We start from the raw sequence: 204,318 nt of genomic DNA, 5'->3' as shown, positions 1-204,318 counted from the left end.
AATGCCAAAGAATCCCTCTCCCTCAAAACTAACTCACTAAAAAAATAATATAAAAATGGAGTAGGCATAGTGGAAAGATATAGTAACATGTATGTTATGCAAATACACCGTATTGCTCTGGCTTTATTGCTGATTGGTCACCCAGTTGAGAAGTTATTTTTAGCATGTTGCAATATGCATGGTAAAGGCTGGTAGATTTTCCAGCCCTTCTTCCCCTCAACCTGGTAGAAATTTAAATGTTTTGAAGATAAACTTGATGTTAGTCAAACTCGAGTGTCCCTTTTAAGTTCTAAAATTATTGTGTTGAACTAGTTTTGGAATTAAATGATTAGAATAAAAGGGCAGGGACATGGAATATTGGTCGTTTAGAAAATTCTTGCTTATTGATAAATAACCCCTTAGAAGCTTAAAACTGAAATCTCCTTACGAAAAATGTTCCCTTTCCTTGTGCACAAGCTGTTTTGTTATTTTAGGGTTGCATTTGTTTTTATGGGGGAAATGGCATCAAAGAATTATCAGGACTTTGCAAATGGATGTAGAAAAACACACAGGGCATTGGACTGATGTAAAGAAAGCAAACACAAATAAGAAATATGTTAGGTCCTCCCAGTGTCCCTTTGGAGGTCTAATCCTGCTCTCATTTAAATCAGTTGAAGTTTTGCCATTGTCATCAATAGGAGCAGGGGTAAGCCCCAATTCAACAAAACACTTAAGTATATACTTAAAGTATGTGCTTACCTTATTTGCTGAATTGAGGCCTCAATTATAATTATATTTAAAATGTCACTGACAGGTTAAAATATATTTGTTAAAAATCCTCATTTCCTTACTAGTGTTGTTAATAATACTAGATCATTAAAAGCCAAAGAATTTTAAAAATCCAAATTATTTTTCAGATATTTGAAGTTTGTGTATTTCATCTTGGACAACAAAAGCAGGCTAGTCACTTTCACTTTTGGATCTAGTTGCTCTTATTTTTGGTTTCTGTGCACTGTAATTAACCCAATTCTGCCATGTTTGGGTTGAAAATATTGGAGGAGAGTATTTAAATCCAAACTAAAAATGGTTTTGAGTGAAATAAAAAATCATAAAGTCCACGTTAGGTTTTGTAATTTTAGTTTGAACAAAACCCAACTTTTGGGACTAAAATATATGCATATATTTTTTGTAATATTCATTATGTGTCAGGATGCCTATAGCTTGGTATAAATTTTTTCCCCATTATTTAAAAAAATAAAGTAAATAAATAAAATGTTCAGTATTAGGGTTTGATTCAAGGGTAAGATTTTAAGGGAGTAGTTTATAGTTGTATTTCTAATTTTATGTAATCATGATGCAAAGTGGTATATGACTGTCACACTCTGTATGGCATGTAGAGCTTTCTGACGTAATAGCTATTTTTAAAATGAAATTGATTTCAACATAACTCTGCAGATATAGTAATATGGGGCAGCTGCTCCTGAGCTGTGCTAACAATGTGAATGAGGAAGATTGCAAAAAAAGTGAGTTTTAAGTGTCTCATTTGAAAGGTAAAATTGTTTTAGCTATTTTATTTTTTAAAAAAAATACATTAAAATGAATCGCACATGCAAAAGTCTTTCCTCCTCCTTCTGCCAAAGGGCATAATCTTTCACCAATGAATTTGTGTGTTTTATCACTGGTGTCAAAGGTGCAGAATCAGTCAGAAATGAGTGAGAGACTCGAGGGAGAAAACCTGGGTTACATTTTGCAAAAGGCAAAATGAGGAATAATCATCAATGTTGCTTTTTTTAAAAAAAAAAAATTCTGATGTGCATGTTTTGCCATTAAATCTTTAAAAAAGGAAAAAACAGAACACCAAAGGTACTGGAACTAGGGGTGCTAAGGATGCTGCTATACCACCTGGATTGAAGTGGTTTCCATCATACACAGGGTTAACAGTTTGGTTCAATATCTCTCAGCACCTCCACTATACAAATTGTTCCAGCACCTCTGCATAGCACACACTATTTAAATGTAATATTAATACATTTGCACTGAGAAATTATGAGAAAAGTCATGCTCTAGCTATAAAAAAATGACAAAGGTCACAAATACATAAACGAAAAAGAGGAAGTAATTTAAAACTAAATATCTATTATTTTAGCAAAAAGGAGCTTTAAGCCATATAATAATTATTTACTAATAGTTTAAACCCATTAAAAACTCCACACTCCTGCGCTATGACTAGGGCTCTTCGGCACAATGATGCAAGTAGTAATAATAACAACTGGACATATGTAGAGCCACATTTGTAGTAAAAGTAATGGAGTCCTTTTGTCAAATCTGGCTCAGTCATGGCTCACCTGTCTGACAAAGACAATGGCTTTTTATGGAAGCCAAACCTCTAAATTCACCAGAATGTTTATCACAGAAGTTGGGGCCAGAACAAACATACTGCCACACCTGACTAACCTCCAACTTTTGGACTGAGATTTTGGCATGTGGGGAATTTCTCAAAACTGTCTCCAAAATCTTGGACTTTTGGTAGTGGTGCTCAGGTTACAGGTGCAGTGCGGAGGAGGTATCCAGATCCAAATATGAAATAGATGAACGCAGAGGTTCCTAAAGTGTGGCTCTGAGAAAACCAAGTGATCACAGAGTATTTACTTAACTTTCCTATGATTACTTTCTAATGTAAGCAATTGCTTGTAACAATCTCTATTAACATGCAGTCCATTTTGCACAAAAGTTTGGGAATCCTGGGCCAGAGGTGTGAGAAGGCAGCGGAGTTCCTGTTTAGCCAGGCCCAAAGGGGGCAGACCTCATTACTGTCCTTTGAAAGAAAAAAAAAAGGGGGAGGGGGGAGGTATTATTTTAGACAGTTCAAAAAGTTCTGACACTGTCAGTTCTTTTTCAAATGAAAGTGAGTAAACTCAGAGTAGCCAGCCACGGAGTAGCAGTGGTGGCTGGTTCCTCAAGGGGAAAACCTCAGGCTTTTCCGTTTCCCGTTGTAGGCAGGTATCCACAGAGCCTCAGCAATCCCAAGTATTTCACTTGAAAGATAAGCAAAATCCTCCCGCACAGGCAGCCGTGAGATTCCTTTACCACACACACAAACGCCACAAACACAGAACCCCGCGCTGAAGTGAGTCGTGAGCGAGCGTGACATTTGGCAGAAGGTCTCCTAAGTAACTTGCACAGGAAAGATTTGCAGCACCTGGCCCCCCGCCCCGGGCACAGCGCTGCCGCAGCAGCGCCACTCATTGTTGTGATTCCATTTGCTACAATCTCCTCCTACTCCATTGCGAGGGGGCGGGGAGTGGGTTGTTTGCGTGAAGTCATCGCCACCGTCACAATGGGCCGCACCACCTCCGCCTCCCAGGCTTCCCGCGCGGGCCTTTCTCCCTTAAAAGGACAATGGGGCGCGCATGCAAAAGAACTCGATTGAGTAGAATTGAGCCGTGGGAACGACGCTTGCGCAGAGAGAGGGGGAGGAAAGCCAGCTATGCAAATGAGACTTGACTCTCGCAGCAGTTGCAAGCAGACCCGGGGAGCTGCACAACGAGGTTGCGGACTCCGCAGAGGAGGGGGGAGCTCATCGCACACAACACACCCCGCTATTGATTTGTTGGGGGCTGCAGTTCAGAGGTAAGTGATTTAATTTTTTTCCCTGTGATTTTTTTTTCCCTCTGAACCGAAAAGTGAGAAACCTCTTTGGTTTCAGGTTTTTTTTTTTTTTTTTTGCTTTTGCCAATCAGCCGTTCTATTCAATAAAACAAGTTATTTTGGAGGCTGTCTTTTGCTGCGGGGAAAACACTTTCCTGTCCAAAACAGTTTTGACACCCACTGCCCTGTGTGCGGCATCGATTTTTCTTTCTTTTTTTAAAAAAAGAATACCTTGAGAAGTATAAGTTTAAAAACTAACAGTGTAGTGAACATGCCGATTGCATTGTTCCAGATCCAGCTTCGCACGGGGACTTCCCTTAAAGTGAAATCAAAATGTTCTCTTCCAAAGAGGGACGGCGAGTTTATTCCTGAAGATATCACTGGAAAAGTGATCCCAAGCAGTGCTGTTGGTTAGAGAAACTGTGTACCCAGTTCAGGGTGTTACCGGGAAATATCAGTTTAAGGGACATTCTTCGAGGAGCCGTAGTAAGGGGGAGTGTATCAAACCGTCGCTTCGTGAATGTTTTGAGTGGCTCAAGAACCCTTTCTTAGTGCTCTTTGTAATGAGGTGGAAGCTGGAAGATGTAATGTTCTTTCCAGTTTGTAGGTTCAAGTTAAGTAATTTTGAAAGAAGAACATGGCCTTGTTTGGTTTATTGGGGGGATTGGGGCTGAGATTAGCTTGGCCTGGTGTTGGTGCTGCTTCCCAGGTCCGTTGCGGCCCTTTACCGTATGCACGCGGTTTGGTATTATTTGCTCAGCTTGGGCGAGAGATACGGATGTGATAATGAGCAAAAGAAGGAACCCGGACGGCTAAACGCTCGGGATTCCAGAGCCCGTTTGGGCTTTGGAATGGTTACGAGAGAAACGTTCTATTTTCGAACGTTCTCCGGAACCTTGTGTATTTATGTTACTAATTATACACCTGTAGCTCTGTTTTTGAGCGCACAGAAGTTGTTGCGTCGTGAGTGGCAGGGGGCAATCATTGCAGTGTCAATGTACGTTTTTTCTCTCTCTCTCTTTTTTTTTCGGGGGGGGGGAGGAATGGGGGAATCGTTCTCTTGATTAGGCTTGTTTTCAGAAGGGATGTCGGGTTTAGCACTCAAGTGACCTGAAATGGACCGAAATTGTGTGTGTGTAATCTGACATGACACGTGCTACTAGGTGCGCAAGTTGCAGGCTTGCTTTAGTTTTTAACCTTTTCTATTGTAAATACCTTGTTATCAATCAGAGTGGAGTCCTGTTAGCGTCAGGACAGTGTGACTTTATGGTGATGGCGTCTTGCCACTTTCAAAGCAGAGTGCGAGTGAAAGTAACTGCTTTTCTTGTCTCCTCTTTGTAGTTAAACTGTCGAACGCAACGAAGTTTAACTTGTAGTTAAAGTCTCCGTTTCGTGGGGGCTTGTTTTTTCTGGTCGATCAGGAGTCTTACTCTTTAGCATGATCTTTAAATATCTTAATGCATTCCGCAAAACAGTCGACATATCCTTGGTGCTGCACGTAGGCAAAACCAGGCTGAAGGGAAAACAAAGGGCTTGCATGCGCTGCAGGGAGTGCCTGCAATCCAGTCTGCTCGTCGAAACACGGACTGTTATTAAACCACGGGGAGAGGACGGCTGGCGGGCGAGTTAGGGGGCAATTGATGCGAGAGATTCGTGTCTTGGGGAAGTTTTGAGCTTGACTTTTTGCGTCTGGAAGACTTTTGGGGGAGTTAAAGTTTCTGTGCACGCACGCTCCTGTAGGTTACCACGCTGTGTGCAGGGAGGCGGCGGCGGCGTGTTTGTGTCTCTAAAAGCATGCAGGAGAGGAAGCGCCTTTCACTTTTCGGCGTAAAAACTGCAGATTATTCAAAGCCTGCAATTGCCGCTGCGCCGGTACCGAGCGCTGCTTACTGCTGGGGCTTGGTGCGGACTCTTTAAAGGGCTCCTTGCACCGGTTCCTCTGCCGTGTGTGCGTCTGTTTATGGGAGGTCTGTGGGTTTCCCTTTGAAGTCGAACTGTTGCCATGTTTGAATTACGTCAGGGTGAAGCCATGAGGAACCAGCTCCAGCCTCCCCGCAGCAGGAGCAGCAAGCGGCGGCCGCTCAGCGTGGGATGAGGTGGGTGAAGGGCCCCGCTGGACACCACGCGCGCTGTGCCTGGGAGGGAGGGTGCACCATTCAGGAAGTGCTGGGGGGCGCGGGGGGGGGGGCGTTTTCGCCCCTTTTGTTCGGGCAGAAAACGCTGTGGAGTAACTTTCACTCGGGGGGCTTGGCCGGCGGCTGCAATTTTCCCCGCTGCCGTCACGCGCCTTTTCCCTGCCAGGGGCGCAGCCGCTAATGCACCTTTACCACGCAGCCTGCGCCGTGGGAGACCGCGGCAGAGTAGCGTGAGAGAGGAAAGTGCGTGACTGCACGCTACGTGTCACTTTTCCATGCGTGTGTGTGTGGTCGACTGTGACCCGATTTCTCTCCACCTAGATTATAGCCAGCACTCGGGAGATGACTCGTGGAAATGTTCCCTTTCCCCAAACCGCTTTGCCGGAGCAATCCTTCCCCCCGCTCCCTGCCTCCAAACGCTGCCAGTCCTGGGGGAGGGAAGACTTTTTTTTTTTTTTTTTTTAAACGAGTGTATCGACCGACCCAAATTTGCAGATAAAGAGTTAAAAGGTTGGGGCTGCCTGTTTAAATATCCTGCAAACGTTGCTGGGGTCTGATTCCAGTTTCCATGCTTGCCTGCTAGGGACTCGTCTGTGTTTCTAATGGCTCCTGTGTTAAATTTTGCTCCAGCCCTGAACAATTATAAACGGTGCCTTTCCCTTATTAAATGGCAAGCCTGGGCATTTTCGCTGAGTCCTCGGGACAGTGACTGTGTTTTGCAATGTGCTCTCAGGAACAGACGTCTGTCTTCCCTTAGCACGCTTCATTTTCTCCTTTTTAAAATCCTCTCGTTTACCTCTGAAAAGGACTTGGTCCTATGCCAATGTGTGCCTGTGACCTTCATGCTTGTTGTCTACCTGATCGTCATGGCCTCTTTGAAAAGTAGGTCGTCCTTGCTGAGGTGACTGGGGGTGGCTGGTCTTTGTTCCAGCAAGCTGTGCTTTTAGTGAGCCGCTGTACACTGGTGCTGAATGTCCTGCTGATAATTTTTTTCCCCCTCCCTCTTCACCTTAACTCTAGTTCCTCCCTGGTTGGGGCATGGCTGAAAGACAAAACTTTGTTTGGCTGTTCCTTTTGGTATTGGCACTGAGCAGGCTGCAGGTTAAACATCTGCAGTGAAATCCTGGCCTCACTGATATCCATGGGAGGTCTGTCATTGACTTCAGTGGGACTAGGATTGCAGTCCTGGGGAAAAATTTTGGTGTTCGGGTTTTTGTTTGGTCTAATTTTGATGGCAAAATCATCTTCAAATTATGTGATTAAGGACTCTGTGTTAACTGGCAGTGTTGGTCCAATAACTACATAGTTTTCCATTTTGCCACCAGTGTGTTCTACGATCAAATTTGGAGTGTGTCTTTACTGCAAGGGTTTTTTTAGGCAGAAAAATAATCATAGAACTCCTTTTTTGTGATACCCCGCTCTATATTATCATGCCCATTACCAATATCTCTTCAGGGGGTTGCCAATTTAGTTGTGGGTTAAAAGCTGAAACAGAACTTCAAGTTAAACTGATTTGTTTAATACAAAAAAATTATGAAAAAGTGTGTTAATAATTTGGACAGGCGGTAGCATTTCCAGACAAACATATTTATGCCAAATGACATAAGTGTCTGTCTCTCTTTTTTTCTTAGTATGTTCATCCCCAGTTGTATTTCTGAAGGGATTTCTCTTATGGCTCTTCTTGTTTACTTCTTTGCTGTATTATTTAGTTCAGCACAGTACACTGGTAGTAAGCAGTGATTAAATCCTGAATTCCTTCTGTATCCAAAGCTTCCCCTGACTGTCTCACTCTCTGTGGGGGAGTGTTTTGTTGTCATTGCCCCAACACCTAGATTTTCCTCTATAGATTGGCAGTCCTCTGGGTCCAAATTACATGATATTTGTTATGAATACAAATGAAGAAAACTCCGTAGTTTCACTTATTTAACATAGTTTGGCAAGCAGTTGGTCCCTAACATGATCTAATTGCTTTGAGGATTTTAAACAGCGTAAACCAGCTGACGTATGAAGTGTTGGAAGATGGTTGTATATGCTTTATAGCATTTCATAAGCGAGTTTATTACATATGCAGTATGAGTGGCCTGATCTCAGACTTGTATGGTTTTTTTTTTTGCATTTATAGAATGTGTCTTTCAAATAGTTTCTAGGTGCATTTACAGTAAATAACTGGGGAGTGGGGGGAAAAGAACCATTAAATGTTACAAGGCCAGACTTTCAAAATTGCTCAAGTGTTTAGCATCCACAGCAGGGGCCAAAGAGTATACTAAAAATGATACAGTCAGAAATGTTTTTTCTTTTCCTTTAATTGAGTGCTGGTGAACGGTTATAGGATGACACCCATGGAGCTCACTGTTTATCCAGACAACAGCACTGCTACTGCTTGGGCTGTGCTTGGTACATATAGCACTCCCTTCGAAAGGTGAGAGGCTGTTTGTAGAGCATGTGCAGCAGTATTGTGGCTTGTGGATAGCTAGACCTACTGTACAAGGTCTTACGGGGTTTTTTTAAGTAGTTGGAACAGATTTTGTGAGATCCAGAGTCCAGTGGCTGTATGAGGTTTCTGACTGGCTTCAGTAATGTTGACAGGATTTGGGGCCTGATCCAAAGCCCATCCGAGTAAATGGGAGTCTTTTTTTCTCCCTCTGACTTCTGTGAGCACTGGTTTAAGTCCTTGGCTCATAGATAAGGCCCTATTTTCCTCTCATTAAAGCCGATGGCAAAACTGCTGTTGAAGTTAGTTGTGCAGGATCAGGCCTTAGGTGACAAGTGGTGGAATTTGAAAAGCACCTAAAGACATTAGACCCCTAGCACCCACTGACAGTCTGTGGTACTTTGTGCTTTGAAGTCCCTCTGTCACGTCTGAAAATCCCCCCCCACCCCACCCCCGTCGGGCATGTTAGTTGGCAGATGACTGTCACTTGAGAGCCTAACGTTTGTGGGGTTTTACAGATAAGTCTGTTATTTACTAGACAACTGTGTGTGAAAATGTAACTAAAATTCACGTGAATTAAAACAAACTAACGGATAACAAAACCACCTTTAAAACCGTGACAGTGTGGGGCCTTTTATGGTACATGCTGATGCTGAGCAGTTCTCCCTCTGTCACCAAACTGTTAGCAGGCAGACAAGGGGGTGGGTTCCCATGTGCTATGTAATCATTCATTTTTATCAGCACTTTGTGACTTAACACATTGTTACGCTGGATGAGATTAATAGTTACTAATATTGCCAGTTTCCTTTAAGTCTGAAGCAACGGTTGTTAGTGAGGCTTTTCACTGTTGGAAAGCAGGTGCCAGAAGAAGCAATAAGTATGTGGTTGGAAGAGGTGGTTTGAAAATTGAGGGGATAACCGGAATGGAGGGGCGGAACTCCATTTCACAACTCTCAAGATGGGCTCTCCGATTACCAGATAATATGATAGTGTTGGATCTATCAGCTCAAAGTCCAAAGGGGGGTGTGTGTGTGGGGGGAATTAGATTGCTCAACTAAAAAGGCGTTTGTTTCATAAGTAAAGCCCTTTAATTTTTTTTAACACAATTAAAAAAAATCTTCACTGAGCTGCAGTCTCCTCTCAAGTGTACTACTCCTGCTGAAATAGCCACCAGATATGTAACAATCACAAGTGCTCATGACACTGATTTGTCAAATCTTAAGTAAAAGACTGCACCCCAGACACGCTGCTGAGCCATTGGTTCATTACTGACTCAGATGAGCGTCACTAACTCCACTCATGCTGTGCCTCATGGTTTTTCTTGGAGATCTCCCATGCAAGGGTTGACTGGAGGTGACCCTGGTTAGGTTATAGGAGGTGATTAAAATCATGGCTCAAGTTGGAAGGCTGCAGATGGAAAACCCCCCACACACACACCCCACCACATTTTTTGCCTCTGAAAATCCCTGTTTTTGTGCTTTGCACAGCCCTTGCCAGCTCTCCTGAGGCAGCAACTTCTTACAAAAGCACCAAAGTGACTTAGGCACTAAGTTGCATTTTCAGAATGGCCTAAATAATTTAAGTGCCTCTGTCCCACTGAAAATCAATGAGATGGAGACATCTAGGTAACTTTTGAAAATATTACCCATAATAGCTTTGACACAGCCAGTACACTACAGGTGACTCAACCACAGTAAAGAAATGTCAACCATTCTAATTTCATGACGGGGCCATGGGTTTTCCATTTGCATTTGGTATATGTTAAAGTTTCATTGAGTTCAGTGAAAGATCACAAGCACAGCATTGTTGCAGAGGACTAGCTGCACAGGAGTTAGCATACATGTTCTTGGAGGTAAAAACTTTCCAGGTGATCCAGTTTTAACCGTTCTAACTTTCCCTGGGCCTCATTGATCATAAAGTACAGCGTTCACAGGGTGAAGTTTCATTATAAAGTGCCGATAAAGTACTGACTGCAGAGTACACTCGAAATATTCTTCATGTAGTGGGTTTTTTGTTTTTGTGTTTTCGGAGGTGTGGGGGGTAGGTGGGCAGATATTAAAAGAATTTATATTTTTATATATATGGAGTTTCAAGGTTACACACGTCAGATCCTAGTCTCCTCATTTTGTACTGGAACACTTTTACACTGGTATCTCTCCTTATGTGAAGATTAAAATAGCATTTTTTGTTGACACTAGTTTTCTTGTTTATTTCCTTGGAGCCTTTCCACTTCAGACACATTAAAATACAGCTGGTTAAGGCCCAGTTTTAATTTTACAACTCTGTAGTGAAAGTCTCCTTTTGGACGACGCACCTTTTTGGGGTGCGTGATTTCTTTATCAAGATTCAAAGGCAGATCCTCAGCTGGTGGAAATTGACATAACGCCATGGATTTTAGTGGGACTATACCAGTTTATTCCAGCCAAGGGAGAGGCCTGAAGCATTTACTAGGTAGACTGGCACCTTGGCTCATGGCATCATAGGCTGTTTTGGAAGAAGCCATTGTTAACATGTGCAGGTGTGCATTCCAGAGCTTATGATCTTTCCTTTATTTCAGTGTCTTTTAAGAAAATACTCTTGGATATTTCTCTGCTTTATCCATGTGCGGTAGAAATCAGCATTGTGAGATTTTGCTGACAGGAGCAGTCTGCATCAATATGTATGGGCCAGATCCTCCGCTGGTGTGTACCAGCGTGATTCCATGGACTTCAGGGCAACTGTGCTGCTTTACACCAGCCAAGAATCTAGACCATTGTTGTGGGTCAGAGGAAGAAATCCGGCTAACAGCATGGTTCCTTCTTCCTCCTCTCTGCCCTTCCAAGTGAAGAATTTGGGCTGCGCAAAGGGTGAACGAGTGTAGGGCTGGAACAGGGAGTCAGGAATGGAGCAGGTGCCGAGTGTTTAGAATGCCATCCCTCTGCCTTTCAGATAAGCTGCTTTCTTTGTGAAACAGCCAAGGAATGTTTCTCTGCAAGTGTCACAAATTTCAGGTGTTTCTTTTTGTTTGGGTATAAAAATGGAATTATATACGTTTTTGAGTTCATTCGTTTCTATTTTGGAGGTGTCTTTCCCTTCAGCCTCAGTGGTCAGGAAGAATGCGGAAGAAATCTGGAAAGGCAAAAGGAAATAGCTACCCTTTCCCTTAGAAAGCAACCAACCGAACAACAATAAATCCCTGAAAGTTAGCTTCTCCTTCCCTTGGGAAGATTAGAGTTCAGGATTCAGGGTTTATTTCCAAGTTGAGGATTTCATGCACATCTGACACAGCAAGCGTTTCTCCGTGTTCCTGCTTCTCTTGCAGATGTTCATGTCAGCATCAACTTTTGCAGAGGGAACTCTGATCCCCAATTCTTGTCCTGAGCCATCCATAAAAGAGGCAATAACTTTGTGTGTGGTGTAGGCTAGCTTTGTGCCCAGCCATGCATAGATGTGCAAGAAGTCATTGCTTCCCACTTTCCCCTATCTCATGGGCTGACCCCAGATCTGTTAGGCAGAAGGGGCTCTGCTTCCTGAAAGTGTTTCTGATGATGCTAGCCTTCTGCAAAGGGGTGGGGTGTTGGCCCTGTGCTGCTGCCCCCCTTTCCCCCCCCCCCCCCACTCAGCTGGCAGAATTGCAGAGGAGAGGGCACCCTGCATCCTTTCAGATTGTGCCTGAGTTGCTGCTGAGCAAGAATTCAAGTAGATGAAGTAGGGGGAGTGCAGCTCCATCTTCTTTGCTAAAAGCAAAGGGGGAAACTCCTGCAGGTCCCCCTCCTGTGTGGCTAGTACAGTGAGCCCTCCCACACCTGCTTCGGTCTACTTCAACCACTGCTCCTGGAGTACAAGTGTGTTTTTCCCCCAGAGATCCAGGAGGAATCCTGCCTTGCCTCTGCCAGAATTTCTTGCTGCATAGCATCCCCTTCCGACTCCCACATGGCTGGTAGGTTAAAAGATGCAATCTGATGATATATAAGTGGATTTAATAGAGCAGGCCAAATCCTCAGCTGGTGAAAACTGATGTAGCTTCTTTAACTTCAGGGGAGTTATACCCGTTTACAGTCATTCAGAATGGATACATTTCAGTCTGCATGTTCAAGGCCAGATCCTCAGCCAGTGTAGATGCCATGCCGATTTGCACTAGCTGAAGATCTAACCCAAGGTTTCTCATTTGGGATCCTAAGATACAAAACTTTACAAGATAAATCTCTTTTAAGGTCCTAGTTATGCAGTCTTTAAGCATGCCTCACTCCCATAGAAATTAGGTGTCAGCAATGACTGGGCACATAACTTATGGCTTAGAATGGAAATGAAGACATTGCTTTAAGTATAGCAATGCTGGTCAGTGCCCTTAGACTCCAATGTGATCTGTATTAGCTTTAAATTCATCAGCTGACAGTATGTTTAGTGTATAGTGTTCAGATGGCAACTGTGTGGATTAAATGTGACTCTGCCCTGACGCCTTCCATTTATAACACTGCATTTGGACACAGTTGTCAAAGAGAAATCTGTTTTACTTGTGGTTTCTCTAGTAACTTTTTCTCAATCCAAGAATGACGTATGGTGATACTGTTGCTGTCCATTCATCAGCTGGGAAACAGATGGCACTAGTTTTCCTTCTATTGAAATTTGGTGCTGAAAGGCTGTGCCTGTGAGAATGGAAGCAACAATCCCACAACAGAATATTTACTATAAATATCTGATGCCAATCCTTGTTCAAGTGTTAATTGTAAAATGGTGATTCTTGTCCCACTACAGTATAAATACTTGGTATTAGCGAAGACATTCCCCATTTCCTAGAGACTCAAGCTTACAAATGTTCCCCAAGTGAACAATCGAGACAAATTTCCAAGACCGGTTCCATGCCTCTCCTGTAAAGATAAAGGTGTTTGCTACATGGGTTATTAGGTTCACCAGTGGGACAGAAGTACCAGCAGCTAGTGCCAGACTTTGTAAAGTAAAGCACCATGCTGGAGGCTAAATGTTGAGTTGCCACAAATGAAACAAAATAACTGTTACAAACTCCCAGGTGAAGATAATCGCTGACCATCTCAAAAGGCTTGTTAAATACCGTACTGTCAAGAGACTGTCCCTTTTTGAAGGGGCACATTGAATGGTAACAAAATACATATTCTGCATGTCTGCTTATATAACTCCTTAGTGCCTGGAGTCTGTGTGTGTGTTTGTGTGTGTGTTTTTGTTCCCCCCCACCCCACGCCCATTTAAAAAAAATGCATCTTGTTAATCAAGGGAGACTAACTGGACCATACTTGGCCATGTATAATGCCCATTGTCTCTACATTGTCATAATGGGAAGACAGACTAAATCTTTATTTGTGTTTTTGTCTTGCTGCTCTTCTTATCTTCACAACTCACATTTCATGGAACCAAATTTTCCTCTTTTGCCAGAAATTACCCAGTACTTCAACTGGCTAAATGCCACTGGAGACTTATTTGTGCAAGAGCTGAGTAGTAGTTTTTGAGTTTATCCAACCCTTGACAAGCCATTCAGGTCACTGGCCAGAACACTCGCCCAGTTTTCGTCAGGTCTTCATCCTGCAGAGGGCCCTCTTGCAGTGAACCTGGGTGGCTCAGACATGGTGGGGCAGGATTTTGGGAGCCTTTGCTGGAGATGTGCACATCTGTGAATGGCAGAGCCCAGCTCATGGGAGCTCCTGTGTTAGGTTAGCACACCAGAATTTGAGAAAAAGGCTGGTGGATCAGCGGCTTCTATTCTTCCTTCACAGAAGTGAGTGAGTGGCTCAAAGCCAAATGCAGCCCTGAGGCTAGAGTGATGGCTATGCAATGGGCTTGGTTGGGTGGAGAGAGCAGTGGAGACTACTTTTGTTGTAACCCTGGAGGAATTCCTCAGCGTGCCTGCTTGGGCTGTGAGCAGGAAGCAGGATTTGGGCCTTAGGCAATTTTAGGCTGTCTTCCTGCAGAGTCAAGAAGGCAACGCTTTGTAAGTCGCATTTGAGGACTTACCTCCTGGAGTGTAGGGGCTTGAAACCTCATCTTTGTTGAAAATGAATGCTTGGATTCTATAGGATTGAATGGTGAAGTCCCTGAGACCTGGCAGGGAGTTTCCCCTTGCCACTAATGAATGGGCAAGTGGTTTTGTCAAACCCGGCTCTTTGGAGCCTAGATTCTGTATTCCTATGTGTTTGTACAGCATCTAGCACAGAGGAAACCTGAGTCTGATTGGTGGCGTTGGGTGCTACTGCAGCAGAAGTAATTAATCTGGTTTAATGAACTACACCAAAATATAAACCACTTTGTTTAGTTTTAAGCTGCTAAAAAAAACAGTTACTGTTTAGGTGGTTTGTGTGAGAGTGTTTTGTTTTATACAAGACTCCAAATCCTGGACTTCTCCATTGGGGTCTAGAAGTGCTGTTGGTTAGCTTAAACCCTACTGCAATGTCTTCCTCCAGATCCTTTAAAGAGAGGCATAAGAGCTGATGTGGGGCTGGAACTACTTACAGTGGGGTGAAAGCCCTCTACACACAGATCAATAACACCAGGCCTAGGCTGTCAGTGTGCAGCTCTTTCGCAGCAGCTGCTAATTTGCCTGATTTTCCTCTAAATAATCTTCTGGTTTATGATGGAGTCTCTGACAGTGTAATCACCTGGTGTCTTGGTTTGATGATGATAAAAAAGGAAAAAAAAAAAATTCTCAGACATTATCTTGTTTGTGTCACTTTTTTTTTTTTCCTGGTTCTATAAATTGACTCTGTTGCAGCTGAGAGATCCTGCCTGTTGAACCTTCCTGCTACTAAGCAGCTATTCCTTTTCCGTGTATTTTGGCTGCTTGTTGTCCTTGATGATAAGCAGCAGAGGGCAAACCATGCTCTCTAAACAGGGTTGTATAAGCCACAGTTACAACACTGTTTAAAAGAGAACTCCTTTTTGGAATGGTACCTCTGTGTTTATGACAGACTAATTACAATTTTTGGATGGCCTGTAAAAATGTTTGTTTTGCATTAAGGCCCTGAGCCAGCTAATAGCTTAAGCATGTGTGTAACTTTGAGCACTGGAATGGAGCTACTCAAATGTTTAAAGTCATCATGCATGTTAAGTGCTTTGCTAGATCAGGGCCTACGTACAGTTCCACTCTGGAAAGTAACTGGGGGAGAGGGCAACAATGTCTTGGGGCTCTCCTTTTATTGTTTTGAGGGACTCCAAAAATTGAGCTTAGACATAAAAAGTTGTTTTCTAACCGGAAGCCAACAAATACCTCCAATTGCACATTACCTGCATCCATAATGTACTTCAGTTTTACTGGTTGTGGTATGCAAGCTAGAGAGCCACAGCTTAGTTTGAAGAGCTGGGCAGTTAGGAAAAACTTGTAAACTGAATGCATTTGCTGTGGAGTCACTGAGCATCAGTAAACAGGAAACCCCCACCGTGTCCTTTCTAGAGTGGCTCTTAAGAGTTGAAGAATTTTTTTATGTGACCTTGTTACATGTCTGGGTTTGCTGAATACCCTCTGCTTTGGGGTGCAAGAGACATCTATTTGTGCTTGACAAAGGTAAGCATATTCTGAACACCTGTCCTCCTAAGAGGCACTGCAAAATAGTGACACTGCATACCTGAGCAATTCCCCCTGGCCGTTGCCTATTCTGGACTGTGATGTAACATCCGTTTTCAAAGTTGCACATGAAGCTGCTTCTCCCTTTAAATTATCCTTGAGCTGTATCTTGAAGTGATAACACTGACAGTTTCCGCTTGTTCTACAGGCTCCAGCAGAGAAGAAAAGATGTTTGGTTTCCATAAACCAAAGATGTACCGGAGTATAGAGGGTTGCTGTATCTGCAGAGCAAAGTCTTCCAGCTCTCGTTTCACTGATAGTAAACGATATGAAAAAGACTTCCAGAATTGCTTTGGGTAAGATCCCCTGCTATTCAAAATTGGCTTTACATTTTAGTTGGTCAGGATTTCAGTCTCTAAGCATGAAAAGTTATCAGCCTCACTCAAAGCGAGGTACTGAAGGCTCTGACCAGAATCAGGCCTAGTGTAGTCTTCAGCTTCCTCATACTTCTACCATGAAGGGCAGGTAAAATTGGGCCAGATCCTCAGTTGGTGTAAATCAGCACAGCGCCATCAACTTCAGTCGACCTCAGCTGAGGACCTGGCCTATGCCATCTGGTTCTCCACTTCAAAGTGCTATCAAATCAGAGTGGAAACATTTTGCACTTGCTTTTCACAGGTGTAAATTGCTGCACAAGGTGTAAAAGAATGCAGAGGTCAGGCCCATGGAGTTTTTCTGAGATGTAAAACCTTAGATAGCTAAATAAATACTTTTATTTCTTCCCTAGTAAATATCTTTAAAAGTCCAAACAGGTTTTGTGAGTAGCTGTCATTGTTCTGGATAATCCTATCAATCTGTGGGAATGTTGCCTCTCTCAGTGGGGAGGGGAGGGGTCTACTATCTTAATGGTAGTTTTCCAGCCCAGTGCTGTGTAAAGTAAACCTGAAGAATTTGCTTTCCTATTAAAAAGCCATTGGAAATTAGGAAGTTTCAAAACCCTGGTGAGGGACATTGTATTACTTAAAAATAATTAATTGAACAGTAGGTTTAACAACTCTCTTTAGCATTTTGGAACTACCTTACAAGAACCGTGAAACTCTTTCTAAATCTTACTTTGCCTCCCCAAATTGTCAAAGAAGCAAGTTCCTGCTTGACAGCTCCTAATTATTTCTTTTATTCTATTTAACACTTTTTTTTTTTTAGTGATTTACTTTGTAATTAGCCATAGCAATTAGAATCTCTCTCTTGTTGCACTAACTCGTCATGAGTATTTATTTGTCATATTTCTCCAGCTTCCCCTTCTCCACCCAGTTTGCTTAGCTATCATGAGATTTTTAGGCCACAATCCTGGGAAGACTTATGCCTGTGATTAATTTTACACACGATTAGTCTCATTGGCAACACTGGCACTACTCACATGTTAAAAATTATTCACTTGAGTGATTCTCTGTAGGACCAGGCCTCTTTGCTTTTCTTATATTTCTCTTTGTCTAGAAATGATTTTTCCCATGAGTCTTTATAGTGACTTCTACTGACTGCTGTCGTGTGTGTTTTTTTTTTTATGTAAAGCTGCTGCATATCGGCATGCATGCTTGCTTGCTGCTGGCCTTGGCTAAAGGGAGGCTGTGCCACCGTCCACTGCATTTTTATTTAAACTGGAGTTTTGAAGCTTGCAGTACGCTATATGCTTTTATTTTTATGCTTTACTCAGTATGTTTGGCAAGGTAGAACCTGCAGTCTTGCACTGGGCCATCAAAGAACGGCTTATCTAACCCAGACACGTCATTCACTTCTATAGTATTTCAAAGTCCTTTATTAACTATCAGATTATGGACATTTTTTTTTTTTTTTCAATCTCCTTCTTTAAATCTTTTTGGAATGATTCAACTGTAGGGGAAACATTTTTTTTAATAAGCTTATTGAAAGCAAACAAGGGCAGTCTTCATGCCAATGTTTACAAGTTGTTGGGCTGTGCACAGAGCATCTATAGAGTTCAGCAGGAGTGCAATGCATGGAGCTCTTACAGGATCAGAGCTTTTATTTGAAATTATATGAAACGTTCAAGAGCTGAGTGGAGCGTTCATCAGATCAGTTAGGATTACTTCAAAATGAACTTTTAAAGGGATGAGGTTTGTTCTAATACACTTGGGCCAAGATTCTCCAAAGTGTTGAGCGCTTTTCTATAGGGTAAACACTTTTTTTAAGGTGTCTCAAGTTGGACATTCAAAAAAAGTGAGGTACCAAAAATCACTAGTCACTTTGGAAAATCTTGGTCTCAAAATCTGTTGTCTCTGTCTTTATGCTAATTGGGTTGATTACAAGAGGCTAAATAATAAACAGGGTCTTCTCTTGTCAGGCTCCATGAAGTCCGCTCAGGAGACATCTGCAATGCGTGTGTCCTTTTGGTGAAAAGATGGAAAAAACTGCCAGCAGGATCAAAGAAAAACTGGAATCACGTTAGTTGACTATTTTTTTCCCCCCTCTCTGTAATTCATATTTCCCTTCTATCCACTCCACTAGAGAGATGCTGTCAAGTGTTCTTTCTTTCACTCCTCAGCACCTGTAAAAGCTGCTCTGAACTTTCTGAAGTGTGGCTATTCCCTGCCTTCAGCTGGCTTACTTGTGCAAGATACAAGTGATTGTTGGAGACAGTTCTCTTCTTACCCCCTCATTTTCTCACACTCATAAATTTCTCCAGAATCCTCCCTTGAGACTAAACATTCCAGACTTGGCCTCAGACTAAAGATGATTTTGTTTTGGAAAGTTTGAACAAGCAAGGTGACTTGCTTAAGTAACAGATAAATCAGCTTGGCTTAGTGAAATATTTAAAATGACTGTGTCACACAGTCATTCCCACTCTCTGATTTGATATATTAATCTGCTCTGGCCCTGCAGTTGAAAAGAGAGACAGGTTTTTTTTTTTGTGTGGAGGGTTTGGTCATCAATCTTTCCAGGAGAGATTTTGACAGTAACAAGGGAGCTAAACCTGCTGTTCATTGCTTGGGGCTTGCCTAAGCACAGAAATTAATGTAAACTGATTTTAAAACCTGTGGAGGCACTCTTCTGTTAATTTAAATTACCTTAATTTAAAGGCGTGAGCTGAACTGAAGCCTTTTATACACAAGAAAGTTGCAATTGTTTAACTAAAGCTGTTGTTTTAAACCCGTTTTACTTTCTCATGTAGACTAGGTCTGATATAAGCCAACTTGAAATGAGTGTCAACACACAAAGTTGTACAAGTGAACTAAATTGGTTTAAAATAACAACTTTAATTAGACCAGAGCAGCTTTATCTGTAGATCAGGCCACAACTCTGATAGAGAATTGTGGGCAGAGGGAATTAAATGTATCCATGCTGTCTTTCAGGTGGTGGATGCAAGGGCTGGACCCAGTCTTAAAACAACACTGAAACCAAAGAAAATGAAAACTCTCTCTGGAAGCAGAATAAAGAGCAATCAAATCAGCAAACTGCAAAAGGAATTCAAACGGCACAGTAAGTGGACATAGAGTTTTAGGAAGGCAGTTTATTGCCAAAGTAGCTAATTGTTAATTGGATACTGTCCAATGTATCCAGGTTTTTTTAATGAGAAAATATATGGTGTTTATAACCCTTTCATCCTTGAATTTTTTGAGGGTGGAGTTAGGAGGAGTTTGGGGGGGAAAATGTGATGTACATCTGAGCTGGGTGGCTCAGGGTGCGGAAGTTGCAGATGCCAGGAGATGAGTTGGATTGAGGGAGAAAGCACTTTTATTCTAAGCTCCTGATTTCAGTGATTTGGAACTGTCCCAGAAAATAACTTCTTGGGCAGAAGTTTCATAGATGCTAGATACTGAAAAGACCTTGTAAAGTTATCACTTTTATGTAGTGTAATTTTAAGTGTCTCAAAGGATGGATTTTAGCCACTCCTAGGCAACAACCGTGATGTCAGCCCCATTGTGCTATTCACTGTACACACCCGCAGTCGGAAACAACCCTTGCAGTCCAAGGCCCAGATTGTGCAAAAACTTACCTGCACACTTAACTTTGCACATTGTGAGTAGTCTCACTCATGAGCGTAAGTCTTTGTAGGATCAGAGTCCAAATGGATAAGAGAAATGCAGGGTGATGGGAAGGAAGTATTATCCCCATTTTACAGATGGGGGGGGAGGGGGGGAAACGAGTCACAGAGGGCAAAATCCTGGCCCCATGAGAAGTCAGTAGTTTTGCCACTCTGTGGTTTTTGTTTTGCAGTGGGGCCTGGATTTCACCCAGGAGATTGAAGTGACTTGCCCAGGGTCGCACCAGAAATGTGTGGTGGATCTAGGAACTGAATCCAGAGCCTTCTGAGTGCCACTCCATGTCTTACCCCAAGATCATCCTCCTCCTTCATGAAACATTTCCATAATGTTGACATATGATCATCTCTGAAACTTTGAAAGTGCCAACTGAGAGAAGCAATTGTCAGCTTTTTTTTTAATATTCTCACTGGCCATAATAGTGCTGCTTGTATCAGACTTTTCCCCAGTCTGGGGGGAGGAAAGAAGCTAGTTGCATCCAATGGATTCTTCTGTTTTTTTTTTTTTTTCTCTGTAGACTCTGATGCCCACAGCACCACCTCAAGTGCCTCCCCAGCTCAGTCTCCCTGTTACAGTAACCAGTCTGATGATGGCTCTGACACCGAGATGAGCCCTGGGTCCAGCAGAACACCAGTCTTCTCCTTTTTAGATCTCACCTACTGGAAAAGGTAAAAAGCAACAAAACACACATCTGTGCAGCCAGCAATTCATCTTAATTACAAGGCTTTCTGTTCTGTTTCCTCAGCAATTAAACAGCATTCGCAAACAGCTGGTGACAAACGTGGCATTTTAAGGATGTGGCATAAGTAATTTAACAGTACAGAAAATATGAATTTGGATTTGGAGAGAAATAATGGTTTTGCCTTTTATTTGACATTTGGTCTCTGCATACCTAATGTCAGATGCAGTTAGTTCAGAATGTCTTGTTGACAGTTAGACATTTTATAACTGACCATGATTATGGTCAGAAGAAACTTGAGGGCTGGAGAAGCTGTAAGATTTTTCCCAGTGTTGCAGAGATTTTTATGGTTTTGCTTCACACTGTAAATGCAGCAATCCTTTGTTCAACTACTTTTCAAATTGAAATGGCTGTGATTTCATTGCCTAGCTAAATTCATGGAGGATAGGTCCATCAATGGCTATTAGCCAGGATGGTGTCCCTAGCCTGTTTCCAGAAGCTGGGGGTGGGCGACAGGGCATGGATCACTTGATTACCTGTTCTGTTCATTCTTCTGGGGCACCTGGCATTGGTCACTGGTGCAAGACAGGATACTGGGGTAGATGGACCTTGGGTCTGACCCAGAATGGCCATTCTTATGTTCTTTAAGTTGGCCTCTTACAGGTACACTTTGTCAAATACAGTTCGGCAAAGAAGCAGCTGTGCGTGTGTTTGTGTTGCTACTTGAGATAGCAAAGTGGTAGACCTACACTTAGGCTGAGATGATTTTTAAAGCAGTCTAGTGGATTTCGCACACACGATTTTGTTTATTTTTCTTATTGGCCTTTTTTTTTCTTTGTGCTTGTGGTTTTATTTTGTGGGTGGTGGTGGTGGTGTTTTATGATGGTAGGAAACTTCTCCCAGAACTGAAATGGGTCTGAATCTCTTAGGCCCCATAAAAATGCTTATCACTATGATATCCAAGTGGCCCTGGAGGTTGTAAACTGTAGTGTCCTGGTCCTATTAAAATAACTTTTTGTGTTTCTGTAACTAAACTTCTGGGTGTATATGTATGTTTATATATAAAATTGTCTGCATTTCTCTTCCTACCCCAACCTTTCCCTCCCCCAGGCAAAAAGTTTGCTGTGGAATAATTTACAAAGGGCGTTTCGGGGAAGTCCTCATAGACACTCATCTCTTCAAACCTTGCTGTAGCAATAAGAAGTCAACAACTGAGAAGCCTGAACAACAGGGACCCCAATCTCCAGCCATCTCCAACCAGGAAGAATGGTGACTTCCTTGGTTAACTGTAGGAAGGTGTATACAGAGCCTCTTATTGTCCGGAAAATGCTAGAAAGTGACCCTTTGTTCACTATGGACACCTGCTATGCTGCCAAAAGACTACTCCTTTAGAACTGTTTTGGTGTTTTTACTGCTACGATTCTACAAACTCTCAAGCCAGTTTTTATCTTTTCAGGAAGACTACATAATATTTAACATACCATGGAACACTTAGCAAAGCTGAATGCTGCTGCGAGGTTGTCTTTAGGAGCTTTTTGTTTGTTTTTCTTTCCCCTACCCATCCCTTCCATGAACGAACTTTTGAGGGTGGGCTTTGTTGTATAATAAAGTGTATGTAGTTAATATTTCTGTACTGAGAGAAGCAGTGGTTGTGTCAGGCATTTTTTAAGTTGATAAACACCCTCCCCAACCAGAGAGAATATTTCATTTGATATGTGTGCTTCAGTGACATGGACTTATACATAGACGTTTTTAACTCTTTACAATATTTTCTTTTGTGTGTATTTTAAAAGGTGTGGAGAGCTAAACCTGTACTACTGACATTTTAACTAAGACAAATAGTTTCATCATTCCCGTATGGCAAGGCCAGGTAATGGCAGACACCAGTAATGTGAGCAATGCTAGTGCAAGACGACCTAAATCTTAAATATTCAAGAAGAGTGGAGAGGGAAGGCACACTGTCTACCCATCTGCATAGAACCTCCCAGTTCCTCCTTAGCTAAGAACTGAATGCAGTAAACCAATAAATGACAACCCAAAAGCAAGCACTGGGGCTTGTGCAGTACTGGCGTGTGATTAGATTGAGAAATGTACCATGGAGGCCGCTTAGGGTCCAGATTAGGTGTAGATTTGGGGTTGGAATTGTTAAATTCTCACGGGATGCTCTCATACATTTTCTGCCATTTCTAGGCCCTTTCCTGGTTTTGAACATGACACAGAACCAAAACCATTGTGGGGGGGCCAGCTTTCTGTCCCAGGAATTGAAACAAAACAATCCAAGCATAAAATTCAGTGAGGTTCAGATTCCTGTTTTGGACCCTTCCGGTCTTGTGAACTTTATGCTTGTTTATACTGCAATCCCAGGGTGTGATTTAATCCAGCTAGCTCCGGTACCAGAGCAGTGAAGCTGTGGCAGCATGACTCCACAGGGCTGTCCAACTGAGTGGCTGCCCAGGATGCTGGGCAGCCTTGTACAGCCCTCACTGAAGCCCATGCTGCCATAGCTACACTGCTATTGGTACCCGAGTTAGGTAGAGCAAAGCTAGCTGGGTACGTCCATGAGCTGCAGTCACACCCTGTCATTGCAGTATAGACATGCTCTGTGTATTTTACACACACACTCACACTCACGCTCCCACTCCCCAAAGCAACGCTTCCGTGCACACTGGACCTATTGTAAATTCTGTAAGTGCTGTTAAAAATTACTCCATTCTAAATAGAGGCAGCTCTGTGTGCATGTGATTGGCTAAACAAATCCTATGCACATTCCTGTAAAACTTATGTGCAAATGACTGTGGCATTGCTTTATGCTCCGACTTTGTCTTTAGGGTAAAAAAAGCTTCCTCAATGAGTATGCTGCAGTTTTAGCTCCTAGTTGTTTCATGTTACCTTTATGAAGAAGTAACTTAAACAATGTGGGAAGTGGACTTTTTTGATCTTTGGGGATATTCTGCAATGGGCTGCTAGAAACTTGAGTTTTCTTCTGTTTGTCTTTACTATTAAATTTTGGTGGGAAGGCTGAGGGTTGGTTTGTAAGCAAATTTCAATGCAAGCTCACTTGCTGAAAGGCAAACATTCAGGGGATGAAAATAGAGCTACAGAAAGTTATTCCCCAATCCTCCCCCACCCTCAAAGCAGAAAGTTAGTGTTGGGTTTTTTTTGTTTTGTTTTTTTCCCTTCTATTATATAAATAAAATTTCTTAGTGGGATGTCAGGGAAAATGGAGATTTGTTTTAGTCTCCCCTCTTTGTTTTTTTGTTTTTTCCCCCGTAAATACATTGAAATCTAAAGGGAGGATAAAATTATGTAGTGTACCTTCACCTGCAATCAAATGGACAGTTAAAATGGCTGCTTTGCTCAGTCTGTCTCCAAAGACTCATGCAAGAGTCTCAGCCAGCTGTATCTACACACCAACTTACAATTGAGTTAGTCTCAATGATTTTATATACTTATCACTGCAGTACTGGTGGTAGGATGTGCTATAATGTGGATCATCTCTACTTCTGTATTTATTTATTTATTGCTAGACTTCAACCATAGACTGCTTCCCCTCCTCCCATCTCTTCCTTTCCCTGTAGTAATGCAAGATGAACTGTCTGTAGTCATGCACTTTGTATTAATGTATTAGAAATCTATGGAACCTGTTTTGTACTTTTTTATACTGTCCATACACTTGTAATCCAAACTTTTTTTTACTAGGGTAATGAATAAATTTAGACTTATTTAGAAAAATAATGCATTTTTCTTCTGGATTTGTTTGAACTCTGCCCTGTAATGAGATTTCCTGACACAGCACAGCCAGTGCATGGTTCATTTTAAGCAAGCTTACTAGAGAAGAGACTGAAAGATAATTCTCTGCTCTGAAACAAGGAAACTCTTACTGAACTTTGGAAGAAAAAAGTGGGTCAGGGAAAGGATGCAGTGTCTAGACAGATAGGGTTGGCTCAGTGCTTGACTGGCAGAACTTCCCTTCAGGGTTGGGTTTGTACTTAGTAGGAATCCCTGTGCTGGAAACTGGTGGAGTTGATAATGCTTTGAGTTCCTAATAAGCTTGCAATCTGTATTGCTCACCAGGACTCAGAGGCCAGCTGAAACAGCATTAAGGGTTTGAAGCTAAGGCCCAGGTCCTCAAAGGTATTTAGGCACCTAACTCACATAAGTTTCAATGGGCGTTAAGCATCTAAGTATGCTTGAGGACCTGGGCCTATTTGATGGCAAAACTGTTGAAACCTGGAATGTGGTGATCTCCTCTTTTGTGGGAGGAGAATTGGGAGGAGACTCTCAGTTGGTATGAATCAGCATGGCCCCATTTTCTTTAATGGATTTACACTGAGGGTCTGGCCATTTTGTGTCGTATTAAAAAGAGAATGATGAAAGTGAAACATTTTGAGTGAAAGTTCTTTTGGACTTGCTTGGTATCCCTAAGTAATCCCAAGGAGATGAAGACCCTTGAGGCATATACATGTGAATTTTTGAAAGGAATAAATTGACTAATTCTTACTATATTGTCAAATTAAAATTGGTAGACAAAGGGCCCAGATGCTCTCCACTCACTGCCACCCCATAGGAATTAACACATGCTAATTCATTTCATTTTGTTTTATAAGGTGCTCCTGCTGCATCATTGTAACCTTAAATTCTATATAATCCCAAGATCCTGAGAACATCACTCTAATGAATGTTGTGTATTACTAAGAATCTAATCCCCTAGTGGAGGTGTGTCTGGGCAAAAGTAGAAGTCATTTTAGTGAGAAAACAGTGGAGACAAGGCCGCAATGAAGACAAAATGCCAAAACAGGCCTTTGGAATGAAAGGTGAAGGAGTGCAACTGCATGCAAGACTAGATTTCTTGTTAAATGCCCAGGGGAAAGGGCTGTTAAAGCTATCACAATGCAAAGGGAAAGTCTATTCAAACACTATCCAATACAATAATTATACAAAACAAAAAGCCCCCACACCCCAAAAAACACACTTTCAGGAAGTGTTTTCAAGCCTTTTTTAAATGCACAATGCACAACTCAGCCAATCACTAGTCCCAGGGGAGAGAGTTCCAGACCTAAGAATCAAGGGCTCTGACAAAATAAGGCCCTGCCCGCTGGCAGGTACATGTTATGGGGTTATTAATGCTATTACTGATTTACAATTCAGTACAACTTAACCCCCTGCTTTTACATAGCACTTTTCTAAATAGATCTCAAAGTGCTTTTTCAAAGGAACTCTGTATCTTTATCCCCATTTTACAGAGGGGCAAGCTGAGACAGTGAGAGGTGACGTGACTTGGTCTGATGCCGCCCAGCAACAGAACTGGGAATAGAACCCAAGTCTCATGAGTCTCAGTCCGCCAACTGGGCTGCACTGCCAATGGAGAAAAGAAGGAAAAAAAAACATTTTTGTGTAATGATGCACACAGAGCTAGTTCTGATTTGTATGCTGCAAAGATTTTTAGATGCTAGTTACAGTACTGAGCATTTCAGGTTAGAATGCATTTATCGTGGTGTGATCCCGTCCACATTGGTGGGATCGCCATGTTAAAACCATTCTATTTATTTCAATATGCGTTAGGAAATGGGTTGAGGGCTCAATATAAATGTGTCCCATGGTGAGTAAATTGATCACTGTATTAAGCGTATCTAAAACGTGCCACTGATCGGTAAATATCTTACCCAGTGTAGTGCAATGCCTCTCAGAGTAGCTTTTATTTTGTATTACAGTTGATACCCTTGGAGTTCTGCTGATGCTATAAAGGTAGATATACTGGGTAAATCTAATATTTGCACGATGTATAAAGAGTAGATGTTAACAGGGGAAATATCCTGATATATAAAGCAGCTGCATTTTTATGAATTTAAAATATATGTACAGCATGACAATAACATGATACAATTTATAGTGAGTTTTTTAACCCAATATATTTAATTCTGGGGTTTACTTCGGGGATTTTTTTTTTTTAAAGGTATCAACTGGTTGCCATTAATAACAAATTACTAAGAAAATCACCACTCATTAGCACTGGGTGAACTTTGTTGGCTGAAACTTTTATTCCCCACAAAACGCAGGTTTGGGTCAACCGAAACGTTTCACAAATTCATGTTGAATTAACTAGATTGTTTAAAGTGGAAAACGAAAAAACCCCAAAATAAATCTGAAAAAATCAATGCTTTGTTTTCACATTTTTGAAACAAATGTTTTGGTTTTACAAACAACTTTTTATTTTGAAATTTTCTTCAATTTTATTTATTTTTAAAGTTAAAGCTTAAAGCATGAGAAATGTTTGACTCAGAGCAATTTTTTTTTTTTTTTTTTTATGTTTCAGTTTGCTGAAAGTTTTGAAAAGCATTGTTTCAGGTCAACCCAAATTATTTTTTTTTGGAACAGCCAGCAACCATAAAAATCAGTTATTCTCACAGCTCTGCTTTTTACTCCCTTTCTCTTATTCTCCTGTGCAATAATAGCTGGGTTGAGATGCAGTGGCGATACCTGGATATATTTAACTGTGAATTTTGAATAAAAAAGGCCCAGCAGCTAATACTCATTTACACTGAGGCCCCTTTACTCTATCCTAGCAGTACATTTACACCCAGTTTAAGGCCCCCCTACACTATTAGAGCAGTGTAAATGAGAATCCATTTCTGTCGTCACCTCTGCGTCAAAACTGAGTAGAGAAATGGCAGAGCCTACCACTGAAATCTCATCCATAGGCTTGGCAAGTTAAAAAGGTTTTTTTTAAAAACAGAGCACTCTCTCTTGGCAGGCTTTTCATTGGGCATCAGACATTTTGGATGTTGTTAAGAAGTGTTTTCAAAATGAATGCAATTATTACTGATTTTCAAGTCATTGGAAGTACCCATATACTGGAGAAATCTATAACATGGATGGAGAAGATTTTGTGTATCAGAGAGTATTTCAGAATATAAGCAAAGTGCAGGTTGCCAAATAATTGACACATAAGGTAAGAGCAATAACCTCCCAGTGTGAATAGGTGCTCTTTGTGCCATCAATAACTTTTTCCCTGCAAAAAGTAATTACAAACCTGTCCTGGCCTAATATTGTCACCCATTTTCATAGCTTTTAAGTCCAGAAGGGGCATTATGATGATCCAGCCTCATCTGTTGCATAACACAGACCACAGAACTTCATCCAGTGGTTTCTGCAGCAAGCCTAGAATTTCTGGGAACTTTTACTGGAATGGATAAATCAATTCATCCTTTACTGTGTAATTCTCTGAAGCCAGTGTGTAGATGATCTCAATAGTCATGGAAAATTAACTGGGTTCATAAAACTGCTTGGTTGGGAGGTAAATTGATAACTCTTCATTGTATGAACAGTAAATTGGGTGGCTGAGGAATGGGGGGGGGGGAAGAGGTGTGAAGAAGAGGGCTTTAACTACTATGTACATATCACTATTATGTATTTTCACTGTTTGAAAACCCACCCGTGAACATTAGACACCGTAAACTGTTAAGGGTGCAGTTCTGCTAATGACCACAAAGTGATGCTGTTCTCATAGGATCTCCAAAGTGCACCAGGGCTTTTTTATTTTTCTCTTCTAATTTCAGCAAATTCTCCCAAGTGATTTGCCACAAGGTTGTTTTTCCCCTAAAAGAGAATGATGTGAAAAGCTGAAATCAGGGTTTCTCAAACTATTAATTCCTGCATGGAGCTTTAGAAAAAATACATAGGCTCCCTCTGATGCAACATGTCTATACAGGAAAGTGTAGGATAAGGGGAGGGGTTTTACACACACACTGATATACCCTGACTGCCCAAAAGACAAGGCATATTTTGGAAGTATATTTTAAACATGTGGACAGGACAGCCAGCCTGTTAATTGTTCTTTCTGGGTCATGACTCATTTGCATTCAGGACTTTGCAAAAGTTGTGAGTCATCTGTTGAATATTCAGTACTATATACTCTGCTTTCAATAAACAGTTCTGCTTCTGAACGAGTGAGAAATAAAACTTTCCTTTTTTCTGCCTGTCTTTTTCCTGGACTTGCCTCCCAAGGAAGCAGACTGAGCAACATTGTGTTAGAGAGCAGATATTGCAAGTGACCCATATTTCAAAGTCAGAACCGCCTATTCCTTCTGATTTCAGAGTAACAGCCGTGTAGTCTGTATTCGCAAAAAGAAAAGGAGTACTTGTGGCACCTTAGAGACTAACCAATTTATCTGAGCATAAGCTTTCGTGAGCTACAGCTCACTTCATTGGATGCATACTGTGGAAAGTACATAAGATCTTTTTATACACACAAACCATGAAAAAATGGGTGTTTACCACTACAAAAGGTTTTCTCTCCCCCCACCCCACTCTCCTGCTGGTAATAGCTTATCTAAAGTGATCACTCTCCTTACAATGTGTATGATAATCAAAGTGGGCCATTTCCAGCACAAATCCAGGTTTTCTCCCCCCCGCCCTTTTTTTTTTTTTTTTTTTACCAACAGGAGAGTGGGTTTGTGTGTGTGGGAAAAAAAAGGGGGTGGGGAGAAAACCTGGATTTGTGCTGGAAATGGCCCACTTTGATTATCATACACATTGTAAGGAGAGTGATCACTTTAGATAAGCTATTACCAGCAGGAGAGCGGGGTGGGGGGTGAGAAAACCTTTTGTAGTGGTAAGCACCCATTTTTTCATGGTTTGTGTGTATAAAAAGATCTTCTGTACTTTCCACAGTATGTATCCGATGAAGTGAGCTGTAGCTCACGAAAGCTTATGCTCAAATAAATTGGTTAGTCTCTTAAGGTGCCACAAGTCCTCCTTTTCTATTCCTTCTGAATAGCCAGCCAGCTCAGATGGTCAGTGTATATGGAGGCAGAGCTATGGCCCTGCCTGCTCCTCTGCCCTCTCTGTCATCTTTCCAGATCTGCTTCCCAAAGGCCCCAATTCCAGATAGCATTCCTATGCAAGAATGAATTTAAGCACGTGCTTCAATCCCATTGAAGTCAAGTGCTTTTCAGAATAGGGATGGACATAAGCATGTGCTTTGAGTGTCTTCCTGAATCAGTGCCAAAGGGATTCACCAGCTGGAAAACGGAAATACAGCTCCAAGCCTCACTCCTTTTAAAGTCCTTTCCTCAGGGCTTGCTTGTTATCCACCAAACAATCATTTAAAAAAAAAAAACCAAATCAACAGACAATTACTGGCCAATAATTCCCAAAAGCCTTCCCTCCACTTTAGCCACTTCACAAAAGGGGGACACACCCTTCCTTCTCCTTTGAGCTAGCTTTCCCCTTACTTTCATACTCCCACCAGTCAGCCAGGTGACCAGCCTGGACCTGTTAACCCTTTCTAGGCTGCAGTGCCTTTCTACTGTTACAGGGAGCAACTTGAGCATGGCCTTCCTCACTCCCCTGAACCCAGGAGCTATGATTGTGATCAGCCCTGATGCAGGCTGCTCAAGAGGCTAGGGGAGTTGTTACTCTCTTTCACCCCACCTCCTGCGTGGCCATGTAAGGGCTAACTACAGTCTATCCCTTCAAGTGTGTGAGATCCAGAGATGAACGATACTGCAAAAATACAAAGGACTGTTTTCTTTTCCTGAAGATGGAAGGGCTAGGGGCATTAGTATAGAATAGTAATAATATGTTTTTAGAGCATGTTATCATATAAAACTCCATGTACAGCATCAAGCCATCTCCCCCAGGTCCTGTACATCTCATTAGTAGAGCAGGTCAAAAGTGAGACTGCTGAAGCAGTGTTATTACAGCAGTGCCCCATAGCACCACATTCATTAAAGGGCCTTTTGGTGTTTCTATATAAATGCCTACATTCAGATTTTATAACCGCTGTAAAATTCACCTCTTTGCTGACACTGGGCACTTAAGGTCTCAGACGAACAGCACTTATGTCACTCAGCTTTGTGGTTCAAGTAGAATTTTAAAAATCTCCCCATATTTTCTGTTTTAAAAACACTGTTTTAAAGCTTTCAATGCACACATTATACCCAAGTATGGCTTTACACACACACACACGAGTTCTATTGCAGTCAATACCAATTTGCACCCGCTGAGGATCTGGCCTACTGAGAATATTTGGAGACATTGAAAGAGATGTTAATTCCAGTAGGAACTTTTAGAAGGGAAGGAAGCTTAGTGGTTGATGCTCATGCCTGTTTTCTAATTCCTGTTAGAGAGTGATAGTGCTGTATGTATGATGATGGTACCAGAGACCCATGTCATCTTTTGTTCTCAGTTATGAGGAGAGTGAATTTGTGGGGGGGGGGGGGGTGGAGGGTGAGAAAACCTGGATTTGTGCTGGAAATGGCCCACCTGATGATCACTTTAGATAAGCTATTACCAGCAGGACAGTGGGGTGGGAGGAGGTATTGTTTCATATTCTCTGTGTATATATAAAGTCTGCTGCAGTTTCCACGGTATGCATCTGATGAAGTGAGCTGTAGCTCACGAAAGCTCATGCTCAAATAAATTGGTTAGTCTCTAAGGTGCCACAAGTACTCCTTTTCTTTTTGCAAAACCAGCAGTCCATCTGACAGTCTCTATTGTACGTACAGTAAAATAGCAAACCATCTGTGACACAGAGGACCATTGGTGATTCAATACTCTGTTAGCAGCTCTTGTGAGGCCTGACATGCTCATTACACCTAACACACTGTTGTCATGATATATAAGTTGGCATGTAATATATCACTGGAAAGTGAATAATTCACTGATCATTAATGTACTTGCACGATGCATGTATGGGATATGTACAAAGAGGTATTGATATGTGTTAAAATATGTTCTTAAAATGTATGTCAGCAATGCATAAGCACAGTCTGCCTTAGACAAAAGAATGTGTATTTGTTTGTAGGATTAGCCCAGTCATCACGCAGAGACAATGAAGGCACATGTGCATAAAAGGGAAATGAAATCATCAACCTAGCAAATGCAGGAGAAAATCCTCTTAACTATAAAGAAGGTCTGAACCTTAAATGATAAGTAATTTAATCGATTGTATTCAATATTACTGTATTATAAAAGTGTATCAAGTAAGGTCTTTTCTTAATATAATTAAGATTAAAATAATTGAAAAATGTATGTATTAATAACACTATCAGAGAAAATATAGATAATTATATTTATGCTTTAAGGTCTGTGATGAAACACAGGGAGAAACAGGTTTTCTTTCAGATATGAGGGAAGGCAGCTATTTACTTGTCTCCAGTGAAATTAAGCAAGGTGTGACCAAAAACAACGGAAGCCCCATTTATTTACAAATCCACGGGCAGGGAAGAACTATGTGAGGTCATCCTGAGTTTGGGAAGATATAAGGAGAAAGAAGAAGCAATCTTGGGATCCATGGACAGGCTGAAGGGGACAGATCTCTTGCAAACTGAAAAGGATGGGGTTGTGGTTGCCCTGGACCCCAAAAATCTCTGTGCAGCCCTGCATAAAAATGTTACATATGTCAGCCAGCTTTCTTAGTATTTGGCAAAGAGATGTCGGATACATTCCTGCTGCCAGGTCTGTCCTCAGATGTTTCATTTATGAAACAATGCCTGATATTCACACCCAGTTGGGGACTGTGATTTAATAAACTAGAACGTGTGCCGTGTTCTTTATGGGCTCAGTCATGAGATCCTTACTCACATTGCTGAGTTCTTACTCTTGCAAGGAGTCCCACTGACTTCATCTGTGTAAATGCTCACTGAAATTAGTTAAGGTGGCACAACTGGGCACTAAGCCTCCACTTACACTGGAAAAATGACCCGTTGCTGACAGTGGTCTCCTCTGGGCCCCCCCAACTAGTGTGGCACATGGACCATGGTCTCCACTGTGCCTTCAGTAACAGTGACAACTGTTTTTTGCCCTGTTTTTATTTATAGCCATTTTCAGTTCCACTTTTGGGAGATGTTAGTGGTTACCAGATGCTGACAATCAAATAGAACAATGGGTCAGTAGATGCGGGGGGCCTTGTTGCTAGATGAAAGTATTGCGTTGAGAATATTCTGGCCTCTCCCTAATCTGATCAGAGCCAGTAGTTTATTTCCTGATTTTTACCGGTGGCCGTGTGCTTCACATCAACACATTTGGATCTGGAGACAGCTGTGGGAGCTTGTAGGAATCGTGCTTGCTGGGATCGGCAGGAGCCTGGCAGCAAAGCGAAGGCAAAAGACATTCATGTGGTTGTCCCCTGCCTCCTGCAAACCCCTCAAAGATTCAGACCCTGCCCAAACATGCAGGCCATCCTGTTAACTTCAAAAAGAGGCCCCATACTTGCATCTAAACAGATATTGTGCATGGAATATAGAAGTAGGTTTATCTGGCAGCTTCTTAATGTTCTATAGCTGTTTTTCATGCACTCCGAACTTTGCTCAATGGTATAAATGAATTAAGTTTATTCCACTCTCACTCGATGATATAGCTATCTGATGAAGGTGTTTTTTTTATATCTTCTCTACATAAATAGGGGGACACAGCTATATTTTGTATAGAATTGGTAATCACTCTATATGCCTAATAAAACATATTAGTGTCTGAGTTGTAGAATTAGCAAAGGTGAGTAGTTTCACCTGGGCTCAATCCAATCTGTTACTCATGCCTTCTAGCGAGGTTTGCTTTTAACTGCAGGATCAATTTGGGAGGATTTGAAGAGCTATGAGAAAAGCCAGGCAAACTCACGAAAAGCATACATTCAAAAGATCTATTTACTAAAAATTGGAAAGGATAACTTTTCATTAGTGATGTTTTTAAAACCCCCCGCAGATGACTGGTTTTGAATGTACTTCCCTTCTCATTTCCAACTCCTCAGCCACTAAGGGCTGGATACCTGGATGCACTTTACTGCTCTGGTAGCACAGGTGTCATAAGACCCATCTGGAAGGAATCAGTGGTTTTTCTCTTAAACCTTTTATTTTATATCCTAAAGGGCCATTGTATTTGATCATCTTCTCTTATTTTGCAGTAAGATAAATTCAGAGGCGTAGGAACCTACATTGTTGCTAATGCCTGTTGTTTCCCAAATTAGGAAGTAATAGAGGTTTCAGTGCTTAGAAACAAGCATGAGAAGAGGTCTAGATACTTTAGGGAAAAAACTGAATCAGTATTGTGTTTGAAGGATTAAACTTGTCAAACAGCACTAGAAATATACATAAGATCATATTTACAGACACCTGAATGTGCAATAACTAAAATGAACAGTTAATCAATAAGGGCTGTGGGTGGGGGTGAAGAATTATGTAGCACTGGGGAACTGGCTGAATCCCTGACTTTTTAATTTCACAATATTTTATCCTTTGTGCTTCTTCTTCTTCTTCTTCTTTTTTTTTTAAGGATTGGAATTTTTTGTAAAGAAAATTTAACATTTGTTAGCTGACGCCCCTGGAAAAAAACTTCCAATCCTAGCTTTTTTTTTTAATCAAGTTGTTTGTGGGTATAAAGTATCATTTTTGTGTTTTAAGCCACTTTTGAATATTGTTAGCTAATGATCATACAGAAGTAAAATTTTGATTTTCTGCATTGTTGTTCTGACACTTTTTTCATGAGCCCGAAATCCACTTAATTTAAAATGCTGTTTTTAGACTACTTGCCCTAACATAATTTATTTCCTAAACAAGATTTTCATTTTAACTGGTCTGAGTATTTAGATAACAATAGGAATTTTAAAACTATTCAATGTGCAACATATTCATACAGTAATTATAGACATCCACTGGTCTAAAGGTACTTAAAATAAATTAAATGTACCACTGATAGCCTAGTGACTGTGCAACCAAATAAGCAATTTGGCTACAACTTATGCAATTTCTAAGCAGGCACGTTAGTACAATGTTCTCTATCTAGTTAGAAATCACTGTCATAACTCTTATTAATGTATGATTTAGAAAATAAGATTACAATAATTTCAATCAACCCCATAATTTTCAAAAACATTGCTTTTAAGCTCTCTGTTATGTGCAAATTGATAAATGACTCCTCTGCTTAAAAATGGTTTTATGTGTTACCATCAGCATCATAAATAGTTCATTGTTAAAAAGCTCTAAGAATAATGAGTTTGACACCCTTTCCCCATCTCTCTATCCTATCTGCACACTACACATTTCAGACTGTGCAGTAATTTGATAAAAGAAGTAAGTAGATACTCCTTGTTCGTAGATAAGACTAGCATAGATGGGAAACTGTTTGATCTAGTTATCTTCCCATATGGACAATGGGATATAATGATGGTGAATAGAAAGGTAGACAACACAAAATTAATCAGCAAATGATAACCTATATTTTCTTAACATCGCTCTTTAATCCATGTGATACATTTTGCTTTCCCTACATGTGGGAAACTTCTGTTGACAAGCAGGGAAATTCCATGCAGTTAGGGAGAGAAAAATAACAAAGTAAAGATCCACCATATGGATTTTGCTCTTAGAGGCCCCAATTCAGCAAGATCATTAAGCATGTTTGTCTTCTGGCATGTGAGTAGTCAGTGCCACTACTCATGCACGTAAAGTTAGGAACATGTTTAGCAGCTTGCTGAACTGGGGTCATAATAGCTATATGAAATGTGATCTGCCAAGCAACCTACTCATATTTGTTCTTGGTCTACCAATGAAGAGAGTATATGCAATGAGAAAAACAACACAACCTTAGTCTCAGATTTCCTCTCCCCTAGAAATTTACGCCCTGTACTGTCCAGCCCTCTCCTGGACAATACAAATCTTTTGAGTCAATTATTCCTCTCGGGGAACAATATGCACTAACTTATCACCCCAAATGGAGTTACCCAGACACTTGAACATCTGGATTAGATAAAAACAAGTTTATTACAGAGAGATTTTAAGTAAGTACAAGTAATGGGGCATAAAAGTTAGAAATGGTTGCAAGAAAAATAAAGCTAAGATGTTTACTAATACCTAACTTAAAAACTATATCAGATTCAAGCAAAGTTTCTCACCACATGCTTTCAACAGTCTTACTAACCAAACCCTGTAGGTCAGGATCCCTTCTCCCAGAGTCCAACAAATGCTTCCTTTGTCACTTCAGGTGCAGTGAATGAGAGAGGCAGAGATAGAGAGTTGGAATTCTTTGGGGTGTTTGCCCCTCCTTTTTATAGTTTCAGTCCCTCTCTTGAGAAACATTTCCAACTGGGCACGAGAAGACAAACAGTCTATGTGGAAGGATGTTCCCTGATGCTTTTTTTCTCACCTATTTGAGCTTCTTTTGTTTCCCTCCCTGCTTGATGAGTCTGTTTAGTGCTTAAATGTAAATTAAGCAGAGCACAAATTCCTTTGTTTAGGACAGACCTGTTTCCCAACCTCTGTTTGGGCAGGGCTGTGGGGTTTGGCATGTGTGTTAATAATATCATACAGTGGAATCTTATAACTTCACATACAGTGTTGTCACACATCTTTTTCAGGACTATACTGACCAGAAAATCATGAGTTTTCAAATGAGACCTTACAAGACATGCCTGGTACAAAATGTATTACAATAGTATATAGGGTGTGAACACGGGTATATTTCTGTCACAGGGGGTGGGCCCAGGTTCCCCTACCAACCATTGAGAAAATGGCACAGGCCCTGGAGATATGGAATGGAAGACTGTCTGAGAGTGTCCGGACAGCTTTTCCAGTGTGACTTTGTTACCCCAGAAGGTGGAACTATATAACGACCTGAGGGCCAAGTCACAAAGAGGGCATCATGGAGAGAGAAAGGGGCCATAGCACGAGCAACCAATGGAAGGGAACGGCAGATGGGTTAAGAGCTAGTTCTCAGACCCAGCCACAAGAAGGCGCACCTGCCGTGAGTAGACCCCTTAACAAAGTGCTTTACATCTTCATAGTGCTACAAAAACACCAATTAATCTTTGATCAGGATCTGTAGCTTGAGCTCTGTTTATAACTTTAAAAAATCTATATAATATCAATAGAACAGTACAAAAAATTATTCAAAAATCTTAATGGAAGTGTTCTACTGCCCTTGTCCCATTAGCGTACAGCCGCTACAGTTGGAAGCTGTCAAGGCCCTTGACCCAGCAAAACATTTAAGCATGTGCTTAACTTTCTGCACATGAGTGGTCCCCTTGAAGCCATAATTCCTGTGAGGGGGAAAAATCATCATTTTTTTTAAGCCCAGTTTTCCAAAGAAAACCAGTATTAACTCACAATAAAAACAAAAATGGTGTAAGGAAGTATCTTAATGAAGTCAATGGAACCACTCAACTGCTTCAAGTTAAACAAATAATTAAATACTTTGCTGGATCAGGGCCTGGAACAGCAGCCTATGGGACCAAATGCCATCCACACCTATTGTGGCTTCTGAATGCAATGAAATTCCAGCCCTTGTACTCCTCAGAAAACCATCAGTTTAAAACTCAAAGTTCTTAACCAAAATATTGCATTTCAAGATTGCATACTGTGGCAAAACCAATTAATATGCTAAGAAAAACATCAGATTAGTTTCTACTCAAAGAGAGATTGTAAGAGAGCCTTTGAATTTCTACTCCCAATAGATGCTGCCAGGAAATGAAAATGGGGGGGAGGGGAGGAAGACAATTAAATTAATATCCATTTCATTTATTTTAATAGCTCAGAAAAATGTTAAGAACCAAGTTCTGCTTTCACGTGCTGCAGTTACTCAGATCCCATTCACCCCACTGGGAGTTGTGTGTAATGAGGGGCTGAATGCAGCCCTAATAATTTAGAAGTGTATTAGTATTATTTTTATTGGTGATTATCTATTTAAATGATCTTTTTAAAGGACATCATTAGACTAAGTAACAGCTTCATTACAGCTGTGATTTTCTTAGACCAAACATTAACGGATATTCCTAGACTAAAAATAAAGCCCTTCATACTTTGATTTCTACAATGAGTCTTTGGTGGTCTCAAGAAACATAGGCCCTGATCCTACAAACACATGCATATGCTTAATTTCATGTATATGAGTAGTACCATTGAACTTCATGGGACTACACTCATGCATAAAGTTAAGCCGAAATGTTTTTAGGATCAAGACCATAGACATCTGTGATCCCATTAAGTAGCTTAATTTGATGTGCATCACATCTGACCTCTTCTCTACTCCTGCTATACCAAACCCAGAACCTTTGGGAACTTCTTGCTAATTTATTCCAAAATCTTACTTCCAGTGACATTGATTCAGCTAGATAAAGAGGATGGATTGACAGGGGGAGGGGAAGGATTGGTTTGGGGGCTTTTAAAAATCTTTCTGTACAGATATTGGGAAATAAAAATGAGAGGAGGGGACAAATAAAATATTTTTTCAGTGCAATGATAAAATAAAGCTCAGAATATGGCCTCATATTATTTTAAAAGCTTAAATAGTTGAAAGCAAGCAGGTAGGTGAATGATAATTCTAAGGCTCTGGTTATGTTCAGGAGGGGAGTATTGTCCTTTCAGTAAAAATTACAACCTTGAAGGACTCACAACTGTGCAATAGTCAGATACGCCCAATTCCATAAATTTCATTGCCTTTGTCAAAGGACTGCAGAAGACTCTGCTTTATTGTTTTGCCTATGACCAATAGCTTACTCACTGGTCCTTTATTTTAGATTCACATTTAGCTCTGTCCCACATAAATATAGTGCTATTTCACGTGTATTGTTATAAATTATTTACATGATAAAGATAGAGTCATGAAACAGATTGTAGAAGATGCTCTTTATAATAAAAACCCTGCATTGTTCAAGCTTTCTGCACTAATAATTTTGCTTTTCTCCCTCCCAGATTAACTCCCTCATTAGGACTTTGTGAGGTCGCAAGGTCTGACAATGTATTCACTCAAATACCTACTGTGTAAAGGAAACCTGTTTAAGACAGTGGTTTATCACATGTTGCACCTGGAATCGCTTGGATATTCATTAATGCAATGACCTTGCACACACCTTTGTGTGTGAATTAGTTTAGATGCATGCATAGTTCCATGTGCATAAAATTACTCAGGTGTGCAACAGTTTGCAGGATTGCGGGTATCTGGAATTCTGGTAACACAGCATTTCAACTAGCTCTGTGTCAAGTTTGTGTTTATCATCTTATGGAGATGGTGGTGGGGGAAACACTGAGTGGGTTCTCAACCTGGGAGTCACAAGCAGGTCCAGGCACGGCAGCTGCCCTCCCTTTCTTTGTGGTTAGATGGGAAAAGAGGGTTCTGGATTTTTTTCAATTGTAGCATCGGGTGATAGTATGGAAAAAGGTTCATGGACTGCAGAGATGACTGAGGTATGGTCTGAAAGAATCATTGTTAAAATGAATCAGAACTGAGTCTGAGAGGGTAGCTGGGATCTCACTTAGATTGAAGGGGGGGACACAAGCAAGGATGCTTTCTCCAGGTCCATATGAAGGTCCCAGAAGATCAAAGCTGAGTGGGTATCAATAAAAAGGAAAATGGATGTGACATTACTATTTTCCCTGGGAGTAATAAAAATCCTATCAGCTTCTTTGGAGGAGAGAGAATAGTCCCTGGTCCTAGGAGCACGTCGTGGCAGCGTCTAGGTCCTAATCCTTACAGACAGTATCTAAGATAGCCAAGTGCAGAGGGAAAGCGACCTCAGTTGTCATAGTGGAAGGTTTCTTTTGACTTTCACATTCTTTGGGCTGTGCTTTAGGAGTTTCCATACGCATGGCCCTGAGGATATGGAGAGTCCACACTGGGAGATACTGGAAGATCATCTATAGGGGTCAATTCCACAGGGGGGGTCAGGATTGTGAATCTGGTCATATAGAAGAGCATTTGAACCCTGGATATCCTCCTCAAATCAAAAAGAAAAGGAGTACTTGTGGCACCTTAGAGACTAACCAATTTATTTGAGCATGAGCTAAATCAGACTCCTCAAATCAGACTCTCAGAGGGAAAAGAAATGTATAGGTGGGGGCTGCACTGGGGAAGACAGGTAAAATGGGGCCCAGCCAGGGCCACCCTTCATCTGCCCTCAGTCTTTTCATTTCAGCTTTACTCCACACCTGCCCCATCCCTCTCACTTTCTTCCCTTTTTCTTTCCATCTAGCTGATGCCTTCCTAGCTGAACCCACCCTCCTAACTAAACCAACCCCAAAATAAATATATATGAAAATAAATCATGGTTCTAATATGCCATTTGCTGCCATAATATTGTTCACTCTGCTTGTGTGTTCTACCCCTTCCCCCATCCTGTGCTGTCTTGTCGATTTAGACTGGAAGCTGCTTGGGGCAAGGACCATTTATTATTCTGTGTTTGTACAGTGCCTTGCACAATGGAGCCCCATTCTTGGCTGGCCTTTAGGCAGTGCCATAATAAACATGATTAATAATAATGAGGCCCAAAGGGAAGGAACTCGAAGCTTACGGATATAGTAGCTAGTACTGCTTTAATGGAGGCCTCCAGAGAGCCCTGAGAGAGAAAGGGGGAAGCATCAGGATCCCCATGGCAGGGGAGAAGGAAGGAGGGTCCACATGTGCAGTGGTTGCAGGAGCCTGCCAGGGAGCCAGGGAAGCTGGAAATAGTGAAGGACAAATCAGAGAGGAAAGAGGGGCTGCCAGAGTGGGTCTTTCCACAGTCAGAAGAGGAGCTGCGGAGCAAACTAAATCTCAGGCACTCTTGCGTCTGGTGATACTGCTATAAAGCATTGGAAGGGGAGGCAGGGAAATGCTGGCTGGGCATTGAGACAGGCATTTTCATCTTCTCTTGTTCTTTATCTTTTTGTTTCATCCTTGTACTTTGTACTTATTTATCTTCTTTCTTTTCCCTAGATTTTTTTTAAGCTGTGAGCAAGGTGAGCCTCCCAACCTAGTAGTCAGAGTTTGTGGCAGCGGCACCACCTAGCGGTCTGGGAACCTGAGTATTCCCACTCCACCGGGTTCTGACCCAGCGGCCCCCATGAGCATCATAATGCAGGTGTCTGCTACCTGGGGGCCCAGCTAATGTTTTTCCTAGGTCTCCTCCTACTGTTCTGTCTCGCCCTCCCCGGACATATCATGTCTTGCAGTTGTCCTTAGCAAACTAAGTCCATGGGTCTCAGCAAGTTAGGGGGTCCTGGATCTGTGCTGCAGACCCCACTCCCTTGGTAGTCCCTTTGCAGCAATGAGTGCAGGTGTGTCTCTCTCCACCCACCACCCTGCTGTGCTGAAGAGACTCCCTTTTAAGTCCCTCCTCCAACTGGTGCATGCCCAGCGGGCTTGGGCGGTCAGGGCTTCCCAGGCCCAGAGTTGTTCCTGCACCCTTAATTCCTCAATGTGGGGTTTGTCCACCCTTTCACACAGAGACAGCAGAGGGGCTGAAGCAAAGGTTCCATGCTTCTGAGAAAAAAAACAAAACTGGAGAAGGACAGGGGATGGACGCAAGCCTACACAAATAGGGCCAGGGTCTCACAATTCTTTTGCCTCCTTGCTTCTCAACAGGTGGCAGTATAATGCTGACTGTCCTGCCTCCGCTGCGAGATGATGGAAGAGGAGGGATGAATGACAATACTTACCATGCCTGCCTCGCTGCAGCGTTGTGAGAAAAATTTAGCTCATGGCTGTATGGAATTTTGAACACGTGAAGCACTAACATTGTTGTTAGTACTAAACTCTTCAGGGTAGGGACAGTGCCTTCTTTTATATTTTGGAAGAACTGAGCCCATTTGGGGCACTACCAAAAATTAATTATTATTAATAATAAATAATAATAACATAATAAAGATTTGATGTGGAAAGAATCAGTTGGTTTATATTGTTTCATTAAATAAACTAGGCAGTTCATTATTGAACTACACACAAAAGCTATGTTAAAAGAACAATAAGGATGCAAAGTCAAGCACTCAGAAATTAGGAAACACCAGAATTAAGGTTGCAAGCATAATTTGTCCCCAATACAGTCTTTAATTATGTCATCACATTCCATTTTTCCACTGGAGTTCTGCTTTATTCATTGCACAGGATCTATGGTGCTCACTGAATAAGCAGTTAGTCAATATTTTGGTTTCTCCTTACTGTTCAGTGGGGGACCCCAGGCCTTATTTACTACACACTTGTAAATCCTACTCTAAATATAAAACTATTAATTGCTGGATGGACTTTTCTATGGTGCTCATCACTATAGTAACTGAATACTTCACAAACATTAATGAATTTATCTTCACAACACCCCTGTGAGGTGAGAAGGGGGTGCTATTATCCCGATTTTATAGATGGGGAACTGAGGCACAGAGAGGTCAAGAGGCCACTGATTTTAGTTGTCTAATTTGAGATGCTTAGGTCCTAATTTTTCAGATATGTTAAATTGCATACCAATTTATATGTTCAAAGCACAGGTCCCGTAGACTTCAGTTGCAACTACGAGCGCTCAGCACTTGTGCAAATCAGACCCCAGGTCTCAGGGTGGGCACCTTGAAAATGAGGAACACACAATTAATCACCTGTGACAAGTACTTACCAAACATCACACAGGAATTCTGTGGTATAGATAGAGATAAATCCAGTCCCCCAGGGCAGCATTCAACTGCCTTAAACATGAGACTGCCTTTTGTCTTCCTGAAGTGCCCTGTCTCATTCACTACAACCTTCCAACTTTTGCAAGGATCGTACAGTCAACAGCCTTCTTCACTGCACAACCTTGGGGCAGGTCTCTCCTGTGCACTGAATGAGGCAGGGATCCTGTGGAAAAATAGCATAAGATCATGTAGTTAAAAACTGTATAGTAATACATGTGCATCAGAGAGCCAAATAAGGTAGGTTGCACAAGCAATCTTAATTCTGGCATTTCCTAATTTTTGAGTGTTTTGGCAAATTTCAGCCAAAATATGTTGTTTAGCCCATGTTAAAATTTTCAGAAGTTTTCTTTGAAATGTTCTAGCACCCCTATACTTGGGAGCAAGGACTTGAAATTTGGCAGGCGGTTGGCCCTTGTATCAAGGATGTACCTTTTTCTGTCACCATGAAATCTGCCTAAATTTGGCCAAGTTATAAGCCTTTGGAAAAAAATCACAGTTTGCACAAGTAGACATAGACACTTTGATTTCAGCAGCTAAAATCTCAGAAGAGTGCATCGGGTGAGAATATTGCTCCATCCCTGCACTGCCATTTGACCAAACTGCATGTGCCCGCCCTGCAGAGTGACTGAGCATGCTTCCTCCAGCCCAGGGCTACAGGGGTGAAGGTGGATGTGACCAGAGTCCCAGGGGAGCCAACTGAGGTCACTCAATTAGGATGAACTGCAAAGAATGGGGCAGACAATCCCCAAGGCTGGTGGATATTTCAATACTTAGATTTACCAAGCCAGCATAAAACAGCTTGTTTAATACCTCTCTGGTTACCCAGAAGCCAACCAAACAGTTCCCTTAAAGCAACCCAGCCTTAGGCCTCCAGCCAGACACCCAAGTCAAATATGATGAGGATTACTGAAAATCTTATTCATCATATAAAAAAGTTCTACCAATCCCTAGGATCAGACACATTACCTCCCAGGTTAATGAATATTCCAGCTCTTACTCAAATACAAGTTTACTGCCAATTCTTATTAACTAAAGTAACATTTATTAAAAAAGAAAAGAGAGAGAGTATTGGTTAAAAGATCACTATACATATAGGCATGAGTACAGTTCTTAGTAGAGATGGTAAGCTTTGTAGTTGCAAAGAGTTCTTCCAGAATTAGTTCATACGTTATAGTCCAACGTTCATATTCAGGGTGATTCCAGATTAGGACTGGAGATCTCAATTTTGGCCTGAAGCTTCCCCTGCATGAAGCATCAAGCAGATCTGAGCTAAAAAGGATCAGGACCCCAGACATTCTTATACAGTTTCACATCTTCTTTGACAGCTCAGAATCGTCAGGTGAACAATAGGCAATTATGAAGTCTTTGAAATAGATCTATTTCCTAAGCCTCGCCATTACCGGTAATTATCTATACATATTAACATAAGGCAATTGCCCGGTTTCCATCTTTTTCAGGTAATTTGCTATCTATTTCAAAGAGAGACAAACACAGCGATATCCTATGTTTACAGTTCATCTAAATGTTAATATGTCCTTTTGATCTCTGAATCAATAGCTAGTGACAGACAGGAACTGTCTGTTTACATGGCTAACATTTAACAAGATATAAGTACACACATACAATTAGCATCACCTCCAATTCTCTAACAATACAGCAATACAATACAATTCTAGCATGGAGTGGCCCTAATTACCATTCATGTACTTTTCTAACGTCTCTAATGGTTGACTTTGGGTCATTTATCCTGCAGGATGCTTAACCCTTTCTGGCCACGTGTCACACTTGTACAGGATTTGCTGCAATTATATAACAGTGGTATCCACAATGATTTACATGGTCATATTTTAATCAGATAACATCACAATGGACTTTCCCTATAACGACTGGTCTCAACTATTCTCGGCTGGGGTGGGGTTGGGTATTGGAATTGAGAGGAGGAAGTCTATCCTGTGCACCCTATGACCTCTCTGCTGGCACCCAGGAAACATGGAGAAGGAAGCTGTCTGGTTTGGATGTAGAAGGGAGAAAAGCAGGTCTGGGGGAAGGGAAAGGAATAGGTTGGAAGTCTGGTGAGATGGGGACTGGAAGGGTGGGGGGAGAGAACTGTGACTGAGAGATGGAGGGGAGGGACTGGAACAGGCTGCAGAAGGAGATTGGGAGCCAAGGGGAAGGCAGGCTTGGACTGTGAGCTGGAGAGGGGAGAGACTGTGAATAGGAAACAGGACACTGGAAGGCAATTATCGGGGGGGGGGGCATTGATATTGGATGAGTAGGTGAGGGGCCAGGGAAGACTGGGACTAGGAACCAATAGGGAGAGGGGTGCAGTAGATCGGATGGGAGGGGGACTGTGACTGGCTGAATATGGAGACTAGGACTAGGTCTGGGGAGGGGGACAAACTGACAGTCAGAGGTGGAGTGAGACTCAGACAATGAGCCCAGAGGAGGAGGTTAGGGCCAGGTCTACACTACAGACCTACATCGGTATAACTATGTAGCTCAGGGGTATGAAAAATCCACAACCCTGAGCGTCTCCCGTCGATATACCTACTACCGCTCAGGGAAGTGGATTAACTATGTCAACGGGAGTAGCGTCTTCACTAAAGTGCTACAGTGGTGCTGCTGTAGCCAGTGGTGGATTAGCCACTGGCCAACAGGGCCCATGCCCAGGGACTCCGGCCAATTGGGGGCCCCCAGGAAAATGGGCACCCCCACACCCCAACCCTCTCTGCCCACCCGGCGCTCCTGTTGGGAAGCGGGATTGGGGTGCGGGGGCTTGCCCAACGCAGGAGCAGGGTCAGTAGCACTGGGGAGGGAGTGGGGGGGCTGCAGGTGGAAGGGATGGGGAGAAGCCCCCAACTTGCTCTGGCCCAGGGGCCCCACAAAACCCTAATCTGCTCCTGGCTGTAGTGCTGTACGTGAAGACAAGCCCTAAGACAGGCTTGGGAAGGAGACTGGAATGAGAAGCCTGAGAAGGGGAGACTAGGGATGGGTAGGCAAGGAGAATAGGACTGGGAAAAGAAGTCGGGGCAGGGAAGAGACAGGACTGGGACAGGCAGGTTGGAAGGGATAGGTTAGATGGCATCAAGCTTGAAAGGAAATGGGTAGAACAGCCTGTGTCCAATGGAGCACACTCCGCTCCAGAGCCTGGAATGGAATCCAAGACTCCCGAGTCTTGTGCACTGAATGAGGTGGGAGTCTTATGAAACAAATAGCATGCAATTAAAGGCTGTATCATAATATATACATACCCAGGGTCACAATTAAGGTTGCATAGGCAATTCTGATGTTTCCTAACATTTGAGTACTTGACTTAGCAACCTTAATAATGTTCTTGTAAAACAATTTTTTTTGTGCTCAATATTATAAAGACTAACTATAAACACTTTAACTTCACAAAGAGTCTCAATCTCAAATAACTCGCTTGCTCTCCACTCATTTCAGAATGAAGTTCAAAACATATAATTGTTTTTAAAATCCAGCATGGACTTATACCAGTCTTCTTCACAGATCTTTTTTCTCTTTTGTACAATTTCCCAACTTCAAAGGTTCATTCGAGTATTTTTTTCCACCATCCTTACAATTTCTAGGCTCACCCCAGCTGCCTTCCTCTGTATTAATTATTATTGTTATTGTACTATTTGAGAATTAATTTTATAATTAGATTGTGCTAGATTCTGTACAAACATATGCAAAGAGTAGTCTTTGCCCTAAAGAGCTTGCAATCTAAGGCCTCTCTTATATTTAAAACTTACTTTGACATAACCTATGGTACTCAGGGAGGGTGGAAAATCTGCACCCCTTGAGTTCTGTGGGAATGCTGCCCTAACGTCTGGTGTAGATGCAGCTAGCTTGATGGAAGAATGCTCAGGGACGTGGTATTCCTACAGCAACAGAAAACCTCCTTCCGTCACTGTAGGCTGCATCAGATTATGTCAGCATAGCTAGGACATCATAGCTTTGCCACTATAGCCCCCATAGTGTAGACATGGCATAAGTCTCTGAGCCTAGAAAGATGTGCCAGCTCATTTTTGTTTGTGCACCCTACATGAAATCCTGGCCCCATTGAAGTCAACAGCTAAACTCCTATTGACTGCAGTGGGGCCAGATTTCACCCTGTGCGTAGTTAAGACTACTCATGGTGTAAAAACGTAAGCATGTCTGCTTGGAAGACCAAGAAAATATTATAGTGCTCACTGCCAGAGGGAACAAGACTGAACATTGGTCTTATCCAGAAAGGAAAATCTTAAGGCATGGATCCAGTATTGCCAACCCCAAACATTCAGAAATCTTGACTCAGGTTCCCCAAAATAATGAGACTGGCTTAAAAATCATGAGATTTCTAAAAATGAAAAAAAGGGGATCTTTTTATGGGTCAGGTCATATTTTCAAGCTTTTCTCCACAACCATGAAGGATAGATATTTGCTTTTTATTTAAATGATCGCTGAGATTCTCGTGAAATCACTTGACTCCAAGAGCTTGGGCTCTAAGAAAAAACACTAAGTATACAAGATGTGTGATAAAATTGTAAGAGCTGGCAGCTCTGCAGATCCTGCCGTTCGATCTGTGTGAGCGGACCTCTTTCCAGGATTGGGGTCTGTTTTCTATTCTCCTATTCCCTCTCTGATCATCCAGCACCAATCTCCTCTCTACTTCTCTACACAATCTCTCAGTTGTGTGATAGCCTCCTTTTCTGCAGTTCCTCTACATTAGAGAGACAAAGTGGCACCTGTCCAAAATAGTATCTGAAAGACCAGTCTGGAAAATCCTTCTTGTATCCTTATTGACCCTCCATCTTTTTAAAACAAATCTCTTGTTAATACCGCTTTATTTCACTCGCTCTCTGTACTATTCATTACTTCTTCAGGTGGTGCCCACAAGAAGTGAACCACAGAGAATGTAACTCCTACTTATCCCTCTGGGCTTCCCAGAGTGTGCTGTCTTCTTCATTTTTCCTTGTCTAATCCCTTGCAAGATTGCAAACTATATGAGGTGGAGGTTGGATTTTTATCCATTGCACAGTCCTGATCACATTGTCAGAGATTAACCAATGAATGTTATTTAACTTTGTGACTTTTATTATTTATTTTCAATTTTAATTGACTTGGTGGGGCTACTCACAATAATAAGCACTGCTCCAGCTAATTAGTGCTGGTATGATTGGGTCCTACATATATGACACATCTATCCTTCCCATAGAGATGATCATCAGCAGTAAAAGTTTTACCATGAGGCTCCATTCTGACCTGGTTGAATCTCTCCTTGATAGGAAAGCAATTTAGCTGCCATTAGAAATGGGCATGAAGCAAAATCCCAAATTCAAAGGCCCTCAGAGAGGAACTTTGTGCCTGGTCCCATCACTGTAATCGGCTAAACTTGTATAGAAAGGACACCTCTACGTCATATTTGAGCCTTTATAGAATAGAATTGGAGTCTATGTCATAATCTCCTGACATAACTTGCTCATGCACATGGACTGTGCTCTCGGGAAGGAGCCACTTGGACTCACACAAGAGTCATGAGTCCTATTCATTGCAGGACATTCAGTTGTCACTTTTCTTCCCGGTGGAGGAAGTCATGGAGCTAAGGCCCTTTTCTGCACTGCACAGTCCCTCTGTCCTTGGCGCTCTGCTCAGGCTGCTGCCAGCTAAGGGGTGAAGCGTGCTGATTTGTGCAAGACAGGGCAGCAGGCTGAGACCCACCCAACTCATTACACCCAGCTCCCACGAGCGGGCAGGGAGCCGGGAGTTGTAGCCCCGCCCCCTCAGCCACCCCTCAGGCGAGGCAGGGGAATGAAAGAGACGGTGGGGGCCATTCCCCTCGCGCCCGCCCCCAATAACGGTCCTCTCCGGTCACGTGGGGGGTGGGGATGGCGCGCGGTGGGGGCCGGAGGGACGGGCGAGAAGAGCCGGCGATTGGAAGGAGGGCGGTGACCTCACATGAAGGCTCCGCCCCTTCCCTCTTTTCTCCCGGCCGGCGGGGCGGGAGGAGGGTATATAAGGGGGGAGGCGGGCGGCAGGGCGGGCCGGAGCTTGCTCGGCTAGTGAGGTGAGGGGCGGGGAGCGAGGGGGTTTTTATAGCGTCGGCTCCGGCGGCGGCGTCGCCGCAGCGTCCTCCTTAGCCCCGCGGTGGCAGCAGCGGACTCAGGCGGCGGCGCTGCTGAATCCCCGAGCCAGCTGCAGCGGCCGGCGCTTGGCGCTATGGGTGGGGATGGCGGCGGCGGCGGCGGCTGCAGCATCTTCTCCCCTCCCTTCCCCAGGCGGTGCTGGGAGGCGATCCCGGGGCTCCTCTCTCCGGCCCCCGCTGCGCGCTGCTTTGCAGCCAGCCGGGCGTTGGGTGCCGCCAGCCCCGCGCGCGCAGGGGGCTGCTGGAGCTCGGCGCTGCCCGCCCCGCCCCGGGCATGCGGCGGGGCGTCCTGCAGCTGCTCCTTGCGCTCAAGTGTCCCGTCCCAGGGGAAGGGCTCCGTGGGAGTGGAGGGGGACGCCGGCGGTCGAGGCTGCCCCTCTCCTCCCCCTCTAGTGCTGTGGGGTGGGCGGGGGGACAGAGCAGGCCCCCCCTTAAAACTGCCCCACCCCCCTTAACATGCTTTCGTGGCAGGCGCTGACAACAAGCGCGTGTACGGCTGCAAGTTTCCCTCTTAGCTCATCATGAAGGGGAGCGGTGGTGCTTGATATCAGCTGGTACTTTGCACACACACCCGACTCTGTTGCAGGTGGCTTGAGAAGGGAGTCAAAAGGGGAGAGGAATCTGCTGCTTTCCCTTTAAATTCAGTTTGGGGTTCCTGTGTGAGCCCCTCCCCTAAGCAGGGGTTGGCCTGGTGGTTAACGGGCAAAGTTAAGAATGAGCGTGATCAGTCATTACTAAAGACCGGTAGGTTGCGAATCTTGTCTAGAAATGCCTACTGCTTTCAAGGTTAAATTCCTTTCCCTCCCCCAAAACTTGTTTTCTTGTCGCAGCCTAAAGATATTCTTGGGCTGTGGATGTAGGCTGATGCTTTCTCAAGCCAAATCAGTTGCTGCTGATTTGGCTTTAGGGCTAGAGCTTTCTTTACTTGACAGCTCTTCTGCCTCTAATCAGTTGGGTTTTAAAATGTGCATTGTTTTATCCAAATGTTTTCTTGGGTTGCTCATAAGGTCATGAAGGTAAGGTGAGAGCTGCATCAAAACACTTCAATAGGAGTTGGGAGGGAGAAGACTGAATCTGCAGTTACACTAGTTAAATGCATGTTGGGGCTGGTAGGTGGGAGTGGAATCTGCAGTTGCTTACTTGCAGTTTTTTCCCCTGTGAGTGCAGGGAACTGGCCTAGTTTTATATGGACACTTGTGTTTCTGGAATCATCCCCCTGCACTACCTAATACTGCCTGTGTGAAGGATTTCGGTTATCGGGATGGGTGGGGAGATTTATACAATGTAAAGTGTTTCCTGGTTTGAAATTCCTGTTTCTGATACTCTCAAGGGAGTGAGGGGGAAGAAATGGGGAAGATTCTATGTTGATTTTTATATGGGTCTTAATTTCATGTTTTAAGGCTTTATTAGTGTAAATACTTATACAAATGCTGTAGTTCTAGGAAAGGGGAAGAGAGCTAAACAAACAATTTTTTTGGCAGGCCCATCTGTTTCAATGGTGCAGCTTTCCCAATCCCCTTTCCGTTGCCCGTCGCCTTCAGGCCACTCGGAAGGGGGGGAGGACAAGAGCATGAAGCCGGCCAAGCAGCAGGTGACCCCAAGCCAACCTGGGGAGAACCAGCCTCCCCTGAGCCCCCTGCAGTCTGCTCTGAACTCTGCTGCCTCTCCTTCCCAGGCATATGAGACTTACATTGATAATGGACTTATCTGCCTCAAACACAAGATCAGGAACATTGAGAAAAAGAAGGTAACTTATTTCTTTGCTGTGCTGAAGAAATTGATAATTAAATATCAAGTTTACGTTAGAGCTCATCAATAGTAAACTTTAAATCCTGCTATAAGAATCTATTTTTATCTTACATACCTATAGAGTATGTAATATAATGAGTTTGCTGCAGCTAGTATAAAAATCAATAAAAGCAGTTCATATTCAGCAGCAGTTCTCAATAAGGTGTCCTCTGTTTGGGATTTCATCAGAGTAATATATAGCACTGCTGATTTTTGTACATCTTGGATTTTGTTTAGATATATTTGAAGAGGAATCAGATTAGTTGTATTTAAAATTGCATATATTTGTAACATTACTGTCTCAAATGTAGAAGCTATGTAAATGTAGATGGCTAGATAAGTCAGCTTCAAACATTTGTTTTCTGCAGTAGTTGGTTTTGCTGTACAGCTGCTGTAGTTTTCACAGCTTGAATAGTGTGCAAGAGAATACCCCTTTAATGGATTAAATTGGATTTACAAATAGAATTAGTTTAGTTAAAATCTAACCCATAATCAGACTTGTGGAAAACTTCGTATTCTGGTTGTATTGATTATAGGCATCTAATATTAAGATCCAGCGATGCATGTAAAAACATGACTCCGAAGTGCAAAGTCATATTAAATATGTATTGCACTTCACTTTTTATAGATGTTGAGGCCTGGACTTCATGGGCATGTAGAATCTTGCAAAAGTATTCTGCTTTTCATCTTCTCATTTTGACTTTAAGCATTTTGAAGCTCTAGTAAAAAGCTTAGCAGTCTGAAAGGAGCTGTCACTTTGAAGGACTCAAGAGGTGCCCTTTTTATGGCTTACTGTAGGTGAATGTCTGAATTCCTAATTTAAGATTTGTCTGACAACTGGATAATTTATAGCATTGCAACTGAAATGTTTGATTGAGATGGCCCTTGCATTCTCAAGCTGTTTTCACATGTTACTTTAAAACACTTGGGAAGAATCTTTTTCTGTTATCAATCAAGATGATGCATTTTTAAAAGTTCATTGAAAATAAGCTTGAATTTTTGCACCAGAGTTCAAACTTTTCATATTTTAGTGCTCTAAAATACCCTTTTTACTTCAAACCTGTATTTGGCTAAGAAATGTGGGGATATGCATAGCTCATGCAGTAGGCAGCAGCCTAGTGCCCTTCCTTCTACTGGAGTTTTTCCTCCAGTAGCTTTAATTTCTTTAAAGCAATTCCACATACTGTACAGTGGTATTCTATCTGCACAAATAGATTTAACCTTGATATTTCCCTGCTATCCTTGATTCTTCCTTTGCATGTGCATTACAGTAGGGCCTTTCATAGTCATGCAAAAAATCAGTATAAATTAATACTCAAATAGTTGAAAGAGGATGCATTCTTTTCCTTAGCTTCTTATGCTCATAGTATTGGTACATATAAGTAGTTAACGTTTTATTTGGCTGCATACCCTCAAGGGGTGGTATTTATTACTGTGGTTCGTAGTGCTGAGTTTCTTGTGCAAGTCTTATGTTTGCAAAACTTATTAAGGCTAATGAAAGTCTTTGTAGCTTTTAGTATATAATGAATTAGTCAAGAACTTAACAGCAATGTGTAGTCCCTGCACTGAATATCTTCAGTGGAAAGGGCAGGATGAGGATTATAAAAGATTAGTTTCTAAATATACTGCATATAGAACTTGGATAGATCTTGGGTTTTTTATTCTGAGAATAAGGTAGTCAGAATAGGAGCCTACACTGGAGTGCAGTTCAGTTATGGAAAGCTAGACAAAAGTGGCACTCTGAGAGGAGGGATTTGAATGAGTCAGGGCACCTATGTTACAGATAAAGGAAGCTAGCTAAAGGCCTAGGAAGGAATATGAAAGGCATGACAATGCAAGTGAGACCAAAGAGACAAGAAGAGATGACAGGCCATAAGGCATAAAGTAGGTGGTGGTGGCTTAAATATAGGCAGAGTTGTGCAGTGCCTTGAAAGAGAAGCTTGAATTTGATGGGGAAAAATGGACAGAACCAGTGACATTATTTTTAGTTGCAGCATGTCAACTGAAGCTCAGGATATACATGGAAAAGCTGAATTTCTTTCCATGATATATGCATAATCAATATATAACAGATTGAAAATCTTTTCTTCGTAGCTCAAACTTGAAGACTATAGGGATCGCCTGAAAAAGGGAGAAGCCCTCAATCAGGATCAGTTGGTGAGTTTGCTTACTTGTCTTGGTAAATAGTTTTGTGTAGGGTAATATTTGAAAGCTTCAGACATGTTGAAGATGAGGCTGAAGTTGCTGAGGAATGCTATTGAATAATTGTTACCAATGATGGCTTTATAGAAGTTGCATTAAGTACCACCAGAAAATTTGCATAATAGTATTCACAAAGCAAAACAAAATAGGCTTGCTTCTTGTAGACAAGCTGAAAAGTGACAGTTGTGGGTTGCCCTAAAAATTTGTCCTGTTTTTAACTTTCAAATTGGGTACTGAGGTAAACAGACATCATTTCAGAGCATGTGTCAAGTCCCATTTCTTTAAGCACATGATCTCCACCTGTCACTAAGTATCTGTTATGCCTTCAACCTGTCATCTGCAGTTGCAGTCTTTGGGGTGGTATCCATCAAGGGTTTGTCTACGTTGGGAAATTACATCATGTTAAAACATAACCATCAGTTGTGGTAACTAACACATGATAAATATGGCTTAGCACTTGGTGTAGATAGGGATGGTGATGTTAACTGTGATCTAACTGACATTAACTCTGGGCTTAATTTAAGGTTAGCCATGACCAGCTAAAGTAATCCTAATGTCTTGTTTTCTGAACTCTTCAAGATTGTGTTCTAACACGGTATAACTTCAGTGTAGACAAGTCCCCTGAGGCTGCCCATATAGCCTTGGCAGCAGAATTATCCCAAGGTGGCCTAGTGGCCTAAAGGTCAGGAGCAGAGTTATTGGTGGTTGTCCCACTGTGATCAGTGAATATCTTCCATTGGCAGAGATGAGGCCAGGTGGAGCCTTCATTGATTCAGCTGGTTTCTTGTTTTGCCACAACAGTTAAACTCCTTTATATAAAGAAGCCAGCTGAGTGCTAGTGTAATGGAGGACATAGATACTGCTGCAAAGGGAAACTGGACACAAATGGTAGATGGCTAAGAAATACAACCCTCTGCATATCTTTTTTTAAATTGTCCCATGTTAAATGCTGTTGGTATTTTTATGATCAAAAGCATGGCAGCATGTTCATGTAGAATGTCATACCAAAAGTTACACTAAGAAATGTAATGGGAACACTGCCAGTTAAGGGTGACCTAGTTCAGGAAACTAGCTTTAATTTATTTAGTAGAAATATTATGTTGCCTCTTTTAAAAGGCAAATATCATTCTTTGCTTAGTGCCTACTATCATTTTCACTGTTCTGCCCTCAATAAGATTGATTCTAGAACTTGTGTAACTAATTCCAAAATTCCTAAAAGCATGCATTCTTTTGTTAATCTCCTTAACTGACTTGTTCAATCTTCTATGATATGGGGAGTGTAGACAAGTAAAGGGAGGTGGGGGGGAAATCAAAATTGAGGGCTTGTTAAACTAGATCCTTTAGTTTATCACTTTGACCATCTGAATGGTCAATTTGCACTTTTTGTAGTGCATAACAATCCATCTTTAAAGTTAAGTCTAAAAAATATTTAGCAAACTTGTGACAAAGGTACCAGAATTGTCATTCTTCATGGCAGTGCTTATTAAACTTCTGCTTCTTGGGTTATGTATCAAATACCATATTTGACTTAGCCCTAGTGTCTTAGTGCAGCAGCTTCAGATAAACAATACTTGTATTTCAGTAATGCTTACTATATACTGTCCACAGACAGTCCCTGTCCTGAGTTGCTTACCATTGAAAAACAGTGATGAATGACAGAAAGGGAAGAAGGACAAAACATAGTGTTTAAGTCAGTGGTTTTGAAACTGGGTTGCAGTCCAGAACTGAGTTGTGGAATGGAAGGGACTGGGTCGTGGTGGCTCTGGTCAGCACTGCACTGCAGTCCTGAGTCCCCCAAACTCAGAGCCCCTTCCTACACCCCAAATCCCTCATCCCTGCCCCAGTCCTGAGTCCCTCAAACCCAGATCCCCCTCTTGCATCCCAAACCCTTCATCCCCATCCCAAAGCCTGCACCCTCAGCCCAGAGCTCTGACCCCCTCCTGTACCCCAACCCCCTGTCCCAGCCCAGAGCTCCTTCCCACACCCTGAACCCCTCATTACCATCCCCATCCCAACCCTGAGCCCCTCCCACACTCCAAACCCCTCATCCCCCAGCTCTGGGTCACAGGCATACCCAATTTTCAACTGGGTTGCTAGGAAAAAAGTTTGAAAAGCACTGTTTTAAGTAATACCTACATGCAAATAATTGTAGAAGACCATTCTGCAATTAATAATCATTACCAAATACATTTAATCTAGTCTTTCCTACCCTTTTTATTCTAAAAACATCCTAGAAATGGAATAGGTGAAATTTCATTATCTGAAATGAAAAGTAGACCTCTGTGCCTATCAAATTGTTCCAGTTACACTTGGAGTTGTGTGGGCTACGGCCTGCTGTTAATGTAAGAGCAGAGTTGCTGTGTACTCAGTTTCCATTGAGATTAATTGGAGTTGAGGCTATTTGAGCAGGGTTGGGTTCTTGAGGAACAGCTTCTGCTCTTCCTATTTTCTTTAGGATTCAGTAGCCAAACATAATTTGAGGGTAGTCCGGGAAACTCTTTTAAAGGGCTGTAGCTAGAAAATTTAAGCTGTGGAATGAATGAGGGGAACATATCGTGCTCCTAAGTATTCTGATAATACTACTATGTAAATCCCCTTGCATTATTTGCAACTTGCACATTGCAACACTGAATATGAAAATGACTAGACAAGTGAAACTATAAAACCACTGATTTTCATTTTTTGATCTGAGATGCAAAAAGTGTCAACATTTTAAAAGCTAAACTGTTAACCTAATGTTAGAAGTGGCTTTTTTAGACAGTGGAATTTGGAGGATCAGAGCCAGAATTTGTCTGGATGTGGGTAGGTTCCCAGTACTGGATCTAGATGTTTGTGATGCTGTAGGAGGACATCAGGAACTATTTTTTTTAAAAAACTGGACTATTTTGATAGGCCATTCAAATTACAGAGATTTTTTTTGAGCAGGTGGGGGGAGAGGGGAAGGAAAGAGTGAGCAGGATCCAGGTAGAACCATGTAGAATTGTACAAGACAACTGAATGGCTTTTCATACTTCAGGCTAATTTGTAGTCAATAAGTGGCTCCTCATCATCTTTATGGAGAAAGAATAAAAGTCATTAGAAAAGTAAGTTTAACACTGATAATTTCTTGTGTAATACTGGGAGCCAACACTTGGTCTCTTGAAAACTAGGTTAGCTCTTAAATATGCAGATTACATTTAAAGAGCTAGAGTGGCAGCTTTGAAAGTCTGTTCAGCCTGCAGAGTGGTTAAGGTACAGGCAATCACAAGCTCTTTGATCCATAGAGAGCTCCAGACCACCACCTGGAGTGAATTTTCCCCACAAATTAGGGCTCAGTCTTCCCAAGCTAGTGAATACTAAACACATGTTTCATTTCAGAAATGACAGACTTGGACAATGAACAAGAGATTAGCAAGTCCCTGGTGAAGCAAGCGGACTATCACATGCACACTTGTTCAGAAAGTGGGGAGCATGACAGATCCTTAAGTGAACCTGATTGGTCCCTTAGGGTATACAATATTGGAGTGATGCATGGCTGACTGAAAAAGCTGCTCTCCTGCAGAGATTGAGTAGCCAGGATGAAAGGGGAGCACTCACACAGAATATTAGTATTTATGAAAATTCCATCCAAGAAGCTCACATATGAACTTCTCTCAATCCTCTTGCTGCAGGCGAGAAAAAATTTTCCCTGAAAGGGAAAGTTAGCATGGGGTTGCTCTAGGACAGCTTTTTACATTTAATATAAAAAGTTATACCGTGGTTAAAGCTTGTTACACAGAATGCTCTGTCACATTTGATACAGGCTTTCCCAGTATTTTAGTCATCTTAGTCTTCTGGTTTTTAGTTGTCTATTAATGACCTATAGTGAGACTGAATTTTTAAATTCTCATTGTTTAATTACTGAAAGTGTTAAGAAAAAAGCCACTTCTAACATTAGGTTAACAGTGTAGCTTTTAAAATGTTGACACTTTTTGCATCTCAGATCAAAAAATGAAAATCAGTGGTTTTATAGTTTCACTTGTCTAGTCATTTTCGGATTCAGTGTTGCAATGTGCAAGTTGCAAATAATGCAAGGGGATTTACATAGTAGTATTATCAGAATACTTAGGAGCATGATATGTTCCCCTCATTCATTCCACAGCTTAAATTTTCTAGCTACAGCCCTTTAAAAGAGTTTCCCGGACTACCTTGTAATATGTAATAGATACAAGAAACTGAAATGTTAATCATTAAGTTTATTGTGCAACCTATAATAAAACTTGTTTCCTTCTTGCTTATAGCTAATGTGTTTGCATGTGCCTCTAATGCAGAGGTGGGCAAACTACTGCCCATGGGCTACATCCGGCCTGTGGGACCATCCTGCCTGGCTCCTTTGCTCCCAGCCAGGGGGGCTAGCCCCTGGCCCCTCCCCTGCTGTTCCCCCTCCCCTGCCAGCTCTCTGGGCTGCTGATCCTGCTGGGCAGCGTGGGTGGTGTGGCTGGCTCCAGCCAGGTGGTGGGGCTGCAAGCTCCTATTGCTCTGAGCGGCATGGTAGGGGAGTGGGGAGCAGGGGTTGGATAAGGGGCAGGAGATTCCAGGGGGCAGTCAGACAGGGAACAGGGGTGTTGGATAGGCATGGGCATCCTGGGGGGCCTGTCAGGGGTGTGGATAGGGGTTGGGGACAAGCAGTGGGGTGGGGGGTGTGGATAGGTGATGGAGTCCCGGGGGGGGTGGTTAGCATCGGGGGGGTCTCAGGAGGGGGCAGTCAGGGTACAAGGAGTAGGGGGGTTTGGATGGGTCAGGGGTTCTGAGGGGGGCAGTCAGGGGGCAGGGGCCAGGCCATTTGGGGAGGCACAGCCTTCCCTACCCAGCCCTCCATAGAGTTTCACAATGCTGATGTGGCCCTCGGGCCAAAAAGTTTGCCCACCCCTACTCTCATATTAAATTAGGGCAGGAGGTTAAATTTACATTGCAACTTCTACTATGTTCAAATTCTACTATTTGTTCTGAGATTAATTTAGAGACAGTCATGGTGGAGGCTAGTTTCAGAACAAATTCTTAAACTTGAGTTCAAGAACTCTACTTCATGCTGAGTGGAAACCATGTAGGGACATCAGTGTTAAGTGGTATCATCTTGGAGAACTCATTTCTGTCCCAGTGCAAGCATTAGTGTTGTAGTAGTAACATCTTTTTGAAAAGATTAAGTGATTAAGAATCCACTTTAATCCTATTTCTAATTGGAAATTGGCTATTAAATATAAGAGCGTGACATCAATATTATATGATCAGATTTGCACTATTAGGGCCTGGTCTCAAAATTATTGCCTTAAGTGAAGTCATTGGCATTAAAACAGTTGGTAACATACAGTAACATCTCTTAAAACATTATGAGCAGAAAAACAAATTGAAGCTGTAGTAAAATTTTCCAGCTAGTTTCTGTGCTCTGTTTTAAATTGTTGAACGTAAACTGGTGCCTAAAAGGAAGACTGCTTACATTTATGCAAGTACAATTGATGGCTGTATACTAGCTCTTCCTGATTCTAAATGCTTCTTATCTTGGTAAATATCTGACCTGAGTCTAACCAATACTTAACTTTTTACTCTTCTGCATATTTTTCTGGAGGAGTTAACTGAACTCTGAGATTGTAAAGAATACAAAACACAGGCTCCCAGTTGAGGTGGTCTGGCATTAACTTGACAGCATCCCTTTAATCCAACTTTAAAGTGTCACATTATAAATTACAAATAGTCTGGACTAATTGCTTTCACTCTGGGGATCATGTAATAGCAAAATGCTCTATTGTTTAACTTAGAAATACTGCAGGAATTACTACCTCCAAAGCACTTCTGAAACTTAATGCATCCAATGAAGTGAGCTGTAGCTCACGAAAGCTTATGCTCAAATAAATTGGTTAGTCTCTAAGGTGCCACAAGTACTCCTTTTCTTTTTAATAAAACTAGACAATTCCAACTATTGGGGTTGCTGTAAACCAGTTTCATGAAACATACACTTTCTTGGTTGTTGAACTCCCAAGTCTATCTTAAGTGATTATTTCAGAGAAGCTCCATTATCTAGTCTTGAATGAGAACTAAACTTTGGTTAGAGAAGCAGACAGGAATTCCTTTTCCAGATGTGACTTCTATAAGACTAATTTCCAAAAGCATTCTATGAACATGAAGCTAGCTATATTGTACACCTTTTAAAAAGGATATAACTTCAGTTAATTTGAAGAAGTTAAGGGAACAGTACCGGAAGCTACTTTTGTGAGCGTCTGTGGTTATAAAATTGCTTTTATATTTTGATGCGTTTTCTGTCACTGTCCCTCTGACATAAACTAAAGGGAAAGATGAATAATACAAATTTACAATAGTGCCCAAACTTCCCAATCGGGATAAGGTAGCATTGCACTTTGCATCCTACAAACCTGTATGAAGGGACAGTCTCTGCCCTGGAGAGTTTGCAGTTAAGAATATGGGGAAATGGTGAAAGTGTCTATGCAGTAGCTAACCTTAAAATGAGTTTCTTCATAACCTCAGGTATGGTAATCTTGGGTGTTACGTGTAACAATAGGAAATACTTCACATGTGAGGTGACTTAAAAGTTGATGGTATAAACAAAATTGAACCTGTAATAAAAGCTGTATAATTTAGCTTAACAGTTGAAAAATATTAAGTTTACTATAAGAATTGTTAGGACTTAGTCACTGATTAAAAATATGGTAAATGCACTGCTAGTTTGATATCTGCCTATTGCAGGAGGCAGTGGAGAAATATGATGAAGTGGTACACAATTTGGAGTTTGCCAAGGAGCTTCAAAAGACTTTTTCTGGACTTAGCCAAGATGTAAGTAAAACCTACTCTTTGTGCTCTAACCTCTGTAAAACAATCGGATACACTGTTACACACAGCTTCTGAACTTTTGTCTAACGTACTAATCTAAAAAGACAGAGCTGGTAGTCATGACTTACAGATAGTCCTCATTTTCTAGAATGCAAAGCTAGTATTTTTATGGCTAGGTAACATTAACATGTAGAACAGCAGGATAGCCTCAATCTAACTGTAAAGCTGAAATTGTCTGGAGAGTGGTGAAAGTGTGGTCAAGGTACAGGATCACTTCAGACATTTGCACATACTGTAGGTAGAACATGAAGGCCAGTGATTTAAGAGCATCTAGTTTCATAAAACTACTGCTTAGATATCTATCCAAAGTGCAGTCAACTTCAGATGACTCCAGGATGTTCTGGTTCAAGTGGACAAGGATCAATTTGTACAATAACCACCCTTTTTGGTCTGAGTTTCAGGACTGAACTCTGTTCTTAGTGGGCCAAGTGCAGAAGTTCACTACAGAAGCTAGATTATACTTCACCTGTATGCAAAAGGCAAAGAACTCAGTTTCCACTCCTTCCAAAGTCAACTTAGCTTCAAGCACAAAATAAACAATGGAAAAGAGATGGAAAATATTGGCTATGAAGAGCCAAAAACACTAATGGGAAAATTACTCAGTATTTGGGGCTCATATACAATGTTCACATTCCAGAACTGGGGATGTTACTTCACTTTACAAAGCCTTTCACCATTATGTGAAACTTTGAGGTTCTCTTGAGTAGAAGTTAGCCTACTGGTGTTCTGACAGACATCGTTGTCGTCAAAAGTTCTAATCCAGGGCTTATCCTGCCTTATCTGGGATATGAAAGGTTCCATAAAACAGGTCTTATCATTGGCTGGATCTAAGCAGTCTTTCTAGAGAAGTCTTTCCTCTTGCATTTGTATTGGTTTCAGGTATAACTTAGTCCTTAGGCTAGTGAAGGAACAACAGTGAATGGTAAGCAGAGGGTTAAAAGACTGTTCCTAGAGTAGTTGAGTCTGGAAGTTGCTACATGCTGTGCCACCATCATAAGTTGGGTACTTATAGCCATTATTAGTTTCTTAAACTTCTGGATGTAACTTGCACTCATCTGTATATTTCTCTCAAATTTAACTTCTTTTTAAGAGCATTTCGTATTTCAAGAATATTTACTTCTCCATGTTGCTGTTCCATGTAAATGTATGTTCTTCCCTGGGATATATTAGATTACAAGATGTTTACATGAAAAGCTAAAAGCTATAAATAGCTAGTTACTCCCTTATTGAAGCATAATCACTGGATTCTCATGTTTTCCTTGTCTTGTCTTTCTACCAAGTATGGTTCTGCAAAAATGTGGTAAAGCTTAATGTTCCAGAAGTGAGCGCTAGAAAAAAGAACTCCTTGCAGCTCTTCTATGCTAACTGATATTCCTTCATTACACTGCTGCAAATCAAAGTCCTCAAATGTTACTGCTCAGTAGTTAAATAGAGCAACTTTAGTGTATTTTTACTTAGTTCTGGAATGACTTGAAAATCACTAAATTTTTGCTGCAGAGCTTGATACAGATGTGCCACAAAACATGTTGGAGGGGCCTTGTCACAGAATACACCGGGAAACTACATGTTACCGAAATTACTTCTCCTAGGACTCTTGTAATTAAATGTTTGTCTTGTCAATATAGGAAAATCAAGGGAGTATTTTTGGGGTTCTGGTGTACTGAGACAACTAGGAACTTCTGTACTGAAGTACTCTTTCAGTAGTAAATAGTAGTAGTATGATTTACAATACAAAACCTTTCCTTGCATTTTTGACTATTTTTGCGTTCACTGTATAGCATATTCATAACGACATATTTTAACATGTAATTACAGTAATGTAAAATCTAGCTGAGAAGGGCAAAATGCCAGTGATTCATGATGTAATTTCCCATAGCAGAATATATGGAATTCATGATACAGTTGAAATCATGTTTTTAATTAGCACTCAAAGTAATTTAACTTCATAGCTTACAAACCTCAAATACATAATTGGCTTATTATAGATGACTGTTGCGTGTTTTAGTGTAGGCCAAAGAGGAAATTGGCATCAAGTGAAAGGTTAGAAACTAAGTCAGATTTGCAAAGGTATTTAGGCACCTAAAGATTCAGAAACCTGCTTAGTGTGATTTACAAAAGTGCCTAAATATGGGTTAGGTGCTTTTGTAAATCCCAGTAAGCGCTTATCTGCATCTTTAGGTGCCTAACTACCTTTATAAATCTGGGTGCTGGACTGGAAATTAGAAACTGGAGGGCCAATCAGTTATCATACCCTGACTAGTGGGCCAACTCACTCTTGTATTCTAACAGCTGCTGAAAGCGCAGAGGAAGGCTCAGAGACGGGAGACTATAACTAAGCTTGAAGCAGAGAAGAAAAAACTGCGTACAATACTGCAAGTCCAGTATGTGCTACAGAATTTCACTCAAGAGCATGTTCAGAAAGACTTCAAAGGTGGCTTGAATGGTGCAATATATTTACCTTCTAAAGAACTAGACTACCTCATTAGATTTGCAAAACTGACATGCCCAGAAAGAAATGAGAGCCTGAGGTAGGTTGATTTTTTCCTCACTAATCAGTCTATCATATAATAGAATACCTGTGTAATAACTCTCAAAATAAAATGTATAGTATGTTCTAAAAAACCACAACAATCTGTTGGAACAGCAATTTGGGATCTGGCACATAATGGGATTACCACTTTGTGTTTGCACATGTACAATTAACTCTTGGTGTCTGTGTGCTATCTGCATAGTGGTCACTTTTTTCCTTCAGCAATACTTGTTGGGCAGCTTGAGCTCCCCCTGCTGCTACATGCCGCTGCATGCAGATATAAAGAGCAGAGCTGTCCCTGGGCCCCTCCGTTCATTCTTACCATCTGATTGTCATTGGAACCCTGTTAAATACCAAAACGTTCTGTTTTTGTATATAATAGTGCATATAATATAGTTTGGTGATTAGTCTGGCTAGTATAGTTATAAGTTTTAGCTGTTTTTAAAAAAAACTTTTGGGAAGTGTTTTTTGCATTTCCGGGTTTCTTCTGTGTACGGTATTGAGGTATGCCCCATGACTGATTCAGACTTTCTTGTTTGAGGCCTGTGCCAATGAGGGACCCGAATAGCTGACTGAAGGGCTTAGGTGAGGCACACCAGACCATTGCCAGATTTGCAGCCCATAATGGAGGATAGGCTGAAATTCTTCTGATGAAGGCCTGGCTCAGGCTACCATCAGAGCTGTCCTAGTTTGACTTAGAGTGCTGCAACTTGAGTGAGCAGCATGCCTCCACCTTCAGCCGAGTCTCGGCACTGATCTCCCTTGCCACTACTGAGGAAAAAATAAGACTTACAAAGAAGCCCCAGCCAGGGAAATGTCTTCACCCTCTAAGCCTGCAAAGAGGGATGAGAAGGAGTTGAGTAGAGTGCACCTGAGAAACCTAAGCTGAAATACTCAGCCACCAATTCAGAGAAGTTGGTACAGTTAGCTCCAAAGAGCCCTGTCAAGCACCATGACAGAAGTGGCACAGTTTTCAGCATCGCGGGCCACTATCTCGGCGCTGACTACCCCAGCGGCATTTGGGGGCAAAGAATCAGCTCTGCTGGTCAGTACCGGTGTCCATTACCACATCCAGCACTGGCAATTCAAGCTTTGGTGCTGCAGTAGCCTGTTTCCCACATAGGCAGCCCTTCAGTATTGTCCAAGGGGAAACCTGTAATGATGATGATGCTCCTATGATTAGCAGGTTCTCCGCACCAGTCTCTGGCACAAACTGGGTCAGTCCCTCAATAGTCAGAGGAAGGGGAGTCTTCCTCATCAGACTCAGAGGTGGGATGGTATGTTTCAAAGCCCAAAGCAGGACCTGCTGGTCTCCTCACAATCTTCTCTCCCAGCCTGCCACCACAACCAGTCAATGGGAACTACCATGGGAATGTGGCCAGGCCAATAAGGTCTGGCCACATATCAGTGGCTAGTTTGGAACCTTTGGGGGTTCCCCCAGCTTCCAGATCTTCCCCTCAGTGTGTACTCGGTATCTTTGTCTAGACAGGTGGAGTCTCTGCACTGGGCAGCTCAATCGCCAGTCATACCAGGCCTGATACTGAGCATCAAGAACAGGTCCTAGAGCCAGAGCAACAGGTGGTAGAAGATTCTATTCGTTCCAGTCATGCTTCCTCTTCATCCTCTCCAGATGAAGCTGTTTCATTATGGGTAACTTCTCTTCCTCCTCCTGATTATTTTAAAGGTTATCAGGAGTTGCTGAAGAGTGTCTTCAGACCTGAGTGTGCAGGTCAGGGAGTCCACACAACCTGGTTGACATTTTATCATTTCAGGGTGGCTCTGCCAATTAATGAGGCAGTACTAGAGCCTATAAAAACTTTATGGCAGACTCCATCCTCATTGCCTTCCACCTCAAAAAGGGCAGAAAGAAAATACTTTGTACCCTCCCAAGGTTTTGAGTACCTCTGTACTCCCCCACCATTGGGCTCATTGGTCATGACAGTTGCTAATGAGAGAGTAACAAGGCACCAGGTTGTCACCCCACAGCAAAAGATGCTAAAAGGCTGGACTTATTTAGCAGAAAGATTTATTCAATGTGGGGTTTTTAAGGTTCTGCTGAGATCATAGTTTTAATTTTTGGGACTCCATAGAGTAGTTGCTTCTGAGAAATGAGGCAGGAGTTCTATCCTCATTGACCAGAAAGAGACTAGTCACAAGCACATCACTATAAGTATGACTGGATACAGCAGATTCAATAGCTAGAACCATGGCTTTTGCAGCTGCTAAGCACAGATCATCTGGTTGCAGTCTTCTGGACTTCATAGGGAAGACCAGAATACTATCCAGGACTTACTGTTTGAGGGTCCTTTCACTGGTTTCAAACCAGATAGACAGCAAGCTCTGTGGGGTTAAGGACTCTAAAGCCACCTTTAAGTCCTTAGGCTTGTGCACACCTGACCCAGTTAACACTATCAGTTCCAGCAGATGCACTGGTATTCTGCTCCATCTCCTTAACGGGACCTAGGCATCATCCTTTTCCCCTCATGCTGCTTTGGCTCCATCTCCAGTCCCTTCAAAACACCTGGGAAGTACAAAGCAGTCATTTTGATGGGCTGGTCTAGGTTGTCATATCAGTCTCCATCTCTCAAGACCCAAACTCCTTCACCTTCTTAAACTGTCCCACTTCCACTATGCTTGGTCCCAAATTATTTGGACCAGTGGGTCTTGGGCACTGAAGAGGTGGTTTATGCTCTCCAGTTTGCTTCTACTCCTTCTCCAGACCTCTCTGGGGTTTACTCTTATGTGGTGCTTCTCATTCAAGAAGTGCAGCATCTCCTTCAGTTGGGAGCGATAGTGGATTCCACATGGTCTCAGAGGGAAGGGGTTTTATTTCCTAATCCCAATGATGAAGTGGGGAAGGGGGTTTTCTGACCTTCGTAAACTCAGAAGGCTCTTGAAAAGATAAGGTTCTGCATGGTCATCCAACTTCTATTATCCTCAACCTGGAGACTGTTGCCCTCAACTTAAAATGCATACTTCCATATTGCAGTCAAGCACACAGGGAGTACCTCTGGCTTCTGGTAAATCAAAATCATTCTGGGTTCACTGTATTACCTTTTGGCCTGTCAGCAGCATACAGGGTCTTCCCAAAATTTATGGGAGTTGCAGCTGCATTCCTCTGAAGATCGTGAATTCAGGTTTACTCCTACCTGGATGACTGGCTTGTCAAGAGTTATTGCAAATTGCAGTTAGAGCAGTGTAGCCCTGATCCAGTCAATGTTCAATCCTCTGGGACTACTAATTAATGTAGAAAAGTCTCCTTTCCCTGTTTCAGAGGATTAAGTTTATAGGGACTGTACTGGACTGTTTACAAGCCAGGGTCTCTTTCAGACTTCAGGATCCAGGCAATTCAGTCAATTGTCAGTTTGAAGGCTCACCCAGTCACAGCAGCACAAAACTGTTTGAGGCTTCTGGGATATATAGCCTCTTGCATCTACATAGTTCAGTACATCAGACTATGCCTCAGAACTTCGCAGGGCTGGTTGGCATCAATCTACCTACCAAGCTGCTATCACATACCCTCTGTAGTAAGGGCACCTTCACAAATTTCTCATTTTCCTGGATTGTCTGGATTTGTCCACAGATGCATGGGCGTGCATTTCATTTGCCTGCCTGCAACTGATGTTGATGCTAGTGATAGGCTCTCCCTCCTAGACTAGATGTATCTATCTGATAACGCAATTACTGTGGTCCTCCGAAGATTTAGCTTTACACATCCATGTCAGAATGAAAAGCTGTCAGGCTGGCATGCCACATATTTTGATCACAGATTAGGGGAAGCAGCCTGCTAATCCTTTCAAACACAGCAACAACATTCTACCTCAACAAGCAGAGGGGAGCCTACCCTTCTCCACTCTGTCAGGAGGTGACTCTACTCTGGGAACTCTGCATTGCTAATTTAGTAGATCTGGAAGTATCTTATCTGCTGGGGATATAGAATGACCTAGCAGACTGCCTGAGCAGATCATTTGGATCACCACAAGTGGTCACTTTGTCCCGATGTGGCCAGACACAGCTTGCAGTAGTGGGAATTTCCCTAGGTAGACCTGTTTGTGACACTGTCTGAAGTTCTGTTTCCTTCAGAGTCATAGCCTGGGTTCCATAATGGATGTGTTTTTACTGCCATGGTCAGGCAGGCTCCTCCATGCTTTTTCCATCAGTCCCACTCATTCACAAGTATTACTAAAGATAAGACCATATCAGGCCTGTCAAGGTTCCTTCCCCACTCTGAACTCCACAGTACAGATGTGGGGACCTGCATGAAAGACCCCCTAAGCTTATTCTTACCAGCTTAGATTAAAAGCTGTCACCACCCAAGTGTTACACAAAACAGGGGAAGTGCCCACTTGGAAATGTCTTCTCCTCTCCCCCCACCCCAAAATATCCCCCCAAGCACTACACCCCCTTTCCTGAGGAAGGTTTGATAAAAATCCTCACCAATTTGCATAGCTGAACACAGACCCAAACTCTTGGATCTTAAGAACAATGAAAAAAGCAATCAGGTTCTTAAAAATTTTAATTGAAGAAAAAGTAAAAGAATCACCTCTGTAAAATCAGGATGGTAAATACCTTACAGGGTAATCAGATTCAAAACATAGAGAATCCCTCTAGGCAAAACCTTAAGTTACAAAAAGACACAAACAGGAATATACATTCCATTCAGCACAGCTTATTTTATCAGCCATTTAAACAAAACAGAATTTACCTCATATCTAACTAGATTGCTTACTAACTCTTTAAAGGAGTTCTGACCTGCATTCCTGCTCTGGTCCTGGCAAAAAAAAAATCCCACAGAGGACCCTTTGTATTCCTCCCCCCAGCTTTGAAAGTATCTTGTCTCCTCATTGGTCATTTTGGTCAGGTGCCAGCGAGGTTCTTAGCTTCTTAACCCTTTACAGGTGAAAGGGTTTTTCCTCTGGCCAGGAGGGATTTAAGGGTGTTTACCCTTCCCTTTATATTTATGACCAGGCCAGAGTCAGACTTATAACCCTAGCATGGGACTGTCACACTGGTTCTCTATGCTCTTGGCAGTGTCAGTGAAAGTCATTTTCACTTCCACTAGACTTGGACCTAATCTCCCAAGATCATGGTCCCCTACAGTCCCTTCATTATGCTCCATGACTAGATACTAGAGAGCTGTCTTGTTTGAAAGAGTTCAAGAAGATATGCCAAATAGAATCATAAAACTGTAGAGTGGAAGGGACCTTGATAGGTCATCTGGTCCTGTCCTCTTCACTGAGGCAGGCCTAAGTATTATCTAGATCGATGTTTCTCAGTGGCCAGTCTGGACCAGTGCCCCAGTCGTTGAGATCTCCCTGACAGTTTAGGAAGGCAGCAACCTCGTCCATGGTATCAAAAAGGTTGAGAAACACTCATCTAGACCATCCTTGACAGGTGTTTGTGGTTTAAGAATAGGTTAGACAATGACAAACTTCACTACCTCCTTTAGGCAATTTGTTCCAGTGCTTAACTACCCTTACAGTTAAGAAGTTTTTCCTGATGTCTAGTCTAAATATCTCGATGCAGTTTAAGCTACTTATCCTGTCCTCAGTGGCTAAGGAGAACAATTTATCACCCTTTATAACTTTTCATGTACTTAAGTCTGTGGTTCCCCCTCCACCCCCCCCAGTATTTTACAAGAACTAAATGGAGTTGGTTTTTCCATCTTCAGTTCAACATATCCTGGACTGCTTATTTTACCTGAAGCATCAAGGTTTAGCAGTTTGATCATAATACATCTATTAGCTATTTCAGCATTCCATCCTAAAGTAAGCAGTTCTATTTTTTTTCCAGTGACTTGTACATAAGGTTTTTAAAAGGCTTAGTCAAATTATACCCTCTAGGACACAACCCTGTTTCCCCTAGGGGAGCTGAACTTCATTCTGTCAAGTCTTATAGGTTCCCCATTTGAACTGTTAGCTATGAAGATGGCGATTTTGGTGGCCATTACCACAACCAGATGAGTAGCGGTACTGTTCCCCTTAATGTTGGGCCCTCCATATAGTGTCTTATTTTGAAGGACAAGGTTTACCTCCATACTCCTCCAGAGGTGGTGTCACTTTTCCACATCAACTAGCCAGTTTTCCCATATTCTACCAAAAGAAGAGTGTTTGCATACCTTGGACATCAGGAAACATCTAACCTTCTACGTAGAATGAACCAGGCATTTCTGTAAATCCTCACAGCTATTTGTAGCAGTGGCAATCTGTTTCCACCCAGAGAATTTCTTCTTAGATAGCTTCCTGTGCTATGTCACTCCACCTAGCAGTCACAGCTCATTAGATGAGGTCACAATCTGTCTGTGGCCTTTCTGGTGCTCGTTTCAGTTGCAGACACTTGTAGAGCAGCATCCTGGTCCTTGGTTCCCATGTTTACCTCCCACTGTGCAGTGGCTCCAGGCTCCAGACTCCAGAGATGAAGCCAGAATTGGATGGTTTGGTCTCCAGTCTTTATTAAAATAGCCTCCGATTACACCTGCTGTTCTTATGGCTTGTGTGACTGGGTGCCTGGGATGGGCACACTGAATACCACACTCAGGGCAGACAATCCCCCGAACTGGTGGTTTATTCTATAATTAGATTCACCATGCCAGTAACAAGAGCTTCTGTAATACCACACTGGTTAACAAGAAGCCAAACAGTCCCCTTCAGGCATTCCAGCCCTTGGCTCCCATCCAGATGACCAAGTCTAATATAGTGAGAGGTTACTGAAAACGCTATTCACCATATTTAAAGTTCTACCACTCAAAGGATCATTTACCCTCAGGTCAACATATGTCTCAGATCTAGCCCAAATATCCCACTGTCAGCCAACCCTTAATAAACTAAAGATTTATTAATAATGTTATTGAATGGTTAAGGAATCATACCTCAAGTGATTCCTCTCCCCCCTAAAGGTCAGAATCCAAAGGCAGCTTAAAGGTAAAATCGGATATCTTTCCATACATTTTCCAGGGTATTCCAGATAACTATTTGCAAGATCAGTCCTTTGGCTCAAACTTCCCCTGGTCAAAGTTCAGTAGACTACTGATGAAAGGGTCAGGCCTGAATCTTCTTTTGTAACTCTCAGGCTGCCTCTCAGAAATTTTCACAGAAGGGATTTCCTCCAAGGAAGAATAGGCAGTGCAGATAGTTTGTGGACCTTTGCTTTGAAGCTAATCTTCTATTTCCTATGCATACACAGGTTAACTGGTTGCACTTATTTACATAAGGCGATTAGCCAGTTCTCCTTATAACAGTTAAGCTGAAGGCAATGTAGATAGTTTCCTGCAGTGTCTCATCTTTGGTCTTAAGGTTAACTGAACACAGTTGCATACATAATGTTAGGCAATTAAGGTGTTAAAGGGAATTAGTGTCTACAAGCTATTTTGGTTACATTGTTAAACTAACAGGATATAGGTAAACAAATACAGTTAGCATCTACCCTTGGTTTTTGTTACCACAAATGAATGGGTTAATGATTGCTGGTCTAGTTCATCTCTTTGAAATTCACTTACAAGTGAATTGTCTTGATTACAGTTGTAATGCCTCTTAAGTTATGGGTCATACACAGGTTGGCTGGTCTGCCAGTGTCACAGCTTGAGTCACCAGTAGTGTAGTGCCCAAGTGCAATCACTGGAACTGTTGCATTGTTCAGTAACAGTTCTTCGAGATGTGATGCACATGTCCCTTACATGATCCACCTGCCTACCTCTCTACATTGGAGTTCCAGTAAAGACCTGAGGAGAAGCTAGGGCCAGCTCTGCCCTTTATACCTTCACTCAGTGATGTATGGGAGTGCAAGCAATACAACAGGTACAGCTGATGGAAAATTTCTGGTGGGTGGGTGTACAGACACCCGGAGTGGAATGGACATGTGTGAGCTACCTTGGAGAACAAGTTACTCCACAGGTTAGTAACTTCCCCCCACAGGGCTCAAAATTTAGGTTGGCAGATTTGCTGAGGAGTGTGCATTCTGATCCCCAGTGGTGCAAGTTGCTTGTAACTGGTACACAATGCCCTTCAGTCTTTCCAGTTTGACAGCACAATGAAGTGCCAATATTGGGAGTGCTTCCCACTGTAATATACTTTCACCAAGCAGGCCAGGTGGCAGTTCTGAGCGGCACTTCTGCCCTTCCTTTCAGGAAGAAGTGCACCAAGTGTCATAAACATGTGTTCCCTGAGGAAGGGAATGATCCCTTCTGTATACATGAAATGAGGCAGGAGATCTTTGATCCATACCAAAGAGGTATGAAAGCCAATAATTGTGGGCCCCATCTTTGATATCAGCACTGGTTATCAGCTGCAAATGCAAGCAGCAGGCCAAAGAATGTGGTTGCTGCTTTGGCATTAAAATCATTAATCCAGGTACTAAAATGTCAGACCTTGGTGTATTTGAAGGCCACAACACTATTTCTGGCCTCCTTTATTCACTGTCTAGAACGCTGACCAATATTGACATCATGCCATTTTCATCTCTTCATATGGTCCCTCTACATATTTGGCTGACTGTAGCATGATACTACCTATGCAGTTTTGTAAGGGGCACGGTCCTTATTCTGTACAGCTGGAAGCGATGCTACTCAGCCATTTCACCAAAAATCTTGCTGATCAAAATGTGCAGTCTGTGTTTAGGCTACTGAATTCTTTAAGCATTCCATTATACAGGAGTACTTTTACAATTCACTTTTAAAGTAGGCTTCTTTCAGCAAGGGACTACACCCATTCCCTGGCTTTCCATACTAATTTATTTACTTTAATGGGATGGCAGATATAGATTGACTAGAGTTCTCAAGACCTTTACTGTTAAAACTAATTGTATATTCTATTTCTAAGTGTAATCTGATTCTTGTCTTAGTGTCAGACTAAACCAATCAATTGGTTAAGACCAGCTAGGTTAGTGCTGAATATTGAGAATGTAACGTGAGCCTTTTGAAGGCCTTATTTTATCAAAGTATGGGCTAGAGACCTTGAAGTTACAAAGTAAGGAGAAAACATCTTAATTTTTACACACCTGCCTCAAACGACTCTGGTAATGTAAAACTAAACTTGGCTGACCACTGGTCCATAAGACGTACCTTAGAAGTATAACTTGCAACAATATTTCCGATAAAGCAACTGTTTTATCATAAACACTTCAGTATACATTCCACATCTTGAATTCACAGAACACATACTCATCTGGTCAAACAGCTAAATATTGAAACGAAACGATTTTTTGGGCTTCTCTCTTGTCAAGTGGATGAGAGACGCTTCAAACTACTGTTGACCAGTAGTGGCTAAACTAAAACAATATCCAGGGTCCCAAAACCACAAACAGAACTGGTTAGAATTATGTCCAACTGTGTGTAACACTGGACTAACCAAAGAGAGCTTATTGAAATAAGAAATACTGTTAGTGGGGCTGCTGTTCTAGGTAAACAATGCGTAGTACTATTTTTAGTGGCCTTTTAATTTGAAAAGGCAATAATGGTGATTGCATTAAAAGAATGGCCCTGACTTTAATCCTGTTCCTAAAGAAAAGAGACAGAACTGCTGAGGACTACAAATTATCATAAGCAGAAAAATGAATAGCTAAAGGAACATTTCTCTGGTCTTAACTTTTTTTCCTTTTTGCTTTCAAGTGTTGAAGACCAGATGGAGCAATCATCACTCTACTTCTGGGATCTTCTAGAAGGCAGTGAGAAAGCTGTGGTTGGAACGACGTGTAAGTTTTTGGCTATTTGGGGAGGGGATAAATAACATAATTTCTACACTTATTCCTGGGTAAACATAATGTAATATACTGAGCATTTTGCAAGTGTAAGATGCTGTACAAATGAACATAGTTGGAGGTCTCATACTGAGTACTGTGCATACTTCCCTGGAATGCTTCATCTTAAAGGACTGAGATGTGTAATGTGTTTTGACTGAGGCGTAATGGTCAATTAATCTGTATATTAAGAGTAGGGCTAGTTAATACAACACAGTGGCATGCTTCCTATTGGAGAATAGGACCATTTTCTCAGTACTGATGGTTTAGAAGCTGTGGGTTGTATGCATGCTGGCTTTATTCTAGAATATTATGCAATAGTAGCCATGCATCAATTCGGAACTAACCTTGGAGACCAAACTAAACCCTTCAGTGTGATAACGCTTGCATTTTTATTGCAAAGGAGATTGATCAGTGTGCCAATGAGTTAATTCTGGAACCCTAACTTCAAACTCTTCTGGATTGGGTATAATAAACTTGCACTTTCACTGGCCCCAACAGTCTCCGTGAAGGTCCACTGCTGAGGACTTACAGCATAGGGATGTAAGCAGATAAGGAGAGAAACTTTTAACACTTTATCAAAGTAAACTTTAGTCTTTCCCTTCTGTGTCAGAATACATTAGTAGTACATGCTATCAACATGATATCAACACCTTCAAAAGTGCCATTTCATCTCTGAGGTCTGGAAAGTTCCTCAATCTGTAGATGCATTGAAGGCTGCAAAATCTAATTCTTTGAGTGATTGCATAGTTTGACTGGTGCCAGAGTATTTTCTCTAGCAATGCCCATATGATTGGACATGTATGGCCCGCACTTTTTTCTTCATGCCTGGAGTAGAGTATAAAGGATGAAGCGGCCCTGTTCTCATTCAGTTTCTTCTTACTGTTGGCAGTCGGAGCTTGTATGTAATTAGTATATAACTGTACATAGTGGTACTCATTTTTCATCCAGTTAGACATTTATTTTTTTAGTCCAATATCTTTTAATTCTCAAATCCAGATGGGGTGTCAAGCCCATTCTAGACTAAACAGATGCAGCAAAAAGTTGAAGTTCCATATGGATTTCCTTGTCCGTTATCCTTGCGCTAGATCTGGGAGAATGGAGTGCTGCCCTTAGCTTACAGGATGCCTACTTCCATGTGGCAATCTACTGGGGTCACAGAAGGTTTCTAAAGTTCATTGTAGGAGAAGGTCATTACCAGTTCACTATACTCCCCTTCAGGCTATTGTTGGCACTAAGGGTTTTCATGTAGTGCATGGTGTTAGTGGCAGCTTACCTCTGGATTTGGGACATATGATTATATCCATAACTGGATGATTGATTCAAGTGGATCACTCTAGTCAGCAAGTGGACAAATCCTCCATCTGTTCAGCTGCTTAGGTCTGATAATCCAGCAGGGAGATATTTCATTGACACATTCCTAGACTCTACTTCAGCCAGGACATACCTGCCCCAAACTCAGTTTTTGACTATCTAGGACCCTTTTGTGGCTGCTTCTTGAAGACTACACACCACAGTACATAACTGCCTCAGGCTCTTGGGGAAAATGGTTGCTTGTATGTATGTGATAGATTCCATCCCTGATATATGCAGATGGGAGTAAAGTGAGTCTGTCACCTGAACATGTTTGTATGCATCCCAGCCAGTGTGGTCCCTGGATTGGTGGATGAATCAGGACAGTGGAGGGTGGGCCTATTCTCACCAACTCTCCCTTCTATGACTTTACTAGCAAATGCTTCTGCTGTGGAGTGGGGAGCATATGTGGCAGAACAGCAACCTCAGGACATGGTCCATTCGTGAGGCCAGGTTACACAAATACTCTCTAACTGCATGCAGTATTCCAAATGTCAGCAGTTCCTACCACATTCATGGCAATGCCATACAGGTGCTCAGACATCGCAGCTGTTTTATGTAAGCAGGTAGGGGGTACCAGGTCAAAGACTGCCTCTTGACATAGGTTAAACAGTGGAATTTCTGCATAAGGGATTGAATAATTCTCAAGGCTTCACATGTTCCAGGCAATCAGTTGCCTGGCAGATCCTCTAGCCAAATTGTTCAGTCTAGATTATGAGTGGTCTCAAGTCAAGAATGTTAGTCTCCTTTGAGCAGAACAGGAAAATGCCTCCATTTCTATTCCAGAACAGATCAGTCAGGCTTCCATCTCAGATGCTTACATGTTTCCATGGAAACATGATCTTCTGTATGCTTACCCACCAATACTAATTTCCAGAGTGGTGGTGGTTAAAAAAAAAAACTCAAACAAGACTGGGGCAGGGGGGTCCTCAGAGCCCCAGCCTGGGAGGAATAACCTTGGTACTTGGGTTTGTACAGGCAGGCCACCAAAGCTCCCTTACTTCTGCTGCTAGTCAGGAACTTAATATCCCAGAATCATGTTCGTGGGTTCAGGTGCAACACCTACATGCTTTGCTTCATGACTTTTTCTTTCTGGCTAATCCCAGAAGAGGCACACTGTTCAGCAGCAGTCTGGAATATTTTGCTTAATAGTAGAAAACCTTCCACAAGAGCTACTTGCTTTAGTAAGTGGAAATGTCTCCATCTGTGCAGCTCACCACCATGTATCCTACAGTTTGCAGTCCAGAAAATATTGGACTACGTGTAGCACAGTGGTTCTCACTTTTGTATTGGTGACCCCTTTCACACAGCAAGCCTGAGTGCAACCCCCTTACCAATTTTTGTTTTAATTTATAAATATTTAACACCATTATAAATGCTGGAGGCAAAGCGGGGTTTGGGTTGGAGGTTGACAGCTTGTAACCCCCCCAAGTAATAACTTTGCAACCCCTTGAGGGTCACAGCCTGCAATTTGAGAACCCCTGATCTAGCAGTCCAGTCAAAATGCATTGGACTTCAATTTTTGCATTTCACCCTTGCACTGCTGGAAGGACTGTCTCCACTCATCCCATGGTAACCAGATTCCTGAGGATTGGCTATCTGGATCCAACTGTCATGTGACATGTTTAGTTTTTAGCTTTTATAGGGCCTCTATTTGAGCCTTTATCCTCTTGTTTGATATTGCATCTTTTGGATAAAGTAGCTGCTTTAGTAGCCATTACATAAATGGGGGAATTGTATGCTACGGTTATTGACCCTCATGCAGTATTCTACAAGGGCAAGGCGCAGCCTAGGTCTCATTCCAAATTCATATCCAAAATATTTTGTCTATCTCAGTCAGTATTGCTTTGGCATTTTATCTGAATAGGAAACAGAGCTGAAAAGGTTTTGTTCTTGGTAGAGAATGAGAACTCATCCTGAGTTAGACTTTTTTAAATGGGTTACCAGCCACATTTCCATGTCTTACACTGCCAAAGATCTGACGACTACTGAAATATTTATTGCATTGATCTAGAGCACGTTCAATATTTACTGCATTTGTGGGAAATGTTCCTACTGACACTTGAGGGTAGCAACCCAGGCCTCTGTACATACTTTTGCAAGACATTTATGTAATTACGACTGCATCAAGGGACAAAGTGAATATAGGGAAAGTAGTCCTACAGTAATTCTTCAGGTGAGACTCGTAGCCCCACCTCCATTGAAAAAACCACTTAGGAGTCACTTACAGTGAATGGACATATATGCAATTACTTAAAGAAAAAGTTACCCTCTAGTAACTGTTCTTTGGGGTGTTACATATGCCCATTCCACAACCCACCCTTAGCTTTTTTGACATGTCCAGAACTGCAAGTCACTTGGTTCCTGCTTTGCCTCAGAGAGCAGTTTGATGCTAAACTGCTTGTGACTGGTTACCTGATGCTCCAGTCCAGGGATCAGCAACCTTTGGCCTGCGGCCCACCAGGGTAAACCCCCAGGTGGGCCAGGCAGGTTTTTTTGACCTGCTGCGTGCACAGGTTCAGCCGATCGCAGCTCCCACTGGCCATGGTTTGCTGTTCTAGGCCAATGGGGGCTGTGGGAAGCGGCATGGGCCGAGGGATGTGCTGGCTGCTGTTTCCTGCAGCCTCCATTGGCCTAGAGTGACAAGCCGTGGCCAGTGGGAGCTGTGATCGGCCAAACCGGCACAAGCAGCAGGTAAACAACCGCCTGGCCCACCATGGGGTTTACCCTGGTGGGCTGCATGCCAAAGGTTTTTCAGGACTCTACCAGCCTTTACTTGGTCTTGAAGGTAATACTTGGTGCACTTCATTCCCACCCCTGCTCCCTTGAAGTGTTGTCCTGCAGTATGCAGCCCATCACTGTGCCCACACAAATTTCCAAATCTGCAGTATGCACACCAGCCTGTTAGCTCAGCTGAGGAGTCTCACTTTCATATATTTTGCGCTGAGATGAACTTACAATAAAACCAATAAGTTTATTAATAAAGAACAGATTGAAGTGATACCAAGTGAGGATAATAGGAACAAAAAATGGTTACAAATAAAACAAGTATAACATGCTTTCTAGTGACTAAAATATAACTAGCTGAAATCTTTATCAGCTTCTTACTGAGCCTCCTCAGCATCACATGTCCTTAGAGCCAGTATTCAGCTATCATAGATACAAAAAGCATTTTGCTTTACGCTCCCTCAGTGACAGATCATCACAATGCCTTTTCTCCCTGTTCTTATAGTCCAGGAAACCTTTGAAATGTATCCTTTTGAAGTGTACTACTGGACTAAGTTCCTCTCCCCTGCTGTTTGTTCTTTGGGGTGCAGATGCCATGTCTGCTGCTCTTGTTATCATTCTGTAAACTTGCATTTTCTGTTGACTCGGTATGCAAATATAATTCCCATTGTCTCTGGCTCACCTGGTTTCATTTGCATTCAAGACTTGGAGAGCGAGGCAAGTCAATATTCCTTTGCCTGGGAAACCCTTATTAACCCTGCCTGGCTTACACATCCCATCCATCCATCAATCTTGCAAAGATCATGACCAGCATGATAAAGTTTTTTGATATATTACATGACATTCTTTGTCAAATACCATAACAATGTGTTAAGAGTTGCCATTACATGCTAGCGAACCCTCTGCCAGGGGGCATTGAGGGCTCTAAAGCACTGTAGTCTTATTGTATTAGAGGAGAGATCTTCTGTATGTTACTTAAACCCTAATAACTTTCAACCCATTTTTATTCTTCTCTTCCTGAAGCTGCTCTGTCCATTTAATCATTCAGTCCTAGACCAAGCGCAAGCTGGATTTTACTCTGTCAACAAGCACTTGCATAGTTAACATTGCTGAAGCTGGCAGCTCCTCTTCCTCATTCTTGCCGACACTAGAGCATAGAATCCTCTTGGACTTTCTTTGTGTGTTTCTCTGGCTCTCCTGTCAGTTTCACTTATTTCATCACTTGTTGTCTGACTGCTGTGCACCAGGGTCCCCTCATGACGTTCAGTTCTTGACACTTGGCTCTTCTGTGTTCTTTGTCACTATCTTGGCTAATAATCTCACCTAATGTATTGTGTTATAGATCTAACTGATCCAAGGACCTCTTAACGCTAACTAGCAGAGGGCACAGGTGTACATAGTGGTCCAGAGATCCTCTGGATTGCCCAAAATGGGGTGTTATAAGCTTTCTGCTGAAAGCACATTATGTTGGTGGTCATAATTATTGAAAGATGTACAGAAGATATCTAAAGTTGTGTTTATACTGAAAATTATGTTCTGTAGGACTTCAAGTGACTTGTCTTTAACTACAAGGTAGCATGTATTAGACAAACTTCTCCAGGCAGGAGGTGGGGGGAGACTCATCTTCTTGGTGGGCCATTCTGTATTATGTCTCAAAATAGAAATCTATTAACGTATCAAGTCAAATGCTAATGACTTCAGAATAATTACCAGGAAAGGGGGGTGGGGGGGGGACCTATTTTGCAAGTGAAGATCAAAAGATCTGGTATAGTATATTTAGGGTGCAGATTCACCTGCTGGTATCCTTCAGTCTGAGGGCAAGCTGCCAGTGCGCTTGATCTCATGAAAGGGATCTCAACAAACCTGCCTGAAAATTATGGGAAAAGAACTATATGGGTAAGCTATCCTGTAGGAGATAGGAATGTCTTGTGAGTTAAGGCTCTAGGCAGGTTATGATTTCAATATTGTCATTTGAATCTCTGTTCTTAAACTTATTCTTGTTTTAAATATAAATGTGTGGTATGTTAAGTGGGCGGTAATTCTGAGTTCAAACTATCAGGCTCGTGTGTACTATTTCTTTGGGAGTAATGAATCTGAGAATTCAGTGGCACAGGAGCTGGGCAAAGCAGAGGAATGTCTGGTGTGCCTATTTCTAGCTTGTACACAGAAACTGAGGTCTACTGAGGCCTGGGAAGGTAGTACTTGTGTTGCCAGAGGCTGGTGGAGTCAGAGCTGATCCACAGCTGGCATAGACTAGACTTCCTCACACTGAGTAGGGGGCTAGCAAGGTGCCTCACAAGCTTGCATACCCTGTGAAGCATCACACTAATGCCACAGGCTTGACTAAGAAGCTTTCTCAGCTTCATCTAAATGTCTAGGCAGAGAAACGTGTACTCCTTTGATTACATGATCTCCAGCTCCTCCTTGGAACTCACTTGCCTCCTGTCCATTACTGTTATCATTGACTGAGCTTTCCTTCTGGCAACCTGCCTCTTCTGAAACTTTTTCAGATGTGTCTCCCCCTTGCCTTGAAGTCTCAGCCCTCTCTACTCTAGTTTGTCAAATTGTACTGTCTGCTTTCTTACACACCAAAACTAACATGCTATGCATCTTCATCCCCTGTTGGAGCTTTCCTTCATGATCCTGTTAACATTTGTCTTGATTTCTACAAACTTCAGCCTAATATATCTGCTCTCTTCTCATTGCTATTCTTTTTTCTTGTCCAGTACTACTCCTCGCTTCTCACTCATCTTACCACTACTAGACTTGCAGAGAAGTCTTCACCTGCTACACTATCTAAAACATCCTAATACCATCTGAAAATATCTTCTCCTTTACCTAGATGTTGTAACTTGTGGCTCAGTAATGTATTACAGTTTTGCGTGATTAGTGATAACTTGTCTAAAATGCTATACAAGAAGTTTTTGCCTTTTGGGGTTGGGCTAGACCAGTGGTCACCAACCAATAGATCTCAATCGACTGGTCAATCCTGGAGCCTCTGCCAGTCAATTTCAATCTCTGGCTGCTAACAGTCCAGTGACCCAGCAGAGGTGGGGGAGGTGGGAGGCAGTCAGGTCCACATGCTGCTGCCCCCGTTCTGACTCCGCAGCTATCATTGGCTGTGAACTGCAGTCAATGGGAGCTGCAGTTGGTGCTGTGGGGTGGCAGCAGCAGCTTATGCGGAGTCACCTGCCTCCTGGCCCTCTCCCCTGCGGCCTGCAGAAACATGCCAGCTGCTTCGGGGAGCAGTGTGGGGTCAAGGCAGGTAGGGAGCCTGCCTTGTGCCTGCTGCACCGCTTACTGGTAGCCACCTGTGGTAAGCACCTCCCGGCCAGAGCCTGCATCTTGCACCGCCTTTTGTATCCCTGCCCCAGCCTGGAGCCCCAACTTGGACCCAAACTCCCTCCCAGAGCTTGCACCCCGCACCCCTCATCCCCTCCTGTACCCTGCCCCAGTCTCTCTGCCCGGAGCCCCCAATTCCAAACCCCTCAGCCCCAGCACAGAACCTGCACCCCTGCCCCAGGCTGATGAAAGTGAGTGAGGGTAGGGAGAACGAGCAAGTGAGCAGGGTGGGGCCTCGAGATAGGGGCAGGGTAAATCCTGGGTCTTAAATTCAAAAAGTGATCTTGTGTGTAAAAAGGTTGGAGACCACTGGGTTAGACATTGTAGTTTAAATATAAAGCAGCTTCAAAGGACACATCTTCAGATTGTAAGATGTGAACTTTTTTTAACCTGTCTTGCATATCAACATTTTTATATTTATATACATATATAAAATTTTTTACTCTTCAGATAAACATATGAAGGAACTATTATCCAAACTCTTAAACTCCAGATATTTTGAAAATATTCCTGTGCCTCGCAACATGCAAGTAAAAGAGGAATTGGAAGAGGAAATAATGAGAAAATCTGAGAGACCAAGACAGTTTCCAAAAGGAGAGTCTGTCAAAGAGCCAGGTTGAGTATATTTCCAAGTGTAATTCCTGATCCATGTTAAGATAAGCTTCTCAAAGAGCTGAGTGTTCAGAGATCTTGAATAGCTTAGTTTTTATCAACTTAATCATATTGCAAGTATGCAGAAGCTTAATCCAGTGGATTTTTTTGGACTACAGTACAGCTAAATTCAGTTGGCATATCAGTAACTAAAATATACTGTACAAAACTTGCAACAGTATATGTTGGTTTGAACACCACATAACACCAGTAAGGGAATGGTTTCACCGATACTAGTATCTCTTTGGATCAAAAATTCAGTTTAATCTATTTTCTTATCTAACATATGCTGTCTGTGCTTTTGACAACCTCATTGTTGAAGCTGTGGGAAATGCCTGTTGCAGGTAAATGTCACTTTTGAGTGCACTACTACAGTGCTTGGGTTATAGATACTGCAAGGGAATGTTTTTCTGAATCTTTCCTTTTTTTAATTTGTACTTTTAAGTTTAAAATTTTTACAAAACCAAAGTTTGGGAAGACCTAAGCTTCGTGTTTAATGCAGAACATAAATTATGAATGTTTTAGAAAATCCTTCAGATCAGCAATTGATGACTTTTAACTAATTGTCAAATCAGTGATTTTTTTTTTTAAATGGACTTTGTTGGGACACTGAGGTTTCATGTTTCTCTCTGTAATAATCTGAAGCAAATTAATGTCCTCCCTCTTTCTAGAACCCCTTATGAAGCTTTTGCAGTCTGAGATACAGCCACAAGAGGTAAAATACTGAATTTAACTGTTAGAATACATTTAATTGTGTTTAAAAGTAGTTACGCCTCTGGGTGGTAACTTAATTCTGATATTAGTCTTAATGTATTGTACAAAAGTTGTGAAACACTAGGGAACTGCTGTCCAGCAAAATTTTAGCCAAGATCTTAGAACAGAAAACCAAACAATGGTCTAGATATGCTGCTTCCAAAGTAGAAAAATTAAAAACTTAAAGCTCTAACTTTTAGTCTTAATCCAAAGGAACATTAACATTCCAGAAATATATGGGGTAGAATGTAAACCCCCCTGCTAAGGCTTAGCATTGAGCAGGAATGGTTTAATACATTTGCTGACCCTTTGGAGCATTTTTATAAATTCAGTGGAAAAAAACAAAGCTTCAGATTGTGTAGGTTCAGCTACTTGTGTCTTTATTCCTGTTTCGAGAAGATGGATTCTCTAGTACTACTGCATCAGACAATACACAATTACAAATACAGGAGTCTTCTAAAATGTTAAGCTCTTAACTTTTGTTACCTAGATTTAACACTATGGCAGAGTTAAGAATGGTGTTCTGGCTTTGTAAAACCAAAGTAGGGGTCCCTAGATATTGATTTGACTATTAGTAGTTAATTGATACTGTAAAATTGCTACAGAATTTGGCCCAACAGTCTGTAGACCACAAATGTCCTTTAAATCTGCTTCAGAACTACGAGCCTAATCATACATTTCAATAAGCAGCATCATAAAGCAGAAACTTTTTTTGATGCTTAATCCTGAAAAGGGGACCTTTTTGGCAGTTTGAAATGAAGCAATGTCTTTGTATCCCAACCTTCCAAATATCCCACTACAGGGAGTATAGCAAATAAAACAGATTTTTTTTATAGTATACTAAAACTAAAATTTAGTCTTCTAGAGTTTGCCCAGCCAGTTTAGACTTCCAATTCTGTGCTGTAACTAATTAAGCAGACAGAACACAGCCAGTAAGTAGTAGTCTGTCATGTTCAGATCTTTACTGGCCTGTAGCATAGCTACTAGCCTCTGCAAGCTACTTCCAGTTTATATCTAACTTCCTGGCTCTGAGCAGGAATGCACTGAGACTTGTTCTGGTGATTCAAACGAATTGTCTCTAGGATCTGGTCATTAGCTATGATCTGAACTTCCAGTAAATAGAAGAGCTAGTTTATTATGAGCTTTCAGGGGATCAAATAAGCCAAAAGAGCAAGATCTTGTTCTTTAATGAAAGAAATAGTATTCGTACTATTCACACCAAGGTGTTTTAGGTGCTATACAGGATGAGGTCAATGTCCTGCAGAAATTACAACTGAATTTTAAACATGGCATGATTGTGGATAACAAATAGAGAAGCCATGGAATGAGGAAGGACAAGGGTAAGAGCAATAAGATTATATGGCTACTCAATTTGTGCATATTTCTAGATGTTTAAGTGTTCAATTCCGTTTCATTGTGGTGCTTCTCTACAACATGCTGGAAAGAGTAACTATTCAGTGTCTGCAATATTGTAGGATAAAACCAAGTCTCTTTGTACTGAAACAAAGCAATTCTTCAGCTGGCTGCCTGTGTTGTCAGTTTTGGTTAGGTCACTCAACTACAGAAAGTTTTTTTTCTCACTAAAAAACTGAGCTAAACTCTGGTAGCAATGTTTTTCTTGAGCCACTAAATTTTTTTGGTCTGTAGTTTCTCAACAGGCGCTATTTGCCTGAAGCAGAATGCTCTATCAAGAAGCCTAAAGAATGCAAACCGTGGGAAGCAGAGTACACTAGAAAGCAAGAACCTCCAAAATCCTGGGAAATGCTTGTTGATATAGAAGAACAGGAACAAAAGAAGCAGAAGCAGGAATCTCTGAAGCCTTGGGAATCTTGTGGTAGGCATCAGGAACAGAAGAAGCAGGAATCTCCAAAGCTCTGGGAAGCTTGTGTTAGGGAAGAGGAGGGACAGAAGCAGGAGTCTTCAAAGCCCTGGGAAACTAAGGTTAGGGAGGAAGAACAGAAAAAGCAGGAGACTCCAAAGCCTTGGGTAATGCATGTTAGGGAGGAGCAGGATTCCCCAAAACCTTGGATAACAAAAGTTAGGGAAGAGCAGGAACAGAGGAAGCAGGAATCTCCCAGACTTTGGTCCACAAAAGTTCAGGAAGAGCAGGAACAAAGGAAGCAGGAATCTCCAAGACCTTGGGCAACAAACATTCAGGAAGAGCCAGTCCAAAAGCAAGAATCTCAAAGACCTTGGATAACCCAAACTAGGGAGGAACCAGAGCAAAAGAAGCAGGAACCTGTGAAGCCTTGGATAACCCAAAATAGGGAGGAACCAGAACAAAAGAAGCAGGAACCTGTGAAGCCTTGGGGAGCGCGTGTTAGGGAGGAACCAGAACAAAAGAAGCAGGAACCTGTGAAGCCTTGGGGAGCGCGTGTTAGGGAGGAACCAGAACAAAAGAAGCAGGAACCTGTGAAGTCCTGGGAAGCGCGTGTTAGGGAGGAACCAGAACAAAAGAAGCAGGAACCTGTGAAGTCCTGGGAAACATCTGACCAGCAGCAGCCAGCATCATCGCAGCAGTTACAGAATACTCCAAAGTCCTGGGGAGCGGCAAATCTTATGCCAAAGGAGCAGATTGGGCCAAAGAAGTGTGATGTGGAACCCAAAGATGTGAGTTGGCATAGGTAGTATTAACTCTCATTAAGCTTATAATGTGAGTATTTCAGACTAAAGCAATACAGTAGTCAGAGGATTTGTAAGACTTGCATTGTGGAGTTCTGTACTTGGATTTCCATGTCACTTCTGAGTGGGTTAAGTCAGATTTTTAACTGATATCCTAAAGCTTGATGCATCTGGAAAGCAAAATGCTCTCCTTGCTTCTTGCATCAACCCCAGTAATACTGCGGTTGGGCCTCAAATGAAAATTACATTTTTGCATAAGGCAGAATAGAATTCATTTAGCTCTTCTGCAGCTGATAGCTCTCTAAATGTCCACTTGCATTAACACTACAAATCGGGTACGACTCTGACAAAGATCAGATACTTAAAGTAGTATGTACAAATAGCACTTTAAGTTTTTAGGTTTTTAACTAAAATAGCTTTTAAGGGGTATTTTTACTTGATCTAGAAGTTAATCAACTTAATTGATGCTTAAGTATGCATTTCCAGATGAATCAATATGCTGAACTACTATTCTGGAATGTTTTGGAAACTCTAACACAGTGGTTCAGTTTAGTAACATAGACAATGCAAGGTTTTGCAGGATCCAACAACATTCCAGCTTAATTTTAAATTTCTTCTCCCTCTTCCCCAACTGTGTACACAAGTAGCTTGGAGAAATCGATAGTGAACAGATCAGTATCTGGAGAGGCATGCTTCCAAAGTAGAAATTAGGCTTGATCTAAATTTTAGTAAGACCATAGATGGCAAATAGAGAGCCACTGAAGTGGTCTGTACACAGGTATTGTCCAACTCTACTTCTTTTTAAAGCTGTCTTTCTTCAGTAAATGACTAGATTAGATGGACAAGATCAATATAAGATCCACAATACTGAAAAGTGGATATTCTTGTATCTAGAGACGGGATCGCAGACAGAAGCATGAATCTGAAGTGAAACGAGTGGGTAACGTAAAACAGTGGGTGATAAAGAATGTGGGAGTAAGGTTATTTAGCAAATCTTGAACACGTATAGTTAAAATGGTCTTCATAAACACTTTTCACTGTGGTATATTGTAAAGCTGCATGCTTCCACTCGTATTGGTAGTATGGGAGGAGAGAGGCTGATTTTTTTCCAGCTGATAAATCTCTCTAAACGTAATGGCACTAGTGCTCCTAGCTATGTGCATAACTTGATACTGTACTAAAAATAGTTCAAAGCAATGTAGCCACTGTAAAGTACTCAAATGTTCTTAGCGCTTGAAGATGGATTGGAACTTCTAGTGTTGGTTTAGTTTCTAAAGCTTATGTTTGAGGTGCTTCCTAATGAGATGGGCCTCTTATTTTATATAGGATGGAAAAACAGATGGATTAAGTGGTGGACATGGCTTTGATGCAGTACGAAAAAAGGAGGTCCTCCAATCCGTCGGAGAGAGTTTTAAACTACCTAGGAGTCTCCAAAGCAATGTACAGGTGTGCTAGTCAGCCATATCAAACTAAAATGAGTCAAATATTTTGAGTATACAAAAACTGGGATATCTTTGTAAAGCAGCTGAATATATTTGATGTACTGCATTAAATGCAGCATACATATGTCTAATTCATCAAAATCTTGACCTGTGGAGGAGGGAGATGTGTTAACTGCCACATCACTTTAGCCCTATGTACTGGAACTTCAACAGACTTGCATTGTGCCTTGCAGCTTACTGTCAAACTGCATTACAAAGGAACAGTGATTTAACAGATAAAATACTGACTATAAGTTGACAGCATTTCACTTGTAAAATTAATAAACACTTAAAACAGTGGTCTCAATTCCATAAAGTAAGGATACGGACATAATTTAATCTGGCATTTATCTGGCTTATAGTGTGAACACTGTATACAGGCTGATCTCTAACCAACACTGAGGATGAATAGGATAAAATAGAAAGGTGTGGCTTGTGTGCCTATGTTTAGAAACTAAGTTTTATTCAAGCTTTTAGAGCATTTGAGAAACTGATCTTTGAGTTGCTAGGGCAAGAATGAAGAAAAATTGCTTATAACTAGGGTCTTCCAGGGAGTTGAGAGAAGCCACTACATAAAATTGGCTTGTACAGGTTTTGTATGCTAGAAAGTAGAAAGAACCTTGTCATTCCCTTGTACACACTGTGAATAAGTTCGCTTTAATTCCCCCACTTTTCTGTTTCAGAATATGGATGCTTTTCCAGTGGAGTAATGTAGGTTCATTGAATATAGTTGTAGGGGCTGAGGACTATATACTCTCCATTTTATTTATATAGATTTATTTTTAAAAATCCATCTAAAGCCCTTGACCTACCAGGTTGGGACTGTGGAATTTAAGCACTAAGTCTTAGGCCTCGTTAACATAGAGTTGCATAGGTTCAGAGGTATTGGTGTTAAACCAGTTCAATTATTGATGCAACTTTGTGTGGACACTCCTAACTTGATTTAGGTTTGGTGTGTTGGTTTAACCTACACTTACCCTAAATATAAGCCAGATGACCACCTGTATGTCTACACACTGGCTAAAAGGGTACTTTGCAGTGTGGGTTGGCAGATGTGCTAGCTTTGCTCAATCTGGCATGCTAAAAATACTAATGTTGCTATAGAAATTTAGACTAGCTGCTGCCTGAGTGCAGTCTCACTGGAACCCCTGGATACATAGTGGGCTGCTAGTTAAGCAGCCACCTGTGCCACGACAGCTGCTGCTATTGCTAGCATGCTGGCCTGTCTACCTATATGGGGAAGCGCTCTCCCAGCTGGTGTGAAGGCGTGCCCTTAGTCTGAATATTCTATAGGCTGAACTGACATACTGAGGATGAATATTAATTGTGTAGGCATGCACTTAATGTTTGCAAAAGCTTTAACTGAAAAATAAGTAATTTAGATATATCAAAGGCTAAACTAGGATTGTGTTCTGGATCCAAGTGCTTAAATTGTAAAATTGGAGGTCTTTAGTAAAAGCACAACTGACTTGAGTAAGCAAAACATTTTTAAAAGGGAAAACAAACTTAAAACCCTTACGTTTTAATTGAAATAGGCTGTCTTAATGTCAAACTCTCCTCTGACTTAAGAACACACATGAAATTTCAAGTCAAAACAAGTTTTTATTCAACATTTGGGAGCAAGTGGTAAAATCAGACTTACAGTGGAAATTATTTCCGCTTCAGTTAGGCTTTTACTACTGCTTGCTACAGAATCCATAGTAAGTCCACTAGTCTAGTGCTACTCAAAGTGGTGGTCTGCAGACCGGTGCCGGTCCGCAAGCCATTGGCTGCTGGTCTGCGCGCACATTGGGGGAGGAAAAAAATTGCCGGTGCCCCACACAGAGAGCTTGAAAAGCACTGCACTAGTCAGTCCCATAATGCCAGATGCAATGTCTAATTCCAAATCAGGAAGTAAACTTAGCTTAGAATCCATCTCAAGCATACACTTTGACCAAGAGCATCACTTGGATATATAAGCATATCTACTTCTGCTGTTGAAGTACTTCATCACCTGTACAAATCTAAAAACATGCTTAGAAAAGGCACCATGCAGCATGAGAGATGCTAAATAGTGTGGTACCTTCAAAATAGCCTAGTTTGTAGATATTTTGATCTCCTAGTTTGAAGTACTGAGGAATGACAAGCAGTGAACATTATGGGCTCTTTCCCGCTATGTAAATTATCATCCAGTTGGTATGCAGAACTGTGCTGTATGATCATGCATTCAAATATGCTTAAATGTATGTAGTTATGGGTAATATCAGTATACTATTGCACTGTGAAGGTAGTTTTTATGTCTGTAAGCCAATACTGGATGGTACAGTTCCTTGTGCCTTGAATTATGTATGACCTGCCATAGATTCTCTAAATCGGAAAAATATATTAAACTGACATGGCTTCAGTTGCATGTGTTCTCAAAAGCAGTTAACTTTATACTATGGAGGTGACAATATAATTAGCAGTGCAAACTTCTGGCACACTGGAAACAGTACACCTTAATTACAATTGCCTGATAGGTGAACAGAGACTCCCCTCCACATTCAATTTTTGGCCTTTTCAGGCTTAGTTATAACTATTATAGATGTCTGCCCAGTGGTCTGAACCCACAAATTCATTTAGAGGCAAGCCACTGAATAGTCAGTGGATGATACTTTGTCACCATCAGCCAAGGTTGGATTTAAACAAGTGATTTACAGCTGAAAGAATCAGTAGTCCACTACCAACCACCATGAACATGTTGTGATTGTTCTGTGTATTTGCATTTTAGTAGGACTATCTGGAGTGTGGCAGGGAAGAAACATGCTTTTAACCAATCAGCTGTTGCATCCAATAGTGAATATTGTTTTGCACTATTTTTGCTTTTGCAACTAGTCTGAGTAATAGCCCTCTTGATTGTCAGAGGACCTAAAAGCGATCTGCAGCTTCCTAATCAGATTTCGGACTGAAAATTGAGCAGGGTATTGCTTTCAAAATGGGAATTAAATAAGCTTCAATGTAATAAAGACCTGAGTTTTCTTTCATAGTCTACTTGTTAGATTTGGATCTGGTGTGTTTAGTTCAGCTACACGTTAACAGGAAAGTTCCCAGTTAGTATTGCTGTCCATTTGTAAAGCAATAGTGAGAGTTAAAGACCCAGGGGAAGCTGTTTTCTCAAACGCTGTGGGCTTTTACTATATTACTTTAAAGTGAGGCTAGGCACAAAGAGTAGTCGGTCTTAAAGTCTAAACTGTCAGGTAACTCGTGTACCTTTCCCTGAACATACATGAGGCCTCTTTCCAGGGGTATACAGCAGTACATAGCTAGTTTAAACTCTTGAACATATTGGAGAGTTGGAGTCATATTTGGGCTGCATTATCCAAAGTACTTTTCTCTAGTGCTTAAGAGACTCTGATGCACATGTTATAACCTTGAGACTTTTTTCTACTGAAGTGTTAGTGACTAGTTTGGTAGAAACACACAAGTAAGATATCTGTGAACATTTGTGATCTGGGGAAGTAGCCCCACCTTGTAAGCTAAAGGAGCCCGTGAAAATTGATAGGCACATCTTAACTTAGCTTTCAATAGCAGACTAGACAAATTGCAATCACCTGGGGACCAAATTTCCTTCTGGAGTGAATCAACCCTAGCCACTTCTGTAGTGTTCTTCTGGAGCGCTGCTTATGCTCAGTTTATTACTACAAAAAGTGCTTAATAGGCTGTAGCATCAGAATTGTGAATACACACTTGCCTTCATGAGGTGCAAACCACATGACCATGTAGGATCTTTCAGTGCCTGTCTTGTCACTTGAACTGATACACATTACATAACTTTGCTAACCACAATATCCTTCACACCTAAGACAAAAGCCACCTGGTATATTTTGGTAGAAGTTGTTCCTCAGGCAGACTATATCTGAAAACAGACAACTTTGTCTGTAAAAGGAAGATGCAAGGACTATGACTTTATATATTTTATGATTTAAACTAGATTTAAATCAACTTCACCTTCTCCATTGGTATTCTGTATCAGAGGAAACCTATTATTGCAGCATAATTTAATAATCAAATATAAGAATATATCCTGACAGGTATAAGCAAGAGTGCTAAAATGGTGGTGGTTGTACATTCCAAGTTACTTCATGGGGTTACTTAAAAGCTAACTATGATAGCCAGAAAGCTTTTTAGGTACCATTTTATAAGACTACTTAAATTGAAGTCTTGAAGTAGCTCACAAAGTATTTATAAAAACTTCACAAACAACTTAACTTAAATCTCAGGCCATTTCAGTTGGCATGGTAAAACTGCAACAGTCTGTAGTAAAGTTCCAAACTCTTTTTGGGTGGGGGAGCAGGGAGAGGGGAAGCTTTTTAGAAAACCTCTTGCAACCTCACTCATAACCTTACAAAACATGGAGACAAACTGGTAGCTTTGTCTTTGAAGTCTCAGCCTCCTAGAATGCTAGTCCTACGACTGGAAGGGACTCAAGAGGTCCCCTGCACTCAAGGCAGGACTAAGTATTATCTAGACCATCCCTGATAGGTGTTTGTCTAACCTGCTCTTAAAAATCTCCAGTGACTGAGACCCCACTACCTCCCAAGGCAATTTATTCCAGTGCTTAACCACCCTGACAGGAAGTTTTTCCTAATGTCCCACCCAAGCTGCCCTTGCTGCAATTTAAGCCCACTGTTTCCTGTCCTAACCCCAGAGGTTAAGGAGAACTTTTTTTCTCCCTCCTCCTTGTAACAACCTTTTATGTACTTGAAAACTTCTCAGTTTTCTCCAGACTAAACAAACCCAGTTTTTTCAGTCTTCTCTCATAGGTCATGTTTTCTAGACCTTTAATCATTTTTGTTGCTAGTCTCTGGACTTTCTCTAATTTAGCCACATCTTTCCTGAAATGTGGTGCCCAGAATTGGACACGATACTCCAGTTGAGGCCTAACCAGCACAGAGTAGAGAAGAATTACTTCATGTTTTCCTTACAACACTCCTGCTAATGCAGCCCAGAATGACATTTGCTGCTTTTTTTGGTTCGCAACAGTTACACTGACTCCTCTTGCTTGTGATCCACTGACACCCCCCCCGATCCCTTCCTGAGTACTCCTTCCTAGGCAGTCATTTCCAATTACGTATGTATGCAGCTGATTGTTCCTTCCTAAGTAGAGTACTTTGCGTTTGTCCTTACTGAATTTCATCCTATTTACTTCAAAGCATTTTTCCCATTTGTCCAGATTTTGAATTTTAATCCTATCCTCCAAAGCACTTGTAACCCCTCCAAGCTTGGTATCGTCTGCAAACTTTATAAGAGTCCTCTCTATGCCAGAGGTTCTCAAACTATGGTCTATGAGCTCTGTTCAGGTGGTCCACAGATAGTTCCCTTTAAGGTGTGCGCCTGGGTGGCTGCACACAACTTTGTCAATTCCATAAAGTGGGGCTGCCACGGCGGGGGAGGGCACATCCATCGCATGAGAAATGTAAGATATTACTGACATTAAAATGAGTTGCTTTTCTTTGTAGAACAGAAAGAATGAAGGTGTTTTATATAGTGCTTTTTTCCAAAGCGCTTTACAATAGTTAGCTAATGGTACAAACATTTGGAAAGATCATTAAGTGGTCCACCAAGACCCTCAGCGATTTTTCAAGTGGTCCGCAAAAAAAGTTTTAGAACCATTGCTCTATGCCATTAGGTAAACCATTGATGAAGATTTTGAACAGGGATCAGTCCTGGATCTGGTTCTGTAGGACCCCACTTGATAAGCCCTTCCATGTTGAATGTGAACTACTGATGACTACTCTCTAGGTACAGTTTTCCAACTAGTTATGCACCTACCTTATAGTAGCTCCATCTAGGTTGTATTTCTCTCGTTTGTTTGAGAAGGTCATGCAAGACAGTATCAAAAGCCTTACTGAAGTCTAGAGATACCACATCTACCGCTTCCCTCCTTGTCCACAAGGCTTTTTACCCTATCAAAGAAAGCTGTTGACTTGGTTTGACACAATGTGCTCTAAAGAAATCCATGCTGTTACGTACACCTATGTGTCTGCAAATTAATTGCATAACTTGCTCCATTATTTTTCCAAGTGGTGAAGTTAAGATGACAGGTCTGTAATTTTTCCAGTTGTCCTTATTTCCCTTTTTATAGTTTGGTGGTATCTTTGCCCTTTTCCAGTCCTCTGGAATAACTCCCGACTTTTTGAAGAAAAGCATTAATGGCTCATATCTCCTTAATCAGCTCCTTGAGTATTCTAGGATGTATTTCATCAGGCCCTTGTAATTTGAAGACATCAAACTTGTCTAAGTAATTTTTAACTTGTTTCCCTATTTTAGGCTCTGATCCTACCACATTTTCACTGGCATTCATTGATTTAGATGTCCAATTGCTACTAAACTATTTGGTGAAAACAAATTCATTGAGCACTTCTGCCATTTCCACATTTTCTGTTTCTCTCTCTCTCCCTGTGCCTCCCATCACCCACTATCGAGTAACTGACCTACACTGTCCTTGGTCTTCCTCTTGCTTCAAATGTATTTGTAGAATGTTTTCTTGTTGCCCTTTGTCTCTAGCTAGTTTAATTTCATTTTTTGCCTTGGCCTTTCTTCTTTTGCCCCTGCATACTTTGTGGTGTTTATATTCATCCTTTGTAATTGGACCTAGTTCCTACTTGTTGATGTTTGGGAATGGAGGAAGGCAATATGGAATGCCAGGTTGCTTTTACAAAATTTCAGTTGGTCACAGCTTTGACTGCAGAAAATGCTTGCCATACTTTTTTTGGTAGTAGAACATAATAGCTTGCCCTCTCAGTAGGTGAAATCTTGTTCTATAGACTAGTGTCCTGACATTCAGAAGTACTGAGCACTTGTGGCCCCAAATTATTTCAGCAGGACTTTTGGCTGCCCAGCACTTCTGAAAAGTAGGCCAAAGTCTTGTGCTTATTCTTTCACTTAAACTTGAGTGTTACTGGAACTTGACTTCCAGCATTACACCAACACTGAAGTTACTGTAAATAAAATTGCAACTAATATCTGAAAATAGATACCAAAGAGATTCCATTGTATGTGTGCATACACTACTTTGTAGGATTGACACACATTCACTTAAGCACACCAAGGCAAAACTTTTGTTGGCAGGGAGTTCACTCTATATAAAGAGTGACCTAATTTCAGATCTTATCCACAATGTGGATAAGGTGGAGGTTCTTACACATGAAGAGGCTAGTTCTTGCTAATTCTATACCCACCACTAATTATCTTCAGTAGCTATATGTTGAGAAGAAAAGGTAACTTTAATTCTGAAGTCCTCCATTTTACTTTTGCGTTCTCTTGTACACTGCCATTCTGCTTTTTGTATAATTGTGGGAGAAGATTTTCACATCTGATATGTGAAAGCATGAAAAGCCCTTTTTAGCCAAAAGTCCGTACAACGTGAATAAGAGTACTTTTTGAAAATGCTTGTCAGGAGTGATGGAGGAATCTGTACATGGATGGATAGGAGGGAAGAATTGAGCAGAGAGCTGCAGGTGAGCAAAACCCGATGGATGTAATATTGGGGTGGGGGAGGGGAAGAGTGAATGTGAAAGGCCCTAAAATTCTCTAGGGTGTGAGAAGGTTAGCAATGGCCTTGAGCTCCATAAGGAATAACTCCAGGCCCCAATCCTGTGCTCCACTAACATGGATACTGAGAAGCCAACCTGTACATACAGCCGCTGAGTTAGACCTCCCCATATGGTTGAGTCAGAATACCTCCCTACTAATTGTGTAGCCATAGCATTACTGTGACTTATGTAGTGCTCACACTTACATAATTAAAGATTAGCAAACTCAGGTTCATTGCTCTTGCACAACTTGGACAGAAATTGATCTTCTCCACATAAGGGTATCCTATGTTTAATTGGCATTGTACATTCATAAAACTAAAGTAATATGGCTGCTCTTCACCTCTGAAGGTGCAGCTGTCTAGCTACACAAACTAGAGAGCAGTGTACCTTTGGAATCTCATCATGTAGGATTGTTCACTTTCACGTTTTCCCATTTAAATGACTTTCCTTTTTCCAACTCTTCCACTTTTGAGATTACCCGGGCAGTAAATAAACACGCAGAACTCTGCAAGAACACTCTAACCTAGACATGGCATGGAGTATGAAACATGTAACTAACCGGGGAATGCTTGCAGAAGGTACTGAGTAGCATTCAAATAAGACTACAAAGCTTTGGCTGTTTAGCCAAACTTTTGATGGTGGTTACTAGTGACTCTTGCATGCCTGTAGACTCTCCTGTAGTACTCCATTTCCGTCTGACCCGATACCTTGATCTGTCTCATCCAATGTAATTGGAATCAGGCCAACTTTCTTCCTGTGGCATCTTTTCCATCAAACTTGTATTTCAGAAGATCTAATACATAATCTAGTCAGTGCTCATACAGCATTGTTTCTTACAGTGCATTGTTTAGCTTTAAAAGTTCTAAAAGTAACAGCAGTTCTGCTATGTAACCAATCTGTTTATTTTCTGTTGAAAATTTCCCCTACCCGTTTCTTTGAATGATCCCCATTGTGGGGGAAACAACCACTCTACAGACCTTGGAATAAGCCAGAATAGATTCTGTGGATTGATTTGAATATATAACAAAGGTAAAAGACCAAAAGGTAAAGTCTGAAATGATCCACACAAAGCTGCATTCAAAAGTCTTTTTCTTGAGGACTGGGGTATGTGTATTTCATGCCCAATTCTGAACTTGTGCTAATGCAACATTTTTGTAGGAAATGCCACACTTGAAGCTTCAGACTGTAAAGGGCAAGTTTTTGAGATGTTAGTGCCAAGCAACCTTGTTTGTAGCTCTACCTACTTTTAGCTGCTGTTTCTTTAAAACACCTGGCAATGCCACCTCCCAAAAGACATGTACTCAGTATCTTATCACCCATGACTCTCTAATTGGTGGGAGGGGAGGAGGTATACTGCAAAAATTTTTTGAGAATTGTGCAGCTTAGTTTAAAAATGCAATTCCTATCCAAGTTTAGTTTCAAAACTGCAGTGTGTTTAGCTGGACCGTACTAAATTTTGAGTTACTTATTTGGCTGAATAAATATACCTAATTTTGTCTTGAACAAAGTATTGCATATGTGGAAAAACATAGTGAATTAATGCCACAAGCTTAATCCAGTGACTAGTAAAGGGATTTCTGAAGTGAACAAACTGTGAACTTGTGCATCAAGTTTTATTCAGGAAATGCCAATAACCAGTTTAGCACTTCCTATTCTTTGGTATTTGATTTCTTAAACTTCTCTTCTTGTGAAGACACTTGTCAGAGTACTTACTGCAGGTTTTCCTCCTGCATCAGTTTATATCCTTCTTTCATTACATATTAGGTGCCTAAACCTGGACATCAGTCAGCTGCAGAATTTTGCTCTACTTCTACTCTTCCAAAGGATCCTATACTAAGGAAGGAAAAACTGCAGGATTTGATGACTCAGATACAAGGAACTTACAACTTCATGCAGGTATGTGTCTTGTTTATCCTGCAATAACACCTGCAGGGCTTGGGTCCCCACTGTGCCAGTGGTGGTAATGTAGTAACTTGTTTTGTTAGTGGAGTGGACCTAGATACTATTGACTAAATTAATGAAAGATTTTAGCAGACTAGAGAATATTTAACTTCTGTGATGTTTTTTGATCTGAACAATCCTAATTTTTCCCATTTCATGAACTTGGTAATCTTTCTAAGGAGTCCATCCTGGATGTTGATAAAGCTTCACCAAGTGCTGTTTGTTCATCACAACCACCTTCAGTAACTCCAGCAGGTAGTCCTGTAGGTAGGTAGACTCTTACATAGAATCCAGAGTTCTTAAGTTGAATGGAGCAATATTTCACTTGCACTGTGCATCACCAATAGGCATAATGGGGGAACAAAATTCTATCTAGAATGACCATCTCATCCACAATGTCTAAATCTAATGGCTACATTAAATGGCCAACAGAATAACTTACAGCAACACTTAAATATGCATTATGCTGCAGGGTTGTGGAACAGTTGTTGTCTCGCAACCTGAGACTTATACATGGTCAAGTTCTTATGGCTCAGTACTTTCACCTCCCACCTAGGATTCAGTCCTTCAGATTGTACTTGTATACCTGTCTACAATACAGAATGTTTTATAATGAACTCTAACAACCTATGGAATTCCTACACATAGCTATTGCCTCTGCAACAGTTAATACTGAACTGTCTCTAGTTAGTTATGCTGGTGCTATTAAGGCTTTAAAATAGTCCTGTTACCCTTCAAATGTATGGAGAAACTGTGTATTACAAAACAGGAAAATGTCAGTCGTAATGGGTATTGGGGAATGAAAGAAAATCTAAATGTTCGTTCTACCTCTGTTGAAACTTTGAGTAAATTTGTCTTGAATAATTCAAGTCATCTTAGTGAAATAGCTGTTCCATACATAAGTCTTTCTGTTGCTGGAGACTGCTTTGACCTTTAACTTCACAAGATAAAACTACACTTCCTAAATGTGAGTGACTTACTTTAGGTTTTAATTTATTCAGCTTTCTGGTATGCTTACTGCGTGATGTATAGTAAGGGCAGTGTAGCTGTCCAAATTTCAGATTTTATTTTATTTTTTTTGGAAAAAAATCAATCTTTGAATTATGCTGAGAAGCTGTAGTTAAATTTAAGGCAAATATATGTTGCTTGACTAATCCCTTTCTCTTATTTTTACAAAGCTTCTAATGAACAGAAACTGCCAAGTCAAAATGACTTTCTTCAACAGCCACCACAGGTAAACTTAAGAGTACTGGTCTATAAAATTAGACAATTGTGATCTTTTTTTAATAAGATATATATTGTGGTTTCAGAAATAACTGAGGAATTGTGTAGGGAAATTATGCCAAAATAAGTCTGTCACAAGACAGACCAAATTTGATTTGGCCTACCAAATTAAGAGTATAGAACTTGATTTTAAAGTTTGTTGTTTTTAAAATCTCTGCAAAGTGAGCTCCCACCAGATATATAGCTCATACTCCAGGCTATATATCAAAAAAGCATTGTATGCCATCTTAACTTCAATGTAATAGCAGATGAGTGAAAATAACATTTTATAACCTCCATTTCACAGTATGGAAGATGTATTTGGATTTAGCTTTCAATTACCAGTGCAACTAGTAGAGAGAGAGAGGTGGGTAGGACCAACTTCTGTTGGTGAAAGAGAAGCTTTCAAGCTTGAGCTCCTCTTCAAGTCTGGAAAAGAGAACCAGAGTTTTGCAGCTAAATAAAAGGTGGGGACAAATAGTTAAGCATAAGGAGTTAATACAAGTTGCAAGAAACCACTTAAAATGAAGTGAGTGGTTAATACCTCTGCAGTCATAAGACCAAGGAATGTTAGTAGGTTTTGAATTGTTGTAGTGAGCCGTAAAACCAGCATCTGAGACCATGTCTGGCAGAGGTATGAATTTAAGTTCCCAGGCTAATCTTCTGAAGGTGTTGTGTAGGTTTGCTTTGAGAATGAGGACTGATAGGTCAGATATGGAGTGATCACTTTGAAAAGTGTTGGCTCACATGTGATAGGGTATCTTGTCTTGTCATTTTTTTGAGTGAGTTCATTTGAGAGTGTACAGATTTGTCTGGTTTTGCCCACACAGTTGGGGCATTTGATGGACTGGATGAGGTACATCCTATGTTCTGAATAGGCACATGTAGGATCTGCACCAATCTAGGTAATATGCAAAAATCAAGAGAATTGTTTGCATTGCCTACCTTAAATTTATAATAGCCAGGAGATGCAGTTGACTTTGCCTTGTCAGTGTGCCTATTACAATATTGTCTGAAGAGTAATCAAGCAGCATCCTCCAATAACTTTATAAGGAAAACATTTCCATTTCACTTGTCATTTCAGACCACTAGCACTTGAGGTTTAAATAAAACTGTTCAAGTGGCTCAGCTAATATATTTAAAAGCAAATCTAAGAGCAACTTGAAGAAAAAAATTAAGACGAATTTTCAAAAATACTGGATGGCCAGTGTCCTATTTAGAGCAATAGCTAAATGTCAGGAACAGTATATAATGGCCTATAGGCAGACATAACTGTTAGCAAAATACCAAGCATTGGCACGAAACCACTCATTTATAAACTAAACCATGCACTTTAACAAAACTGTGCCTGAAGGCTTTTCAGAACTACTAGGGTTGTTGCCTCCAATCAACTTTATCTGACGTAGTTTCTCTTCCTGCCAGGCTGCTGCTTCTCCCATGACTCTGCATGGCTCAAATACTTCCTTAGCATCTGCTGATCACACTCTTTCTGGTTCCGAAACAGATGATCTTATGACCCCACAGATACCGCAGGTAAAATATCAAGACAACATTGACACTTCCCACTGGAGTTTCGTTGGCCTTCATTATGTTCCATGCAGGCTGGATTTGATTTAAATCAAATTGATTTAAATCACTAGTCAGGAAGACTCCATTTAATCATGGTTTTCTACATAAGTGCATTCTTGTTGGTGGTTATAACCTGAATACATATTCTTCACAATTCAGAGATGTAGGTTTTATTTTTAGAAGGTGTACACTGTACATTTTTAAACAGGGATTTATTTTAAAAAGCTTTCAGATGAGTTTTACAACTATATCAGAAAATGAATGATTGGTTATTTCATTTACCAAAGGTAATTGAAGCAGATACTTATGAAGTCATTGGGAGGTGAGCTGTCTCCAATTCAACAGGTTAATCTTTAATATTTGAAGGATTTTCTTGCCATGCTGTATTGGGAGGAGAACATCACCAGACAGACGTCTAAATTGTTTTATTTAACTAAAACAACAATGTTAAGTATTCTGAATCTTTTTCTTCAACAGCAAACATACCATATTTTAACAAAACAAGCATATGTCCTTTGCTTCTGACATTTATCTCAAGACTTCTCCTTTTCCAGATCTATTCCACCCCCAACAATCTTCTATTTTTGAACTTCTTGAAACTTTGCACTTTTAGGGAGGTAAGGGGTTGACTCTGTGTACCCAAATTTGCAGAGGGACAATAGAGTTGCAGTCTGTTTCTCAATTCTATATATTTAAAAACGTTTTTGCTGTTAACAAGTGTTACCTCTGGAGACACACATCCAGTTTGAGAAAGGCAAAACTAAGCCTCTCTGGTATCTTCCAATCTAGACTGAGCACTGAGTCCTGTTGGGTAGATAGAAAGATTTACCTAAATCTATACAGAAGCCTGCGGAACCCCATAAAATTGGGTCCCTAATCCCTGAACTATTGAAATTCATTTACAAAACTTTTTTCTTAAACATTACTTGAATATATTCTCATACTATAGAATTAAAATGTATAATCCTTATTCCATGATGAGATACCTTTGAGCTATAATGTATCTTAATTAACACTGTCTTTAGATAGGATTTTTCCTCAGAGCATTTGATCAAAAAATCCAACTTAAATCAAAAATGGTTTGTTTTTGTTTAATTGATTTTTATCCACCCTGGTTCCATGTGATAACTCTGTTCTTGCAGAAACTATTTGGGGCCTTCTTTAGAGACAGTGACTCCACTCAACTATTGAGTGGTATTGCTGATGAGTAACACGACTACCTTCTCTCCCTGTGTATCGTCTTGTTTCCAGGAACCAAACAAGTCTCTCACAGAAATTCAGAATTTCTAAGTCATTACACCAAGCTCTGTTTTAAGGAAGTTTAGCATAGCAAGCACTGGCAAATACATATGTAGTATTGTGCAAATATGTTTTGGTTGTAAAATACTAACAGCATAAAAGGAAATTGGGAGGCGGGGTGTGTCAATTTTTTACCACGTACAGGAATTATCTCCTTTGTAGTGGCTTGAAAACACTCTACTGCCTTCAAGCCTGTAAGTTAGACAGATATTTTGATTAAACAATAACCTACGAGGAAATGATTAAATAGGACAGTCTTGCTTTTTGAGGGAAAATTATTGATTTTCTGGGTAATAACTGGCTAAAGCAAACCTAAGAATTCTGAAGAAATCCTCCCTTTGTGTTCACATTAAATACCTAAATATTAACATGAAAAGACATTTGCCTATCTGTATAGTCCAACATCTACAACTGGCATGTAGCAGCACTGCTTTACAGCATGATGGTTTGCAGAACCATCTCCTTAAACTGTAAAGTAGTCCTGAATAGTTAAACTTCCAGCTTTTGAATTGCTTTTCCTAAACAAAGTTGAGCTGCTTCCATTGGATGTAACTGCACTAGGTTTGGATGTCAGTTTTAATGAAAAATGACTACTTATTGTACTGAATTTTCATATACTTAAGGCAGACTAAATGGTTCATCAGTTTACACTACAAAACAACTTAGGACTAGTTATCACACTTCCATTGTTAAGTTGTAATGGGGAGTTAAGTGCCAGCAAATATTTCCACACTCCCATTTCCCCCTCTCCCTGGCTCCTTCTCTCACTGCCCAACCAATCCTGTCTCCCCCTCCATTGTCTCAATCTACTCTTCCCTCCCTCTGGTCTGGCTCTTGTCCCCTCAGCTTTCATGTCAGGTTGCTTCCTCCCACACTGTCTGGGTAGCTGCAGGGGGTTACTGACAGCACAGAAGAAACAAGCATCCTGGCCCAGAGCAGCTGGGAAGCTATAGCCTTAAGAGGGAGCATGCTTAGTGTCTTTGACTCATGTGCAGTCTGGATTAACAGGTAAGGGTCATGAGGGTATGCAGCATTGCTTACTGAGAATGGAGTCTTTGGAGCTAGCTGTTAAACTGAGAAGTTTTTTACTGAATATGTGTAAACTGATCTTTCAGAGCTTTATAACTTGGCCCAATTTGGATAGATTTTTCACAAGAACAGCAAAAGGCGCATTCCTGCCAAACTTCAAATTCCTGCTCTAAAGAATGGGGATGCTATAACTTCTTAGTGTTCAGAATTTTAACACTGCAAAATGTTTTTCCCTGTTCTGTTTGGTAATTGCTGAAGGATTTTGGCTGAAACTTTCCAAACTATTCAGCCTAAATGTTTGGTTTGGCCTTGCCTTTAATTAAGGATATCTTTGGGACTCCTATATTAAACTTACCACAAGAGTCAATATTTGAAATCTTCAAATGTTAAACAAGCTGAGTGTGCATCTTCCATGCTACACATGTAATTTTGTAAGAGATCTAGATCTAAGTAAACACAGTAGGTCCAAAGTGAATGCATCGACACACTATCTTTTATTATTATAACACTTTTTCAAATTATAAATTTCCCTATTTCTGCAACATTCTACTGGTAGTTAAGTTACATCTGTCAAGGTTTTTGTCCTTTCAGACATCAGAATCACTTTCTCAAGGGACCGAGACTTATACTTCATCTCAGCCACCTTATCAGACAAGCCCATGCATCTCTGAGCCAGTAATATCCAAAAAGATTGAAATTGCCCAGGTGAGTAACTGCTTTTCACATATGGTTACATCTCTGCTCATAAACTTTACTTGAACAGCTCAGTCAAAATTAACAATCTAAATCTGAGTGACTAGATGCTTCAGATCTAAATTAGGTTTTCTGTTTTACTTAGTATGCTAAATACCTGGTCTCAATAGTGCATCTCAGAAAGCTGGAAGCCTTCCTTTTTGTTAACCCTCTGCTTAGAATCTTAAAATATCAGGGTTGGAAGGGACCTCAGGAGGTCATCTAGTCCAACCCCCTGCTCAAAGCAGGACCAATCCCCAACTAAATCATCCCAACCAGGGCTTTGTCAAGCCTGACCTTAAAAACTTCTAAGGAAGGAGATTCCACCACTTCCCTAGGTAACGCATTCCAGTGTTTCACTACCCTCCTAGTGAAAAAGCTTTTCCTAATATCCAACCTAAATCTCCACCACTGCAACTTGAGACCATTACTCCTCTTTGAGTGCAGGACTCTGCACTTGTCCTTGTTGAACCTAATCAGATTTCTTTTGGCCCAATCCTTTAATTTGTCTAGGTCCCTCTGTATCCTATCCCTACCTTCCAGCGTATTTACCACTCCTCCCAGTTTAGTGTCATCTGCAGACTTGCTGAGGGTGCAATCCACACCATCGTCCAGATCATTAATGAAGATATTGAACAAAGCTGGCCTGAGGACAGACCCTTGGGGGCACTCCACTTGGTACCAGCTGCCAACTAGACATGGAGCTATTGATCACTACCCGTTGAGCCTGACAATCTAGCCAGCTTTCTGTCCACCTTATAGTCCATTCATCCAGCCCATACTTTAACTTACTGGCAAGAATACTGTGGGAGACCGTGTCAAAAGCTTTACTAAAGTCAAGGAACAACATGTCCACTGCTTTCCCCTCATCCACCGAGCCAGTTATCTCCTCATAGAAGGCAATTAGATTAGTCAGGCATGACTTGCCCTTGGTGAATCCATGTGGACTGTTCCTGATCACTTTCCTCTCCTCAAAGTGCTTCAGAATTGATTCCTTGAGGACCTGCTCCATGATTTTTCCAGGGACTGAGGTGAGGCTGACTGGCCTGTAGTTCCCAGGATCCTCTTTCTTCCCTTTTTTAAAGATGGGCACTACATTAGCCTTTTTCCAGTTGTCCGGGACCTTCCCCGATCGCCGTGAGTTTTCAAAGATAATGGCCAATGGCTCTGCAATCACATCCGCTAACTCCTTTAGCACTCGGATGCAGCGCATCCGGTCCCATGGACTTGTGCTCATCCAGCTTTTCTAAATAGTCCCGAACCACTTCTTTCTCCACAGAGGGCTGGTCACCTCCTCCCCATGCTGTGCTGCCCAGTGCAGCAGTCTGGGAGCTGACCTTGTTTGTGAAGACAGAGGCAAAAAAAGCATTGAGTACATTAGCTTTTTCCACATCCTCTGTCACTAGGTTGCCTCCCTCATTCAGTAAGGGGCCCCCACTTTCCTTGACTTTCTTCTTGTTGCTAACATACCTGAAGAAACCCTTCTTGTTACTCTTAATATCTCTTGCTAGCTGCAACTCCAGGTGTGATTTGGCCTTCCTGATTTCACTCCTGCATGCCCCAGCAATATTTTTATACTCTTCCCTGGTCATTTGTCCAATCTTCCACTTCTTGTAAGCTTTTTTGTGTTTAAGATCAGCAAGGATTTCACTGTTAAGTCAAGCTGGTCACCTGCCATATTTACTATTCTTTCTACACATTGGGATGGTTTGTCCCTGTAACCTCAATAAGGATTCTTTAAAATACAGCCAGCTCTCCTGGACTCCTTTCCCCCTCATGTTGTTCTCCCAGGGGATCCTGCCCATCAGTTCCCTGAGGTGGTCAGTCTGCTTTTCTGAAGTCCAGGGTCTGTATGCTGCTGCTCTTTCTTCCCTGTGTCAGGATCCTGAACTCGACCATCTCATGGTCACTGCCGCCCACATTCCCATCCACTTTTGCTTCCCCTACTAATTCTTCCCAGTTCGTGAGCAGCAGGTCAAGAAGATCTCTGCTCCTAGTTGGTTCCTCCAGCACTTGTACCAGGAAATTGTCCCCTACACTTTCCGAAAACTTCCTGGATTGTCTGTGCACCGCTGCATTACTCTTCCAGCAGATATCAGGGTGATTGAAGTCTCCCATAATCAGGGCATGCAATCTAGTAACTTCCATTAGTTGCTGGAAGAAAGCCTCGTCCACCTCATCCCCCCTGGTCCGGTGGTCTATAGCAGACTCCCACTACGCCATCCCCCTTGTTGCTCATGCGTCTAAACTTAATCCAGAGACACTCAAGTTTTTCTGCAGTTTCATACCAGAGCTCTGAGCAGTCATACTGCTCTCTTACATACAATGCAACTCCCCCACCTTTTCTGCCCTGCCTGTCCTTCCTGGAGCACACTGTGCAAGCTTCCTCAAATATCAAAAGGAAGGATGTAGCTAGATATAATTTATTTATAGTTTATATCCATACATGACAGTACTCCAGTTATGTGAGTTATCCCACCAAGACTCTGTTCCAATCACATCATAATTCCTTGACTGTGCCAGGACTTCCAGTTCTCCCTGCTTGTTTCCTAGCCTTTTTGCATTTGTGTATAGGCACTTGAGAACTTGTGGTTTGTCCTGCTCTCTTAATGAGGCAGGAGCACTCCCCTTTCATGCTCTCCTGCTCATGCTTCCTCCCGGTATCCCATGTCCCCACTAACCTCAGGGCTTTGGTCTCCTTCTCCCAATGAACCTAGTTTAAAGCCCTCCTCACTAGGTTAGCCAGCCTGCTAGCAAAGATGCTCTTCCCTCTCTGCCCATGTTGTAGTTTCCATAGGAAACTTAGGGTGAGTGTTAAATTAGTCTTTCCTTTCTACAGTGCTCTGATACCCTGCCAAAGCATTTTTCTGCACTGATTGCATCACTTCATTTTAGCATTGGACGGGACAAGTGTGGAGGCTTAAGCAGCATTAATGTACTTGAACATAGGCATTGACTTGGTACTGAATTGACCAAGCAAACTGTTTCAGCACTACTGTACTGACCACTTTGGTAATTAAACATTGACCCTTTCTGGTGGGAAAGAGGTCACCATACTTATACTGTCTCTGGGATCAAGGAACTACTTTCTACATTTTGAGGCATACATAGATCTTTATACAATGGCAGGTACTTAATAATATCTTTCGCTTGTGGAAAAAGCTGTCTCTGTCCTTGTTTCAGAGTAACAGCTGTGTTAGTCTGTATTCTCAAAAAGAAAAGGAGTACTTGTGGCACCTTAGAGACTAGCTCAAATAAATTGGTTAGTCTCTAAGGTGCCACAAGTCCTCCTTTTCTTTTTATGTTCATGTTGTAGTTTCCATAGGAAATTGATGATTGGTATGTTTACTAGTCCATGGACATTTTCACTTACTCAATAGGCTGTGATAGAAGTACTGATTGCTGAGGATGCACAGCAAGATTTGAAATTGTTAGCAAAAGTTATTCTGTTTTGCTATGTCCAAATGTCAACCTGCAGAAACTGCTGACATTCAGCAATCTAGGCATTAGAACAAACTAACTTCTTGTGTTATTCCCTGATAACTATCACGTGACCTCATGTATTTTTGTTCCCTTCTCAGGCAACTGTTCCCCTGCCAAGAGAGCCACAGTCACCGCTGCCTACTTCAAGCACCTCCATGTCACCAGTGTCACAGGGGCAAACCTTTCAGTCTCCTCCAGCAAGCAGCAGTTCTGTTAGCATAAATGCAGCTCCCTTTCAGGCAATGCAGACTGTAAGTGTATCTCTTGTAGAGGGTAAACAGGAAAGCATTCATGACAAGAATGCTTCCAAATTATTACTTCAGCCTTAAAACTATTAAATGCACCGTCCAGGTTTCAGCCCAAAACTTGATAGCACATACTATAACTGAGGACCTCTCAATGACTGTCTAGTCATAAATTTTGGCTGCTCCTACCTTTCCTTCTGTGCTTCATTAGTAGGATATTTCCATGAGCTGAGAAGCTCTTCCGCAGCCATTGTGTAGGTCAAAATCAAGCACTACAGCTCATTAACTATCAAATTTTATTTATAATAGGCCAGCAGTTGCAAGTGACTGAATTCCTAATTTGCTAATCTAATATGCTAATGAAATCTCAATTCCTGTTAGGACCCCTTGTTTGTAAACTTTTTCACAGTTGAGACCTGCTAAAAAGTAAATTGGCTCAGTCATGTTTAAAATACCAGTGGGGGTTGCTACGTAGCAAAATACTGGTGAGTCGCATCATACGCGCATTTAACTTGCGTGAATTCAACTACATGCACTCAGCAAAAAAAAAGAAAAAACACAATACCTGTAAATAGTGCGGGCGATTCTGCCCACCATTCCACTCAATGAGCATATGCCCCAGAGTGAGCGTGATATGGGAGATGTGAATCTGCTGTTCCCTCAGTCGGTCTCAGTTCCCACGTGCCTCTCATAGTGTGAGCATCTCGCCGCACTGAGTGTGATTCTAGTGTTTAAAGATATCATATGTATTTTTCATACAACATGGTCCCTAAACACAAGCCAACTACTTCATCTGGTGCTCACCTAAGAAACAGCGATCTGTTCGAATGCGGGAGGAAAAACTGGCTATGTTGACTTGTTGAGAGATTGTATGTTGGTCTCCAGCACAGCACTTAAATATGGCCGCAACAAAGCTAGCATTCATGCCATCAAGATTCGAGAGAAATTCGTCAAGCCATGGCATCAAGTGCTCCAATAACTGCTAAGGTGACGAGCCAGGTGTGTGATAAGACTGAAAAGGCATTAAACTTATGGTTGGAAGACATGAACCATAAATGTGAGCCTTTTTCTCGCAATGTGTTGCCATCAATAGGCACTTAGCCTCTATGCGCTGTTCAAACCTCCCCCTGAAGAGGGACGGCCTTCTGATGAGAAGGAATTCAAAGCTGGCTTAACAGTTTTAGGAACCGCTTCAACCTCAAAAACATGCAGACCAGTGATCTGTCAAAGCTGAAGAACTGTTCCTTCAGTCACTCCGAGCCTTCGGCGGCACATCCTTCACTCGCTCCAGGCCTTCGGAGGCACTTTGGCAGTGGGTTCTTCAGTGCCGTCGAAGGCCTAGAGCGAGTGAAGGACCTGCCGCCGAAGGCTCGGAGTGCTGCCAGGTGTGTAAAAATTCACAGGGGAACCTCCCCAGTAGAGAGCTCAGGCAGGACAGTCCCACGGGCTGAAGTCTGCCCACCCCTTTAACAACCGGTTCTAAACCGGCTTCAAAATTTAACAACCAGTTTGTGCAAACTGGCTCCAGCTCACCACTGATGGAGTACTGGTGAAGCTGCATCTGCCAATGAAGAAGCAGCAAAAGCCTACCCTGAAGAATTAAAGAAAATCAGTCCTTTTCTTCTATCTTCCAGAACAAGTTTTTAATGCTGACGAGACTGGCTCTTTTGGGGAAAAAAATGCCCAACCGCACTTACACTTCGAAATCAGAAAGACAAGCTCCTGGCTTCAAAGCAGCTAAAGACCATGTGACTGTTTTGTGGCAATGCGGCGGGGCATTTAATAAAGCTGGGCTTGCTCTACAGGGCTGCAAATCCCTGTTCCCTAAAAGGCAAGAACAAAAATCTCCTGCCTGTGTTCTGGCAATCAAACAAATAAAAAGGCTTGGGTGACGGCAGCATTATTTCTGGATTGGTTCCATGAGTGTTTTGTTTCTTGAGGTCAAGTGGTACCTCGAAGAGAAAGGACTTGACTTTAAAGTGTTGCTGATCATAGACAATGCTCCTGGCTGCCTTGCAGCACTCCGGTTTGTGCATAACAAAGTCATCTGTCTCTCTCTCTCTCGTCCCCCCCATACCACCTCCATCTTCCAACCTCTCGACCAAGGTGTGATTCGCTGTTTCAAGGCCATGTACATGAGGCTTACGTTCTCATGGCTATGTAGCTCTATGGATGCTGATCCCAATCTTAATGTGATGGAGTTTGTACTGTACTTTATGGGCAATTTAGGGGATTTTCAAGGGTAACTTTGACTATACGCTATTTTCACCTTATGCGCTGACTTTTAGAACCTAACCCATGCATAAGGTTCGACTCCACTGTAAGGCATTGCTTTCAAATAATGGGGTTGGCATATTCTCTACTAAGGTTAAAACCTAAATATTTGACCAACCCAGATAGTGGTTTTATAGTTCACTGAGCTATGTCCAGCCATGCCTAAAGTTTAAGGATTTGGCCCTGTTTTCAGATAACTCAGTCTAGTCTGACTGTTGCTGGGAAAGCGGTGTAACTAAACCATATGAAGGGAAGGAAAACTGGAGATGCCTGTTGAAAGGCATGCTTCAAATGATTGTTCACATGGATTCCTTTCTTCATGTGCCTGAGATCACATTCTCTTGGCCAGCAGTTAGTTGGAGCTGTGTCCTAGATGCCCCTGTGGCATTCTATCCATGGGCATAAAGGGTGGAACAGGCCCAACTTCCTCAATTCCTTCTTACCAGCTACGGCAGTTATATAGAACCCCTGCCATTTTGTCATTCTGCTTCTCTGCATCATGCTACTGTTGTTGTTGTAGTACTGTTAGCAGTGTTAGTTTCTTGCCCACTGGCAAAAAAAAACCCTGAGATACTTTGAGGCTAGATGCTCTCTACCCTACAGAGGCTCTGTATAGCAGAGACAAAATCCTTGAAACAAAATTTGCCCCTTGCCTGAAGTTGATACTGCTTAATCTGATACCTATTATGCCTAGAAGATTAATGTATTCCTGGGTGACTTTTTTTCCATGTATCATGCCTTCCCTGAACAGATTCAGTGCTGGAGAGGCTTGCTTAAAATTGTTCCTGCTGGAGCACACTATGCAAGCCGCCTCAAATATCAAAAGGAAGGATTTAGCTAGATATAATTCCTTCCCTTCATCCCCATAGAGGATTCCCTATTGTATCTCAATCACATGCTTCCTGCTCCATCCTCCCTTTGGGTAGCAGAGTGGGAATTGACTAGGGATTCAGGGGAGGACTCAGTCAGCAGGCAACTACCTTGGGCTAACAGAAAAAAGAAAAGGAGGACTTGTGTCACCTTAGAGACTAACCAATTTATTTGAGCATAAGCTTTCATGAGCTTCAACTCACTTCATTGGATACATTCAGTGGAAAATACAGTGAGGAGATTTATATACACACACACACCCCATGAAAAAAATGTTATCATACACATTGTAAGGAGAGTGATCACTTAAGATGAGCTATTACCAACAGGAGGGTGGGCCGGCGGGGGAGAAAACCTTTTGTAGTGATGATCAAGGTGGGCCATTGCCAGCAGTTAACAGGAATGTCTGAGGAGCAGTGGGGGGTTGGGGCGGGGAAATAAACACGGGGAAATAGTTTTACTTTGTGAAATGACCCATCCACTCCCAGTCTCTATTCAAGCCTAAATTAATTGTATCCAGTTTGCAAATTAATTCCAATTCAGCAGTCTCTCGTTGGAGTCTGTGTTTGAAGTCTTTTTGTTGTAATATTGAGACCTTTAGGTCTGTAATAGAGTGACCAGAGAGATTGAAGTGTTCTCCGACTGGTTTATAAATGTTATAATTCTTGACATCTGATTTATGTCCATTTAGTCTTTTACGTAGAGACTGTCCAGTTTGACCAATGTACATGGCAGAGGGGCATTGCTGGCACGTGTTGGGATATATCACATTGGTAGAAGTGCAGGTGAACGCGCCTCTGATAGTGTGGCTGATGTGATTCGGCCCTATGCTGGTGTCCCCTGAATAGATATGTGGACACAGTTGGCAACAGGCTTTGTTGCAAGGATAGGTTCCTGGGTTAGTGGTTCTGTTGTGTGGTATGTGGTTGCTGGTGAGTATTTGCTTCAGGCTGGGGGGCTGTCTATAGGCAAGGACTGGCCTGTCTCCTAAGATTTGTGAGAGTGATGGGTCGTCCTTCAGGCTAGGGTGTAGATCCTAGATGATGCGTTGGAGAGGTTTTAGTTGGGGGCTGAAGGTGATGGCTAGTGGCGTTCTGTTGTTTTCTTTGTTGGGCCTGTCCTGTAGTAGGTGACTTCTGGGTACTCTTCTGGCTCTGTCAATCTATTGCTTCACTTCAGCAGGTGGGTATTGTAGTTGTAAGAATGCTTGATAGAGATCTTGAAGGTGTTTCTCTGTCTGAGGGGTTGGAGCAAATGCGGTTGTATCACAGAGCTTGGCTGTAGACGATGGATCATGTGGTGTGGTGGTATACGTTGTCCCCAAATGTGAAATAGTTTATGGGTGAGGACAAAGTCACAAAGTTCAGCCACCAGGTTTGCCGTGACATTATCAGGGATACTGTTCCTGATGGCTTGTAGTCCATCTTTGTGTGGAATTTGGTGTAGAGGGCTTCTACATCCATAGTGGCCAGGATGGTGTTTTCAGGAAGATCACCGATGGATTGTCGTTTCCTCAGGAAGTCAGTGGTGTCTCAAAGATAGCTGGGAGTGCTGGTAGCTTAAGGCCTGAGGAGGGAGTCTCCATAGCCAGACAGTCCTGCTGTCAGGGTGCCAATGCCTGAGATGATGGGGGGGCCCCCCAGGATTTCCAGGCTTATGGATCTTGGGTAGCAGATAGAATACCCCAGGTCGGGGTTCCAGGGGTCTCTGTGCGGATTTGTTCTTGTACTTTTTCAGGGAGTTTCTTGAGCAAATGCTGTAGTTGCTTTTGGTAACTCAGTGGGATCAGAGGGTAATGGCTTGTAGAAAGTGGTGTTGGAGAGCTGCGTAGCAACCTCTTGTTCATGTTCCGACCTATTCATGATGACAGCACCTCCTTTATCAGCCTTTTTGATTATGATGTCAGAGTTGTTTGTGAGGCTGTGGATGGCATTGTGTTCTGCACAGATAAGGTTATGGGGCAAGTGATGCTGCTTTTCCACAATTTCAGCCCGTGCACGTCGATGGAAGCACTCTATGTAGAAGTCCAATCTGTTTCGACGTTCAGGAGGAGTCCACCTAGAATCCTTTTTGTAGTGTTGGTAGGAAGGTCTCTGTGGATTAGTATGATGTTCAGAGGTGCATTGGAAATATTCCTTGAGTCTCAGACGTCGAAAATAGGATTCTAGGTCACCACGGAACTGTATCATGTTCGTGGGGGTGGAGGGGCAGAAGGAGAGGCCCCAAGGTAGGACAGATTCTTCTGCTGGGCTAAGAGTATAGTTGGATGGATTGACAATATTGCTGGGTGGGTTAAGGGAACCATTGCTGTGGCCTCTTGTGGCATGTAGTAGTTTAGATAGTTTAGTGTCCTTTTTCTTTTGTAGAGAAGCAAAGTGTGTGTTGTAAATGGCTTGTCTAGCTTTTGTAAAGTCCAGCCACGAGGAAGTTTGTGTGGAAGGTTGGTTTTTGAGTATTCAGTTTTGAGAGCTCATTCTTAATCTTTCCCTGTTTGCTGTAGAGGATGTTGATCAGGTGGTTCCGCGGTTTCTTTGAGAGCATGTGACACAGGCTGTCAGCATAGTCTGTATGGTATGTAGATTGTAATGGATTTTATATCTTCAGTCCTTTTGGTATGATGTCCATCTGTTTGCATTTGGAAAGGAAGTTGTCTGTCTGTGTCTGTACGAGTTTTTTCATGAAGTTGATAGTGTGGCTGATTTGAGTGGAAATCTATCAGAGGCTCGTTCACCTGCACATCTACCGATGTGATATATGCCATGTGCCAGCAAAGCCCCTCTGCCATGTACATTGGTCAAACTGGACAGTCTCTATGTAAAAATAAATGGACACATCAGATGTCAAGAATTATAACATTCATAAACCAGTCAGAGAACACTTCAATCTCTCTGGTCACTCGATTACAGACCTAGAGGTCTCAATATTACAACAAAAAGACTTCAAAAACTGACTCCAACGAGAGACTGCTGTATTGGAATTAATTAGGCTTGAATAGAGACTGGGAGTGGATGGGTCATTACACAAAGTAAAACTATTTCCCCATGTTTATTTCCCCTCCCCCCCCACTGCTCCTGAGACGTTCCTGTTAACTGCTGGCAATGGCCCACCTTGATCATCACTACAAAAGGTTTTCTCCCCCCCCACCTTCCTGCTGATAATAGCTCATCTTAAGTGATCACTCTCCTTACAATGTGTATGATAACACCCATTTTTTTCAGGGTGTGTGTGTAAATCTCCTCACTGTATTTTCCACTGAATGCATCCGATGAAGTGAGCTGTAGTTCACGAAAGCTTATGCTCAAATCGGTTAGTCTCTAAGGTGCCAGTAGTACTTCTTTTCTTTTTGCGAATGCAGACTAACACGGCTGCTACTCTGAAACCAGAAAAAAAATCCCTCCTACTATCCCTTATGTGCTCCATCCTAGTATTTACATTTGTATTAGCCCTGGATGCTCTGGAGTGTACAGCTGTATTCATGCAAGCCTACATTTTCTGCCCTTTCCAGGGTTAGATTCCCCTCCTGAAAGAGGCAGTATAGCTTAGCTCAGCCCAGTCAGGTCAGCTAGTATATGCTCAGATTCTGGAAAGGCAAACAGAAGATCCTCCTAGCTTCTTTTTTCCCCTGTTTCCAGGGCTGTCCAAACTACTATTGAGGATCTTCCCTTTGAGGGTAAATTAGCTTTATTTTCAAAATGAATGAGGTCCTCCATTCCCTAAAGGACTCCAGGGTGACTGCATTTTTTTTTGAACTGTGCATTCCAGCCCCAAGAAGGAAATAAAGTCTTCCTTCAGGCAGCATCCCCTTGCCCATTACTATTGTGACCGCTTGCTTGGGTCACAGAAACCCCCTTTGGGACTGCCACCTGATGGGCCTAGACTACCTTTGAGTCGGTTTACCCTGCCAGCTTGGGACTTGGGCACCTTGCCTTGTTTGAGCCAGACACGCTTGCCTGCTGCAAACACAGATCCAAGTCGGAACCACGTCCCCCACAAGCTGCAGGCTTAACTGAAAACAGTATAAGAAGTGTTCCTGTCTCCAGCACTCAGATACCCAGCTCCCAGTGGGGTCCAAACCCCAAATCTGTTTTACCCTGTATAAAGCTCATACAGGGTAAACTCATAAATTGTTTGCCCTCCATAACACTGATAGAGATGCACAGCTGTTTGGCCCCCCAGGTATTAATACTTTGGGTTAATAAGTAAAAAGGATTTTATTAAATACAAAAAGTAGGATTTAAGTGGTTCCAAGTAATAGAACAAAGTGAATTACCAAGCAAAATAAAATAAAACACACAAGTCTAAGCCTAATACAGTAGGAAGGTAAATGCAGGTAAATCTCACCCTCAGATATTCCAATAAGCTTCTTTAACAGACTAGCCTCCTTCTAGTCTGGGTCCAGCAATCACTCACACCCCTGTAGTTACTGTCCTTTGTTCCAGTTTCTTTCAGGTATCCTTTGGGGGTGGAGAGGCGCTCTCTTGAGCCAGCTGAAGACAAAATGGGGGAGTTCCCAGGGGCTTAATACTCTCTTGTGGGTGGAGACCCCATCTCTCCTATTCAGAATCCGGCTACAAGATGGAGTTTTGGAATCACATGGGCAAGTCACATGTCCATGCATGACTTGGTTCTTTACAGGCTGAGCCACATTGCTAGGGAAGCTCGGATGTGGATTGGCATCTCTCAAAGTTCATTGACTGGGCACTTACTGAGAATAGTCTTTTCTCAAGAAGCTGACCAAATGCTGCACTGAGGCTACTTAAAATCAAACAAGTACATAGGCAATATTCCTAACTCCAAATACAAAAATGATACATGCATACAAATAGGATGAAAATATGCAGTAGATCATAACCTTTGCAGAGATGTTACATGGCATATCTAGCATAAAACATATTCCAGTTATTTCATATTTACACTCATAAGCATATTTCTATAAAGCATTATGGGGTGCAACATCACAACTATCATCAGTCTCAGGACTTCAGAGCCACTGAGAGAAGCATGAGAGCCATAAACACTTTGTGCAGCCTGAATTTTAGTGCTGAAGATAATGACTCATCCATGAGATGGGTTTAGATTTCACATTGCTTTATCCTCATGAGCTAGTGGTTGGTTTCTGGTGGCTGGGAATCTCTGCCATCCTAACATCTTGTGGAATTATAGGTAATCTATAAAAGAGAAATAATGGCCTTGCTGCTTCCCCTGGATTAGTATTATTTTATTATTATACCTTACTGGCCAATAGTTTTTTATTTCTTATACTCTGTCCCAGCCCAAAAGAAGTTCAAATTGCATAATCTCAGTATAGTGACAGACCTTCATATAGATGGCAGAGTAGTTTGCTTTCTTATACAGACTGCCTGGCTTGCCTTTAACCATTCAAGCGGTCTCCCACATTTCATAGTATATTTGTCACTGTACCATAGGATAGATGGCTACCTTAGTATGTGATTTGCAGTTAAAATAGAAGCTGAAGTGCTTGTCGGTTGGGTACAATTTTGAATTTTGTCTCACTGAAGATGATAAAGGTCCTTGTAGTGCCCAGCCACTTTACAAGACACTAGTAATGTTTTCACTACTAGTATTGCTAAAGGTCAAACAAATCTTCCTTTTGAGCTTCTGAACTTGTCCATGCATCATTCTTTTGGGAATGTTTTAAGCATTTTTAGGACTGACACTAAGCATCAAACAGCTTGTGTTGTGGCAGCTATTCAGAAAAGGACAGCCTCAGAAGAGAACTACCTCTGCTTGGTTAGTATATATGTGTAGTAAAAATGAAAGCAGAAAAGCCGCGTGCATGTGGTTAGCTGCCAAGAACCTGTTTCTCAACTGAAAATTGTCTAACTCAGGTGGTGATGGGAATCCCAGTAGTGAGACTATTCACTGCGGTTGTAGTATATCTCTGGATCAGGATTTGGGTTTCAGTGAGTTTAGTAAAAGCAGGCTATTGCCAGCAATAACTAAACATTATAGTAGGAACTTTAAAAGGTTAATGTGTGGTGGTTGGAAAAAGGTGAGGGGTCAGGGCAGGGAGCTTGGGTAAGGCACTGGACTAGGGCTTGGAGATCTGAGCTGAAGTCAAGGCTCTGACAGACTGTGACCTGGTGATAGAGGGCTAGTCACTGTGCCTCCAGTCCCTGTATCTAAAATAGGGTTAACTCCCACATTTAGTCTAAATAGACTAGATATTCTTCAGGGCATGAACTCTAACCTACTAGGGGACATGTTGAGGGTGTAGCACAATTAGGCCCTGAATGCTGAGTCTTTAGGTGCTACTGGAGTATAAATGGTGAAGTGTTAACAGTTAAGCTTTTGCTTAAATAAAACCTACTTTTTCCAGGTATTTAAGGTGAATGCACCCCTGCCTCCACGTAAAGAGCAGGAAATAAAAGATGACTCCTCATACTCTGCAGGATATAACCAGAGTTTTTCTACAGCAAGTACACAAACTCCTCCTCAGTGCCAATTACAGTCCACTCATGTTGCAGAGCAAAACTCTCATTCACAAGAAACTTTGCCAACAGGTAAGGAAAATTCTTTGTACATGGCTGTATCTTTTAAGTGACCCTCTAGACTGAAGTGACTATCAAACTGACACTTCGATCCATTAATATGCTCCTGAACCTCTACTGCTTTTAGTCCAGTAATCCCCTGCAGGTGCAATACAGGTAAAATGGAGTTCAGCTTTTATTCTGTTAAGGCTGTGCAATTGACTATATTGCTGTCATTCATAACCAGTCCAGATTGCTCTCACGGTGTGAAAGAGTACCCAGCCTGACTTTCAGTCCCAATTGGAATTTGCAGGGCTAGCAGTCTGAAACGAGTTACTTGTACACAAAGTAAATTTTGCCCAAATCAAATGAGCGAATGATCATTTTGACAGTCACTTCTTGGAGTAGAATTGTAATTCAAGGTGACCTGTTTGAGTTTGCTGAAGTGTACTATTTTGAAACCTGAATCCCTAACCTGGTGAAAAGGTCTGTTCTAAACCAGGGGTAGGTAACCTATGGCACACGTGCCAAATGCGCCACACGAGCTGATTTTCAGTGGCACTCACGCTGCCCGGGTCTTGGCCACTGGTCCGGCGGACTCTGCATTTTAATTTTAAATGAAGCTGCTTAAACATTTAAACTTATTTACTTTACATGCAACAATAGTTTAATTGTATATTAGACTTAGAGACCTTCTAAAAATGTTAATGTATTACTGGCATGCAAAACCTTTAAATTAGAGTGAAGAAATGAAGACTCGGCACACCACTTCTGAAAGATTGCCGACCCCTGTTCTAAACAGTGAACATGCACACACTGGTTGCAGATACAATTTCATCTCTGTATGATTGTGTAAAATTCCCAGTAGGCAGATTTAGTCACCGAGGAGTGGTATTTAATTTTGTGCGATAGTAGTGAACTGTTAGGACTAGTCTGTCTGGAATCTCCAGTATGAGACAGTAACCTTTTGTAAGATGTCTGTTGCAGTATTTGTTTCTAACTTTGAAATGCCTTGAACTACTTTGTGCAGGAATAAGTATGGTACAGATGGTACATTGGTAGTATTAAAGGTAACAAATTTAGTGTTACATGATTTCCATTTGCCCTCAGAGTTCTTTTATCTCTAAGATAGAGGCTTCTGTTTTAAGGATTAAACTCGTATTTTCAATGTTTTGGCGGGGAGGAGGGGAATTTTTTTACTCTTGTAGTGTGCTTTTTGGGGAACTCTTCTACATAACTCATATTAGCTGGAAAGGTCCTGGGAACAGAGGTAGTGGCAGTGAGGAGAGCTATTTTGCACTGAAGACCAAATACTAACTGTATGGCCTAATGATATTGGAGGAGGTAAACAGGAAAGCCTTCGAAGAACTCCCAACTTAAATGTTGCTACCTTTGCCACTATTTTCATGGAGGTAAAATGTAGAACATGGATGGATAAATAAAATAGTTGATACACAATATGAAAATTGTGATAATTTGTAACTGAATCTCCCCCATAAATCTAAGGTTTTATGTCTCCATAGAGATAGAAATACCAAGAGTCTCTGTATTATGTTTAAGGAGTGATTAAGAGGGAGGTTCTTAAGCCATGGTAGGATGTTCTTGGAAGTCCCAGTCCAGACTGAAGCAAATCTGAGCTGGAAGATTTTTAAATTTCAGATTGTAAACAGAAGCATCACTAAGTTCAAAGGCAAATCAGGAATCTGTTGCATATGAAATTGACACTACTGACTTGTCAGTAATAGTCATTCAAACTGTGCACTCAGATAAGCATTTACAGTTGCCTTTGACCTCTGAGATACTATGTGCAACCAAGGACAGAGCTTTGTTCTTAAACCTGTCTGAAACAGGGATTGCACAAACTGTCAGTCTTTTCTGTTTTGACAAGTAGAAATCTTGACAAATTTCTTGGTTTTTGTATAAAAACCAAGGGCATCTATCAAGCCTCAAGGCACTCCTGCTATATATTCCAAAAAGCAAAATTAAAGAGCATAAAACTCCCTCCCGCATAAATCTGATTCCCTTTAGAAACCCACTTCCACTGTAGCCTGCACAGATCCAACAAAACTTCATTCCAGAGTTGAGAACATTCTACCACTAGCCCCAAGGGAATCAAGTGTTCTTGGTGGTTGTAATTGGCAAGCATAACATGAGACCAGGGCCCGTCCTTACCCATACACAAAGCACGCAGCTGCATAGGTCACCAGGAAATTTGGTGCCCCAAATTTCCTGGTGTCCTGCACAGCTGCATGCTGCTCCAGCCCCTGCTCTGGCTCTTCCCCAGGCCCCAGCCCCGCCCCCACTCCCCTGAAGATTGCAGCCAGGCCTGACCTTGCACTCACTGTGTGGTAAGTGGAATGACCCAGCCCCAGCCTGCTCCACTCCCCTGGCTCCCAGCTGTGCTGCTGGCGAGTGCTGGGGAGCGGTTCCCCCCTCATCCCCAAGCCTGAGCTAGGGGAGCGGAGCAGCCAGGGGCCCCAGGCCTCCACCGGGGGGGGGGGGGGCTGTGTGGGGCCCCAGGCCCAGCCTGCTCTGCTCTCTTGGCTCCCAGGCGTGGGGGGAACTGCCCCCAGCACTTACTGGGAGCCAGGGGAGCAGAACAGGCTGGGGCTGGGTCACTCCACTTCCCACAGGAAGTGGCCAACCCCCCCTGCGGAGGGCACCAAAATAGCTAGGGATGGCCCTGCATGAGACACGGTAGTCTCGCATAGCAAATATCCCCAGTTATTTAGGGCTTGACAGGTCAAGCCAGAAACCAGTAGGAAAGTAGTGCAGATCATGGGACATTGGTGTCATGTGCTGCAACTGAGAAATACCATTTAATAGGTTAGCCACCACTTACTCCACCAGCTTAAGTTTCTGGATTGATCCATGGGGTAGCCCTATATAGAATACCTTCAAATCATGCAATGTTGAGGTGACAGACATGGACCACTGTAGCAAGGGCTGGATCTTAAGTCAATCTTGTGGCCAGGCACAATGATGGGCATTCCTGGGCACTGCAATGTTGGGGTGGTTGGATTCCCTAGCTGCAAAGATTAGTAACACATGCTGGGAAAACAACCTTGATCAGAGAAGACTGGACTCACCATATCTAGTTGTTTCTGCTAATCTTAGCAGCATCACCTCACTCTGACCTGGACTGAGCATCAGCTAACTAGCTCTCATTTATGCACCAAAAGTATTCATGGTGTACTGTGGCTGCCAAACTTAGTATGCTAAGTTTACTAGTTTTAGTTATCCTATCACCTAACAGGAGGACAGTGCTATCTTAAAACAATGAATAACTCTTAAATGTCTATATATGGACTCAATTTGTCATGGCTTGTTACAGGAGAAATATATAGCAAGGCACTCTGAACAGACCTGGCTTGAATCTGTCCAGAATGGGTTCAACCTGATTCTTCTGAGAAGTAGGGTGCTTGAATAGTGGTACTTTGTAACAATTTTATACCTTATTCATCAGTTCTGTTCAATGGTGAAAGGTATGGCACAAAAACTTTCTGTGGGACTAATGGGAGGAACATTATTTATTTCTTATTTTTAGTGCAGGAAATAAATGCTGTAAAACGTACTGGATTTAGAGCTTCCATCCAGTATTAATTTCAATACTGAAATAACTTATAGGTATGGTAATTCTGTGTCTCATTTCTTTTAATTTTTTTCCTTTCTTAAGCAGTTAATTATCAACCTGATGGAGCTGTTCCTGTAAGCAATGGCAGCCTTGCCTTTTATCCAGCACAGACTATTTTCGCCAGACCCACTCAGCCTTATCTCAATAGTCGTGGATCTGTTAGAGGATCTGCCAGAGGTGGGAGATCACTGACCAATTCATATCGTTCCCCTGGTGGATACAAAGGTACACTTTCACTTGCTTCCCACCCCCCCGGTGAAAGGATCAATTCTAGCTATAGTAGGGGATATAGCCCTAGAACCAGATACTTCTGTGCATTAATCCTAAGAGCTAATAGCATTGAAATTAGGAAAGTGTAACATAATGTATGTGAAACATTAATACTCCTCTGCCAATTACTACAAAATGCTAAAGAGCCCAGAGGGGGCTTGTAAGAGGGGCTCAACTGCCTGTGTTTCAACAGGCATGAGCACACTCCTCAACTCTCCTCTGTACCCCTCTGAACTAGTAGTAAACAGGATTACTTTGAAGAGAGGGATGGAGAGAGCTGAAAGGAGAGGCACTTGGGGGCCGGTTCTGGCCTGAGTCACATATTTGACAATTCTGCTATAGAGTATGGTCCTACAGTTTGTGATTACATGGACTTTGGCAGATTGAACAAAGGATAAAATATTACTTTATCAATTTGAGTCTGAATCCTCATTTTCTATGAAGGAACCTCATTAGTTGCCGGTACTGCTTTGGTTTTGCTAGTACTAGTAGCTTACTATGCTCATCTGAGTAGTTTAGTGTTCACTTTATAACTACAACTGGCTTCGTCTTGTAGCAGTGTAAGAACTTGTCACCAGTTTATGATTACAGTAGTTTATTTTGGCAAAGTGCAGCGTCTGGGCGTTGCTTTAAAGTCCTGCATCTTCTGCAAGTCCAACATACTCAATCACTTTAATGGCAGAGCCAGTCTGGATAATACTTACGAGGACACTCTTGTGTCTGGGTGCTAGTTTTGTAAGTTCAGAAACTGTTAATGTAATGGAGACTCTTGCAGACCAACCATGTCTGGAATAAATGAGTTCTAATAAAACGCTGTTAATGAGTTTTAATTTTGACATCCATGATTATGCCATGCATTTGACTTAAACACAAAGCTGCTCTGAAATATGGAATAAATTGTGCATGCGCACATTTTGTAAACTGTTTTTAAAAAATTGATGCTGACAGTCCCTAAAGAAAAATTCTTATTTGAATGTTGGTAACATAAACTGACTCTGGCATTTTAATTTTATATTTTGAGCAGGTTTTGATGCTTATAGAGGATCCCCGTCAATACCTAATGGCAACTACGGCCAGCTGCAGTTCGCTGGTAGAGATTATCCTGGAATTCCATATTCTCAAAGGGTAAGGATTTACTTTTCTTTCTTGTAGCTTTCATGTGTCCTACATTTTGCAGGAAGTTAACAAGGTTTGGCTACAAACTAGGAAGTGAGTTCAAATTTTATAATGCAAAATTTTTTTCGTACGATACACAGTGCTGTTTTACTATTGTTTCAGATGCCTCTTCTGCTAAATGCTTTGTAAAATCTGATCTCTACCTACTAATCTTGGCTGACAACTAGGTTTAGACCTGAGGCTTGCCTTCCTGACACAGCGCAAACAGGATGTTGAAGTGGAGGAATTCTTTCAGGACCCCTTGTAGTTTGATTTTAGACTGAAGATAACATACATTGAATGGTCTGTGTTCTCTCCAAGCAGGTTAGATGCTGTTGGCATCAGAAAACTGACAAATATATGAGGCAATTTTCTTGCTTGCACATTCTTCAGGGGAAAAACAAAATTGCTTATTTCCATTTTTCAGAAGGTTGCATTAGACAGACAACCACTATGCTAATCTGCCATGGGTTTGTATTGTCATTCTGTGCTCTATTGAGGGCGCAGGAAAACTGTACAGTTTGGATTGTAGGACCCTTCATGTCATCTTAATTCCAGTTTGAATGGAATAGTATTTCCCAATGCCAGCTTGCTTTCCCAATCTAGAGGAAAGCAAGTTGGCTGAAGTTCAAAGTGGGTAGGGCTGGTGGATTTAAAACATGCATCTGCTCCCTGTGTTGGGAGGAATGCCTACCCCAGCATGGTCTTCTGCTCCTGGGTTCCTATGAGCACCAGTAGCAAATACGGTCTCCATCTACACACAGCTACTGAGATTCCTCTTGATAACAGACTGCCAAATTATTTATGCCTTGTTGGAATGGAATGAAAGTAATGTGCTGTACCAGGGGCTACCATTGACTGACTGGTCATCTTAAGTAGCACTACTCATATGGAACCATGTTCGAATGTCACTAGTTTGACTTACACTGAATTGCAAATGGAAATACTGTATTGACTTTAAATCCCCACATGGTTTGGGTCCTGGTTATATTGAACATTGTTCCAACGCCTGATGTCTGGGATGCTCAGGCTAACATGCCAGGGGTGGTTCTCTGAAGTTTAAGGAGCTGCAGGTTCATAGTGGTAGACAAGAGGATGCTCTGCTGTGAAATCTGTTCTTCACTGGCTCAACAGAGCCTGTATTAAGTTTCAAGAACACTGCAGTACCTAAGAGGGTAGACTGAATGGCTGGAGTTTCACAAATAGGAAGTTGATCTGTCAGTATTGACTTAGCTTCTGGACATATGAAAAGCAATTTATGATCATGTATATTTTTTATGTCAAAAATAAACAATCCCCAAGCGTATACTGATTAACTCTCTAAGCAAACTAAAAGTTAATTGCCTGTGCTACAGAATGCTAACTTTCTAGTTGGTAGTCTCATTCTTAAGATAGTTAGGAGTACTAACTAATACTTTTGTTCCTTCTAGGATGTTAATTACCAGCAGTGCTATAAACGAGGCGGAGTAACTGGCGGTCCTCGATCAAACTCAAGAGGTAAGGCTAACATATCTCCAACCATGTTCATAAAATCTTAAAATGCAATTCTGAATATGTAATGGTAAAAAAGGCATAGGGGTCAAATATAACTTGGATCAAACTTCTGCTGTTCCCAAGTAAAAATCCGTTTCAAAGTGAGCACTAAACTTTTTGTCTGGGATCTCCAGTCTGGCAGTCCTCCCTGGCTAATAAATCATTGCAAGTACTAAAGATTTTGCAACTAGAACAGTTTTTAATTCTGACAGATCTAATGGTCTTTCATATCTCCACATCTGCAGTGTGAATAGAAGTAGAAAACTTTATTTAAGATTAATAGAAATATTCACAGGATGCAAAACTGGCATCCTGTGATCTGATAGCTAATCCGATTTCCCTCAAGTCTTGGTTGGCCAGCTAAGAGTGTGTGTGTGTATGTATTGGCTATATATGCACAATCTTAGCATCTGTCTGTAGGTAAGCTGGCTAGCAAATATGGATCCCAAAACGTGGGCAGGGTTACGCTTATATGGGAAATAGCTTTCAGTGTGAAGCTGTCATTTTAGATGCAGCGTAACTTCTCTCCAGGTTGGAATATAAACACTAAACAAATAGCTTTTGAAACTCAACCTTACTGATCCTGAAATCTTTGAGTACTAATAGGATAGTCTCTATCAGAAAAAAATAGACTAAAACATTATAGGGTGGGGGAAAATAAGCTTGCTGTGAGTGAAGGGAAGAGATCCCTGCTTTTTATTGCTGGGCATGAAATAAGTGAGGGAGTGGGCTGCAGACCAAAATCTTAATTGTTTACTTTAAAAACACAATTTTGGTTTTGAAAGTTATAGAAAAGCTAGTATTACCAGGTCAGCAACTTTAGAACTAAGATCTGATCGTGAAATCCTTAAAGTTCTTGTTTTAGGTTACAGACGAGAAAATAGACAGGAAGAAAATTTCTCATCAGGTAGAACTCGAGGTAGAACTCATGGTAGAGAGTACTTCAGAAGAAGGGAATTGAGGAAACCAGATGACAGAGAACCGGAGACTCAAACAATCTTGTAGCAGAGGACTGAGACAGTATACTATTTCAGTTAGTGTTACTAATGGAATTGATATAACTTTGGTTTATACTAAATAAACTAACATTTTAAGTTATCTTGTAGGAAAAACAGAATTTGCCTTGAACATCTGAGGTGACTTGTGTTTACAAAACCCACTAGTATTACATTCATCTCATGTTCTATCAGTGTACTGCATCTTAAAACTTTCTGGCACTTGAATGAACAGCTAATGTAGTCTTTTACCTTTTTTGGCGGGGTGCAGGAAGTTGCTTGAATATGGTTCAGTTTCCGATTAAGACACTTCTCATATCCATGACAGTAGTATTGCATTCCATATTTGTCCAGAGTAAGCCATCAGGACACAGTAGGACTGATTTCAGATTATCAAACTAATTTAGCTTTCATATCTCCTCCTGAAAGCTTAAGAGGAGGGGTGCTTCTGAAACCTTAATCCTCCAATTGGTCACCATAAGACTTAGAGCTAGTCAGTAAAAATAAACATCCCCTACTCTGAGAATCTTCAACAACTGGGGTACGCCAGTTCGGGATTAATCCTACATGGCAAATAGTTCAGCTAAAGCTGTATTTATAGCTGCTGCGATATATCCTTTAGGGTGTGGAGAAAGAGAATAGTGAGTAATCAACAGTCATTTGTTTAGCAAGATAGTTTTGACAGTGACTAAAGTTGGTTGTTCTCGCAAGGCTCCATTGACTATTTATTCTTGTAATAATTGCAGTATGTTTATATATACAGAAACTTTCAGTTCTTAACCTTAAACCTGCACTTTGAAAATTATCTTTCTGTCCAATCTAAGAATCATTTACCGTTGCTAATGATCTTTAACAGCAGGATGGAGTGATTCTTCTCAGGTGAGCAGTCCAGAAAGAGACAATGAAACCTTTAATAGTGGGGACTCTGGGCAGGGAGACTCCCGCAGCATCACCCCTGTTGACATGCCAGTGACAAGCCAAGCTGCCACCATACTGCCAGTGCACGTTTATCCTCTCCCGCACCAGATGAGAGTTGCCTTTTCTGCTGCAAGAACATCTAACTTGGCCCCTGGAACTCTAGATCAGCCCATCGCATTTGACCTTCTGCTGAATAACCTTGGAGAAACTTTTGATATTCAGCTTGGTAGGTTTAATTGTCCAGTGAATGGCACGTATGTCTTCATCTTCCACATGCTGAAGCTGGCTGTGAATGTTCCACTGTATGTAAACCTTATGAAGAATGAAGAAGTCCTAGTGTCTGCATATGCCAATGATGGGGCTCCAGACCATGAAACAGCTAGCAACCATGCTGTCCTACAGCTTTTCCAAGGGGACCAGATCTGGTTACGTCTGCATCGGGGCGCTATCTATGGAAGTAGTTGGAAATATTCTACCTTTTCAGGATACCTTCTGTATCAAGACTGAAATCCATGTAATGTTTACAAAAAAGCTGCTCCAAACAAATTGGTGGAGGGGGGGAAAAACTAGCTTTGCACTTAATACCGGTTTCATAGAAATAAGGTTCCATTATCTGGGAGATGGTGGTCCTGTTTTGCAAGGTGAAATCCTGGATCGGGTTACTGAATCAGCACTAATTTGGCACTTTATCAATTGTGATGTAGCCTTGCTAGTTAAGCTGTGAATGTATATTGTTTGCACTTATCCTTTTACTGTATTGATGTCCAGCTTACTACACTACTGATATAATTGCCTCAAGTATGGGCTATTCACAATGCCTTGTTGTGCCTCAATAAAACAAATTAATATGCATTTTAGTATTTTTTTATAGTGTTTTTATTATACAACTCTAGCCAGAAACCTGGTCCACTAGCTTGTGGTGTGAAATATATTGTATTTTTAATCATGAAAATTAGTCTTCACCCTGAATTTTAGGAAACTGTGCTTGAATTGTTGAATTCTTTAGATGGAAGAGACCATTGGCTCATTGTTCCCCCTGCCAATGCTGTATGTTCTCCAGACCTCTGTCCTTTCCAGTGCTAAATGAATCAAAGTAGTGGCTTGCACACTCCTGTTGCTGGTATTAACTTCTAGATCTTTCCATTAAGAAATTGCTTTTGATTCAATCTAAATGTTTCATTGTTCTTACATTTTATTTTTAGATATCCCAGGTAATATAGTTATATCCCTCTAAATTTTTCAAGGGATGTTCACTTCAGCCTCCCTTTAGTCATCACCTAGCCAGTTAATACGCTTCAGAGTCTTAAACTTAACAGTTCTTTAGCCCCCTAATAATTTGTTCTGTATATTCCTTTCATTCTGATATTCCTTGTATTGAATTGCAGACTTGAAACCAGTGTTAAGTGCTGTATAGAGGGTAAAACTCCACTGTGGTGTATGTAACCCAAAATCACACTTGAAGAAAGCCCAAAAGTGCTGCAAACTCCTAAGTTGTTGACTGTCCCAAGTCTCAATTTGGTAAAATTCCTTTGAAATCTTGCTAAATGGACTTGAGATTTTTCAGTTTGCAGTTTCTATCTGAACTCCAAGGTGTATCAAGATATTTCTCACTCCCATCTAAAATTTAACGATATTTAATATGCAAATCTCGTTAATTCTCTTTAGTTAGCTTAAGTTAATTGGGTCTCATTTATCCCTGCATCAATTCATTAGATAGCTCTTCAGTGTAATATTACCATATATCAAAGTTCTTCAACCAGTGTTCCCTCAGTGCTGATTGCTCATGTCCAGTTAACTGGAGTATTTAGGTACAGTTTGAAGGCACTGAAACGCAGGGCTTCAAGTATAATGTAAAATGCCATCATTCTGTGGTTTCATGTGTCTCAATTACTTAATATGGTATTTATCCAAAGAAGGGAGGAGGGTCATATGCAGAGATCTGTTTTAACTGAAGCTTCATGGTCTGTTTATTTCTAGTTCCAGTTAGTATCCCTGACTCAACTGAGGTATTTAGAATATGCAGCTTGATGTGTATTTCTAGGGATAAGTTCTACAATTGATAGAGCAAGAAAAGCAGCTCTATTTTTTTATTGGCTCTGCAACAATAAAATGGAAGTCCAGTAAGCAACTAGAACATGGAATACAACAGATCTGAAGGAAAAACTTGCCATTTTAGGCAGTTTTGATTACCCTACTTAGAGTTCATCTGTACTCTATCAAACTACACTACCTTCATCTGATGATCATGTAATTCTGTCCAAACTGTCAATTCCATGGCCAGGAAGGACCATGGTGATTATCTAATCTAACCAGTAGAATACATGCCATAGAACTTCCCTGAAACAATTGCTATTCAAACTAGAGTGGGTTTTTTTTAGAAATCTAGTCTTGATTTTAAAGATTTCCAGTGATGGTAAATTGTTCTAGTGGTTAATTACTGTCACTGCTGAAAATGTACACCTTATTTCCCATCGGAACTTGTCTAGTTTAATCTTAAATCTAGCAGACAAAACCCAAAGGCTGGAAGAGCCACCCTTTAACCTTCACTTAAGCTAAACCAAGTTGTCTGGCAAGATTTCTATAAAGATGATGGGTATCCATGGTTCTGTTATCCCCTAAGAATCTAGATTTTTCTCCATTCAATTGTACTAAGGTTACTTATCAAGTGATAACTGCAAAGATCACTTTTTGAAGACTTTGCTTTGTCTCAATCCTCTGATTTCTCCCCCCTTTTCTATGGCTCTTCAAAAATTGCCCATAGTTCTGTGAATTTGCTAATATCCCTAACACCTTGGTATGCAGATCATCCAGAGCTGTGTTTAATTGGTGAATACTTCAGTAACCTTAATCCCACTCCAGTTGTGTAAGTATAGTGTAAACATGCTAGTTTTGACTCTCCACAGTAAAGTGTCCATTAGGGTGGCTTCTCCTTCCCTTCATATCAGGCGGTTCCCTATCAATAGAGATTAGGTTGCTGGGGGTATGAAAGTCCTAACTATTTTTTAACTTTGAAACTGTTTCTGGTTTTCAAGAAGTGCTCGCTTTCACATTAGTTTCTTTGACAAACTTGCTTCAAGTAATCCGGTATCTTTGCATCAGGGTAAACCATAGATTCAGCTTGCAGTGATTTTTTTTCTCCCCACAGGCATATATAGGCAAACTCTCAAACGCATGTGAAGTTTGACAGGGCATAAACTTCTCCTCCAGGCCTCAAACTGTTTTGGATTCAATCAACACCTTTGACCACATGGAAGCCAGTGACTGAGCATTTCTTGACATAGTTTAGGATATCACTTGCTCTTTATACATTTGTCCTGGCACCATCCTACAGCTTCACTGAGATGCTGCTTATGCTGCCTCTTGAGTCCCTTTATGCCTGGTGGCTTGCTGCTTCAAGTGAGCCACCAGTACTCTTATTTCAGTTGCTGGTCAAGCTTACTCACCCATGTCAGTCTAATACATTTATCAACAGTCAAAAGCCTATAACTGCTGCCTGACTTCATACTGTTTCCTTTAAGCTTCCTTAATCCACATCTTATCCAAAAACTGACTCCCCTTCCTGCATGATCATTCCAGTTTGGCTTGCCTGGATTTTCGCAACTGTTAAAGCCTTTACAAATTTTTCTCGAGCTTCCAGTTCCATATGTTGTCTTAATAATCTAATGCAAATATAGAAATGATTCAAGATAGGAGACACAGCTGGTAGTAATTGCATATCCCAGTTGACCATGCTGCTTCAAGTGAATTTTCTAGCAAAAACATGACTGCATCTGTGTGAGATGTCTTCACCAATCCACGCTTTCATAACGGGTTCAGCCCTAGTCATTAGCCTGGACACAACTGCCTAGAAGTTTGCAAATTACATGGAGGATGAACAGATTTCCAAATAAGCCTTTTCAGCTACTCAAAATACGTACTCTGGACTATAACTGTCTGTAATAGTATAGCTCATACTATGCAAGTGAAAAGCATGAAGATATGCTAAAGTATACTAATTGAAACCAATTCTTACCAATATACAATTACCTTGCTAGTTAAGGTTGTAAACAGAACAGATTATGGATGGCTGTAGTAAAGAATGTCATAGTTCATAATTTTATCAAAACTTGAAAGGTTGTGGTTTATGCAATTTCAGCTGTTAAAAGATTTAGACAATTTTACACATTCTTAATTCTACACCATGCCTTTTTTATTAAAGCTACAACTATACAAGAAATTAGTGTAAAACACACAGGCCAGTACCTCAAATGCCTGTCTTCCTGTTTACAGTTCCTGTATTAACTACCAGCAAGGCCTCTCAACGCTAAGGATTTTAACAGTGGTAGTCCTAGACTAGACTAAGTTCTGGTGTCCTCAAAATCTAGGCCAGTGGTTCTCAAACTTTTGCACTGGTGCCCCCTTTCACACAGCAAGCCTCTATGTACAACTTCCCCCTTTATAAATTAAAAACACTTGTTTATATATTTAACACCATTATAAATGCTGGAGGCAAAGCAGGGTTTGGGGTGGAGGCTGACAGCTTGCACTCCCCCCCATGTAATAACCTCATGACCCCCTGAGGGGTCCCAACCCCCAGTTTGAGAACCCCTGCTCTAGGCAGCAGCACAGACACAGTTGAAGACTAGTACTCTAAACAAAAACATAGCAGCACACAAGGTTCAAGAAAGCACCCAAAACAAAGTGGAGAACATTCTGAGTTTTGATCATAAGCACAGAGTATATCTGAAAGCTGCGTGCACAAATACAAGGATACGTTGCACAATCTCAGTCGGGGCTGGCACCAGCTTTCCAAGCAGGTGCTTGGGGCGGCAGTCCGTGTCCAGTGGTGGCAATTCGGCAGCACCTCCGCCACTCTTTCCACCACCGCTGCAGCAATTCAGTGGCGACTGCTTGGGGCGGCAAAATTGGTAGAGCTCCCCCTGATCTCAGTTTCGTGTAGCTGCCTAAACCTAGACTGGTTGATGCCCTGGTCCTTCCTTTTCATCCCATGCCTCAATACCTACACTGTGGCAATCTTTGGAAATACTCTGTGTAAATGATTTTCTTTGAACTCCGTTTTAATCTATCAGAATATCTTCAGACTAAAACAATACCTAGATTTATATTCTTTTTGGGAGAGCATTTAAGCTTGTACATCTCCATGCCTTTTGAAAATGTTCAAGCAAAATTGTGTGTATGTATGTGTGTGTATATAATAGGGTTAATGTAGACCTTTTCTGCACACTTAACCCTTTCACCAGCTCTTTATTCAGTTGTTGCTTTTTGAATAGCTACACTGTTAACACATCTGTGCAGGATTCAGATTTAAATGATTTCATAAATCTACAGAAAAGAGGACAAAGCACTACTCAGTTCTTGGTAAATCTTTTTTACCTGGCTAAGTCTTAAAATATGGTAGTATCATAACTATCTTATAATGGCTGCTGGAGACAACTTGTGTCCTGCCTGTAAGGTAAGACAATTTTAGCATTAGATTTTGTTTCAAATTCTGTTTGTTTATAGTATACCGTAAAACTTAATGGAATAAACTTGAAATGGCAGCTTTGAAGCTGACAAGATTTTTGCTTTTTCAGGCCACAAGTGTATTGAGACAGCGATATGAATAATCTGCCAGAATTGTCATATTTGACATTTTTTGTAGCTAAAGAAATCCTACATGCAATATGTTCATTACTCATCCCAGTAATGTCACCTTGGCTTTGCCATTTGCCTCTTCCACAGAGACAACCTTCAACACAATAGACTACAGTTATTCTGCTTATAAAATAGGTAATAGATGAGACTAGGTCAGAACTCTTAACAGTCAAAGCTTTGACTGTGGGCTACCACAAATAGCTTTTGATCTGCTGCAGATTTGCCTTCCTAATCATGCTAGCATCAAATCCTGATATTTGTCTTTAACTATTTGGCATATGGAAAAATGGCCTTGTAGAACTAACCATGTTGTTGGAACTAGATAAAACTAGTTCATCTTACGTAGACATTTATGAATGAGTCTTTATCTTTACAAGTTGAACTTGAAATATGATGCTTGCCTTCTAACTGCAAACAGTATATTAAAAGTAGCAAATATGTTTGTATTTATTGTCTGAATCATTTGCTGAAGGATGAGAAGATCCGGGGCAGCAAGGCTAAAGCAGAGTCTGAGACTGCTCCGTGCTGGTAGCTTCCACTTGAAGCCCATTTGCCCCTCTCCCTGCCCCCAAGCAGACTCCAAGAACAGCACTTTGAGCTTGGTATGACATCCAGACTCAGAGGCGGTCCTGGGGCAGTTAGTGGAGAGTAGTGATAAACAGCCTTCTAGAGTAAAATGGAGCACCTCTTCCCCCTAAATCTCCAGGGGGGAAAAAAGAGGTCAAAGACCTCTCTTGGCTTTGCCACTAAGGAGACTCTATGACCTGGTACCAGTACCACTAGAGCTTCACAGGAGTACACAACCCACAGCTTGATACTGATATTGAAAGGTTTTAGGCCTACTCCAAATGGAGTCCCACAATATGCAGGCCCATTATGGATAAAAGTGGGGTTATCTATTACACTATCTGCTCAGCTCTTTGGCACTGAATAGACCTTTGGTGCCAGGAAAACCCTTGGTATTGAGCAAAAGAGTGGTACAGTCTAAGTCAAGTACTTCATCTCCTATAGGAACAACCCTCAACTAGGACCTCATTCCTCTACCTTCAGATATGTGATGGAATGACCTGAAGGTGTCTGCTATCTGAAGGGTTACGTTTAGCTTTGATGTGGGATATGAGAATTTTCCCCCCTACCAACCTCCTCTCCCTGCCTGTAATGCAGCATCTATCTCTTATGCCTGTCTCAAGTGACTGTTTCTTATGAGTGTAAAAGCTTATTCTTCAGCAGCTAGTAGTGGTGATTTGCCCCCATTCTCATATGGTCCACTCCCCAGAATTTGGATCTGAAAGGAAGTCTAGGCTATCCCATAGTCTATATGTTTAGAGCAATCACACTCCAATGTCCTGGTACCGTCTCCCTGATCTTTCTCCATTTCTTTATAGTGCCCCCCTGTGGCAGCAGTAGAACCCCTGGGGGCTTTTAAGGAAATACTATCCTCGTGCACCCTCTTATACTGAGTAAGTCTGGCAACAGCCTTCCCACCCTCAAGCTCCTCCAGTTCAACAACTGGAAGAACCCTTGAAGGAAAAAGTACCCATTATCAGCCCTGGCAGAAATCCCTCCTGTGTCATGGTGTCTGACTGATCAGAGCTTTCAAGAGCTCATGAAAAGAGTAGCTGAGACACTCCAGATTCTACCTGAAGTTCTTCAAACTATTAGATGGTCTTAGATGCTTCCATGTCAGGACAAGTTGCCTCCCAATTCAGGCCCTCTTATAGCCCGCAAGAAATGTGGCAGACTCGTCCTACCATTTCCCTGACTGCTAAGAAGACAGAAAATAGTAATGGGAGCAGAATATCTATACTCCCCAAAAGTGGCAGCTACAAATGAAAGAAATAGGCAACCCTACTCCTACCCATCTCAACGTGAAGCACTGAGACTTCTGTCTTTAAAATGTGTTTTAATCTCCTTTCCCACACACCCATCCTAGATAACCAGTCATCTAAGGCAAAGAACAATGTTACTCTTACACATAGATGTGACTTTAAAACACTGAAATACCTAATTACTTTTCTGTCCAATAGCAGGCTGAATTGTTGAAATGCTTGGAAACTGTTACTGGACCATTCTGACTTAGTTTACTGTCTCATTTAAGCGAAAACCCCATAACAAAGAATACTATACAGCTTGACTTTTTTTTAACCTCAACATAGAATCGTCTCTTCAATGTTACCATCCTTCTTATAAAAGATAGAGCATTACATAAACTGTCACTTATTTGTACAAGAAATGAGGAAGTACTGAACAAACTGTCATGAAGGACAAGATCAATTTCTTATTAAAAATGCCAGATTTGCTGTAATGGGAGTGAATGTAGGACAGCAAGGTACTTAAATGTAGCCAGTTTAAAGCTGTGTTAGTTTAAAGCTGCAGCAGAAAACCATATAAGCAGAAACAATATCCAAGAGAGGGGTGGTGTGAAGGTTTTTGATGCAAGGGACTGCAGAGCCAAGACATTGGTAAGGGTCTATACTGCATTTTACATCTAGGTTACTAGTTTCATTCTAGGTCAGAACAGTATTACAATCTGAACAATGTGTGATTTATGTGACATGACTTCGTAGTCTTAAAATTTTAAAAAGCACCTAAGTCATTTGGGAGCCAAATCTATGTTCCAAAGTGCCTAAGTCACTGGGGTGCTTTCAGAAACTGTCTTTGTTCACTTGGCAAGGGGTAGGTACACAGGCCATACATAATTGCTATCATATTGTAATTGGCTCCTTAACTAGTAGTCTCAATAGAGAAATGCTAAAGTTACTCTCCAATTTAGGGGGGATAATGTAGAGCCGTGGTTCTCAACTTACCATTGTGTTATGTGGGCTGCAGGTTAAAAGACACTGCGCCAGATACCCACTGGCCTGCCCAGCCCTGTGCTGCCAACCTGCCCCTTCCCCTGGGGGCCAGACCCACACCACACACTGCACCAATCCCCTGCCCAGCGCTCCACTGCCCAGAGACACCCCCCTCACAAGACTTGTATGCCCAGCACCTGCTGCGGTGGTGGGGCCAGGAGTGGAGCCCCAAGTAAAACCTGGAGGTGCTGCAGCACTCCCCGCACACCTGTAGTTCCTGGGCATCTGCTGCCCTTTAGACACCCCCTCACTGCCCAGAGCCCACCCAGCGACCCACTCTCCCGCACCCTGCCCCCCTGCCGCAGTCACTGACCCCACTGTTGGCAGGAGTGCTCCAGCAGGGCTGCTGACACCTCTCCCCCTCAGCCGGCCCCACCCCCTGCCAGACAGGGAGTGGCAAATCTTGATGTTTTTTTTTATAGCACACAGTGGGGCTGCAGCAGTGTGCTAATTGGGCTGCATGTGGCCTGTGGGTTGAGAAACAGTGGTTTATAGAAACTCATACTGTAGATGTTTTCAGGAGAAGAGAGTTCAAGCAGCTGAGTAGGCAACTTGGTAGTCTTAGCGCTCCAACTATTAGTCCAGGCTGTTGCCTGGAATATTTTCTTCACCCTAACTCCAAGGGAAGCCACTAGTGAATATTTACCTCTTACATTTTGCATGGAACAGAAAATCTGTGCGCTCCTTAACAATTAAAATTGTCCAATTTAAGGAAAACACAAGTAAGGCTGCCCCCTTTCCTTCTTTTCTTTCTCCCCCTGCCCACAATTCAATTATCCTGAATACTGATGTATGAGTGTAGACTTATGTATCCTGGGAATGTGGCTAACCTGACTTCAGTGGAGTTATGCCAGATTAACATCAATATAGCAGAGTAAAATTTGGTCTTATGAATAAACAAAGTAAAATTTACAACTATGCTAACAATGAAGTGAATACTGATTACCTGCCAAGAATTCAGAGGCACAACCAGAATTTTCCTAAGGAGGGGGCCCAAAGTGGAAGACATGGAGGAGGCAGCATGAGATAGCTGGCCAGGATTCAGGGGAGCAGGGTCTGGGGGAGTCCTAGGGCTACAGCTCCAGGAAGAGCTACTGCCCGCCTCCGCACCCTCGGCCGTGGTGGACACTGACAGCTTCAGTCGCCATTTCTTCCAGGACTAGTCCCAGCTGAGGACCTCTTATCCCACTCACCCACTAGAGAGACCAGGACTAGCTGGGATCTCTTCCTCCACTTCTCTCCCACCAGAGTGATGAGGAGAGACTGAATTTGTGGTAGCATCTATGGCCAAGAGGACCACCCCCCTATCTGCCTCCCATTGCACCCCTGTAAGAAAGTGAAGGAATTTCCTTTACCCTACCCTCCTATCGTATTTGCACAATTGGCCAGGAGCATTTTCAAGGCTTTTATCTCTCTTTGGAAAGCTTAGTATTGGTCCCTGGAACTAGTTAACTGCATGATATAGATGTCAAACAAGTGCCTGTGGGCTGGTTCAGACTAGCTTGATGTATTTATTTGGCCATCAGGGTAGATACAGATTCTTTGCAATGTCTAATAGGACCCCTACAATTACAATACCGTGAAATTCCAGACTTAAAAAGCTGAAATCATTAAATTTATGATTTTTAAAATCCTAGGATTGTGAAATTGGTAGGACCCTACTGATAGGAGCTGTATGGAAACTGAATTTGGGATTCCTGAAAGGCGGAGACAGAAGTAGATAAAGCTCTGAATTCCAGGACACAGAGAAGGCTGCTGTTTTCCACACTGAATAGTTCCTCACACTCTGGGAAGGGCCAAGACCTGTTAACCTGTAAAATCCAAAGCCCTTTTTAGGGCACCACCCTGAGTAAAACACTGGCCTAAAAGCACAATGGATTGATTTAAATCCAAGTGGAAAGCCTCAATTTAAATCAGATTATAATCAATTTTTCTATTTGTATTACAATTATATACTAAAGAAAGGTGCATTCTCATTGGTTGATATAACCATTGAAACATGTTGATTTTCAACTAACTAGAACCTTTACACTAGATTTGATACATCTTTTTGCTAGTAGCTTGGAGGGTTCACTGTAACTCTAAGCAATTAGTTCTTACTCTCACGTTTTAGAGAAGGAACAAAGTAGAGCCACCGATCTTGGCCTCTAAGGGACCTGTACTTCTCAAATAGAGAATCCCTGCTCCGCTAGCCGGGCAGGCACCGGAGGCATCTTGAAGAAAAGCCTCTGGTTCAGCCAGTTTCCACCCTCCTAAACAAATCTGTCAGCTGGAAGGGCTCGGGCAAGGATCACCTCTACAAGCTTCGGGGGCAGGGGGCAGGAACACCTAAACCCCCCACACGCCTTCAAGCTGCTGAGTGGAGCAACTTTGTCCCCCCTCCCATAGACAACCCCCCGGAACAGTTGCCAGGGGAACAATCTCTTTCTCCCCCCCCTCCCCCAGGAAAAAAGCTGGAGGGAGTAGCCGTGCCTATGCTCCCCCGCCCCGCCAAAAAGTCTGCCCTGGGGGAGGTGCACCCCTCCACCCACTTAAGAAAAACTCCAGCTGGGTGGCGACCGGGGGCACCTGTCACCCTCCCCCCCGTAAAACAGTAATGACAGGACCAGCTGCGCGGGGAGGACGGTCAAGGAGACAAGTTTCCGTACCACAGCATGGCCGCCCCCATGGGGGGGGAGACAGGGCGTGCCGTGGCAGCCGCCGTAAAGCAGCTCCGCAGTGCCACTGTCCCTTTCCGTACAACAGTATGGTGGCCTCCTTTCCCTGGCCCCGGCTGCACGAAGCTGAAGGCGGCGCGGTGGCCGTAAAGCAGCCTCCGCTTCCCCACGCCTGGCTGTCGCGCGCGCCGGTGCGAGTGCCCGGGGGGAGCGGAGCGCGCTGGTGATTGCGGGGCTGGGCGGGGGCGGCTCTCGGGGCGGCGAAGCGCTGCCTCCCGGCGTCGGGGGCGACATGGATCCCAACAGGATCATCCAGGCCCTCAAGGGCACCATCGACCCCAAGCTGCGCATCGCGGCCGAGAACGAGCTCAATCAGGTGAGGGGGGCGCGGCGCCCAGGGCTGGGCCCGGCCCCCCCGCCGGCCCCTTCGCCCGCGGGGACGGAAGCCCGGCCCGTGGGGGGCGGGCGGGGGGAGTCCCGGTGATCGCCCCCACCACCCCTACCCCCACCCGCAGCTGGGCTCCCGGCGGCTGGGGGAGTCTCCGCAGTGCGCTGCCTGTCCCTCGCCGCTCTGCCCCTGGCGCTGCCCGGGGCCGGGGCCGCCTCGTCTCTAGGGCGCGGGGGCGGCGCTGCTCGTCCCTCCACCACAGCCTGTGTGTGCCTGTGTGTGTGTCCCGGGGGGGGGGCTCCCATTCCCCCGGCCCCTGGGGGGCTGCGCTGCGGCTCTTCCCCGGCTTGGCCACGGGCGGGCGGGTTCGCTCGTGGGAGGGTAAAATGGGGGCGGCAGAGGGGTCAAGGAACCCCCCGAGGGAGCCTGGGCATCACCGAAGCATCCTGCCCGGGAGCTGCTGCCAGCCGCTGCCGCGCGGTCGGGCGGCCTGTGAGCGCGGTCAGCCCCGGGCCTCCGGGCGCTGCTCTCAACCCGTCGCCGGACCCCGGCAGTGATCGTCAGGAAGGAGAGAGCTTGTGGTGCTCATCTCTACTGGTAGTGATGGGGGGGGGGAGGGGAGCAGCATAATATCCCCCCCCCCCTCCGCGTCACCTGAGCTATCTATTGAGCTTGTTCATCCTGCCTGCGCAGATGGGGGAATCTGTCACTTTCAAGCATCTGACAGCTGGTTTTGTAGCCTCTGTGGAGTGGTGATAAGGGCAGAGCCAGCTCGGCCCTAGGCACCAGTGGACTCTAACTACAGGCAGCTCCTAAATGGAAACAGTGCTTAAAGGGAAATTTAAAAAGGTATAAACCTGAAGTACATACAGTAGGAGTGTTTCCACAATTAACAGGAAAATCTGCTGAGACATTTTGTTGTGAAAAGAATATTCCCCTGCAGTGTTTGAAAGCTAAGGCACCGCTAGTGCAACTGGCTATGTATGAACAGACTTCTGTGCCGCTGTGGAGTTCCTCTGACTTCACGGGGATCCTGTGTGGTTACAGAGGTCTGCCCATGTGGCACCCGTTGCAGGATCAGTGCCTTAACTTTCTTAACTAAGTTTGTGTGCTTAAAGATATGAGTCAGGAAATGTCAAAGTAAAGGTTGCACCTGAATTCTTAATGTGGTGGTCTTGTACATGTGCATTAAACTTGAAATACATGGTTGTGTACTCGTTTTTGAAGTAATAGATATAATATACAATACTTCAGTACATTGTATGTGCAGGTTGCAATGCTCATGTGCCCCACACCATTCACTATGAATATTGTACATTGACTCTCATGGATTCCTGACATATACATTAGACATATAGATTATGTGGTGTTTGTGTATGTAAGGTTCTGGAAAAACTGTGATACTCTTTCTCAGATATCACAGTATATCAGGTGGTCATATAGTTAGACTATACTGTAATGGCACGAGGGTGTACAGTTAAGATTATGCCTGCAATCATAATTTTGACACTTTCTGAGTTTTGGTTTGTCATACAATCTTCAAATTCTCCTAATATAGGTATTTTGATGGAATATAGAAGAATAACTTCAGTTTTGAACTTATTTTGAAGAGGCCCACCTTTTGGGGTCTTCACTGTGTTAATTGAAATGATTAGTAAGGCTTCCCAGGATTCAGGTTCAGTTTAGAAATTTGTCCTTATTCTAATTTTCTACACCTGCAATTTAAAACCACTTCTGAATTAGTTATATCTAACACTCTCACTTTTAGTGGTGGCAAGTTCTGTTCACTGTTGATTGAAAATGGGCATTTGAAATGCTGTGAGGGGTGGTTATATCAATATGTGGCCACCTTCTTTCTTTTACAAAGTCCATATTTATCTACAAACCACAAAAACAAATGCACCAGTGTTTGTTTTATCCTTATTAAAAACAACATGTGGGAGCAAAACTACAATAACAAACTGCTGTATGTTTGGCAGGGTTAGAGCAAAAGAATGATGGTTTGGATTCCTGGATTCTGTTCCTGACTGTGCCATTGACTTGTTGCACGAGTGTTATAAAGCTTAAAGAAAGTTTTGAAGATTGTTAGGGTCATCAGATGAAAGATGTGATGACTGCAGATTACTAGTAATACAATTGTTATTCAGGATTCTGGTTCAGTTTCAAGGTTGCAGGGGTACTTATCAACAATATTTTAAAAAGCATGTATTTTTTTAAGGAAAACTGACAGGATTTTTTTTTGGTTTTAAAAAGTGATTCCTGAAATTAAGAGAAATACGTAATATTTTTGGAGGCTTCCTGTTCCTAGAGTGAGTGAGCATTATGGATTTAATTGATATGTGTCAGGTTATCTTGTTATTACATACTAATGCATACAGCACTGGCTTTAACTGTAATCCCTCAGTGAATGGAACAAAAATGTTGCCTAAGGAATGAAAACTGGTAGATATTAGATATTCATTTTTGCCCTTGGAATTCTGAAACATTTCAGTGCTAACCTCTGGAGCAAGGCTTTAAAGCCTTGTCAAACTTTAGTAAATCCTATGACAATATTGACCTGGAATTACACACTTTCATATCTCAGAATTCAGATGCTGATTTATGTCATATACCAGCGATTATATCAAGAATACACTTCTTTTGGTGACTAATGGCTTGTCTAAATACAAAAGTTATACCACCTTATACTGGTATAGTTAAAGCAGTACAACCCGCTTAGTGTGGACACAGTTATATTGGTATAAAGATGTTTATACCAGTACTACTTTTTCCTGTGTGGGAAGGGGAACAAGCTATGCCAGTATTGCTGGGTTCATAGTAGAGGCTGTACTGGTATAACTATTTCAGTAAAAAATAAATAAAGAAATAAATAAATCACATCCATAGTTAAAATAGTTTTGCTGGTACAAAACCTTTTTGTTGACCAGGCCTAAGTCACTTTTGATGAAACTGGCAACCTTTTATGGTGCCACTAGCTCTTTTTTATATAAGCCTCAGTTTTGATACCCCCACCCCTAATTCTCAAAAAAAAAAAAAAAATCCTCCTTTGACTAGTGTCCTTATGGGTGCTCTACTGTAAGTGTGTTTGCATCCCTGCATCTCTGACTGGAGAATTTTCGTGACCGTCTCCGTTCAGCCTGTGCATGCGTTGCTCCTCCCCCCCGCCCCGCCCCGCTCTGCCACGAGGCTAACCATCACAGCGATCCCTGATCACTGTGCAGGCAAATCCTCTTCAGTTCCTTCTCAACCACCCCTGGCTAAAGACAGAGATTTAGCTGTCCAATAGCGCGGATCATTAACTTCTTCAGAATTGTTAATTTCAGCTACCTTTTTTGGAGCTTCCTTTTCTTTTTCTTTTTTCTTTTTTTAATCTTTATTATTAAAATAAATCCTACTTTATTTTGGACATAATTTTTCTTCAATGCTCTCCTTCCCCTCCCTCAGGTCTGGGGACCCCTCTGGACAGGGTATGCCTGATGAATTGGGCTTCAAGAAGTGTCTTAGGCCATGTCTACACTACCTGCCGGATTGGCGGGTAGCGTCTAGTGTAGACACGATAAATCGATCCCCGATCGCTCTGCCATTGACTCCGGAACTCCACCACAGCGAGAGGCGGAAGCGGAGTCGACAGCAGAGCTGCGGCCGTTGATCCCGCGCCGCGAGGACGCGAAGTAGGTGATTCTAAGTCGATCTAAGCTACGTCGACTTCAGCTACGCTATTCTCATAGCTGAAGTTGCGTATCTTAGATTGATCCCCCGCCAGTGTGGACCAGGCCTTGGTTGCAAGGAATTTATCCTGGTGACTGATGGACTCAGTGTGTCCACTGCCTGGGGAGAGAACCACATATCATAAAAGTGCGGTTTGTGCCGACAGCTGAAGGTTAGATCCAGAAAGGTTAGAGAACTAAGACGCAAGGCTCTCTTAATAGAGGTGGCCCTTCAACCACCCTCTGAGCTGTGTCAAGACCTGGATGATGGGAAGCCTCACTGCAACCCTCTACTTCTAAGGGAGGTGAGCCCAAGAAGACACCCACAAGCCACTCACGCAAGACTTCTAAAAAAGGGCTGTGAGAATCCACAGCAAGCCCCGACCTAGCCGAAAATGATCTCTGTCTTGCTCACTGTCATCAATACTGATGGCACTGAAGCTCTCTAAGTCTGGTACCCAAGGCTTGCACGGTACCACCCCAACAGAGCATGTTGTGGTGCGTAAGGACCCAATGGGCACAGGCAAGGAATCATCAGTACTGACTGGGCATGAAAAATCCACAAAAGCTGGCCTGGGGAAGGCTCCTACGGTACGGACATTGACATCAGTGCCATCTTCGGCATGCCAGGCACCAGCGGACCATACTATCATATCCAGATCACTGACTCCTTCGGTGCAGATATTTTGGCACCAGCAATCACCAACGGTACCTTTAGCACTGCCGGACTTCCAGTACTCAACAGACCTTTTGTGTGAGATGCACTGGATTCGCCTTTATTCAGTACTGGGGCCTCAGTATTGAGTCCACCCAGAGCTCCAGACTCACCGGCAACATCATTCCATACCCCACCTTTTTCATCCACTGAGTCTGATAGTGAGCAAGAAGATGTGTTCTCCCGCCGCTCCTGTCACCACCCTGTGGTGCCCAATTCCAGTATGGACCTCAGCCGTACCATTCCTCTGATCCCCAGCCTCCTTGGTATGGGCAGCCACTGTACCAACCACTGCCTCTCCCCAATGGCCCTAATAGGATTATTGGCAGGCACCCAGACATCGTGCCTCCCCTGGCTCTAGTGTGGTCCATCAAGAGCCAAGGAGACATCCTCCTTCAGCTGCTCCATCGAGGGAATCCTAGCCCCTTGAACAATTAAGAGAAGAACAAGAGGCGGAAGTTGAGGAGGAAGGTATCCCCCATACTAATTTCTCATCGTCATCACCAGACGGGGTGCTTTTAATTGTAGAACAAAAAAAGTTTATTATTTTTTTTTATATAGCGCTTGTATCCAAAGCGCTTTACAATAGTTATCTAACAGTACAAACAACATACGGAAAGATCATTAAGTGGTCCACCGAGATCAGCAATTTTCAAGTGGCCTGCAAAAATAAAAGTTTGAGAACCACTGTTTTAAAAGATTCCAGGGCTACTCTTCAATCGCTCAGAATCTACATGCCTGGGCAGAAGAGAAAAGATAGCTTTCAGCCTTTATTCAGACCCCATTTGTCACATTTCATCCCAGAGATTGTAAGAACCCCAGAGAAAGAAGTCCATGTTCCCCAAATGGAAACCATCGGACTCAACCTCCTTCTTCACAGCCATCCACCTCAAAATGACAGTTTTGATGGGTTAGTCAAGGTGCCTGCAGACCATCCTCCTCAATGCTATCCAATACTGGAAAACCTCCCTCATCCCTATGGATGCCGTCTCACCCTGTTCCGCAGCACCTGGGAAAGGATAACCTCCGACAAATGGGTTTTGGAGATTATTGGAGATGGGTACTCAATCCACTTCACAGCTCCCCCCTGCCAACACCCGTCCCCGTCTGTCTTCAGGGACCCTTATCACAAGAGCCTGCTATGAGAAGAGATTGACCATCTCCTCAGCGTAGGAGCTGTAGAGTCAGTGCCCATACATCTAAGAGGCAAAGGCTTAGAGTTAGGGTTACCCAAGAAAAAGGGAGGTTGGAGACCCATACTAGACCTCAGAATGCTCAACAAATTTGTCAAGGCTCAGAAGTTCAGGATGGTCACATTGGCAATAATTATCCCAGCGTTAGAAAAGGGAGACTGGTTCTCGGACCTTGACCTTCAAGATGCTTACTTTCACATTTCAATCATACTGAATCACAGATGATATCTCAGATTCACACTTGGTCAAGACCACTACCAGTACAGAATACTGCTACTCCCCTTCACAGTGTTCTTTTGTGACAAAGTTCTGCTTAGACCACATCCAAAGTTCACCCCAAATTGATTTCCGCATTTCACATGAATCAACTCATTCACTTTCCAACTTTTATCTCAAGCTCTATCAGAATAATAGGGAAGCCATCCTCCATACGCTCGACATAAGGAGAGCCATGGCCTTTTATTTGGACAGGACAAGAGTTTTTAGAAAATTTCCGAGACTCTTCCTCGCTGTTGAAGACAGGTCTAGAGGTACAGCGATTTCAGCACAAAAACTCTCTAAATGGGTCTCAAACTGTATCAAACTTTCTCAGATTTGCAACTTAACACCCCTATCTACAATCTGCACGCATTCTACGAGATCGGTTTCCTCATACAGTGATACCCTTGGAGAATGCAACAGACAGAAATCTGCAGAGCAGCTACCTGGGCATCTGCACATACCTTTTCAGAACACCATGCCATCCTGGGGGACTCTGCCGCAGACACCAGATTCGGCGCCACAGTACACTCATCTATAACAGACTCGACTCAGAAGCCCCAACCTCCAGTGGGGGGATACTTCTTGGGAGTCACATACAGTGGAGCACACATAGGGACACTATTGAAAGAAGAAGAAGTTACTCACCTTGTACAGTAACGATGTGTATCCCATGTGTGGTCCATGACCTCCCCTCCTCCCCTCTTCTTTGGAGTTCTCATCATGAACTCAGCGGCAGAGAAGAAACTGAGGCGGGTTTACCTGCACACCGTTGGTTAACCTCATAGCAGATGATGGGGAGCCAGGGGAGGCAATGCATGCGTGGGCTGAGTGGATGCTGCTAGCAACATTCTCTGGTCAGCAGCACAGGGATGCAGATACATCTACAGTGGAGCACCCATAGGGAAATTACGCAAAGAATCACCATTGATACTGCACAAGGTGAGTAACTTCTTTCTCTGAAATTTTGTGTGTTTGAGGGCTTTTATGAGCCTTCTTGTGTAAACCAACCCTCCCTGGGTATAAGGGTATAGTGTCAAGATGGAAATCTTTACCTGGTTTGCTGAAAAACCTGGTGGGAAACAAATAGACTCTGATCTTTCTGCTCAGAGTTGGCAAAAGTGGCCTGCCAGTTTGTGCATGATGGCCTTTATCCAAGACCAGTGATCTAGATTCCTTGAGCCCATATCATTCTCCAGAGCTCTTACATATTTGTTGTGTTGCTAGCTGTTACTGCTGTGGCATCATGTCAGGCTATGTTGACACTACAGCTTATGTCAGCGTAACTTATGTTTCTCAGGAGGGTGAATAAATCATCCCCCTGAATGACGACATAAGTTACACCAACATAAGTGCCGGTGTGGATACATTTCATTATGGAAATTATCATTATCTCATTATGGAAATGCTACATCAAGGCATCCGGGCCATGAGAAAGAGACCTAATCGTGTATTTCTGAGCGGTTGAATGAGGTGCAGTCCAAGAAATGACGTAGTGTAGTTGTGTTCGATTTTTAGTTAAAGTTCTTCCCTTTCAGCTAGGAAAACTATCAAAACCACTAGAACTGCCAAATGGTAAGCTATCTGAAGAGTATTGGTAAAGCTCTTCCAGAGAAGATGAAATAAAGAGAGCAGCTGGCATGCAGACACTGGCAAAAAGCTCTCTTTGAAACATCAAATGTCTGGAGCTGAGAGAAAAGAGATCATAACTGACTAATAACTACAGATGTTGCTGAGGCTGAAAAGTCACTGAACCATGCAGAGTTCCCTATTCCTTATGCAGGAGGATGCCCATTGAATTGTGGCAGTATAATGCTATCATATTTTCACCTTTTAATCGAGCATGCTTTGCTCAGAAGTTCACTAAGCAGTGTTTCCACTTAGAAGTTCTTCAGATGTGCTGAAAATGGAGTGTCTGAAAAGTTCCCAGAAAATACACAGAAACTTGTGGCTTTGAAATCTAATCTGTCTGCACTTGATTTTAATTATGTATGGCTACTCCAGTAGGTTTTCCAGATTTTTAACTTTTCTCTTATGTTACTATAAATTTAATTCAGCAGTTATACTGCATATAACAAAAACATTTGCCAAATATACTTCAATGTAATTTAAACGATTTACTGATTTAAAAGGGAGTGTGGTAGCATTTCCATTAAACTATGAAGTATTTCTCACCGAAGTGCTGTGTGTCTGTGAAGCAAATCAATATGCATTTGACTCTTTCTGGGTAAGTTTTAAAAAAAAATAAAATAATTCAGAGACTTCTGCAGAGGTTTCTATTATCTGTAGTCAGTTTTGTCTCAGTATTTAGTATCTCAGAATCTCCAAAAAAGTGCCTTTGTCTCCTCACTAATGCCACTTCCTTGCCTATATGTTTTATAAATAAAGTTTTATAAATAATTATTTATGGTGCTGGAGGGGGTGAATTCGACATAAGTGAACTTCCTTTCAAACTTCACGTGGAAAGTCTCAGAATACTGTAGTAACTCTCTCAAAAATAGTCATCCTAATTTTCTTACTCATTTGGCAATACAATATTTTAAAATTTTTAAAAAACACGACTTTAACTATTGGTTGTTTTGTATAAATTTCAGTCGTACAAGATCATAAATTTTGCTCCCAGTCTACTACAAATCATAGTTTCGGATCAAGTTGAATTTCCAGTACGTCAAGCAGGTGAGCTAAATTCTTGTTTCATTTTTTTCCTGTGGTAAAAAGTCAATAAAATATTAAAACAAAGTGGTGAGCTATTGTCATGTCATTAAAATTAACTCTATTTTGGCCTTTAAATTAAAATAGTTCAGTGAAGGAGCCCTAATGACTTGGTGATTCGCTTTCGTGTGTGGTGGTGAAATCTGGTTATGGCACACCAAACCTTCTCCCTTACTTTCCTGTGTTTGTAGTGATCTCTCTTGGATTAGTTTTATTTCCCTGCCTTTATGGGCAAAATTTGGATATATAGGAGGGCATGAGGAGATCAGATTTTTTCTTATGAGGAGAGGTGGAGCCCACACGAAGAGGGTATGTGGAGATCGGGGGATCTTATCTGAATGGGTCTGTCACTGTTTTGAATTCTTAGCTTAGAGAAATAGAAGTCCTTGTTAACATGGACTGAGTCAATGCTGGATACTTACAGACCCTTCCCGCAAAAACAGATCTCAAGAAAGATCCCTTAGATAAGTTATGGGTATAAAGGTAGCTAAATGCATCTTGAAGGGATTCCATATATGCATGTGACACCGGGTGTGTGGTATAGTTAATATTAAGCACGTGTGTAACTCTTTGCAGGATCAGGACCTAAATTTTTTGTTTGTAGAACATGTTGATTAATCCTGTACAATAGGTGGCTAAATGTGAACCTTTAATTAGTATAGCAAATATTCCACTTTTCCAAGAAGAGTTTGATGAGGGTTTTTCACTCACAGTTCTCTTTCTATCATATGAAATAGAATTTTCCATAGAAGGTGGGGGGTGGTTGAATTTTTGGAAAAAAAAAAAAAGTTAAAAAGACCAGTTAATCCCCTGAGTGCACTGGGGCATGCTGATGTATGTTGTTCATCTTGTTGGCCTGTATATTATCATAGATAATCCAACTGTGAATGGCATTGTTAGGACCATGTTGGCACAAAGGGAGGCACTTAATTCAGGATCCATGTGGTCATTTTAATAAAACAGAGTCTTATTTTAATTTGTCAGAACAAAACAAATTTATGTGTGGAGCATATTTCAGTATTTTTTTGTGGAGGAAGGAGGTGGGGAATGGAAAGACAGTACATTTATACCAAATTGCTAAATCAGCAGAATGCTACAGTTGCTGTGAGAGCAAGAATTTATTCAAAATCACAATCCATGTAGAAGCACATGTCCTGGTGTGACCTCAGTGTGTTAAGCTATTGTATTGGTCATTCTGGTCCTGTTTTTGTCTGAATACTCTGGTCTGTCTGAAAAACAAGTTTTTTAATTTCTGACATCCACTTGACCCTTTTAACACGCTTTGCACACAAACTACAGAATTTGGTTCATACTCTTCAATCTGTCAAAATTGAGAAAAATATTCTATTTGAATGTGCCTGATTTATGCTTTAATATGCTTTAAAATCCCAATCAAAAATTAACTAAAAGAAAAAGAGTGAAAGGATTAGTATTCTAAAGGTTTATTAAGAACTTTCTACTAATGCTATGTCTGAAAGAATAGTTACAGGCATTCTATAGGAGTAAATTATATTTTCAGCTAAGGATTACCAGATACCACTTTTTCATGACGTTTCATATGAGACGATAGGGAACATCTCCGCGGAATTACGGAGAATTTTAATGTGAGATAAGGCTTGGGGAAGTTACAGTGGACCTCTTTGCTGGAATAAAAGGTATGCTCCATGCCAGTTCGATACCAGGCATTTCCCCCCAAGTAGAATGTACGGGCCATGCATATAGTTATGCTTTGTTTTAAGTCAGCCCCGCAAAACTCTACTTACTGAGGGTGAGTAGGTTATTCTGAGTGAAATACTGTAATTTCCATTCATTATAACTATGACAAATGACAGATGCGTAGCTTTTGTGCCTAGGCTGCTAAATTGTTGTGACAGTTTTGCAAAGCTGGTTGTAATAAAGAATACTGTCCTGTAAAGGCTGGCTGAAATAATCCCATATTCTGTTTAGGACCACACATTTGACCCTGATGTTTCTAGTGATGAAAAGGTTGGGTTTGTTGACTAAGATCTCCCACAACAACTGATGCTAAACTATCTATTTGATCTTATATTTAGTGTGACACTCTTCTTCAGAACTGGAAAAGGTACTAAGAGCTCTGTGTTGCTTGAAAGCTTCTCTCTCTCATCAGCAGATATTGGTCCAATAAAAGATATTGTTTCACGCATCTTGTCTCTCTAATATTTGCTAAAGGATAGACATTCAGTCATTCTTAGCCTTCTGCCCTGTTTTGTTGTTCAGCATCACTTTGTGCCACCTTCAGTTGTAATCCACATTGAATGGTAGGGACTTTGCTACAGAGCTGAATTTAAGCGATCCTCTCCATGCTGCTATGTTAGGATTTTTTCTGTAATTTAGCTGCCATTTACCTGAAGAACATGGTGACACAGTACTGGCCGGATAGGGAACCGCCACCAGGAGAAGCAGTATTTCCATTCAACATTCATGAAAATGATCGCCAGCAAATTCGTGATAATATTGTGGAAGGAATTATTCGGTCTCCTGACTTAGTGAGGTACGTTATACTGTGCAAATGTTGACTAAGAGCCTGACTTTCAGAGGTGCTCAGCCTCCGCAACTCCTTTTATTTGTCTCATTAAATTGGACTGTTTTTAACTTGCAAGTGTCTTCTGCTCACAATAAGAGATTTACTACAAAGCATAGAAAGTTTAAAGTAACTCCTGAAACTTGGTCTAATCACTTTCTGTTTATTTTACTAATTCAGAGGAGATTGGTGCATGGGGCTGTCACAGTAGTTATTTCAGCCTGCCACTGACCCTCAATTCCAGATAAATACCATTCACATCATAGCCTAAAAATGTATTTTTTTGTGTGCAAAGTCCTTTACTCAGCTGCTTTTATTACTTTTATACATGTTGGAAGAACTTATTTCAATTAATGTTTCTGGTACCAATGTTTTACAGACCTTAGGAAAGCTAAGATATACTTCTCTACTTTTGAGGACAGTGATCTATTTCATAGGTTTATGACTGTTCATTGGCCTAAGTAAAATGAGTTTGATAGTATACATCAGGTTTCCAGCGGACCAGTATCCCTGTTTATAAAAACAAGAACAAACCCTTTTCCTTCACAAATGCTAACAAATGGCTTCCTTGTTGGTAGTCTAATCAGAAAGGTACTTGTGGGGGAATTCTGTGCCCAAAAATTAAAAATTATGCACACAATATTTTAAAATTCTGCATATTTTGTTTGATTATATTGTGTTATTTTGACACACCAGTTTCATTTATTTTGGTACTTTATTTCAAAATACCTGTCAGCAAGTATGTCTAACAATACAGACAACAAAAAAGATTCAGGAAATGTTTTTTGACAAATAGATTCCTTACTAGCCATATTAATACAGAAGTTTGAGTAATAATTCATTTATACTACAATACAGAAAATTACTTCCTGCACCCCTGAGAAGCAGTGCAAAGGCTTGGGAGAGTCAGGGGTAATGGGGAGCTGAGGGAGAGGGAAGTAATTGCTGGGAGCCTGGGAGAGAACCTGGAGGCTTTGTTGAGTGTGGGTGGGAGATGGGTTTTTTTGGGGTGGGGGGCGGGATTTTTAGGGAGTTGGGGAGCCTCCCCAATGCAGAGTTGGCTGACCCCTAGCATCTCCCATTCATTCAGGCACATCTGTCCCCGTCTTTCCTTGCACTCCCCTTCCCCTGTCCCCATGTGTCCCTGCACCCCACTCCCATTCAGCCTTTCGCTCTTTACTATCACCCCACTAGCTCCTGTGCGCTGCCCCACTCTTCCCCCTCCTACTAGCCCTTCTGAACCCCACTCTGACTCCCCCCAGCAGCCATGTGTGCCCCGCTCTATCCGTCCCCCCATATACTGTCCCCACCTCAGCTGGTCCCACAAGCATGTCACTGTAAGGAAAAGCAGCCTTTGCTCCTTCCCTCTCTTTGGCTGGCTGCTCCAGCTGGTGAGCCAGCTGCCCTCTCTTCTGATGCCACAGCAGCCCCTGGTGGGCGAAAGGTGTAACTGCAGTACCTCTCCAGCAGAATGTATTATTCTGCAGAGGAAAAAAAATCTCCAGGGGATGTGAATTCTGCATGTGCGCAGTGGCACAGAATTCACCCAGGAGTAAGAAAGGTAAGGATTGAATGGCCGCAATGACTGAATAGTATCGCACACACTTCAGTTCTCATGCCTGAATTGTGAGACTCTCACATTTGAACCCTTTTTTTCCACTCACGTTTATATCTGAAATCTCACTGAATGGAGCTCGGGACTGGGAGTAGGAGCCCATGTATTTCAGTAACAAAACCACTGAAATATGGCCTGGTCATCCCTCCATCATGCGAGCAGGGCAAGGTCTCCACCATTACAACACCCAGCTCTGGTTATTTCCTCCATGTTGGTGGAGTGTGCCCTGCCTCCATCCACTGCCTGCGGAGCCTGGCCAGAACCTTATGGGCTCTCCGCTCCCAAACAATCAACCAGTGGGGAGGCAGTAACTGGAACTGTGTGGGATGGGGTTGAGTCAGATCCTGTGTTGATGGGGCAGCAGAGCATAGCATAGTGGAGTGGTATGAAGCAGCAGCTTCACTAAAAGACTGCACCCATGAGAAACTCAATCTTTAAAAAGAACTTTTTCTGGAGCTGTGACTCCCCCTGTGTTTCTGTAATGTTGGTATTAGTATTCAGAAAATCCCATGCGTTACAACTTTTCCAACTTGAGATCTCTGGTGCTGGTGACTAGAATTTCTATTAAAAGCAGTGGTCTCTCCAGGCTGAGGTTGTAGCACAGCGTAGGTGTGCTTGCACTGCTGTTACCTGTACTGTTACTGTTTAATGGATAAATAGAGTCCTACAGTCTCCCCAGGCATTGTTCCAGAACCACAGTCAGCACTAAGTTTGGCTATGTCTACCCTACGCGGCTTTTAGCGACATGGCTGTGCCGGCACAGCCATGCTGCTAAAAGGCGCGCAGCGTAGCCTCTGTTTGTCGGCAGGAGAGCGCTTTTCCTCAACAAAACTTTTGTCGTTTCGGGTGTATGTGTGGGTTTTTTTTTTAATGCCTCTCGGTGACAAAAGTTTTGTCGTTCGCTTGCGAGTGTAGACAAAGCCTTAATCTGAAAAGCACAAAAAAGTAGAGCAGTGCTGTGGAGGTTGTCACCTTCTGCTTGCCAGAGCAATGGTAGGAGGGTGCAGATACAGAAAGATGGCAGTGTGAAGCACAAACTGCAAAGGGATGAGAGGGAGGCAAAGCTGAAATGATTAAAAGATTGAGAGCCCCTTGCTGAATAATGACATCCCTTCTCTGAGTGTCTGTTTGGAAAATTGCAAAGAGAATTTTTTACAGTAGAAAATTAGGTAAAGAGAAGATATTTTTGCAGACTTTTTTCATCCCTTGGCAGAGTCAAGAGCACTGATTCCTGGATGATCCAAGGGAAATCATAATTTGGTGAGGAAACTTCAGGCTGGATCACACACAAGACAGTTTCATGTTATAAAAATTTGCAAGCTTACATTTTTTTGTTGTTGCTGCTTTTAATTTCATGGGCACTTAAAAAAACCCCTACAGATTAATTTTCAAAGGGTAGTGCTAGTAGGTTTCATAAAGAAATTGTATGTAACACTTGGTAGGTGTGGAGAGATAAGAGGATGGGAGAAAAAAGCAGCTAAAAAAGCCTGAAGGATGAAAAGTGAGTTCCCTTAACATTAACTTCAAGTCTTTTTTGTTCTTCCTTTCTCATCTCCTGGCCCTCCGCCCCTCAAACTCTTCCTGTGTTCTCAAAGTATGTATAATCCAGTACATTGTATCCATTAAATAATGAGATTCAAGATCAGGCCTTTAATATAAACTGTTGGCTGTTAACATATTTATCTTCTTATAACATGTTGCTTTTTCTTCCTTTTTTAGGGCCCAGTTGACAATGTGCCTCCGTGCTATCATTAAGCATGACTTTCCTGGCCATTGGACAGCAGTTGTAGACAAGATAGGCTATTACTTGCAGTCTCAGAACAGTGGGAGCTGGCTTGGTAGCCTGCTGTGTTTGTATCAGCTGGTGAAAACTTATGAGTAAGTGGATTTCCATCAGTAGAATAGAAATCAGGGTTGTTATCTCAGCTGATTTCTTTACTTGGAAAGAAAGCCAGAAGAGTATTGACAATTCTGAGGGGAATTCAGATGAAGGATGGGAATTTCTGATGCCCATATGCTTGCTTTCTTTTATGTAAATGACAACTATTCATCATGTCTATATTGACAGCAATTTGAGAGCAGAAAATACAGCAGCAGTCAGAGTTTTAGGGTATGTCTGTGCTGCAGAGAAAAACCCATGGTGCAGAATCTCAGCCTGGGTCAGTTGGCTCAGGCTGCAGGGCTAAAAATAGCAGTGTAGATGTTCCTGCTCAGGCTGGACACCAGGTCCTGAAACCCAGTGGGGAAGTGAGGGGGTCTCGGAGCTCAGGCTCAAGCCTTCCCGAAAATGTCTACACTGCTATTTTTAGCCCTCTGAGCCTGAGTCAGTTGTCCCAGGCTCTAAGACCTGGCACTGCGGGTTTTTCCTTGCAGTGTAGACATACCTTTGGTGGGTTTTTTTTTGTTTTTTTCCAATCTAACTTTTTTTTGTTTTTTTCCCCTTGAGTTTCTTCCTTGGGTATTTTACTTGAGTAGAACTATTTGTGAATAACCATCCTAAATGTATGTAACAACTTTGTTCTAAGGCTCCCAAAATGTTTTATGCACCACACACAAGAATCATGATCTTTAGGTTCTGGTAGTGCCCAAAATGTGCTATGCACTGTCCAAACACAGGAAAACATAGTCTCTACCCCAAAGTGTGTCTGACCTTATCAGACAAGCAACATAATAGAGTATGGGAGAGGATTTCTCTCAAATACATACATTTTACAATGTAACTAAATGTCAACTCTCTTTATTGTTGTGTCACTGAAAGTGCAGCCTACTTGGGTCAGAAATTATAGCCAGATAGCTAATCCACACACGACAGCGAGGTGGGGGGGAGAAGGAAACTCTGAGTCACTACCACAATCTGTATACTAACATGAAATGCCCTGGGTCAGCCAGAACTTACCTGACACACTGGTTTGCAAAGTATAATAAATACATCTTTGAACCTGTTTCATGAGGCAGGACCTGAAACACCTCCTTTTTTTTTTTTTTTTTAAACTGGATTAACTCATTTATTTGTAGGACTTGCCTTCCTTTTGACTGAGTTTATGGAAGTGTGGAGTGGGGAGAGGAAGAGGAAGTATGAAGAGAGAATCTGGGAGTAATATTGATACACACAATACCTACTGCCTAACAATCCATCAGTGTGTAGGTCTATGCCAAGATAAAATCTTGGAATATTTTATCCTTGCTTCTTAGGTAGGGATGTCTGTGGTCGACCCATGCTCAGAATATTTTATCCCTGCTTCTTAGGTAGGGATGTCTGTGGTCGACCCATGCTCTTTCATGTAGAGGAGCCTCTTGCAGTGAAGTCATCACCTTTGTCCAAACTGGCCTGTACCTTTCTTGTTTCTAAAAGAGCTGGATTGTGTAAAATGGGAGCATGTGGGGAGGCAGGAGGAGGGGGGAGGGGCAAAGTAGCTTTGGATTGTAAGGTTGCTCAACTAATCTGTCCTCCACAAGGCTTAATGAGCAGTAATAGCCTTGCTCAGTATGGAATCCACGTGGATTTAGAAAGTATTGAAATGTAAAGTTAAGTCTAAAACTGAAGCTACACTCTGTTTTCCTTGACATCCAACTTTTCTAACTGTATTCAGGGCCCTGGCTGTGTAAACCACACAGATAGCAGTTTGCACAGATGCACCGTGACACTTAGAATTTCTCAAGAGTTGCTGCTTCTTTACAGGGCTTTCTGGCCACTGCCAAGAACTGAGAGACTGATTAATTCTTGGCCACTGCCAAAATGTGGAAGTCCACATTGAAGGCTAAAGTACTTTTTCTTTGTGAAGGAGTAGAGCCATCTGATGGCCCTTAGTTATTGTAATGCCGTTTGTAGACATTTGGAGAAACAGCTATAATTTACTGGGTAACAGGATACAACTTATTTTCTAGGTGTGCTTCAAAAGAAAATGCTGGATTGTGAATATGGTATCTGCTTTGTTGTATTGTTATCCAATACTATGTATACCCTGGGCCTGATTTTCAGAGGTGCCAAACACTCTCTACTTCCTCTGACATCAGCTGGAGCCACAAGCATGTGGCATCACTGCAAATTAGTCCCATTCGTTATAAAATTCTTTGACCAGTTATTTATATTTATAAAAACACAAACATATGAATGTTAAAAAGAACCCAAAAGCATAGCCAACCAAAAGAGCTTTCACTACCTGTTGAAGGCTGTTCACTTATTTACTGAACACCAGCAGTGAGCTCGGTACTACAGGAACGTATAAAAAGTCATAGTCCCTGCTCCAAGAAGCTTACAGTCTATTCGCAAGGAAAATATTATGTATTATTTGCATTACTGTAGCACCTAGAAACCCTAGTCATAACCCAGGACTCCATTATGCTAGTTGCTGTACAAACACAGAACACAGAGGTGGTCCCTGCCCCAAGGAGCTTACAGTCTAAGTAAGATTAATGCCACTATGGGCAGGACTAATATTTACTTAACCTTTGTTTTGACATTTTTCCGTCTGTTGGTAGAAGGGTAGCATGCATTGTGTAGGCTGTCAGATGAAGGCTGGAGGAGGAGAGAAATGAATAAACACTACACTCATGAATGTCAGGGGGGTTTTTTGTGTTTTTTTTTTTTTTAAAGAAGGTAGAATAATTTGATTGTGGGGAAGGAGTAGGCATTAGATCTGGGAACACTCAGACCTGAGACATCTATGTTTGTCCTCTTTTGCAGGTACAAGAAAGCAGAGGAGCGAGATCCGCTCATAGCAGCAATGCAAATATTCCTGCCTCGGATTCAGCAGCAGATGATCCAGCTTCTTCCTGATAACTCCCATTACTCTGTACTTCTTCAGAAACAGATCTTAAAAATCTTCTATGCACTTGTGCAGGTAGGTTTCTGTGCACCGAGAGCGATGTAAAATTGTAGATTGCTGGGGACAACAGCCCACTTACGCGCACAAAGCCAGCGTCATAAGATACTGCTGATTCTGTACATGTATATAATTAACCAGCTAGCAATTCAGAACAACAAAATGTGTTGCACTTACCTCAAAATGCTATTCCACCACGCTTATAGGGTTCCAAAAAGCCTTAGCACATACAGTCTTTGCAATATGCCCTAAAAGTTAATAGATTGAAGCCATTGTGGACTAAGAAGAAGGAGCAAGTCACAGGGCTTGTCTAGACAAACAGTTAGTGAACAGCAAACTGGGGTGTAAATCTACCTTGCACGACCTACCACATGCTAACTGGCTATGTGGACCCTGCTGCCGTGTTCTAAATTCTTTTTCGAGATGTGTTGCACATGTCCATTCTACTGTTGGTGTCTGTGTGCCCAGAATATGGGCATCAGAAACTTTTCCTTCAGCAGTACCTGCCGGGTGGCTTGAGCGTCCTCTGCTGTTGCACGACATCATGCAGTTATAAAGGGCAGAGCCACCCTCTTCCCCACTCAGTTCTTCTTACTACCCATGACAGTCATTGGAACTGCTCCGGCAACATTTGTCAGCCTTTGTGTAGATAGTCTTATGTTTAGTTGTAAATAGTTTGGGAATTTTTAATAGTTTTAAAAAAAATTCTGTTGCTGTTTCCCGTTTGGAGTGCTGTGGCTGGTGCTGGAGTATGCCCCCGGCACCAGGCTTCAAGGCCTGTGCTTCCTGCACAAAATCCTTGCCGTGAGTGATCTGCACGACTCACGTTTTAGATGCCTGGGCAAGACTCACTTAAAAAGACCAGAGCCAATTTTTTGGGGACTTTAAGCCTAGGACAAAGGAGGACAGAGAAGCTAGGCTGAAGTTCCTGCTAGTGGAAGAGGCACTGAGATCACCGTCGTAGCTATCCCAGTCTGAGTTGATAACGAGTGCTGCAGCTTCAGTCAGAAGTGTGCCTTCATGACTGTCCAAATCCCGGCGCTGGTCTCCTTCTCTGGTGCTCAGGAAGAGATATAAACCTTCCAAAGGGGCTTCAAATCGAGGAAGATCTCTAACCTCCAATCCAGCTAAGGAGGAACGAAAGAAGTCGAGTAGAGTGCATTCCAGTTAAAAGTACTCCTCCTCCAAGTATGTGGCAATAATGGCACTGTTGACTCCGGTGCCAGTACAGGCTCCGAGTCGAATCACAAATGGTACCCTTGACTTCAGTGGCATTGCATCGGTCAGAGATGATCTTGGTGCTGGCTATGCCAGAGGGGTTTGCCGCAGCAAAACACCTAAGTCTATCTGTACTGGTGTCTCCAGTGATACAGGAAATAGCTGTCCCAGTGCCATAAGATTCCCAGAACTGACTCCTGTCGTGCAGCTTTCAGTACCGCACCACTCTTCAATTTACAAATCAGCCTACCTGTTGGTACTGTCGGCGGGGAAGCTGGCAATGACGGCATTTCTTCAGCAGTCAGGATCTCTGCACCGTTCCCCCATACCGACGGACAGCCCTTCCATGGTTGGTTTGATGGAGCGTTCTCTTCTTCAGACTCTGAAGCAGAATTATACGTCTCTCAGCCTTGGGGCAAGACTTGCCGTTCCACTCCTAGACCCTACCACCACCCAAGATACCTTTGGGATCCTGCCTCAGGGCTTGCTCCGGTAATGTGGCCAGGCGGCCCATGGGGCCCAGTCCCTTATCAGCTGCCTTTTTGGAACCCTTGGGGGTCTCCTCTAGCCTTCAGGTCATCCCCACACCCTTCCTATCTTGATCCAAGTGAGGCGAATCATTGCACTGTGTTGAACCTGCTCATGTGTCCAGTACTGGGCCTGATACTGAGCAGCCAGCAGAAGAGATTCAGCTGAATCCTGAGTTGACTTCATCCTCTCCAAATGAGGAGTTTCCTCTGGGACAACATCATCCCCTCCTGAAGGTGTATCAGGAGTTACTATAGATGGTGGCTTCGGACCTGGACATTCAGGTCAAGGAGTTCAGGGAGCCCCTCATTGCCTCATTTTGTCTATAATAAGTTTATCTCAAGTGGTTTTGCCAATCAATTAGGCTATTTTGGAGCCTAAAAAGTCACTGCGGCAGACCCTCATCTTCGTTGCCTCCCACATGAAAGCATGCGGAGCGCAAATATTATGTGTCCTCCTAGGGATTTGATTGCCTGTATTCCCATACTCCTCTAGGGTTGCTAGTAGTTGCAGCCACTAATCCAGAATGCCAGGGTCCTCAAGTTGCCACCCCTGAATTCAAAGATGTAAAGAAGCTGGATTTATGTGGTAGAAAATGATATATGACTGGGGGGGGGGGTGAAGGGGGTTGCAGCTTAGAATTGCCAACCAACAGGCTCTGGTGGGATGTTTTAATTGTAGCTTGTGCGGTTCTGTGGCTAAATGTAAGGACCCGCTGCCTGAGAATGCTAGGCAGCAGTTCTCCTCATCATGTCTGAGGGCAGGTCAGTGGCGAGGACTTTGCTTCCGGGCAGGTTAGGTTCTGCAGACTTGGCTGCTAGGTTCATGGAATCTGCAGTTGCTGTGAGAAGGTGCTGTTGGCTGTGGTCTTCCAGTTTACCCCATGAAGTCCAGCAAACTGTCCTGGATTTTCCCTTCAAAGGTCCTTTGCTGTTCTTGGAGCAAACAGATAGCAAGTTCCATGACTCAAGGGCAACTTTGAAATCTTGTGTTTTGTATACACCTGCCCCAGCAAGAAAGCTCTATCAGCCTCAGCAGTCATGCTGGTGTACAGCTCTGGCTCCTCGTAAGGACCTGTTGAAGAAGAAGAGCAGGGTTTTTAGGTTTAGTCCTGCCTCTCAGCTTCTGCATCAACCCCTAGCCCTTCTAGACACCCAGGGAGTGTTAAGTAGACATGCTGGTGGCTCAGTCGAGATCATCATGCTGGTCTCCATGATTCCAGATCCTGTTTTACCTAGTTTTGCAAATTTTCTCCTACTTCCTCAGTGCTTGGTTCTAAATTACTTCAGACCAGTTGGTCTTGAGCACTGTGGAAGTGGGATATACCTTCCAATTTGTTTTCACCCCTCCCTCCCTTTTCAGGGACCTCTCTCACAAGCATCTCATCCTGCAGGAAGTTCAAGCTCCCCTTCAGATGTGTGCCACAGAAGAGGTTCCACAAAGTCTCAGAGGGACGGACGGTGTTTATTCCTGTTATTTCTTAATCCCAAAAGCAGAGGGTGTGTGTGTTTGTCTCAGACCGATCTTGGACTTGTCTTCTTAACAAGTATTTAAAAAAAATAATTTTGCATGGTCACCCTAGCTTCAGTTATCCCCTCCCTGGAGCTATAGGGACCGGTATGCCGCCCTCAAGCTGGAAGATGCCTACTTCCATATGGTGATCGATCACGCTTACAGAAAATATCTCAGATTTCTGGTAAATCAGAATCATTGCCAGTTCACTGTACAATTGTTTGGTCTATCAGCAGCTCCCTGACCTGAAGAACTCTGTGTAAATTCTCAAAAAGCTTTTCTCTCTCACCAACAGAATATGGTCCAATAAAAGATATTGCCACACCCACCTTAGCAGCTCCCAGTGTTTTTACAGAGGTGTTGGCAGGTGTGGCTGCATTCCTCAGAAGATCAGGAGTGTGAGATTATCCCTGCTTGAATGATTGGCTGGTGAGAGGCTGATCCAGGATTCAGATGTTGTTCGGTGTATCTCTAATCCAGTCAATTTTCGGTGCACTGGGTCTGTTAGTCAATGCAGAGAAATCTCTCTTCTTCCCAGTCCAGAGGATATAGTTTATAAAGGACAGTGCTGGACGCATCTTAAGCCAGAGCTTTCCTTTCCAGACTGTATGTTTCAGACAACTTGGGCCATTGTTATGGATCTCAAGTCTCACCCAGTCATAACAGTACAAAACTTTTTGAGGCTCCTGGGGCATATGGCCTTGTGCACATATGTGGTCCAATATGGCAGACTGGGCCTAAGAATTCTTTGGTGTTGGCTGGAGTCAGTTTACTCACTGAAACTATTTTCCTTTAAATTCAGTAGCAAGGGTGCCCTCTCAGGTTCTTGTCTCCCTAGATTGGTGGACAAGTCTGGACAATGTATGCAGTGTTGTCCTCTTACCCACGCTCAACTGACCCTCATGTTAGTGACAGATGCATCTGCAGGGGGACCCATCTTGGTGCTCAGGGACTATGGTCTTCAGGAGACCTGTCTTTACATAGCGTTCAGTTCTCTGACATTTATATCAGGCTAGCATGTTAGGTTTTAGTTCCGCAGGTCAAGGGGAAGGGTCTATTTGTTCTCCCAGACAACACAGCTTCAATGTTTTACCTCAATAGGCAGGGAGAATCCTATTCTTTCTCGCTCTGCCAAGAGGCAGCTTCACTTTGGGAGTTCTGCATTGTCAACTTGGTAGACCTCAAAGCATTGTACCTTCTGGGGTGCAGAACAATCTTGCAGAGCACCTCAGCATATCATTTACTAGTCACCATGATTGGATCTTCACCTGGATTTGCTGAGACATATCTTCAGGTGGTGGGGATCTCCCCAAATGGACCAGTTTGCCACGAGAGCTAAGAGAAAATGTCAGCAATTCTGTTCCCTGCAAAGTCACAGCCAGGGTTTCCTGACGGATATGTTCTTGCTTCCTTGGTTAAGCAGGTTACTCTGTTCTTTCCTGTCAGTACTGATTATTCACACAGTATTGCTGAAGATAAGGTGGGACCAGGCCGGAGTCATACTCATAGCCCCAGCGTGGGCCTGCCAACACCGATTCTCTGCTCTCCTGGATCTGTCAGTGAAGCCTCTGATTTCCGTTGGACTTGGAACTAATTTCCCAAGACCATGGTGGACTGCTCCACCTGAACCTACAAGCTCTTCATTTAACCCCATGGATGCTCCCTGGTTAGATGGTAGAGAAGAGTCTTGTTCAGAAAAGGTGCAGGATGCCCAGCTAAATAGTTAAAAGCTATCTACTGGGGCTACTTAACTTTCTAAGTGGAGATGTTTTTCCATTTTAGGATTTCGCCTTCCTGTTCCTCCATCCAGCATGTTCTAGAATACCTACTGTATCTGAAATACCAATGGCTGGCTGTTAGTTTGATCAAGGCACACCTAGCAGCTATTTCTGTGTTCCAACCTAAGATGGATAATGGTCTGGGTTGGTTTTTTTTCTGACATCAGTGAGGTTTCTGAAAGGCCTCGACAAGTTGTACCTTAGGTGCACAGCCCTGTTTCCCCCATGGGACCTGAACTTAATGTTATCAAGGTTTATGCGTCCTCTGTTTGAGCCTTTGGCTGCTTGCTGTCTACTACATCTATGAATGAAGATGGCATTTTTGGTAGCCATCACCTGTGCAAGAAGGATAGGAGAGCTGTGTGTGCGCTAATGTCTGAGCCTCCCTGTACAATCTTCTTTAAGGACAGGGTTTACTATCAGAGATTTGTCCCAAAGGTGGTGTCCATGTTCCATGTCAACCAGCCAATTTTCTTAGCTTTCTTCCCAAAACCACACTGGCAGAGGAATGTTTTCACACTCTAGACATACAAAGAGTGCTGACGTTCTACCTGGATAGATCTATCCTCTCAACTGATCATGGCGATAATGGACAAAATGAAAGGTCAACCAATCTCTACTCAAATAATTTCTTCTAGGATAGCCTTATGTAACAACATGTGCTAAGATCTGGCTAATATCACCCCGCCAAATAGGATCACAGCTCATTTGACAAGATTGCAAGTGGCCTTGGCAGTTTTTCTGGCAAATGTTCTCATTTTGGACATTGGTAGAGCAGCAACCAACCTGGTCCTCGTTTCACATGTTTGCTTCCCATTATGCCATCAAGCAGGCCTTAAGAGATGATGCTAGAGTTGGATGGGCTGTCCTCCAGTATTTATTAAGATAAACTGTGGTCCCCCCTCCTCTTTCATGGCTTGTGAGTCACCAAAAGTGGAACGCATGTGGCAATCCCTCAGCAAAGAGTAAACGGTTACTAATCTGTTTCATAACTGCTGTTCTTTGAGATGTGTTGCACATATTTATTCCATGACCCACCTTCCTACCTCTTGGAATCAGAGTTCTGTCAAGAAGGAACTGAGGGGCCAAGGGAGCTGCTCTGCCCTTTTATACCTGCATGCAGTGATGTGCACAGCAGAGAGCGCTCAAGCCACCCAGATGGGCACCACTGAGGGAAAAACTACTGGGTGCACAGATACGAAGAGTGGAATGGAGGTGTGCAATTCGTTTTGAAGAACTACAGTTATGGACCAGGTTACTAACCATTATTTTCCCTAATGTGCTTTTCTGTTTGGGATGGATTATTGAGTGTCACCATTTTAGGCCTCATCAGGATGATGGGCGATGCTGACGTGGGGATATTTTATAAGCTGGGTGAAACCTGGCTATGGGGTGAGTTAAAACCACATTGAAATTGATGTGTGAGTGCGCCTTTCACTTAAGATAGTTCTGAGACAGTTAAGGGGCCATGTCAAAAACAAGGCCTAATAGAGCCTTCCCAAAATTTTTGGATTGTGTGCGTGAAGGGACTTTTCCTGAGTATTGTTTTGGGTAGGGGTATGTGTGTGTGTGGGAAGGCAGAACAGACAAAAAACAGGAAAAGACTGAAGAAGCAGCTGAAAACATGGTGGCTGACCATAGAAGAAACTTGGGAAGAGGTTTTTGGGTCAAGGGTGTAAGCTAGAAAGAGTGCTGTTGGTGCTGTGAGCAAAAGAAGCTGTTTCTTGCTGTTTGATTTCTTTTGTGTTCAGAAACACAGGACTTGGTATGTTCTTTATAAATAAACAAAACTGCATCAAAGAAGAAATACCCGACTATCACCAAATTCTCCTGCTAACTGAAACAACCTGGTAGATCCCAAATTTGCTCAACAAGGATAATGTTCAAAGTGCACTAGGGAATTTATTGCGTGGCAGCAGGCTCCATGTGGCCAGTTATTGTACAGCAGGCTAGCAAGAGGAAAATTACACCCCTTGCCACGCACTAACAGCTCATCTAGACAAGAAGCTCTCACAGAGAATGTCTTGTCCTCAACCCCTTGCTTATCTACTAAGGAGGATCTAGCTCGAGTGCCTCACTTAACAACACACTTATCTTGCAAATGTCCTATAAAAGAGCCAATATGATCCCTGCCATTTCCTCCAGCTGCTTTCTCCAGCTTCCCATTGCCAGTTTTGTCTGGATGGAGCCATAAGAAGCTTGCAAGTTGCTCTCATCTATGTGCCAGTCTTAGATATTGTTTGGGGCACTTGACTACATCTTTTAGCTCACACAAAACAGAGAGAGAAAGAAGGGTGTCTTCCATGTATTGAAAATACTGCATGTTAATTGCTAGGCAGCTTATCTTACATTTCTCACTCTGTTCACTGCTTCTCTAGAATCAACAGTATTTCAGCTTGATTGACCACTTATCTTTTAATTAGTCTGTTTTGTTGGCTTAATATGTTTTCCCTTAAAATTTTTCACAGTCAGCTTTAGAGGTGTAAATTTGCAATTTTGCACTATAATAAATAAAACTTGTTTAAAGAGAAGCTACAGTTTCCAAGAGAGGTGTAAATAATGTAGAAATGCTTTATGTTCCTTTGAAGAAAATTAACTTGATTTATCTTTAATTTTTCTTCTTCCCCTGTTTCAGTATGCGTTGCCACTCCAGTTGGTGAATAACCAGACCATGACTCAGTGGATGGAGATTTTCCGTACTATCATCGATAGAAATGTGCCTGCTGTAAGGTTTACTTCACTGGAGAAAGACTGACATTGATTTCTTTAGGGTGGGAAAATGGGGATGGTCCATGTGGAGAGGTTATTGAACTCATCTCTAAAGATATCATCCAGGCAGGAATCTCACTCTTAGGATTAGTGTCTCTGATACAAGTCATGCTCTTAAGATTTTTGACTGTTCGAGGTAGCTGAACAGTATATACTCCAATTTTGGATACTTCAGAGACTCTAAAACGTTTTAGCCAGTTTGTTTCAGAAACAGGAAGGAAAAGCTCACCACGAACATATAGATATGTAATGTCCACTCCATGAACATATAATGTAAACACACAATCTGTATCTGTTCCTGCCATCCATCCTTTTTCCTCATAAAAGACATAAATAATTCCAAAGGAATGGGTTTAAGAACAATAACAGGATGAACCCACATAATTTAAACCCTCAAACTCTGAAAGAAGATGGGTGGGTAAGAGTCAGTTTTCCAAGATATGTTCAGAGAAGCAGAGTTACTAGGTATGGTAAATCTCCCTTCTGAAAAGATACCTTCTGTACAAAATTCTCATTCATGGAGATTAAGTAGCCTTGGGGAAAATAGCACCAATAAACACTTTATCTGATGCCTGTTTCAGGCAAATATGAGCAAGGAATTAGGAAGGGTTACTAAATTTGACACGTTAGGGAGGAAACAAATTCTCACAGAGGGTTTGGACTCTCATGTCCTGGAAGCAGAATCATAGATCTGTGAGATTGAGGCTGGAAACCTGCCAAGAGACTGAATAGAAGCAATAGTTTACAGTCTACTCCTGGGGGCATTCTGCACCAAAAAATTAAAATTCTGCAAATTTTATTTGTCAAAATAACACTACGTAATCACTCCAGTTTAAATTATTTTGGTAATTTATTTCAAAATACCTGTCAGCAATACAATACAGACACACACAAAATTTTCCCCAGGAGTAGAGAGTTAAAGAAACCCCTATGACAACCCAGTTCCTGTTTCTCTGCCCTCTTCCTCCCCCAGCCAATATCCAAACCCCCTTGCCCCCCGAGCCTAAGGGCATACCACTCAGGGCATGCTGAGAACTGCAGCTGCCAGGAACCCTCTAGCTCAGTGGTTCTCAAACTGTGGTCTGTGGAGCACCAGTAGTCCGTGAACTCCATTCAGGTTGTCCGCGGATAGTTCCCTCTAAGGTGCATGCCTGGGCGGCTGCACATGAGAGAATGAAGGGCCACCCACCTAATTAGTGGAGCCGTGCAAGTGTGGCTCCACTAATTAGGTGGCTGGACCCTGGAGAAGACGCACATGTAAGGTGAGGTGGTGGCCTTGGGAGGGGTGTGGGGGGTAGGTGGGAGGGGGCAGTGGGGTGAGAAGAGGGGGTGGGGGGAATTTGGGACGTGCAGGGCTGCGGCAGCCAGAGAAAGAGATCACTTTCCCCAGCTCCAGGGCTGCAGCTGCTGGGGAGAGATGACTCTCCTTCCCAGCCTCAGCTCTGTGGCTGCTGTGGCAGGGGAGCGACCCCCCTCCTTCCCAGCCCCAGCTAGGAGGCTGTTGCAGCAGGACAGAGAGGGCACATCCATCGCATTAGAAAGGTAAGACTACTGATATTAAATATGAGTTATGTGCTTTTATTTGTAGAACAAAAAACATTTATTATTATTGAGGTTTTTTTTTAATAGAGCTTTTATCCAAAGCGCTTTACTATAGTTAGCTAACGGTACAAACAACATTTGGAAAGATCATTAAGTGGTCCACTGAGACCCTCAGAAATTTTCAGGTGGTCTGCAAAAATAAAAGTTTGAGAACCACTGCTCTAGCTCCTTCCCTCCCCCCAACAGTGTCTTCTATGTGCGAGCTCGGCTCTGCTGGGTCCAGTGGCCCTCGTGGCAGCTAGCAGCACTGCAGCCTATTTTTGCAGGGGAAAGGAAATTCTACGCGCACAACGTTAATTTCTGCAAAATTCTGCCATGTAGTCAGTATACATATATACATAACAGTAACCTGAGCCCAACAGTGATAAGTAGTTCCGTAATTAGATTGTATTTCAATGCATATGCAAAGGGATGCACAGGGGTGATTGTGCAACCTTAACTGTGGCATGTCCTAGTTTTTGAGTGCTTCCCTTCACAATCTTATTCTCCTAACATCTTTCGTATGAATGTATGGTATATGCATATACACGTGATTATTTTATATTGTATATAATATGAGAGAGCAAACATAAATACAGCTTTTTTAGATGGGTCATTTTCAACATAATAGTACCTTTGGAGGATCACATCAAAAGAAAAAAATCCTATCGTATTTTATTCTGGTAGCTAATATCACTATTAATAAAATAAAATGTTAATGTTTGTATCTGAATTTGTATTAATTCACTCAGTAAGTGGGTTTTTTTTTTAATTTAATTTTTGTATACTTTGGCTGATTGATTGATTGATTTGTAGGAGACATTACAGATTGATGAAGATGATAGGCCAGAGCTGGTGTGGTGGAAATGTAAGAAGTGGGCATTGCATATCGTAGCTCGTCTTTTTGAACGGTAATACAGTGATTAAAAACTAAAGTGGCATAAAAATGTTAATTTTTACTTAGCTATCTTTTATAGATATTGTTATGCAGACTGTATATCCTATATTCATACTGCACAGGCATGATATATTTATGATGTATGTATGTGCAGGAATTCTGAGAGATAATATACGAGTGGTAAAAGCCAGGGACTGGGATTCCGATTTCTGGATTTTGATCTTAACTCTGTCACTCACATTATATGTGGCAAATAATGGAATTTCTCTGTGTCTCAGTATGCCCATCTGTGAAACTGAGCTAATGCTTAACTACCTCACAGGGGCATTGCAAGCTTAATTGTTTGGGAAATGCTTGGATGAAAAACACTGTAGAAGCATAAATGATTTATTTCGATTTCTTGTCTGCTCGTCCTGGGAACTTTTCAGAATAATTTTTTGTCTTGTCCTTTGCCTGGTGGAGTGATGACCAAGGTTTTATTTCAGACGTTTTTCTTCATATTCAGCATATAACTTGCAGATTTTTTTACTACTTTGAGACATTTTTAGGCTGATTTAGATTTGAAAAAAGAGATTCCTAGATATATATGTATGTGGATATTAGTGTCTTTAACCCTGAAGATTCTCAAACTCTTTACAGTCTATTGCATATAACTTTTCATGGAACAGCGGGGAAGAAAGGAAAATCTCTGGCAAAGGACTCCAGGGGAAATATATTTCCAAAAGATGCCATGGCGTCTTTGTCTAGTAGATCAGACATTACCTCTAATATAAGGTTTCATCCAAAAGACTGAGTGACAATAATTTACCTGCCCCTCAATTTTGATTTGGAAAGATGAAGGGCTAAACTGACCCTGCTGGGATTTGAACCTTTAGTTCTAGGGAGTTAGGATGTTCAAAACTGATTCCTTAATAGTTAAACCATCTGTTCTGGGTAACATAGTGACTAATGTTTACCAAAATTAAGATTAGTTCTGTTGAATCCTGAAAGATATCTCCAAAGAAACAAAATGCAGATTGGGTTAAGGTTGGAAATATATGTATGTATCTTAAATTTAAAAACAAATATTTAGAATCTAGAAACTCTGAATTACAGTTTTTTGTGGAAGCCTAACACTTCCTATCCCTGTCCACCATCCTTCTCTGATTAGGATTACAGTTGCAATAATGACAGGTTTCAGAGGAACAGCCGTGTTAGTCTGTATTCGCAAAAAGAAAAGGAGTACTTGTGGCACCTTAGAGACTAACCAATTTATTTGAGCATGAGCTTTCGTGAGCTACAGCTCACTTCATCAGATGTATACCGTGGAAACTGCAGCAGACTTTATATACACACAGAGAATATGAAACAATACCGGACAGTGGGGTGGGAGGAGGTATTGTTTCATATTCTCTGTGTGTATATAAAGTCTGCTGCAGTTTCCACAGTATACATCTGATGAAGTGAGCTGTAGCTCACGAAAGCTCATGCTCAAATAAATTGGTTAGTCTCTAAGGTGCCACAAGTACTCCTTTTCTAGTTGCAATAATGAATATTAGAGCAGTTTAGAAACTTTTCACATCAACTAAACATTTAAAATAGAATACATTTTATACATGTGATGGCTCTTGTTTTTCCTCTGTGAGGAATGAATAAACATATTTATCTGCATGCTATTATTTTAAACATCTATTTCCATTTGAGTGTTTCATCTGACAGTCTGTAAGCATAACACTATTGTTACCCTCCTTAGTTAAGGGTGCAGCAACCTTTTTGAGGAACCTTGGGCTGGCAGGGGCTGAGAATGCTTTGCCACCATTATCTTTCATAAATAAAGCTATTAGTTTGTTACAGGAAATCAAAATGATGCTCTGATTATGGAGAAAGGCAAACATCACACATTTATTGTTTTTAATTTTAAAAACTCAGGTTGCATTATTTTAAGCAAAATATGCTTTTCCAATAAAACTGTTAAAAACAATGACAGGTTTCAGAGTAGCAGCCGTGATAGTCTGTATTCGCAAAAAGAAAAGGAGTACTTGTGGCACCTTAGAGATTAACCAATTTATTTGAGCATGAGTTTTCGTGAGCAACAGCTCACTTCATCGGATGCAACAATATAACTGATCAAACTGATGTTGTAATGCCTATTGGTCCAATCCTGAATGAGGATCTGCTACCATGTGACAAACCAGTAGCTCTAATGTGAGTTCCTGCTGTCCGAGGCTTCATTACAGTCCAGTTTCACTTGCTAGTTCTCAGTGCTTCCAGTAAAATTCATTCAACTTTTCATCGCTGCGTCTGCCTGCCCATGTTTAAATTCTGAAATATCATAGAATCATAGAATATAAGGGTTGGAAGGGACCCCAGAAGATCATCCAGTCCAACCCCCTGCTCGAAGCAGGACCAATTCCCAGTCAAATCATCCCAGCCAGGGCTTTGTCAAGCCTGACCTTAAAAACCTCCAAGGAAGGAGATTCTACCACCTCCCTAGGTAACGCATTCCAGTGTTTCACCACCCTCTTAGTGAAAAAGTTTTTCCCAATATCCAATCTAAACCTCCCCCACTGCAGCTTGAGACCATTACTCCTCGTTCTGTCATCTGCTACCATTGAGAACAGTCTAGAGCCATCCTCTTTGGAACCCCCTTTCAGGTAGTTGAAAGCAGCTATCAAATCCCCCCTCATTCTTCTCTTCTGCAGGCTAAACAATCCCAGCTCCCTCAGCCTCTCCTCATAACTCATGTGTTCCAGACCCCTAATCATTTTTGTTGCCCTTCGCTGGACTCTCTCCAATTTATCCACATCCTTCTTGAAGTGTGGGGCCCAAAACTGGACACAGTACTCCAGATGAGGCCTCACCAATGTCGAATAGAGGGGATCGATCACGTCCCTCGATCTGCTCGCTATGCCCCTACTTATACATCCCAAAATGCCATTGGCCTTCTTGGCAACAAGGGCACACTGCTGACTCATATCCAGCTTCTCGTCCACTGTCACCCCTAGGTCCTTTTCCGCAGAACTGCTGCCTAGCCATTCGGTCCCTAGTCTGTAGCTGTGCATTGGGTTCTTCCGTCCTAAGTGCAGGACCCTGCACTTATCCTTATTGAACCTCATCAGATTTCTTTTGGCCCAATCCTCCAATTTGTCTAGGTCCTTCTGTATCCTATCCCTCCCCTCCAGCGTATCTACCACTCCTCCCAGTTTAGTATCATCCGCAAATTTGCTGAGAGTGCAATCCACACCATCCTCCAGATCATTTATGAAGATATTGAACAAAACCGGCCCCAGGACCGACCCTTGGGGCACTCCACTTGATACCGGCTGCCAACTAGACATGGAGCCATTGATAACTACCCGTTGAGCCCGACAATCTAGCCAGCTTTCTACCCACCTTGTAGTGCATTCTTCCAGCCCATACTTCCTTAACTTGCTGACAAGAATACTGTGGGAGACCGTGTCAAAAGCTTTGCTAAAGTCAAGAAACAATACATCCACTGCTTTCCCTTCATCCACAGAACCAGTAATCTCATCATAAAAGGCGATTAGATTAGACAGGCATGACCTTCCCTTGGTGAATCCATGCTGGCTGTTCCTGATCACTTTCCTCTCATGCAAGTGCTTCAGGATTGATTCTTTGAGGACCTGCTCCATGATTTTTCCAGGGACTGAGGTGAGGCTGACTGGCCTGTAGTTCCCAGGATCCTCTTTCTTCCCTTTTTTAAAGATTGGCATTACGTTAGCCTTTTTCCAGTCATCCGGGACTTCCCCCGTTCGCCACGAGTTTTCAAAGATAATGGCCAATGGCTCTGCAATCACAGCCGCCAATTCCTTCAGCACTCTCGGATGCAACTCGTCCGGCCCCATGGACTTGTGCACGTCCAGCTTTTCTAAATAGTCCCTAACCACCTCTATCTCCACAGAGGGCTGGCCATCTCTTCCCCATTTTGCGATGCCCAGCGCAGCAGTCTGGGAGCTGACCTTGTTAGTGAAAACAGAGGCAAAAAAAGCATTGAGTACATTAGCTTTTTCCACATCCTCTGTCACTAGGTTGCCTCCCTCATTCAGTAAGGGGCCCACACTTTCCTTGGCTTTCTTCTTGTTGCCAACATACCTGAAGAAACCCTTCTTGTTACTCTTGACATCTCTGGCTAGCTGCAGCTCTAGGTGCGATTTGGCCCTCCTGATATCATTCCTACATGCCCGAGCAATATTTTTATACTCTTCCCTGGTCATATGTCCAACCTTCCACTTCTTGTAAGCCTCTTTTTTATGTTTAAGATCCGCTAGGATTTCACCATTAAGCCAAGCTGGTCGCCTGCCATATTTACTATTCTTTCGACTCATCGGGATGGTTTGTCCCTGTAACCTCAACAGGGATTCCTTGAAATACAGCCAGCTCTCCTGGACTCCTTTCCCCTTCAAGTTAGTCCCCCAGGGGATCCTGGCCATCCGTTCCCTGAGGGAGTCGAAGTCTCCCTCAGGGAATATTCAACACAGGAATATTTTTAAAAAACCCCAAAACTATGGGTTTAGGGGGGAGGGATAGCACATTGGTTTGAGCATTGGCCTGCTAAACCCAGGGTTGTGAGTTCAATCCTTGAGGGGGCCATTTAGGGATCTGGGGCAAAAATTGGGGATTGGCCCTGCTTTGAGCAGGGGGTTGGACTAGATGACCTCCTGAGGTCCCTTCCAACCCTGATATTCTATGATTCTATGGAATTCATATATCCTGTGACAAAAATGCAACTTTAGTTATTGGCTACAACATTGTGCTTTGTGCATAGGTAAGAAAGAAGGGGAAATGGATCATTGTGTGGGATATAATGGCCTAGAATGATGTTTGTGGAAAGAGATTATTCAATGTATATATCTCTGGTGAAAGAGGAGTTCTGCTTCAATGGCTTTTGTATGTTTGCAAGCTTAATCAAGGACTATATTGTCTTGGTAAACAGAAAACTTCTTTGCTTCAAAAGTGTAAATACCTGTTTCCTTTTTTTGTTTAAAGGTATGGAAGTCCTGGAAATGTAACAAAAGAATATTTTGAATTTTCAGAGTTCTTCTTAAAAACCTACGCTGTGGGAATCCAACAGGTAAAGATGTTGTTTCTTGTTTCTGAATTAGGATAACTTTCTGTAGAACAACCCTGTTATCTTCCTGTAGCATCTTCATATAAGACATAGGACCCTTTAAAGAAACCACAAAAAACTGGTCCAATATACATTGTAATCACGGAGAAATGGCTTGGAACTCTTGTTAGTAATGATATTTCCATCTTGGGGAAAATAATCCAAATTGCAGTGATGCAAAAGGAGGGAGACATCCGAAAATCTGCAATGCAGCAAAAAATGTAAGGGTGATAGGCAGGAAATGCTAGTAAAAAGACTGATGCAATTTGGGCTGGTTACACAGAGGCATCACAGCAAAGAAGGTCTTATTTCTAGGTCACGCTTCCTACGTGGTTCTGCTGCAACTAACCCTGGAATACTGAAATCTGTTCTGGATGTGTCATTACCAGGAAGACATAGGTAGATTGGAGAGAGTTAGGAGCTGATCAGAAATACTCAGATGGAATGATTTTCCATTGGAGAATGCAGGAAGGTTTGATGGTTTGATTTTTGACAAAGTTGCAATGGAAAACATAAAGATTTTGAAACTGTCACTCTCCCTGTTGTACTGTCAGCTCTACAGCTGAGGGTTCTGGGCTCCCAGCTCTTTGCCAGCCTGCCTGAAGAGCTGACAAGGAGCGGAGCAACCAGCTCAGCTAGGGCTTTCAGGCTCCTGGCTCCTTCACAGCTTGCTAGGAGGACTGCAGAGGAGGTGGAAGCCCTGAGAGCTACGACTCCCAAACTCCCTGGCTCCCAGCTCAGTCAAGGCTTCCAGACTCCCAGCTCACCTTTGGCCCACCAGGCAAGAGTGCAGGGAATTCAGAGCCTGGGAGCCCCAGATCAGAGCTCCTCAGCAATCTGGTCTTCCAGGGTTCGCATCTCTGGTGCTGCCTGCCAGGCAGACTGCCCCAGAACCTGGGCTGCCTTCCCTTTTGTAGAGAACGTCAAAAGCTTTGGTCTAAATCATAATGAAACCAAATATTGAAATCTCTGTGAAACGTAATTGCCTTTCTCTGCACAAAAAAGGTCAAGATTAAATACGTGTAAGGTTGGCTAAAAAGCCCAGGAGAGAGAGGACATGATAATTCTATGTAAATTTGAAAGAGCTACACATCAAAGGAGATAAATTATTTTGGAGGTACAAGTGATACAATTAGAAGTAATGGATGAAACTGAAAGAAAAACTGTCCCGTCACTTGAAATACTTAAAACTTAGACTCTCTAAAAGACTAGGAAGTGTACCTTAGGGAACAATTTGCCTTTTAAGGCAAATGGACTAGTTGATCTACATAGGTCTTTTCCATTTCTAGCTTTTAAGTTCATGATTCACCACGCTTCTCATATGTATTGAGTGCTGTAGTGAAACCATATTGCTAAGTATTCATTATATATTTATTGCTTGTTAAGTGCTAACATTGTGTTAGTGACTGTATGAGATACAGACAGTTCCTGCCCCAAGGAGCATGTAGTAGAGAAGACAAATATAAGACCCAACTCCCAGGGAGCCCAAGAGAAAGGTATAGGTTCACAAAATATGCTACAGTGTGTTTACTACTCTACTATGAATAATTTTTATGAAACAGAACTGCCCTTTTGAAAATAAATGACCAGAGAATATTTTGTGGTTCGTGTACTTACCAGTTCTCTATCGTTGTTAACTCATAATAGGTCTCCTGTCATTATTAGTGACCTACTGTAAATATTTTCTTACTTGCTATGTACACAGAAACATTCTATTTATAGAGGAATACTGTGGAATGAAAGGTCCCAATTGTTGCAGTGGATTGCTGTTCTAATCAAAGAGAATGAATGTGATCTAGTAGTTATAGCAGGCAGTTGTTAGGACTCCTTCCCCTCTTCCCAGCTTTGCCATAAACTTGTTGCAACCTTAGTAAAGTCACTTAGAGCTCAGTTTTTAAATTTGGATTCCTCAAAATTTGGCACCTAAATTTTAGCCACCTAAATCCTATTTATAGATTTAGGTCCTACCATTATCTACCAAAGTTTGGACATATAGCCCTTAACATCTGTGCCTTACTTTTCCCCCATCTGTAGAAATGAAGATATAACTTACTCCACTGAGTGCCCAGGCTTATATAGGCCCCAATCCTGCAAACACTTATGCATGTGTTGACTCTTACTACTGTTAGTAATTCTGTTGTGGGAGAATTCCTGGTAATAAAGGTTTGTAGTCTCAGAACTTCAATGTTTAAATTATTACTGATGTTTGGATAAAAGGCATTATAGAAATGATTAATACGTGAGCTTCTACTTAAAATTAAATTGACCTGTCAAAATGTCTTCACTATAAAAGATTAAATTGTGTGTTTAAAATCTTCATGCTTCATTAAAAAAATAAATTTACTATTCCCTTAGGTTCTCTTAAAAATCTTAGACCAGTACAGGCAAAAAGAATATATTGCTCCTCGTGTGCTTCAGCAAATCTTAAACTATCTGAACCAAGGGGTCAGTCATTCTGTAACTTGGAAGCAGATGAAGCCACACATACAGGTCAGTGTGAAAACACAGTCATAAACATTTAAATAACGCTATTGCCATGAGCTGAGGTTGAGACTTCTGCTGTTATGAAGGGGCTTGGAGAATCTCTCTCACTGCAGTCAATCTGGAAAAATAGTTTGCACTGAGATGTGCTTGTCTGTTACTTTATTGTTCTGTTTACCTTTTGCCTTTATTGCAGATATTTGCATTTGAATAAGAGCTTTTTACCTCCAAGAACAGCTTTTTACTTTGCTTGATCCTGCAATGAAGTCATAATCTTATGTTTTTGATTACTCAGTCTTTTGCCTTTGGGTATGATTCCTGCAAAGATACTGGAACAAATTATTAAACAATCCATTTGTAAGCACCTGGAGAATGATAGGGTTATCAGGAATAGCCAGCACGGATTTATCAAGGTCAAATCATGCTAAACTAACCTAATTTCCTTTTTTGACAGGGTTACTGACCTAGTGGATGGGGGGAAGCTGTAGAAATGATATATCTTGATTTTAGTAAGGCTTTCTACACAGTCCCACATGACATTCTCATAAGCAAACTGGGGAAATGGAGTCTAGATGAAATTACTGTAAGTGGGTGCACAACTGGCTGAAAGACCATACTCAGAGTGTAGTTATCAATGGTTCTCAGTCAAATTGGGAGGGTGTGTCTAGTGGGGTACCATTAGACACACCCTAGCAGGGGCCAGTACAGTATTAATCAATGTTTTCATTAATGACTTGGATAACAGAATGGAAAGCATGCTTATCAGATTTGCATATGACACCAAGCTGGGAGGAGTTGCAAGCACATTGGAGGACAAGATTAGAATTCAAAAGGATCTAGACAAATTTGAGAATTGATCTGAAATCAACAGGATGAAATTCAAATGAAGACTAGTGCAAAGTATTTCACTTAGGAAGGAAATATCAAATGCACAGCTACAAAGTGGGGAATATCTGGCTAGGTGATAGTACTGCTGAAAAGGATCTGAAGATTATAGCGGATCACAAATTGAATATGAGCCCACAATGTGATGCAGCTGTGAAAAAAGCTAGTATTCTTCTGAGGCATATTAACAGGAGTGTTGTACATAAGACATGGGAGCTAATTGTCCCAGCTGGCACTGGTGAGGCCTCAGCTGGAGTACTGTGTTCAGGTTTAGGCACCACCCTTCAGGAAAACATGGGAATAAATTGGAGGGAGTCCAGAGAAAGGCAACAAAAATGATAAAGATTTTAAAAGCCTGAACTAGGAAGAAAGGTTAAAAAACCTGGGCATGCTGAATCTTGAGTAAACAAGACTGAGAGGGAGCCTGAGAACTGTTTTTCAAATATGTTAAGGGCTGTTATAAAAAGGATGGTGGTAATTGTTCTTCATGCCCAGTGACAGTAGGGTAAGAAGTAATGGACTTAATCCACAGCAAGGGAGATTTAGGTTAGATATTAGAAAAAACTTTCTCACTATAAGAGTAGTTAAACTCTGGAATAGGCTTTGAAGGAAGGTTGTGGAATCCTCATCACTGGAGATTTTTAAGAACAGGTCAGATAAACACCTTTCAGGGATGCTCTGGTTTACTTGGTCCTGCCTCAGCACATGGGGTTAGGCTTGATGACTTCTCAAGATCCCTCCCAGTCTTACAATTCTATCATTGTAACTATAGATATTTAAAATTGTCTGCACTGTAAGATAAAGGAAGGGAAGACGAACTGTGAGGGAATGAGCTCTTGTTTAACCACTTCTTTTGTCATTAGAACATGTGGGAACAGATAAAGAAAATGATTTTCATCTCCATATCATAAAGTCCCCATGTTTAATTAACTTTATCAGAAGATAAATCCCATGAGTATTAGGAGGATGAGGGAAAAGTAAAAGATCTACTCTCATCTTAGTGCCACATTGTGAAATCCTTGCACAGAATGATATGTTCTGCTTTTATTAGATTGTGCCCTGTGGTATATTCTTTGTGTTGTACTGGAGTATGGTGGAGTAAAACTTATTGCTGCCTTCTTAGTCCTTTGAAAAACACAATATGTGTATTGTAAGATTATCCCAGTAAGTAAAAATAATTTAAGAGGATTAGTTAAATGAACTTTACTTGTGTACGAAAAGGTACAATGTAGTAAACATTTTGAGGGGGGAGAAGCTGTACTTGAAATATGTTCTGTGCACTTGAACATATTTGATTTCTCTGCTCTTAGAGTATATCTGAAGAAGTGATTTTCTCCCTAATGTGTTATAAAGATGAGGATGAAGAGCTGTGGCAAGAGGATCCATATGAGTACATTCGCATGAAATTTGGTAAATGTCTGTGCTTAGTGTTTGCTCTCTGTTTTTGCTGTAATTGTGCGTTATAGATCCCTAGATTACAAAACTGTATTTGCCACTATGCCACTGTAGTTGTATCTTCACCAGAGTTCAAGGGAGACTCTAAAAGTGAGATGAATTGTTCTTTAAAGCCTACTCTGTAAATGTAAGTGGGAATAAGCTAGTTTTGTCCATTTAAATAATGTGCTATATTTATAAGATCGGCTCTAGAAAGGTTGCTTACCCACTTCAAACCAAGCTTGATTGGTCACTTTATTCTTGCCCTTCCTCCCCTTGCTGCTTGGGTACCTGATGCATGTTTTCTTAGATTCCCCCATTTTTCTCACTTAAACACACCTTTAAGGCCCTGTATTGAATCACTGTTGTGCTTAGACATGAGACCCTATTGTAAAGCAGTGCAACGCTAGTTGACCAAAGGGGGCTTGACATACCCACCTTCAACAGGGTTGGAGTACATTTTGAGTGCCACTTATTTTTATTAAAATTTTTGAAATAATGAGAAATAGGCATTCTTTCAAAAGACAAATGTAGGAGTTAAAGTGTAGATTGCATGGGGCCATATTATGAGTCCCTTATTCCCCTTTCAGGAGTAGTCCTACTGGAGAATAGGGTTTTTTTGGGTTTTTTTGTAATAGTATAGGAAATCCTGCTGGAAAAGTCCCTAGAACTAAGCATCAGAGAGGGAATTAAGATTTAAAAATACCAAAACTGGTTAACTTTTAGCTAGCATTTTATATAAAAAAGTGTCATTTAGATTTTCTTGGAATAGTAGAAAATAAAACCTAGAAAGAGGTACTGTAGAACAATAAGGCATCATAAGATATTAATATTCAGGGGGCAAAGATGTAGCCAACACGTGAGCATCTGAATCCAATTCTGAATCCAATCCAATGGACAAGCATTTAGTTCTTATTTTTTTCTTATATAGCTGAGGCACTTAGATTTTGCCTTTTTCATTTGTAAAAGGAAAAAAGAATGAAGTTTAGGGAGAAATACTCAGGGTGTGAAATTCAGTTCTAACAGTATATTTAATATTCTGCGTCTGTTCTGACTTACTTGGGAGATACCAGGAAAAATAGAAATTGCCTTCTTATTTCTAGACCTCGTTCATTATCCCATCTGTTATCTGATGCTGCAAAAATTGAAGGGAACACTTCAAATTCATGTAGCAATATTTTGCAAAATAGAAGAATTTTATAAGGTATATAATACACTTGCAATGTGTTTCAAGGAGGATTAGTTACAAGCAAGGACGTAAAAAAAATCAGCTTTTTTAGTTCTTTGGTACAGCCATAGATTCAAGAGTACCCTAAATTCAAATACGTTTAGATTTAATGAAGTTTTTCATAAGGTCTGTCACTTTTTATTTTTAGTGACATGAAACCACAATGGACTTCACCGACATACACATGGCATTGCAGCATATTGGTGCTGCTACTGTAAATGCCACCATTAAAAATTTTGCCACCATTTACTACGCTGTGATATCTTAGATACCACAGAAAAAATAAATCTCTCAAAAAGAGAATGATTGGTATTTGGTATATTGGGAAGGTAGTTGACAAAATAAACACTGGTCAAAGGTGACCGACACTCAAGTTATCAGAGTCCATAGGATGAAGAAGACCATGAATAAATGTAATGTTCTTTTGTCACCCTGGTTCTGTGACATCCATCCAAAGCTCTTACTCTATGTATATTTGAAAATGATCTGTGAGAATTTTATTATTAAATTGTACTCAGTGACTGAAAACACTTTCTTTAAATATTGTTAGATGTGTTTGAGGATTATGCGTCCCCTACAACAGCAGCCCAGAATCTCCTCTACACTGCAGCAAAGAAGCGAAAAGAGGTACTGAATTATTCTTTTTAAAAAAATTATTCTTTCTTTAAAAGGGCATCTGTCTATCTCAAATGGTTCTGTATTAACCTCAAGCCTTGAAGAATCTACCCTGCACTGGATGAGTGCTATCAACTTCTATATAATCAAAACTTCAATTTCTATTTTTAAACTAAGTTTCTAGTCATTATGGTTGCAAAGATTCACCTTCGAGATGTGAACTGAGTGTGAACAGATGCAGTTAATGTCTTCCCAAGTCCGCAGGCAGACAGCCTCAAAGTCTCTGAGGCCCAGAGCTTCCAAAGTGGACCCGATTCACATTAGTCTTCACTGTTGCTATTTAGAATCCCGTGGGGAGCAGTGAAACTGATGAGAATCAAGTTGGTTTCAGTCTGCTGTTTCTTGGGAAAGCTGTGGACAGGTGTAGAAGAAACATGCATGAGAACTACTCACTGGGGAGGAAGACCCTAAACAGTAGGAGAGACCCCTATAGACCATCATCGTGCAGCAGCCAGGAAGGCTCTTGGGTAGCAAGAGAGAATACTTCTCCCTTCCAGCAGCCAAAATTGAGAGATTTAAATGTACTTTTTACTACTAGCCGGAGGTAAATAAGTCAGATTGTTCTTAGAGCTTGCTTACAGATAGCACCTTGGCAGGAATCCCAACATCCTCCCCTTCCCAATATCTGGGTGGAGGGTTGATTTCTCACCTAAATGTTGCTTCTGAACAGCAAGGGTGTCCCCCTATTTTCATATCAGTCTTTGGCTAATAGGTTTAGTCTTTTGGCTACAAGATATGTGGTAATGTTCTCAACACTGTGTGAGTGAGTGGGGTAGCAGGAGATGAAGGGGTTGGATAGAAGAGAGCTTGATGATGTATTAAAAAAAGAAATGCAATATTTAGAAAGTTGATGGGAGATCTAACAATTTATAGAAGAGAAGGTAGGAAACACAGTATATGGAAAAAAATACTGAAAACAGCCAAGAAAGGATAGACCATGAATTTTTATAGAGTTGGGTGTGGGGTAGGGGGAGATGGAAAAATAGCACGAAATCTGGAAAGGATAGAAGTTATGAGGAAAGCAATGAGAAAGTTGCATTTTAAAGTGTATTAAGTTGATCGGCAGTGATGTTAACTATGGTGCGTGATAAACAGTATATTACTATTTATATTCCCTTAAATGGCAAGGGTTATGGTTTTCCTGGCTAAGTACCCTGGTGGTTCAGGCTGATAGGTATATGAGTAAATTTTTCAAGCTCTTATTATCTTTCTAGAGCAGTTGGCTGGAAATGGATATGAAACTTTCCTTTGCTCAAAACCTATTTTAAAAAACAAACAAACAAAAAAAACCACCTTGTAAGGCAACATCAAGACTAAAAGCTTTAAACACAAATCAAGAAATTCAAATGCTAAGCATCTCAGAGACAGGTATACTTTCTCATGTTGCACAGATGCATTTTTCATTGTTAGTTAATTTGTTAAATATATATCTTAATACATTACCAGGCAAAAAACTTCACTAAGTTTCAGTTAAGGTTTTAAATATCTGTCAGCTAGGTAATGAAAAAGCCTTTGAGACAATGTTGTAGTTTTCTTAAAGAACACAGACATTATCCTGAAAAGTCTGTTCAGGTTAGACTGCAAAAAATCAAGAATTAAAAAGTTTAAAGATGCAGTATTAAGGATAGCCAAGCAACTTTGTCTCTGCCCCTTTCTCTGACCTACCTTTTTGTGTAAGATCAAACAATTTGAGTTTTTTGATATATACTTCAGTGTACACTTTTGCTTTGAAAAGTGTCAGTGAAAATGGCACCTTCCCATGGACCTGCTCGCTTTGTGTATTCAGAATTATCTCTTCTGATTTTAGCTAGTAAAGTAAACAGCTAAGATGGAGTGAGCTCAATTTGATTCCTTCGTTTGCATGTTTGTTAGAATTATTTACTAAGTTCTGAACAATTGAAAGTGAAGGGGTTGCAAAGGTTAGTAGTTAGAACAAAACACATTTGATATTGGAAGTAATTTGAGACAAAATAAATATGAAGCCTCAGGCTGCTGTTTCTAGAGTAACTTTTCAGAGTAGAACCAAGTCTGCAGCTCTGAACACTTAAAAATCTACTTTCTTATATACTATGATCTTTCCCCTCACCTACCCCAACGTGGTTCCTTGCCTGCCGCCAGCCCCATTGTAGTAGTCTGCATTGGGGTCTTTATTTCATGAAGTCTGTAAAGCATATAATGTATGTGAAATCACATTAAATAAATGATTCTGCCAAGAGACCTTTCCAAGTCTGGTAAAGACCAATAGATTGGTTGTAATCTGGAGTTTCTAGACCTCACTGTTCTGGAATTTATATAGAACGAGTCAGAAAAGAAGTTAGGAATAAATTTAATAAGTGAGATTACTGCCTTGTTTGAACCCCTGTATCTCCAGATCACGTCTTCTAATTTGCTTTGAAGTTTCAAAAAAAATTGTGCCTCACTTATGATCACTAATGTGAAATTTCAGGCAGATGCATCTATTCTTGATAAATGTGAGGATTGTGATTAAAAAGAGGCTTATAATAGGGCTTTCCACATTAACTGGAAAGAGACTGCCATGTTCCCATAATACATTATGGGCAATGTGGGTTAGTTCACATTGGTACTATATGAAAGCTTTAAGTTCTTGAGTTTCCAAACTTTAAAGGAAAGATGCTAATAAACAGATTTAAATAGTTCACTGATGCCACATGCAGATTATCCTCCATTTTGTTTGTGTCTTACTATGTTTAGGTATTACCAAAGATGATGGCATTTTGCTATCAGATCCTCACAGAACCAAACATTGACCCTAGGAAGAAAGATGGAGCATTGCACGTGATGGGATCTCTAGCAGATATTTTACTGAAGGTAAATGGATGAGGGGATATAGTATGTGTATGATCAGAATCTGTTATCAACTGTCCTTTCTAATTTAAAACATTAATTTTTAAAGTGTGGCTAGCCCTGAAGCACACTTATGAAGTCTGTGAAGTGATTTTTGCTGTGAAATACCAATATGAAGTTCTTCTTCTTAAAAAAAAAAAAAATGAAAATTACTTCAACCACTTCTTTCTCTTCCCATTTTACAATCAGCCCTGTTTGTCAGACTACCCGCCTTGTTACAGAACAGTTCCTTGTGCTGTCCTGCTTTACTGATGAAATGGGACCAAGTTACAAAATACGTTCCAGCCACAATTGGAACCTTGGATACACTGATTACCATGCCACCTGTCCATAGCAAAAAGCAGCTACTGGTCTTCTAGATTCTGTTAATAATATTTAAAGTGTTCCAGCAATATGTTGTGTAGCCTGCCAGCCTCCCATTCTTCAATATGTGCCTCTTGCTCTCACATCAAAATGCCATCTAGAAATTATTCTACATGTATTAATGGGATAGAAATAATTCATTTGAAGGCAGAGAATGGTTTTATTAGTCTGAATTTGACAGTTAATGTGGGTTACTGAATAATACCGTATATCCAAACGACTCCAACTTAATTTTTTGTTTATTTCAACAGAAGAGTGTATTCAAGGATCAAATGGAGCTGATGCTACAGAATCACGTATTTCCATTGTTCATGTCTAACTTGGGATATCTCAGAGCAAGAGTAAGTTCACCAAAGTTTATAGACTGCAATATGTGTCTGATTATTTTCTTTACAGGTTTATTTCACTCTGATAACAGACTGAAATGTAGCAGTTCCCACGTTTCACAAACAATAATTTACTTCTCAGCAACTCCATTGTACAGAAACCTTTTCAGCATTTTGATCTGAAATAAAATTTATTTATAGATGTTTGAAATTCTAGGTGATCCATTTCTGTATAGCTCACTTTCAACTCACTGTTTTGATCAAATTGGGAAACTTGAGCACTGGATATATGGTAACCTGTGGAGGTCCTTATCTGATCATTATGTCCAGTTTCGGGCACAATACTTTTAAGAAGGATGTGGATAAAGTGGAGAGAGTCCAGAGGAGAGCAACTAAAATAATAAAAGGTTTAGCAAACCTGACCTATGAGGATAGGTTAAAAACTGGGCATGTTTAGTCTTGAGAAGAGAAGTGTGAGGGGGCAACTGTTAAGTCTTCATATATGTTAAGGGCTGTTATAAAGACCAGTTGTTCTCTAAATCCACTGAAGGTCTGACAAGAAGTAATGGGCTTAATCCACAGCAAGGGAGATTTAGGTTAGCTATTAGGAAAATCTTCCTAACTATAGGGACAGTTAAGAACTGGAATAGGTTACCAAGTGAGGTTGTGGAATCTCCATCACTAGAGGCATTTAAGAACAGGTTAAACATGCATGTCAGGGATGGTCTAAGCATACTTGATCTTGTCTCAGCACAGGGTGATGGACTAGATGACCTCTTGAGGTTCCTTTTAGCCCTACTTTTCTATGGTTATATGATTATTCAGTAGCAAAACTCAGTAGTTTGAGCTAAAGCCAAATCCAGTTTTCAGAGAGCAGTTAATGCCACTTTGAGGGTGAGCGGGATTTAATCCCTAAACTCTTCCCCCCTGTGCCCACATCAATCAGTAATGAGTGATTAATTTTCCTGCTAAGTGTACATCTCATTGCCTAGGAAGAAAATTTAAAAAAAATAAATCCCAAGCTCTCTTGTTCCTGATAGAAGTTTAGTATAACAATTACAGTTGTATATTGAATCTATAGATGTTTGGGGAAAGGAGCAGAAGAGCCACTGTAGTGTAAAACCTGCACAGTATGTAGTATTTACTCTATAAATGTGCAAACAAAAGAGCAACGATTTAAAACAGATAAAGAACTGTTAGCATGTGACTGAAATTCTTTGAAGAATTCTATTACTGCAGTAGCTCCTGACTTGCTTTCTTCTTGTACGACAGTCCTGTTGGGTTCTTCATTCATTCAGCACTTTGAAATTCCACAATGAACTCAACCTAAGGAATGCAGTAGAGCTGGCAAAGAAGAGCTTGATTGATGACAAAGAAATGCCTGTCAAAGTAGAAGCTGCCATAGCTCTTCAGGCATTAATAAGCAATCAGGAGCAAGGTACGCTACAATGTTTCATTTAAGTATATACTGATAATTTTCCCTGCCTAGATGACATGTTGCTATAATTTGCTGTGGATGTATATAAACAGTTCTTGCATTTAGAAATATAGATCCCTGGAACACGTAATCACATTTAGACAAGTTCATTTGCTCATTAGCTACAATATACATCATGGAACATTGGTTACAGATTTTTCTGACAGGTTTCTGAGTCAATACAATTCAATTGACAAATCGAATGGTATCTTATTTCTTAACATTGAATTGAAACAATGGGTATGTTTAGGGCCAGATACTAGATGTGCATGTCTCTCATGGAAGTAGATCATTTATGTGGACAGAATTCTAAGTGGTGGGGGATGTCTGAGTGTATATATATTATGTAATATGCTTGCATCTAAAAAGTACACTCTTGTTAGACTGACTCAACTTTTACTGGAAATGAATTGTTTTAAGTGTTTTTGCTTAAGAGAACAGTAAGGTTCCTAATAACTGAGACAGATTGTATATTTGTTTTTATGGAAAATTGATCTTTCCTAATTTTGTTGTCTTATTAGCAAAGGAATATGTGAAGCCGTACGTCAGGCCAGTTATGCAGGAGCTGTTACACATAGTTAGAGAGACAGAAAATGATGATCTTACGAATGTTATCCAGAAGATGATCTGCGAGTACAATCAAGAAGTAGCTACCATCGCTGTTGACATGACACAACATCTGGTAAGATGTTCAGTAGAACAACATTGTAGTCACAGTCATAGGCCTAGCTTATTAAACATTGCTGCAAGCTTGTTTGAAATGAGCCTTTTTTTAAAAGGACACTGTCAGGTTTAAAATCATAACTTTAAAAAATTGCTATCTATATTGCTTACAGCTTCTTTGATTATTTAAAATAAATAATCTTTTAAAATCTGATTTGCTTTTCACTGTTTGTTCTGTTTCCTTTTGGATTTCAGCTTGGATGAGGAAATAGATGAGTCATCTAGTTTGTTCTGTTTCAATTCTAGTCTTTCACCCTTTGCCTATTCATGCAGTAGCATGATGGCCTCAAATTCTGGTCTGCATACACTGCATGTGTTAGCTCCAAAATAAGCTGTTTTCACTGATGTTTTTAAAACACTTTACTGAAAACCTATCTATCAATAGTAGCTCTTGTAAACCATCCCCAAATGTAAATTTGGGGGCTAAACTACCTGACAGTTTCTCTTCAAAAAGTCCTTAAAATTACAGTAGTTTTGGCTGTTTTGATAGCTATTGCTGTTCTAAACAAGCCAGGATGTTTAATAGCTTTGATTATTTAACTTAAGCGACTTGCCACAGTTAGGTTTATCAGCGGAGGGAGGAGAAGGTTTTTCCATTTCCCAAACTTCCCAGTTCCCTTACAGAAGTATCAGGCATGCCTCTCACCACTCGTGGCTTCATCACAGTGAATTAATTATTTAATAATTTGAGGACACTGCAGCCACTTCATTATCCGTCAAAGGGCAATCCCTCGTTTCCTACAAGGCAAGCTGGAAGTATGAGTTGCCTCTAGAAGAACTGTCTGCTTTTTTTCTTTTTCTTTTCTTTCTTTTTAAGGCTGAGATATTTGGTAAAGTTCTTCAGAGTGAAGAATATGAGGAAGTGGAGGACAAGACAGTGATGGCAATGGGAATCTTACACACCATTGATACTATTCTAACAGTTGTGGAAGATCACAAAGAGGTGAGATGTCTCTCAGTTACATATCTAGTCTTCTCTCCTTTTTTTCATTACAAGCAATTTTATGTATATATTAAATTGCTTGAGTTGAAAAGAGCATGTAATAGTTATGTAGCTTGGTGTATTAGGATCAAGTGATTCCTCTTAGTAAAAGTGAATTTAAAGCTCAATGTAAAATGCTAATTTTCAGTTGTACAGTTCTCATCTTTAAGAGATAATTAACATTTTTGAGGAAATAACACTTTAGCCTTTACTACAGCAAATATATTACTAGAAAGTGTTGCAGATTGTTACGAATACATTTTAAGCTAAATTCTCCCCTGAGAATGTTTGCTATAATTCACAGTAACAACCAATAGATAACTATTGGTAATCGCAACTTAGATTTTGATGTTTAACTCAGCAGTTACCTGGATGGAATTGATGGAGTTTGATCTACATATTATTGTACTGCAGGATGAGTTCTTGACTTTATGTATTCATGATTTTTTCCTAATTTCATTACTCGGTAAAGCTCAGCTTAGGGTTGTCTTCTGCTTTTTTCTGATTTTATAACTGTGTTGATTGAGGTACAAAGGAGGTCAATTGACTTGCCCCAATGTCACACAGTCATTGGGTAGTTCTGAGCTTAGCTGGTATTACAGTACGAAGATGTTTTCTCCTTCGTGCTGCTTCCTTGGTTATACAAGTTCTCATCAAAAGAAGAAACCTATTTTTGAGCCATATCAGTCATCTGACAACAAATGTTTGAAAAGATTTTCTTGGTGACCACTGCATTTTGTCTAAGATTTCAAAGTATCTTCAATTTTTCATAAAAGATCTTTTTCGAAATTTAGAATGGAAACTAGGATCTAAAATGAGCTTTAGCACTGTTAGCTTGAAATACTGTTCTTTGGGGTTTGTTCAGGTTTTAGTCTAGTGGGCATCTATGTTAAGTTAGTCTTTTTGTGAGAACTTAGCAGTTCACTGTTTTGTAGTATGCAACACAAGATAATGCTTAACACTTTATCTCAGGATCTTTTACACATACATGAACACCTCAATTTACTGCCTTCTTATGGAAATAGACTATGGTCAAGATTTGAAAAAGAACCTAAAATTAGACTCCTAAATCTGTATTTAGGCATCTAAACAAGTGGCCTGACTTCCAAAAGCACAAGGAGCTCCATGGGAGTACCTGTGCTTAAAGCTGAGCATATGCTCAAGAGCTTTGCTAGACTGGGGGCAGAGTGCTCCACACCTTGCAGGAGTGAGCCCTTAATGAATGTCACTGATAATAAAATTAAATGTCCTTGTTTGTTGGTTTTATGTGGGCTTCTAATGCGGACCTACACTTCTCTTTTGTGACTCTGACAGTTTTCACCCTTAAATACAATCTCCCTGCCCAACAACAATAAAATAGCTACTCACAGTAAAACCTGCTCATTCCAGCAAATGGCACCCTTTCCCCCGACCTCAATACAATCATATACTGTCTTCTGGGAAGATCGGTATGGGCCACAGGCAGGAACATTTTTTCTTGCTCTCTTTCCCCTCACCCCATTCCTTTTCTTCCCTCCTCAGCCCTATCAGGTTTCTGTGCTCAGGTCTGTCCTCAGACCATTTGGATGCAGCAGCTGGAGCAAGGGGGTGCTCTTCCAGTGTGATGGAGCTCTCGGCTAGTGTATGGGTAGCAACCATTAGTTAGGAGGTATTAAAATGATGATCAATCTGTTAAGTAAACAGTTCTAAGGAGGATATTTGGGAAAACTAAGTTTTAAAATAGCTTAGTACTTATAACTGAGTGTGTCCCTGTAACATTCTGATGATGATTGAAAGTGTTTAAACCAGAATGGAAACTCTTTTTCTTGAAAGAACTGCTTAGTCAAACTGAATTAGTCAAGTGGATGGATCAAGTTACTCTGATTGTAGCTTTTTAAATAAACTGTCTTATTTTTATTTCAGATAACTCAACAGTTGGAGAGCATTTGTTTACAGATCATTGGCCTCGTTTTGCAGAAACACGTAATAGGTATATGCAGAAGCTGGCTTTTTGAAGTGTCCAATTTGTTTTATATGGCAGAAAAAAGTTACTAATACAATATTTTTAAATCTAAGAGAGCAAATAGTACTCTCTTCCTGCCAAGTACTTTGTCAGGACTTCAGCTCAGGCTCGAATAAGCCACTTCTCTCAGGTCTAAAGGAAGTTCATTTTTAGTTCTGATTTGGGTATCCTGATCTCCTATTTTCATGTCACTAAAACTATTACAGTAAATTACATTAGCTTCTGTGCATTGAAGCACTGAAAAGCATCAAACTCAGTTCCCTATAACATTTTAACTTGATTTGAAATTAAGGGGAAGTGACCTTTGATTACATCTACGCTCTTGGCAGTTCCCTTTATTAAAAAGCTTCGGCGTTTTATGGCAAAGCCTGTAAATTAAAACAAATCCTTAGAGAATGGGAAAAAGTGCAAAAATGTTTTAGAAACAATTTCTTTAGTTTACTGGTAATGTATTTTTTCAGTGCTTATAAGAAACAAAATATAGTGTGATTCCTCTTTTTTGGAATTTTTCAGTCCATATTCTTCAGTCTCTTACTATATAACATTTTGCCTTTCCAAAGCTGTCTGCTCTTTGCTGTATGGCCTGAGGGCATGTGTTTGAAAGATTATGGTATTTGCAAGCAAAACTTCTCTTTTACAGACCCCTACCTCAAATTTTCTTCTCTTCAGAGTTTTATGAAGAAATTCTCTCCTTGGCATACAGTTTGACGTGCCAGATGATTTCCCCCCAAATGTGGCAGCTTTTAGGTGTTCTATATGAAGTTTTCCAACAGGATTGCTTTGAATACTTTGCAGGTATGGCTGTTCCCCAGCTGTAGTGTATTGTAACTGTTTGTGGATGCAGCTTCAAAAAGCTGTCTTGTGGAGTTACTTTCTTTTAGTCCGTATTAGTGAAAAGAGCACATGTGCTTGGGCCTTGTTGTGAACACCCCAGTACAACAGTGAGCTCATGCCACTGTTCTTTGCTTGGAGAAATTTGGCTGAATAAGTCAGTCTTATACATTGTACTACGTCCAGAGCTCAAAGGAAAATCCTAAAAATTATGAAACTATCAATTCGTTAGCTAAAATGTAGTTATGTCTGTGCTAATTCTTTTTCTCTGTCTACATTTAAAAATCCCACCTTGCAAAGGCATCTGCTAGCGCAGATAGCTGTATGCAGAAGCGTTAGGACTCCTGTCACGCTCAGGTGTCCAAGCTAGTAGATCCCATTGCAGGGTCAGGGCCTTAATGGTTAGAGTTTTGGGGGTGTTGGTTTTATGTAAAATCTTTTCTTGTTTTTTTTAGATATGATGCCTCTCATGCACAATTATGTGACCATCGACACTGATACTTTACTGTCTAATCCAAAACATTTAGAAATCATTTACACTATGTGTAAAAAGGTAAGACTTGTATTTCTTGTCATAGTCCTCATCCTTGATGTTTGAGCATCAAATATTCAAGATAAGAGTGACCAAAGCTTGCCATTTGGTGTTGTTGATTGGTCAAGATGAAATGATAAGCCTTAGCTCGGTTCCCAGTGGACGCATGACAGAAACCACTTCCGCAGTTGTAACTGATTTCCTCATCAGAGAGGCCACAGTTTAAATGGACATAGGAACTGAATTCCCCTTTCATCCATGAAGCATGTGGATAGACCATTGTGGAAGAAACTTGCCATTCTGTTGCTCATGTTGTACCTGTTCTGTGGAAAACAGGACTTCACTTTGTCAGGCTGTTAATCTGCCATTATTCAGCAAAACTGCAATCACGTGGCAGAAAATACCAATTATCAAGGATACTCATAATAACTTTTAAAATAATTTTTCCACAAGAAAAGGACAAGCACTGAAATAACGTCATGGAAAAATGTTAATATTTGTGAAGAATTTTATGGATTTTGCAGACCCTAAGGTCACAATTTGAATTCTCCAGTCTTGTGCTCCTTCACCATGGTTTCTTATATATACATCTCTCCATACACATGCTCTCTCTCTCGTGTGTGTGTGTGTGTGTGTGTGTACTTCCACAGCAGATTGCATACGATGTTGGGCTGAATTATCATTCTTCTTGTTAGGTATTAACTGGAGATGCAGGAGAAGATGCAGAGTGTCATGCAGCCAAACTTTTAGAAGTAATTGTTCTTCAGTGCAAAGGGCGGTGTATTGACCAGGTAATGTATTACCAATAACTTTTTATAGATTTGATGCTGTGTGTACACTTCTATATAAATACAACCACATTCCTAGGAGTTTAGTAGATGAAAAATGTAGATTTAAGGAACAAATGTAGGAAATCAGATGTTCTAAATGGAATTGTTCTCCAGCACACTGACTGTGCAAAGGATGTAAATGAGTTCAAGAGATTTTTTGGATTTGTTTCTCGTGGAGGAGATTAAAGGACATGGCATCTTGAAAAAGCAAGAAAATGGGATTAAAACTGAACAGTAAAAGACTGGTACCTTGGGTAGGATTCTCTTTCTGTTTCCTAAATTTTCTCCTGATAGCATTGCTTGTTCTGAATTGAAGGAGAAATTTTAATACATTGCTATGATTTAGAATTTAATCATGCAAGTCAAACTACTGGAGTTGTTTCCCACAGCAATATGAACTCAGACTTTTTTTATGATTAGTGCTGTATTTTGAATTGCTGTGTATGCTGTAAAATGCATAACTTAATATTTGCAGTATGGCTGTATTATGGTTGCTGTGAATACCATAACTACAAATTTCCTGGATCTTTGTATATACATTTTCAACCACTATTTGGATTAGTGTACTTTTTCACATTAAGGGCTAAATTCTTCTTTGTTATTCCTGTGTAAAGCCCCTGCTCTGCACAGCAAGAACAGATTGTGTCCATTTGTTCCTGGACCCTTACATTTACTGGATAATTCTGAAGTTAATTTAATTGAAATCAGTAGAATTCCACTCATGTAAATCTGGAGTAATTGAAGGGAAAATTTTGCTCTTTTTTTTTTTAATGAGAAATCTGAAAGAGGTGGAATTAAATCACATAAAATTTCAATGAAATTAATGTGTAAAAGCGCCACATCTGTGTTTAATGAAATGATTGCACATGGAAAGAAAAATTTTCTCCCATGCTCATAAATATTCAAACACATTCCCAAATATGCACTTGGGATATGCCTGCACCTTCTTATAGGGAACTATTTATTTCATAATCTAGACATAGAAACTTGTGCAATGCAAATACCTGTATAACTATACTCTTTGCAGACTTTTGTAAGAAGTTTTTCACCATACTTTGTTACAATTTGGCAGAATATATATTTCTTGCTGAGGATTATGTATATGTCTTGTGAAGCTTTAAAACTAAGATGTTTTTGATTTAGCTTAAGACAAGAAAATATTTGAGCTCTTTTCCCAAAGCTGGAAAATGCCGTTTATACGCACTAAAACAAATCCTACCAAATTTCCCCAAAATATTTACCTTTGTGTTGAGACTAGCCATAACTTTTAGTCCAAAGAAAGCTTTAGCAGCATGCAAACAGAGTCTTAAGGTGAAGGTACACTCTTGCTTTTATATTGGGAAATGAATATACTGTACTATTATAAGCTACAAGCAGAATTCCAGTTGACTCTTTGTCTTCAGCAGGTTTGAGACTGATAAATGCTTTTAAATTGTCATGCAAACTGGCAGTATTTTTAACATTTAATTTTTTCCCCTCCTGTGTCCCCAGTGTATCCCACTCTTTGTAGAAGCTGTGCTAGAGCGATTAACTCGAGGAGTTAAAACAAGTGAGCTTCGTACCATGTGTCTTCAGGTTGCCATAGCTGCCCTTTACTACAATCCTGACCTACTTCTGCACACATTAGAGAACATCAGATTTCCACACAACCCTGAGCCCATCACAGCGCAGTTCATAAACCAATGGATGAATGACACAGATTGTTTTCTTGGGCAAGTATTAAGTCTTTCTCTTAAAATCCTTGTTTATCATTTCTTGGCAGCAGACTTCCGAGCTTGTTTTGAATCCCTAGTCACATTGATTGAAGAAATTAAATTCCAAAGCTAAGTTTAAATAACAGTAACCCACACCAAAAAAATCTAAGTGCTGTAGTGCAGTTAAAGGTGACCTGCACGTATTAAGTTTTTCTTTTCTGTTACATGCTGACTATCCTGCATAGCAAGTATAAGATGGCATTGAGCACGTACTGAATTTTAGCCTCTCAGGTGCCCTGAGGTTACAGAACATCTGCCTCTGCATGAGATGGCCCAGTATACACTTGGCTGGGGATCTCAATCGCTGAAATAGGGAACCAACCCAGCAGGATTTTAGGGAAATAATTGAGTATGTGGAGTGTTTATACAACTTTTTTCTATTCTAAATTTTTAAAATGTGCTGGATGTAGTGTGAGGTTTTTTTATTAAAAAAAAAAAAAAAATAACCTAAACCATCCCCAACCAAAAATATCCTCTACTCTGTTCCTAGTCGCCTCCTCCGCCTCAGTCCCCCCCCCCAGAAAAGAGGCTGGCTGCATGAATCATAAGGGGCTCCACGGTTGACATTGCCTGCATAGTGCATACTGGGTCATCTCAGCAAGATGTAGGCATCTGCAATCATTTGTGACCCCAAAAAGCAAAGAAGTCTAACATCCTTTACATGCTGAATGGCTTGTGCCCTTAATTCAGGACATTTGGCACATAATATTTTTGAAAGCTAATGTTTTTGTAAAGTTTGTTGGGGCACTGGTTTGTTGAAGCAGTGGTTTTCTAAAGCTGTTTGTTTTTCTTAGGCAGTTATTGGCTAAACGTTGGGCAGCATCTAACCATGAAAGTCATTCTGATCCAAAATTGGAGCTGTAACTAGCTTTCTGAGCCAATTCATTACAACACTGTTGTAATGTCTTACTACCATATGTAGTCTGGAAAAAATACTTAGTTTTGGGGGTGTCCTCTAGGATCCCACACCCATTCTTCCTCCTTTTACTTGTAGTTTTTCCCCAAAGGTCCTTGCATTGCTTTGACCCTCCCTCCTATCTGAAACCCTTTCGCATGGCTATCAGCTTCAGCCAGAGAATGTGTACGTTATTGGCTGCAGTGGTTGAATTAGTGCAGGGTGCAAACAACACAAACACAGTTTTAATTAAGCCAATGCATTTTGCGCTTGGGTTACTTTGGTAGAGGCAGGTGGGGCATAACCAGAAAACAACTGAAAGGTAAAATGTCTCATGACATGCCAGGTGCTTGAAAGGCATATGCCATATGCGTAGAGTAGGAAGTTTCTCTCTTCCTTCTCTTTACTTTTTAAAATGTATTACTTAGATGACACAGTGGGAAGGGGAACAGTTTGTAGGCTTCAGCAAAGCAGGGAAACCCAACATTTCTCAGAGGTTTTGGTGAACTTCCAGGTCCTGTGTGCACATTCTGCCAGTTGGACCAACACTGCCAGAGAGTTGCACATAGCAGTGTGGCAGAGAGGCCAGTTGCTGCAGTATAATTTGGCTATAGACAGATGCCCAATGGAAAATCTCATCCTAGTATTGTCTTTTAGGTAATGGTTTAGTAAGGATTGGTTGGGGAAGATAATATAGCTTAAAGAAATGTGAAGTGTGTCACAAAGGTTACTTGAATTGATGATTGAAAAGTAGGGAGGATATTTTGTGACAGTGTCGGCAATCTCATATTAAGGAATTCATGTACATTTCTTATAACATGTACATGGCCATACACTTCTGTATGTCTGTTCGGAAAGCTGAGAATCTCCTCTGTCCAATGGTATAAAGCTCCAGTTTCTTGTTATGCTGGATTACAAGGCATTGGAGCTGAAGCCTATCACTGGTCTAAAGCCTTGAATACCAAGGGGAGGGATGGAGAGTGAAGTCCATACTTCAAGAGAAAAGATGAATATGTCTCTTTTTCACATAATTGTCCACATGGATCCCATTTCTGGTTTGCACATGTCCTGGATTCATGAATGAGATTGGGTTCTTCTGGCCAGCAGTGTCCATTGTGGCAACGCCAGCACCCTGGATGCTCTCGCTCCCCTTCCTTAACCAAGGGCATAAGGGGCAGAGCAGCTCCAACCATCCCTCTGTTCCTTCAAACAGCTCATGCTTTGTCTTCTTTTATTGTGCTTTATACAACTTAAATCTCTTTTGTATATATCGTTAGTATATTAGTCTAGATAACATAATGGTTAGTTTTTCTGATTATTTTTATGCCTCTTGGCTTAAAAAACCCTAAAGCATAACTTGTTAATATTAGGGACTTCCCCAGTACTGGATCTAGCTTCTGTGGCTGAAGCAAAGTCTGTGGGGTTCAAAACTTGCCTTTCCTTGTGATGCTCTTATTCCATTGAAGGATGGTCATATGAAATGCCTCTTTTGCCTTGAGGAAGTGTGTAGCTCAATGGATGTTGAATTTTATCATTTCTTTTTGAAAAGAATTCAGAAGGCAAAAGAGCCTTAAACTATTCCTCCTAGATCATTCAATGGGAGCCTCCTTAGAACTGGAGGAAAAAGGCTCAAATAGGTTTCATCCCTGAGTGCTCCTATTAGCCATGTTAGATTCCAAGTCATCGAAGGCTTGTCTGCTGTAAGAAAGATTCCAGACCACAGTGGACCTTGTCAACCACCTGCAGGCTTATTCAAAGACATTAGTAAGAGTATGGCTCATGCTTCTGAGTCATATGACTTTCTGTGTCTACATGATGTAGTTTGCTAGACTTCAACTATGCTCCATGCAAGGATGGTTGAAATCAGTGTATTTGCCAAGCAAACATCACATGGGCATGCAGGAGACAATCCTACAAGAAGTTGTGTCCTCATTAAACTGGAGGAAAGACGCATTACGGGTGTTTAAGGGAGTACCCTTCTCCTCCCTTCTGCCAACCAAGACTCCGCTCAGGCATGAGCAGCTCATTTAGAGCACTTGCAGACTCTGGGCATGTGGTCTCAGCAAGAAGCTTGTCTATACGTAACTGTTCTGGAACTTGGAGCCATCTGCCTGGCGTGCAGAGCATTCCTTTCCTCTCTTCAGGGATCTGCAGTCCAAGTGCTGACAGACAACATCACAGAGGGTGGAGCAAGTCATCTCCACTCTGTCAGAAAACTGATCGGCTTTGGACTTGGTGTATTTACTGTAAAGAAAGTAACTGTTCTTTTAGGTTTATTTAAAAATGTGGAGCTGCTCAGCGACTTGGAGTGCTAGAACTAATCCATGGGGGTAGGGGAAGTTGAGCTGGATTAGACTGCCCTGTATAGGTGAAGCATAAATAGAGTGTATCCCCTGGATACTGTACATTTGTGGTGCACATCTGTACGTATATAATGTGCTTTGTTTGGATTGTTTAATGAAGGCTGAAATGTGTATTGTGTAGTTATTTAAGATTGAATTAGAGTGAGGGTGATGAAGAGACCGGTAAAACCCATCATGTGTATTATTTGTCATCTTTTCCTCGATGGCCTGAAATTTGAATGAGCCATTTTTTGCATGGTCAGTGTTTACTCTTCCTAGTAAAGATTCTTCTACAGAAACTAAAGTCAAAAGGAAAACTTAATTTTGGTTTGAACATGTGAGAAATCAGTAGCTGAATAAGAAGGTTTAGTTGATGAATAGGAATCATTTGACTTCAAAAGAGCCAGGATTTCACTCATAATTTTTTAAAAACTGATGATTTGTATTTATTTAAGCACAAGATCTGATATAGGAAATTAAGGCTGGTCCAAACTCTGTAACCTAAAGGAAATGGCTAATTATCTGCAACTCAGAAAGGAAATGCATTGATGTGGCTGAAAGAAAATTGATTCTTGACACAAAAGGGGCAGCTAATTAGTATAAGAAAATCTTGCTGGTTTCCCTTTGAATTTCCTAAGATTCAATTTAAAGTAGAAAAGATCCTTTAGCTCCTTCTGTCAATTACTGAAACAAGCATTTGTGGGCTACAGAAGGGCTTGCAGATTATGAAGACTGCACACAACATGTTAAAAATAGACTTGCCTTATGGTAGTATGCTGCGCTTCCATTTGGGGAACAATCTGGATCCTTAGCACTCCAGGCTGACAGTGCTGTTGAGGTAGCAAGGAAAGTGCATGTGTGGTGAAAGAGTGCTGCTGACCAACTGACTCAGGATCAACACTAGCGAACACCCCAGGGAATTGTGTCCAGGCCACCTCATGCAGGTGGAAGGGTTGCTTCAGTCTGGGCCTATGGTGGGGAGAGAATAGATGGATGCTAGAGCATCTGTCCCCACTACAAAAATATCCTATTTGGTTTGTTAAATCTTCTTGGTACTTGATACAGTTCAGGAGTGTGTTATGCTGAGTCTTTGAGTAAGATGATTGCTAGGTCTGCTATTCATCTGTGGTTGACAGGCAGAAGAAGCAGTTCTTCTTTTGTCTCAAGTTAATTAAAATTGGCCTGGTGCCTGAGTTTCACCTTTCCTTCTGGGACCTCTAACACCACACTATATTTCAAGAGCACACATTCATTCTTGCAACTGCTCATTTAGATGCTTGAAAACATAGGGAGAGAAATATTCTATATTTGTGAAACTATTTGGGTTAGCTCCTAAGAATAAATCCATTTTAAATGGTAATACTTGAGTCCTCTAGTCTCCCTTATTGTCCAAGAAGGGGAATTTACTAGGAAGCGAAGGCACTTATTACTGTGTCTTCTTGACTTTTTGCTGTGTTCCATTTTGGAGTTGGCATTACGTGCCTGTGAAGCATTGAAGCATATTATAAGATGCTTCACATATTATATTAGAAGTATATATATTATAAGTATATTGTATATTATATAAATATATATAATTATATATATTATATTCATATTATAAGATGATCACATGACATTCACTGTTCTGGTGCACGTATAGTAAAATTAGTTCATTGCACTGTAGGGACTTGAAGAAATTTCAAGGCTTCCAGTGTCAAGCTACAGAATGTGTGTGGATTTTGGGACTATAAGGGGCTGCTATCATAGAAAGGAGCTGCAGGAGATGGGTGTGCAAGGATCAAAATTCAGGTTTTTTTCTCTCTGGTCATACAAAATTCATCTTGGTGATCTTGTACAGTTGTGCTTTGCACATATACAGCACCTTTAATCTAATAATATCAAGGGACTTTACAAATATCAAGCATTACAACACCATGGTGTGCGTAACTGGTGGTTGTAAGCCCATATTATTGATGGGTAAACTGAGGCACTGAGCAATTACATTTTTTCCCCCGATTGCAAAACTGAAAATAGAATTCAGGAATCCTATCACCCTCCTGATTTCAGCTCCTAGCCTGCCTTCCCTTTTGTGTGTGTGTGTGTGTGTGTGTGAGAGTGTGTGAGAGAGAGAGAGAGGATATCGTTCATGCTCAGTTGCAGTTGATAAATTTCTCAAGGCAATTAATGAGGGAGATGGCAAACAAAACACGCAGGCAAAACACACAGCTTGATATGCTGGTTGACTTTGCCTTCCCTTGGATGGACTATTGTAGCCAGAAGGGTGTGCTTGCTCTTTTTAAGTAGCTTATTGCTACTGTGCATCACTCAGAAAACAGAACTGCTTTGCTAAGCCCAAATGGGACTAACATACTAAGACGCCTAATGAAATCCCGAAAAATCCCCATTCCTTATTTTAGAGTAAGCCCTTATTTATTACATCTTTGTAACCATTTGTTTTGCTTGATGCCTGTCTCAGATCTGGTTGGGCACTCCTGTCTGCCACTAGCCAGACTGCTGAAAAGGGAGTCTCTGGATCTCTGGGTGTTTTAAGCCTCTGGTGTCTGAACAGAGCTCAGTCACTGCCCCAGTCTTGGGGCCTAGACCCTTTGTCTAGTGCCCATTCCTGAGATCTGGAATCCACAGTCCAGCTGCCTAGTCCCTGGGCTCAGTGCCGACTGCTCAAATTCCTCTGGAAGCTTAAATGCACTGTTTACTTAAAGGTTTGGAGTTTTTTTAATTAATAAGATGACAAGTAATCACAGTTAACCAAATTTATTATGAGCGTTAGGGATCAGTCAGCACAAATACAGAAAGATACGGGTTAAATATTTACCCTTCCATTGATCTGGGGGTACAACCAGCAACATGGACTGGCACAGAAATATAACTTGCTGCTGAATAGTATATATACCTTAGGTTGTTACCATCAATGCAAACTCCCAGTTTCAGTAGTTTGTGTCATTCTTACCCTAATATTTCCATTGCCATGCATTTGCTATCCAAGGTTGTTGGAAATTTTGTGCCTAGTTTCTAGCAACAATTATATCAGTTGCTTATTATTGTCAGAAACTTTGGCAAAATACTACTTTCACTGTGCACTCCAAAACCAAAAGCTTACACACACTTTTTACTGTATTTCAGGAATGAGGGTGCTTTGAAAAGTGGTTCGCTTTAGCATAAGTATGGATTCTATTAAAGATTTATAATATTAGCTAAATAATTTTGGTAACAGCCTTATCCAGAACTCCACCCAAAAGTGTAAATCTTCTGGTAGCTCTCCAAAGGACAACGTGGAAGGCGTACACATAACACAAGCAGACTTTGCACATAGCATTGTTCTTTAATAGAAGTAGAATTACACAAATCTACACAAAAGTAATAAACCCTATAATAATTTCCCCTCCCTCTGGCTCACCCTTTCTTTGCGGGACCATCTGTATTCAGGTAGGCAGGGTTCTTCTCCCTTGGCTCATCCAGCTCCTGCAGCAGTTTCCCTCATCTTAAGATGGTGAAAATTGCCAAAAAGAGCCAAAAGATCAGCTTCTGTCTTTCAAAACCTTCTAGTCCCTCTGTCAGATGACCCCTGCATCAGGAGGATGATCATGGACACTTACAGGTGACTTCGTTGTTGGATGTCCTGTCCCATGATAAACTGTTCTTCCGGCTGGGAGCTAGTCTGTTGTTGAGAACTGTTTAACTTCAACGGGAGAGCACTTTAAGTCAAGTCTTATTAGACTTATTTAGTCAAGTCTTATTGGCTTATTGACTTATTTAGTCAAGTCTTATTAAGCTTTTGCCACTACTCCTGTTGGAATTTAGGTCCAAAATGGAGGTAATGGAGAGAGCAAAGTACTGCATATTCAGAATGGAGTTTGCAGCTTGGTAAAGATACATACAGAGAATGTATAAATTGTGTAGATTTCTTATGACTTATGAAATCTTATGACTAAACTGGGAGGAGAGGTAGATAGCTGGAGGGTAGGGATAGGATACAGAAGGCCCTAGACAAATTAGAGGATTGGGCCAAAAGAAATCTGATGAGGTTCAATAAGGATAAGTGCAGAGTCCTGCACCTAGGACGGAAGAATCCCATGCACCGCTACAGACTAGGGACCGAGTGGCTCGGCAGCAGTTCTGCAGAAAAGGACCTAGGGATTACAGTGGACAAGAAGCTGGATATGAGTCAACAGTGTGCCCTTGTTGCCAAGAAGGCCAATGGCATTTTGGGCTGTATACGTAGGGGCATTGCCAGCAGATCGAGGGATGTGATCGTTCCCCTCTATTCGACACTGGTGAGGCCTCATCTGGATACTGTGTCCAGTTTTGGGCCCCACACTACAAGAAGGATGTGGAAAAATTGGAAAGAGTCCAGCGGAGGGCAACAAAAATGATTAGGGGACTGGAACACATGACTTATGAGGAGAGGCTGAGGGAAATGGGATTGTTTAATCTGCGGAAGAGAAGAATGAGGGGGGATTTGATAGCTGCTTTCAACTACCTGAAAGGGGGTTCCAAAGGGGATGGCTCTAGACTGTTCTCAGTGGTAGCAGATGACAGAACAAGGAGTAATGGTCTCAAGTTGCAGCGGGGGAGGTTTAGGTTGGATATTAGGAAAAGCTTTTTCACTAGGAGTGTGGTGAAACACTGGAATGCGTTACCTAGGGAGGTGGTGGAATCTCCTTCCTCAGAAGTTTTTAAGGTCAGGCTTGACAAAGCCCTGGCTGGGATGATATAGTTGGGGATTGGTCATGCTTTGAGCAGGGGGTTGGACTAGATGACCTCCTGAGGTCCCTTCCAACCCTGATATTCTATGATTCTATGACTTAATACCATGGTATGTGTGGCCTTTGACTAGGAATGGAATTGTAGGAGCTTTTTAAAATGGGTAAAATGGCTGTCTCCCTGTAAGTTTTATTGCAGACCTTGCTATTACAATATTGTTTTAAATGTGCATCCTGTTAGTTTCCCAGTCTCTACATGCATTGACCCATCCTTCTAGTTCTAAGAAATACTAACTATGCAACAAAAGTGTCTCCCAAGAGCCTTTGTTTTGTTAGCTGTCATAACTTGCATGGCCACACCATATGAGAAATGTAACCATGTTGAGACTATGGAAAATGGCCAGTTTGTTACCAGCTGAAAACATCTTATGATCAGACAACTAAAAAGGGATTTCTACCCCTTTTATCCTTTCCTCTTTCCCACCCCGTTACAGTTTTGTTAGCAATAACATTCTGGAGTGGATCCAGGAAACTGGATAGGACTGCTGTGTTGCATGGAGGAGCAAGGGAATGAGAACCTGCCAGCCAGGTTGGCAGAACATCTTTTAAGGTAGCTCAGGGAAAATTATCTTTCCTGCAGGATATTTCTTGTCCTATCTGGAGTTCTGCACAAAGCTGTCAGTCACTGAGAATTTTTAAAAACAGAGTTCCTTTAATAGCGAAATGCCTTATAGTCAGAAACACAGTTGAACAGTGTTTCTAGTACTACCCAGTATTCTAAGTGCAGACTAAAGAGTGTCAGACAGTAGATAAGGATTTACCCCTGTTCTGATGGCAATTGTGATGCTTTTGCTTATGCAGCCCAAAAGCACTTAAAAAAAAAGTGATTGTGTTATAAGCTCTTACCTAATTTCCTGCATACGGTCAATATTGGGGATCTTTCAGCTGCCACTTTCCAACCAACTACGTCCCATAGAATATCTTTGGATTACTTTTCCCCAGGTGTGTTAATTTGCATTTTTCCTGATTGAGTCTCCTGGTCCATTATTCTGGATGCCTTTGAATTATTTCTTTCATCTCATTGATATTTGCAACGTCTCTCAATTAAGTGTAATCTCCAAATGTAATGTACAATTTGGACTGTTTAAATCAGGGGTTCTCAAACTTCATTGCACTGCAACCCACTTCTGACAACAAAAATTACTTCGCGACCCCCAGAGGGGGGACCAAAGCCTGAGCCTGCCCAAGCCCCACTGCCCCAGGTGGGGGGGCCAAAGCCTGAGCCCCAGACAGGAGTCCTGTAACCTGAGTCCTGCTGAAGCCCTCGGGCTTTGGCTTTGGCCCTGGGCAGTGTGGCTCAGGCTTCAGCTCCAAGCCCCAGCAAGTCTAAGCCAGTCCTGGCGACCGCATTTAAAGGGGGTCGTGACCCACATTGGGGTCCTGACCCACAGTTTGAGAACCTCTGGTTTAAATAAAACCAGCCCCTGTGGCACTCCATCAGCTCACCTGCCCCCCTCCCCCCCCAATTCAGTATATTACTGTAGGTCATTGCTCTTTGCTTATGGTCCTTTTTTTTTTTTTTACCAGTTTTCAATCCATATGACAGTACTCCTATTTAAACCAGTTCAGATAGATTTTCCAGTCCAGTTTAGTGATGTACTGCATCCAACGCTTTACTGAAAATCAGATCAATTACATCATTAACCATGTTTATTTAGCATTACATTTCTTTGTATCTGAGAATCCCAATCAACAGCTCTAGGAAGTTAGCCCGTATGTGATAGGTGAGCAATCAGTTATTACATGCCGTACTTGCTACTGGGAATTTTGCATTTAAAAGCCTAGCGGAATAATATATTTAGAGCTGTTGTTTAGTATTGTAACTCTGCTCCTGAGTCCTCTGTAGTCTATACAAAGGGACCCGTTCCTCATGTAATATATTTGCATTGTTTTAGACTTCATGACAGAAAGATGTGTATAATAGGACTGAGCATTCTAATGGAATTGCAAAACCGACCTCCTGCGGTAGATGCTGTGGCTGCCCAGATTGTTCCTTCAATCCTGCTCCTGTTTCTGGGATTAAAACAAGTGTGTGCTACTCGAGAATTTACGGAACATGAAGACCAGGCTAAAGACGAAAAACACGATGCAGAAGATAATGGTAAAATCTCCCATTTCCACATTGTGGATTTTGTCTGGATTTAATTTTAAATGTGTATGAAATGACTGTTCATTTTAAGACTCTTCAGCCAGTCTGCTGAATTGGTCTGGTTTATTGGATGCTTGGAAAGATGCTTTTGTGAACTGGTCATTCCTCTTAAAATTAATGCTAAAGCCCTTTTGGGTGTATCTATGTCACTCTTCCTGCAAGGGCAGTTTTGTTTGAAAATAATAAAAGCTGCAAATCTAGGTGCCTGATCACAAATGTGCTCTGTAAACCAGCATGCAGGAGACTCCTGACTAATAGGCCAACAGAAATTTGGCAGTGCTGTGGAGGCAGCATTCTTGGTCCCTGGGAAAAAAATGTCCCTAGTAGCTACCTCTTCCACTAATTTAAAAAGCAATGATAATGGGCTTGGAAGAGATCTCTGGAAAGTCATCTTTTCCCAGATGAAGGGTGGCAAAAGGAAAGGTGGATTAAAAAATGACTTTTTGAAAAAACCTGATATTTTAATTTAAATGGGAGTTTTTGATTTAAATAATATAGGTTTATTTTTAAATGAAAATTTATTTACAATTAATTTTAAGTTGTAAGGAAAGTCAAACCACTGAACTAGTGAAGTCATTGGCTTGGCATCTAGAACCAGAGTTGGTTGACGTGCTAAACCAGCTTTTGATAGTAGTAGCTTCTTCTGCAGGAGCAGAAAATATTTTCTTCATTTTAGTTTAATCAACTAGTTCAGTTCAATGATTAGTTCATTCAAAGTTAAGAAACCAATTGTGAGCTGAAAAAAGCATAAAAGCTTGTTTTCCTCTGATAATCTATGAATAAAAACTAGGTGTGAGAAGATGAGATCTACTAGTTCTAAAAACTTGAAGGGCGGAAACAATCAATTTAATTAACTAGCTACAAATAATGCTTCCTTTGTTTGATAAATCCATTTTACATGGAAAACCGTGTTTTGATCAACTTCATTCTATTGTACCCAACATATTTGAGGTAGTTTTGTTTAATAAAACAACTTTAAAGTGCTCTTTTTGTGCACTTTTAATTGAATTCCAAGTTCCAATCTTAATAGAGATTGACACAAATCTTGAGTAAAAAAGAAAATCCTCTAGTAAATGCATCATTTACCATTTTCTAACATCATAAAATATAAAAATTAAGAATGTGAATGAATGTAAATTAATCTATATAATTTGTGGCAAGGCACCTTCTTGGTCTGACCAAACTCAGCTGTTTTTAGCCCTGGTGAGATGGGCTTGGGGTAAAACAGTCCATCTTGGCTGCACAGGGGCAGTCCGCTCCTTCTCTCAGCTAGTCTTTTAGGTTGTTTTCTCCCTTATGGGAGGGAATGCAGCCTTCCCTCCTGGTGAGGCTTGCTACTACTGGCCACTTGACTCCCCCACCTTTCTCCCAACAAGGGAGGGTTTAAAAAAGGTCTCAGGTAGCCCTTAGTTTGAATCAGCTGATCCTAATTGATCTCAGATAACTCCCTTCTCAGCTGAACCTGATTGACCTGTGGTTACCCCTCCTCAGTTGATAGGGAGAAGGGCCTTTTAACCTTCTGGGACTGTTTTCTACACCTCCCCTCCCCCGCCCCTTGCAGCTGTCTGTCCTGAGTTTATCACAAATTGCTTAAATAACTGTGTATAGATAGTATATACTCCTGGTTAGCAAAATGTACCAAATTTAATGGAAAGGCTATATTTTGTTGCAAATCAACATGCTACCAACCAATGAGAATCAGTCTTTCTTTAGGAAAATAAATAAATGCAAAATGAGATTAAAATCAATTATTTATATCCAAGTTTCCTGCTTACTGTTTAAATCGTGATCAGACTCAGTGATGTAAATTGCTTGGTTTAAATCAATCCACCCTGGCACAAAGAGCCTTCAGGACAGGTTTACAAAGCAGGAATTGCGATGATCAAGATTCCTGTGGCAGAGAGGCCTCCTCCTAATCTATCAGGCGAAAAGGAAAAAAAAATCCAGAGAATTTGCTGAACGGGAGAGTGTATATTACACAGCATTAATGACAGATTATTTTATTGTCCGAATATATCTAATTTGCAGTATGAGATAAAACCATTGTAGGCTCTAATGCTTAAGATGGGTACAAATGAAATGCTTTTAAGAGGTGCAAGTTTCAGACATAACTGTAATTAAATTGAGTTGCCTCTGCTTATTGAGCATAAGAATGTGGTACAGTAGCAGCACAATCAGTCCAGTAGCCATGTGCTACTCAGATCTCTGGACTGTGATTTGCCTAAAACCCCCAGTCCCACCCATTCCAGATTGCTCTCCATAAGCCCGTAGCAGATATGACCAATTCCACTTACTTCCTCCAGCTGACAAAAGAAAAACTTGAAACGCTGTTTTTAGCCCCCCGTTCTGTTCTTGAAAATATTTCTTAGATATTTTGGCATAGTAACTCGAGACCTTGCTTAAGTCAGAAATAGCGATGTTTGGAACTTCGATTTCAGGTTTTTGGTTCAGGGTATGATTGCTGTTTCATAAATACGAAGCTGGGTAAAACAGCCAAGGGAAGTTGTTTTAAGTGTGTGCAGTTAAGAGAGCGCTCTAAAGGTTGGTATGCAATAAATTTGACAAAATTAAGTGTATATGTTTGTAAAGTCCAAGTAAGTCTTTATTTGCTGTATTTTATTAAAAAGCAAAATGACAGGCCATTTATATTAATTTAAAAGAGAAACGTTGCTGTTTTGCTCAGTCTTTTACTCACAAACTAATTGGGTACATGTGAGAACAAATTTCAGTTTCACACTTCCAAGGTGTTATTAGAAACAAAGCATAACTGTGCTCTGAAATATATGAAATATTTTGGTGGCTTCCTTTTTCACATCTTCTAGGTTTTGGTTTTTTTAAAAATTGTCCCTTTTCTGGCCAAAAATGTACATATACGTGTTTTGTCCCTTAATATTTATAATTACTGAAAGCATATGATGACTTTAAAAAGAAAAATGTTGATACATTTGCAGAAGAGATCCCAAGTGACGAAGAGGAGACAAACGAAGTGGGTCAGGCAATGCAAGAGAATCATGGAGGAGGTGGTGGTGGAGAAGATGAAGATGAGGATGACGACGACGATGATGACTGGGATGAAGATGCATTGGAAGAAACCGCTCTAGAAGGATTTAGCACTCCTCTTGACCTTGAAGATGGTGTAGATGAATATCAGTTTTTTACACAAGCACTGTTAAGTACGTACATGCCTGTATGCATAATTCTGTAATATGATCATTCAGAGACACTTATGTTAATAATTGTTTAAAATCCTTATCTGCGGTGTTAGTAACCTCTTGCACTATTAAAACTGAAAAAATAACCTAAGATCTTTTTTGTATGTTTGCTTCACCATTTATGCTGATTTACCTGAACTTGGATTTTTGAAAATTTCCCCCCTTTCTTCTAATGAGTTTCACTTTCTGATTCTCCTGTTCTAACATAACCATGAAATCTTTGGCTAGCACACACTCGTGGATACATCTATAGCTGAACAGGTGTTCTAACTGAAAAAGTCCTGAAATAATTTCTGTTCATACTATCTCTATTGCAATTTTTCAGACAAAACCTAAATTATAGGGCCTAAACTACTTCAGCGTCTTTTGAGTGCTCAGATAGAAGGATTTGTCATTTTCTAAACTGTCAAAACCCTAAAGGAAAAAGCTTTTTTCTCCTGTCCAGAAGTTTTAACAACTATAGTTTTATTTTTAACTTTGAAATGAGTCTAATTTTCAGCATAACAGATGCATTTTGACCGTGAAATTGAACATGGCTGTGAATATTGGGCACACTTTGAAACATCATTAAGTCCCTGTTTCCAGAAAGCTCTCAAGCACATGCTTAATTTTAAGCTCCTCAAACCCCAGACCTTTTGGAAATAGGCCAACTTCATCTGTGGTCTGAGAAGCTGACAGAGGTGCCAAGCCAGTGTTGAGGTGTGAGGTCTGTGTTTTTAACCACACTCACAGATCTCTTTTTATCTCTATATCTTTTTCATCTTGTCCTTCTGAAATAGTCTTAAAACACAGGTTGATAATCACTTTGCATCCACTCCTTGTTTTGACAGCGGTTCAGATCCGGGATGCAGTCTGGTACCACTCACTGACAGCACCACTGAGCGATGATCAGAAGAAACAATTACAGGAAATTTACACATTAGCAGAACACCGGCGAAGTGCTGCAGGTCAGTCATTTCTCTTGGGCTGTTATGTGTTGTAGGGACTCTGGAACAGAATGTGCCTCTGTAACAATTAGATAGGGTGCAGTAGGCCAACGTGAATCCCTGTGCACTACTTGTCTTAGAGGAGGTTTGCGGAGGCTTATGCTGTCTCTGCACTGAGATGAATCTCACGTAGAGATTAACATTGCCTCTAATTTGTAGACTCCTATCTGCCAGATATAGTTGTTTAAATAGGGACTGAGCTAGATTTTCAGATGGATTTTTCACATAAAAAGTAGATTAAGGGTATGTCTATACTACCTACCGGATCGGCGAGTAGCGATCGATCCAGCGGGGGTTGATTTATTGCATCTAGTCTAGACATGATAAATTGACCCCCGAGTGCTCTCCTGTCGACTCCTGTACTCCACCACTGTGAGAGATGCAGGCGGAGTCGACGGGGGAGCGGCAGCAATCGACTCACTGCAGTGAAGACACCGTGGTGAGTAGGTCGATTACTGCATTGATGGAAATAAGGTCATTAAACCGAGGAGCATGCAGAGCAATGTCATGTATAATTATTTCATAATAAATTAATCTTTCAACTTCTGCCCTAGAGAGGGGTGTGAAATGTTACTTTAAAAAAAAAAATCTAATCTGCAATTTATCCCTGCCGTGGCAGATCTGAGAATGAAGTCTTGGTCAATAGAGTTTGTTCCACAAGCTTCCTATTCCGCACAGGACTATGTAGATCAGACGCAATTGCTCTCTACTTTTTTATACCCCTTTTCTTTCTCTTCTGTGAATTCTAGAGACTAAAACGATAGAACAACAAAGTGGCTACACGTTTGACAACAAAGGACTGATCACAGCATTTAACTTTGGTGGAAATGCTCCTGGAGGCAACTGAAGGAGAAACTGCAAAGGACTCTGGGAATGGTTTCATCATTACATTTTATTATAAAACAGTCATGACTTTTGAGTGTGAGGGGGAGGGTAATCTGATGCTCCAGATGGTTTCCCTTGGAGACAGCAGTGTGTTTTCTCCCCCCAGACTGCTCTTTCTAGCCAGCTACTGTAATGTTCAAATTCTTGTGGTGTTTTTATAATTTGATGGACTGAAAAGAAAACATCTGCTCTCAAGGAAACTGAATGACTGGGAGGGGCTAGGTTGAATCTAGTTGAGTTGCACTTCTCAGGTTTTTGCTGTGCAGAACTGATGGATTCATATGGATAACAGTGCCTTCTGTTGTATATGGATTATCTGAACAAATGAATTTGAGTGTATCGTAATTTTTTTAAGTGTAAGGATTCTTCTAGATGCACTGTAAGCCTTGGTTCCATGTTTTCCTACTATCTGTCTTGTACTACATGACTTAGTTGTTTGTTAATTGTATATACATTGCTGGTTTCAGAAACATCATCTCAACTTCCCTCCTTGGTGTAGACCTTTGTATGTTGGGCATTCTTTTGGAATTGTAAAGCATACTCTGGGGCTTTCAAGGGTTCTTACCAAAAAGCAGGTTTTTCCCTTGAGGCAACAGTCACCTCAGCCCACGTCCTTGAGATCTCTCCATTAAGACCGCCTACTTGAGTTGTAATGGCACTCATGCCCTGGCAGGTTCAGATCAAAACAGATGCTGATACCAAATAGTTTCCATCTCCATAAGTGTGTGAGTGATCAATCTCTGGCCCTTGCGAGTAGATGAGCTACATGACAACTTGTCTCCTTTATTGCTGAATATTGGGTTTTATTTTGGGACCCTGTAAATTCTTTTCCTTTAGTGATTCATTATCATTCCAGCTATTGTACTGAACAACTGGGATCCATACCATTTTAGAGCAATAATTTATCTTAGTGGAGGGGAAAGCAGATCCAAATCTTGCTTTTTTTTATGTCTGAATTTCTACTCTGCATCCCATCTGGCTCCTCTCCCAATGCTGTAACTTAGCCATGTTTAATTTTTCCCACGTTTAAAACATCAGTCTCTTATACTCAAATATACACAAATACCTAATTGTGTGTGTGTTCGTACAGTGAAACTTGTCTTAAGCAGACACCCAGCTAAATACTGATGTGCACGGAAACCCTTCTTCTATAACTAAGAGGTTAAAGTTATAGTGGAAATGATGGGGATACATTAAAATGGTTAAATATTTTAAAATGAAGATTGAAGGTAGAATCTTTAATCCATGTTTCATGTCTTTTTTGTGTCTGATCACTTGTTCAGGGCTTGAAAGTGTTTACTAGGCAACTGTTACCCCAAGACTGACATGAAAGGTGAAAAGCTCTTTGCCTGGGGTGGTACCCAATTAAAAGCTCAACTCTTCCTTCCCTTCCCATCACTTCTTCAGCTACGGGGAAGGGTGCTGTCCTTGGACCCTGCTCAGGGCTCTCATCTTTTATACTAACCTGTCTCTCCCACTGCCCAGCTGTGAAAATACACCTCTCCTGTTTTTCCCTCCTCCTGCCCCAGAATCTTCTGCCTGCTAGAACTGCTGGGTGGAGAGAGGTCCTCTGCTGCTTTAGCCCTCTTCAGCCTTCCTGCCTACTGCTGTGGGAGTCATGTGTCTGCTACTTTACCCCTCCCTCAGCCTCATTGTTAGGTCCTCTCCAATGGCCTTCTCTGTCACTGCTTAAAGTTTTTTTCAAAGCAGCCCCAGAATGAAATTGACTTGGTTCTTGATAAAAAGAAAAGGAGGACTTGTGGCACCTTTGAGACTAACACATTTATTTGAGCATAAGCTTTCGTGAGCTACAGCTCACTTCATCCGATTTGTTAGTCTCGAAGGTGCCACAAGTAGTCCTTTTCTTCTTGTGAATACAGACTAACACGGCTGCTACTCTGAAACTTGGTTCTTGATAGTTTTCACTGCTGCTATTCAAAACCCTGGGTGCAGCAGTGAAAAACTATCATGTCGCTTAGATCTGCTTTCATTCCACTAAAGCCTGAGAACACTTTGAACACTTGAAAATTCAGGCCCCAGTGCCTTTGCTAATAAAGTGAGTGGTGATTTTTGGATGTCCAATATCAGACTCTTCAAAGAGGGCAGAGGCTTGGTACTTTTTGAAAAAGTCATTGGTCACTTGCCAAGAATTAGGTCTGGAGATATCCATCTAGCATGTGAGGGAGACAACACTTCATACTACATCACTTTACATTCAGTTCACAGTTGGGGGTTTCTTTACAACCATAAAAAGCTAGAAACTTGTTCTCAATTCTAAACAAAAATTATTCAGAAGTCGGTGGCATTGATTTCTCCACACATATTTGGCAGTGGAAGCTTCCTTTTCGCCATTGGGCATCTGGCAAATGGAATTTTTAAGCCCTGTGTTCATTTATGTATAAAATGTTGATGGTCAGTCAGTGGGATTTCCTTCAAAGCCTCTCCTCCCTCCAGAACGAAGAACAAAAGGGATTTTTTTTTCTTCCACTAATAAAGGGCATTGCGTAATCAAAAGGTAGTTTTCAGAAGTTAACATGTTCCAGCAGAAATCTACCACTGTATAGCGCTGTCCTTGTGTCCACCCCTCTGAGTCTTGGTTGTTCCCTTAACGCTGCTGCTTGTATACTTTTCAAATGAACTGCCAAGAAGATTTCATCCAGATGTTTCTTACAATGGACTTGAATTGCTATTTGGAATCTCACAGTTGTGGTCAGAGGGGAGATTTTAGGATATGGTGCACAAAAGGGTAACTAGCTTTCTCCTTCCCAGGAGATTGAGTAAATGTTTCTACTGGCAAAAAAACAAACATAAATTTATACCCTTTTTGACAAGGTATCAATTAAAGAAATAGTCCAAGATTTATTGGGCTCCAGACTCCCCTTTTACATGTGGTTCTCTTTTAATGTGATAAATGTGCATTCATACACAATCATAATAGGTAAGGGATTGTAGGGATTTCTTCTTGAGATGTGTCCAGCATGTACTACATTTAGTACAAATGTGCATTGCTGTCTCATGTTGAAGCCAGGGTAATCATGGAACATCAGATACCAGCAACATTGAACTGAGCAAGATGTAGTTGCCCTTAGAAATGCAGAGACCTATGAATGTACTGTCAAATAAAACAAAGGTTGATAAAAGTAACCTTTGCTGCCCTGTGCCAGCATTCACGCCGTGTGAAGGTGACTGTATGGATGCTATGGGTGCTTAAGTATGACATTAGATTTGTGTAGGTTATAATTATAGCAAGTGTTAACTGATGTGGTAAAAGATGTTTTTCAGATAAATTAACCGGTCCTGGGTGTGACATTTCAAATGCTGTTTTGTCATTCTTAAACTTCTGGTTATTCTTATTATTCTTTTGGTTTCCTCTTTTTGCTTTGGTGGAGTCTTTTTTTGAAGGGGGAAGAGTACAGTCTGTTTTTGCAACAAAGCAAACTCTACAACCAAAATGACTAGCTCCAGGAAGAAAGCAGGATACCAAACTGAAGAAAATGTACAGTGATTACAGTTGACATGCTTTGGCAGAGTCTGGGTCAAAATATGTAAACCATGTTCTGTAGAGTGTCCTAGTAAGATTCTTTGCTTCAGTGGGAAGAGGGTGTTTTGAGGGTGGGGGCTGTGAGAGAGGAGGTATGGAAATAAGTGATTTACTACTTCAGAATCTGCCATTTGTCCAGGTGGAGAAATTTAGTCTCTACTGAGTGTTAGATTACATCACACGTTAGTAGACAAGAGCAGCCATCGGAACTGTAGGATTTTGGAGCCCATCAGGCAACACTATACCATGCCAGCCTGATTTCTGCACGGCTGCCTTCAGAGCTGGACAGCCGGCTAGCTGCTGCTGCTCTCTGGCCACCCAGCTCTGTAGGCAGTGCAGACAATAGCTTGATGACCCCCTTTTGTGTTAGAACCCCCGGTTTGATAAACTCTGATTTAAGGACTTTTCACGTTTATAT

General features: G+C 41.6%; 3 protein-coding genes across 11 annotated transcripts; all 3 read left to right on the top strand.

Moving 5' to 3' along the window:
* Nucleotides 1-3,411: 3,411 nt before the first annotated feature.
* SINHCAF (SIN3-HDAC complex associated factor) lies at nucleotides 3,412-24,166 on the top strand. 2 transcript variants are annotated; one of them, XM_048829432.2, is made up of 7 exons: nucleotides 3,412-3,609; nucleotides 5,648-5,723; nucleotides 15,906-16,053; nucleotides 18,054-18,153; nucleotides 19,063-19,189; nucleotides 20,270-20,420; nucleotides 21,542-24,166. In XM_048829432.2, the coding sequence occupies exons 3-7, from the start codon at nucleotides 15,926-15,928 to the stop codon at nucleotides 21,702-21,704; spliced, it is 669 nt and encodes a 222-aa protein (XP_048685389.1). In that variant the 5' UTR covers nucleotides 3,412-3,609; nucleotides 5,648-5,723; nucleotides 15,906-15,925; the 3' UTR covers nucleotides 21,705-24,166. The 2 variants fall into 2 exon arrangements, with proteins under 2 accessions (XP_048685389.1, XP_048685380.1); XM_048829423.2 differs by lacking the exon at nucleotides 5,648-5,723 and having other exon boundaries at nucleotides 3,415-3,609.
* A 23,677-nt stretch (nucleotides 24,167-47,843) lies between these two features.
* Nucleotides 47,844-122,106, top strand: CAPRIN2 (caprin family member 2). Of its 7 annotated transcripts, none has more exons than XM_048829338.2 (21): nucleotides 47,844-47,878; nucleotides 49,438-49,703; nucleotides 51,839-51,901; nucleotides 58,661-58,747; nucleotides 61,094-61,332; nucleotides 70,936-71,018; nucleotides 78,936-79,100; nucleotides 79,808-79,851; nucleotides 81,537-82,499; nucleotides 83,838-83,957; nucleotides 93,313-93,444; nucleotides 93,669-93,756; nucleotides 94,668-94,723; nucleotides 96,175-96,285; nucleotides 99,241-99,354; nucleotides 102,963-103,115; nucleotides 112,594-112,777; nucleotides 116,421-116,603; nucleotides 117,673-117,773; nucleotides 119,234-119,300; nucleotides 121,188-122,106. In XM_048829338.2, the coding sequence occupies exons 2-21, from the start codon at nucleotides 49,452-49,454 to the stop codon at nucleotides 121,754-121,756; spliced, it is 3,774 nt and encodes a 1,257-aa protein (XP_048685295.2). In that variant the 5' UTR covers nucleotides 47,844-47,878; nucleotides 49,438-49,451; the 3' UTR covers nucleotides 121,757-122,106. The 7 variants fall into 7 exon arrangements, with proteins under 7 accessions (XP_048685295.2, XP_074978701.1, XP_048685287.2 ...); XM_075122600.1 differs by lacking the exon at nucleotides 47,844-47,878 and adding an exon at nucleotides 47,902-48,034 and having other exon boundaries at nucleotides 116,424-116,603; XM_048829330.2 differs by lacking the exon at nucleotides 47,844-47,878 and adding an exon at nucleotides 47,902-48,034.
* A 10,404-nt stretch (nucleotides 122,107-132,510) lies between these two features.
* IPO8 (importin 8) lies at nucleotides 132,511-203,675 on the top strand. Of its 2 annotated transcripts, XM_048829297.2 has the most exons (25): nucleotides 132,538-132,771; nucleotides 141,251-141,332; nucleotides 143,724-143,880; nucleotides 147,245-147,403; nucleotides 150,210-150,366; nucleotides 158,020-158,109; nucleotides 160,551-160,645; nucleotides 165,619-165,703; nucleotides 168,095-168,229; nucleotides 170,416-170,515; nucleotides 172,318-172,394; nucleotides 175,155-175,271; nucleotides 175,922-176,011; nucleotides 177,269-177,434; nucleotides 177,995-178,155; nucleotides 179,014-179,139; nucleotides 181,081-181,147; nucleotides 181,850-181,975; nucleotides 182,467-182,564; nucleotides 183,239-183,334; nucleotides 184,865-185,085; nucleotides 195,023-195,228; nucleotides 198,228-198,449; nucleotides 199,319-199,435; nucleotides 200,224-203,675. In XM_048829297.2, exons 1-25 carry the CDS (start codon nucleotides 132,688-132,690, stop codon nucleotides 200,319-200,321), a joined length of 3,132 nt encoding a protein of 1,043 aa, XP_048685254.1. In that variant the 5' UTR covers nucleotides 132,538-132,687; the 3' UTR covers nucleotides 200,322-203,675. The 2 variants fall into 2 exon arrangements, 1 of the variants encoding a protein (XP_048685254.1); XR_007353764.2 differs by lacking the exons at nucleotides 195,023-195,228; nucleotides 198,228-198,449 and having other exon boundaries at nucleotides 132,511-132,771.
* Nucleotides 203,676-204,318: the final 643 nt, after the last annotated feature.

The sequence above is a fragment of the Caretta caretta genome, chromosome 1, assembly GCF_965140235.1.
Source record: "Caretta caretta isolate rCarCar2 chromosome 1, rCarCar1.hap1, whole genome shotgun sequence".
Lineage (NCBI taxonomy): Eukaryota > Metazoa > Chordata > Testudines > Cheloniidae > Caretta > Caretta caretta.
This window is presented reverse-complemented; position numbering and strand designations above follow the sequence as displayed.

What these genes read in the sequence shown, in the direction of transcription:
- IPO8 (XM_048829297.2), top strand. Translation starts at nt 132,688, where the DNA reads ATGGATCCCAACAGGATCATCCAGGCCCTCAAGGGCACCATCGACCCC. An exon ending in AGATGAAGCCACACATACAG is followed by an intron (nt 168,230 to 170,415) that starts GTCAGTGTGAAA and finishes CTCTGCTCTTAG; the next exon opens with AGTATATCTGAAGAAGTGAT. An exon ending in GACACAGATTGTTTTCTTGG is followed by an intron (nt 185,086 to 195,022) that starts GCAAGTATTAAG and finishes GCATTGTTTTAG; the next exon opens with ACTTCATGACAGAAAGATGT.
- SINHCAF (XM_048829432.2), top strand. Translation starts at nt 15,926, where the DNA reads ATGTTTGGTTTCCATAAACCAAAGATGTACCGGAGTATAGAGGGTTGC. An exon ending in GACTTCCAGAATTGCTTTGG is followed by an intron (nt 16,054 to 18,053) that starts GTAAGATCCCCT and finishes TTCTCTTGTCAG; the next exon opens with GCTCCATGAAGTCCGCTCAG. An exon ending in GATCTCACCTACTGGAAAAG is followed by an intron (nt 20,421 to 21,541) that starts GTAAAAAGCAAC and finishes TCCCTCCCCCAG; the next exon opens with GCAAAAAGTTTGCTGTGGAA.
- CAPRIN2 (XM_048829330.2), top strand. An exon ending in CTGAGATACAGCCACAAGAG is followed by an intron (nt 79,852 to 81,536) that starts GTAAAATACTGA and finishes TTTGGTCTGTAG; the next exon opens with TTTCTCAACAGGCGCTATTT. An exon ending in TGACCCCACAGATACCGCAG is followed by an intron (nt 96,286 to 99,240) that starts GTAAAATATCAA and finishes TTGTCCTTTCAG; the next exon opens with ACATCAGAATCACTTTCTCA.